At 41.5% G+C, this 288358-nt stretch overlaps 1 protein-coding gene across 6 annotated transcripts; it reads left to right on the top strand.

The window, feature by feature from the left end:
• The first annotated feature begins 136084 nt into the window (after positions 1–136084).
• Positions 136085–284582, top strand: FAR2 (fatty acyl-CoA reductase 2). 6 transcript variants are annotated; one of them, XM_080391432.1, is made up of 12 exons: positions 136085–136205; positions 202079–202313; positions 247204–247379; positions 250076–250255; positions 256024–256201; positions 257571–257615; positions 263123–263241; positions 266016–266083; positions 271040–271211; positions 276746–276875; positions 278643–278770; positions 280262–284582. In XM_080391432.1, exons 2-12 carry the CDS (start codon positions 202125–202127, stop codon positions 280422–280424), a joined length of 1548 nt encoding a protein of 515 aa, XP_080247558.1. In that variant the 5' UTR covers positions 136085–136205; positions 202079–202124; the 3' UTR covers positions 280425–284582. The 6 variants fall into 6 exon arrangements, with proteins under 6 accessions (XP_080247558.1, XP_080247559.1, XP_080247557.1 ...); XM_080391433.1 differs by lacking the exon at positions 136085–136205 and adding an exon at positions 136222–136743; XM_080391431.1 differs by lacking the exon at positions 136085–136205 and adding an exon at positions 136222–136884.
• The last annotated feature ends 3776 nt before the right edge of the window (positions 284583–288358 follow it).

Raw genomic sequence — 288358 nt, 5'->3', positions numbered from 1 at the left:
CAAAATATGAGAAGTCCATCCTCCCAGAATGAATTATGAATTATTAGATTAAAAAAAATCTTTTATTTGTCTTTTATCACCTTGACTTTAGTACTAATACCTTCAAATAACAAGGGAGGACAGCAGGGGATGGAACGCAATAATCACAGAAAATCTCCCATGGCTGCAGGAGCTAAAGTGCATCATAAAATCAGATGCCACTATGCTCATCAGCTTCAGCCACAGGACAAAAATATGGACACTCAGGACCTATTTATCCATACCTGACACAATATTAACGTGTAAAACCTAGCAACACAATCACTTCATCTCTGTTCTTAAAATCTTTTATAATGCTCTGTCAACATATTTTACTGATAAGTAGAATCTGGACTCATAATTTAGGGGACTCAGGATTACACTGCTTTGGAAATCTATGCTTCAGTTTGAAGAGGCAGCTCATGATATCAGCCTTTCACATTCAGCAGCACTTTGTAAGAAGAAAGCAAAGCATAGAAATAAACTGTTGGGCAGTGTAAGTAGCATGAGGCAATATGTTGTTGTGTCCCTCCCTGTTTGTACAGTCTGTAACGTGATGGTGTTCCCACACTGGTTAGCCCCTTTTTACAACACATAATCAACATATTAGCACCGCTTATACTATTATTATCACCAACACTATAAACAGAAAGTATTATATTGTGAATTGTGGTCACCTAGCTGTTCTATTCCAACCTTTTTAATGTTGGTACATTAAGTTTGTTTTATGTTGTGATTTTTTTTGTTTAAAGAAACTGAAATGTTGGCTAGTAATTTGTTGGACTGCAGCATTAAACTGTAAATTTTCAGCTAACTTGGTCTTTCAAACCTTTCTAATTTATTTCTTTATCCTGTCAAATGGAGGGACTGGAGAAGTGATGGAAACCACAAACCAAATCCATGAGATTCCAAGTAAATAACAGCAATGCTCCAGCCTCTTAGGCATCCTGGTTGGTAGCAGAGCTATTAGAGAGTTGTCATATCTGAGCAACAGAGCTATGAGTTTTATAATGAAGTGTATGAAATACTCTTTCTGTTTTGTTTCTGATTGCTGCTTTGCCAATCACCCTACTGTGAAAACTGCTAAGAACAAAGCAAGAGCAAACAGTTGTAGTGTCTGCATCTACCTTGCGTTTAATGTTACATTTACCACTAGCTCCTTTTTTTAGGAATATATCAGGTATTCCTTTGCTTTTCTCACCTTTTCTTCATTTCCAAGGTATCCAAATAATACATAGTTACATAATTTAGAGGGAGGAAGAAAAAAAAGTTTGACAGCAAATCTCAAAATGTTGTTCACAATCAGAATGTTTACGTATTTAAATCCGGACCATGGCTAGAAAATGGTTTAACACTGAATTCATTCTTAAATTATTTACCTCTCAGAATTAAAATGCTTCCTTGAGGCTTCCACTCATTGGATTAGACTTTCTGCTAAATTATAAATAACCAGCAAACATTTAATACACAGAACATATCCAGTTTACTCACCAACAGAATAGTGATATATAGTTATGAGTAAGAATATTAAGCTTCTTTCAAAGTGGCGGGATTTAAATCACCAAGAATCAAGAGACTATGAGGGAAATAAGAATATATCTAAGTAAACTACTTGGGTTTATAATTAGGAAATGAGAACAAAACAAGATAAAGTAGTATATAATAATTCTTTATAGTACATACTATATAAATAAGACTCAAATTTCAAAAATAAGATTGAAATATCTAAAATCTGCAGAATACATTGAAAAAATTCAGGCAGAATATATTGAGAAAATGAAAACTACCATAGAAATTAAAAGTCTGTTTAATACTATCTTTCCTATCCAAGTTGACTGCAAAATTCATGCTTGCCATCACTTTTATTAAGAAGATTCACCAAAGCTGTATTGAGACTAAGGGTGTAGACTTTTTAATGCAGGCAATTGTACTGTAATGCAATGAAAATATTTCTTTGACCTTGCTCAGATTTTTTTTTACATTTACAGTCACACTATGGATACTGTACATCCTTCCTTGCAGTATAAAATCTTTTTTTCTTTTTATTTTCCTAGCAAATTATCTGTTATTCTGAAAATTCTGAGTAAAATTGGGATGATTTGGAAAGTGAGAGGACACTGTAACTAGAGGAGGGAATTACCTCTTCATTGAATAAGCCTATTGTTCAAATTTGAGTATTCTGCTTCTGTGTAGCATTTTTGTAAGGCACAATTTTTTCCAGTATTCTGAAAAAGGTATTTTTCAGTGTGTTCGGTATAGTATACATAGTATATAAAGTATATATCTATATATCTAGATCTCTCTATATATAGATATAGTATATAAAGAATAAAAACCTTTAGCAAGTTTCTTCCCCCTTGAAAAAATCTGAATCTAAAGGAAGCTTGTCTGTATGGTCCAAATTCCAACCTTTCTTGTTTATGTTCTAGTGTCTTCAATGTTCCAGTCTCACTAGCGTCTCTTCACAAGGGTCTTGTTTCTTAAAGTGCAGTAAGGTACACATTAACCTGCCCATCTCATTAACTTTAGTAGTTACACAATGTGCAATCAATGATTCAGATAATCAGATATTTTATTTTGGTGCCAGGTATTAAATATAGGCTAACTATCTACTACTAGTCACTCAAGACTGACTTCTCCACAGCAACCGTCTCTTTACTTATTTATATGGATACTGGAACATTTGACATGGATAGTGGAAAGTATTTAAAGAACCTGGAATTCCTGAGTGCCTACAAATGAGAATTATACTTTATATGTTAAGATATTTGAGATATCAGTAACTGTTTCAAAGAAGCAGGGTTTGAGATCCCCTATAAGTAGTCTCACCATATTTGTTGCCAAAGCTGAGCAAAGTATTTTGTTTATAAGCAGGCTGAATATTTGAAGACAGAAAAGAGTTAAGGGGTTTTGATAAATCTTAGGTTTAACCAGTACTAATTTTTTGTGTGTTTTTATTTGGTTTTGGTAAGCATCTGGCATCTGCATATTCATTTCTTGACTTTGAAGTGGAGGTGAAACATTCCTTCCTGCTGTATTACACCCACTGATACCACAGACTCATAATATTTGTAAATAAATTATTTGTGTCTTCCATTTTTTACTATTGTGTGTTCCTTTGGTATTGTGGTTTTCCAGTTCTTGCTGAAAGTTGACTGGAAAAATACTTTTACACAAAAAGTGAAAAAAGGGAGACGATCAGTTCAATTTACTGCTGCAGATGGTTAAAGGCTTCGGGGGGAGCCAGAGGTTTCTCTGTAAAGTGGAAAAGCTGTCCTGAAAATGCATCGAAATCAGCTACTAGTTTGCAGTTCATGGTGCACTATTAACATTCCTGTGAAGGGAGGTGGCCTGCATTCATTACAGCAGAGGCAACTAAAGCCTGGTTTGCTTCACTAGAAACTTCATATACTACAGTAGAGCCTTTCTATTCCTGAATGCTACACAGGAGTCTGCAGAGCTGTTCTAATGCGGATTTCAGAATATACTTACTTTTCTGACTGATGGGATGACTGTTGCACCGTTACCCGCTGCAAAAAAAAAAAACCTCCCATTATTTTCTCTATTTGTCGATGCCAGGGAAACAAAGCGTTCCCCATAGGCTGTAAGGAGCTAGTGACTGAGGTAGGTCAAGGAATGTTTCCTTAGCCCAGCAAACAAGACAGCAGAAAAGCAAAAGAGCCCTCGCTTCCAGCTGAGCTGAACTTGCCTCTCCCTGGGGCTACTTGTCCTATGATACATAATTGTCAGCATCTTCTTGTGAGTCTCTTGCTCCGTTTTCCATCATGCTCCCCTAATTATTTTTTTTTTTTTAGACATGGTACCTGCCAGCTCCAGCACCGCTGCGTTCTTTGAAAGTAAATATGAACACAAATTTAAAGCTTAAATAAATACAATTTTTCACAAAGAACAAGAACCTTATTGTCTAGGTTCGGAAATTTACCCAAAGTTGTTTTTTTGATCCTTAATTGAAAAACTGAGCTCCCAGTGGCCAAAACATACACTGAAATGACAAAGACATTGGGGCATTGGCATCTTCAGGAACTCAGCAGTGGCTACTCCAGCCTCAGGGTTATTTTTTTGCTGAATGTCTGCTTTTGATTTATTTCCATAATAAAGAGCAAATAGCTATAGCATCACAATCCTTTGAGATTTCCTTCTAGCTAACAGGCCTCTGGTGGCCTTGTAGATTTGTTGTGGAAGCACATATTAAAGAAAATGGAACCTTGCCTGACAGGATACCAGGCATGACTCTGGTAGATGGTAGAAATGCTTCTAACCACCTCAGTAAGCCAAACTGCTCCAGCACCCTCTCTAGAGCCTCTCCCTCTCAAGAGCTATAATCTTGCGACCTTTCCATCATGCCTGCTTTTCTCTACACTTTTACAGGAAAGAATGCAGATGAATTCTGTGAGGTTTTGTCTGGTAACAACCAGGCAGAGCGTCCTGGTTGGCTGGAGGCAGCTCTACAGGAGACTGAGAGGAAAAGAGGGAATATAAAGATGAGGAAGGGATTAACTGCTCTCCCAAGAATCAACCAACCTAATGAATAACCATGAAAGACTCTCCTGCCTGGAACATTAATGCTTAGAAATATCCAGCAGAAAATCAACACTCTCTCTCTCTCCCAAAAGCAGTAATATCTCATTCCCCGGCTTGTGGTCCTGTCAGCTCAGAATTCAGATCCATACATTTATCTGTTTGAAATATACATTTTATACACTTTAATTCAAGTCTTTCTTAGAATGAGTTGTACTTCTCAAAAAGAAATTTAACTAACATATGGAGTGTTCATGCATTACTGTATGTTAGCACAAAAGAGAACTGGGTCAAGCAAATGTAGAGCAGCTCAAGTCTTGGCCCTAACCATCCCTGGGAGGAATATCATTTAAACCAAGTCTCTCCTGTGCTGTGCACTGTTCATGGGTGCATCCAAGTCCAGCTTTATGAGTGTGTGTTTGGTTTTGTCCATTCCATTCCCAGTGTTCTTGCAATTCAGCTAAGAAATCATGACCTGAGCATAGACATGGAGTAGCAGAAAAAAAAACCCTTTGAAGAAAGGGATGCATTATGAGCTCCTCTCTCTTTAAACACCAAGGAATTCAATCATGAGACACAAGGCTGCGGGAAGACAGGGTCTTTTTATCACTTTACATAAATGTACTCTTTTCTCAGCCTCCAATTCTCCTATTTTTCTGAATCAACAAACCTAATTTAGTCTCTTTTAATATTTGTGCCACATCCGTGAGCAACATTGAATGTTCTTCATTTATTGCATAGTTGTTCTGTTAAGTGGCATCTACAAATGGCTTAGGTAGCTGCTCCTTGTTAAAAACTGAAATTTGATCTTTGTTGTCCAGTTTTGGTTGGATGCATGAGTCACGTGACATTGTTTGGTCTCAAATAGGTCTGTACTGAATGAGCATTCTGAATTCATTCAGCCTGTCTGAATTAGGACTTTGCTTCTTGTGAATACTTTCTTAGAGTTCCTTAAAATTTATTCAGAATGTTTCTGGCAGCAAATTGTATTCATATGGATACTCATGTGAAAGGAATAAAAATGGGCAGCGCCACACCCAACACAAATGATTTTATCTGCATAAACACTGCTTGCTTCAGGTTTCAATTACCACACTGTTTTATTACAATCCAAAAGCTTATATTGCCTGCTATTGTACAGCATTAGACAATGACAAGATTCTTTCCCCAAAGATGCACTCTCTGACATGTCTGTCATGTTTTCAGACCATGGGAACCCTGAGTCTCCACAGCCACACTGTTGTAACAGAACAAGGTATCTGTCCAAGACAGTTAGAAAAAAAGATCGCTGCCGGTATGAAATACTGCAGACAATGCTCTTACTGAAGAGCTTATCTTCATAGGACATCGTCTGGAATAACTACAGAAGAAAAAATGTTTCTTTAAAAACCATTTCTGAGCCATTCTGACTTAGAAGTCTTTTCTTTCAAATAACTATTCCATTTTAGAAGTATATAAATTATTTTGGGATGCGAGTATCTTTCATTTCAATGTCATCTACTTTAAGATATTCTGTTATTATAGAATAATTTATGTCACAATAGCTGACTAATCTTCCTTTTTAAATGAGACTTGTTTATGTCAGAACTCAGCCTTAAGACTATAAACCACAGTTTTTCCTCTTTCCATAAATAATCTGTAATTGTAAGATCATCACTGAAAATATTCCTTAAAGATCTGTGTTGTGGATTAGAGCATTGGGAATTTGGGGAACAAGGAGGGACAAGACTTAAACAAGGGTCCAATTCTACAGCCAGTTCTTCACACTCTAACTCCATTTGTTTTTGTGGAAGAAATATGTGAGAAATGGATTAAAAGACTTGGTGCTAGTGACCTAATGATCTTTCCTCACATTAAAACACTTGATGCAACCATCATTGGCTACAATACTGTGTGTTACTTTCTCATGAAAGTATCAAAGGTCAAATGGCATGAGTACTGCTTTAGAGTATTTCTGGGATGTTTTTGGAGGCTTTTCATGGGTTTTTTTCACCATTATTTACTATCTATCTTTTTCAGTTTTGCCTGGGTTGGAAAATCACATCACAATCAACACCGAAGATGATTTCACTGCAAGCATAGGCAAAGGCCAGTTGAATTTAATATTTATCCCAGAGCACAGCTGTAAATATTTTTTATTCTCATCAACATATTCATCTGAACAGCAGCCAGCTGTCAGCTGTGTTCATTTTGATGCCAATAGTGAGTGGCAGATAACTTTTCTGCTCGAGACAAGGCTTTTACTCAATTTTTTCTAACACTCTTCCCATATTCTGATTTGATTTCAGAACTTGAAACTTTTAACTAGGGTTTATCATACTGTCATAAGACTAACAGTATATTAATAATGGACTTTTAAAAGATAGTCCTGAGTTAATCCATTTCTGAGACTTACCATATTCTTTACAAATCCATCAGAACTATCTGAGGAATGTGCTGAAATGTATGAAAAGATTGATAGGCACTCTGAGACATGGCTGATCCTCCTCTCATTAAGATTAAAGATGTAGATTAGTTTTGGTATTTTGGAGGCCTCAATGTTACAATTGACAATTGTATTGTGGCCATGAGAAGGAAAAAGTGATCTTGGCACCCACCAGGAGGGGCTCGGAACTGCTTATTTTGCAAGAAAAGACAAAAAGTTTTAATATAAGTCCTCAGGCGGAGAGGTGAGTGTGACCCAGAGTGTAATAACCTCAGGTCAAATTACAGAATGCAGCACAAAGCACAATTCCATTTGCTGCTTAGAAAGCAAAGGAAAACATAAACAGAGACCAAGTACCTAAAACACCCCACTAACATCAGTAGGTACTCCATCTTTTGTCTAAAGTCAGTGTCAGGAATGTGACCTGAATCCCCAGCTCATTCTTTCTCTTACTGGATCCATCTCATCCCAAGAAAAGAAGGAAATTAAGTAATACAAATGTAGCTTTAACTGTATTCTTCCAAACTTCTTTATTTCACATAAAAGTTATGTTACAATTCTTCATAAGCCATAAACATTTGGGGTTAAGACTGAGAGGCCAGCCTTTGAAATACAGTATTATGCAAGCGAGGAAAAAGGAAAAGAAAAGAATGAGATGTTCAGAATGGCAGTAGGCAAGCTGTTGGCCTTCGCTGGGAGCTTTGTGAGTTTTGTTGCTTGGATGTCACTATCCCATTATTAAAATGAAAAATTGCTATTTTTCACATTGAAGACAAAAGGGGTTTGCTTGTCAGGCTTCTCCTGTTGGTGTTTGGAACTTGGAAAATTTGTTTTCTTCCTCATTTTGCCAGGTTAGTAAAGAAGAATAATTAGGCGACGCATACTGTATATTTGTTGGCAAAATATCTCAAGAATATTAAATGAAACTACTGCTTTTTTTTTGAATACTTTGCTTCAGCATGTGGAGCTCAATTTGTCAAGATGCAGGGATATTAGAAGGTGGACTGTTAGACTGAGCAGGGCTGCTACACAATCATGCTACACAACCAAATTTCTGTGTCAACTCTACTAGTGAAATATGTTTTGCTATCAAACCACACAGCCCAAAATGAGTGTAATTGTCAATCTTACACACTGCAAGCATCATAGGTAACCAAATATTTTTGGTAACAGTACATCAGGGTAATTAAGGTTAATTATCTGCAAATACAGAGGTCTGCTATTGGCACAAAAGTCTACTTCCATGACAACCTGAAATTCATTGGATCATTCTGTGTTTTGAAAGCATGGGTAATTTAGCTTTTCTCATGCCCAGAGCCAGTGGAGTAAAAGCTTTTACAGTTTTTAATTAAATAAAAACTGAATACCTGGTTGACTTACATCAGAAACCTTGCATTTGGACTGCTGTGGCTCAGAAAACTTCCGCAGATGGTAAAATTATTATGATTTCTCATTGTAAGAAATTCTGTGGGTTTCCTGTTATTCTGCAGGACTAGTAATTAACTCTGCTCCACTCAGGGGAGGGATAACAGTGGGTCTTTGGGCTCTAGGCCAGGCATTGAGCAGAAGCACAAAATTCAGCCAGGTGCAACAACTGGCAACAAAAGAGGGCAAAGCAGTCTTGGCCATCATGTCTGGCCAGGCCATTTTAATGCTTTAAACAAGAGATGACAATTTCAAAACAAGATGGGAAAAAACCCTGTAAGGGGTAAATGTAAAGTTGGCTAGAAAGTGGTATTCCTATCCTGGTAAAATATTTGAGGTTTCCAAAATATTCCTAAAAGAGACTATTTTTATTTTTTTCTCATTAGATGTGAGAGCACAAAAACATAATAATCAAGGTGATAAATAAGTCTACTAGGAGGTAGGAGATTTCAGATCAAATGTCAGTTCCACTCTAAAAGCTTCTCCATGGTAGACATCTTGTCTGCCATAGTCTCAGCTATCATGAGTGGAGAAGGCCACAATATATTTACAATATCTGAAATAATTGCATTCTGGTCCTGTCAAAGGGATGATTATAGCCGTCTGCAAGCACAAGGAATCACATACATAATTAGCTAAAGCGCTCAACTGCTGCAACCCACGTATCACTAATTCTGCAGTGGGTTTTTGCTGTGATTGGCTGTAAGGAAGCGTAAAACCCAATAGTGTTATGTTTTTTAATGTTTTCCCCTAAATTCTTGGTATATGTGGCTTTTTTGTTGAATCAAGATGGACTTTGTGGGGGCAGACCTATTCCAAAGGGAAAAAAACCCCATGTATGTTGTTTCTTTGAAGGAAATGTACTTCACCTCAGGGGAAACAGAATGGTTAAAGAATTTTTTTTATTTTGTTACAGACTGATGATTGCTTAGAAATAGCACAAAAGGTCCATCAGTGTTTCCTTTGGAAAAAGCCACAGCTGGATATGTGGCTACTCCTAGAGACACACCAGTGCTGGATGACTACAGGGCAGGAGGTATCTCCTTAATGCTGTGTATGGAACAGCTCCCACAACCTGATTTAATCTGCTTCCAAATTGATAAACTTGTTGAGTACCACAACTTTGTTTGAAATAACACCAGCTGTGACAGTTCAATAGAAAAAATACTATTAAATTAATACATTAATCTATGAAATTAAGGAACAGAGCAACAATGCTTTTTTTTCCCAAAACCATATCGATATTCTGATAGCACAAGAGATATGTCAAATCACCTCCGTTACATGGATGCCTGCTAGGTGGAATCACATTTAGAAATGAAAAATCTGTCTTAGCATTTTGTCCATAGTCATTTCCTAGAGGGTCTTTAAATTCAGGCAAAGGGATGGCAGTTTTTCACAAATTCAGTGTCTAAAAATGAACTTGAAAAAGAAAGTGCCTAAGCTGGAGCAGTAGCTCAGGCAAGGTCTGGGCACTTAGAGCTTCAGCTTAAAAGTGTCTCCATGAGAAGGGAGCTAGAACTGGCTGCCACCTCCTAGCAGACTGGGAGCTACTCCCCAGGGTCACCCAGGGAAGGGGGCAGCCCTCAGCTGTACTGTCTCTAGGCTAGCCCTGAGCCCAGGCAGCCCACCCCCCAACAGGGGAGAAGCTCTCTGGGCCCTTGCACCTCTCTGGCTTGATCAGAAGCAACAGACCTTCTACCGTAACAGGAGTTGTTGATAAACACTGATTTTTATTTTGAAAATAAGTAGGTCTTTTGGCATTTGATTTAGTTTTATGCCAGAAGAGACTGAAAATATTTTTTATTTAATGTATTTTATTATTTTGGGGTTTTTTTACAAAGAGAGACCCTTGAATCAATGAGTAACTGACAGCTAAGTAAACATAGAAATTACTATGATTGAGAGGAGGCCTTTGTAGTCTATTGAAGAGAATGATTTAACACAGGACGTAATAGACCCTAGATTTTTCCCTGCTCCTCTGTAATTTGGGGGATCTTGTTTGACATTGGACTCTGGTGTTATGTCCTTGCCTGAAAACAGAACCTGAATCTGGGCTTGCGACTCCTAATACTGGCTGGTTTTCTTCACTTATTTTGGCAAGAAATTCTGTTCTAAAAGCTGTGAAAATTTTCACCAAAGTCGATATGGTTTTGATGAATAGATATTTGTCAAGAAAAAAAGTACTTCATTGGCAAATTCATTCCTACGTCTGTTCAAGTATCTCTGAAAGGCGACTCTGGGGGCCTGTCTCCTTCCAAAAGCAGCTCTTTGTCTTTTGCCTTGTAGTCATAAATTCAATCAAGAGTCACATGTCTTCTGTTGCTGTTCAGTCTGGTTACAATATGATATTCCAGATGGTGTGGACACCTGCTGACAAACTATGATCCATTTCAGCAAGGTGAAATGTAGTTCTTTCCAGCCAATCTAAAATAAATATTTCAGGGGCATTTTACATAATGGCTGGCCTCCAGCTGTATAGATCTCTATTCATGTCCTTAGATCATCTGTTCTGGTTCATATAATCCTTTCCAGAAACTACAAATGGAAGTAGAACCCACTATTCTGGATCAAGTATCTTAAGATTTGCTTCTTACACAATGCACTCTTGAAGACAGTATGTATCCTTTAATTTGGCTTTTCTGAGTTATGCCTTCAATATTTTTTTATCAGTATCATATAGCAATACTGGATAAGAGATTATTCCTCCCCCTCTCCTTGATTCTTTGATTTAGATGTCTTCATTTGAAAGTACTGCAATCACCTGCCAGCAGGATCTTATAAGACAGTCTCCATTTGTTTGAAATAGATGTTGTGATAATTTTGTCTTCGAAGGACAAGAAGAATCTTTCTTATTCAAATCCAAGTGACTCTCAAAGTTGGCAGTTATATCATGGGACAGCATTCTCATGTTTTATTTAATAAAAATAAACTTACTGTACCTCTAAATATAGTGATGTTGAAGGTGCATCCCATTGTTCTGTCATTCGAAGAAACTGTAATGCCCATTCATAAACATGAGGAAAACTTCCTTTTAGATCCAAAAAAACTGAAACAGTTAAGTTTCATCAAATGACTATTTCATTGTGCTGTGCTTGATTTCAGTTTTATGACAGGAAAAAAAGTACCAAACACTAGAAGCTCAGACTCAATGCATGCAGTCCCTGTCTGCTGCTCCATGACATTTCTGTGCTGATTGGCTTGGGACTCTGGTGCATAGCCTACGACTAATGTGGTTTTAGCTGTGCCTACAATTTGCAAATTAACCATTTTTTCTGGTCTTAAGTTCTTCTACACTGTGAATATTTCATCAAATTTAGGAGCAGAACATCTTACCCTTCCTAGAGAGATATAAATTTTTAGAAGCATATTTTTGCTGGCCTGCTTTACATTTGTGTCATGGTTTTGTATAAAGATTTGTCTGCTGTTGTAACCCAAGTGTCCATGCACTGAGGGCATCAAAAGACCTGAATTCTCCTAAGCATCCTCACCTGGGGCCTCCACCTACCTTCCTACTGCCTATTGCCCCAGCAGCTCCATTTACACTCCTAGCCCCATTGTGTGTCCAGTCCTGTCTGCTTTCTTACTCATGGGACTTTCTGGAATGACTCTAGATGAATGCTGTAGGTAGCTTTGTCTCCACTCCTGCTTCTGGCCTTCTCTTGCTAATTTTGACTGAGGATAGACAGACCTGATTTATCACCTTGTCTTGCCTTGCCTTAGGCTGTCGATGGACCCTGTTATCAGCACCCTGTTATGATTTGGTTGTTCAGAGGTTCTGGAACTTACCCTGGTTGGTGAGGACACCATCACTGCCTGTGCTGGGGTTGTTGCTGGCTCCAGGCTTGTTCTGCCTTGCAGAGCCGCCTCAGTCTTGGTGCTCCGTGAGATCAAGAGCCGTGATTCTGCTGGCGGTGTTTGGTGGTAAAGGCAGAAGAGCAACCAGCTGGCTGGTGGAGGTCCTTCCATTTTTCTGGGGTATGTATCTACTAGCTGTGTGCTACATAGAGTTCTATTATTCATTGTAACATGATGTAACATGTCATCTTGGCCTTTTACATCTTTTATGTTCTGAGACTATGCCAACATATGATCTCACCTTGTTAGTGGGAGGGTGTTTTTTTTTAAATGTGCTCCTTGAAAACCCACTGGGCTCTTGCACACCTGGTGTAAATCAGGTAGCTCCATCACAGCTCTTAGGGCTGTGCCAGTCTGTGCCACTTAAGAATATGACTCAATGTAAGGACAAATCCCTTTCATGCCAGATCCTTCTGCAAAAGATACTTATCAAGAGATCCACAGCAGATCCTGAGCTGGATTGCCATGGGATACCTTCAAACTCTGAGTCTCCTTGTCCTGTAGTTCTTATAATAATTTGTACTCAATGCAGGACACATGTAAAACAATATAAACATGAGAAAGTATGTGTGTTCAAAGTTCCTTTTCCAGCATCATAAAAGATTGCAACAGAGGGAGAGAAACCAAAGCTAATAAAATCAGAGCTGGCATGATACAGAAGGTTAGGGTAGACAACAAGCAAGCAGACTCTTCTTTTGCAAATGATTCATCTGTTTGTTAGATGTGAGTGATATTGGTCAGGAAAGTGTAAGCAGCTAAAACTACCACCCTTTTTCTGAACAGAGTCTACATGTTGCAGATTGAGACATACCCCCTCACTGATTTCTGGCTTTTCAATAGTCACAGTAAGGACAGAGCCCAACTATTCTTCTCCAGCTTAACTGTTCTTGGAGCTTTCTCGGGGGGATTCCTCTGTTGCAGCTGCAAGTTTCTCCTGTTCCAACAACACACTCCAAACTCCAAATCCTCTTATATCATGCTTGGAATAAATAAGGTCTGTCTGCCAGCATGAGTCAGCAGTAAACACCAACCCTGTACAATTTTGTGAGCAGTTGAGTGGAGGGTGGCATGCCACAAACCCTCTCTATCTGTGCGTAGGGTGCCAGAAACTGCCATGTTCTTGGCAGTTCAGTTAATTCCCAACAGTATCTGGAGTTTGTTGTTGCTGGTTTTTGTTTACTGTGTGCTTCTGGGTTGAGAAACTGCCAAAATACCATAAGCAGCAATCCTCGTAGCTCTATTCTCATGAGATTTCCTTTTTTCTTCCCTGATCTCATGCAATTCCCCACCCAGTTTTTCCATCCCCAAATGATCCAGATAACTTGGACAAGAATGGACAGTTCTGAGTGCTTATCCAAAATCACAAGACAGTGTTTTTCATATTCATCCATTATTATAACATCACATATCTTTACAGACTTCAGTGAATAAACCAAACCATTATCTGCCATTCAGCTATTCACTGTATTGCAGTTCCCCCATTGTACAATTTTACTGAATGTGTGAGCTTTCCTAGCAGAATCCTCATGGAAAATGCATTATTTTTTATCATAGTTTGATTTTTGAACAGTCCACCACATAGCCAAAAGCAATGTGAATTTTCAATTTTCCATTCAACCGTGCAGTTTGTAGGGTCTAATGTCACTAGTCAGCTATGTAAGTGTACATGGAAGTGATGTATATCGCATACAATACTGCACAGCAGTAACAGTCTATTGATGATATTCACAAATGTTTTGAATTAAAGCAGAGATGAGGATCTTGTAAGCTGTTCTCAGGCATCTTGAAAGTTGGAGACATATTGACTGGTTAAAGGGTTTGTTGTAATTTGCATAGTGAGCTCAAATGTATACCTTTATTTCTGGGACAAAAAAAGTAACATTTCTGACCCCCTTAAGAAAACAAGGAGCTGTAGCTTCATCTTGAAAACAGTGCTTGAATTTGCAAGCCTTGAAGAAGTCAATGATGCTTAGGCTCTTGTGTCACAGTTCCACAGGCATTTTTCTCAGTGACAAAATCAATTTAAGCTGTTCCTTGCCGTTCCTTCGAACACCAGCTGCTCAATTCCAGTCCCTGACTGTGCTCTCAATCACTCTGGTACAATTACTTGCAGATTTTCTTGATTGATCGGTTTTAGTCAACTCTTCTTTTCCCTGAAGGATTATTTACAACCTGCAGCTTTTCCCTGACTTAGCTTCTCTGTATCATTAGGACCCTGCAGTAGCAGGAGGGTGGGATTGAGGTGGTACTATAAGGGCAGAAAGAAAGAGTGAAGCAGAGCTGAGTAAGAGCCTGGCTTTGCTGCTGATGTGAACAAGTCTGATGTGATGAAGATTTAAAGCACTATAGCTAATTTATGGTCATTTCTAGAGCTTTTGTGGGAAGGTTAGGTGCAATTTTAACATTCATGATATAAAATCACAGCTAAATTTCTTTTTTAGGTTTGGATGTGATTTCTCAAGATAAAAAGGGCAGTGAAAAGCAAAGCTGCATTGAGTGGACTTTTTTAGAAGAACATACCCTCAGGATGAGTGCTTTGGATCGAACCCAGACATAGCCTGCTTCTGACACACAGTAAGGCTAACTCATGCCTGCTGCAAATGGCTCACGATACTCGATCTTACCCAGTCCTGTGTCTAGAGTCAAAATGTTAGATGACTACTCTGGAATACAGGCAAGAATAAAATAAGAATTGCTGACGAGAACATACTTCTACATTCAACAGTTCTTAGTCAAGTCTATGGCAAAATTCCTTTTGGCTTTGATATTAAAGGAAATAGAATTAGTGTTTTTCGTTGTTTTCTACTGGGTTTTGGTGGGGATACTTTTACAGATTTTTTCTTCATTGAATAAGCTCTTCCAGCTTTTCCTCATCTGACCCAGCCTTCAGAGTCCTGAACTATCTGCCCAGTGCAAAAAAGGCTTCTTCAGGGCTCCAGAGGACAAGTGAAATATTTCAAGTTTACCTTGTGGAGCAATGGAGCAGGTAGCAGTAATTTCATTAGGATGAAGATATTTATCTAATGCATCTGCCTAGAAGACTGCTGGGTTATGAATCTTTCCTGATGATAGGATGGGATTCCTGCTGAATCAATAATATTCATTTATTCAAGGTCACAGAATACTGTACACTCTCATAGCAGTATTTTATAAGTATGACGATCAAAGACTGAAGTGATGGAAGGCATCATGGAGCAGCAAAGACAGGCTGCTCTCTAAGGAGCCAAGAATCACAGCAAGGTAGGCAGGGGCACAGACCCCACCAACAAGGGAGCTGCTCTGCCACAGCCAAACAGGCCCAGTGACAGTAACCACAGCCATCCAACAGTACTGATCAAAAATGTTCACAGTGAGGAGGCGGGTCCGAGATCAAGCCAGAAAGTCGTATCAGTGGGCTTGGATAAGGGCCAAAATTAGGAAGGTGTTAAACCAGACACAGGTATACCAGCAACATAACTCAGGTGAGTGGCAAGGGCCTGAGCAGAAAAGTGGCCCCTGAGCAAAGGAGGGGCAGAGCCCCACAAAGGCAGACAGATCTTTCTTCAAAGCTGTTCTTTCACAGCTGTCTGACCAGTGGATAATATGGCTGTGCCATATCAGAGAGCTGGCTGTGGGCCCAGGCAGCAATACTCTTTGGGATGGGGAGATGCACTCAGAGACCTGATGCATGATTTGCTGGGAGCTGTGGCCTTCTTTTATCAAACCAAGTGATGATACAAAGACAAAAAGTGTATAGGCTTTCAGGTTCATCAGCTTTTCTGTCCACACACTGCATCTCATGTCACTTCATCTCACTTCTTACTCACGTGATTGAGAATGGCAAAGTGAAATGTTTCCCACAGTCACAGAAGTGAGGGCTAGCACATTTTTAACTTAAAAGCCCTAGAGTATTATTGTTATGTTGCTTATTGAATAGCATTTCAGTTCCTTAATGAAGAGTGACATTATTCCACTACAAGATTATTATAATATTATGAACATAATAGTAAGATAGTATGAGATCTCACAACATTTGGTGTTGGAGCCCATGTTTTGATCAAGAACCAAGAGATTGTTAATCCTGTAGAAGCTTTTACATGTGAAAAGAATAAAGAAAATCATTCATCTCTCCCTTTCTCAATTAAAGGGCGTAATCAATGAGGAACATGCCAGTTGCCCAGTTGAAAGATATAACATTCCTGTTTATGATGGCAGGAGAGACATAAAAATCTTCACAGTTCTTGGCATAACTTCCACGTGGGTCTTGGCACCCGGGGCAATGCTGTTTCACCCAGAAAACTGCTGTCTGTTTCAGTGTGGTAACCATGCACACTAGCCAGGGATAATTTTGGAATAAATCCTTACTTCTTTCTCTTAAAAAATAAAAATATCCTTTAAAAAGAAAGATAGATTTTTGTTTTGGCCAAATTAAAAAACGAAGGAGATGTACTTATTCACAGTGTGAATTCTTTGTGAAGCACAGAGTTCTAATTGTTGGAGTGGAAAAATCAACTATTTAAGAAATGTAAAAACCCACTTTTTTATTTCAGGTTTGAAACATAGTGGTTCTCTGAGCCAGGACACACAAAATTTAGCTTTACCTTCTAGGGTTTGGCATCTCATGTATCCTGGCAATTAGTTTGGCCTCTACAGTAAAGTTCTGGGCCTGAGCTTGATTAAGAGAACATTTATGAATAACATCCTCAGAAAAATTAAAGCCATGGCCAGGACCAGGCCACAGCAGCAGTGAAGTAGGTACGCTCTGTGGCTAAGCTGTTCCATAAAACAGAAGAACCAGGCAGCTCATAACTCTTTACATCGATAGCAGTCATCACTCTTCTTTCACAACTTGGTAAGCCCAATTGGAAATTCCTGAAATTTTCATTTCACTTCTTTCTAAGTATATTTTCCAATTTCAGTGGAAAGCACCATGGTGGTATATTTATGAATATGATGCTATTTAGTTGATGGATGAATCATGATTTTACATAGGGAGAGAAAGACCAACCTAATTAATCCCCCTTAAAAAAATATTGGAAATTAAAAAGCCTATTACCTACATAGGAGTGGATCCTGCAGCACTTACTCCCACTGATATGACTGAGAAGACTACCAGTCTTGTAAGTACCTGGATCTTTTCAACTTTTGATAGCCATTTACCTCAAATGTTTTTTTTCAATTACCAGTGCTCTTTTTAATCCTTCATCAGTCTGGCTAGTGAGCTGCTTACTTTGACAGCAGGCAGGTTGAAATGACTTGTACCCTAAGAAGATGGCTTATTGGATGAAAAGTCCCCAGAGTTCCCAGTGGAGCACTCCCTGTGCTCTGCACCAGTCCTCAAATCAGTGCAGCTGTGGCGAGTAGTGTAAGGGTGCTAATGACCACCAAATCCATGTGCTTAGAAAGTCATGTCACCTTACATCAGGCCTACTGGCAAACAACCTCCAGATGGGTAGTAGCAAGGTTGTAATTTCCACCCCTTATTTTCCTCCTCCCTTTGGAGGGACCTTTGCTACATTAGAGGTGAAGGAGCCCTTCTCAGGCACTACTGACTAATCAACCTTGGTGACAGTTCTCATGCTGTGCCCTGTACATCTGGTCCTTCTACCCTGTGGTCAGAGGTGCTCTGGAAGAAGGCAGAACAGATCTTGATAATGGCCTACTGGCAACATAAAATCCATAAAAAGAAATGCTGGTTGTGCAAAAAATGTCACAGCTTCTTCCACCAGATGAGCTGTATTGTAATATATAATACACAAACAACACTACACATTAAAGATGTGGTTCATATCACCTAACTGTTGCCATTATTTTTATTTGGAATTTTTTCTAGACTAGTTGTCTAGAGTCTTTCTGTGTTCATTGAAGAGAAATGGTCACTCTCAAGGGGCATTTAGAGTATACATCTGGGCTAAGAGGGCTCCAGGATGTATGTGTCTGTTCATTGACACAAAGGCATGGTGTTTCAACTGGCACCTTGCTTTTAAAACCTAATTAAAAGAACCCCATCCTTACTATGAAAGGTGGAATGCAGAGGTATCAGAAAGTATCCCTATAACAAACTACATGGACTAAGATTTAAACAGGCAGGGATTTTTCATTTGTTGTGCCAGTGAACCCACAGAAAGGAAAGTCAGTATCTCAGTATGGTATTAAGCAGGAGGTGACAGAAGATGTCTGTGAGGATCCTCTACCATCTAACATGCAGAAGGTTCATTTTCATAGCCAAAGCGCCAAAAACACCTTAGGGCCATTCATGATGTTTTACAAACTCACCCATACCTGAACCTTGTCTGCTAGAACTTCCTCCCTTCTTCAGGGATGCCCTTTTAGACTCCAAAGGATGGTTTTCACAATACCAGGGCCAAGTCCTTAGTTACTCCTCCTTGTTCTGCAACCACCTGCAAGAAGAGTGAGAGGTTGTGTTGCTCCAAGAGGCACACATATCTCTCTACTTGTCAACAAGGCAAAACCTTCCCAAAACAGCTGGAGTTCCTAGCTTTCTAGTAAGCACTTCTGGGGTATGTCTTGGTCCTAGTCTTGTGACTCCCTAACTTTTTAGTGGCCACCAAAGGAAAGCAAGCGAGACAACTTTTCTGTTCCAGATGGAAGAGTTGACAAAACTAGGGTGGGCAGTATGGGTGGAGTGTGTCACAAATAAGGGGCATTTTCAAGCTGTCTAGATGACAGATGTGCTAAGGAGCCCTACCCACAGCTCATTACTAGACCACCCACAAGTGTTTCGAAGGGAGCAACACAACCCTTGTACACTGCAAAAGTGGTTAGGCAGAGTTCAGAGAATTCATTCCACAGTTTCATGAAGTTATAACATATGTCAAGGGGGAAAAATAGCTAAGCCTAGCTGCAAATCCTTCCTTGTATACATTGGGTAACGTGCCTTACCACACTGTGACATCGCTTTGAGCATCACATTAGGAGTTGCAGACACAGAGAAAATGATTGTGGTGGTTTGACTCTGAATTCATGCCAAGTGCCCATTAAAGCTGCTCTGTCATTCCCCCTCCTCAGTTGGACAAGGGAGATATATATATATATATATATATAACAAAAGGCTCATGGGTCAAGATAAGAACCGGGACAGGTCATTCACCAATTACCATCACAGGCAAAACAAATGACTTGGGGAAAAGTTAATGTAATTTATTACCAATCGAAACAGAGTAGGATAATGAGAAATAAAATCAAAACTTAAATCACCTTCTCCCCACTCCTCCCTTCTTCCCATGCTTAACTTGACTCCTGATTTTCTCTACTTCTTCCCCTGCACCAGCACAGGGGGGTAAACAAAGGGGGCTGTGGTCAGTTCATCACATGTTGTTTCTGCTGCTCCTTCCTCCTCAGGGGAAGGACTCCTCACACTTCCTTTACTCCAGCATGGGGCCCCTTGCAAAGGGAAGAGTTCTCCACAGAGTTTTCCAGCATGAGTCCTTCCCACAGGCTGCAGTTCACAAACTGCTCCATCATGGGTCCCTTCCATGGGACACAATCCTTCAGGAACAGGCCGCTCCACTGTGGGTCCCCACGGGGTCACAAGTCCTTCCAGCAAAACTGCTCCAGCCTGGGCTCCTCTCCCCACAGGGCCACGGGTCCTGCCAGGACCCTGCTCCAGCGTGGGCTGTCCACGGGGTCACAGCCTCCTTCGGGCACATCCCCCTGCTCCAGCATGGGGTCCTCCAGGGGCTGCAGGTGGATACCTGCTCCACCATGGACCTCCATGGGCAGAGGGGCACAACCAGCCTCACCATGGGCTTCACCACAGACTGCTGGGCAAACTCTGCTCCACTGTGCAGAGCAACTCCTCCCCTCTTCACTGACCTTGGTGTCTGTGGAGGAATGAAGCTGGGTTAATTAGCATTGATAACATACAGTTGTGGGCTGGCTTCAGGGGCAGCGGGTTGAGTGATGTAGATAAGGTGCAGCTGTGGCTGGTTCTGTTAAGTGGTTGGGCAGCTGAGGAAGAGAGAGAGCAAGAAGCAAGAGAAGAGAGAGCAGGCCCTGGGTGAGGTGAGGGCAGCAGAGGGGCTGGGATGAAGAGTATGTTGGTATGTGGTGGTAAAAGACCTTGTTGCAGCTTGATAGCTTGGACAGTGCTGCAACAATTGGTGCTCTGTGTGAGGCCCTTCAGGTGATGAGACTGAATCTAATGAGCAGTGACAGCAGTGGTGGCTGTGCTGGGAGATATTTGAAGTTTTGAACAGTGGCGGCAGTGCCCAACATAGTGGAGACAGGTGGGAATAGCCTGTGCTCCAGATCACATTGAGATAGGTGGGAAGAGCCTGGGGATCTGGATCAGACACCGGTAAAGGAGAGCTGTTGAGATCAAAGAGAAGGAAGCTTGACTGCCATGGAGTTAAGAGACTGAGGGTAGCAGGTGATAGCAGCAGAGTACACAGCCAGACACGGCAGCAGCCCGCAGCAGCGGCGGGTCCAGAGCGGGTCTGGCCAGACAGTGGTGATGGCTGTGCTGGGGGAAGGTGCAGGAGCAGTGCGATGCCGTGGGTGGCTGTTGCTGCTCACCCTGGTGGTATTCTTGCCTGTGTTTATGTGCTTGTTGAAGGTGTCTCCAGTTGAAGGATGTTAAGAAGTTTTTCGGGACACAGAATGATGTGGTAGTGCTGTATTCTACATCCGCTGCTGCTGAAAGCTCACTCAGGTTACTGTCCAGTGTGACTCAAGAGGTGAAAGGACAAGGCGCTATAAATTCATCAGAACCCCCCTCTGAAGAAAACAAAATCCTAGATGCCAAGGAAGCAGATAAGAAGAAATGTGATCAACCTGCAGAAGATGAAAAGCCCAAGATAAAAGTGAAGAAGGAATATGAGTATGAGTTCAGGGACAAGTTGTCCGAACTGTATGAAAAGTTTATTTGGAAAAGGGTTGTAATGATTTTTAAAAACATAAGGTATGAAATGTTAAAAAAAAAAAAAGGAATATTACAAAAAAGGTAGGGGGAAGTGTAGAGGAATGAAGCTGGGTTAATTAGCATTGATAATATACAGCTGTGGGTTGGCCCATGTGGATAAGGTGCAGCTGTGGCTGGTTAAGTGGTTGAGAGTCAACGAAGAAAGAGCAGGGAAGAAGAGAGAGAACACACATCCTGCAAGAGGCGAGATGAGGAGAAGGCAGCAGAGGACTGGCATGAAGAGTATGCAGGTATGAGATGGTAAAAGACCTTGTTGCAGCTTGATGGTTTGGAGAGTGCTGCAACGGGTGTCTGCAGGGCTGTTGCTCTGTCAAATCCTCATTCTTCTCTCTGGCTTCAATTACTGTCACACAGCAACTTTTTCCTCTTCTTAAATATGTTCTCCCAGAGGCACTACCACCGTCGTTGCTGGTCAAGGCCATCAGCGGGCCTGGCCTGGAGCCGGCGGGCATCGGCTATGTCGGACATGGGGGCAGCTGCCAGCAGCTTCTCACAGAAGCCACCCCCGTAGCTCCCCAGCTACCAAAACCTTGCCATGCAGAGCCAGTACAATGGTTCAAATGTGAAAACCACATCTTTACGGTTGAAACTGACACATTTTCATTTTCACCTGCTAATAAATTTTGGCTGTCATCTAATTCATCATATTGTGAGCTGTGAAGATGTGCTAGGAGAAAAAGTGTTCTAGGCAGAGTAGTTAAAAGTGTGCCGTTCACTTCAGAAGGCACATATTCTGCACAGTTCGTTGAGTCAGCCTGCAAATCCTCTGCTTTTATTGTTTTCTTGTTTGTAAGACTTCTGTGGAAGTGCTTTAACAAATATTCCGAAGTATTTTTTTCCACTTTAGATGAGATTTTCTAGTGAAGCAAATATTGTTCTAACTACATAGCATTTTTCAGTAATTATTCCTATAATCTCTTTCTTATAACCCCAGACTCTAAGGCAATAGCTATCCACACTGGTATGACTGGCAATATCCCATACCAGACAATGGGAACTATGCCTTCAGGTCTTGATTTAAAAGCCTGAATGCATTTTTCAAATACACTTGGGGCATTTACATGCCTGACAATAAAAATAAGTGTAAACTCCATGACAGTTTTCTGTGCAGCTGGCAAAACTCATATTGGGTTTATATACACACACATATTTACTTTATGTATGCGTATTTAATTTGAGAGATTTTTTCCTAGAAAGTTATTTTTTGTAAAAAATTGCTAGCTTCCTCAGAGCAGAAGTTTGAGATCAACATCAGTTGTACAGGTACATCAGTTATTGTCACCTATATAAACTAAGGCTTGTTTGAGTACCACTCTGGTGTTCATATAAATGAAGCAGAAAATTTGGTGTCCTTACTGTTAAGATCAGCCACTGAAGCTGTTTCACATGCAAGCTCTGTTTACCAAGATTTCTTTCCAACAAGTGCTCATGATGCCTCTTCATCAAAATATAAGTTGCTGATAAACTGAGCATTCAAAACACAACAAAAACAGTGTTATTAAAAAAAAGTAGAATTGCCTAGAACTTACCAGGTTGCAAAGGATATTGTTAATGTTAATTTTATATTTTTTATTTTGAAAAAAATATATTTGAAAACTGTTTTAAATTTTATATATCAAGAAATCTCAACATAAAGTGGTTTAGGTAGTGCACAGCTCTTTTCAAGAGGGTATACTTTATCTCCCTTCCTTTTTTGATGTAATTCTTGATGGGTGGGAAGGGCTTCACTCTCTGAAGAAGACAGTGCAATATTGGGCACTCAGAAAGTAGTTCCTGTTTTCAAGGAATTAGGCAAGAATGTTACTTCAAGCATCATCTGGTTTTGGGTTTTTTTTTTTGTATGTAACTATATAAATGTGTACATATTTAATTTTCTTCATCCAAAAAAATAGCTTGAAAAAATGAACTCAGAAGGCTCAGATAGAAAAAGCAGTAACGTTGATCCCTAAACATACTATTAAAAGTACTTTTCAGATCTGTTTTTCAGTCAGACTTGGGATTTAGGAGTCTGGCTCAAGGTTGTTGACCTTTGCTTCTTTGTGGTTTGAAAGTTAATAATAATTATAAAACACTAACATTACCAAAATTTTATTTTGAAATAAAGGCGGATTAATAAATCATAACTCACTATTATCTAAACTTTGAGAGCAATGTATAGAATTTTGTTGCTCTTGTTGTTTTTTGTTAAGGTGACATCCTCAAGGTAAGATTTGTCATTTGTATGCTTGGAGGACAAGCCAGTTTCATAAAAACGTTATTTTTGTGGTACTGTACAAGTTTTATTTGCCCCTCTTGGATTAAAAGCATACAAATACTCGGTAACTCAGGTCCAGCCCAGCTCAGGCTGTTCCTGACAGTAAGCATAAAACCTTTATGTCAAGCTATGCTTTCTCCTCTGAGGTATATACTCTGGCAACCTGATCTAGCAGGAGATGTCCCTCCCTGCAGCAGGGAGGCTGGATGAGATGATCTTTAAAGGTCCTTTCCAATCCAAAGCATTCAATGATCCTGTGCCTACATGGACACAGCTTTTGATACATCACCTTGAGTTGCATCTTAGCATCATTGCAGTAATGCATAAAAAACTCATTCAGATGGCAGGCAATGCTCTATTATTAACAGTCCAGTTCTCCTCGCTGCTGTCTTCACAGTGAACTCTTTTTGAGAGTTAATTGGGTTTGGGGTGTCTTGTTTCTTGTGATTTTTTTTTTTTAAATAGAAGAGTGATCAAGGACAAAAAAAAAAAAAAAAAAGCAATCCATACAAAGGGCCTTAAAATGGCTGGGCCAGAGCAAAAAAAAATAATCTTCAGCAGTTTTGCAGATCATAGATTAGATTAGTATGAGACCATAGTACTTGCAAATATTTCTATCCCTGCCTGTGAGACACAGCTGGGATTTATTGCAGGTTCTGAAACATGGCACCAGTTGTGCCAGTTCTGGCCAGGGCAGTAAGGGGGTGGCTAGGGTCGGGGGTTGCTAATTATTCTGGGTGGGAAAGAGGGATGGGAAGCTACTACATGCAAATGCTTTAATTTTTGTGGAACATGAAATAACAGAACTACAGAATAAGAAAGAAAAATGTTGTTGTCCCTTTTCCCAGACTGGCACTAGATTCTTCCCTTTCTGTGAGTGAAAAGCTTTGGAGAGCTCTTTGTCTTGCTACAGCTTTGCTTCCAGCAAATGCACCATCTGCTCCAGGGATCGATGCCCTACTTCAGAATGCAAAAAGAACCCGAAGTGGTCTGAAAAACTGGAAATTTAAGTGGAAGTTTGAGTCAAGAGTATGGACTATGTATGCTGGAAAACCATTGGAGTAACTTGTTTTCCAGAGGTTGGCTCTCATGACCACCTTTCTCATGAACACACACTGATTAGATGTTTCTGTTTATGACTTGTAACTTTGCCTGTTCCATTTGGGCATTGCAGCCATAATCCCAGGAACGTTCAGACTTGAAAGGAATCTGGAGGTCACCTAATCCAACCTCCTGCTCAAAGTGAAATCAACACTGAATTCAGGTGAGGCTGCTTAAGACTTTGTCCAGATGGATCCTGAAAACCTTCAAGGACAGGTATTCCATTTCTCTGTGCAGCTGTTCCAGTGATTCATTGTCCTTACCATGATTTATTTTTTCTCCCCTTACACACAACTTAAATCTCAGTTGTTTCAGTTTATGATCTCTGTTGCTCATTCTCCTGCCATGCACCTTCCTAAAGTCTTGTCTCCATTTTCTGAGTAACACCCGTGTAGATACAGGAAGTTATTGGGTCTCCCTTCCTCCCACCAAGCCTTCTCTTCTTGAGGCTAAATAAACTATGTTCCCTCAACATCTCCTCATAGCTGATGGATTTCAGTTTTCTTATGTGGTAAAGGCTTGGTCCTCTTTTATGTCTCTTGATTTTTCAACCATATCGAAGTTTCTCTACAAAAAAAAAGTAAAAGTCAGAAAATGACAATTGTCCCCAAGACTATGAGTGAGAGAAATACTTTATTGTAAAATTCAGTATAAGTGTGAGAGCTGAGAACACTAAAATCTTCTAGGAAAGGTAGTTCTTCCTGAGTGAATTGAGTCATGTTAGTGACATTTTAAATATTTGCAAACTCTGAGCCATGAAGTTCTAGAAAGAAAAAATAATAATTCTTTGCACTCATTAACTTGTGGCGAAGGGGAAGAACAACCACAGATAGCACATTATTCAGATATGGTTTCTGCCTGGAATTCCTCTGGTGACACATGCAGAGGCACGGCAACTTCACCAAAGCTTAGAATTGCTTGGGTGATAAAACTGTGGAAAGGAAAGTTTCTTCAGTCTTTCTTTCTTCTATTACTTTAACTAAAATTTGTGGATTTTTTTTTGTTGTTGTTTTCATCTATTTTTAAATTAAAGAGCAGACAAGCGTCTTGCAGAACCTAGGATACTTATTTCTCAAGGTGAGGACTTTAACTCTAGGCTGCAAAGTCACCAGTCTAAGCTCTGGTAAGAGTTAAACTTCAATACACAGCCCATACAAAGTATTTCTAATCTAGAATTTCTAGGTAGCTCCCCACCAAATGCAATTTTCTCTTCCAGTGTGGGGGTGCCTGATTCTCTTCATTCAGTCTTGTGGAGGCCTAGGTGGCTAACAGAACCACATGTGTTCCCCTTTAGGAGTCAAGGTGCTGTAACTTAAGACACTTTGTTCTTTATTGGATCTATTTATTACATGCTTGCTTTATTATAAGAGCAACCCTGATACAGTTGAGACAGAAGTTTTACAGGTTCTATAGCTGAACTGGTGCAAATCAATGCATTCAGGTACATCACCTCTTCCATGGCACTTAGGCAGAAATTTGCCCCAGTACAGTAAATGAACATAGGCATGCAAGTCAGTCTTTGCGCTGGCATGCTGTGTAGTAGCGGTAAAGGCACCCAGCATGAGTAGCGCTCGGTTTTGAGTCTTCACTAACCCCCTTCTGCACCAGTACGATCGAAGAAAGGGCAATGAAGACTGACTTAAAGACAGTGCCCAAATCGCTCTCTTTTTGGTGGGAAGCTCTTCAGTAGCCAAGAGCTGTCATTGCAGACCTATGCACTGGTAGATAGCAAGCATACTGGGGTGCTTCCTCCTCGCTAGGTAAATCTGCTGGATTAACAGTGGTGTTCTTTCTCCTTCTTTTCCAGTTCACATATAAAGGTTGCTGAAGTGTGCAGCTCTTAATGGCAGAGATAAAAATAGCAGCTGAGGATACAGGGGAACATATTCAAAGAGCAGGGTGGGGTGGGGGTTAGAAGCAGGGTCTTAAGCAAGCTTCACATAAAGTCCTATTTCTCATTTTCAGAAGCCATGTGTACAGTACACAAAAAATATTCAGCATCAAATACCTGCAGAATGTCTTTGAGAACTCTCCTCAGATCCTAATAAATGCCAAGGTTTTAGTAAAGAACATATATCTAACACATATATTTCCCTGTACTACTTTATCTGAACATTTCTGAAGGACAAACACCCAAAGAGAAGCTACCCACTGACTTGCTTCAGTCTTGTGGTTTAAGCTTTAGCCACACCTTTATACAGTTTCAGTCCTGTCCTCATTTTGGCTGGGATAGAGTTAATTTTCTTTTTAGTAGCTGATACAGTGCTGTGTTTTGGGTTTGGTATGAGAATAACAGTAATACACTGATGTTTTAGTTGCAGTTAAGTAGTAAGCACTACTGCTCCAGGTTAGGGACTTTTCAGCTTCCCACGCTCTGCCACTGAGCAGGTGCACCAGAAGCCGGGAGGGAGCAGAGCCAGGATAGCTGACCTGAACTAGTCAAGGGGATATTCCATACCATAGAATGTCACGCTCGGTGTATAGACTGGGGGGAGTTGGCTGGAGCCTGACAGTCGCTGCTTGTGGACTGGCTGGGCATCGATCAGTGGGTGGTGAGAGGTTATATTGTGCATCACTTGGTGGTTTCTATTTCTTTGGGTTTTATTCTTCTCCCACTCGTCTTCATTATTATTTTTATTGTTGTTATTACCTTAATTCAATTATTAAACTGTTCTTATCTCAACCCGCAGGTTTTACGTTTTCCTGATTCTCCTCCTCATCCCACCTGGGCAGGGCAGGGTAGTGAGTGAGGAGCTGTGTGTTACTTAGGTGCTGGCTGGGGTTAAATCATAGCAAGTCCTCAGCTCCTTGCCTTTGCAATGGCTTCAGGCACCCATAGCAATTTATTCTTTCCTTGTCTCCACTCCAGGTATTCAGACTAATCTCCTGGGAACAGAAAATTTTCAGCTCAAGTGTCTGACTTCAGTATGAAGGGATTTAGTTGACACTTAATAAGCAACACTATTCAGGAGCAGGTGATAATTCAGTGGTCTCTTCTGACTTTTAAATTTTCTGGACATGTGAAAATCTAATCAGGTTTATCCCTTTGGCCAACCTCAAAATGGTATCATCAATGGCTGTATCAATAAATAACAGTGATGGGGTTGTTATTCTCATATATAAACTTTGTTTACTTCTTGCTAAATTCTTGTTTCAAGCACATCCTGAAGCAATGACCAACTATATGTTCCGCTAAAAAGAACTTTCACTATATGTAACTACCTCATCTTTTAACTGCCCTGAATGTGGCTGTCCTCCCTTTTCATAGCATCTCTGATACTGTACACTCTGCTCTTGTCATTGTTATTTATTAATTCTCTGAAGTGAAGAAATCCTTTCTTTTTCACTAATTTTCCAAACTTGGAAACTATCTGATATCTTTGTTGAGGCAGAACTGAGTATAGCTAGAAACATATGTGATATAAGTGGCTTTATACCAATTTCTGCATTATATATTGTATGTGTCCTCAGGTTGCCCAGCTCTGTTGTCTAACAGCTAAACAATACCCTCTCTTGCTTTGAGGGAAAAAGACACAAGCATTTCACATGTAGTCATTTAAAAACAGAGCAAAGCAGATGGAATATTTGAACAACCCTAACCATTATGCTTCAGTGTCAGAAGTTTTGGGTTGTCTTTTATGGGGTGCACCCGTGGTTTTAATGTCCCTAACCGTAAGCCTGCAGGCTCATGCAAACCCATAAGGAATGTGAAACATCACTTTTTAAATTTAATTTATGATTCTTTGTTTGCAGAGAAACTTTGGCTCCTCAGCTTCAAGCCGGGTTTGAACTTACAACATGTTGCTTCCCCTCCAGAAGGTAGCATTATAGAAAGAAAATATATTCTAATAGCATTAATCTGGTGGAGGGTGAGACTTAAAAGCTGATTCTTATTAGAGCAAAGTATCTTTTAAATAGTGGTATCTAGGGAGGGTTTGGGGAGGCAAAAGGAGATTTTGCCATCTTCAAGACTTGTTTAATTCACTAGGGTGATTTAAAGTGTCGTCAGCATACAGTTGAATCTAGGCTATATGTAATGCAGGACTGGAAAACTGTACAAGTAGAATTTAGTCTTTACTTTCTCTCTTTTCCCTATATATTTGGTTGGGGGATTTTTTTCACTGTCATCTAATTACATTATAGGTCATTAAGGGATGGATGGAAGAGGATGAAACTAGGGCATTACTCTGGGATCTGGAAATATATTCAGCTCCTTTCTTTTCCATGAAGCTCTTGGTTGAGGCCTGTGATCCCAATTTGTCAGATGTACACAGGTAATTAAATACTCCTGAAAACCAGAGAAACTGGATACTTTACGAGGATCCGGATCTTCAAGAGTCTTCAGCTCCTCACCAGAAAAACATAAATAAAATCACTTTCCTACCTTAGAGAGTAGAAAATATGGTTTGTAGAAAATCCATGAAAGATGGTGAGGAGCTTGGAACCTGCAGTTATACAGAAAGAGATGAAGAGTCCTACATGTTCATGAGGCATATGTGTGTATAAATTAATGTGTTTTTAGATGGGAAACCCAGAGGAATCTAAACCCTTCTTTACTGATCATCCTGGCAACCACTGCAGAAGACTCAGAGAAACTTAGATGAGTCTTACACAGGTGAGTAACTTTATTTATGTGAATCTTAGGTGAAAATGAAATCCACTGTCTCTGCAGAGCTGACTCATCAGTGCATCTATGGATAACTCTACAGTTCTGATTCATTTACTATTGTTTTTAAAGGCTTCTATGATAGCGTTAGTTGTAGGCTGATTTTCTAAAGAAATAATGTTTCTGCAAACATATGGTCTGTCCATCCATCGTTCCTAATAACTTTTGAACTCATGAATCTATTTCAGCTCAATTTGGCAGCGGGGTGGAAGAGAAGACAAGTACCTGTCAACTTTCATGGAAAGCGGTAGCTGGGTAGAGGACAAAAATTCAGATTAGAGTGTTCACTGAGGAAAAGGCAATTACAACTTACTTCGTTATCCACCTGAAAAGGTAGCAACCAGCTGAGCAAGCAGCACATGCCTTGCCCTAAAACAGCTGGGACCACTGCCCCAAGCCAACTGTTAAGGCATATAGCATGCCATCGTAGAGCGGGGAAGGAGGGGAGATGCTGTGGGTATGATCAAGATGGTGGGAATGGGGGACAGGGCATGAATCCATAGGAAACCAGGCATCCAGAGTTGTTCTGCTCTTTTTTTTCTTTTTTTCTTTTTTTTTTTTTTTGGTGTTGTTTTCTCTTGTTATTGGTGCTGTCAAAACCTCTTTTCTGTGAGGGCATGGGCAAGGATAGAGAAAAGCATAGCAGGTGTTAACTTATGACTTATAAAACAGGGAAGCGGAGCCAAGACTGGCACCTGTGGCAATGAAGGTCCTGGATAGAAAGAAAGCAGCTGCCCTGCAAGCATGTGAGTTAGAGGTCTGGTTGTGTGGGAATGGAAGAAAGGATACAGTGGCAAGCATCCAGTTTAGTTTGTGGGATTTAATAGCTCTGCTGTGTATTTGGGGCCCACCAAAAAGCAGCCAATATTATCTATACACTGTACTCTTTTCCTGAGGGGTGAAGTAAGGGCAAGCTTTCCAAGCTTTCAGTCTGACTTTACCATGTTTTCCAGCTCATGTGGGTTTCAGTCAGCCCCTTGTAGTTTCGTGGAGCAGATTTTTTTTTTTCACTGTGGTTTGAATACTTAAGTAATATACTCTAACGTACTATTGTAATTTTAATTGATCTGCATATTAGCTTGATTATATGAACCTCTTGTTTTTGCCTTCCAAATACAAGGAAGTCTGTAAGGCAGCATATAAGATTCACCCCCCTTGGTCTCATTTGTAGCTGTAGGGAGGGTGGGGGAAAAAAAGCTATTGTGCGAATAAATAAGAGATTCTCAGTGTAATGTGATGATGCATGTCACATTGTTTGGAAGGAAGCAATGGGATTCCTGGTCTGAAGCACATAAAAATCTTTGGATCCACTCACAAGACCCTTCCGCACCCTTTGTTCACACTGGAGCCTGCAGTGCCAGCCTCTGCACCAGGGGCTCCTGGCTTTGCCGAGGAGTTCAGCCAGGATATTTTTGAATACCCAACGCTCCATGCCAGCTGTTTATCTAACTCTGTGAATAGCATCAGTCAGCTCCTCAATGGGGGCTCGCTCCTCTCTAGTGTTACCATGCTGCTGCAGCTTGACAGTGCAATTGTGCCTGTGCTTGCACTCACCACGAGTGGGGCCACTACACTGTAGATTGCTCACTGGCCTGGTGCTGCAAATATTCTTGAAGGCAAGATGTACCCCTGAGTGCTGGTTTTGGTTGGGATAGAGTTCATTATCATCATAGCAGCTAATATGGGTCTATGTTCTGGATTTGTGCTGAAAACAGGCTTTCTAATGCAGGGATGGTTTAGTTCCTGCTGAGCAGTGCTTGCACAGAGCCGAGGGCTTTTCTGCTGCTCACCCCACCCCAGCACGAGCAGGCTGGGGGTGCCTGAGAAGCTGGGAGGGGACACAGCTGGGACAGCTGACCCCAACTGGCCAAAGGGATATTCCACACCATATGACATCATGCTCGACGTACAAAGCTGGGGGAAGAAGGGAGGTATGGGGGTACATTCAGGGTGATGGTGTTTGTCTTCCCAAGTCACTGTTACACATGATGGAGCCCGGCTTTCCTGGGGATGGCTGAACACCTGCCTGCTGATGGGAATTGGTGAATGAATTCTTTGTTTTGCTTTGCTTGCATGCATGGCTTTTGCTTTAGTTGTTAAACTGTTTTATCTCAATCCACAAGTTCTCTCACCTTTACTCTTCTGATTCTTTCCCCCATCCCACTGAGGCGGACAAGTGAGCGAGCAGCTAAGTGGTGCTTAGTTGCCAGCTGGGGTTAAACCACGACACCACGATCTATCCCAGAAATACTCCTTGCCTACCCTTTTCCCTCCCCATGGTGACACACAAAATACCTTTCTTTTGTTTAACTTTAGGAAGAAACACTTCTCAGGATGCTCTTTCTTTACAAAATGAAACAATTTTTCCATCATAGTGACATATTTCTCTGTGGGAACTGCAAGAGAAAAAGCTCTGCCAAATAAATTCTGCTTTTTCTTCTTTTTTTAACATATGTTGTTTTGAATCAGTGAGAGCTCTCCTGTGCCCAAAAATGATTAAAAACTATGTAAGTTAAGTCTTTTTGAGCTGAGTGCATGTTATAAAAGCTGCTGTGAGTCAACAGCAATTTTACAGTCTTAGTTTTGTGTGGTCCTTGTTTGGAGAGTATTAGGTATAAAGTTGTCGTACTGGAGCTCTAATGGGTGCACTCAGTAGGTGTGATTTATGGGACTTGTTGCCTTGTAAGAATGAAGTCATGTAGAGTATCAGGGTTGCCCTGCAAACGAAGCAATTAAAATTTGTCATCTTTCTTCCAAAGGTGTCCTGAGTGTGGGTAAGAGCAAGCATGGGGAAATGTAAAATGGGGGGTGGGAGAGAGAGGTGATTAGATTCCATCTGTTGATGAATGCTTACAACACTTTTTCTAAAGTCTTTAATTGAATTTCATTTGCTGCAGCCTAGTGCCACGTCTGGAGGCAAACAGCACATCTTTTACTTGCCAGTTCTATTTATATGCCTGTGAAGTAGATCATTGTAATGAATACAGATGGGCAATAACTACAAAGTTATTGCATAATTTTTCAAAATTTCATGATTGCCTTTCCTACTTCCTCTTAGAATAATGGCTCCACTGTACAGCCTGCAGACCATTCACTATATCTTTCGTACATTTTACCACTTCAGCAGATTTTAATTTATTGGAGACACACTAGAAGTGGTAGGTAAACAATCTACAGAAAGAATCCAATTTATAAGACAAGGAAGACTTGAACCAGTATTAAGTTGCTCTGGAGATCACTTGGTGAATGCAAGTATATATGATTTTTTGTCTTTCTGACTTGGCAGCAAAGGGCACTGAGTGTGTGTGTGGGGAGGAAGTCAACTGAAAGCCACCCACCGCCAGCTTTACAGAATATAGAACAGGTTTGTAATAGGATGTCTAGTTGGATGGAAAGTGTTTTTGTACAATTTGAAGGTTTAAACCTGCCTCGGGAAAAGTTTCAGACCTGCTATGAGAAATCCAATTCCCTTTCACAGGGATGAAGCAGACTTGGTTTTGCCACCCTGGTGCTAGCTGGAGCAGTCTTGACCTGTGTCTGTCATTCTGCTTTCCTCCCCCCTTGAGTCAAACTCATTCTACTTCCACTTCTGAAATAATGAAGTGGAACACTTTGTCCTGAGCTGTGTTTACAAGTAAACTGAGTTCTGAGAGTACGATCCATCTCCCATTTAAGTCAATGAGAGTCTTTGAGATGATAAAATGGGTATTGGATGTGTCCCTAAAAAAACTGAGTTTAAACCCTGGCCACACTGAAGCTGATGGCAAAGAGAAATTGGAATTTAACCCCAGTGTCTACGCGTCATCTGCTGTATTGGCAAAGATTATCACAAACTCTGCTTCCCCTTGAAAGCAGAGCTAAGTGCTTTTGAACCACATGTAGTTTTTCTTAAGTCTCACTTCTAAAACCAGTCCCAACTCGAGTCTGCAGTCCTCAGGACCACCAATAATGAACTGTATGAACATCAGTTAAACTGGTCTTGGAGACCTGTTTTGAAACTGGCTTATGACTGCGTAACTGAGTCTCAAAACCAAAGACCTTTGACCTAAGTATGCAGAAATGTATAACATTTTGGGTACTCAATCTGTCTTGGGTGCTAGAAATCTGTCAGAGACACTTGATTTTCAGAAGGGTCCCTGTATCTAAAAATCTTGACTTCCTAAATAGCTTCATGGTATTGTCATGGTTTACCCCAGCCAATAACTAAGTACTGCACAGCTCTGCTCTCACTCACTCACTTTTCTCACCCGCAGAGGGATGGGGAGGAGAACTGGGAAGGAATTTAAAACTTGAGGGTTGAGCTACAAACAACTTGATAATTAATTTTTTTAAAGAAAAGGGGGGGGGGGGGGGGGGGGGGATGACGGACCTCTATGACAGTAATAATAAAAATAAGGGGGGAGAAGGGAAGAATAAAATCCGAAGGGAAGAGAGGAAAGGAAAACAAGTGATGCACGATACAACTGCTCATTGCTGACCGATGCCCAGCCAGCCCCTGAGCAGGATCAGCATGCCCACCCAGGCCCTCAGTTTATATACTGAGCATGGTGTTCTTTGGTATGGATTATCCCTTTGGCCATTTTGGGTCAGCTGTCCTGGCTGTGTCCCCTCCCAGTTTCTTGTGCCCTTCCAGCCTTCTTGCTGGCAAGGCTCAAGAAGCTGAAAAGTCCTTGACATAGTATAAACATTACCTAGCAATAACTATAAATATGTTATCAACATTATTCGCAGACCAAATCTAAAAGACAGCACTGCACCAGCTACAAGGAAGAAAATTAACTCTATCCCAGATGAAACAAGAATAGGTATGTAATAAAAATTTTGGATACCTCAGTCACTTTTGGTAACTGAAACATCCTTTAATTTATCAATTTTTTACAGCACACAACACCAATGAATGCTTACACCTATGAAGTATGCTTTGATGTTGAATTCCCATTCATCTTTCTCCCATTGATCTTTCTAAATAAAACTACGAGGACTGATAACTGATTACAGTGGCAAAAGTGGTTCTGTAAGCTGGTTTTGCCACCACAGAGAACACTATCTGCCCATCCAGCAATAATGGATTTTTGTCGTTGTTGTCTGCTTTTTATTCAAACCTGGGATAGCAAAGACCATTTCTCACTGTTTTTTTACATAATTTTGTGGTATTTTATTTTTTATCTATGATTATAATAGATGTGACCCTTGCTACCCACTCTGAATAAAGGGCATCTGTTGTGTTTTGTTCGCCTTTCCCTGAAGCGTAAGGACTCCAACTTTGCTCGATGAATTGTCTCAAGAAACCACAAGCACATACTTAGTACTGTGCCAGAAACTTCATAATACTGTTGTGAAAGGAGCTAAAATGTTTTTTGATGTATTATTTTTCATTCTGATCAACAGTTTAAAGTTGGAAGAACTTAAGCCAACAGTTTCATGGTCTCAGCGGCCTCCCGTCCTCCGACTGGAATCTTTCAGCCTTCAGCCTGAATCATGCGCAGAGCAGAGGAAGGTAATTCTGTCTAACCTTCACTCCTGTTCCAAACACCAAAACTTGTATTATCAGCATTTCAAATCATAACTTGCCCTTTCACATGCAGACAACTGTTTCTCCATATGAGCTCCCAAGCATTTTAGATTCCTCATCTCCTCAAAAGATTTTACTCTTGCTTTTCCCTCTTTCTATATTTTTTTAACACTTTGGCATAGTTGGTTCTTTCACCATATGGAACCACTTCTACCTCCTTATCCCCTGTACGCACTTCCCCACTCAACATGATGACATGTGACCACTCAACTCATAAACAGGAGTTAGGGAAACAGAGGTTAAACCACGGGCACCAAAAGTGGTTTTGAGAATGCAAATGTGGAAAAAGTGGGATAATCCACAAGCGTGTGGTTTGTTACCATCTGCCTCATGCTCTGAATGTATAAGCACATTCACCCAGAGTTTACAATTGAAGGGATACAATGTTTTTTTTTCCTGGTAAAATACTGTGCATTTTGGCTTGAAAAGCATGCTTGCTTCCCTTCCCGTGGTGAGATTACAGGTGCTGCACACTGCTATTATGGTTGATCTTTTTCAATAAAGATCCCACACAGGCCAGGATACTAAACACGCAACTCGGCTCGATCGTGATGGATTGCCTATAATCCCACATCTATCTTCTTCCTCCTGTAGCGCCATCTAGCGGCTCGCTACATCTGTACATCTACCACATGGCCTCTCTGCACGCGTATGGGAACGAGAAATGTGTAAATAAAGCTATACATAGGCGTAGAAATACACGTAAGCAAATGCATATCTTTACCCGCATGCATACAGTTATGGGGAAGATTTCCAAAGGTGTTTAGCATCACTTGGGCATTATTTAGGTGACTGGCAGCTGCTGTGTGCAGACAACAAACTTGTCACATGGTGGTAAGGAGGGTTATAGCCAAAGTAGCATAGTCTATAAGGTACATGGAAAATGCCACCCCCTGAGTGGACGTATTGGGCACAGCTCCAGGCTGCTCGGGAAGCGCTGTCCCCAGCTAGGGCTACCTCAGAGCTGGTCAGCAAGACTGGCAGCTCAGGGGCTGTCCGCACTGCTGCTGCATGGACTCGCCTCAAAAAGGAGCTGACTTCTCAGAAAGCTTATGCCCAGTGGATCATGAGTGGCTCCAAGGTGCCACAAGGATTATATATCTCTTAAAAGGAGTGAAAGTTACTGTGTACAAAAATAGTATAATGCATACCAACAGGGGGAAAGAGGGACAGCAGAATATGGGAGTAGCGCCCCAGTTCCTGCACTTTGACTTTTTCTTTGCTGTAAATGTCTATACCACAGATGAACACTCAAAGCTGGATGCTACTTTCATAACTTTCCTTGATATTTTATTCTTTCATTAATTTAGAGTTTCCTTTGAGAGTAGACTTAAGGTGATTAAAAAAAGCAAGAAAACTGGCTAAGATGGCGGGAGAATGTAGGAATTAGTGGAGCACCTGATGGGAGATGTGGTATATAACACAGGACTCAAAAACAGATAATGAAACACAGATCCTGTGAGAAGCTGGTGAAACAGCCCCTCTGCCCAAGTCCTGCTTTGGGGAAGCAATGTTTGATGCCTCTTCCCAAAGAGTCAGTCTTCAGCTTTGGACTTGACCTCTTTCAGCGGGGACTTGCTGGCCAACACAGGCAATCCTGGATGCATCTCTCACCATTAGCCCTCAGTGCCTCTGGCATGAGCTTCTGGCGCTCAGTGACTATTTCAGCTCAGAAACTTCACCACAGCCGTTTATTTGGAAGGAGGGGTTAACTGGAAGCAGGAGGGGAAAGGCTGCATGAGGCACCTGGAACAGGTAATGCCATTTCAGAGAAACACTAGACCCAGAAATCTGCCATAAGCACAGAGCTGCTTGTGAGATCTGGTACCAGAGCTGTTAGCAGCAGCGTATCTGGGCAGAGCGGAATCAGGGCTATAATTAACTACAGAGACTGCAATTAGTCAAGAGCTACTTCAGGGTCTGGGGAACACATGACACGTTAGCAGCACAGTCCAGGGAATCGCCCCTCATGCTGGCTGTGCTTGTGTTGCGTGGGTGACATGCTGTATGGTTTCTGGATCTGCTGTTTAAATTTTCACATTCTTTCATCATACTCTGCGAGGTAAGCACGTCTTCTCACAATACAAAGGTCTAATGAAGCAGGGAGCTGGTGAGCTGAAATTTGTAGGTTTGGGGCTCGGGTCTGCTGCTGACAGACTTCATCCAGGTCATTTCACCCTCTGTGTCATAGTCTCCCACCTGCAGAAAACAGTGTTAATAATATTTAAATACCTCATGGTACTAAATTGCAGCTTAATTAATGGTTTGCAAAGCACTTTGAAATGCTCACTTGAAATAGGCAAAGGATAATTAACATCACATATTTATTTAGTGAGTTTTCCTTGCCAGGCACAATCTTCCTAAAATTCCCCTTGCAATAACTGTTTGCACTGCTCTAAGAAAAACAAAGCGGTTCAGCCAGTATGTTTTCAGTGGGGAGACTTTTTGCTGCATGAATCAGATGGTTGAAACTTGAAGAGAGTGGCTGCCAAGAGGGGCAGACATGTTCCTGAACGGGGCGGGGGGGAGATGAACAGATGCACAAGTGTTCATGCTCCCTCAGAGGCGTGTGCATTGTACCAGGCAACCTTAATGACACTACTACAAGGCTGTTGTTCACTTCAGAGCTTGGCTAAAACAGGCCCCCGTTCTTCTGTAGAACTGCTACTCATGTCTCATGGGTGAATACAGGCGTCAGCTAGACAGCAAGGTCTTCAGAGCTAACCTGTTTCTATGAGAGATTTCATACCTCCCTTTCACTGTGTTTTCCACATTTTGCTAAATATAGAATGATGGCTCCAAGACCAGGACAGGAAAAATCTTAAATCTGAATCACACTTGCCATAGCAAAGCTTGTACCACTGCCCAGGAAAAATCACAGATTCAGATAGCTGCCACACCAAGTGGCACTCTGTTTATGCAATGGATACGGCACAAGGGATGCAAGGTGGGATGCAGCCCCCAACAGCAAATGAGGCAGTACCCCAGGAAACACTGCCTGCCTGGGAGCCTTTGCAGGCTTTTAATTTCTAGGCGTACCTGGGATGTTGGAAAAAAGGCTAAGCGTGAAGTTTGGCTTGAATGATGAACAAATAATTTCCAATAAGAAACTGCCTATTCTTGGATAGGACCGTGCAAACTGAATTTTAGGTCTAAATTTTGAGTTGACCGTGGAGAGGTCATGGTCACTCTCTACAGAAGGGAATGACTGACATTTTCATAGCGCCCTACCGACGCTCTACCTTTTTTCACTTTCTTACCTCTGAGGTGAGATTGGGAGAAAACACTCAAACAGTTCCTGCAACCTTTCCCTGGCGTTATGAGTGAGAAATGGGAGGTTCAAAGCAGACAGGGGAATTTGATGCTTAAACCAAGCACACTTTACCTAGTTAGTCTGTACAATAATAAACACTGAAGATTGCTCTAGAAGCATATTGTGAAATCCTGCCTCCTAATGTGGATAGCGGCTTAGGACAAGCTGTAACTGCATTTCACCTGTAGTCTGGGTTCAGGAGCTCAGCTCCATAGGTCAAGCCTTGAAGAATGGTAAATAGGAAAATAAGCTCAATGAGCCCTCTGTGCACGTGCTGATAAGTTTGTATGACACTTTTGAAGAGATCATGTCACTGAAGAAAAGCACATATTGAAAAGGCTGCTTAAAGTTTTTTGGATAAAGTAGAGCTCTTTGATTACATTGATGATTTTTGTTCGCCATGTTAGCATTGCTAACCTGAAACTTTCAGAAAATGTGAGACAGCACCCTCAAAATAAGGAAATTAAGAAATAATTGCATTTCTAAAATAAATAGATAAAGATAGATTGAGGTTTTATTTTCCCTCCCAATGACCTTCTGAGTTTTAAAGTTTTTAGATCTCTTCAAGCTTTCCTCTATAATCACACAGGTTGGGAAGGCTTTCTGATATTGCTGTTTTGTTGGGGTTTTTTTTGTTTTTTTTCCAGTGAAAGCAGAGATTAGGACTTAATCACATGCCTTTGTCAGCTGAAGCTGTAAAGTGTCAAATGTAGAAAGGCTCAAAACAACATCAGTGAAGCTGTCCAAATGGTAACATCTGCCTGCTGCAGCCCACCTTGCAAATCTCACACCCACCTGTGCTCCAGCAGCCCCAGCCCTGGGTGGGAGCTCGCAAGGGCAAAGCCATTACTGTGCAGGGATACCAGAATGCGGGGCTGAATGGGAGCCCACGTCTCAGCCTCACCTCCCTGACCACTGACCTACTTACGAAGCAGCGGGTCCCACCTTCCCTCACAGCAGGTCATGCCTTACTCCAGGATCAGCTTTGATAAGATCAAAGAGGCTGCCTGCAGAATAAGTTATTAATCTGGGTAAGGCTGAAACAGATCTCAGGTTGCCTCTGAATTCAAACGCAATTCAGCTGGTAAGGTCAGGCTTGTCTCTTTCTTTGACTTAAGCCTACCACAATGCAGAAGTGCCCTCTAATGTTGTTCATGAAATAGATGGCCTGCATGCTCAAGCAAAGCTCCTGATAGCTGCAGGTGTATTTTTCTTGGGAAGCTAAATTGCTAGAGAAACAAAAGTTTTGGTTAGTTTAATTTGGCAAGACAAAAATGCCGTCCTAGGGGAAGACTTTATTTAGAAACTTTATTTTTCCCCTGTTAACTTAGATATTTTACTGAAAAAAAGTTTAAAGGTTCAAAAGTTCACAAGAGACTTTTTTCTGTTGCATTAACAAAAAAAAAAAAATAATAATTTCCCAGTTAGGCAGGACAGTCCATAGATTATTTTGTTGTTACAGAACATGTTGAACCCGAAAGTGACATTTCATTAGGTTTTGTGCTATAGTTTTAAATCTTCTTCTGTGTAACTCATTCGCCTAAGAGTCGTTAGCCCCAGTGCAAAAGGGAAAGGGGACTGCTTGCTTCTAACAAAACCCTGGCTTTGCTAACATGAGGTATGGAACATGTAATTCTACCAGCCATTTTTTTCCCCTTCGTGGAATGAGGTCTAATGATTTTAATTGCTGACATTTCCTTACTGTAATTACAAAATACTCTTCAGCATTGAAAGCCTGATCATGACATGAATGATTCTTCTCTAGACAAAGCCAAGAATGTTCAGCCAGCCTCAAGGTCAGGTACTAGATGACAGCTGGCACTTGAAAACAGGAGACAAAAATAGTGTATATCATTGATGTGTGCCCAATGGGCAATGTGTCTGCAGATTGCTTATGGTGGGGGCAATATGGAGGTCACCATGGAATGAAATATTAATCTGACTTTTTTCTACACAGCCTGAGTTCACAGAAGCAAAACAACTGCTGCATGCAGAGCCTTTTAATATTATACCAAAAATAAGATTCCCCTGCCAAACACAGTATACCTCATTCTGGGTGCTTTGGTGTTAGGAATACTGTGACATAGGCTTTGATAATTGACAGAAGGCCCAGAAAAGGCAAGAAGAAGGTTTATTACATGTCTTAGAAAAGAAAGAAGCCATAGAGGAGCCATCATCATCTAACTATGTGGGACAGACCTAAAAAAAAGAGCCTGGAGGAAAGATGCAAGAACATAACACAGGATAATTAACAAAGAACTCCAAAGTCCACTGCTTGGGATTCAGTAAATTTTGCACCGTGTGCTGCGTGTGCCTGCCAGGGTGAGTGAAAACGCCATATTTGAGCTCGCTGCTTCTGGCCTCCAGATGGTCAGTTCTGGAGACAGCTTCATGGCACAGAGAATGGCAAGAAGATTCATTCAATCATCCAAAAATAAACCTGTGCATAAAAATGTAGTGCATACTTCGAAGGACAGTTATGGGGAGTGCAGAGCAAGACTTACAGCTCATTGCATGAATGGCAGGACACATCTGTGTCTTCTTCTCTGATCAAACCAGGCAAATGCTAACAGAAGGGGTGAATGCCACTGGGTGCACGGGAAGCTGCTTACTTGTGACTTGGGAGAGCTTGGAGTTCTCTCACAGAGAGCCTTGACCTTTGGAGGGCAGCTGGGAGGTATTACCGTGGGTGGTTTCTTAGTTTATGTTTCCTCAGAGAATCCTCAGACACTTCAAACAGCTACAACCAGATTAGATGACAGGTCAGCCTTTTCAATTCCCACTGTATAGCAGGTGAAACAATAAAAAAAGTATTGAGTAAGGAACATTAATCTGTATTCAGAGCTTTTTAATAAATTATAAATAAATATATCTGCTTCGTTCCTTTGAATTCTACCCGCTTGTGTTTAGCTATGTGTTTTTAGTGGCAACACAGTCTCGGTGAGCTGTAGGCCCAACGAAATCATGAGCTATTTTTAAAAAAATAAAAATAATCTGAGCTGGGATTTAAAATAGGGTGTGGTAAAACGGCAAGGGTGAAAAGTTTGACGGCGTATCAATAGGCTGCTGGGACCTCCTGGCAATCCTTTCACTTCCTCTTCAGTGAACACAAGATTTTCGCAGAGGTGCATTTTTGCTGCCACATTTCTGCAGCTTCCCATTTCAACCCTAGTTTATGCATTCCCCAGCGAGAAATCAAAAGCTATCACATGTTACCTCTCATCCTCTGAACAAACTTTTTTCTTTCAGGGACTTTGGCTGAAGCAGACGGAATGCCACAGAATTTTAAATTGAAAATTGAAGTGTTCCCTCTAGCATTATGTTTAGCTCCTTGTGGGAGTGGGGGTGGGAGGATATTTCCAAAGTAGTTTCTGGCCTGTCTGAAGCACAAGCTGGAGGAGATGTGTACCCCCAGGAAGGCAGGAGGGGATAATGGTAGAGGAGATGGAAAAGGAAGTTGTTATAGAAATTAAATGAAGTGAAAGTTTCGGTAGGGGAGATGGGATAGGGCAGGGAATAGAGGACAGAAGATCCAGGCAAGCTGTCCATCCAGTGAGGAGGGAATAACTATCACGAACTGAAGCTTAAACAAAAAAACAATCTCAAAGCGGATATGCTCACCTTCATCCTCTGTTTTCATTTAACTCCATCTGGATATGGGGAAGAATGAATGCTGTAAGGGCTGTGCAGGACAAACCAGGTTTAGCAAACTAGAGTAACTGTTAACTCCTTTGCTTGTGGTGGTTTACAAACAAGTTTCATGACGAAGACTCCTGTCCTGTCTCCTTGAATACTACATTGGTGTGAAAAACGTTTCGCAAATAAGTATGTTCAGTAAAAATGTAGGGTTTGGTGCTTTATTTCCTTGTAATCTATTTTCCCCTGCCTCTTCCTTACCCCTTTTAAATTCCATTTTTTTCTTGAGCCACATTTGTGAGGATGTGGCCTCATATGTAGGCATGGCAAAGTACTAAATAAGGCAGGAAGAATGATTGATAGAAGGACATCATTTTATGAGTGAAAAAGGTAGAATTAAATGTTCATTTCCATTTCCCTGTTGTTGTGGGGAAGTATCTTATTTTTATTTATAAAGCATTCCTAATAAGTGCAGTATTTTTGTGTTGGCTGGTGTTGGTATCACTGAAATCCAATGCATTTGTTAAAAAACTTGGAATTTTTTTTTTGGTCAATTGGGCATCATTATAATTTTAGGGAAAAAGCAACAGTGGTTCCAGGCAGCTATTTTTCCTGAATTCCCTGCAGTGGATTCTTTTTCTTTAGGCAGGAAACTCTAACAAATCTAGGTGAATGGGCCAAAGGAAAGCAGTGGTTTTGTACACTTCCCTAACATTCATGTGGCTTGGGGCGTTCCAGAGGCTTGGAAGTCTTGCTTGGGGACTGTGAAACTTGCCTTTTCAGAGTACTCGACAGACATTTTGGATAGGTGACAACCGCGTCTTTTCCCAAAAGTCCTTCTTTCTAACTTTTCCATTAATATTTACTTTTTTCCAGTCACCACATTTCACAGAAGGGTTGAGGATTTTCATTCATTGCTAAAGCTGTCAGTCAAAATTGCTGGGTTTCTTTTTTTTTTTTCATTAGATTCTCTCTCAAGTCCTTCTTCCCATCTCCATACACAGAATTAAAGTTGGTGACAAAGCTCATGTCATTCAAACATTGCATCTTTCTTCTGTGCAGTCTCTCTGATACTACCACCTCCCAGCACAATGGTCAGGTCATTTTTTGTCTCGCCTTCAGCTTTCCTCATCGTTTCTTGCCTTCCACATCTAATTAGAGATCACTGTCTTCTTTTTCTGCACTTCTATGGCAGGATAGGTGCTAATATACTTAAATCTGGGGTGAAGCAGCAAACTCCAACAGCCTTCTGCCACCTTGGAAAGGAAGGTCCTGGACTAGCGGGGCAGTTCAAAATGAGCAGGAACTCTTGGATACTTTTACTGAATACAGCTGAATGCTGTTCCAGCTCTTTCTCTCCCAATGTCAAAATTAATGCACTTTTCCCCAGGTTTTTGCCTCATTCCCACTGTCCTGCAAGCAACATTTCATTCCTACAAAACTGGTGATTCAAAAAAATATATTTTGAGATATTTTATTTTTATTCTTAAGTTGTAAGACAGTTAAGGATGCTTCCGGGGCTTCTCTAGTTTTTATTAAGCTACTTTGGCCTGAAGAGAACTACTCTCAATTCAATTTAAGATTATCATGAGAAAACAGAATGAAAACAGAATTCTGAGGACTGGGCCTTTGAGTCTTCTATGAACATGGTGTCTCAGGAGAGCTATGGGGTTTGGCTATGATTTCTCCTTCACTTTTTTGTACATTTATTCACCAGGGCACTATACATCTTGGGTAACTATCTCCTCCACCATGTCTTTCAATCATATCCCCACTGTGCATTCTTAAAAGGTGCTTTTGAAGTCAGAATCTTCTCTCTATAATAAAAGCATGAACAATTTAGAAGAGTCAATACATGAAGAACTTCAAAAAATGTGACTAACACACCAAAATGATTAGTCTCAGTTATGTCACATTGCTTCACTCAACTGTATTTGTGGATTTTAGTTGGCACAGTGTAACCTGTCTGGATTGTGATTAGCACTCATTTGGGAACAACAGTCAAGTCTGTCTAGTAGGTGATCCCACCTTTGTTGAATGTGCTAATCCCTGAAAGGCCAGAGGATTGTGTAAAAGAATGGAACATCAAGGATCATCTTAAAACCAGCTCATAAAAGTTACATTTATATTGTCCAGGGAAGGACTTATCTTCTCTCTGAAAATTATTCTAATGCAGATGTGTGTGAATACTTAAGCCACATGTGGCATCTGGTGAAAATAAAGATTTATTTTGGCTGAACTGGCTGTATTAGCAGATAGAGATCCAGCTTTGAACTAGATTTTAGTTCATAGCCTGCTGGTGCCATGGGATTAATTTCAGAATTTCGATTTGTTTTTAATATGGAGAAAATACTTGCAGCTGATTTTTTAAAGGTCTTTGTTTTCCTCAAACAGGCAAGCTACTGAAAAGAGATGGGAAAGTCAGAAACAACAGAAAATGACAGTCATTTTAGGTGACATGAACTACAACTTTTTGGTTTCAGTTTTAAAGAAGGGTTGTCCTAGCCTTGCAGAAATTAGTAACCATCTTGACAAGAGATGGAGTTTCGTACATTTATTCTTGTCATGCTGTGTCTTCACTAGAGAATGCTCTCTTGCTTTGTGGACACGTTTGGGCTGCTCAGAAGCTGCACCATGACAATGCACAGACACATTTTCAGCCTGTGTCCCACTGTCTTTTGCTGTGACTTTCCTTTCCCAGGTCATTCTTTGGGCTGCTGGACCATCTTTGCCTGGCTTTGTCCAGGAGGCAAAGTGAATGTTTGCAAAGGTAGACTGATAGGCAAAGAGATACTTGGTGTTGTTGTTGATTCCTGCTGTTTTATTGTTTCAAGCATGTCTTCCTTTCAACGGCAAAACAGAAAACATAGTGGTGGCAGTGCAGGTTAATAGGGGGAATTAGCACAGCAGAGGAGGGGAGCAGAGCAGAGCTCCTTTGTTGGCAGAAATCAGACTGGACAAATTTCAGTGATGGGGAGTGAGACTTAAGCTTTTAGACTCTCATTGTCACATAAATGGGCCTGTACTAGCCCAATTACCTCTGTAGCACCTCTCGCTCTGTGATGTAGCTGGTTGCCTTGTCTCTCACTTCCCTGCATCTTGCACACAAGGTTGCGAAGCAAGAAAGGGGTCCCGAAGGGTGTTGCCAGCTGGGCGTGCCTACGTTGAAAGTAGCATTACCAACAATCTCCAAATGAAACCCAGCAGTGTTTCCTGTCGCCAGGTGAAGCTTCCCTACTCAACCTCTTCCACACCTCCAAATAACCCAATGCACATCACTGGATTAAAAGGAAAACCCCAGTATTAAAACTGTAAGGATGTCTTTTGCATGTTGGGAAATACATTCTCGTGGCCAGGCTGTCCCTTAAAGATACCTAGCACACCTGCTGCCATGCACTCAAGACAAGATGAACTACTGGCAAAGAAAAAAAAGAAATCTGTTCACCTTACTCCCACTAGAAGGAGCGGGTTGTGGGTGGGCAGATGAAGTAAGTAGGCAATGAAAGATATTTCTATGTCTTCACTCCATGTGTAATACTCAAACTCAAGTTGTTTTTCTTCTGTGATTCAAGTCAAAGATTTCCAAGTAATTTATTATGCATCCTACTAGTCTGTGGGATCTCTTTAGATCTGACAAACCAAGTGTATGTCATCATTTGGCCTTCTAGGCAAAGCACAGTATACTGTAGAGAGGGTTTTGAGTGGGTGGTACTTAGAACTAGCATTAATGCCCAGGGATGTTATTAAGAGAATAAAGCTTCCTTGGGGTTTATTCTTTTGATTAAAATGTAATATTTCAAGTATTGACCACAATTTATAATATCTCCTAATCAAAGAGATCAGGATGTTACCACTGTAACTGTAACTTGTCTACCTAGACCTCACTCAAAGTTGTAACTGAACTTGGTCTGTTCTGAATTTGCTGAGCTCGTTTCCTGTAATGTATGTAGTCCCACTGAGCTCACTTCTCTGCTGCAAAACTTTAAATAGAAGGAAAACTAAGAATTGCATAGATTTGTCTGTATTTATGCCATCGTGTCTGATAGTAAAATTTAGCCTGTACAGAAACACCTTGCTGCTCTCGTCCATCACACAGACTGGACCAAGTGATTTCAGCTGAAAGTGTATATCCTGGAGCGCTATAGGATCCCTCAGAAGGAAAGGCAACATGTGAAAGGCAATGCAATCCAGGATAGTTTTTTACCCAATTTGCCTACTCCTTCCACTTCCCCACCAAAGAGAAATGAATCTGAGCCAACAGTCAAGTGAATATTTCAAGGAGTAAGTGAACTCATGCCCTTCCAAAAAAATCTGTCATCTTTTAGACCTGTAGCCACCTCAAAACAAACTCTTGTCTCTTCTTATACTCTTCTAGTTCCTGAGGATTTATGAACCGTGTTTCTACTCTGCCTTAGCTCCAAATAATTGAGATAAAACAGTTTCTTGCACCAGCTGAGCTCTCAACCTTGTAACTTTATCAGTCCACACAATCCCAGCCGTTCTGTAGCATACTTACAAGTGGGCTACTCAGGGGAGCAAGACTTCCACAGTGGTGTAAAGCTTTTCACCCTTAATCCTTACTTGAGGTCCTGCTCAGCTGGTTCGAATGTTGCAGATAATCTGACAACTGGTCTGTCTTGAAGACTGCCTGTTGGTCTATGTGAACTTAATTGATGACCTCAGACCAGTTCCATCTGAACAGATGCAGTTTCCTTCAAGCCACTGTCATGGATAGCCTTGATTGAAGACATCAGAGGAAGGATCAAACAGGTACAAAACCATCTTTTGGCATGCATGCAGAAAGGTCATAATCTGAGGGTTAGGCTCAGCTGTGACAAGGTTGTCTGCCCCTTTTCAGGGAATATTAGCTGAGGGAACAGAAAGAGTAAAAGAATTTACGTGGAGAAGGATGAGAGAAGTGGCATATACTCAGGCTATCATTTCAGATAATTATCTTGAAATGCAAAAACTAGGCTTGGTCTTGCTAGAGAACTGGCCTGCCTGTCCATCACTCCTGACTTGCCATCTTTCATCAATAATATTAATAGTACATTAAATTTAAAAAGACATAAAAGAAGGAAACTGGACACTAATGAAAAACAAGGCTTTCTGTTATACATAGTACTTAAATAGCACTGTAGAGACAGGCAAGGTGAAGAACTTTGGGGACAGTCAGGCTTTAGAAGATGTGGGAAGCACGGATTAAGTTTTGCTGCTTTAGATTCGTGGCTGCTCTGCTGCCCACACGTTACTTCTAGATGGAGAGTACCGTGCAGTCCAGAATGGCAGAGAGGTATCTTATTTTACTTTGCATTTAAGTCTAAATATGTAGAATAAGATGTTTGCCATGGTCTTTTCCCCACTGAAACAAATCTTACTGGCAAATATTCAAAGTGATCAAACAGAAAAAATAGTCTCATCTCAGACTGAAAATCACAGTAGTTCAGAATTTTTAAAACCAAGCACAAAACAGTTAGGGGGCTTAATTTACTTTCTTATTCTCACTTTTAAAATGCTGAATACATTTCAGTCACAGCTGGGGACAAGGACAGCCAACAACAACACATCACTCCTAGCATGATACTTTTTATGTCCTCTTCTGGGATGCATCAAATGTTGATGACCAAATTATGAACCTTTTCACCTCCCTTCCTGAAAGCATAGCATTTTTGCCAATAGCCATCAGACAAGGTTTAAAAAAATGTGAAGCAAAGGATGATGCCTAGAATATTAAAGCCCCTTCCATGTCACCAAACAGCTTGGTTCTTAAGCAGCTGCTGGTAACCTCGAAGTTGTCAAGTATTTGGCACCTTAAAATAAGATAGCAGTTAGGTATTGGTACATGTTGAGTACCTCAGTGTCAGGTTCTTTCTCTCTCAGGCTCATGCCCTTAATCCTACCTTAGACTTTCCTTCCAGAGAGTAGTGATTTTTTTATAAGTACCCCATTTTCAACAGTATTAAATCTGTAGAGGAGGTGCAGAGTCAAATTTTAATGTTATGGCACAGAGAAACTTCTGTTTACTTTCCAAAATGATGGCGTACTGATGGCTTATACAGTGATACATTCAATATTCCCTGAAGGAAAATGAGACAGAACATGTCACTGAGGTTTATGGAATTTTGACTGAGCCATTGGGATCTGTTTCGTTCTGTTCTCATAAGTGGGCAAGCAATGATAATGAATGACCTGAAAAAAAGATTTCAAGGTAGAGCTTGAAGAATCACTGAAACTTTTGTTTCAGCAGCTTTATAGTTTATTCAAGGCTTTTAGCCTTTATGGTTCTGCAGAATTCAGTAGGATGGTTTATGGGAATAAACTTCCTTGTGGGGTTAGGATCAAGTTCTGCTTTAGCTATTCCAGAAAAATCTTTCTTCTTCCCTCCACTTTCAAAAATAGGCTAGGCTAAGTAGCAAGTCAGTGGTGAAAGGATGTAACCCAAACCTTCCTGAAAGAGAAGGCATATTGAGTTTAGTTCAGCGTTCTTTATTTTCCCATTTTTTCTGTTCCAATTAGCTATGAGAGTTATCTACAACCGGAAAAAATAATTTTGCCTTCTCAAAATGTAGATCTGAGAAATTATATTGAAAACTTGTTGTGTGATCACTGAGACAGAAAATCTTTGAAGCACTTCAGAGGAGTATGATGTAAATCATAGGGGAACACATGGAGACCGGTAAAGTCAATAGGCCCTTGACCTTTAACTTAAGGTTTCACACTTCTGTCTGCCAACTTGATACACTTTCCCTTTAGTTCAGACTTTCCCAGAACAAAATACAGAAGAAAACTCTTCCCCACCCCAGGGACCTTTTACAACCATCCAATAGAGGGGAAAAAAGAATCAACAAAACTTCAGTGTCTGGGTAGTGCAAAAACTGTTTTAAGTTAGAAGTTAGTGTAGGCTGGTCTTCTCACTGTTGACCACAACTGGTTCAAAACCAGTAATGATGCCGGCAAAATTTCATCAACCAGCGTCATAAGATGAATTTCCATGAGTGGTAGTGAAGTTTTGGCTAGAAAACTTTTACTTATTAATGGCGTATGGAATCATTCAAAGATTTTTTTATTTATTCTTGATGAAATAGTTAATGATTTTTTTCACTGTCAGCTGTTCTATAACAGCCCTTGGGAATCCTGAAGCTGAAAAATCTGTGTCTTTATAAACATCTTTTAATTTCAGTGGGGCATACATATTAGTCTGTTATTGAAGTGTTGCTCCAGAAATAGTGAGTTGCTCCCAGCTGACACGCTGTTCAAGGGCTGCTGTAACACTGGTCATGTGTGCTGGAGTGTGAAGACCAATTTGCTTTAGGGACTGGTTACATGTGCTGAGACATACAACACATCGGCTGGCACTGGTTTTGATTTAAAAATCATAACAGAGAAACCACTAACAACCTTTAAGCAATGCCTCAACTATTTAGAGTGCATAATAAGAAATTACAGAAAATTTGTAAGCTATACAAAACCCTACTAGAATGTCAAAATTTATTACAGCTGTGGGACTAGAAGTCAACTAGTTGAACCAAAGGGACTTAAATTACCACGTTTTAATTATGTTCAGATAAACTAATGACTCAAAAACAGCAATCTATGATGACTGTCCAGTAAACTATCTGAAATAAATCTTGGCACAATCACCTTAAAGACGGGATCCTTCTTTAGCATTAATATTATTAGCACAACAGACTGCACTGTCATAAGAAATCTGAAGAGAAAGTGCAAGATTAAAGAGATGACATCTTAGCAATGGCCTTACCACCGGAGGAAGACTCGCTGCTCACAAAGGAGGTAAATTGGCCAGTAGCATCCCTCATGATGCAGTTGAAAAATGAATGCCTGATACCTTGCTCTGTCAATCAGATGCCCATCGTTGGGCTGTCAATCCAGCTTGTTTATCAAACACTAAACCACTTTCTTGAAATAGATTTATTTAAAATAATTTGACACTTCCTATCCCTTTCATGTGTCCTCCCTTTGAATGTGGTGCATAGTTCTTTGCTTTGCATGGTCAGGCACACTAGTTTCGTCATAGAGTAAGATTGATCTTGAGTTACTTCAGTACTCAAGCATTAAAAAGAGCAACAGAACTGGATTGAGCTACCATCATCTTCAGTTCTGCCACAGAACAACATATCAAATCCATTTATGAGCATATATCAGATTCAAGAAATTAAATAAATAGGCCATGGCCTTTAAGTAATACAGTCTCCTGCAGCCAAAGAGAAACAGCACAGAGCAGCGGACCAATCCTCCGGAGCATTACACGGAAAGCTATGGCACATTCCGTTCCTTCTGTAGGAGATCACACAGACATAAGAAGCGAATGTCTTTAGGGAAATTTTTGGACAGCTGAGTTATCTGATTCATTAAGAAAAAATTTCTGCCCCCCACCACCCCCACCCCCCTGCCCTGGTCTCCTCCTCTCTTCTACTTCACTCCCCCATTTTCAAAATGGCATGTTGAACCACCTTCTGAAATGGAAGGCTACCTCTGATTAAGACACAGCAATGGGCAAGATCCCTGCAAAATCAGAAGTACTGTAAAGTATTTCAGGCTGTTGATGCCCTGTTCATTTTGTTTGCTTAGAAGGTGGTGCAAACACTTGTAAGCTTTTCCTCAGGTACAAACAGAAGGAAAATAACTATTCACTCAAAATCTGATTAAGGATATAAAGTCATCCAGTCATCCCACGCTTGGCTGACTCAGTCTGGTCTGTAAAATCCATGTATGAGCTTAAGGAAGCCACAGACTTACTAACACCCTAGTCTAAAAGCTTTATCTAAAGAGAATGTGGTTTGTTTAGTTCAAAATAGTTTCATCTTTTTTTCCTATTCCCTGTGAAGTATGAATTTCAAAGGAGATGAAGGCATTTCAGGATAAGTAATTGATCTAAATGCCAGATCTAAAAGGCATTTAGTTCCCTAATGTGCATTTGAATACTTTCCTTCCACTGGGAAATTACTATTCTACATGCTATGAGTGACATACCAGCAAGAATACCAGTAGGAGAATTTCAAGTTCCTTTTAGATGTACAGTTAGATCCTTATATTGTTGTTTATGGTTGGTTTTGTGTTGTTTTTTTTTCTAAGCCAAACTTCAGTAGTCAGCTTCCTTTTCTCCTAATCTGCAGCTGCCTCATTAACTATCCATCATCTTTTTTACAGTGTCATTTCTATACGTCATTCTCTTACACTAATTAAAAGCAGACCAAGTGGGAAAGAAATTGCTCCACAGGGATGAGGTCTGTTGCTGTAAACGCGATGTTGAATAATAGTGGAATTCAATGTAAGAGGCACTATGCTTGTTTACACATGTTGAACTGATGTCTTTTATCTGTGGGACACATTGCAGCTCTTTGTTGTGGTCATTTATGGCCATAATTCAGCAGCACTCTGCAGAAAGCCTGTAAGCAGTGAAGCAGTCCCACTGTTTCTACTATTGTCATGAAGTCACACAAAGCCAATCACTTACCATAGTGTTGCCCTGTACTGAGCCCAGCAGCTTGAAAACAGAAGTTGCTTTATGAGCGCTAGGACTGACAAAGCCTAGTTTCTTACAAATACAGCTTCTGCATGCCCTGTATCCTCATACTACAGTAACCCCAGCATTGTCCACCACCCTGAAGAACTTTCCCAAATGTGACAGTAATTTGTTCCACCAAACCACCCACACCCATGACATCTTCAGTCCTTTTCACCTCCTGCTTACCGTTGGGAGCCTTGCTGGCTCAGCAGGAGATGGGCAGTACTGTGAGAGTTTCAGGCGATGGCTTTCCTGATCGCTTGGCTGACTGCTACTTCTCACTTGTTACAGGCAGCAAAGGCAGCACGTAAGGGTTGAGCCCTTCCTTCAGGTCTCTCTCAGGGTATCTTCCTTTCTTCTGCCTCTGAGATAACAGTTTTCACAAGTAATAGTAGCTCACTGTCTTTGAGACCACTGTTCCTCTGTCGGGTTTACTTGATGGATTCAGCCTATGGGTTCAAAGGTTATTAGAAATATGCAGATGGTCAAATAGGTATCATGAGCCGTTTCCTTAGAAAACTAGGCTACTTTGTATTCTTCAAGTAAGATGGCCTTCCCTGGAGTTGTTCCATCACTTTTGCCTTCTGAGGAAATTTTTTCATCTTATCAAATGCGTATTTTGCAAGGCAGGTATTACTAATGGAAGTGCTTGAAATACATAGTCATGTTGAATAGCAATACCTGGAATTGGGAGGATTTTAGGAACTCCATTTCTTCACTTTTAAGTCATGGTGTGGGTAAAAGCAAGGATCAGCATGACCAGCTAGGACATTGCTGGGAAACTGGAAAGAAAAATTAATAAGGATAAGGAATTCAAATAAAAAGAAGTTAAACCAAACAGAAACAGAAAGACAATTTCAAAAAAAAAATAGTTCTTTAGACTGTGGTTTAGCCATTGGGGCCATCACTGGCCACCTGTCACTTGGACAGGTCTGAAGTATTAATGAGAATATTAATAATACATAGGAGCTTAACATATAAAAACCCCAAATGTACATTTTCTTCATGGTTTGCATGCAGTTTTCTGCTGCACACTGAATAAAACAGTAATGTTTTCAGCAGGTCCATTCTGTAGAGATTTCCAGAGGGTATTGGAGCTTTCATATCTTTATCAACTAGTGTGTGACTTCAGGAGTGTAGCAGCAGTTATGGGAAACTCCCAGACACATCTGTAAACAAAAGTATGTAATTACATATAATTATACAGATCTAGTTTATATGGTTATAAATACATATACAAAGACAGATAAAATACATAATCAAACATATTATTCAGTGCTGCTGAAAGGCTTGCTATGATCTATGAATTAATTATGTATGTTTTGCCACCCACTATTCATGCCAAACCTTTGAAGTCTTCTTCTCACATACTAAGGCTTTAATTTTTCAGCAACTACCCAGCTGTTACATGCTGATCTTGCATTCAGTTAAGTCCACTGGAAATTTGGATTGTTGATGCAGTTCAGTAGTTTAGTCCTCAAAAGCTGGATGCATTGACAGTGATATCACTTAGATGTTCTCATTTATTTGCAAGGCTATGACTTTATAAGTCAATTGCCGAGGGTAACTGCAGATAAATAGGAAGACACTGGAAAGGGAAAAGAACGCAGCAACAAAAAATATACTACTTTTTTGGTTGTCTGAAGTCATAGCTTTTTCCTTGGACAGGAGTGATAACCTCATCCAAGATCATGTTGGGCACTTTGTCCAAAGCTGTAAGGAAAGGCAGAGTTTTCCATTCTCTTCCAGGAGCAAAAGTAGGGAAAGAGGGTGTGAGTGAAGGTAAACTAAACGCATCTGCTGAGGGAAGGGGGTTCTTCCTTAAGCCTGAGAAATACCATGCCCTGAAGCCTGGGAGGCATGACATTAGGCTTCCCACAGGGAAGAGAAAGGGAAATTACATATCTGAAGCTCAGTAAAGCAAACCAAAAGGAAAGGGAGGGAGGATTTCCTCTCCTCCCATTCAGATTCTCTGTTTGCTTCAGAAACTGGATAGATTTCTGGACATCTCTAAACCCATCTTATCCCTAAACATTGTCATCCTAGGGAATCTCTTCTACAATTACTCCCAATATATACTGTTCTGAACTATCTAAAACATATTGACAAAGCTTAACTTTAACTTTTGTAAGGAATTTGAACAAAATCCCCAGGGTGCCAGAGGCCCAATTGTCTACTGTTGTTTGAGGTTTTTCTTTCCAGTACAAGTGCTCACTCCAAATTTCATTAATCCACAACACACTCCAAGGACTAGGCCAACCCCGTGGGCCCCATTTTCCTAGCAGATACCAGGCTATTGTCTGTGGAGGCCATGTCTTTCATGAATGTACAAATGGTGTCTGACCAGCAGCACAGCAAACCTGCCTTCTCGTCCTCCCCGCTTCCATCCCCAAATTCTCAGCAAGTGACTCTCCTGAACCGGTGAAAGTGCACGTCAGTCCTTGTGCTGCAGCTGCCAAGAAGCTTGCAAATGGTGCTTGTGGTTTCTGTAACATGGACACCTGCCCCAAAGGGTCTGGCCTGAGACCACCAGCCAATTCTTTGCTGGCCCCCTGACAGTAACGTGTGTCTGTGTGTGCATGTGAAAGGCCGTATTTCTCCTCTTTTATTGGTCTTTTTTTCACCTGCTGCCAGATAAACAGCATGGGATAAGAGTCTGCTTCATGCCTGACATAATTTTGAATTTATTAACTTGCCATTCTTTTTGCTCTTGATAGAACTTGACAGTCAAGCAGACAAGCACCTAAATAAGCTTAGCTCCCAACTGGCACCTAAATGGGCCAAGAATAACACAGAGATAATTTGGAGGGGTTGAGGATGGCAATGGAGTCAAAAAGGACGGGGGGGTGGGGCGGGGAAGAGCATGAGAGAAGGGAAAAAAGTGAACTTTGGACGGGAGAAGTTTTAAAAAAATAATTATTCAAAGCATAACAACATGACAGAAGGCTGCCAGAAAAACCTCATCTGTGTGAGGAGGGCAGCACATACGCAGTGGGAAAAACGCAGACGCACATTTGCCTCTGGGAGAACATGGATTTAAACGCAAGACAACTTCGTAAATGGAAATGAATGCAATGACCTCAGTTCAGGTCGCAAGAGAGTAGAAGCCCACCAGGTTATGAAACTACTGCAGAATTAGGCATGTTTGGCAGCATGAGTGTTTGGGAGAGGCCCAAGGATGAGCAAGTTCTGAGGATTTGATTTCATTTCAAAGGAGGGTGGTCTTTCCATTTCAGGGTCAGGAGCAGGACAGTGTAGTGGGTGTAGAGGTGGAAAGGGAAGCACACAATTTGGCTGACTGTCATGACCTCTGGATAATTGGAGATTTAACTTTCCATGTCTCAACACTCCCTAAATCTTCCCACACAAGACAAGTCACCAAAAAAATAGATGGAGGAAAATCTTCCTAGGTGGAGGAAGGTACATAATAGATGTGTTATGACATTCTTCCTTGTCAGCTGTCCTGTTGCAACAGACACCAGTTATTAGTCTCTAATACAAGGCGGGGGGGGGGGGGGGGGGGGGGGGGGGGGCAGCGGGGGGCGGTTGTTACTCACAGATGAAACTGTAATAGATAACGTGTCAAACTGGAAATACTTGGAGCATCCGGGAAAAGAGTGCAGTGAGTATTGGTTAGATTTGGAAAGAGCGGTGAGTTGTGTCTGGAGCAAAGGGGTGTGTGCGCATACACATGTACTTGGAGCTACAAGTTCTGTTTCAGATGCATCACTTCTCCTTTAGAGCAATCTGTACAACTTCATCCCATGCCCTTTCATGATAAGGCAAGGCAAAAGCAGTGAAGCAAGGCAAAAGCAGTTGCACAGTGATAATTATAGGGTGCACGTGCCTACATCTAAAGCAAAAAGAACAAAAAGCTTGTCATACAGACTAGAAGCAAAACTCCACAAAGCTCACAGAGGTTTGACAAACAGGTTCAAGCTGTTGAGGATTAAAAAGATGGGCTTCAGAACTGTTTTCATCCAAGGATGAAAGGAGGGCTTCAGAACTGTTCTCTTTGCTATACAAAAATGTAATTTGGTAAGGTGGACAGTGAAAAGCAATAAGCTTTAAAAATGTAGTTATATGTGAAATGAGAGGTGGAACTTGACTTTTATGAAGAACGAGAGAAAAATGTCCCAGCCAAGCTTGTGAGTTTGCATTTGCAAGGATCGTATAAAGTACTGCCACTTTAAATGTTTTATCAGGAGAAGTAAATATTTAATGTTATACTTAAATATCCTGAGTAATTACCCATGTTCCTCTAAAAAAGTGTCCCACAGGGTGTCTCTAGACTGTCTCTTTCTGATAGACAGCTCGGCAGAGAGGCACCTCATGCTGACATCCTGTTTCAGGATCTGCCAGTGAACTGAAGGGTGGAGCATGATTGCTACAGCAACAGCACGTTCAGCTGCAAATGTACGTGCTACCGTGAGTTTAGGCAGAGGACATATAGGTAGGCAAAAATACCTGTGGTGATAAATTACGCATGAAAAAATAAGTGGCCTCCTTCCTGCGGATGCTATCAAACCTGCTTCGCCTGTGCCAGTGGCATATTGGGTATTTTAACATGCACAGAAGCAAAGAATTTACCAGTTGGACACATGGTACTTGGCCTTCGTTACTCACCTAACTGTGAAACCAGTCTTAAAAGACTTTGTGGTGCTATGTCAATGTTTCATGTCCCTTAAAAAGTGGTATCAGTGTAAACATAGAACTTACAAGAAATTAGACATTTTTCTGAAGAAGTATTCCATTTTGCATTAGTTGCATTTTTTAGCTATTTCCTCCCCCGATCTTCTCCTTTCTTTCCCTACCAAAGAAATAGAAAAAAGAGAATCAACAGCTAACCCTACTGAACTCTTTGCAAATTGGTTCATTGTGCTGAAGCCCAAGAGAGCGATCAATGTTATGTGGCACCGTAGCTGGAATGGTATAAGGTAATCCATATTCGAGTATTTGCTTGCTTATCTTCTGTCTCCCCATTCCCACAACATGGCTGTGCCTTAGAAATAGGTTCCCAGTTGGTATTAAATGATTATTTCCTTTTCTAAGCACAACACTCACACTATAACCCCTTCTAATTCCTGAATGTGACTTTGAAAGAGCCAAACAAATGATTGTCCCTCAAGAGAATTCCTCTCAAGTTTTCTACTAATGGAGTTCAAAGCATGCTTGGGCAGGTCTTTGAGAGTTTAATCAGTGCAATATAAGAAATGATGCAGTACAGACAGAATCATTTAATGCTTACAATGAAGTACTCACTATTGAACAGCTGAGTTTTGATTTAAAAAGCTCTGAATAATCTAGTCTGTATAGATGAAGGAGGTTTGGGGAATTTTGCTTTATTCTTTAATAGCAAAATTGCTTACTTATTCATCAGGGTGTGGAGGAGGCACCAATTAATTACCTGCACTTTAGCAGGTTCATCACCATATTAAAGATTAGAAACAATAGGTGATAATTCTTCACCTATTATATGAAAGTCTTCAATAATTTTGCCTCTTTGTTATGTATTTCTGGTTAAATAATTTAATGGAAAGAAGAGACATTGCACAGCAGTGATACATCCAACTCTTAAAACAAGAGCATTGAATAGATAGTAAATGCAGCTTTAGCTCTCCTGGCTTAGACAACAGTTAAGGAAACCTCACTGATTTATTACACTGTTTCCTGATTTCTTAACTTTTCTTCCTGAGAAAGATTTAAAGAAAACAACAAGTTTTAGGAGGCAACACTTAGTGGGACTGATGTAGCCATTGTTGCGTCATGGTATGTATGTCCATGAGTTTAAAGACAGTGAAGAGACACAATGACTGACCGCTACTGAGCTTGGCTTGAGTAAGAACTGGGGTCCAACCAACCAACCAGCTACTCACAGAGAGTTTGACCATTCACAAAATGTCATCCTAAGGTGTTATATCAAGGTGAGCCATGCCACGTAGAACAGCATTGCTGCTGTTTGTGTATATACAAGTTCCTACAACCACTTTTGGGGAAACCTAAGATCCTGTTAGGTTACTTATTGGGCAGTAGGAGCCAAAGTGTTCTTGGCACAGTAGGAACAAGAAGACATTTCTCTTGCCCTCCTTAAACCTACCATCTGGATCTATTTATGCTTGGTGTGAAGTCCCTAGGAAATGACTCATTATGACTGTAGGTTGAATGCACCCTCCCAAAGAAGCCAATGTAGACAGAAACAAGTGATAATGTTTGACCATTTCTTATTTCAGCAACTGATATATTAAAATGTTTTGAGCAAAGTTGTGAGTAGAATTAAAATCTATGTTAAATCTGACTCTGCATCCAAGACTGAAGTGTTAGCTTTCCTGCTGCTGGCCTTGCTAGAACTTTTGCCCCGTGCTTGACAGCCACATCAGCCAGGCCCTGAAAACTACTCTTTTCCAGATCAGGACAGAGCACCACCTATCTTGGTCTCAGTTTCATCTCAAGTATTGTCAGTCTTAAGTTGCTGAAGTCTGCTTTTATGGGATTTTTTTTTCCCATCAAGTATATCTGTAGGACAATATCTAGTTTTGCTCCTCAATGATAGGCCCCTGCCACTTCTCACACTTTCAAATGCTTACTCAAGTGTAGAAAAATAATCTCCTTATAGTTCAGTTAAGTGTTTGCAAATACCTGAAAATTTTCAACAACCTGTCTGGTCAAGGCTGAAGAATAAACAAGGTGACTTAACACTTTATTAAAACTATTAAGGGGTAGCTAAAACATTTGCTAGCTTCCTTTCTGTTGTTCCTACCAGCTGCTGGCTGAACTGAGCTCAGGGCACAGCCTACTAACATAACAAATAGATGAGTCCCATAGACCTGTGTTAGAAGGTTACCAGCAGTATTTCTCAGGTACTTGTGGCTATTTCCATTAATTGACAAGAAGTTTACTCCAGATGTTGACTTTTTCGGTTTTGATATAGATATGTAGCAAGTAGAGCTGGGGACATGAAACACCTTTCTCCCATAACTGGTGAGTTAGAGTTTTGCCCTGGATCATTCATGCAGCCTGAGTATCTCCTAGATTTAAAATTTTCCATGACTGCTCTTGTTACATCTGGAGCCATGTGTTTACAGATGAAGGAGAAGAACCTGTGCAAGGTTCCACTTTGTAATTCCACTGAGTGACTCTTCACCTGCCTTTGGTCTACTCATCACACAGGCACATTGTATTATTTGCAGAAGACAATAAAAACTTCTTACTATTCTGTGACATTGTGAAATAGAGGGAAAACCACGATGCAGATAAAGCACTGTTTAGGCAGGAAGAATGAAGCGTAATCCTTATATGCTTAAAACGTATGAGTACACTTGCTTTTATGTGTGAAGGTGCAAGAAAGAGCATAAAATCCAGAACAATTATAGAAAGAATATACTAAAGTTTTATATGTGAATATGCTAAAATTTTAAACAACTTGTGGCAAAAATAAGGAATGCAAATTGGCTCAACCATTTCTCACATCTTTTCCTCTCATTTACTTCCCCAAATTTTATTTATTTTGCATGCTGTAGGGAAAGACATCTGTTTTCTCTTCCTTACTTCACTCAGTGATCATTTCCACTGGAGTGCCTGAGAAGCTGTGGTGCATCACTGTAAATTCTGCTGGCAGTCTCTCCAAGAGAAGCTGTGAGCTCCTGCATTCCCCACTCTCTCTGGCCGAGGAAACCTCTGTGCCACAAACTGCTGGAGACATGGGAGAGTATTCTGAGGAAGTATCACTGTATTTGTGCTATTAAACCCATTCTCAGGCATTCAGTTTAACTGCTGGTTGAGACAAGATACCAGGCCAGCTGGCTGAGCTGCTGTGCCAGTTCTTTTGTTCACCCAGATTTTAAACTCTGCTAGAAACTCTTGGTTTATTTTGATATTGCGTACAGTAATGAACAAAGGGGTAGGCCCCCCTGGCTACCAAGATATTCATCAGTATATGTTCATGAAATAGGACACACATGCTTTCTGCTTGTCCCCTGAGACCCTTACTGTGCTCTTCCAGAAGGGCTAAAAATGGGACAGCAGCATCCGTAAGAGGACAGCTGCCTAGCTGAAAAGGGGCTGTGAAACAGATAGACAGATTACAAAACCCTCGGACAAGCCTGGGGCAAACAGAACAGCAATAATGCAGGGCACTTACTCCAAGTCTCATGCATGTTTGAAAACACCTAGACCACAGAGCCTTTTTTGTGCAAGGTAGGGGATGGATAATAGCTAGTGTTTTTCCATAGATGGATTGACAGGCAAATGTGCCATGTGTAAAGGCTGGATGATGAAGCAAAGCTGGACGATGTAGCAATTGCACAACTGCAGGACAGTAGTTTGACTGTGAGAAAGAAAGAGGCCTTAAATCTCTCTGTTTCAACATCGGTCTCCATAATCATAATAAAGGCTGTACAAGAAAATCAGGCAATCTATTCAAACTGGCTCTGTACTGTTCATTTACACTTTTGTCTAGAGCAGTTTGTAAATGTCATTTCAGTGACAGGAATCCTTGTCTTATTTCTCATCAATTTTTCCCAGCTGAATTTAATGCTATTACTCCACAGTGTAAACTCTCTAAGTAATTTCTTTCCCTTCTAGTGTTTATATTTTTTAAGCTTCTGCAGAGCCTTATCTTTCCCCCCTGGTCCCCCTCCTTCCTCTATCTTAGTTATTACTAAGCCAGGCTGCAGACAAATGGTTGGTTGAATCCCTAAAGCAAGTTATGACAGACATGCATAAAACAAATACACATATACACACCCTCAACCGCCCAGAGCGTAGACAGGATGCAGTCAAAGCTCAGCAATTACTGCTCCTCGCTGCTTCAGATTTTGACACATAATAACATGCTCTGACCTAGCTGGGAGTGTCCCGCTAATCCTAGAAGTTTTTTAGTCTTTAAATTGCACAAATGCAAGAAGCTGACACATCTCCAGACTATATTAAAATCTGGAGAAAAAAAAAAAAAACTTTAAAACTGTAATAAAACACATGTTTTGAAGCTTACTGGGTTTCCTTAATTCCTTGTGCAACCTCTGTCAGATCCATAAAGTATAGCAGGGATGTATTTGATGCAGTACTTTCTGAACAGGATTTTATAAATATAGGTTACTCACGTAGACAGATATAGGCAGATAGATACACGTACACACAAGCTTTTAAATATTCTGCTTTTTTGTCAGATACAATATCAGGAGAGAAGACGACTGGCTGTGGACTTGAGAGATTCCCCATTTTCTTTGCCTTGTCCTTCTGGAGGGTTTCTGTACAATGGTGTCAATTTATTGCAAGCCAAGTGTTTAATCCAGTTACATAAATATGCACAGGCTGCCCAGAAACATTTTCAAAGGTGCCCACCTATCTAACTTTCAAAGCTGGACACTTCTGAAAGATCCTATACAAACTCTTGACTCAGTCTCTTCGGGCAGAATTCTCCTTTCGTCCAGATAGAAAACAGCAATTGTTAAGTTCTTCCTTCAGACTGCAGGGGTGGTGATGCAGAAATTAGAGAAAGCTCACTGAGGCTTGACTTAAAATAACAGCAGCTTTTAATAATGGGTTGGGAAGGAGACATCTTGCATTAAGAGTGTTCTCTGTCACATTGCAACTATCACAGAGTGGGTTTAATCTGTATTTATTTTTAGTTAATCTCCATACAATTGTGCCGATGTGTTCATCTTTTTAACTAAAAAGTCTCTCACTTCTTCAGCTGCAAGAATAATTCATATGCCAGTGGAGGCCACCAGTGAAAGTTAACAGTGATGTCCGTGATCCGATGTTTTGCTAAGTAAGAGTAAGAATTGCACAGGGAACTGGATCTGGGAATGTGTCTGTGGAATGAGAAAGCATTTCTCACCATAGCCATCCTTCCTGTTTGAGCTGGAAATCTCAGTATTGAACTATTCCCTGATCTCCTGTCTATTCCTGAGACCATTCCCCTTCCTTTTCTCTCAGTCCCATCAGCTTAGAGATGGGAAGTTAGCTCTCCCTGTTTAAATACAACTGAGGTTCACCTCAGACCATTCATGCCCTGTGACAAATGGGCCTTGAATGAATTACAACATGTTAAAATTGCTAGATTGCTAAATTGCCTTGTTTGGGCCTGCCTTGCTGGCTCCAATCCTCTGAACTGCTAATAGTATTAACAAATCAACAGGGAACACAGCTTCGAGCTTTCTCCACGGGAAGATCCTTTAATTAACAGTATTAAGCTAAAATGCTTGAAGTAAGTTCTAGATTTCAAGCAAATTCTCATATCAAACACAGACAAAGCATGGAAGCAACTGCAATAGAACCTGCTGTTTGATTAGTGCTCCCCTGGAAAACCATAAAAGCCTTTACAGATGAGCTGCCTACAAAGAAGCCTTCATATATATTTCACTTGCTTGCAAATACATAGAGATGCCTTTGCTGTTGTGTGACCAGCTGTTTGGTTTTCCCTTTGCTGCACATCTGTTTCACAGCATCTGGCCACACTCTTTTCAACAATGCAAGTAGGACCTAGACCGAAAGGAAGAAAGAAAAAAAACCCTAGAGTCAGTGCACTCCAAGGACCAGTGAAGTTCTAGATGAGAAAGAAATCTCTATCTGCTGTAACTGCAGGCTTGTAGGTATCCTGGAGGAAGTTTCTAAGGTAAACACAGCACTGATAAGGTTTATCAGTGAAAGGGTCATCAAACGCACCATGCAAAATAGCCTGGCTGTGAGTTTGCCCACCGAGCCTGTAGGAATGGTGATTCTTGCTCTGAAGAACTACCAGATGTTCTGTACATTCTTATGGCCCTCTGATGTGAATGTGTGTCTCGCCCAAGGCTTTATCTGCCTGTGCCTGCCCAAGTGTACATGCTGGGGAGGTACACCGCTGTAGCTGATGAATGCCCCAAAAGCCTCTTACTAGACATGACTCTTCTCTTGTAAAAAGTACAGATAAAAGACAATTTTTATGTTTTCTCTGAAGACTTTAAGATATTTTCATCAAATATTCCAGAAGCTTCCATTTCTTTTTTTTTTAAGTATTAAAAAAAAATTATTATGACTTTATGATGAACACTTTCATTTACTTGACATAAAGTTTTCCCTAAAAGCCTAAACTGAATTCCTTGGGTGGAAAATATGTGATGTATTCCACTCACTGGAGGTAAAGTCCTGTGAAAATACTGACTGATCATCAGCTCTCCCAGTCACCGGTAAAAAAAAAGTCTTATGATCCGAATTCTCCTTTTTTTCTCCCTCTGTGTTGACTTTCCAATATCCTTAGTAATACCTGGAAAATAGTTGACAAAAATATATTTTTTATTTAGGCCTTACAGCAAGTGGGGGTTTTGTTAAAAAAAAAAAAAAAAAAAAAAAAAAAAGAGAGAACAGAAAGAAAGAAAAAAGGCTGATCTTTGTTCCTTTGGACCTAGAAAACTGATTGCTGTGTAGGTGAACTAGAAAACTGTGACTGCTGTATAGGTAAGAAATTGGCTTGCACAGTGTCTGCAACAATCTTTCAAACTCACCAAACCAAACTGGGGCAAAAGTCATGTTGAAAACCTGAGCACAGCCCTTGACTAGAAAGAGTGAAGCTGTAATATCATCCAAGTTAATGGGAATTCTGCCACTGACTTCTCAAAGAGCAAGCTTAAAGCTTTCTGCCCAACAACGTTGTAATTTTTTATCCCCTAAGTATTCTGAGCTACGTGGTCCCTTTTGACTCACACCCACAATGCTGCTGTTCTGTAATTCCCTTTTTCTCCTACATCCTACATCTGCAATGACACATAATAATCTCCACATAGAAGGAGCAGGTAAACACAATACTTCAAATTAAATCTTGTTTTGTTAAACATAACAGGTGTAGGGAACATCTTCTCCAGTTAAGCTCCAAAGTCCATTCTAATTTTTCAGATTATCATATGTTTCTTCTCTGAAACTGAAGTTTTCAAAACTTACACCCATGTGTTAAGGAAATGTGTTGCTATCCCCTCATTCTTGAACTGTTACACAAAAAAGGACAGAAAAGAGACTATGCTTTCTCTGCGAAGTAGTTTGAAAATGGCTGATGCAAAAACCTTTAAGGTAGGTTGCTTTCTAAAGTCTAATTTTGTGAATAATGCCAAGTTTGAGAAAATGGTTCGGTTATTATCTTATTAAGAGAGTTAAAGATAATTATCTGAATTCACACAGTAAGACATTTTTATTCTTTATCCTTGATGCACTTTCTGAGGATGTTAATTAAGGGATATAGGCACTGAAGATTTGTAGACTTTGTTTTCTCACATAATTGTGTAGTAATTGAGACTACTTTTTTCATACAATCTGATTTTAAAATCTCAGTAACACTGATGAGCCAGATAGGTCTTTAATTTGTTCGGTTCAGTTGGTTTTGAGTTTTACCTTTCTAACTGAGCTCCTAACAACTACAGTGAAGAAACCCACCATAAGGTGGATGCACGGATAATTGCAAAGTAAACACAGACTGGCAGTCTCGCTCAGTGTCTGAGTTGTAGTTGTTCTTGTGTGCTAGGAGCCTCCCACAGCTGCTTCCAAAAATTTCACACCAGTGCTTTGTGAAGGTGCAGCATCCTCACATACTCCCTTCCAGGCCAAGCATCACAAAAAGAGTGATTAACAATCAAAATTAGAATTACATGATTTTCCAGATGTTTATATCCAGTTGAGTAAGTAGCCAGCCAGCACTGTTTAGTAAAGTTCTGCAGTATCTTGCAGTGTTGTGTATGCCTTCAGGCCTCCCTAAAATCCCAGTATCACCTTTGTCCGACTGAAGCAACAGTAAATCTACTAATTTGATTTGTTCTGTTCAACTCTGGAAATAGTCACAGGCAGTTCTGCTTTTGCGTTTACTGTCACAGCACCTCAATAGTGCTGTCCAAAACTGGAACTTACTGTGCATGCAGGTGGATGCTCTGCTTTCCAAACAACAGGAGGCAGCATGGAAGTGCACAGAGAACAGAAAAAGATTTGGTGCCATTTTCCTTCAAAGACATAGCTCCATGCTGAGGGCTGCATTCTTAGGTTATTTGTATCTGCACATAAATTAAATTTTCTGTTCTTTTCTACCAGGTTATGTACCAGTTCTGGAGAGTCTTCCATTAGTTCTCTGATTCCCAAAAATCAGCCTTACCTGTCACAGTACCTTTCTTATGTCTCCTTTACAGTCACAAAGGACGTAATGGGGGACACTCAAGCCCTTTCTTGTCTAATTTTTCAAAGAAAATCTTCCCTGTCCTGCTTCGTAAATTCACACACCCCCCAACAAAAAAAGCCTTGTCACTTCTTTTTTTTTTAACTCATCATTCATTTTTCCCCCTAAGAAATATTAGAAATGCTGGCTTTTCCATGAAGGTACTTACTTTTAGTTCATATTATTCTTCAGTGTGGCTTAGCCTATAATTTCATCTATTTAACTTCTATTACCTTGTAGCTTTATTGTAAAGGTAGAATGGCTTTCTGTCTGGACCATTAAAAATAAATTAATTTCATTTGCAGGCTTATGGCCTGTTCCGGCTATGAACAATTTGTCTAATGAACATGAATCTTTGACAGTAAAATCTTTCAGAGTCCTCTTGTCTTTCTCCAAATACTGATCACTGTCAGGGACTGTGATGTGTGTCACAGCTCTGTTTACTGTTTTTTGTGACTTCTGATGAGGTCTGCAAGGCATTCTGCTACAAATCTCTGTTTTCAACACTCCCCCAGGCCCATTTTTTACAGCTTTGGCACTTTCCTTAGAGGAGTCAAACTTGTTTTATAGTTTTGTTTTTAAACCATTTCGCTTGTGCTTCCCTTTCTCATGTCTTTAATGTTGTTCTGTAATGAAATAGCCAGAGAGTACCAAAACCAGCAAGTACATCAAAAGTAATTACTGACAAAATTCAGATTACTATCCGAGGGTCTCTACGGTTGGTATCTTTTGTTTACAGATACAGACTAAGATGTTGTTCAAAATAGTATCAGTTGTCCTGCATACACCTTAGAAAGTCTGACTTGACCACAGTTGCTCCATTCTTCAATTAGTCAGTTAATTTTACTGCTGATATTATACATATATATATAACATTGAAATCTGTTTCTGATGTGACCTCACTGGCAGCACAAGACATCCTTTTGCAAAATATAACTAATAAATTCAGAGCAGCATCTCCGAAAAGTGAGGAACCCTGTGATCACTTGGTTGAATGGTGCATATTAAAGATGATAGCAGGAATGTGGATGAGCAGTAAAAGCCAAACTGTGAAAAGTTTGTAAAACAGTAGAATTGCATTCCATGGTGTCTGAAATGCCTGTAGCATAGTTAAAATTGGGTAGGTTTCCAAAAAGTTTGGGTGGATTTTCAAAAGACAACGACTTGACACAACTGAAGTAGGGAGTGGGAGATTTTGATCTTTGCATCCTCTATTCCGTATCATCATCCTCCACTTCAGCTTCCAGGAAAAGGAATAGTTAGGGATGAGTCACTGTCACTCTCTGGTAGAACACTTGCCACATCAAGATTGACTTTCCAGAGCTTCATGTGTAGGCCAAAGGAACTGGCAGATTTCAGCCTGGTGTCATGCCTGTGACCTCCTCTCACTTCAGAAATACCGCTGTGAAATCACTAAATGACAGTAGTGTAGTCACTACCACACTGAACTGTCTCTGGAGAAGAGTTTGTTATGCATTTACAGCAGCTTGAAGTGGTTTATTAAAGAGGTTGCTCAAAAGATTTAAACTTTGGGTGTATGTACCGGAACACGAGAAGTTTACATATTCTATAAAGAACAGAACAAGCCTTAATCTAACTGACTTTCTCTATGCAAGATAGAAGGTAAAGTTTCATGCAAACTTTTAAAATGTTCTAGGAATGTTTTTTTTTACAGTTTGGGGAGAGAAGGAGGTGAGGAAAGAGGAGTTTAAATACATAATTTAAACAGCTTCCAAGAAGAAATGGAGCCTTTCAGTGATGTCTGAGATGGCAACTGCTTTTCTAATGCCATACTGGCATAGCAGTAATGGAAAATATGCCTTAGTGGAAAAAAAAAAAAAAAAAAAAAAAGAAGGAGGTTTCATCATTAAAGGTGTGGCAAAAGGTTTTGTAAATTAAATCATAAATCAGTCAAATAATTTTACTTCAATTAGCCCAGCCAAAAATACTCCTATTAAAAAAAGTCACTTCAGAGTTTAAGGAAAGCCATAAATCATTGTCTAATCACAGATTTTAGTACCCTAGAATAAAGTACCCTCCCAGTACTGCCCACCATGCTGGCATGTGAGTGGAGTTAATAGAATGCTTGCCAAAAATTTTGAAGTGAAAACCATAGGGGTATTACTTTTTCATTCAAAAAAAAAAAACATTAGAGACCTTGGCTATAAATCTTAGCATGACCTGTAGCACTGTTTAATCAATTTACTTTATGCCCTCAAGGGAGGTAGCGTATATGTAAAGCTGTGGTCCCTTTCTGAACATACACAGTAGACCCTACCACCTTCCTGACAAATGCAACTGCTAATTATTGAACAAATTCACTCTAGTGTTTTAATTAAAGCAGTATTTCTTATTTTAATTTGTGACACTGTGTCAGGTTACTCAGGGCTCTCTGTACAGTGTAGGGAACGTGTGGAACAAGTCAAGATGTTATCACAGTTGGCAAGCTTTGAGAAATAAAAGTTGGTTTCCTTCTCATTTTGCAGTAATGTGTGTTATGGACACCAGCCTTGTGCATTTAAACCAGGATAAAACTTACATCCCACTTTTCAGAGAAAATCATCCATACTTGAGATGGTCTCTTGGAAGTGGACAATGGATGTATGCCAGATAACATAAAACATTCTCTTTCCGAATCCAGCTGGTTCCGAGAGCAGAAAGTCATAGAAACGTTGCAGAAAAAGTGACTGCTGTGTACTATAACTTTGGTTAGTTACAGAGATGAGAGCATTTGAGGCTCTTACTGATAGTGAATGTCAGCTTCTCATTCCAGGAAGGAAGACTCCCACAGTTATGTCTGCTCCTCACCCTTCAGAGCACCCAACAATTAACTGTTGCCCATTATCACCCAGCATGTCAACTGCTGCTCTGCAAATCACTGCACAGCTTAAATATGGCCATCTACAGCTCAGCACTGCCAGCACCCTAAAGCCCATACATCTATCAGGACAAAGAAACAGCAAGAATGGGAGAATCTATGGCTCCTAGTAACATCGTGGTGTCTATATTGTTGAGAATTTCCTCCGTGTTTCATATAGGATTTCTGCTGGCCTTCCTCAGGAGAATAGGTTTGATTAAGCTGAGAAAGTTGGTTATTTTTCTGTCTTTGCTCAGATTTACGATCACCGTTCCTGTAGGCATTTAAAAGATGTGTAGATACGGCACTTACAGACAGGCTTTAGTGGTGGACTTGGCAGTGATAGGTTAATGGTTGGGCTTGATGATATTAAAGGGCTTTTCCAACCTAAATGATTCTATGATTCTATGATTGTACGATTTTGTGATTCTTGCTCTCCTAAACCCTTGGGAGCTGAAAACATGTATGTAAATCTGTCGCTCCGTTCCACAGTTAGAGGGTGTTCCTGATGGCAACATGAAACTGTATTGCAAAGATCCACTATTTCCTATGACTCTCACAGCACATAAATAATTAGCCATCTCTAAAACAGCAAGAGATTTAGTTGATATTCATCTGAACTCAGCAGCTAGTGAGGTGAATCTGTTTTGGGGGGAAAGAAGCTCTTCAAAAAACTGTCTTCTAATATAATGTGGTCTTCAACAAAATAAATCTGGTCTCTAAAAATTATGACCGTCTGTAGCTTTGATTTTCTTCTGAAAGCCAAATATTTCTGACCACAAAACACAAAGCAAAACAAAAAACATCCTTTCCATTTGCAATTGGGAAAAAAAGACTAAGGCTAGCCTAATGGATTCAGAATTAGTCATTATGATTCACTTCATAAATAGCAGTCCTGGTTATTGTAAATTTCCTATATCTAGCTATCTAGTTTTCTTTGCAAAACCTATAGTTAGTTGAATACAGAACCAATCTAAGGCCTCAATCTTTATATTTTAGTCTTGATATTGAGTGACATTTTGTGGCCTCTTACTGGCTGAAGATCCATAACTTATTTTCTGTGGAAAGTCCAAGTCCCTTCTGACTTTAACAACCATTAATTTTCAAAGCGCTCCATTGTTCTGCATTCCCACCAGGCACAGAGCACGCGGTCAGGACAAGCTCTGTGCTGGTAGAGAAGACTGCAACATTATTGTTTGGTTTTGTTTTAATTCCTCTTTTAATGTGTACAGTTTTCAGCATGCAGCCTCCTTTTGTTGCAGCTCTAGGATTAGGTTTTCTTTTACTCATTAATTACTTAATTTAGTTTTCTCCATTTTTCTTATGTTTTTCCTCTTTATGATACTGTTGCTTGCTTCAAAAGAAATTGGATTTCATTCATGGCATGTTTCTAACGTTGGCTTTCTTTCATAGTATATTTTTAAATGTTTATCGGCTTTGACTTTTTATTCTTTATAGTGGTTTGAAAAAAGTATTTGCTGCTCATGAAAGGTACCAGACCATGACAGCACTGGAGACAGAAATCTTCTCTTCCTGCTACCCTTAGAATCCCTATTTGAATTCTACAACACGAGGCACTTCTATAAAGTTTTCTGTCTTCAGAACTACCTCAAATACCATATAAACCTCCATGTGCTTAGAAAAAGATAGTATTTTTACCTTCATGAACAGATTGTGTGAAGGTCTTATTAACCACAAAGGCTGTGCCTGATCTTTAAAGTTTTGCTGATACCCTCTCAGGGGAGGCAAAAAAGCACAAAGAAGGAACTTAAACAGGGAAACAGAGGATGTATCCAAGTAATTTGCCGTCAGTAAAGAAGGAACTGGTGCTGTAGCCACAAAATGCAATCAAGAGGATCTGTATTGTCTTCTGTGGTAGGCATGAAGGACAGGACTAAATGTTCTTTGCTTAGTAAACAGCTCTTCCCATTACTCCATGTGTAGCTTGGAAGAAAATCCCTTTAGCTTGATCCAGTAAGTACTTAAAGCCTTAATTAGAGAGCTCTGAGAATAGGCTGAGAGAACTCAAGGAGAAAACAGAACAAAGAGCCATGACCAGAGGAACATAGTGTGCTTATTGTATTGTTGTATTATTGTACTGGCCAGCATGTGCTCGATGTACCTTGTGTGTCATTTCTCTGTAGAAAGAGCCTTTCAGGGGGCTGAGACCACCCAGATAAACGGGAAAGTACCTTGGGATATACAGTCACCTCAGGCAGACCTGCTGAACAGGAGTTTTCCTACTGCTGCTGAGAATTGAATTCATGCTCATAAAAGGGTCTCAAGACAGCAGACCTGGACACCCAAGCTGGAGAGATGCCCTTTCCAGGAGTTTCTTAGGACTCTCTTGTATAATTCAAGTTTCTGCTTACATACCACCGGTGAGAGTAAAGAGCAGCTGTTAATTTTTTTTTTCCCCCTGTGTGTAAGTAATAAAAAACCCTGGTTTACCTTGAATCCCCCCTAATTGACTCCCTAATACTGCCAGTGAATCCCATATAATCCTGCCCTCTGCCTGCTTGAAAGTCAGCAGCAGATGCAAGCATTGCAGGGCTTTCCAAGTCTGTGCGGTCACCCCATTCATTACTCACGAACAAATCTCAGGGGACCCTCTCATCTTTACTTTACTCTGTTTGTTTATTTTGCCACAACACAAACAGTAGCCCAGGCAGTCTCAGAGGAGACCACTGCTCTTAAGACCAGGTTTTCTAGAAAGAGCATTCAACTTTTGGGTTGCCATGAGCCTTTTTTTTGAACTAGTTAAGCCAAGATTTTTCTCCCCTCCACCACACCTCCTTCCACAGCATGAAATCTAGCAGAAGCAAAGTAAAAGTATCTCTGTTTATTTGTTTAATACATGAAAATAACAATAACACTGTACATAAATGAAAAGGAAAGGTACTTCCTGTAAATTTCTGAAAGCTGCTGAAAATAGTCTTAAGACTCAGCCAAAATTAATACCGTTATGTAGCCAGAGTTTCCATGAAAGCATCTGTACCTGGGTGTCTGCACAAGTAAAACTGTACAAATAACTACAGCCTCTTTTCTGATCAAAATTCTGTTGCATCTCAAGAAATGAACTCCTCTTTTTTCTTACCAGAAAGATGCCAATAACCTTTTTTTTTTTTTTTTTTTCCCCCAAAAAAAGCTATTCAAAACAGTTCTGATAAGAAGTGTGTTGTTTCATTAAAAGTTTTACTGCTGTCATGGTGTATGCGGTGCAGTAGCCAGCTGCCACCGCTTGGTTATTCAAGGCACCCACTCATGTGCACTGATGGCTTTAGCATGCCATGGCCACCTGGCAGGGTTTGCTGCCAAGTAGAGGGAGTTGTGGGATTATGTCCGTGGCTCAAACTACTCATTTCTGAGTCCAAAATATTAGTGCAAGGTTTCCTTCTCCTGCAGTGTAATAGATTACTAATGAAGATGATGCAAGGCAAGAATTTGTAGACCATTCTTTTACCTCTGCCACAGAGCAGCAGTGCCCCATGTTGGGATGGGTCATCCATGGGATGGATTGCCAATATGCCCAGAGGACTTTTCTGTCAGTGTCCGGAGGCAGATGGATGGTTAAAACACTACTGCATTAAGTGAACTGCCTAAAGCCACAAACAGAGCCTGTGGCACCCAGAATATTGAAGAAGTGGTAGCACAGCATTGCAGCTGGTCACATGCTGTCCTAGAAAATATTTTGTATTAAGTACTGCCAGAAGCTTGCTCTGCAGCTACTGTGCTCTGAACATCCCTTCCACCTTTTGAGCTACTATAGTCCCTCACCATCAAACTACTTGACATTAGATACAGCCTGCGACATACAGTTTTCTGATGTGCCTTCCTCCACTTGGAGAGATGCTGTGTGTTCCTGCTTCCAGTCTTCCCCAGTATCCTGTTCATGAGCATCCTGGAAGCCTGGCAAAGCTTAGGTTGTTTCTTGGGAAAAAGATAGCCTCAGGGAAGGGAGAGGGCAAAAGAAGGAGAAAGTGCAGTTTGTAAAGGTAATTCCCTAGAAAAGAGTAGTGGTGGGTTATGTTTTGTGGTGAGTTCTTAGTGGAGTCTCTGTCACTACTGTTGCTACACACTGCTGTTTGAAAGACTATTTTGATATTTTCTGTTACCAGAAGAGTGATTTTCTTTTCACATCATTTGTACTTAGTTTTATAAATATAAGCAAATAAATATATAAAATAACTCCCCAGTCAAATACGAGTTCTTCCTCCCAACTGTTTTCATAAAAAGTTAAGTAAACAGATGGACTTCCTGGCGTGTCTAAAGTGGATGCATATATCATATTGCAGGCAACGGCTCTCTATATCATCCAGTCAGGATTCACATCTCTGATGTACAGAAGACAGCACTTAAGCTAAATCTCGAGGTAGCCCCTGAAATCACATGCAGTTGGCTCAAAAACAAAGGCTGGGCTATTTCCTTTCACGCTGTACTGGCTGGTTTACATCCAGAAGCCCTCCCCAGTTTCTCTATACATCACCCAGATCAAGCACAGCTGGCAACAGTCACTCTCCAGGAATAAGGAGCCCCAGCCATGGCGATCAAAGACAATTGCTATTCCTTCCCAGCTAAAAGATCAACAGTTTCATGTTAAATGCTGTCTTTCTCTTGACCGCAAAAGAGGATAAAAAGTCAAATATTTTAACAATACTTTCAAAAATCTTTCCTGAAGATCAGACCTTTTGTGATTCACCTTTGAAAGGGTACAAGGCAAGCTTCAGAGCCCAGGTGCAGGAAGGCAGCATGCCGTACCATGTCACTGCCATTTTTCATCTGACACTGGACAGGAGGACACAGGCACTGGAGCAGTTTTCTCACTTGGAGAACTTCCCAGTATATAAACCAGTCACCAGCCAGTTGTCTTGCAAAGATCTGAGTATATATAGAGTAGGATACATTGGTCAGAAGCTGAAGGAAGGCGGGGGGAACACCAAACTGAGTATACAGCATACTATTTTAAAAGAACAAAAAATGAGAACGGTTTCTTATCCTGTGACAGAAGTTTTCTGTTTTGTTTGTTGGCAGCTTATTATTTCTGAGTAGAAGAGTCTTCCTCCAGAGGTGCTGTTACCTTGGAGGTATGACTGCAGCCTCTCTTCCTAATGTTTTGGTTACAGTTCTAATCTCAGATTGCGGATAGGATCCTGACATGCAGCAATTTGGACAGCCAGTGAAAGATAACTATCTGCCTAGAGGAAATACTTACCTGGCAGGTAAGGCCGTGACAACTGGAAAAGATTTCTGGAGTATAATAGATTTAAAATTTATTCCCCAAATTCCTTGGGAACTGGGAAATATGCTTTGAACAAAGGAACTGCACTTATTAGGCAAGAGTATTTCATTTAATCAGTGATTGTGCTTCAGAAAATACAGCATATTCCCGTAGTGAAACTGTGGGGTGGGAAGGAGAAAAAGACCAATTTATTATTGGGTTATTTCTTTTACCACACATGGCCTGAGTTTGCTCTGGATGGGAAAATGGGACCTTCTGGGTACTCAGCTTAAAAAAGAAATAAAGCCAGTTCTTCTAGCATTTGTCTTAAGAATTATTAAACACATAAGCTACCTTTTTTTTTACTATCTCTTACTGAACCAGAGTACCAGGAATTTTTTAGGAATATCAGAAAAAAGATAGTGAAACAGATTGTGGCTTTCAACCCCTTTCTGTGCCTAATGCTAAAAAGGGGGATATAGGGTTTTGTTATGCATACATTTCTTAATTATCTTCTTGATGTTATACTTGAGACTAGGAGGAAGAGAAAAAATTGGGTGATGTGCCAGATGGACTCAAGCAAGGAAATACTGAGTGAAGAGGTGGACACCCACAGTTACAAGCAGAAAAGAGATCCCCTTTTTCTGTTTCTCTGAATTTCAGTACTAGTGTGAGGTCCTGGATTGACAAGCCCAGAGACTTGGGTCTCCTGTTTAGCCACAGAAACGTTATACTGTGAGTCAGCTTTCAGTTTTCCCAAAAAAACAGCCACAACACTAGAAGCACTTCAAAAGAAGCTGGGGAGAGGAGGGGAGAAGAGGGAGTTGTACCAAAAGATCAACTCAACAAAACAAAGCAAGGGGAACCAAAGGAGGCAAGAGCAATCCCATAGAATATTCCCAGCAGCAGGCTGAGAAATGGGAGCAGCTGGAGCGTGCTCAGCAAGTCCTCGTGCAGACAGGAGGGCAAACCAGGTGGCCAAACCAGGCTGCAGGGAGGGTGGGCTGGGCTGCAGCACGGGGGGCTGCCTGCTGGCACTTGCTTTGGTGCCACCCCGAGTAAGACACTGGGGGAGGTGGGTAGGAGGGAGGCAGGGGGGATTTGCAAGAGTCGGAGGGATTTCACCTGGGCTTGTGTGGGAGAGGGAGGGGAAGCCAGGTTTATCCCTGCCTTCCCTGGGTACTGCACTTTCTCAGCCTTCTTGACGGAAAGGAGCAGTTACATGGGAGACAGGCTGATCCTTGGAGCAAGGCTACAAATGATTAATTGTATCAAGAAAAAGAAACAGTGTCTCCTTGCTGAGCTTTGTAATGGGGTTCATATAAATTTGCGTGAAATATTATGTGGGATTACTGCAGCCAGCCAGGAGTTCAGCTGTAGGAGCCAAGAGGAGGATGGGAGCCCAGCCAACAGGAGAAGCAGGAGATGAAGTGGATTGTGTTTGCCAAGGCCAGGAGGAGAGCCAAACCATAGCTACAGTAGCATAGTAATGAGAAATGGGAATCGCATTCAGCATCGGTTCTTCTTCTTATCACAATCATTATTGCTCTGAATCTAATTGTCCTGCCCTCCTCCCCACCCTTGCCGCAGGCCCCAGCAGAATGTAGAACAACGGAAGGCAGAAAAAAATAGCATATAGGAGTTTATATATAATCCTGCTGGAGCCCACAGCTGGTGTTGCATGAAACCACTTACCACCCACTAGTTCAGACCAGACTGCTGTAACAGATGCTCTCTTCTTACCCAGGAGGGGTGTAGGTATGGTGGAGGGGCAGGGGGAGAAGGGAAAGGGGTGATACAAAATGACATTTTCCAGGTATTTTACTCACAGCAGCACATTAAGGACAATTAGGAAGAATTGGGACTTCAGGACATTTGTTAGACCCTCCTGCTTTCTCCCACTCCTGCACAGTTAGCACTCACTTTGGTTCCCATCCTGTTTCCATTCATCTCCAAAGCAGATCCAGCCTTTCCAAGCTAGAGGGCTGTGAAGGCAGCTGGACCACTGGCTCTTGTCCTGTCCGTGCACCTGGGGAGTCCCTGGTTGGTTTACGCAGAGAGGTCTCACCTGGAGCTTCACATCTATAAACATATAAGGTGTGGCAAAATTGGAATTGTGTATCTCACCCTTATTTCCTCTGGGAAACAGATTGCAGCCCCAGACCTGAGCATCCTCCCCAGAAAGCTGTGTCTGGACCCAGACTTGGCATCCTCAGTCTGTAATGGCCTGAACTCAGATTATTCCCCCAGAAGTAGTTCGGATCTTGAACAACTTTGTGCATTGGGACTCTTTCTAGGTTTTCTGATTCTGCGCAAAAATGCCTTGGCCTCTGTGTAACTAATAACTGGTGACAGAGGACCCAAAAAGACTTTCCAAACACATGTGTTGTCACAGCTGAGCTACACACCGAAGGTGCTCCGCAGGCAACAGCCCCTTTTGGCAAGCCAAAGGGGAACCTCATCGTTAGCTGTGCCAAACAGAGCCGCACCAAGCCTGCCTCAGTCAGGCTTCAAGCTTTGCCTACCTCTGAGGCCTTTACACCATGGGATGTGGTGCTTTCCCCTGGGACTTGAGACTTTCTTATCAGGGGTGGGAAGTGGGGTACACTCAAACCATTGTGGAATGACCTACAGTCCCAGGCTGTGTGCGCAGACAACCTCCAGCCTGGCTAAGAAAAGAGTGTGTTTTTTCTCTCTCTTTTCCCCTCCAGCTGGAATGAAATGTGAAATCTTCTCATAAATGCAAACTGAGAGATTCTTGTTTTCTCGAAGGACACAGGGCAAAGTCTTGAATTTCTTCTCCCAGCCAACACTGAGGGAGTTCCCCACCTGGAGAGAGGGTGCTTGCCAGGCTTGCGGGGCATCAGAGTGCCTGGAAAAGGGCAGCAGCAACCGAGAGCACCATGTGCTGCCGCCCGGGGATTCATCCCTTTGCTCTCCAGTGGCACCTCCTAACGTCACCCCTGTCACCCATTGTATCACCTGGTCAGTGTGGTTTGTCTCCTGCCCTTGCTCATGAAGAAAGGCATGGCTTTTCTGGTGTACTTTTTCAACACTAGTGCTAGCTCTATGCTTTATTTGAGATCACCACTGTTCAGAGAAGCTTTAGAAAAGATCATACACAGCTCTCATTAAATGTTTCAGGAACTGTTATATTTCCATATGCATAGAAATATACATTAGAAATTTGCCCTATGTCACACATGTAGTCTCACTGGAGACACAAATGAAACTTTGTATTTGTTTAGAAGAAAAATCCACCATAAAAGTAGCTCTTCTTCAAAAAAGATTTGATAATTAACTGTTTTGAGGTTCATGAAAAAGATTTACATGGCAAACTGTAGAAGTAGACATCCTGAAAGAGTAGAACATACACAAATAGGGTATGTCTCTTGTTTAGTTTTCATTTCTTTTTGCAGCCTTTTTGCATTTTAACAAGTTAATTTGGGCACTGCAAGCCGATGTTGGCTGTGCACCTACATGCACTAAACTGCCTGGGGCTCTTCCCTTACAGAATTCAGATCAATACCAAGCTCTGTGTAGAACCACCCAGATTCTGGTAGTGGTAATTTTGCTTTGCTTTGTTCATCATGTTCTGCCCCTGTCATAGGAAGGGGTTTCTTAACTTGGTCTGAACTCAGACAGAGTGAAAAGTAAATTATTTGCTCTTTCCCTTGAGGCTGAGCCCAGAGTTTTGTTTTCTTGAAGTGTTCAAATGAGCTTCAGGTTTTGTGATGTGGCCAAATACCATGATCCGTATTTCTCTGTTTTAACAACAGCAAATTTTCTTCCACTCCCTATACCTCTTACCCCTGCTCAAGATAAACAGAGGTTTTTCTATCAGCTAGCAATGGTAAACTGTGTTTCCATGTCCCTGAGCATCTTCGGAGCAGTCATCTCACCGTCCTCTCTCTTTCCTCTTCCTATCTGGCAACCACACATGTAGGGTTTCAGGCAGACACTCTTCAGAAGCCAGTACCTCTAGTCTACTCAGGTCCTTTACTGCACATCATGCTGGAATACAAGTAACAAAGGTCAATTTCTTCTGGATAATAGCTCCTCACCTTTCTAGCTTTCTGCAAGAAGCAAAAGTCTTGACTCTCCCCTGTGAGGGTGTCTTTGTGTTTGCCTATAAAACTCCAAAAGTTTTGATTAAATGATCCTGTATAGTTAGTTTTGCTGCCTTTCTTCACTCTGCAAAGAATGCCTTGATAGATAAACAGATGTGTACAAACCACACACCCTATTAGAGAGAAGTGTCTTTACTCCTGGCAGGCAACAGCCTGATGCAGGGTGAGATTAAGCAGCAGTAGGAACCATAGCAGAGCTGTGATCTGAGCTATAGAGAACTGGAGTTAAAAGCCGGGTAATAAACCAGTTTATCTGGGCTCCTCCATGAAAGATCAGCTGCTGTGACACATGTACAGCCTAATGGCACTTGAAGGGGTTAATACACCTGGAAAGTGAGTTTTCAAATGAATTCCTTTTCCTCTTGGCCTCAATATAAGGCAGTGCTCTATTAGGCTTGACCTTTCTTAATGTGAATTAGCAGCTCAGTGGAACAGGATCCAGAACTCAAAGTCCCTTCCCTCTTCACATCCATGCATTAATGTAACAAAAGCAAAAAGGTGTCAGGAAGGCTAAGAATAACTGAACAGATCTTGTGCCAATTTGGAATAAAATATAGGACCCTCCAGAAGTGGAAGTAACTCAGTTACTTCTGAACTCTAGGTAAGGCAGGCATTTTAACTCACCCCCCTCCAAACCTCAAAAAAATGAAACATGTACAAATTCAGGTACTGAATTTAAAATAAAAAAATAAACAAAATAAAATGAAACGAGTCAGTTCATCATTTTGGTAGGACAAACAAGAGGGAATGCCAAATTATCTCTTTAGAATATAAATTACTTTTTCCCTCCTGGAACAGATTTGCTCAGTGACTTTAAAATGTAAAAGTGCCCCCTCACCCCATTTCCACTGCTGTCCTGGGAGGGTTTCCTCACCCATTCCCCTCGCTCAAAACGTTTCATCAATCTTGTCACCTTGGTCCTACCCTGTCTCATGAGGTAATGGATGGAGCCCAGCTAGACATGAAGATGTGCCATCCAGGAAACCAGACCAAAACTGGTATGTTTAAAAACGTGTTTGAAGAGAGCACAGGATGACAGGGAGGGAGGAGAGGGAGTAGGGGATGTTTTTCAGCCAGTGCTTTCCTTCCCCCCTTCTCAAAGACGCTTGCTGTTGTCCAGCAGCCCAGAGAAAGAAAAAAAAATATATGTGTGTGTGTGTATATATATATATATACACATATATATTTCTTTTTTGGTAGGGAGTGGGAAAGAGGAATGATAACCAGATCCTCATGGCACATCTGTCTTTGTGTCCTCATGGGAGCCACAGCTGTGCAAAGAGGGGAGAGTGAGGGGAAAGGGGTGGGGGGAAGGTGGTGTCCAACTTCAACTTTCTAGAGATGGAGTTATTTTAAGCAATATCTTTCAAACAAAAAAACATGTGTTCGTTCTGCAACACACCGGGCAAGGCTCAAACACCGGGCTAGGTTGCCCGGGGTCGCAGACCCCGCCAAAAACAACAGAGAGCTCTGAGGTGGGTCTGAGGCGAAGCCGGTCACCAGCGAGGAGCGGTGACGCGGCCAAGCCCGAAGGAGCGTGCCCCGGTTGGCAAACAGGGACGGCAGTGTTGACTGCCCCTCCGGTATTTCCCTTCCAGCGCGCTGCGCGCTCAGCACGCGCTGCTACGAGCAAATGTTCCATGATGCGTGGATGAAGGATGGGGGCTCGCATACTGGGCACGAGCTTTGTGTGCCTTCCAGGCTGGAATTTGCTTTGATATGTTTTTCAGGTTTTGATCCACCCAGGCTTGGCTGGACACTTTGCCAGCCAGGGGAGTGGTGACACATCGCACCCCACTGTAGTGTCGCGCTGGCTTGCTGGCCCTCCAGCCGCTGTGTGGCCAGGGCCGGTCGCACACCGCTTCCCCGCTTAGCAGTTCACACCATCGCACCTTAGTGCCTCTTCTGCACCTATAAAAACTGACTTCAACGCACCCTCAAAGGAAGCATTTAACTACGGGTGTACAGCGAGCACAGGTCTGGATGTTAACTTCCTCAAAGGCGAAGTGTTTCCAGACAGGGAAGCGTTGGTTCAATCACATCCCCAAAAGCCAGGTGTTACTGTTAATTGAGTTTTAAAGGCTGTCTCAGCCCAGAGAGGAATTAAGCTCCATTTTCAAGTAGAAACAAACCAGCTGCTTTTCTGAGAAAGGACCAAATGCCTCCCCCACTCAAAGCTGCCATATGGGTTTTGACTGGGTGGAAAATAACGCCCTTCATGCCTCACCTTATGAAGAAAATCTGGTGCAAGGGAGAAGGATTCCCATCTGCCAGTGGTTTCTGGAGCGTGCTCACATGCTGCTGAAGCTCTACAGACTCAGGGATGCATATGAGAGGGAAGGGGAAACCCAAGGCTATCCTATAGACTGGATAAAGTAATGGTAAAATCCTCACCTTTTTTTCCTTCCTGGCTGTATTCTTAGGAGCCACACAAGGACATTTTAATGGTTGGGGGAACAATCAGGTAGGGAGAAAATCGGTAATCCCAACATTTTTTGTTTTTTTAAGGTACAGATCTCCAAATTTTGCACCTAGCATGCAGATGCTATAGCAGCTGAACTTTGTGGAACTTCTTATGGTAAGGGTGTTTGCATTCTTGAAAATATGCAGGCTGAGGAATAAGGCTTCATTCAAATGCCTTTTGTTCACTGAATTATTATTTTACATCTGAATTTGCTGAGTGCCCACAACTCTGGAATCAGTGGGGAGCAGAGGGTACTCAGCATTCCTGAGAATTAGCCCCAGGATGTATAAGTATTGCATTAAGTCTCCTTAGCATTTTACAGATTTGGCCAATTTTCAAGATCTTTAAGGCATGACACCGTACATTTGTCCTATTTTTTCCTTTGGTGTGGGTGTGTGCCCATGGTGGGAGTGCTGGTATAGGAATTTACCTCAAAAGCAACCTTTGAATCCAGCCTCTTGTTTTCCCAGGGGTATTTGTTTACATAAAAGTCTTTGTTATGGCATTAAGCATTAATGTGTTTGAAAATCTGTCACACAGTAATTAATTTATCCTCATTGCACCAAGCTGTTAGATAGGTTAGCATTATCCCCTATTACAGGAAGAGAAGTGAGGAACAGAAATTAACCCATGAGGGGCCTAAGGAGACTGTAGGAGAGCCAGAAAAGGAACACAAATCTCCAGGATTAACAGGCTAATGCCTTAACCACATGAATATAATTTCTAAGGTTTTATTTGTTGCCATATCCTTTTTCTGGTTAATCACTTAGGACAAAATGACCTGTCCCTAGATAATATTTTTTATGCTGGAACTAAAAATAGGAACTCCTTTCTCCTACTCTTAAATTGTAACATTGTAAGTGTACACCATGGGAACTTGTGTGAAAAAAAACCTTCTAGGGATCGAGAGAAAAAACAGATAAGGCCAAGTGTGGGAGAAGGCAGCAGCTATGGAGGGAAAGAACCTCTGGTAGTGTCTGCAGGGGATCCAGCTCCAACTGCTTCTCACCATTGAAGACTTTTCTTGCTGGTTGCTTCCATGCCCTTTGGAGAAATAAACATGGGATCGAAGAACATTTGTTTTAATCCTCACACGTCATGCATGTACGTGCAAAGATTTGCAATCTTATTTCTTTAACAAGAATTCAGCCACCTGGTTAGAGAGGCATGGGCCAAAAGCTGCATGAAAACAATCAGATCTTCTCCATTCACTTTGCTAGGTTTTTGTCTTTGCCTCAAAATACAGTTTTGCTACAGTTCTGCTACAGTTTTCAAGTGACTGTAGAGCTGAAGAAAGCCTGGGGCTGGTGGTTTCTCAGTAGTCTTTGTGAGAAGAGTACAAGATTCTTTATACACCCCGCTGTCACTCAGGCTAGTTTTGCAACAGATTTGCAGTGCCAGTCCCAGACCTGCCAAGTCTCACAGCCTCTGGTTGAAGATTCAGCAGATGGCTCCTGCCTCACAGCCCCTCGCCACAGGGCCAGCACCTCGCTCAGCCTCGCATCACAACTTCTCCCTGGCTTTGGGACACTCTTATATGGGATGGAGCCAACTGGCCCCACCCACCATCCAGTCTGGGACCTGGGTTTCCAGATAAGAGGTTATTCATCTACCGAGACTATGTCACTCTGACTCTACCGTCCTAGTCTTTTCCAAGGAATCTGCATAGAGAAAAGCCCCTTCGGTGTAGGATGCCTTTAGCCATGGCAAGAAAAGCTTGCCCTACCCCTCTGTTTCTGTTGTGCTTTCACTTTAGGGGAGCCTGAGCTGTGTTTAGGTGTTTTATTAAGCATTGCTCACTGCCAGTGCCTGCTATTGTGAAATCAGGGCTGCACAGAAGAGTGTGTGCAAGCTGAAGTATCCCTCCTTAGAAAAAAACAGGGTCCCAAGTTATCCTTGGGTACTGAGGGAAAAGCCGTAGCATGCCTTAGAGCCAGGGTTCCCAAAAGCACTTGGCTCTGATATCGGAAAGGGCAGCGGCTGCACACACATGTGTGAGCAGGAGGAGGCATTTGGCTTTTCACAGAATAAGAACGTGCCGCCTCTTTGGGAACCCCAGCCCCAGAACAATTTCATTGCCATGTACCGCACACTTACTCCTCTCCTAGAACTGTGGCTCTGGTGTAAGGGTTTTGCACAGCAGCCACAGAACAACTTGTGGCATTTTCCAGTAGTGTAACTTCGGTGGTAATTTCATACCAGTCATCTGACTGAAACAAAGCCAGGTGATAGCTGAGGTAAGGTCCTGCATACGCGCTCTGGGGTAATTGGATGGACTTGCTGTCTTCAGATCACAAGGATCCTGATTTCAGCCTCTAAGTAAATGGTAAGGAGTGCACCCAGCGCAGCACCTGTGTGGTGCAGCCTGATAATTCACTGCCAAAGTTTATCTTAGTGTCTGCCCACCAGATACAAGCGTTGCCTTTGCTTAGAAAAAAGTGCTAACTGTGGTGCTTAGAGGTTATTGCTGTGCTGGCAGCTGTGATGTCATAGCTAAGGGTGGCTACAACACATTTCCTCTTGAAGCCAAAGTGTTAATTAAAGTATATGTAGAACTGAAATAAATCTAATTATAGGGTTCAGCTAAGCCTTTTTATGGGGATGTCTACATTCACCATTAAATTCAAGATAGACCTATCTGTACTGTGCAGAAAGCAAATTTGTACAAAAATTCCTAAATACATTATGGAAGAAACTTAGTACCCATTGAGTCAGCACAAAGTTTGTGATACGTAGAAATGGTGGAAAATGTCTCACTCAGGGGCTACCAGGTTCTAGTTGAACTTATGTGGTTATGAGCAACAAGTCACTTGACTGTTGTGTGTGTACGTTCTAAGTGGGAGAGAGAAGCAGGCCTTGGGCTCATGCTGGTAGCTGAGCACTTTAAAGAGGGACCAGGAATCCACACAGGTAGGTCCATGGTCATCTGGGAGAAGTCCAGTCAGAGAACCTTCCATCTCATTAAAAACAAAACCCTGTGAGCTGCCACGATCAACAAGTAATCTGAAGGAAACAGGTAATACTGTCCTTCAGCAGGAACAGTTCATGCATAGTTAGCAGGATTGGAAAAATAGAGTATAATGAGTTTTTTGTGTCTGGGTGGATAATGAATGCTTTTTTAATGTCTACAGGGCTTTTACAGGTGAAATTTGAGCCAGCAAATTGGCATTATGCCCAATCCAGCTCAGCTCCCTTCTCAAATTGGCTGGAAGGCACAATCATATTCTCTGTTCCTTCTCTCCCCTTTATCTCTTAAAAGGATAATTCCTGAAAATTTACACTAATAGGCAGACTTGGGGAGGGGAGTGTGTAGGGGGGGGCTTGCTTGCTTACTTTCTGGAAAATGCTTACCTTGAGGTCTTCCGTCTCTCAGAAGCAATTTAGACCTCATTTACTTGCACAAAGGGAGGCAGGAAACAAAATACTCTAATATTTCTTACTCTCTAATCTTTCTAAACAGTCTTAATCCAGACCATCTCCCACCCTCCTCAGCCTCTGTTGTGAGAGGCAGAGCTGTGTTTTGCAGAGCTTCTCTGAACAGCTTCTGAGCAGATGATACCACAGTCCGAGCCAGGGATGGAAGTAGTAATGTGGATACAGAGGGATATTGCTTTTCAGTTTGGCAGTTTACAACCAGTCGGTGACATTGTCAGTGCTCCCTGGCAAGGTCATGCTGTATTGTTTGGGGCTTTGGTTGGATATCAGCCCAGGAGTAGCTTCCTCCTGGGACAGGGGCTCAGAAGAGGCTACAGGAGGCTACAGGCACAAAGTCTTGGTGGGAGGACTGCACATCCATGCGTGGATACATCTTGTAAGCTAGGATATACATGGCGTTCAAGGCAGTGCTTTGGGTGCTCCTGGGGACTTGCAGGCCCTTTAAAGGACCGACCTGGCAAGTGTATGTCTGGAGAAGGCACTGCTCTGTTCTTTGTTCCTCTGGTAAAGCATGCATGGTGGTGTGAAGGAGGTATTTTCTCTTTGCCAACGAACAGAGAAGCCTCCTAGAAAACCACCCGCTGCCAGTGTTTCACAGTGAATATTACCCACATTATACCTGGCACAGAAACATAGCCAGCTTGGAAACGGACATTATGAAAGAAAAATAATGGCTCAGCATTTCAGCTTCACTGGTACAATGGGTTTATTTTCACCGCGCCATGGAACGAGCAGGAGAGGTAGGGCTGCTGAGCTGTATTTCTGGACCTGATCTAGTATCACAGAAAGGCATTGTGCCATGTGGATGTGCCAGCTTGACAGGAGCGGCTTGGTGCCTTCTGCTGTGTGCTGCCTTGCCTGCTGCCGACATCCACACTCACCGTTTTGCTCAGTCTTCTCAGTCCCTCTGCCCTTCCACTGCTTTGTCAGAGCAGTAGCCTCTCCTGTCACAGGAGGACATAAGAAAGGGGTGCATTCTTCTGCATCAGCAGTTGAGACATTTGTAAGCCTCTGTCCCAATATTCAACCTTGAGTCATCCTCCTGTGTTTTACCAGAGAGTTTAATCACCTCAAAGTCATGTCTTATGAGATGGGTGGGCTCTTTTGTCTTTTTTTTTGTTCTTGGAACATCACTATGAATGTGACAGGGAAGGTGGAAGCTTTAAGGCTGATTCAATGCCAGAAACATGAGCTGAACTTCTACCTCAAGTCAAAACATGAAAATAACTACGTTACTTTCTTCTTAGCTCCTAGCAGGTTTTCATTTGTCAGGGAAATTAAACCAGTTGGTAACCTCTTGTGTAGGAAAACTTCAGGCTTCAAACACCACAAGAAAGCTTGTCATGCATTGGCAACGTTGTGTGTATCTTTGTACACAAACTATCCCAGGTCTTTGACAAACTCTTACTCCAGCTGCTAATCCTTCACTTTCCTGTCCTAACTAATAAAAATCAGGCAATCCTCATGCATGTCCAGCTGTGGGTAGGATGCTGCCTTTGTGGTCTGAAAGCCAGTCAATTTGCTGTCTTGATATGGAAGGTGTTTGATGTGGATGAAAACTCTGTTTCTGAACCATGCATCTGGTTCAGGAAGAAGAAATAATTTTTGAGCCAGATCCCCCAGACAGCCTGAAAAGCAGCTCAGAAGTCATTACCTTCTGAACTGTGTTATAAGAAATTTTTATTTAACCTCATTTGACTTTGACGTCTCTGTCTCCCTAATTGCGTAATGTGTTTTGGGGGTTTTCTTTGACTCCCAGAGTAACCAAGAGATATAGAGCAAATAAAGGAACCAGCAAAACAGACACACAGAAGTATCTCCTAACCTATTGACTCACCATTTCCTGAAATCAATGGGGAATTTAGAAACCAGAGATGGAAAAGCCCTATTAAGTAATCATATCTATCCTACTGCCAAACCAGGTTCAAGTATGGGACATTATTAGCAAAGCTACTTTTCCGTTTCCAGTTTGGTCTTTTAAGTGAGTCGATTGTATCTACATCAGATAGTGCCAGAGGAGAACAGTCTAATGATTTAAAAGCTAAAGCCTTTGCTTGGCTCTCCAGAGCCTTTTTTTACTAAGTTCAGCTGACAGGATGGCTGTGGATGATGAGCACTAACTAATAGCTGAATAACTAAACAGTGATAGTTATTAGTGGGGAGTTCTATGGATAACTGGCTGAGTATGAAGGGTAAAACCACTAACAAAAACCCAAGACAATGAAGTTGGAAACAGTTTCAGAGAAGTCACAAACAGAACTTCAGAACTTGATGACTGAGCGGAAGCCAAATATGATGCTGTATTTCTTTATTTCACACCAGCTAACCTTTGCGTTTAACCAGTCAGCAATTCCCTCCATAGAAGCTTCACAAAAAGGAAGATTGCACTAGGAAAACAATTCTGGCTCCACGGTCTCGAGGTACTCAGCTCAGTAGCTTTGCCCACATTGTTCTCATTGGTTTTGTTCCATTCCTGGTGTTTGCCAACAGGATCCAGGTTTTTCTATTTGACATAATTTTATTTCATACGAATTTAGAGCTGTTGAAAGGCATTGGCTTCTCTGTCTTAGATGCTGGTTTCTCTTTATACCTATGAGCTAGGCAGCAGCTCAGCAAGCTTCCCGCAGCTATCCTGCCAGGACATCCTAGTCCTGAGAACAGAACTCCTTACCCATCTTATTCATCCTCAGGTCACTAAGTCAAAGTCATCATTTTATAGATCCTTAGATTTTAAGGCCCTAGAATGATCATTCTGAACATTTATTCTTGTCACCTGCACTGTAGTATATCCCATTATAAATTACAAGTAACAACTTCTACACAGGTAGGTAGGCAGGATTTTTATAACCCCTTCTCCACTCTCCATCCCAGGCAACAACAAACATTACAATATAGTGTAGTGTTGCAACATAAGCGCTACTGAGAAACTTAATATAAACTTAATTGGTCATTGAAGTAGATCACCACCAACTGTAGCTGAGCTTCATTTTATTCATGTGATGATAAGGCAATTATCAGGTACACTAGTGATGCACATTTTAATTTACATAATATCTCCAGAAAGAGGAAAACTGGTTGGGCTGACAGCTTAGTCCAACAGCAAATACAGAGAGATGTCAGAGAAACCTGTGCGAGAGCTGGTGCCTTTGTGGTTCAGAGGCATCCCAGGGACATGTGTTTCCTCTGCGTTGGCACTTCAAGGGAGGATGGATGGTTCCTGAAGGAAACCTTGAAGGGTTACCTGGTTCCACCAGATTATAATCAGGTAAAACAAATGAGAAATAGGTACTCTTTGAAAGTCAGAGATCAAACAATGCCATACACCTACTTAGGCCTTCTAGGCATCCATGGGACAGAAAGTAGAAAGCTCTGGGTTGCCTTTTAAGCTCACACGTGGAAGGCAATTGTCATAAAAAGGTCCTCTGGCAAAATAGAAAATCTTTACACACGTGGGAACGCCAGAAGGGTTGCTGTGCAGTTAGTTAAAAAGCACATCTGTGAAACCGCTGTGTTTCTTTCAAGACCTTACTTCCAAGACTTAAGTAATTTGCCATTCTAACATTTTCTACTGGCTATACATTAGTATAGCTCTCCTGATTTCAGCAAAAAAATATCCCCAAACCTTTCAATGAAAAGATTAGAGCTGCCTAAGTCAGGAGTCAGCCTAGTTCTGATGGACTTCTGTAGTGGGCTGTAGGGCATTAAGTTGAGACCTCTAATGAAATGAAGAAAAGTGCTCTTGGTTTTAAGGGGCAAGGGGAAAAACAACAATATGAATTGACTCTTTAAGTCCCAAAAGCTTTTTTTCTTCTTTATAGCAAGGGAAAGTTTTATCACCTACATTATTCCTTTGCAATCCGTCTCAGTTTTCTTCTCACCCCTAGCCAGATACTACTGAAATTCTTCCTCTTCCTTATTCTACTATTTAGTTTTGTCTTCTAGCTGGAAATAGTTACCCCCTGACAATATAGCTTTGCTTAAAATATATATACGCTTAAACGCACAAACTACTTATGTGCACAAATGTGCTATGAATCCAAATATATTGTATTCACTATTGTCACAACACAAGAATAAGAAGGTATCTTGGAGGTGCCTGGCTGTCATGCACAATTTCCAATTTTGCAACAATGTGTGAAGCTATTATCACTTATTTGCTTCTGAGAAAATTCTGGGGAACACTATATGGCACAGGCTTTTGTGTAACATACTGCACACTTTGGTGATAGCAAGTTGCAGAGAATGTCACACACCCAATATAATCAGGTATATTAAGCCCTGATAAAGGATCTCCTAGGGAGCAAAGCATCTCCAGGGTAGAATTACAGTCTGATATGCTGCTGACTGGATTTTATTATTAAAACTACACGGTAAATTATAGACCCCATATGCTCCCGATTTCACTGATTTTAAAAATAGAAAGTGAAAGCTCCCAGCTGGGGGCACAGCTGCTGCTAAACACTAATAGAAATCATAGCCAGGAGTGTCAGTTGTAAATGCAGCAGCCTGCAGCTGAAGTGGTGGGAGAGTTTTGTTTCTCCTTAGTCTGCAGCTGGATCTTGGAGTGAGGCGGGGGGAGACTTCCACAACGCCTGCAGGGTCAACTGTCTCTCCTCTGAGGCAGATGTAGACATGTTGAGCTGTAAGAGATTCTCAAATATTGACAGTGCTTAGCTAACACTTTACTTCCAGGAACCTGTTGTTATTGTTGCTATCTTCTCTTAAAATCATTCAAATTTCAGCAGTTAAAAAATGTATCCGTATGGGCTGCCAGGATGGAGCTGGGGTACAGGCTTCATGACACCACGTGCTGGGGTGAAGAGGAAGGCCAGCCATTGGGGACAGTTGAGGGCGATTTTCTTGATGTACAGAAAGTGTGAAGGGAACAAAGGAAGTGAAGAGAGGAACGGAAAGTGGCTCCGTTGTGCCTTTTGTGCAAGTGCCAGCACCTACCCCAGGTAATGTCCTGCTGCCGTCTAGATGGGAGGTTCTGTGGGAAGGCGGTTATCATATGTGGCCTGTTGGAAGGGACAGCTGCAGAGATCAAGCTTCTCCTCTTCCAGCAGAGAATAGCTTGCACTGAGTCATCATTGCCAAAGTGACTGCAGAAAAACCTATCCTGTGCTTGTTTGTGCTTTATTTGGATTGTTTAAAATGCACCTAGTTGTCTTATAAATATCAGATTCAGCTTCTTTCCAAGCTTCCGTACAAAGTAGAAGGCTTTTGTATAAATGGACTTTAAAATGCAAATGTAAACAATCCTTTTGCCTCTTCCCTTTTATAAGACAGAAAAAACGAAGCATGGTTTTAGCCTGTTGGTGAGGCGCTGTGCAGGGTCTGTGTAATGAAAGACTCCAAGGAGAACAGTTTCTACACAGCTGCTGCCTCTTGATCTTTAATGTCTGCAGTGCTCCTGACTTGTACAGCAAGGAAAATAAGTAATGCTATCTTGTTTAATCATGCTGTCTTCTACCTTGCTTAGCATTTAGTGACTGGACTGGACCACCTAACTTGAAGACTGGCTTTAAAGGCAACTCTTTGATGGCAGGATCCCTGCTTTGGGGGATTTTTGAAACAAGGGCACCCTCTAATGGAAAGGAGAAGGAAAGAGCGACCACAGACAGCTACAGTAGGGAACATACATTTTCTCCTTGAGTATTTACGCTAACTTTTAGGCAAGAATCAATTCCTCTCCTATTCTCAAAGGAATGGTTAGATATCCTGCGCTTTTTAATGTAAAACGGAGAAGAACTTTTTTCACTGCAGATCAAAGCTTACAGAAAAATATCTACCTTCTACTCGGAATCCAAAAAACACTTCACCAACCTGAAAGGCTGATAGGATCTTGGTGCCTTCTGATCCCAGCTGTAAGCTGGCACAGGAGCTCTGGCTGCTGAGGAGGCCAGAGCCCACCTTGAGGTTGCTTGGTTAGCTATTTTGCCTGCTGCAAACAGCATCAGCAGCAAATTGGCTTCTGAGCTGCTCTTGGTGCTCTAAGGGAGCAACAACTGGCAAACAACATGGCAGGATACAGTAGTTACTATTATGTGGGCACTTATTCTTGCACAATTAATCTGAAGAGTTCTTTCATATGAGCCAGGGTAGGTGCTCAGTGTGAGCTGCAATTGAACTGCTAAGGCTACGTTAGCAAGCCCTGTCTTACGTATCAACAGAAGTGTTTTACAGGTGGTGAAAAGCAAAACAGAAGGGCTGTATCACACAGCTAGGAGGTCTCCCAACAACTTTGCCATCATGTGGTTACAGGGGGCTAAGAACTGTGATAAATCAGTTTGTCACCAGGGCCCTGATTTATACGGCCTTATGGTATCAGAGGGCTTTTGAAGGGTGCCACTGCATATGCTTGCCATTTACTCATCAGCCAATTTCATTTTGCCCTGAGCGTCCACAGGTCTGTGTGATACAAAGGATGTGCAAGCCCTATGAAACCACATCAAAAAGAAGAGGTGTGCTATGTCCAGGCATGCCGGCTGCGCCTACTGAATGAAACATGCTCAAGCATTTCCTGAGAAAGTCTGGTGAGTCAACTCAGGCCAGTAGCACATCCCAGCTGTGTGCATCTTCTGTTTTTTCTTGTGTTACTGGTCAAAAAAATAACTAACACTGATTGCCTCAGCTTCAAAAATTGCGTGTGTAAATCAATGCTATGTTTGTATCACAGCATCCACACGGACGCTGACGTAGTATTGTAGTTCAGGCTGCAAAACAGTTTTTGCTCCAAGTCCAGTGTTTTCCCTTGCTCCCTTTCCCTTGCTGAGTTTCTGAAAGGTTCTACTTTCTAGGCTGAAATTTTCCATCACTGAGCTCAGCCAATGGCTTCTGGGAGAAAGCCTGAGGAAAATCCATTTGACTATTCTGTGAAAGTGGAAAACAAAACAAAACTTCTCTGGAAAATTATTTAGAAATATATTAACTTGCACATACAGTGAGGAAAACAGGAGCAGAAAACACAGCTGTGCTTCGGTTAGGAAGCTGATTCAAATATTTTAAGGACATGATTCCCATTCACTTATACTAGATTTACCCTGATGTATCTCTCCTGGTATCACTCTTCACTTGTACAGATTTAGGTGACAATGGAGTTAGATACTATTTTACCACGGCAATAGAGTTATCTTTTGGCATGCACTGTGAATGCAAATGTGCTGTTTCTTAGAGGAATGTATCATCACTGCATAAGCAGCATGTATATTTCCTACCCTTTGACCTGTGTTGTGAGATGCAGAGCTGCCCCACTTTGTGACACCATGGATCTGCCAAAAAAACTGTCCTGTTACAGGTATCATTCAAAACCTGGAAATCCAGAGAAGACACATGAACAAAAAATGAAACACCTCCTCTTGGGTGAACTATATCTAATGCAGAGCTCTCACACGTGATTATGATAAAGTAAATAGTTTGGTATGTACTGCCTCTGTTGATTTGTGTTCATATACTTATCCCTAGGTAATGAGGTACACAAGAGGCAAATGGATGTTCGCATAGAATAACACTATTTTGTCCACATTTCTACAAATCTCAATAGCAAACAGGCATACATGTCCCCTTCCTTTACCTGTATCTGACTCTGAGCAAAAATTTAATATTCAAATGACCCTAAACATAAGGGATGAGTTTCCCACACTTTTGTTTTGGTCATGGTGCCGCTCAAGTTACCCATAAAATGAGGCCGGCAAGTGGCCGTGGTGTAGTCATTTGCTGCGGTGGATGCTGTGGATCAGGTCTCCGGTGAAAGTTAACAGGGTAATGCTGATGAATTGCATCAGCTGGAAGCCTGGCTTGCTGGTGTATTTGGGAACTGTGGTGATGGAGGTGACTAATGTGTGGCACAGTGTTTCTGAAGCTTTGAGGCTGAACATCCTGAGGAAACTCTGATCTCAGAGCAAACCTGAAGGAAGTGCCTTGTGTATGTTGCGGGAGAGCAAGACTAGGAGGATGGATGAGAAGGAAAGGATTTTTAGGGGATTTCTAATGCTCAAGACTTGGCAAAACCAGGTCTTGGGACGAGCTCACATTAATAAACAGAGCTTGTTTTGCTGAGTCTAGAGAAAAACTGACATAGTGAGAAATACATGAAAAAGCTTTTGTGTTAGAATTTTGAAGATCTGTTAGAAGTTTTCGTAAAGTAAAAAAAAAACAAAAAAAAAAACCAGGCAAAAGTTAAAGTTCACATTTCCACAACTCTTTTTTCTGCTTTTTGTCTTCTAGTCTTTAAACAAATGGGTCTTTTCCAAAGAAGATATTTAGTATTTACAGCTTTGGACAAGAAACTGTTTCATACAATCATTCTGTGGGGTTCATCCTTACTACGGGAATCCTGTGGCAAAGCCTTCAGCACTGCTGAGCTCTCTTATCCTTATCTTACGAACAAAGTGGGCTATGGCATTTCTGGAACTCTGTCTTGCTTCACTGAGCTGCTTCGGAGTGGTCAGCATGGCCAGTCCTATGTGACAGGGAGACCAGGAGGATAAAGCGATAGCATTTGATTTGCCTGGGGCAAAGAAATTGCTTGGCCAGCGAAAGTGAATTGGGCAAACACAGGCCTCCATCATGCACTTCTTTAAGAATGTCACCCAACTTATCTCCCAAGGAGTTCAAGCCTGGGAATGTCAGGGAATGCTGTAGGTCAGGAGACTGATGATACGACGGGAAAGACATGGAGGGCAAGATTCAGCGTAACCTAATGCATTAACTGCTCATAGTAGCCGCTATGAGTGGCTCAGATTATGACTGTTTGTCCCCTGACTTGCCCAAGCAAGACTTCGCTAATGTTAAAGGGAAGAGTGGGGAAAATAAAGCCCCAGGTATTGCCCACACCCCAGGCATTCCTATTTGGAAAGCTTAAACGTGGGAGCCCTCCTGTGGCAGTTCTTCAGCAGTATGCTCTTCACCAGGATAAAGCAGTCACCCGACATGCGCTGAAGTCCACGTAGAAAGCAACATGGTCACGAAAGAAGCCTGTACGTGTGCACAGTAGGTATGAGCGTGCATGTCTACACAGCTACTAAATGTTAGCAGGCAAGCCAACCACATGTTGCCTGTGTTGGGCAGGTCACAAAATTTAAGCCGACCAACCCCATGACAACTCAGCAAATTAAGCTCAGCCCTGAACATTAAAGCCGTTTGCACCTGCCTGAGTCTGACATGCTGACTGCAAGCACAGAGCCACTGCTCCTGTTTGTTTGAAAGGTTTGAGGCTAAGACATATGCTCCGTGCACCCGGAGTTTCAAGGTGAACCAGGCAGCAGGGGAAGGCTGAATGCTGTGCTTGAAGTTACCCCTGCCCAGAAGTCTGGCCCGAAGCTGATGTGTGACTTCCAGGACTTATTTGAAGCCTGTAAGAGAGCCAGATGGCCTGTCTGAGCCCGAAGTCATGCCACGCTGCTGGTGGTGGATTTGCAGACGTGGCTGAGCAGTTACAAGAGAGCACACCGGGTTAGGAGCCCCCAGCAGTGATCACTGCTGCCTGGAGCTCCATCACATTGGGTGTCGGTGCAGGTGCTGCCAAGGATTGCAAACCACTCACCTACCCAGCGCTCGCCAGCATTACAGCAGGGATAATTACCTGTCCAGCTGTGCAGAGTGATCAGACAGGGCTTCTTGGGCACTTCATTCTCTGCTGAGTTCACAGTGGCTGATTTTGCCACGGCTGCTGGCATTACAATCTGCCCCCAGGGCTTGCGCTGGAGACTCACGGCTCTGGCCACCCTGGGCGGATCACGTTTGTCAGCAGACTAAATACTGGTTTCTTGGTATCTGGGAGGGAGGGAGGGAGAGCAGGAGTCATCCTTTTAGGAGCATCACACATTTAAAACCACATAAGCTGGTCACTTTGTAAGGATGGTGGCTTCACGCCTGCGTTGGTGTGCACAAACCACTGTCATGGCTGTGTCCTATTAACAACGATGTGTTTTAACTGAAAGAGATATTATTAATTATTGATACCTCACTAAGAAGAAGACTTTAAAGCATCTCTCTAAAGTCAGTAAAGTCAGGAATATCAGAATATTTATGCCCAAAGTTACAAAATTGTTAAATTTTAATGAACAATCAAAAAGCCTTTTGAACAGAAGTAACATATATTGCCACATACTGCAAATGTACACACTGGTTAACCAGCATCCACTTTTATGCAGGTTCCAGACCGTGTTCTGAAACTCACCTGGTTAAGTTAGAGCTAAAACAAACTTCAGTTTCCCTGTTGAAGGTAGCAGTATCCAACGGACTGAATCTCAGTTTCCAGGAATTTTGATGTAAAGGACCTGTTTTTGCCTTAGATGCTCAAAACAATAATTTTAGTGTGCAGCACTACATGATGACAATTAAGTAAAACTGTTTCTCCAACCTTAGATGCTGTATTAAAGAATATAAAATTTAATTCAGCCATTAGGAAATGTTTGGGAAGATGTTTTAATTTCTCTGGGTTAATGAATTTGCACCTTCGGTAAAGCTAATTGTGAAAACCATTGAAGGTAAGATTTTCCTGTTGTTGTGGATAAACACATGCACAAATATATATGTACAGATGCATAAATAAAAATCTCTTTAATGCTGTTTTCTTTTGATTGTATTTAATTTTTCTTCCTTTATGTCTTCCTTTGCTCTTATGCAAACGTATCTGGCAGAGAAGTTCATGCATGAAGAGATCACATGGAAAAGGCTTCAGCGAAACTTAACTAATGCTTAAGTGTACGCTGCTGAGGAATGAATCTGACCCATAGTGAACTAATATGGTGAGTCTTGGTATTTTGAGACTGGCAACAGCTGGCAAGTTAACAGTCACCTACTGTGCAAGCCCAGGACATTTTTTTCCCAAGCAAAGTTTCACAGGGCTTCCTATTCTGAATTCACACATGCTAATAACGCAATTACACATCTTGTTTGTTGCCACTGCCTAATTATAAAATATAATTTTCCTCTCCTAACAGAGAGGAGGAAGTATAAATATTTTTATAAACGTAAATCTTGATTATGCAGACTGATATTTACAAAATTAGGTCTGATGATGCTGTTGTGTAAGAACAATTTCCCGTCACACACACACACAAAAAAAAAAAAAAAAAAAGCAGTAAACTAAAGTGGAAGATTGGGATGTGCTCTAACATTATAAAGGAAATCCTTCAAGGAGAATAATGGTTCTAGAAGGGTTTAGCATGTCCGACCAGGACTGGTCCAGATTCCTTTATCCAGCCAAAATTCTTTCTGGAAAGGATTTTTGCTGTATGTGATGCTTTAAAGTCTTCTAAAACTGTGTCAAGTTTTTGTCATTTCAAAATGGAAATTAAATTAAATGGAAAAATGAAAATGACAAGGCCAAGTCTTAAAAAAAGTGGAAGCCAGTTTTCCATTCCATGCAAAATGTTATAGTGACTGACATTTGACAAATGCTTTTTCTGATTTAGACAGTATCATATCCTTCCCACCTTTCATGGATAATTGTAAAATGAAGCCTTGCCTTATAACTTTATCAGGGAATAATTACTCCATTGGTATAACTGTGATCAGACGTGACCTTGTTAACTGCAGAATAAAAACAGAAAAAGTCATCTGGCTTCCAAGAGAAGAAGCTCTGTTGCTCATGCAAGTATCTTTAATAATATTTACTCAGAAATGTACGTACTGGCAAGGAAAAATGTAAAATGTTTTCATTTCTGCATGTTTGTCCCAGCATGAAAGTCCCTCTTTAATTACTTGCTACAGCTAGCTCCCTGCCAGAAATGGGGGGGTGGGGGGGGGCACACAGGGGAGAGAGCTATTTTAAGAAATAAGAAAAAGTTTTCAAGGCTCTTTTCCTATTGTTGTTTTGCTGTGATTTTGCTCCTTGAGAGGTTTCAAGGTAGGATGGGCTCTTTGCCATTTTTTGTGAGTTGGGTATCAAGCACGTAGACACAGCAAGCCCTGCTGCTGAAGCAAGGAGGTGTCTACCCCAGCTATAGCCTTGTACCTCCTCCTTTCTTTGTCGTTGCATGCTCCTGGAGACTTCAGAAAGCTGAGTGGTCTTTCTCCTATGATCTGTGCTAAGTTACCAAGGCTGAAATTGTGACATTGTGGAGCTCTTTGGATCTCTTTGAGTTTCAGTAACAGCCTGTTCCCTTTAACGTGGTTTTGACAGGCTACATATTGCTTCTTTTTGTACAACCTGTACTTTTAGAAGTAGTAAGGTATTTGTGGGTGTCTGGCGAAGGGATCTCAAAATCCCAGCCAGAATGTAAACAAAATACAGTTCTTCAATAAAATTCAATAAATATTGGCCAATATAAACCTGCAAAAAAATCAGACTGTGCCATGTAACATTAAACCTTGTGAACTCCTGAAATCCCTCTCCTCAAACCTTTTTCAAAAGCTCCAGAAAAACTACAGTCTAATGTATACAAATAGTAGAGACTGTGTTAGGATGGTATGTAAAGGCTAATTAGTGTACTTGCTGCATATGTCAGGGAGCAACTTTTGAATCTGTGCCTTTAGAAGATCCAGTCTTTAAACTCCAATTCTATTGTCAACACTGTTTTCTTTGGAAAATAAACTGCCCTGGCTGAATTTGGAACTGCTCCCAAATTCAGCTTAGTGCTTACTTCCTGATAAATGGTAGTAGAAAATTCAGACCAGTTAACATAAACATTAGCATCTGTGTCCATAGAGAGAAGGTAAGTATAATAATACTGGGTGGACATCACTCAAATAATTGTGTAGGACTCTTAAATACAAGAATCCACTGTTCTTTATTTATACAGCACAGGAAGATGGTTCATCTGAAAAATTCAGCTGGGTTGTAGGTTAGTGCTGCTCCAATGGCACTTGTCTAGGTCCAGACCCAAAGTATATTTTGCCCAGACCCCATGGAGGCTTTATAAAGGTCATATATCTGTATATCCAGAATTCCTGTGGGAAAGCTTACACTTCTGTCGATATTCTTATTTTTTTAAGGATCAACTTGCGGTGCACGGGGAAGGTCCCCAGGTGAGGGGACAGGTTTGCAGAGCCAGTGGAGCAGGAGATGATACCGTCTTTCCTTCTGGGAAAATTTTAACAGCAGCTACTGGGTGCTGATAGGATTACTCATCAAGTAGTGTTAAGATCTAACTGAGAAGCTTTGACTCCCTAACAGAAGTGTGACTGGACCAATGCTCTCAAGTCATGACTGAAAAGGCTATGAGGAAGCAATTTCTGTGCATAGGGAAGTGCTAAGTTACAGGGATGGGGATGGGGGGGGGGAGGGGGGAGGAGGAATATATGGACCTATCAGAGAACAAAAAGGTTTGCCTTCAAGTAACATTTGGGTGCCTTTGACAACAACATCCCCACAATATGCACAATTTGTATCACTACTGTCTTGCAGTAGTGCTTGCACTTCAGTCCACGCCTCTCCCTTCATGCTCATGACATCTCCATCTGGAAGGTGCAGGATGCGGGGCTGTGGCAGAGCAGAGGAATGTGGCAATGCAGTGGAGAGGTGGGCCTAAGTTCCTCCTCTATGGAGGGAGGACAGACCAAACTGCTTGGAGGGTTTGGCCTGTGGCAGGAAGGATGGCCCAAAACCTGGACCTGACCTCCACAGCCACTGAGCCCACTTGGACTACTGTGTATCTTTTCTCCCCCAGCCATTCTGTACACCTTCCTATGGTCACTCTCCATGCTTGAGTTTTACAGGAAAAGCCGCACTTGTACCATGAGAAGGAATGTCTGTGGTATCTGGCCTTCACATGATGGCCTTCCAGTTGTCAGGACAGAAAGACATAAAACACAGGACATATGTATCAAAACTGTATGGAACAGGTTTTTTTCAGCCTGGAAAAGAGATAATAGGAAAGGAGGTGGAGGCCCTACAGGACAAATACCCATTTAATGGTGGCAGAAAAGGAGGTAATTCAGAAATAATTATTTGCTGTTTCTCATAGTACAAGAAGTAGGGAACACCCAAAGAAATTATCAGGCCTAAGGGCCAAAGCAAACAAAGGGAAACTCTCCTTTACAAAGAGCATAAGTTGTGGAACACATTGATACAGGACATTGTGAAAGCCAAAAGTATAGTTTGGTTAAAAAGGGAACTAGGAAAGTTCATGGAGAATAGACCCCTAAGGAGTAATTTAACTGGCACGCTCCAGCTTTAACCTTCTACTGAGGAAGCCCTTAAAATACCTCCTGCTCTAGGCTGCAAAAGTTTGGCATGGTAGAAGTTACCTCCATCTTTGCTCTGGTCTAAGACTTTTTTCCAAAGCCTTGACTGTGGAGCACTGCCAGAAGGAGAACACTGGACTAGCTGGACCTTTGGTTTCAGTGTCACGGTTCAGTGTCAAGGCACAGCAGGTTGTGGCTGGAGAGCAGGACTGGAGCTATTTGTACAGGAGGGGCCGTGTGGTGACTGATCAGAGAGAACCCAGCACCTGTGCTTTCAGGTCAGGACACTGTGGAGCATTTCCAGCCTCACCACTGCTCTGGTGCTAAGAAGTTCGCTAGAGTGAAAGGTAGGCAGTGGCGTGGCAGGAAAACAGGAGCTGGGATCCAGGTCCTCGAACATAACATAAACAGCTAGTTCACATTGTCTTTAAAATTAAATAATTAAGTGACTAAGTACTATAGACCTGCATCTGGGTTCTGATGTTTATTTTTCGTATTTCCTTTCTTTTGGATGTCCATCTTTAACTTTTTGATAAAATTGCTTAGAAAAGGGAAGAAATGTAAAAGTAATTTATTCTCTCTCTTCCTCACCCCCACCCCTATTTTCTACTGATAACCCAGCAGATATTTCCTCCATTTTTTTAAGGAAGGATCCACACATAAAAATTATTTGGGTAGATGTTCTTTTATACTCCTCTGTAGCCAGATTTTTTTTCACTTACCCACAACTTTCTCATTCATTTAACGCAGGAGGAATGATCCAATGGAGGACACTGGTAAGAAAAGGTGAAAATAAGCTATAGTGGTGTCTTTGCTCACTATTTTCACTCAATTATTTGTGTTTTGAGATGTAAATCAAAGATGGGGACAAGCAAGCAACCTGTAAATGTTTTGGTTCCCTTGGAGTTTTGTCATGTCTGGCAGGAATCTGAGAGGTTGTGACATTTATCCAGCATTTCCACATACCCTGAAGGCTGGTCAAAATTATTCTGAGTAAACTAATATGTATGTGGCATGCCCTTTCCATCAGGCAGACCACATGTGTATGGAATAGGGACCACCCTCACCAAAACCTGCTGTGATGTAGTTCATAATTTTCAAGGCAGAAATGTCTTCAGAATGGAATAAAAAGGAAGGGACCAGAGGAATAAATGGTCCCATGGGGACTTGGGAGGGACTACTGGAATGGTTGTTGGCTCCAGCCAGAGGTGGTAAATGAAAGAGCAGGAGTCATCCATACATTGTCCTCAGTCAGCCAGATTTCTCCACATTGTACACTGTTGTGATTCCCTGAGTCTGCCAGCTATTGCTGCTAGTGTTTCAGTTTCTGTGGGAGAGCACTCTATTCACACTCTGCTGTATGTCCTGCTTTAGGCTTAACATGTTCTCAACTGATATCCCATCCAGTGGACAAACCACTACTCCATGTGCTAAAATGGCTTTCAAGAGAAAAGAAACAATTATCAGATGTCAACATTCAGTTCTTCCTTCTTTACAGTCAAAAGACCCTAAGGATTTTACAGGTGGAAAATAATAAATGCAGTTTGGGGAAGGATGAAATGAGATTGAAACAAGTTAAAGAATATTTCAGAGGCAAATGGAGATACTAATTAGTGTGTTTTTAAGTCATTCCCTTGTTGTGACTGGCTGAAAATATTAAAATTCGGTGTAAATGTTTTCGGTGTTTCCTTCCTGCCCCTTCTTCTAAAGAGAGGATACATCAACTTTCAGAAGTTATAGTGATGGTTCAAAAGCTATAGGCTAGATCCTCAGCTATAGTGAATCTGAGCACTTATATTGAATCAGTGGAGGTACAGCCATAGAAACCAGCCGAATATCTGGCCTACCATAAACTGCATCAGGGAAGTCAATTGAAGTGGCAATGTAAGTTCTATCAGTCTCACTAAACAACATTCCAGTGATGAGAATTTTCAGCGATAGACCTCATCCCTTGTCATTGCACTGTTGTTCTGTATTTTCCCTTAAATGTACTGTCCCCTCCTCTGTACTGACTCAAACATAAGATGACTTTAGCTGTTTCTTTCATGCAGAAACAATAAATTGCTTGCACTAGCACTGGCTATGAAATGACCATGGACCATGAAATGTTTGTCTGACATTTTATGATACACCAAAAGTATTTCCAAAAATTAATCAGGTCATAAGGCTGAGATAATTACATATTTACAAAAGTTTGGGCAAACATGCCAGGCCTAAATGAATTTTGGTAAGTAACCACCCTCATCTATCATAATAGCAGTATAATAGCGGCAAGACCAGTGACTGAAGAAAAAATTGTTTGAGCTTCCTGGGAGCAGTAAGAACTGTGAGTGATCTAGTATGTAATGGTTCTCCTGCTGAGTTGCAGAGAGTCAACAAAAAACATTTTGTAAGGAAGAAGAACAGCTAACTCCTCTTCCAGGAGAAAACTTGTTTGGAGGAGGCTTGCAATTCAGGAGGAACTGCAGTTTGGAAAAATCTTCACTGAGTAGGCACCTTGGGGTAGACAACAGAGCCTCAGAAATTGATGCCAATAGCCTTTGAGGAAGATTGGGGGTTGCATTAGATGACTTTAAAAGGTCCATTCCAACCCAAACCATCCTGTTTCTATGCTTCTACGATTACTGCTGTCACAGAAAGGGGCTGACAGCCAGCTGCCCACATAGTTTTCCCACCAAGAAATCAGAGAGAGACTTTTAAAAGGTATGCATGGCTCAGAGGGGTACATGTATTCATTATATTTTTGTTGTTTATGTATTATGTTGTTCTGCTTTTGTCTTCTTTGCCTCCAAGTACTTTTATTAGATTATTTTTTTCAAAGTAAAAACAGATGAGTTAGCAAGTTTCATCTAATTTTCTAAGATTTTGAGTTGAGCTGAGGAGTTATTTGCTAATGATTGCTACAATGAGCTTTTGATGATACCACATAAGCTTGGTAGAATGGCTACAAATGAACTCCATCTGTTTATTTTTATTAATGCATAAAATCACTTGCATAAACTTTACCTACTTACAAGTATATCTAACTCACAGGATCACAGAACTACTGATACTGGGAGGGACCTCTAGAGATCACTTAGTCCAAACCCCCGCTGAAAGCAGGGTCAGCTGGACCAGGTTGCCCAGCTACATGTTGAGTCATGTTTTGAATATCCCCGAGGATGGAGACTCCGTGACCTCTCTGGAAAATCTCTGCCAGTGCTGAATCACTCTCCCAGTAAAAGTGTTTTTGTCTTGCGTTAAATTAATGTATTTCTTTTGATACTGCAATTTGTATCCATTACCTCTTGCCTATCACTGGACACCCCTGAGAAGAGTCTGGTTCCACCTCATTTAATTCCCCGGCAGGTATGTATACACACTGATAAGAACCCCCGAGCCTGCTCTTGTTCAGGTAAAACACGGCAGCTCTCTCAGCCGCTCCTTGTGCAACAGAATCTCCAGTCTCTTAAACATCTTTGTGGGTCTCTACTGGACTTGTTCCAATACAACCATGTCTCATTTGTGACGGGGAGCCAAGCACTGGACACAGAACTCCGAATGCGGCCTCACCAGTGCTGAGTGAAGGTGGCAAATCACGTCCCTCAGCCTGCTGGCATCACTCTTCCTAACGCAGCCCAGGGTATTGTTGTCCTCCATTGCTGCGAGTGCACATTGCTGACTCATGTTCAACTTGTCGAGCATGACCATGAGTCCTTTTCTGCAAAGGTGCTTTCAATTTGGTCAGTCCACAGCCTGAACTGGTGCATGGAGTCATTCCTCCTCACCAGAAGGACTTTGCAATTCCCTTTGTTAAACTTCATCAGAGTCTTGTCAGCCCATTACTCCAGCCTGTTAAGGTCCCTCTGGCCATTAGCGCAGTCATTTGGTGCATCAGACACTCCTCCCACTTTTGCGACTTCTGCAAATTTCCTGAGGGTGTACCCTGCCCCATCAACCAGGCCATTTATGAAGATGTGAAGAGTACTGGATCCAGTATCAACCACCAGGGTACACCACTGGTGACTGACCCCTAGATGGACTTTATGCAACTGACCAAAACACTTCGAGCTCAGTAGTTCATCAGTTCTTAATTCACTTGACTGTCCACTGATGTAGTCTGATTGTTGAGGAAATTAATGCCACCTGCCAGGAATTACACCATCATCAACAGGGATCAGCCCTAGGTTCCTGCTCAAAGATGAGGTGCCAATATACTGAGTAACTGATTTATTTATCCACCATGCACAGCACCTCAAGCTGGTTGCCTCTGAAGAAAGACCCCCATCAAAGAAGTCCCTGGGCAATTATACCCTTACAATCTAAATTCCCCACCCCTCATGCAACAGTTCTGATCAGATTAGGGACTGGGGTATTCCCACTCTTCACTGGGTCCCTTCATTGTCTGCGGGTGGCCTGCTTCTTTTATCTCCAGGGTTGCTGCATCAGTTGATGCTTGTAGTGGCCTTCCTTATCTTCCAGCTCAAACCAGCTCTGGGGTCTTCTTTTACCTAACTAGGTAAAAGTTTACCATATCTGAGTTAGCAGCTTGCAGCCTAAGGCTTCAGCAAATTTAGCTACTAAAGTTAAGTAGTTATGCTAAGCAAGTTCTATATAAGTAATTACAAAATTGCACAACGCTGTTTGTTCATGAAGGCATGGGAGATACTGTTGACATCATCTGGATGAACATCTTAATCTAGGAAAATTCCATGGTATTAAAAGGACTGAGAACCACTGCAACACCCAAAAATCTCTTGCTCTTTTTCCATGAAACATTATTTTTGTGGATTTGAATCTTTTGTAGTGAATTGTTTGGCTTGGTTAGATGTGTTGAAATGTTTTATCATCTATGGAATGTGGGTGTTTGTGATGCAGTCATGTTATAGATGCAGCTTTCACAGAATTTAGCTGCATGCAGTTCAGGGAGAAGGCCCTACTAGATGTATGCTCTCCTTTTCCGAGAGCAGTTCTCCTTTGATAATAATTCTGGATAATTTAGAGGGTGTTGTTGATATGCCATTGCTTATGTGTATTCTGTTTCTACAGTAAGATGTGCCAATGTTTTCCATTAAAAAAATATTTTAAAATTCTACAAAGTTTTTTCAACAAATTGTAACATAAATATTTGGCTAAGAAATTTTAATCCTGGAACACAAGTTTCAAAAGCTAAAATAAAAATATTGTCCCTCCCATAATGAACAGACAATCACCATGCCCTAGTAGTCACTGTGCTCACCTGCAATCCAGTCTAGCATTCACATCTTCCAATTACTCCTTAATATTTGCAATGAGGTATTTATCTGCAATACCATACAGGTATTACAGAGAGTAGCAAATCAAATTCCCCAACCAAAACAAAACAAAAACACCAACAAAAGTAACAATCAGCTACTTCTGAAGCAACATTAGAATCAGGTATGTATTTCAGCATAAACAACTCAGTGATTAGGTACCTGCCCTGGATTTTACTTAACTCTGTTTTGAGGAGAAGGATGGAAGGAGTCAGCCAGAAATTTTCTGTTTATATGGAGCAGCTATTAAACAGAAATATAAAATGGAACAACTGTGTAAGAGTGCTTACTACAAAGACTTTCATCCCAAAAGATCTCATGTTTGTTCTGCTTGGCTTTCTAAAGCAGTATAACTTCAAAGTAAAATGCCATTTACAATAAACATCATATGAGCAATTCCATTTTTTTCGAGCTTTCAATAGGAAAAATACATTTCTCTTTGTATTCAATATTTCCTTCCTCTGAAAAGAGAATGCTGCCATATACTGAAATTAAACCCTCTCTACACAAAAGCACTCTGTAACTATTATTATGTCCATAAAAACATGTGTCTCTGAAAAAGTACACCAACAAAGGCAGAGATTTAAAAACAAACAAACAAAACCAAGCAGGAAAATCAGGTGATCACACTGTCCATGTCAACCAAAAGTGACAGAGGAGTAAGAGCCTATAATGTGTGGAAAGAAATGGCTGGGAAGAGTGAGGACAGCCTCTCAGGAACTCACTGCAAGAACAGCTCTAAGTTCCTATGAGACCTTAGAGACTCAATATGGGGGACACACCCCCCTAAAATAAGTTTCAAATTTTGCACTCTCTTAACACCAAAAAACCCCATTCTGAAACTAGAAGTATAGGAAACCACATTTCATTAGTTCTGTTGTTCATGAAGGAGCCTGGATTTTTATTTTTCAGGGATATTAAAGTTGCAAGTCATCAGAAAAGAGATAGATTTGCCTGAAGATGGGTAAGGGAAAAGGCTCTACAAAAGGGGGTCTGGAGAAGCGCTGAAGTGATGGAGCAACTGAGACAAATCATGACAGCCTATAGGCGGAGGGAGTGCTCCTACATGACCGCTGCAAAAATAGAAAAGACGTTCAATGAGGAAAAGTATAACAGTTTGTGAATTGTACTGATTTTTCTAAAATATAGCAGTTAAAATGAGGTTTGACAGAAAGCCTGTTATAAAGAAAAGCTATTGCTAGCTTCCCACTAAGCATAACTCTGTTTTATACAAAAGGAATTGTTCTATGCAAGGAAAAACACAGTGTCCCACTGTTTGTACAACACAGGAACAAAAAGTAGAAGCAGTTTCTGTTTTCCATATTCTTGGGTAACCTCAACAATGCTGGCTGCATCTTAAAAGTTAAAGGAGATATCAGTGCTTTTCTCAGTTTAGCCACTCAGAAAATTAACGAATGCCTGATAGAGGAAAATTTCCTTTCTCCAAACTTTTCATCTTTCACCAACCTATTGTCTCCACCTTTCTTTAGTTCCCAAACTAACAATAGTTCCAACAAAATCCCCTTGTCATAGAATCACAGAATGGTTTGGGACGGGAGGGACCTTTAAAGATCATGTAGTCCAACACCCTGCCATGGGCAGGGACATCTTTCACTAGACTGGGTGGCTCAAAGCCCCATGTTAAGAGCAAAAAGCAGATGCAGATCCCTCAGAGAAGAAGCATGACACTGAGTGAGTGAAAGCTTTGCCTTTATTGCAAGTGTACCATTACTACAGCGTCAGCCCTGGGTCACCAACACTAGTAAAAATGGTGACCCAAGACAGTGGAGCCCTTCTTGAGGGTGAAGCTCAAGAGGAAGCCCCACAGGAGTGGGTAATAAAACAAAATAAATTAACATATCATGCATATGTCTTGTTTTGCTCATTAGCAAACTAGCTGATGTAATGCAGGTGCTGTTATCCAGATTCTGAGATCTGCAGCTGACCATCACGCTGGCACCCATGCAAGGGTATGTACAGATGGGGGGAAATGAACTATCCTGGCTTACTGTGACAAAAAGATAATATGCGCTTGGGACACTGGGATGGGGGAGGTGAATTATCTTGATTACCAGGCCAAAGTCTTATGCTCTACATGTCATCCAACCTGACTTTGAACACTTTCAGTGATGAAGCATCCTCAACTTCTCTGGTCAATCTGCTACAGTGTTTCATAACTTTCATCATAAAAAAATTCTTTCTTATGTCCAATCTAAATCTACCCTCTTTCAGTTTAAAACTGTTGACTCTTGTTCTGTCAATACAGGCCTAGGTAGTGTATCTTTCACATAAGTCTCCTTTAAGAATTGAAAGGCCACCATAAGGCCTCCCTGGAGCCTTCTTTTTTCCAGGCTGAACAACTCTCAGCCTGTCTTCACAGGAGAGGTATTCCATCCCTCTGATCATTTTTGTGGGCCTTCTCTGGACCTGCTCTAACAAGTCCATGTCTTTCTTGTGCTGGGGACCCCAGAGCTGGACACAGTACCCTAGGGTCTCACCAGAACAGAGTAGAGGGGCAGGATCACCTCCCTGAACCTGCTGGACACACTTCTTTTTAGGCAATTCAGGACACAGCTTTCAGGCTGTGAGTGCACATTGCCAGATCATGTCCAATTTTACATCCACCAGTAACCCCAAGTCCTTTTCTGCAGGGCTGCTCTCAATCAATTCATCCCTCAGTCTGTACTGATACTGGGGATTACCCAAACCCAGGTGCACGACCTTGTACTTGGCCTTGTTGAACTTCATGAGGTTTGCGTGGGCCCACTCCTCAAGCCCATCAAGGCCCCTCTGGATGGCATCCCTTCCTTCTAGTGAATCAGCTGCACCACTCAGCCTGGTGTCATCTGCAATCTTGCTGAGGGTGTGTTCAATCCTACTGTCTATGTCATTGATGAAGATATTAAATGGTATTGGTCCCAGCACAAACTGTTGAAGGGCACTGCTCATCACTGGTTTCCACTAGGACATTGAGCCATTGGCTGTAACTCTTCGGATATGGCCGTCCAGCCAATTCATTATCCATCTAACAGTCCATCCATCAAACCCATCTGTCTTAGCAATTTAGAGCAAAGAATGTTATGGGGTCCATATCAAAGGGCTTACAGAAGTCCAGGTAGATGATATTCATAGCTCTTCCCTTGTCCACTGATGCAATCACTCCACTGTTGACGGCCACTAGGTTAGTCAGGCACAATTTGCCAGTAACAAATAAGGCCAGTAACACAATAGGGCCAGTAGCAGCCTGTGGTATTCCTAACTCAAACGAGGTTTGAGCGCCAAAGCTGAGTGTTTCTATATTCTAAATCTTTTGCATGTTAAAGAAGATGTTGTCTAGCTACGTCCAGCAGAAGAGTCCAAGAGTTTATCTCCCTTGTGGTAAGCTCTAAGCTATTCGATATCATACCTCAAAGTTTAAATTGCAAAATTCAGGGACGTGGCTGTCTCAAAGAATATCCACTTAGCTACCCATCATGCTAGTAAAAACCCACAAACAAATCTTGATGAGATGTCAGCTACAAGCCCATGCTAGATACCAAATTCTGAGCTAAGCAAGTGCCATGAAAATTGTAATTGATTTTAAAAAATCCCAAACTCATTAGGACCTCATCACTAGTAGTTAGCTGGTAATAATAACATAAGCCACACCACATGAAGTGCTGCCTACTGCACTTATTCTCTGCTCATGTCCCTCTCTAGCCTCTGGAGCTGGAGCTGAAGCTGTTGCTGTTGCAGATGCAGACCCAGACCCAGACCCTTGGTGTCGTGCTGCATAGCATGTCTCTGTAGAGTTTTAGGTGGGAGACAAAGGATGTAGAAGCTTTGGTTCTGAAGTTAATTCCTTTTGCTTAGGCGTTTGGAGGAGTTAACAGTAGTGGGAAAAACATGTATAGCTGAGAGCAGTCTTTAATCGGGTTGGTAGAAAGCAATTCCCTTTTTCCTGTGATGCTTCAGGTGCCATGCTTAAATGATTTCAGGAGAGATCTGAGCACCTCCACTTGATCCAACTAAGCGGAGGCAGACAGAACAGTCAGTCCCTGGGCTTTCACTTCTGGATGATTATGAACAATTTTTATAAAGGCTGTGCAGAGATTTGCTGTCTAGTGTGCATTTGTGACAATAATCTTATATCTATGTGGTGGGTTGATGCTGGCTGGATGCCAGATGCCCACCAAAGCCACTTTATCACTCCCCCTTCTCAACTGGACAGGGGAGAGAAAACATAACGAAAGGCTTGTGGGTCAAGAGAATGGCAGGGACAGATTGTTCACCAATTACCATTACGGGAAAAACAAACTTGACGTGGGGAAATCAATTTAATTCATTACCAATCAAATCAGAGTAGGAAAATGAGAAATAAAGCCAAATATTGAAACATTTTCTCCCACTCCTCCCTTCTTCCTAGGCTTAACTTCTCTCCTGATTTTCTCTACCTCATCCCCCAAGTGGCGCAGGTGGACAGGGAATGGGGTTACAGTCAGTTCATCACACACTGTCTCTGCTGCTCCTTCCTCCTCACACTTTTCCCCTGCTCCAGCGTGGGGTCCCTCCCCTGGCAGACAGTCCTCCATGAACTTTTCCAATATGAGTCCTTCCCACGAGCTGCAGTTCTTCGTGAACTGCCCTAGTGTGGGTCCCTTCCATGGGACACAATCCTTCAGGAACAGGCCGCTCCACTGTGGGTCCCCACGGGGTCACAAGTCCTTCCAGCAAACCTGCTCCAGCCTGGGCTCCTCTCCCCACAGGGCCACGGGTCCTGCCAGGACCCTGCTCCAGCGTGGGCTGCCCACGGGGTCACAGCCTCCTTCGGGTATCCCCCTGCTCCAGCGTGGGGTCCTCCAGGGGCTGCAGGTCCATATCTGCTCTACTGCTGACCTCCAGGGGCAGAGGGGCACAACCAGCTTCACCACAGACTGCTGGGCAAACTCTGCTCCACTGTGCAGAGCAACTCCTCCCTTCTTCACTGACCTTGGTGTCTGCAGGGCTGTTGCTCTCACATATTCTCATTCCTCTGCCTGCAAAATGCACAGGTTTTTCCCCCACCTTCTTAAATACGTTCTCCCAGAGATGCTGCCGCCATCACTCGGCCTCGGCCAGCGGCGGGCCCGGCCTGGAGCCGGCGGGCATCGGCTGTCGGACATGGGGGCAGCTGCCAGCAGCTTCTCACAGAAGCCACCCCTGCAGCCCCCCCGCTACCAAAGCCTTGCCATGCAAACCCAATACAAACTAACATAAGAGCATCAGGTTTCTTTGGAAACCCTGGTGCTCCTGGTGAGTGCTAGAAGTCAGAGTTGAGTCTCTGCCCATGCTTCTCAAGAGCATGTCTTCGCTGAGCTGGATGCACACCCCTGCCCTGATGCCTCTGGAAATGAAAGACAACTGCAGAAGAAAAAAGCCTCTGAGCAAAAGACACTTAAGCATTCAAAATAAATACAGGTCCAGGGTTTTACTCTCCTTTTTTTTTTGTTCCAATTGACAGCACTGCTGTTGTTTTGACTTACCCAGTACAATGCCTGTTTGTGATGCTAAGAGACTATAAAAATCTCTAGCTGAACACGTGGTTTTCATATTTTGTGGCATCTTGTTCTCTCTCTTCTTGTCTTGTTTAATGTCTTTGTCTTTTTCTCTTTTTTTTTTTTTTTTCCACAAGTGTCATTGCTGAGCTATTAATTAATGGCAAATGTGTTTGTTTATACAGATTCCATCTATTATTTAACATTTATTATTTTTGTAGCTCCTCAGGGCATCAGGGCCAGAACTTCTCTTCCACTTACAAGTAGATTTAAAAAATAGTATCTCACCCACTAATTTTAAGAGTTTTAAACAATTCTAAAAGGAGGATTTAATCCTCAAATTAGAATTTCCATGATTTTTTTTTTCCAGGAAATGATAGTGCGTTGCTTAATATTTCATGTTTCAGGATGCAGCACCCTAGTTATTTACAATCCTGAGGGATTTAATTTTCCATTTCCATTTATAGGTTTAGTACTTGAATAAGTTGACTCTGATTGCCAGTGGATGGGAAACACTGAGATGATTTTACAGACAAAGGTTAACTGAAGCAGAGAAGTTGTTTTTTAGCTTTGGGCTCTATGTCAAGAGTAGTTGCTTGTCTATTAGCATCCACCAAGGGACGTGTAAATTTTCACTGATGTAATGGTGTTGCTCTCACTTCCAGAGTGTTTTCCAAATGGTTATTGAAAAGTATGGTGCCTGTTATTCATGTTCTTCATCACTTTTTATATGGTAGGGTGTGTGAGGGTTGTTCTTTGAAAGCAGAGATGTATCTGTCACTGAAGTTTCATTACTTGTCCAGTTTCTTTCAATTAATGTTGAGGTTTGGCCATTTTATAAAAATAATGTTTTTTCTTTCTTTAATGTACATCTTTTGCTGTACACAAACTTAAGTCAAAAGTTTAGCTCTAGTGTACTAGCCTACACTATTTTTCTAATATTCCCAAAAGTATGCAGATTAAGAATAGAGGCTTCTAATCATGAGATTGAGTTCAAAACTCACTTTTTTGCTCAAATATGTCTCTTTCCATGCTATTCAGTACCATCAGATTTTGTTTTGTCCTTAATATGTCTACAAACTTCACAGGAGAAGCTAGCACGGTAAATGATGCTATTAATTTCCATCAAAAAAGCACAAATTTCTTTCATTGTGGCTCCAAAGGCAGTCATGGCAGCCTCTTTCTAAAAGCAAGGTTCCATACGTTCCTACACAGATATGGAAATCGTTGTGTACTAGAATCCCTAATGCTCATGCCAAGCAAGCAGACCTGCATCCTCCAGCCTCACGGATGAAAACATCAGCTGACTGCTGCAAGTATAGCTTTACTTCAGCCATTGGACGGAGGTTGTGCAGAGGACGTATGCATTATTCCAGAGTGCTGGCTGGCTTCCTTCAGGGCTTACTCACCACTCTTAGTCCACCTAGCGTGAAGGTCAGGCAGGCCCTGTGCATCAAGATTCACCCAGCAGGAATCTTTGACTTTCTTCCCCCCACTTTCCCCTCTTCCAGGGCCTCGTTCTGCCTCCAGGCAGTTCCTGATGAGTGGCATCCTGAACTAGGAGAAGTGCCATGGTGCTCTTCCTTCTAGCAGTACCTCACTGGAAGACAATTTTTTTGGACAGCAGCATACCGCTGCAGCTTCCTCAGCTTCATATGGCCTGGAAGGCCGTAGGTATTTGGAATGCATGTAGCATAATTCTATACACACATTTCCATATCATGACTGCTGGTCACATGAGAGAGAGCAACGAGACTCCATGTGTTGTATGGGTAACAAGATCAGCTGAGTCACAGAGGTAAAGTCATGAAAGTGCACACCGCATGTGCAGCATAGCAGGAGCTCAGTATAGAGCAGCTGCAAGGAATCCAGGGTTCAGACCTCTATTTCCCTTGCCCCAAAACCACTGTGGATCAGGGTCCTCTTGTGTTTTTCCATCCCCTCCACAGCTCAAAGAAATGAATATAAAAATACTTCCTTGGCTTTCCGGTGGTCTCGGATCACTCAGTCAACATCTTATAGAGACATCAGGATGCTGTGTTCTCCCCAGGACCAGGGCATCTGTAGACACCTCTGGGATCTGGTCTGGATCTGGCAGTGTGCTCAGCATTGGAATTGCTCATCTGGCCTACCTTCTGAGCACTTGTCAAACTGCTAGAAAGTCCTGTACCTAGCACATGCCACATCCCTTCTGAGCCCTGAGTTCCAAAGGCAGCTCTGGAGAAGGGCTAGGGAGCACCTGTGGCTCTGGAGAACCCCAGGGGAAAAGGAAAGGTCCCACAGTGAGGGATGGTCTTCTAAAGAGACCTGATGGCAGCCCTTGTGCTTTAGTCAGCCACCTTCTGATGTGACCTGATGCATTAGAAGAGAGGGGACAGCAATCCCTTACAGAACACCATTTCTTGTCTGTCAGCTTTTCCTTCACAAGTCACAAGGAACCTGTATGCTGTCCGATACTCCTTTCCTACCTGTCACTAGGCAGACCATGCTTGTGAACTGTGTTCCTCTCTTCTGTTTCTCTGACGGATTTTCTGGATGCTCGGGGGGGTGTGGGGTGTGGGGGGTGTGTGTGTCTGTCTGTCTTTACTATTTGGGAGAGGGCTTGTTATTCCCTTCCCTCCTCTCATCCCCCTCATGCATAAATCCTTTAAAGAAGCAGGTCACATCTGGCTTCTCATATACTGCAGATATAAAGCAAAAATCAGGAAAGTTAAAATGTGGGGCTACTAGGCAGTGTTCAGCAGCCTGTACAAATATCTAAAAGTTTGGTTTCTGGAACACTCTCTGTTGTGGGATATCACCAGCAAGTGTGATACAACAGGTTTTGATGTTGACAAGCATCCTTTCTCACTTTAGTGTCCGTGCTAATAAAGGAATAGACGAGATAAACTGAAACTACTGACCTCAGAAAAGGAAAGGCCCTAAACTTATTTAAATACATTTTAAAAAATAAAAGTTGTAAGGGGCAGCAAACTTTACACCCCTTGGTAAAAAATTTTCTTAACTCCTCAAGTTCCTGGGTAGTCAAAACTTCCCAAAAATGGTTATTTGTCATTGGTACTATTTACTGTTAGCGCTCATCAAATCCACTCCTGGTAATGTGTGTAACAGGTAATGGCAATACTGCTCTCTTGCTATTTTTGTTCTTTAGGCTAAGAGTTATTGTTGAGAAAGATCAATCTTCTGAGCATCATTTTAGAGGACTGATGAGATTCTGCACTTGTATGAATCCCCAAAAAAACCCATAAATAATTGCTTATCTTGATGTGTTTGAGTCCTGTCTCCCTGTTGAAAGGCATCTGCTTTTATGGAAACGTTAGTTACAAAGTATGATGTGAAAAAGGTATGTTAGCTCTCTCTATTCCATTGGGATATTTTGGTGGGATGCATGCTGTGTGTCACATGATAGGGAAGAGGCTGCACAACCTCTTCCCCCACCACCCTTGCCCATCAAGCACATCTAATTGTGACAGCTAAAGCCTCTAACCCCAGATAAAGCAAGAGTTGCTTTATCACGGTCATTTAACACATATTGACTAGTAAGTTAAATAATCTGAACACATCTTGTTTGGTTGGGTTTTTTGTTTATTTGGGGTTGAATTTTTGTTTGGTTTGGTTTCAAAAGTAGCCAAATTCTGAAACACTACATTTCATTCATCCTCTTGTGTCCACAGGACAAGCCACAGCCATCAGGCAGGGCTGTTCTGACATGCCTTGTGTGTTGCAAACACAGACCCAGCAAGGGGAAAGATGTTTTAATTTCCTCAACTAACGTATTTTGTTACAAATAGTTTAATTGGACCTCATTGTAGAAACTAGCAGAGCCAGCTGTGCTGCTGATGGATGAGGGAGATAGAAGGTTAGCATTCTGTCTGGGATGGAACTGAGTTAACTAGTGTCCTGGTTTAAACCCAGATGGCAACTGAGCCCCATCCAGCTGCTCACTCACTTTGCCCCTGCTCTGGTGGGATGGGGGTGAAAACTGGAAGAGTAAAAGTGAGAAAACTCATGGGTTGAGATAAAAACAGTTTGATAAGCAAAGAAAAGCCACACATGCAAGCAAAGCAAAGCTGGTTTTGCTGGGGTGGAATTAATTTTCTTCATAGTAGCTAGCATGGAGCTATGTTCTGGATTTGTGCTGCAAACAGGGTTGATAACACAGGGATGTTTTAGTTCCTGCTGAGCAGTGCTTGCACAGAGCCGAGGGCTTTTCTGCTGCTCACCCCACCCCAGCAGCGAGCAGGCCAGAGGGGGCATGAGAAGCTGTGAGGGGACACAGCTGGGACAGCTGACCCCAACTGGCCAAAGGGATGTCTCATTCTGTATGATGCCATGCTTAGCATATAAACCTGGGGGAAGAAGGAGGTGCATGGAGATGTTCAGGGTGATGGTGTCTGTCTTCCCAAGTAACTGTTACACTTGATGGAGCCCTGCTTTCCTGGAGGTGGCTGAACACCTGCCCTCCCTTGGGAAGTGGTGCATGAATTCCATGTTTTCCTTTGCTTGCAGACCCAGCTTTTGTTTTACCTATTAAACTGTCTTTATCTCAACCCATGAGTTATCTCACTTTTACTCTTCCAATTCTCTCCCCCATCCCACTGGGGGAGGGAAGTGAATGAGCAGCTGGGTGGTGCTTTTTTACCAGCTGGGGTTAAACCGTGACAGTATTTTTTGGCACCCAACATGGGGCTTGAAAGGTTCGATATAAGAACAGATTTGATTGGATTGTGAGATCGAATTCATAGCTGTTATTGCTGTTTATCTACTAAAGGGCAGGTTTCTCTGCTTGCCATGGGGCTTGATTGCATTGCTCTATATCAGAGCCTTTTTACTTTTGCTGCTTGCTGTACCACTGCACTGCTTATCATCTTACTCTAGTGTAGCTGGGACCATTTTGACAACAGCAATGTTGATGCACCAGGGTGGCAGATGTCCAGGACATCATGGCTGTTTCTGTGCTGCTGTACCAAACAAGCTGGAACTCCAGCTTGAACTTGAGTTGGGACTGTGACCTGCAAACGAGTCCACATGGGAGCAGGACACCCCAAAGTGCCTGCAGCCATGAATAAGTCCATGGCAGAGCAGGTATATATCAAAACATCTGTGGCTGTGGTTACGGCTGTGCCACAGCATGTATACCTCTGATAGGATTGTGGCCCAAGGGTAAGTCCACCCTGGAGAAGGTACACCTCAAAGCATCTGTGGATAAGTCCACGCTGCAGCAGGTACAGCTTGAAGCATCAGTGGCTGTGCATGAGGTCAGGCTGGAGCATGGCGTGTGGCCATGGATAAACCCATGATGAGCAGGTACAACCCTGGAGGAACTGCAGCCAGGGGTAAGGCCATGCTGAACGAGGTTTACTTCTGAACAGACTGTGGCTGTGGGTAAAGCCATGATGGAGCAGGTCAACCTCTGAAGGCATTGTGCCCCATGGATAAGGCCACATTGGAACAGGTGCACCTCAAAGCAGCTGCAGCTGTGGATAAGTCTATGCTGTGGTAGACATACCACTGGAAAGACTGGCTTATAGCTGAGGCTCTACTTGGAGCAGGTACAACCCTAAGGGACAGCAGTCTGTGGGTAAGTCCAAGCCGGAGCAGGGGCAAGAGAAGGAATTCATTGCAATGTTAAACCGTATGGTCTGGTCCAAAGGGACCAGGTGTAGGGATTGTAATGGAAATACCTTTCAATTGTTGTAACTTGGGATTTGAGTTGCATGTTATAAGAATTACTGTAGCAGGAACCCTTTCTTGCTAGCCAGGCTAGGAGCAAAGGGAGGAGTTCATTGCAATGTTAAACCCTGTAACATGGCCCAAAGGGGATGGAGATTGTAATGGAAATACCTTTAAATTTTTGTAACCTGGGATTTGAGTTGCATGTTGAGAATTACTGTAGCAAGAACCCCTTGTTGCTAGCTGGGCTAAGAACAAGCGGAGAAGTTCATTGCAGTGTTAAACCCTGTAACCTGGCCCAAAGGGACCAGGAGTGGAGATTGTAATGGGTATACCTTTAAATTGTTGCAACTCGTTATTTGAGTTGCATGTTATAGGAATTACTATAGCGGGAATTACCTGAACCAATGGAGGACAAGCCTTAAAACAAGCAGTGCAAGTGCAGCGGTGACCCAACCTGAGCTGGCTTTGGTGCCTAGTAAATCCACACAACACACCACCTCTCCTGTCCTGAGCAACCACCATGACAGATGGATCCTAAATTCATGAACTAAAGAGTCCGAGTGCACATTTTGTGGACATTTTACAGATATTTTACATGGGTGGTCCATAGACTAGGGGAAAGATATTTGTGTGTTATATCAAAGGATGGGAAGAGGGGTGGTGGTTAATGAGGAGGTGTCAGATAGTGTGGGACCTGAGCATGATGTAAATGGTACAGATAAGGGGTGGAGAATGAGCTGATTTTGGCTGGGGTAGAGTTAATTTTCTTCATAGCAGCTAGTATGGGGCTATGTTCTGGATTTGTGCTGAACAGTGTTGCTAACACAGGGATGGTTTAGTTCCTGCTGAGCAGTGCTTGCACAGAGCCGAGGGCTTTTCTGCTGCTCACCCCACCCCAGCAGCGAGCAGGCTGGGGAGGGGGGGGCAGAAGAAGTTGGAAGGGGACACAGCTGGGACAGCTGACCCCAACTGGCCAAAGGGATGTCTCATTCTGTATGATGCCACGCTTAGCATATGAAGCAGGGGGAAGGAGGAGGAATGGGCAGTTATGTTTGGAGTGATGGCATTTGTCTTCCCAAGTAACCATTATGCGTGATGGAGCCCTGCTTTCCTGGAGGTGGCTGAACACCTGCCTGCCCATGTAGCAGGAAGCAACTGTAAATTATCATTGGTTTAAAAGGAGATATACCCTGCTCTAACACAACACTATCAAAAACTGCTTTTGATGAACTATACAGCAGCATTATAGTCACCTCAGTGTTCTGCTGAATGAATTTGATTCTGATTAAAAGGGGTTCAAGAGAAGAAAAAGAACAATGTAAAATATTCTGTACTGTTGCTTTGCACCCTATTCAAGTGCAGGTTGGATGCTACTGTTCTGTTTCGGGTAGCAGTTTGTGCTGCTGTAATTGGCCGTGCCAAGTAGATGGCAGCAAAGAATCCTTTTAAGTACAAAAATCAGAGACAGTTTACCAAAGCATGACAGGGTAATAAGCTGAAACCACAGTTCAAAGGAAGGCATGGCGTAACTAAGAGCATCCTACATCTGCTATGTAAGTGCATCACTGTGTAGTACAATGCTGCAGGTTGATCTAATTTTTCACCTAACGGTTAATTCAGTTGATTAGATCTTATCTGTTTACACAGCTCTGAAAATGGAAAACAGTAGATAAGGCTTTCTCACAGCAGCTAACTTTAGATCCTCAAGGACAATCTTAGGCTGTATCCAAAGCAGTGATTTTCGATTTCTTTTAGTTGCAGTTCTTAACAATTTTTCAGTGCAGGTGCAAACTCCTATAAACTGAATTCAAATATACTGTGAACAGGTTTGCTGCATTTAGGTACACCTTGCAGCACCCTTGGAAGTATCCATGGATCACAGCATGAGATTATTGCTTTACAGTTGAGGAAAAAAGGTTGCTCTAGTGTGCCTTTCAGGGCTGAACTGATCTGCTATGTCAGCCTTGGTGGGGAGATTCCCTCTTCATTAACCGTAGAAGGGCTATATGAAGACAGGTCTGCTCTTTCTGAAGCTACTCAGTGTTTGTGTGTGTGAGTGTAAGGCGGTGGGGGGTGGTGGGGGTGGTGGTGGTGGTGAAGATTAAAAGTATCATTTCCTACCCTAATCGTTTAATCATTATCTGCACTTCACAGGAATTCGGCACACACATGTTCCCGCTCTTCCTGAAAAGGAACAACTTGCTCACAGATCTGAATGCAAGGGTTTATTTATCTAATGAATAGTATTGAGGAGGGAAGAGGAGAGTTATTCCTACGTTGTTTTTCTCATTTGTTTGTTTTCTCTTTCATTTGGCCTTACTCAGTTCAGATATAGGACACCGTAATCACTTGGATAAGATGTTCTCTTGATATTCATGTTTTACAACACATATTAAGCATATATGAACTCTTCCGAACTCTGTATAGTTAAAAGTGACCTTGCTATTTTCGCAGTGCTCTGTAGTGTGACAGATTTACCTTCATACAAAGTCAGTATGGTAAAAGGAATAAAAAGAAGCTGAACAGAGGTTCAGAGATGAGGTTAGGTGGCTGCAGACTGAGGCTTGGATGACATCTTGGGTTATTACTTTTCTACTTAGAACGATATATTTGACAATTAAATGTGGGAATCTGGATAAGAATGCCATGCCCCCCAGCTGAGGAACCTTTCTGAGCAAGGAGTGGAAGGGAAGAAAAATGGAGTGGTTCAAGACAACTGAGCAAACCAAATAAAGAGGAAAAGTGTATATTTCAAAAGAATTATCTAACATAGATAATATTCAGTCCAGAAATAACTTTGTTTTTTATGCATGGAATTTTATTTTTGCATGATCTTAATGGTGTACTGTGTCATTTCAATGTATGTTTAAAATATTGCGATATTCCTTTTCTCCACAAGATAATTAAATACAGTAGCTAATTAGTACTAGGTGAAATACTTTTTTTTCCCTTCTAAACACTTGCACATTTATGCTGTAGTAGTACTGGTCTGGTATACTGTTATTTGATTTAGAGAAGATATCGCAGGCATCATTAAGAGACAACTGCCCATAACGCTTAAAAAAAACTCTACTGTTTTATTTCACATCAAGTCAGGTCATCAGCAATACCATTGGTCTAATGTTGTTATTGTTACTAATGAAAAATAAATACATAATAATTCTCCTTTTAAAAGTAATGTTCTGGTTGATACTTCATATTCCAAATTGAACTTTTATAAATGGCAGATTCGCTAAAGCAATTTTCTTCAATGACATTTTCTGAGCTCTGCAAAACAAAACCAAAGGAAAACTGGTTCACCAAACTGGTTTTCATTCCCAGCTTGAACGAATTTCAGACAAAGACAATTTTCAAAATTTAATCAGAAAATAGAAATTCAAATTTTGATCAGCTCTACTAATGAATCCCTGCAGACTTGCCTATTGTACAGCCAGATTATATGATCCCTTCTTGCTTTTTTTACACAGAAGATCTACAATAAACCTATCACCTATCAGGGCACAAATGTCCTGAGATATGCACTGGAATTTGGTATGACAAGATATAAAATAGAAGCCAACCTTTTGGAATTTAATAACAACCACAAACCTGGTATAAAATTATTTCAATATCTGAAAGTTTTATCAGCCCTTCTCTTTCTGTTGAGGAAATTGAAACAGCAGGGACCCCTTGGAGGATAGCAGAGGTGGGTACAGAAAGCAGGCATCATGACTTCCAGGTCTTTTGTTACTTGGTCTAGTGGTTAGAGTACAGGTAGTAAAACTAAATGGACCATGAGGAAGCTTTAATTTAAACACAATAGCTCATGAAAGGAATAGGCAACATATTCCAATTTAGAGAAGGTGCTTTAGAGTTAAATAGATTCAGGAGCAATGCACATGAAATCTTTCCTCTTTAAAAAGGTTTGTGTTCATGGTATTGATCTTCTGAAACTCACATCACAGTACTAGTAAGCCCTACTGGGATCCAAATCTTTAGTGACAAAAATAAACTGTGTTCAACATGGTGCTTTGAAACAATTTGTTAGATGAACAAGAAAAAAAAAAAAAAAACTAAATCTAGTTGACATTAGTCTGGCATTTCAAGCAAGTCAGACAAAGCAATGCATTTTTATATTTTATTCATGCTATTTCTTTTCTCTCTTCTCATCTCCACTTAGCATACAGAAATGATTGAGTCACAAAAGCCTGTTTCTAGGCTATCTTACAGTAACAAGCAGAACAATTAAAGAAATGCATTAAAATATTGATCTAGAGAAGATTAATCAGATTTTCCTTATAAAATCTGGAAGAATGGGGCCCCAAAGACAGAAAATGTCCCAGCCTAAGATATTAAATTCGACTCTGAGAATGTAATTAAGTTTGTGGTAGCTGAAGGTTGCCAAAACATGTGTCTAAACATCATCACTGACAGTGGTGTATTTAACTCACCCTGTTAACTGTTCTTTTGAACTCACAGCAAGAATTGAAACAGCATCTTTATCTGGTATTTCCTATTGCAACCTGTTATCAAGACATTTGTGCATCTTGTGCCCAATGAGGCTTTTTCAAGCCTTTTCTTTTTCCTGACATACAGAATTTTTATTTATTTATTTTTTTAAATCCATTTAATAATGACTTTGGGGCAGGTTTTTTAAGTTCTATGTTGTCTCCTTTTTCAAGCTGCCAAAGCTACTGCTAGGTGTGATTTTAAAGGCTCAGTTCTAAAAAGCATGTCCAAGGTTTACCTGTTATTAATATTTCTACTGAAAACATAAAATAATTTTTACCTAGCTTTCCTTAGAGCCCTGATGGGACATGCATGCCCATATATGTATACTGTCTCTCCTGTGGAAATTCCTTTGAGTTTCTGAAAGTATGTTGTAAACCATTTATTTCGCACTGTTTGGAAAAATGCTGGAAGTTTACTTGACTGATTGTATGCACATATTTTATTCTTACAAAACAGAGGTAGTCTTGCTTATTTATAGCAACCCATATTTTAAAAAATAATTTAGATTTTGATCCAACAGGCCTTTAAATCCACATGAACTTGTGCCTAGCTGTACAGTTTTAGCTAATACACTTGTAAAGGTTCACAGTTTCGTTTGTCAGGAAGAGTATATGTCAGGAAAATGTCTGCAAGTCTTCATGTATATTTTTACATCATTGCCAAATTGCTACAGCTTTAGTAAATACAGCTAAGAAAATAAGCTTTGATGGACTATATTCACACATTGAGAGTATTTTTAGAATTTTCCTCTGCTTTAAATTATCTACAGCTTAAAAAAATATTTCTCAAAAGCTGGAGCAACATGTTTGAAAATGGTAGGCAGCTGGGGAAGAAAAAAGTTTCTGGAAGTAAACAATTTCAAAAATTCCTATTCTTTCATGTTCCATTTGAGTCTTTTTGTAAAAGCAGATTGATTAATTCTCCTGTGACATTGAGGAGGCTGATATATTTATTTTCCAGAGGGAGAAACTGAGGTTTAAATAAAACAAAGCAAAGACATCTTAGTAAATGTGTAACAGTCAAAAAACCTAAAATACTTTGCGTCCCTACTCACCATATAAAAGGTTCTTCTGTGCTCAAGAATGAAGAAAGCTTTGGCTAATAGTCAGACAAGGTATATTAGAAGCAATTCATTATGTGAGCATTCTAACCCCTAGGGCATATTTTCATCACAGCGCAAAGATTATATTACTGTGCAGCCCCAAACACTGATGGCACATCACCAGGGAAATGTAAGAAATGCTGCTTTGGAAACAGCAGAAAGCTTGAGAATTTCATCTCCCCCAGTGAACCTACACCAGTAGAATCCTTACTGAACGTATACTTACAAACCACTGTTGTGTATAAGCATTTTTGCTTTTCTGTAGTATGATGAAAAATGCTGGTTTATATGCAGGGTTCAGATTTCTTTTTCACATGGCTTTGAACTTTGTAGTGATGAATAGAGAAGGCATGTATTTTCACTGCAGTTTAAAGTCATGGCATGAGTGCTCTTTTTTTGTTCCCTCAGAAGCCCCAGGAACATTATGTTAGATTTTCCTTCCTTTCCTCCTTGGACTGCAACATTTCACAGATGTACTCTGAGCCTTCACATTTTTACTGAAGCGACAGTGATGATTGAATCTTGAAAGTAGTATGAATGATGAAAGACAAATTTAATCTTAAACATTTTAACAACCTTTCTCTCAGTTACTCGTATTTCTTACATTGTCAACATGATACTAGTTCTCTCTTCCATGTTAACTTTTGAAGTGTAAGATCCTAGGATAATGTTTTAGTATACTAGTTCTAAGTACATGAAGGTACAATTTTTTCATATTAAATCTAGATATATTTTTCTTGGTTAGTTTATCCATTTTTTTTTTCTTTTTATTCCTTTCTGTTTACCTCAGAAGCTCAATTTCTTTTTTCTTTTTTTTTCCCCAGTTCCCTTTAAGAAAATCTTATTAACATTAGAAACAATAATGAAATGCCACAGAGACCATATGAAATTCTGCTGAAGAAAATGTCATGCTAGTAGTACAGTGAATAATGATGAATTGATGTTTAAAGCCCATGCCAGATGCCTGGTGAGGATGAGGATTGTGAGGAGTCCAGGAAAAGAGAGGCTACTGTTGCCAAGTAAATTTCCCCTTTGGAGTGGAAAGCTGTCATCCTGCCCCTGTTAGGACTTCCCTTCCTTTCTGCCTAATGATGGTGAGCATGCAATCCATGGGGTTTTAATACTTTGGACGTCCAGCAAACGTAGGACATTTGCATATGTCCTGAAGACTCATATCCCCTGCTCTTCACCCCACCACTATAAGAAAGGTCTAGATGGTACCTTGTCATTGGCATGCAAGGCCACTCGGAGAGAGCTTCTTCTTTTGCTCAATGCTTCAGCATCATTGACTTCAGACCCAAACTGCTCTCAGCAACTAAACAGAAAAGCTGAGTCATGCAACGCGTTTTCCTTCTGAGGGGTAGGCAATTGTTTTCTCTTTCAAATTTCTTTCAAAGCTGAATGATAAATAATTGTCCTTTTTTGCATCAGACCCCATACCTTCAGGAAGGAGACCGCTTGGCCTTCTGTATTGCAGTTTTTAAGGGGCATGATTTCTAAGCCATATATTGCAAAGCTAGACCTAGCTGTAATCTGAACAAGAAGGAGTGGATAGAGACGGGGCACTCTGCCCACGTCAGATAATGCAAAAGTCCACCAGCCATCCCAGGTGGGGTCTAACAGCTTCTATGGGGCTCTTCAGCCTCTCCCCGCAAACTAAACCTGTACTGCTGTCTTGATTCCCATCAAATTTCAGCTTACATACTGATATGTGAAAATCTTCCTCCTGGCCATTAGACAGACCAAAACTCCTTTGGATGCAGCCTTTCAAAGCATCAACTATTTTGCTCTCACAACTGAAACCTGCTCACTGCCCTTGGCAGCTGTTGGATGTTCAGTTCTAAGCTGGGAAGAATGCTAAAATTATTTTAGAAGCATAAGTTTAGACTCAAAATCTTTAACATTTTTTAAAATTTTGGAAGGCAGAAAAGAATATTACTTGAAATCCTGTCTAACAGAGGCACCACACTACCTTAAATAATGGATGTTTATATACTTTAAAAGAAGCAGTAGCATCTGTAGCAAATGTTAAACTTCACTTCTAAAACATAAACCTTTGTTTCAGTGCTAAACACCTCTGCCTCATGCCAGGACAGATTTGCTGTGCGGTGGTGCTGGCTGCTTTTTACCTCTGTTTAAAACACTCAGAATAGGGGCTTTTCTTCTGCTGGCCACCTTCTGTGGTAAGGGGTTTCCAACAAAAGAAGGTAAGCTTGCCTCCCATCTCTCAATAGCAGGAAGGTGGGGTTGTCCAACCAGATCGGGATGTTTAGGCATAAGGAGATTTACAGCAGCACTCAGCTTGGGTCTAAAACACACTGAGGGGAGATATGCATGTCTGATATGGTCTCATAGAGGGGAGCACTGTGAAGAGTACCTTTAAACATGCTTTCTGGAAGAGGTCCCAAAAAGATGCTTGCTTACTGAGGTGGGACAGGCAAGGGTGGAGTACAGACCATGCTGGCATATAAAGCAAAGTGTGGCTGGAGCTGGAAATCAAGTTGACGCAAGAGAAAGTTATATCTTAATACCACCCCCACTGGAGGATGGCAGTCTAAAGCCTGAGCCATTTGGGCTGGGGTAGAGCTGGGTAAGGGGAAGCACACCCCATCCTGTGGGGAACAGCAAGGTCTGAGCTCAGAGTGGGAGCAGGTGAACGACAGCAAAGAAGCCGAGATACAATCACAGCTGTGATGAAGACTACTTCATGTTGTGCCCACCTACGGTCACAGCCCTTTGGAGCCAGCTAGGACAGGCTGTGTCTGACACAGAGCAAGCCCCTGGTGTCTTCTCACAAGGTCACCCCCATAGCCCCCCTGCTTCTGAAACCTTGCTACCTACACCCAATAAAATATCATATGGTTTTAATGCTATAAACTTTGTGAATATCACCATGCCCCATGCCTGCAATCCACTTCAGCATTTTATTACTGCAGGGAGTCTGTCTTCCAGGGGACTATGAGCTTGGCGGGGCAAAAACTCCTCTCTTACTTTGTCTGGTGCCTTGACCCATCACTGAAGTCTCTGGCTGTTATGGCAGTAAAAATCAATAATCCTCTTGTTTTACAGAAGCACACCCATGCATCTTAGGCCTTTGCTCTCCCTACTTCCCACATAAACAGCATTTCCTGGGGGTTTTGGTGATCTTTTTTTCCCTGAAGCATCCTCTTGGACATGATGGAATAATTCAGTTCAAGTAGAGCCTCTCCTCCCAGAATTTTTATCTACATTCGTCTTTGCTGTGAAATCTGATCTTTTTCCCAGACTTGATTTAGAAGTAGGAAAAGCAATCTTGCAAGAAGCCTGGATTGCTGAAATTGCCTCTGTTGTCCAGAATTCATTACGTAAGGACTACTAAACTCAAAAAAGCTGCAAATAACAACAAAACTTTTAAAACTTTATTTCAAACAAACTTCTTCCTTATTTTTTTTAACCTTGTTAAGAGTGAAATCCATACAAGCTTACCATTGTGTTGGTTTCATTGCTTTCTATAATTGCTATCTGTAATTTCTGAAAAGTATTTCTTCCCTCTGTGTTTCTGTATGATTATAGACAAGCAAATTTACCAACCTCTCAAGTTTTCTTTCTTTTTCACATGCACAAACAATTTATTTTTATGCAAGAGGGATGGAGTGGGTATTCTCAGTAACCAATTACAAAACCATACGAGCAGTTTGGGAGGGTTTTTTTGTTTTATTCGGCTTTGATTTTTTTACAATTCTAAGTGCTAAAACTCAATCTGGATTTACATACTCAGAAACTTCCTGTGGCTGCACCTGTACAGTTTAAACATGAGTATCTAACAAGCACCACAATTATCAGTAAATATGTTTCCAGTCCTGTATATGTCCTGCAAGAGCCATGCATCCTGATAGCCCAAAAAAACACTTGGTAAGAAAGTACTTATGTATAGAGGAGGCCGATGCATTTCTCTCCTTGCCATGAGAATGGCTATTTAGTGCCTTGCTATGTTGCCCTCTGACAACCGACTTGTGTTACTTCAGTCAAGGTCTGATGCAGCTTGATTCAATGCGCCACGCTATCAACTTCTGTTATAGCTGAACTCTTTAACACAAGGTAGTCAAAATGAGAGCTTGAGTAACAAACCTCATCTCAAATCTGATAAGCATCACTGAACGCTGAAGAGATGGTAGCATTTTGTAGGCAATGGACTTGCTGAAAGTCCACACACATGTGACTTTCTGAGCTATTTTAGGCTCAGTGCTCTATTTCATGTGTGCACATGGTGCCCTGGTATGGAAATGAATATCGCTTTGTATTGCTTGCTTTATGTCTCAAAATGAGCTTTAAAGCCATTGACCCTCATGCTTCAATAAATAGTTATTCATTATTCTAATGAGGTATTGATAAACCCAGGTTCTCTCCCCTCTTCTGTCCCCATCCCACCCCCCAAAATGTGTTTGACTTGAAGATAAGAGCTTGGCCAGACTTTGTGCAGCACTAGAAAAATTGCCATCATGGGTAAATAAACAAAATATATGGATATCTGTTGAGGAAAAGGGTAAATAAATAAAATAGATGGATACCTGTTGAGGAAAAACATCTTTCTGCAGATATATTCCACTGTTTAACCGGTTCAAATACAAGTGAATTTTTAATATCAAAAGACAGATCTTTCATTAATTCATAATACCTAACCATACTGTAGGAATTAAATACAGTAGTATAGAAGAGAACGAAGTAGCTGATTTGGAATGGATTGTGTGTTACCAGTGATGTTTTCTGAAGGCAAAATACTGTTTTGCCCAAATGATATAAAACATTGCTACCAAACTAAGAAAAAAAAATATGATCCTGGGCAGCACGTGAGAACTGTACCTATTATCCCATTGAACTCAGAAGGTTGTGTCTGGGCTGCAATATGTAGGATTTAAAAGTGTTTACATATATATTCTTTCTCTCACTATGTTGCTGTTGAGTGGTAATTAAAAAGGCAAAACCATCTAGTCATCTCTTCAACATCTTAGCCCAGCTGTCCAAATTACCACTGGTACTTGAGCTTTCTGATCTTTGCCTCGGTTCCACAGTTGATTGGATATGGTTTTTTCCTCTTGTTCTGGTCATCTTTATTTTTGCCAATTCAATAACAGAGCAGTTTGAAAGAGTATAGTCAAAAGAGCTGAGAAGCCTATTGGATTCTGAAAAATTGAGAACTGAAAAATCTTTGATTTCAATTTTTTTGTGACAAATCATTTCCACAGTTCTTCATAATAAGTAAACTAAGGTTTGTTTTTGTTAAATTGTGGCTATCTTAGTTCAGCTGTGTTGACTGTGATCTACACAAGGACTGGATATTTTACTGCAGTGAAAACAATGAATGATGGAAACTCATCAGAGCAATTTTAGCTGCCTGAAAACTTGACTTGTTAGGTTCAATCATTTTCTACTAAAGGGTTTTATTTAGTTAAGTTCTTCAGGCAGCCCAAGGATTTGACTGTTGAGATGTGTAGAATGTCCCAGTAAAAAAAAGTAAGTGATGAGCAGTGCTGCTTCAGGGTGTCTCTTAAAACCCACACACCTTTTCACTGACTTGTTTATTTTTCTCTATAGTATTTAGATTAATATATAGAATATTATTTAGATGATATATAGATTATTTTTTATATATAATAACACAAGGATGGTTATCTACTTTAATATATTCCTTTCTTTGTTTCTTCTTACTGAAGAATTAGATTGGGCAAATGTTGAGAACAGACAGCTCCAGAGCCAAAGGAATCACATAAATCTTCTCAAAAAACCTACTTGAGAATCAAAGCCACAAAACTGGAAGCTATTAAATAAGAACAAAAGCTTTCCTTTTTCAGTCCTCTATTCATCAAATTTATCACCACTTTTGACAACAGGGAAGAACAAAAATCTTGTTTTCTCTGTAACACAGCCCTGCTGTAAACTTTTCCAACAGGCCACTTTTCTTTGAGCATCTTTCAGTGTGTTCAGAGTTCCTGCAAGCAGGATTATACTTTTAGGTACGTACAAATCAATCATTTATTGGCTAATACAGTAGATAGCTAGAACTAATGTGATACTAGGCTAAGCACTGGTATGCCTTCCACTCCCGTGCAGGGAGTTCTAAAGTCGGCTTGCTGAGCAGCTGACAATCCAGTGGGAAGCTGTTGGTCTGTGCTATTTAAACAAGATCAACCTTATTCTTGCTGAGTTGCCTTCTGACTTTTCAGTGTTTTATCTTGACGTCTGACACTTTCCATGTTATTTTTTCTCTTGAGTCATTATCACTGTCTCAATTTCACTTTGATCTTTACTTTTCTTACCTTGCATGGGATGCTTTTCTACAGCTCAACAATAAAAAAGTCTTTCTGCAAAGCTTGCCAAGATCATAGAGCCTGTGCTTCGCAGAAGGGGGCTAACGGTCAGGGGTAGGTGAGCCCCTGTACTGTAGATCATGCAACAGTCATTTGTTCTGGAACTTTGTATGTGTTCTGGAGCCTTGTAATTAACAATGTTTACCAGTTAATTGGGTTTTAAGCCTGCTTCTAGTGTTTTACCAAGAGTTTGTCACACTTTAAATCCTTTTGCTGAAATGCTGACACCCCTTATTCATGGCAAGACAGTTTATGGCAAGGATTACATCGGGAAACAGAAAATATTTGAAGGAAGAGCATGCGCTATCAAGCTGCACAAAGAGGAAACATCTGCATGTGTAAGAAATTAATACTATCAAATGAGACATAGAAATGAGTACCAGGAAATCAGATAAATGAACATGTTAAATACTGCCTTTTTTGTAGCAGAGCTCTGTATTTCTGATATGGATCTGGATTTTTTAAATCTGATTTGTATCTTTGCTAGCAGAAGTACTTCAAATGTACCAGAGCAGTTAGGCCTTGACCTACCTCCCTGGTAGCTCCACCAAATTTGTCTTTCTTGGCAAGCTTCAAGCAAGACATCTGCTATATCTTCTCTTTTTTGCAATTCACTTTAACCACCTTTTGTGCTAGTATTTACTCTTGTTTGTCCCTTGTTTTGCAATGGCATTACAAATATTACAAATAACTGAGAAGGGGCTTTCAAATCATCTTGCACGGCCTGCCTCACAGACTTAACACCAGTATGCTTACTGGACTATAACCTACTTGTTTGTGCTGTTCCACCTTGCTGTTAGCTTCCTTTATTTGATTCTCTGGGTTGTTGATGTATCTAGCTTATCTAGACACCACTGCACTGAAGTGGGTGATGGCTCCATCATGGCCAAAGACCTCCTTGTCTAAATACGGCACTGCTGCACAGTCACCTTCAGCTTCGTTACTGTTGCTCTTCCAAATCTGGTTAGACTGTCTTTCCCTTCTTTTGTGTGGCTTTCTCATAGCTGAGCTTGGTCTTGCTTGCTTGCTTGCTTGTGAGGCATAGTGGCCTTACACACCAAGCCATTTCGTTATAGAATATTGCTTCATCCACAAAGGTGTGGACAGAATGTTATAATATTCCATAGTAAATATATGAATAAATTGGGTTTGTGTTTTCTTTAGATTAGTTGTCCAGGTATCTAACATTTTCTCTAGTATTCCTAAGGAATATCTGGTACTCTATTTCATAACCTAGACATCGGTAGGGAATAATGAATAGCATGATCTCATACATATAAAGACTTGAGTGCCTTCAAAAGATCTAGTGTACATCTCTGACTTTCTGCAAAATGCCACTAGGTGTCCTCTCATAGTAACTTTACTCCTTTAATACGTATCTAATTGTATTCAGGGACTGGAAATCCAATGAATGAAAAATCTTTGTAAATGCATACCCCAGAACTGATTTTTGGCTTTAGTTCTGTAAAGGTTTTTGAAGCTCAGCTTCATTTCTGAAACACAGGAAACATCAGGGTGTTGTCAGCTCATATTTCTGTGCAGTATTAATCTGATTTCCAGATCATACTGTCTTGGATAAAGATCAACATAATTCTGTGAAATAACAAAAAATATGCCATAGGAGAAAACACCTAATATGTGTCTATCACTTGGAGATTTACATATTTACAGATTGGTTGATCAGGAAATAACCAATTCCAGCTTTGGACTCCTATTAAAAAGTTGAAAGGTTACAGCACAAATATGGTAAGGTCTATGATTAAAAAAGTAGGATTAAAGCTCATGTGACAAGGAACCTATTTCTGGCTGGCATCAATCACTTCATGTGAAGTGGCTTGACATTTTGTGGTGTAAGGCACTTCAGACATGTAGAACGTTATTTGTTCAGGCATAATTTGTCCTGAAAACATGAGCTATTTTGTTAATTCTTTGTAGTGCTATGATGTTTCACTGCCGTTCAGTATTCAGTGCTGACTTTGAATTGGTGAAAAAAAGCAGCTAATTTCAAATCATAGAATCATTAAAGTTGGAAAAGACCTTTAAGATCATCGAGTCCAGCTGTAAACCCAACACTGCCAAGTCCATCACTAAACCGTGTCCCTAAGTGCGAGGTCTACATGTCTTTTAAACACTTCCAGGGATGGTGACTCAACCACCTCCCTGGGCAGCCTGTTCCAATGCCTGAGAACCCTTGTGGTGAAGAAATGTTTCCTAATATCTAACGTAAACCTCCTCTGGCGCAACTTGAGGCCGTTCCCTCTTGTCCTATCACTTGTTACTTGGACAAAGAGACTAACACCCACCTTCCTTCAACTGCCTTTCAGGTAGTTGTAGAAATCGGTAAGGCCTCCCCTGAGCCTCCTTTTCTCCAGACTAAACAACCCCAGTCCCCTCAGCCACTTCTCTATAGGACTTGTTCTCTAGACCCTTTACCAGCTTCGTTGCTCTTCTTTGGATGCACTCCAACATCTCAATGTCCTCGTTGCAGTGCGGGGCCCAAAACTGAGGACAGTATTCAAGGTGTGGCCTCACCTTGTACAGGGGAGCTACCTAAGCGTGGGGTCCTGCCCTTGGGTCACAACAGCCCCACGCAATGCTATAGCCCTGGAGAAGACTGCCTGGAAAGCTGCCTGGAGGAAAGGGTCTGGGGGTGCTGGTCAACAACCAGATGAACATGAGCCAGCAGAGTGCCCAGATGGCCAAGAAGGACAATAGCATCCTGGCTTGTATCAGAAGTAGTGTGGCCAGCAGGAGTTCATCATGGTGTTATTCTGAATCTCTCCGGTTTCTGATTTCCTTGAAACTTTTTAACGTTTAAGCCTCCATGCACAGCAGTTTCTGCATAAATAAGATTTTTTTTGAAAAAACATTTCTCTTTTTTTTTATTTGCACTCAACATTTTGCCATCTTCTCTGTCTCCTAAGGTATTATGACCAGATGAGGAAGATACAAGTGGTTTAGATTACTGTTATTTAAAAAATCAACCTGTCCAGAGCCTTTTGGCTACTTCCTGTTGCAGAACTATGACTTTCCTTCATCATAAACACTAGGTTTCAATTAAATCTACTCAGCATGACAGGTGACAAGATCTGTTAATATTATCTTCTTACTTTTAAACATTAATTGTAAGCTTAATTTTTAAGTTTCTTCTCAGAGTCCCTAACCTACCCTGGGTGAAGGCTTATAAATTATTGGGGAAAAAATGAAAATGTGGATTCCTTGTATTAAAAAAATAAAAGCAACATTACTTAAACGAACTAATTTCCTCCCTCAAACAAACAAACAAACAAAAAAAGCTAAATATATATCAGTAGCAAAATGGTTTTTTTTAAACTTGTTTGTAATATGTGGCAAACATTTTTCTGTTTGGAGTCTGACTCATTTAGTACTTTTCAAATGTCTGTTACTCCATTAATGAGAATGTTAGGATTTGTCTAAAAGATAACTCAAAAAACACACCTTCCACTATGTTTCAGTTTGCTTCATTCACTCGGTGTATATTAAAGAACCATAGAATCATTTAGTTCAGAAAAAAACTTTAAGATCATCAAGTCCAACCATAAAGGTGGGGTGGGGTCCAGTGATGGGTATTAAGTGGGGTGTAGTGATGGGTGTGTGAACTTTGAAGATTAGCTGACTTGTCCTGGCTCAGCACGGCCAGGAAAGAGGGGCTGTGCATCTGTGTGACTGCTGTCACATCAGCAGAACTGGAGCATAGTCACAACCCAGAGAGTGTTTGTGTGAGGACACGTTGGCTGAAGTCCCCACAGCCCTGAAAGCAGAGCACGCTGGAAGCTCTGTGCAGGCAGCGCTGTGAGTGTGCTTCCAACCTCCCACATGGGCAGCGGCAGAGCAGAAAGTCCGGTGAACAAGTCTTGAGTCGTTCTCTTTCCTTCATGTTGCTTCATTTGTGCCATCACCCAGCAACACAGATCATGGCACTGACTCAATAAAAATGGTGTTAACAGCACTCTAAAAACTAATGGGATGATAATTGTGTGTAATGTGTATGCACACCGGCCATGTTGTAACCGTGAGTCTCATAAAAGTTGTAGAAGGTAAAGCCTTTCCAAATGCAGTGTAACAACCGTATCAGAGAAAAGATTAGAGGGCAAGCTGACTTGCTACATCAGAAATATCAGAATTATGTACTGGAAGCCATAAAGATAACAGGTGTTCATTTAAGATCTAGTTGCTAAATAAGCATTATGTAAAAGAAATTTCAATCCTGTCCCTTGGATCAAAGAAGCTGGGCAGCCATAAGTAGGAATGAGTGGCTGGTTAAAGTTATTTTAATAAAGACATGATTTTCTGGCATCATCACACAGGGATTAGAATAAATTTCATAGTTATTTCGTTTGGTTTGTGTTGGTGTTTTTTTTTTCCTATAGGCCTCCACCCATAGTCAGGTTTTTCATGACAGCTGAACTCTCTCTGTGCTGCTGTGCAGTCTGTTTTATACTTGGAGCAGGTGATCCTGCTAGCTGTGGTTCAGAATCTTCATCTGAATAAGCACTGTGTTACCAAAATGCAAGTGAAAGGTAAATATAGAATTATTTATTACCTAAAATCAGCTCCTCTTCTCAGAAGTTCCTTTCCTATACAGCAGTGGCAACAGGGCAACTTCAACCTTGAAGCTACATAACTATCATAGGTCAAACTGCAACTTTTTAAAGTTACAGGTAGAAAAAACAAGGTTAATTAACTTTGTGAGTTTTCTGTTATATTTCTTTTCCTCTCTGGATACCTAGTGGAAAATGATTGCTTTGGTCAGAATACCTCACAAAGATTGAATTGCTCTCATTGGCAAGAATTCAGAGAAACGCTGATGTCTGGGAAGGAGCCAAAGAAAGCTTATATCTTAATAAAATGGAAACAAAACAACAAAAAAATTGATGCTCAAGAGTGAATTTTGAGAACCTGTAGCATGAGTTTCCCAGTCTATCAAAGTACTTGCAGTCATCTTCAGAGGAAACTACAGATCTTTTGACTCCGTACTCTTTCATGCTGTTCATCCTTGTCCATCTTACCCTAAAAAAGCATGTAACATTTGTTTTCTATGCCCTCCCACAAGACTTGGGACAGATTAATATTACTTCTCAAGCTGATCAGCATCTGGATAGTGCATGTGGAACAACCATATCTGAGACCTTGACATACTCTCTCGGGGTTCTTTAGACAGGAATACAATCTCAAAACAAGGCAGCGGTAATACAGATGCTGCAGTTTTCTCAGCAAGCAATAAACTTTGTCATTTATATCCATCATGGTTAGAAAATGGAATGTGAAATAAATATTTCAGATATGGCCTTTTAAACATTTGGTTAAAAAGATTCTCTGCATCCATCTGGGAAAGCTCCATTGTGAACCTGACAAGCTCGTGCTGAATGGCGTGCACATGAGTGACTGCACGTGTGCATTGCACTTAGCATCTCCTGGATGCTCCTGCAGGAGATGGTCTTGCACCAGTAACTCTATGTCTCTGCAGCAGTCTCTGTAAATTGTGGGTTTATACTGCAAACGCCTTGCTGGCTGCCTTTCTCCTTTCTCTTCTGTTATGCCAGTGAACGGGAATTGACAGAGCTGTACCGATCAGCACCAGGTAAGGTTCTGGTCTAAAGAGTGAATGGAGCTCCCGACACTATGTGGAAACACTTTGGAGGCAGTGGCTGGACCTGCCCCTACCTCTGAGTTACTCTCCATGTTCTGTTTTACTCAAGAGACTTGGAAGAAAATAATTTTTATATGAGAGAGGAAGGTGGCATTAAAACTGACCTTGATGGAAGCACAAGGAAAAGACTGACACAGAATTCTCTTAAAGGGTACATTCAAAACAGTACTCACCATTGCAGAAGTTTGATAGTGTGAAACAAGTCCTTCTAACTAAAAGAGAGGACACAAAATTAAGCCTCAAATGTCCTTAGGAAAATAATTTCTTTAAAATGTTATGAATCATCCCTTGTGAACACCAATGTATTTATTACTCATAAAGCTTACTTTCTCAAGCAAGTATAAAACCAGAAATGTTATCACAATGTCTTTTTTTCCATTTGCTTAGAAAAAGTGAAGGGTGTTTCACGCAGGCTGTGAAATTTGAGAGTTGTATGGCCTCTTTCTTGCCCAGAAGGTTGTGCCATGAGCACAGTGAGGAGCTAGAACAGTACGAGCTGTGTGTACTTAACAAACAGAAGGAGTTTTATAACATGGCCTAATCCTTCCCTACCTGAGTTGTCTCACATGCTTCTTGAGATGTTCTTTGACAAGATCTTGATCCTGGTTAAGGGAGCCTTTGCTAGCAGCATGCCTCAGAATCGAGAGATGTTTTGTTTGGGGCCTCTGGATATGATGTGAACCCCAGATTTCCCCACCTACTAACTAGCAGGCAGTGAGTCTCTCTGAAAGTGAAACTTTCAAAGATAGTTGTTAAACCTGCAAAGCGTGCAATATTTTAAGCTCTTCCCTGATGTGAGTAGTGTATGCTTAGGTGGCAACAGGATCTATTGCAAGACAGCATCATTGTAGCTGGAAGCGTGATCTCAAGTGGGGAAATCAGAATATGCCTTTGCCTATATAAAGTCAACCATGGATGCTGGTCAGCACTGCAGCTAAAGCCAGGAGCTGGAGCAGCCTTTGAACTGAAGACCTGCCTTCATACCATCACGTAGCTGAACTTGGGAAGAAGTGTAGTTTATGTTTCTTGCCTTGCTGCTGCTGTTAAGGTTGAGGTCTCCTCTGTTTAGCTCTGGTCTCAGGTAGATCAAACAAGACAAACTCAGAGGTAACAAATAAGATTCACATAGATGTTAATAAGTAGGAATGTAAATCTTAATACTTCCTTGGTTGATCTAAGGGCATCAGATCTTCCTAATTAAGGATAAAGGTGCCAATTTCTACTCTTTTTGAGGTCAATGTCAGTAACACCTAATACAACCTGTAAAGTGCTCATAACTGAGAGTATATACGTTTCCCAGAATAATCCAACTCAGTTTCCTCAAGCTTTCAATAAAATAAAAGTCTTTTTCTCTGTTGAAATGAGGCATGAAAAGGCAAGCTTAAAAGAAGTTGTTGAAGAAGGTTAAGAGCCACTAAAAAGCAGGGATAAAATAAATTTCAGCACTCAGACAACTTTGGCAATCTCTACTTCAAAAATAAACAGTAATATTAAAATGACTTCAACCTTTACCCTTGATTCCTTTAGTTTTCTGATACATTGATAACCCTAAGGATCTGGATTTTATTTTTTTCCAGTTTACAGATCATCTGGACTTTTGCACTGTTTCTTCAGACTAAGCTGCTTTGCCTATATAACAAACAAACCAACCCAAACAAAACCCCATATCTGTGCTTATTATTTCCAAAGTTGTTGAACAGATTTTTGTGGCTAATAGTAATTCCATGTTCAGGACAACACCTAACCTGAAAATAAGCAATAATATTTTTCAAGAGCTGGTCACAAATGTTCTGCCCAGCCTGTAAAGACTCAAGATGAGTACTATACTGATTTGGGGGGTTTAACCAAGTGTGGGAACCATACAGAGTTACTGTCAGTGATGTTTATTTCAACAGCAATGAAGTTCTTTAGTGCTTATATTAAAAGCCATCAGCGTCATAGAGTGGCTTTTAAAGTAATCAGCTGTTGTAGGATTTTTTTTCTCGTAAAACTAAGATATACCACAGATAAGCTGCAACTAGGCCAGTTTCTTGACTATAAATTAATTTCTTAAGAAATTGTATGCAATTCATCTTCTTGTGTAAAATAAGCAGATTAAGCACTTCGCTCCTGCATTTAAATAAAACTTTACTCCTGCTAGGATAGGATCCTTTCACTAATGACCTGTGAATTACTTGAGGTTTCTTGTTAGGCATTGAAGTTATTATTCTGTTTAGATGCCTCATTGGGTTTGTGCTCCGAAGACTTTGATGACACTCTCTTGAGGTCTCTAAAATTTTAATGATGTAAAGGTATGTCAATCAAGCTCCAGGAAAAATGAGTTTCTAAGTTTTTGGCTTTTTTTCAAGGAGACAGTATGTTAAACCTGCAAAAGAGGGCCACTTCGTTTTGAATACATGGGCTATTTGAAACAAAACTTCCCGTACCTAATCCATACTCGTGAATTTGGCATATGAAGGGGGAAAGAACAAGAAGTCCTCACGAGATGATGTTTGTGCTTTGGCCTGTGTTGAAATGAGACACTGGGTAAGAAGACTGTGTCAACAGGTTACAGTAAGGCATTATTGCATCTGGTAGAGATCAGTAAATGCAACAGAAAGATTATTGACAGACCTTGGAGGTATTAAGCTGCTCAACTGTCCCTAATTTCTGTGAAGCAATTGTTCCTTAGTTCATCATCCATGAAAGATGAGAGGTTTTGTACTGAGACTAGTCTGTCGTCTGACCCAAAGGTACTCAGTTATGTGTTACAAACATTCAACTCTTTCATCCTGATCTTCCGCCCCTCAGTAATCCATTAGATGTAGAGTTAGGGCACATCGTCAAAGGAAGTGAGGGAAGTGCCATTCCGATTCTTCCAAACTAGCTTCATGGACCCTCACCAGGCAACTTCCCTTAAGCAGTTTTGCATCAAATCATTTAATGGTACTTTGATATAAAATTTAACTTTCCTACCTTTACATTTTCTTTATATTGCTTTAGATATCACTTCAGATTTATGCAATCTCTAACAAGGTTGGTTTCAAACTCATGCCTCATCCTTGTGATACAGACTAAAGTCCCAGGCTTGCATCAGCTCTTTCATCAGCTCAGCCACTGCAATTAGTGACAGATTTAAGAGGGTACTCAAGAAAGAGCAAGGAAGGCTGGTATCTCGTTCTTCCCTGAGGGCAGAGTACCCTACAGAGTTTACATTTGGTACTCCTTTTAAGCATGTGTGATGTACTACTATAGCTAAAAGGCATTTTTCTCAGCCAAGTCTAGATTTCCCCCAGCCCTTGACACATTTGAGAGCTGCATTACTACCTTCAGTTCATTAGTTTAAAGGGTAACCTTCTCAGGTTGGCACTGTTTTAATGATTCTTTCTTGTTTCTTCATCTCCTTAATCAAATTACCCCCTGACTTTTCCCAGAGATTTCTGGGAAGCTGTCATGAACTGTCTCTGACACGCTACTTGTTCAATGTCCTAATTGGCTCATAGTTGGGAACTGCTCTTCAAGCCTGCCTGCTGTTTCGAAACTTCACAAAGCAGTTTCTGTAGGTTTGTAGATTTGAATGTACTTTGTCTCCCATGCAACGTCTCTTGAAAGAGTTTCTGCAAGAACTGATGCTTATCGAGCTCTCTATTCAATGTCCTGAAAGATAACTAACTAGCAATAGTTCTCTCTCTGTGCTTTCCAGAAACTTTCTTCCTGGATATTTTCCAAACTGCAAGATCACAGGCTTTGAACAAAGCCACCTCTGACTGCCTATTCTTTTAATTCACACCTTTGTCTACTTGTTCCCCATTTTGGTGCCAAGTAGTCACCTCCAGCAGGTAATTCAGGTGTGGCTTTTTCAGTTTAGCCAGAGGCCTGGCCAGTCTTCAAGGCAGATGTTTGTGTTAAAGAGTATGCCTGAGATGTAGGGAACCAAAACCCTGTTTACTCAGAACTATCCAGGGAAACATCAGTCACTCTCTGCAAATAGCTGGGACTTCCTTGGGTAAGAACCACTTCCTCTGGTTTCTTTCCTTGCAAGTTCCCACTGGCTACATTTCCAATGACTGAACCTGAAACTCCTTTGCTAGAATCATTTAGTTTGGCAAAGACCCTTAAGATCGTCGAGTCTGACCGTAAAAGAAGGTGTAGGTTGGTTTTCCTTGTAAAGGAAAAAATGAACTTGAAGCCAGAGCTTCCCCTGTCCTGTCGAGTGCTCCAGTCCATTGAGATAGGCAGCACCTGGTTGTTTGTGAAGGCAGCAGCTGTGCTTCCAACCGTACAAATGATGAAGTCAGTGTATTCCACATCCCACCCCTTTGCACTGGGTGAATTCCCTGAAGGGCTCTGTCTGACTCCACACATAGAAGCCTACTCCAACTTGGTAGGTGTAGTGTGGAGAGGGGTCAACACAGATCTTGTGTCCCAGGCGATCTGAACTTTTATGGTCCACATTGATCTGAGACCCCTACACCCAGGTATCACTTTAAGGGTAGCAGGACATGTTCTCTAAAGACGCCAGCCAGAATGAGGTGAACATGTGAAGGTTTTGGAGACTTCACCTAGTCTTAGGCTTCAGCTGCTGGTGCCCAGGTGTGCAGAGGGACGTGCAGGGAGTTGTCATGTGGAAATGGCAGGCACCTGTAGCCTTTCAGCTTCTCGACAAAGGAGACGAGGCCTGGAGAACTGTGGCTGTGGGTGTAGTAGCTAATCCCTTTGTGTGTGGAGTTCTGATACCTATTCAGTCATCAGTGGGCATCTTACCCAACCTCTCTGGGACTGTTTTTTTTTTTCAGAACTAATATACTGAAGACAGTAATTAGATAAATGCAATGTTTTAAGATTAATTAATGCTTGTACATACTGTAGGTGTAATAAGAGGATGTAAAAGCGTCATGTCTTGCTGATTCTCACATTGGGTTGAAAAGATCTTTCTGAGGGTGTATTTTCCACAGCCAAAGTGGTAAAACTAGTGTTGGCGGCACAGGTAGGGCTTTGCGGCTCAGGAGGTATGCTGTGCACCTTCTATTTTCCTATTGCTTGTAAGACAAATTGTGTAATTAACTTAATGTGCCGGTTTTATAACTCTGTTTCTGCGTGCAACGTTCTTCCTGCTCACTGTAAACCCAGAGGTAAATTCTGCTGTAACCTGAAGAGAGAAGGTGTAACCACCGCGGGGGACCCCCGAGGGACCGCTTGTGCTGCCCCTTGGTTGCGGATTCAGGAAGGTTTCAGTGTCGCCGTGTCCCTTCCCCTCCCAGCAGCGTGCGGGGGCCGCAGCCCAGCCCCCCGCCCACAGCCCCCGCTGCCCGATCGCGCCGCGCTCCGGGCGGGCGGGGGCGGGGGGCGGGCGCGGGCCGGGCGGGGGCTCGGGGAGGCGCTGAGGAGCCGCCGCAGCCGCCACCGCCGCCGCTCGCCCCCTGCGCGCCGCCCCGGCCCCAGCGCCCCGGGGAGCCCGGAGGCGGCCGCGCCGGCAGGAGAGCCCCGCCGCTCCGGTAAGGCGAGGAGCCCTCCGGGAGGGAGCCTTTTCTCGCGGGCTCCTCTGACTTCCTCCGAGGGCTGCTGCGGCGTGCGCGGGTACCCTGCGGCACGGCGAGCGGGGGGGCGGCGGGCTGCGCAGGGGGGGACAGCGGGACGCGGCTTCGCCTCGCTGCTGCTGGGCGATGCCGGCAGCGGCGGGGACCGGGGGAGAGGGGGCGGCCTGAGGCGGGGGCGGACGCGGCGCCGAGTCCTGCCGGTGATGGCCCCGCTCGCCCACCCCCGGTGCGCCGGGCGTGCCGACCGGCTGCCGCTGCAGAGCCACGCCGCTCGCCGCTCACCCTGAGCGCGGCCACGGGCAAGCGGGGCCGGGCGCGGCGGCGGAGCGGAGCGCGGGCGGCCTGAGCCGCTCCGCATCCCCGGGCGGGCCGGCAGCCGCCTCCCCGGCCGCACGGCAGCGGCTGCGAGCGGCGGCAGCGGAGACGGCAGCGCAGAGGAGCTGCTCCTCCCTCACCCGGCCGGATATATAGTATCAGACCCAGAGGGGGAGGAGAGGTTTGTGATTTTTTTTTTCTTTCTTTCTTTCTTTCTTTTTCTTTTTCCTCCTCCGTTTATTTGCCGGGAGTTGCTTTTGTGCTAGGGAAGGTGGGGGCAGCGGTTTGGAGAGAGGAATTGTCGGAAAAGCGGTAATTGAAGGTAACAACCCGCTGGGGGACGGGGGACGACGACGGGGGGACACACAGGAGGAGGATGAGGCGACGCTGTGGAGGGATGATGCCCAAGAGGCGAGGGGGGCGGCGGGGGAGCCGGCCGGGGGCGGTGGGGCCGGGCCGGCTGCAGCGCCCGCGGCTGCAGGAGGCTCCGCCGGGGCCGTGCCGGGCCGTGCCGGGCAGGTACGGCGGGCCGGGGGCGAGCCCCGCCTCGGGGCAGCGCGGAGCCGAGCGGAGCCCCGGACCGCCCGGACCCGGGCGGTGCCCCGGGGCAGCTGCCGCCCCAGCCCAGCCGGCGCTCCGGGCGAGCTGGGCTGCAGCCCTGCGGGCGACTGAGCCCTTTCACCGCGGGGTTTAGCTCCGGGTAGCGGTAATCCTCAATGCGGTGCTATTAAAAAAAAAAAAAAAAAAAAAAGTCTAATATAATTTTAGGGCAGGCTTGCCTTTTCGTTTTCCCTGCTATTAGGCCCATACTTTTTTTTTTTAAAGTGTAGTATTTGACAGCAATACAGTTTTAATCATATGGGGAAGGCTCCTTATTACTGAGCCTTGGTGCTGTTTTCTGTCCCTTGATTGGGAAATTACTGGATACCCCGGCTGCCCGCCCACCCACATGGCACCACTGAGATCTAACCCAAATGTGGTACAGGATCCTGTGAGGGTATCCTCGGTTTTCTAGAAACTAAAGACACATGACCTTGTCCTGTCTTACAGAGTTCTTTACAGTAATGTGGCTACTCGGAACAATTTGCTTTTAGGACTTTGCCTCAGAGCCTTTTAAGGGCATAACTAGAGAGACGAACAACTGATGACAGACCATTATCTTGCAGTGGGAAGCAGTAAAGCTAAATGGGGGTTGTTTCACCCAGAAATATTGGACTATGAATTCACTTAAAAGACGAGTTTGGGATCTTCGTTTAGACTGAGATTTTACTGTCAGTGAAGGTCGTTATTAGGCTAGAAAAAATATACTTCAAAATCCATATCTGGTCTAATCCTGGTTCGGTTAAATTTGTATTGAAGTAAGTGTAAAATTGAACTATTGGGTGATCTCAAAGGTGTAATAAAATGCATGGCCTTTCAGAAGCGTTTGATACCAAAGCTCGCATTGCTTTGGCACATTACTTTACAGTGCAACTTTCTGCATGTGCTGGCATTCTGGGAACCTTCATCTCCACTTGATAAGGAGCTGATAGCAGTTTAGAGACCTGCTACTGTGGTTTGTTTTCATTTGCATCTACGGTATCAAAAGCACCGTCATTTCCTGCTTACCTGTAATGTTCTTGAGCAGGAAAGTGCAAGTTCTGTTCATTACTGTATAATGTACTCATCTTCTCTTTAAAGTAACTGCATAGTTTAAAAATTACACTGATAGTTGCTGTAGAGAAGTTGTAAAATCCCTGCTATGATGCAGTGCTTTAATCTCCAGATCTATTTGTTCTCTTGCTCTGATAAGCTATAGTTTTGTAGAAACAAGTTTTTAAAACATTTCCTCTGTGTTTTGGGGTGTTTGCCTAAGTTGAAGTCACCATAAACTTCAATACATAGGTGATGATAATAGAAAATTGGGGGGGCAGGGGGGAGATGCACTCACTCAAAGGTATCTGAATTAAACATGAAGCAATAGCAGACTTAGGCTGGCCTTTGACTATATTTAGGGGATGTTGGAGGATGGGTCTGATACTGTAACAAAGCTGCAAATTCCTCTCTTTGCCCATTTGGGTTTCAATTCTAATCCCTATTAAGGCTTGTTTAAATTAGTGGTGGGGAAATGTAGTTTTAAAACATCCTGAAGGCTGTGTAAGAAAGGCTGAGTAAAACCCATAGTATGTCAGCTGGACAGAAAAAGAAGAATCTGGAGATAAACTGCCTGAAAAGTAGTAGAAAATGACCTGTTAACAGGCACAAAGTTTGTGGCTCTGTTAAGGAGGCAGCTTTGATAAATTTCCCATGCTCACCCCGAAGTCAGTTCAGATCTGACAGGCCTGGATCTCCAGGTGGGTGGGCAGGTGGGTGATGTGGGGATGCTGGCAGGGAGAACACTGGTAATCACAGGGCAGAAGAATTATGGCAGGGAACATGGGTATTATGACCAAAGGCACAGAGACTGCCATGTGGTCTGCATGGTATGGTAGAGGCACACAGTGAGTGGCCAGTGTCTTCAGAAATCTCTTGGATAGTGACGATTTCAATTCCTGTGGCAGAATGTAGATCCTTGCTCTGAGGGCCCAGTTTGCAGCATTAGACTGTCATTGTACAAAAACTTTTCAATTTTTTTTTCCTTACATTCCACACAGGAAGCGATCAATTTGCCAGTTGTTTGTTTTGGTTTTTTTTTTCTCCCAGTGACAAATCATTTAGATCTATACAAGGGACGGATCACATAGATGAGGGCATAAGGAAGGAGAAAACAAATACATGTTTTGAAATGGAAAGCGCAGAGGCACACCCTTTTATTTATTTTTTTTTTCTTCCTGGTGATAACCACAGGTCTGAGTAGTTAACAGAAGCTGAAGGGCAGTGGAGAGTAACTGTGGGGTTGGGGGAACTCCACTAATAAGTATTCAACTCACCTGGGGACAGTTGCTTATCTTACTGTGGTGGTGTTTGGGTTTGCTGCATTTGTAGGAAAATATCCCCTGCAGCAATTATCCCCAACAGTGTTAGCATTGCTCAGTAGCTGCATTATTACTATAAAAAAATTATAGCATTCTTATTCCCTGAGGGTCCTGGGTCCACAAAGGAGGCTTAAGAAATGAAAGTTTGAATTTTGCAATGCTGTCCAATGAGATTAACATTATCTGAGTTGTTAGTGGTAGGTTATGGAAGGAGTTAGGCATCTCCAGACATACCTAGAAATAAGTATCATCTGAAGCATGTTCAGTTTCCTGGCTGAACAAGCTCATACCCAAAGGCAGTCCTTGTCTGGGAGCTGTTCACCTGCATTAATGTGGAGCTGTGCTGGAACTAACCAAAACTGGCCTCTCCACAAGGCGAAGGGTGTGACTCAGTGGTCATTTTAATTTGGCATAAATGTGGGCTCCTGCCAAAGGGTCAGCCTGCCTGCCTCACCTCTGGCAGCGCATTCCTGATCTCTCCCTTGTGCTGGTACTATCACTCACAGCCAAATGCAAATCCGCTCTTGGTGTTGCTGTTGGCCTGGCTTTCAGTTGGATGAGTTCCTGGCTCTGACTCAATGCATGACTAAAATGCATCAAGGAGTCAGCTGAGGCATGCGCTTGGGGGAAGAGCAGGCCAATTCTCATCGCACTCGGTAGGAGCCCCATTTGGACCAGATTAAAATAAGGGTGGACCTGCAGCCTGACAAGCTCACTCAGTGCTGTGTTAACACTTCTGCATGGCTTCCAGATTTGGTTTGGCTTGTATCTGGCCAATTTGGAGAGCAAGGAGAGGTACGTCTACACAGGTGACTGGAGACAGACAGGTACTCTACTATTCAAGGGCTTGATGAACCAAGTGGAAGAGGAAACTTGGACGACGAAACGTTGGTTTAAACACATGTGTTCTTGAAGGAGGTGGGACCTTACTCTGGCATGCTAAAAATTACCTCCTGCTGCTCAGGATGTAGAGCTCTGAATTGAGGTTTGGGGTCAGTTCTGCCAATGACCTGATTTATACCTTTACCACCACTCCTGTTGCTTCTAAGTCTGCCTGCCCTGCATTTAAATTGCAGACAACTTCAGCTACAGTCTTTCTCTTTTGCTCATGGCCTGTGCTGATAAAGGCGAGGGTTGCAGCATGAGTTCTTTGTTGCTGTGGTGATGCTGACAACAATGATTTCTCAGCACGGGATGGTCATAGCCATAGGGAGCAGTCATGGGGCAGCATTTCCCTCATTCGCTGTCTTGTGTGATGTCTGCTGGACTGCTGTATAGTGTCACTGTGCACTTGTAGCATCTCAGCCTTTTTTATATGGAGCCATGTCTGGCAAAAGTCCATTTTCATTTGTTATCACAGCAAAGAGTATACTACAGCAGGTGCTTTGCCTTTTATTGCATTTTTTCCATTTGAATTTTGAATGGTAAGACTGTAACTAATTTTTTTTTTTTAGCACCATCTAAGGTAGACATTTTATCTGTTGGTTGATTGTTTTTTTAAATTCTCATATAAATAGTACTTTCAGACTTTCTTTAGAAAATGTAGTTGTCTTTGGGTGGTATACAGTGTTAAAATTACAGGTAATTAGGTCTTTACATAGTGAAATAGTTAATAGTAGGATCTTGTGTGTAGGCATATAATTTTCTATTGGTATTTATTGGAAACTGGAAATCCACTCTCCCTCAAATCTCTGGCTACATTCACTTTTGTTAAAGCACGAGGCATATTGAAGTTTTAGCAAAAATACCTGTAATTCAACTACAGTTGTGTTTGGTTCTAAGCTTATATTAGCTGTCTTTTGAAAGAGTTGCTTGTACATGTATTTCTCTCTTTTTGTTTGTACCTATGCTTAGGCAGTTTCAAGTGACTGGAAATTGCATAGGGCTCTGTTCTTCCACTCATGCTCACAGAAAAGGATACCTTGTGCCATAAGAATATACTATTGTGTTTAACTCCAGTGTTTTCTCCTTCCTGAAAGTAATTGTGGAGCAGCTGTGCCCCTAAGAGATGCATATTATAGGTTTTCCTCATACTTCATTCCATTTTTAACTCATTATGCCAGTATCCATCGCATGTATCTGCTTTGAGAAGCAATAAGTTGTCCTGTGGCATTAACAGAACAAATACGAAGCTTAACAACTGGTTAACGCATGCAAGGATGGCAGGACTGATCACAAACCTGGATACTTACAGGTAATTTCTAAAGCTTTCAGCCTTGCCTTATCCAAACCCAGATCTGCATTTTATTGCACCCAAAGGTGAGAGGCGATTTTACCACAGGGTGTTCTCTGGAAACAAATGTAAGTTTTTGATTCCAAGTTTGAATAGCTTGTGTCCGCCTTCATTGTAGACTCAGTTTTTACTACTGTTTCTGCAATGCTGTATAAGGTTGGTCCCAGCTAGATTGACAATTCCTTTTTTTTTTTAAATTTTACCTTCCTGAAAGCAACCATAAACCCTGGTGACTGAAGGAAAGAAAGGTTCCCTGATTTCCCGTAAAGAACGTGGATTCATTTTGCCATAGATAGTTCGGGAGGGTCTTTTCTTATTCAGGGGATGCTGAATATAAATACATGGTAGTGTCACAACCCTCTCTAGAATATTCCTTCATAAAATATCTTGATACTGTGATAGAAATTATGAAAATGTAAATTGATTGCAATTTGTAAACAGTGCTATATATGAAAAATAAGGAAAATATTCTTACAAAGCTATACGCTTATTCTTATTTTCTACTTGTTTAAGTAGTGTAAGTCTAATGTTGACATCGAGTCAATCCATTAACCTGCTTCTGAGGAAAATCTGAAAAGCAGAGATGCTATGTAGAAAAGGTACCAACCCTCTTCAGGAGCGTAATTCCTACAATATATCTTAGTAAATCTTAAAAGAGAGATTCTTAATTTATTCACTAAATGCTTGGGAATTAAGAGCACAGCAGTCTTCTGAAAGGTTCTTTGAGATGGGCGTGCCGTTAACAGTGGGCTGTACAGATGGGTTTGATAGCAGCCAAAGGTGGTACCATTTAGTGATTCATTGGTGGGACACGAAATTGCCTGAGTCATCTTAATAGGTGTACTGTGATATCTCAAAAGGGAGTTACAATTGACTAACTAGTGGTGTGCTACACAGCTGATGCGGCGTGCAGAAAACAACAGCCTGATGCTAGCACTGTTTTCTCATTAGTAGTGGGTCTTTGCTCCCTAAGCAAAGTAATGATAATTTGGAGAAGGTTGTAGCTGCAGCAGCCATCACTGTTTTGGCCAAACACACAAGATTCATTTGGAAATATGTTTCTCTGTTACTGCTCTCATTGACATATGAAACTATTTTTTTTTTACCTGCTCTCTCTGTTTTGAGATACAGTGTGAATAATTGTGCTTCTCTGAGCATTGCTCCCCATTGCAGTGTCACTCTACGACTAACGAGACAAGATTATTCACCATTTGTGAAAGTTTGTTTGATTATGCAGGGTTGAAGCCTCTGACATGCCTCCTCCATCACCAAGGCCTTCAGAAACATGAGCTAGTGCTTTTGGCAGAGGTCTGTACAGGAAGGCACGTGTTTGCGCCTGGATTCAGCGCTGGAGCATTCAGTGATGCCTCACTCTTAGGTACTGTCCTCTGGTGTGGTCAGAAGTAACACATTCAGAAGCAACTCCCAGAAGCAAAGTGGCCGTGATCCGTGGTGAATAACCACAGTGCTAGACTGCTGAAACCAGAAGCTCTGCCCCTTCTTTTCCTGGCTGGGACCAGGAAACACAGAGGTGGTTTTGTGACTCCAGTCTATATGACGACGTGGCTGGTTGGCCTGTATTGGCTTGCATTTGGCTGGGCTTCTGCAGTAAGGCAGAAGCAGTTTGGAGGTGGGATGAAGAACATGAGTGAGTAAGCTTTGCCGGTCCTAACCTGGCATTGTGGCAGCCAGTGAGGTCAGCTGCTGCGGGTTTTCTTGATTGAGGCAAGGAAAGAAAAGGGGAACTGCTTTTTCTGCCAGTATCCTGCAGAGCTGCTAGGATGGTGGAGCCAGGGACTGCCACAGATCTTTTCAAAACCATCTGCTTTTACCACCTGTCTTTGCTTATTCACAAACACATAGTCTTACTGGGCATTAGTATTAAAAATCTTTCTCTTGAAGTGTAAAAAAAGTCTCTTCTGAAATTCCCCCATTATATGCCCATAGCTCAAGCATAAAAATAAATGTTTCTTCTGCAATTTCCCCATTATATGCCCATAGCTAAGTAGGGGACTACAGAAGTGCTCTGTTGTGAGGGAAAGGGGGGAAGAGAGAGGAAAGGACTTGCCAGCCAAACATAAAACACTTTCTGATGTTCTACATGCTCACAGTGCTGTCAGTGGGACTTATCTTTGTTATCAGCTGGTCTGAAATGGACGACATGATTCTGCTTAAGCCTAATTTTAAGGACGGTTTTGAGGGTGGAATTTTGATACAGAAGGAGCCCTTAGCAAAACTTCTATTGCATGCACTGATATCAGCTTATTCATTGCTTCTAGCTTTAAGTCAAGGAGAACATCACAGTGCAGGACCACTTACAGATTTCCTTTGGCTATTGAATTGAATGTTATTGCTGTAAAGCACCCAGCTCCTGTGTTGGATGAAAAATTTTTGAAGAGGCTGAGACTGTTCGTCCCCAGGCCATTAATTAGACACCCGAACTTTCATGTATTCACATTTCTAAATCGAATGTGACAGGCAGAATTATACCCTTAGTTAACCCTCGCTTCATATAACTGCGGCTTCACTGCTTTACTTCTCATCCTGCAGACTGCAAAGAAACAATTTACTTGCTTTGCTGACAAAAGATCTGTTTATGCAAACTCAGAGCTCTCATAGCCATGTAGTCTAACGTTACATGCGGTAAATTCCACTTTATTCCTGTGAGTGCAGCTGGAACTTCGCAGCCTAGCTTTTTACGTGCCCTATGATCCTTTCTCCAGTAACGTATGTTATTGCTTTGATATGGTTCTGCTTGTACCTCCCTATGGAGCCCTTCAGTTTGCCATCTGCAGGAAGAAATTAAATCCGAGATCAAGACGTTGCAGACATTGAATGACATTATCTTCTACCAGTGACCTCCTTCAAGCCCTCATTGCTGCTATCTTTATTAGATACTCCACAGCAAACTGACTAAGCTAATACACTCCTAGTGTGGAACAAAGTGTCAGTGATCTCCTCTGTGCATTTTTGTGCCTTTCTTTGCATCTGAAATAAACTTAATGACACCGCTGCAGAGAGGAGAGGGCAAGGAGCCCAGAGGTACCAGGGTTGCTCTGTTGTATGTATCAAAACAACCATCAAATCTTGCACCTTGGTGCAGGAGTCAAACCTGTCAACTCAGTGGGAAACTCAGGGTTCTGCAGGTAACTGGTAACTTTCGCTATAGCACTGTCTAGCTGTAGTTTTAATTTTTCATCATTCTTATGTTTATGGTCAGTGATTGCTGCCTTGTACCATGTACCCTCAAAGCAGCCTGTGGGTTTCTACTATACTTGAATTCAATGTTTCAGAGCATCCTAAACAAAATATTTATTTGATGGGAAATGTTGATCTTGATGCGTTTCTCAGTTAATATTTTACCTCCCCTGTTTCCTAATCCCTGTGTTCTCTCCCAGGATTTTGTTTTGTTCCTTTCCCTCACTCTGCTGTCACTAAACTGAGGAAGGAGGTAAAGTATTTAACTGTATCCACAAAGACTGATTTCATGCCTGAGATGTATCACTTCACCTTCATTTTGGCCTGACACTGACCCTTCATTGCTGTGTAGCATCAGGCAAACTACTGGCTGTGCATTAATCCCTGTGGCTCAGAAAAGAATTCAACCCATCTCTACCATGTTCTGAACTCATTTATGCTAAAATGAGTGCTTTACAGACACCTGGCTCAAATCCTGGGTGCTGCAGAATCCAAGTCAGTTGATACATGGAGAAGAGTTGTTGAGTTCCTGGTACTGGAATGCTGCTCCCTACATGTGTTTCAAGGGGCATCAGGTGTTTTGGTCCAGTGGTTTTTTTTCTGCTGAACATTTCTATTGGACCATATACAACTGAGATGCAGGCAGTTGTTGAGCTGCAGATGTTAACACTGAATTCTCTACCAATGGCAAGTCTTGCTTTGACTAGCTCAGGGTTTTTCAAGAACTGATTAGGCATTGCTTACTGCTGATGAACTCGCCCACAAAGAATTTCCAGCAAGCAAGTCGGGGATCAGATGAAACTATATGCTTCCAAGACGATGTGATAACATCCCATATTTAAATATGAAGTCTCTGGATTCTGCCAACGGAGTAATACTCTTGAACCAACCGCATATGCAAAACTAAACTTTGATCTGACAGCAAGTCAGTCACAGCATACAGGTGCATTAGCTGTTCATACTACACCACCTGGAGGGGATCTTACTTCTCAGGTTTCTCTCATAAACCTTTTGCCTGTTAATGTTATGTTTACTACAGCTTTGGTTTTCAAGTAATAAATGGTTGTATTTCAGTAGCCACCTTTCTGCTGGTGAATTATAAACAGGCTGAAGTTGCATTAATACTGCACACATTTCTGTCATCTTTTCTGAAGGGCTAGGTTTCCCCCAGACCAGGATGGTGACATAGATAGGAGGACAGGTTGCTTTTTGACTGTCTCTCCTTTGTTCTTAAAGCTAAATGTGATTTTAAACTTGTAGTCTTAAAGGTTATAGGTTGGCACATCTAACTGTCAATATTTCACCTTAACAAATGGATAGTTATGTTGAAAAATGAAAAAAATAATATGCAGTGCCAGTTTCCGTAGCTGACCATAGATTGCATCCTTGAAGATGGGGAAATTCTTGCCTTCTGAAGCAACATAATCTGCATTTATCAAAACCCAAGTACTTTACTCATCACTAACATTTAATTTCCATGGCAACCTACATAACTCTTGTTCTGGGAGATGAAGTAAATTGATCCAGAGCCCTTCATAAGAACTGGTCTGTGGTCTGAGGTTCATGTGTTTGAAATGTTAAAACAGTCACAATACTGTAAAAGTAAAGCTGTCTTTCATTGAGTGACAGGGTGCCTTCAAAGAGAGCAGTTCTCTTCTTTTCCACATATGTCTACATCTAATGTGACTAAAGTGATTGTGAGCCCTTAAATAAAAATAAAAAGTGGAATTCTAGAAGTAGGTCTTGTAGCATTCCTAGATATATATCAGGAAACTTGAATCTTGTCTCATGGGTAACAAGAGTAAGCTAAAATTATGTCTGATAGTTGGAAGTAATCAAGATAATAAGATTCTTTTTCACATGATGCATGCAAGTCCTCATATTTTTTCACTCTAAACATATTTTTTCACTCTAAACATATTTTTTCATTGTGTTGTCTGTGTTTTCATTCTGGAGTAGCATTGGCAGCATTTGGTGCATTGCTCCATGTAGCTTTTATACAAATACCACACCGTACTGCCGACTCTTTAATAAAAAAAGAGTACCTCCAAATTTTCTTTTATTGTCTCTTTCTGTCTTTGAAATTCTTACCTGCTATGTGCATCTGTGTGTCCTGTCCCTGCAACATATAGTGCCCAAAATATCCTTTCAGGGCTACTTTTAATCTAAAGTGCTCAATAATTGCCAGCAGCAGCTTCCTTTAAACTCATGATAGAATTTTTGCTAGGGTGTCCCATAGGTAGTTGTTTTTTTATTCTGTACAGTGCTGTGCAAAACTCTTATCAAAACAGAACTTTCCACTTGTACTGGTAGAGGTATTGCATCTATTTGACACTTGCTTTGAAGGTTTAGGAAGATTAAGGCCAGGAGAATACGCTGTTAACTATAATTCTGTGACAAAGAGGTCATACTTCATTGCTTTATATTTTTAAAATGCCATGTTCTCCATATTTTATGGAAAATTACCTTCTTTAAAAAGCAAATTCTGAATCTCCTATTCATAAATTGTAAACCTACAACTGTAGAAGCCACTTGTTCAGCGCATCTCCATTGATTAAATCATCTCTTTAATATATTGCAAATAAATACCTGGTGTAGTGTTAGCAAGGCACCATATGTTCTGATGTCTGAGGATAAACATAAAAATAATGTGTCTCCACCAGAACTGCATGATGTGAGAACAAAATACACTGGGCCACAGGTGAAGTGTCCTCTTATCATCTTGAGAATGTTTTTTGCCAGAACACGTTGATTTTATTGCTATAGTAAGCCTCTTGCCTCTGCACTTTGTGTTTACTTGCATGCTCATTGGAGCTGTGCGTTTTCCTTATAATCGTGCGGCATTAGTCCTTGAAAGCAAAGGGAGCATAGCAGAGGACACGAGTGATAATCCATGGTACAAGGTATGTAGAGTTTCAGTAAAAGCGATAGTTTTCAAATCAGATAAAGAGGTCTGCCAGTGCGCCACATGCTAAATGAAGAGTAGTAAGGTAGTGATTTGTGCTTGTTTCCCATTTGACTGTTAACAATGAAAATAAGATTAACACAGTAGACACACGTTGCATTAACATATATGGTAGGGAGTGGCGTTTAAAAGCTGCCTGTGGTGGGAATGGCTTGCCTTCTTTTGTTCCAACCTAGCACTGAGAGCTAGCAGCAGCGCAGTGGGGTTTGTCTCAAGACCCCTGGCAGCAGTGCCGTAAGAGAACATTCTGGTCCTCATGTTTCTTGACTCAGAAGCAAGTAGTGACAACTCTGTGGGTCCCTGGTAAATTCAGAGGGTATGTAGTAGTTGTGCACTGAGCGTTCAGGAAGGTAACCTGGCAGGTTTGCCAAGGCAGCGGTGAGATCTCTGCATCAGTGAAGGGGACTCTTACTGGGTGTCCTTCCTTCCCGTGTGGTGAAAATTTATTGATAAATTAATTAAAATCAATTAATAAAACTGATTACTACTCTTGAAAAAGTCTTTGTCTTTAATTAGGAATCATCTAACTTGGATAGGGAGCTCAGGGAGCTCAAGAACAACTCTAATGAGCAGGTGGTGTTTGTCCTGCGCATCTTTTGAACAAGCAAGGTGTGAGCAGGACCATCCAGATGATAAATCCTGTGTGCAGCTCTGTCATGACGGTAACTCCACCGCGCTCGGGTGCCTGGCCAACGGCCCCGGCACGTGTGAACCTTACGAATCATGAGACAGCGCGCACCTGCACTTAGCCTAAACTTGAAAGTTTACATATACTAGGTATGTAAACTATTTTTGTTTTTCACTGAGTATAAAGCTGGGCCAGCTCTGGGACTGGGCCAGAAGCTTCACCTACGGGTGGACACACCGCTGAGGAATTTTCCCAGTTACCGAGAGACCCCTGGCACCAGCTGCAATGGTGCTGCCCAGCCAAAGTGTGGGCCTCGATAATGCTAAGGTGGGAACTGGTGACGTATCCTTTTCTTAGTCTGTAACGCTTTGCAGTAATGATCTCATGCTTTGCTCCTATTGCTCTTTTATCATATTGTGCATAATAACTAGTACTATTTCCTTTTATCATAGTGTGCTGTTTTCCTGTATTATATTATAATAAACTGCATTTACTCTTATATTTGATTTGGAATTCATTTTGCTTGGTATGTAGTCAATCAGCAAAACACCCTGAAGGAACCACATCCTAGCAGAATCCACATAGAGCATAGTAATTTTAGCCCTGTTAAGCAAGTGTAAGGTCATGTGTCAGAAGGGTGAGTTCTTCATTCCTTCAGTTATTTTGGAGATGCTGTTAAGGTTAGGGTCAAAAGTTTTCTCTTTGTGCTGTGACTATTTCTCAGCTTTCTGTTCTTCTCCCTTAATCAATATTTAGAGGCCTAGTGCTCTGAAGATTTGGGCTTTCTTCCTTCCAATATAGCTGGCTACTTGAGAGAAGTACTGTTTGCTAGATGGCTGTTAATTAAGGTCAAGGGGTACAGCACTTCCATATTTTATAAGGGCAGGTGAGGATAAATACTTTGTTCTCAGAGCCCAAGCAGCATGGCATTGAGCGTGCGGGCAAGGGATGACCTGTTTTGCAATGTGGCCCACCGAGCCAGAGGCGTGATAAATTCCTATTCCAAATACGATACTGTACAAAAGCAAAGATTGTCTAGGAGAACATAATTAAGCAGTGTTGCACAGGAAACAGAGAATATTTTACCCTTCAGAACTACTTAGAAAAGCTGGTTATCTTCAAATCCAGCAGGTTGGATGGGATCTATGCTAGGATTCTGAAGGACATGGGTGATGCAATTGTAGTTCTGTTCTAAATTTTGCAATTAAATGACCAACTGTGTGGATGCGGGGACATCAGTGGATATAGCATTGTCTGACTTTGACTTCAGTGAGGTTTTTGCTGTCTCTCACTGAGGAGGCTGTGGAAGAATGGGCTGGAGATATGGATTATTAGATCCATAGATTGCATGGATATCTGGGTTCAAAGGGTAGTCTTCAATAGCTCAGTGTCCCATTAAGAGACAAGTAATAAGTAGCCTGTGAGGGCTTGGGCCAGTAGTGCTACATCTCTGTTGAACAGAGTGCACCCTGAGAAAAGTCATAGAAAACATTAAATTGGCAGGAGAGAGATTTTAATACACCAAATGGTAGAGATTCAATTCAGCTAGACCTTAAGAAACCTGAGCTTTGGACCAACAGAAACCTCATGAAGTTCCATGAGAATAATCACAGTTCTGTGCCTGTGCAGATGGACTCTGTGCAACAGTACAGGCTGGGAAACTGCTGGCTGAAGAGAACATCTGTGGGAAAGCAATGGGATATTATGGTGGCTGCCAGGTGGAAAGTGAGCCAGTGACATGTTTTCATTGCAAATAAGGCAAACGGCATAGTGGTCTACACCAAAAGCGTGGCCAGCCGATCAGGGGGAGTTACAGTCCTCCTCATCACCGTCGTGTACTGTGCTTTTCCAGTTAGTTTTGAGGTTCGTCAAATGAAAAGGACAGTGCTTAAAAAATGGAAAGAGGATGCAACAGAGGACTGCTAAGATTATTTGAGCCATGGGACCCATGAGCTGTGAGGAGAGGTTGAAGGAATTGGGCTAGTTTAGTCTGGCCAAAAAAGAGGCTAAGGGGCAGTCTTGTAGAATCCTGTAACTGCTTGAAAAGGAGTTGCAATAACTATGGAGCTGAAATCTTATGAGTGGCAGATCATAAAAACAAGGGGCGACTGTCAGAAGTTGCAGATTGAGAAGTTCAGATTGGCCATTAGGAAAAAAGTTTTTCACTAAGGAATAGTGGCAGGACTTTTTTAATATTTCACCCAGAGAGGTGGTGGAATCTTTCCTCGGAGGTTTTCAAGACTCAGCTGGACCAAGCTGTGGATAACCTGATCTATAATTGGTGACAGTCCCTCTTCAAGCAGAGGCTTTAACTGGTGATCTGCAGAGGTCCCTTCCAACCAGCTTTTCTGTGATTCTAACTTCAAAGTAGTTAGATCCTGCCCAGGGCAGCAGGGCTGTGCAATTTTGTAAGGTTCTGACATTTCTGTGTCTGCAATGGTGGATTTGGAATGGTGGACAATGGAAGTGCCTCTTCTACAAAGATTTCCTCCTTGCCATCAACTTGAATTGTATCGATGTACAAGTCATCCTTTACACTATGGGATATTAGGTAGGCTTATGTTGCTTAGCCATTTTGAAATTTTCTGCCTTTTTGACATGCCTTTGGGAAAAGCACAATCTTCACATGACCATAGGAATCCAATTAATTTGTATTTCAGTTGAATTAAGATTATTTATTAAGACTTACATCTCTCTTGGCCACTCCTCTCTTCCTAGGTATGCTGGGAGCTGTAGAACTGTATATAAATCTGTTGTTCAAACTGATCTGTCCAAAATAAGAGACACATGAGAAAATCAGCTGTCAGGACCATTAGAAATCTGTTTTCATGGATCAGTGTTGATGACTGGTTGTTTTCAACTGAGTTGATTTCTTCTTTTAAATCTGACTGCAATTGTGAGCGCTGCAAGATTTAATTGAAGGAGGCAACTCATGGAAAGGCAAAAAACCGGTCAACTAAAAGCCAGGATAATGGGAGTATGATTTCATCGGTAATCCAAGGTAGGAGTGGAGACAGACAGAATGGGGTCAACCTTTGCACAAGAAAGAAACACCCAAAGTCCAGGTTTGCCCAACCCACAGCCAAGTCCCATTGCCAGAAGCCTGTGGGTGGGAATGCCACAGCATGCCCTGGGCACCAGCACTCCCTGGGGCTGGCAAGAAAAGGTATTGCAGTCCTACATTGGTCACCTTTTGTCATTTACCTGACCCCCAGATTAAGACCAATGCCAGTTGCATCAGGGGTATGGCCGTGCAAATGTGGCTATATCACTTCCAGTCCCAAACCAGTTTTATTTCTTTCACTTAACGCCTGAGCCAAGAAACTGTGCAGACCTGAGACTGCTGGGGGACAAACCAGTTTAGGGGGTATCAGATCTCATTTAGGTTGCTTATGATTACATAGAGAAAAGGAGAAAAAAAATCCTAAAACTAAATCCAAAACATTTTATGTTCTAAATCCAGGACTCGGTTTGGGGAAGTCTGGATTTAAACCCTTGACATTAGCTGACATAAGCTGATTCGAGGGACAGCACCGAAGTAACTAAGAAACAAAGCGTTATAATGTGTGGTCATGGTCTTTCATTTCCTTATTCAGTGTGTTTCTATGAAATATTTTCCAAACTACACCTATGTGATTAAAATAGGCATTGCTACTGATTTACTGCACCCTTTTCTGCTAAAGTGCTATGCCATAAAAATAATGGTATGTAGAAATAATGCTCTCTGTTGATGTGGATTTCCTTCCTATGGTTGGTATTGCTATAGCAACACTTCCCTCCAAACCTTGACTGTAGTTACAAAAGTTGACATTGATTTCAGATGTGGTAAATTATATCTGTGTTTAGTAATGAACACCCTAATGTGAAATGAAATAAATACTTACTTTTCTAATTCATCCCCCACCAAACCTTGACTTACATTTCAACCAAATAATTCTATTTTTAGGAAATTTCCTTTATCGGTATTTCAGGAAGTTGTTGCTAGATGCAAACACAGTTTTTCACTCTCAGGGTTTAATACATTTGTTGCAGCTCAGTTTAAGCATCAGCATTTGCTGTGGCAGTTTTACTAAAAGATTCTGGGTAGGGATGTCTCTGCCTCTGCTAGATAAATTTTCACAAGAGGGTAATTAGGATCTAGTCTAGATTTCTGTGGAGGCAAATATGAAAAAATGAATTATTTACATGTGGAATATCTTGAAAATGTATTTCAAAGAGAATATATTTCTGGCTAACATTTCATGTGTAAACTTAAATCTCATGTAATAGGAGGATGTGTATGTTCATATTTGTTTTCAATCCAGAATTAGAAGCAGCAACCAGGGAGTAAGTGTATGCACAAGAGCTGTCTAAATAGAGAGTGTGGGCAGGAAATCAGCACTAAGATACTAGATTTCTTCTGGTGATCTTCACTGGGGCTTCCAGATGTTTTTTATTTAGTCTTGGGCAGTGATAACTTTGCTGAGAAACGTCTGTTTTCTTGTGCTCTTCAGTATTGTGGTGGCAATATAAACAGCGCGGTGAAACAGCCCTGTCTGAGGGCTGCGTTACTCAACTTCCCGTTCCAGATGAAGCGTGCCACTGAGGCGTGCTGGCTCCCGTGCGTGCTCATTCATTGCACTGCCATGCTGATGCATCTCTTCAACCCCCGGAGCCAGTGCTAGCCCAAAAGCAGCTTTGCAGAGTTCCCCTGCAGTCTGAGCCAAAAGCTTGCTGCCAGCTGGGGAGTTTCCATACTCCATGAGAACACGGAGAGCCTGAGAACAGAGGGGATGAGGGGCAAAATGCAGAAGATCTCTGGTTGTTTGGTATTGACCCATATGGTGTCAGCCTTTAGTGGGGCCTTGTAAATTCAACCAGCAAAACTCGGGCTTTTCTGCAGTGTGGTCTGGGAGCCGTAATAGCTTGGGGCTATACCTGGTCTGGCACTGCATCCAGGCAAGTGTTTTTCAGTAAGTCAGAGCTTGGAGCAGCTCACTCACTCCAGCAGGCATCAGCCTGCATTTGGTTGGGTTTGCTGGTTCAGCTGTGCTGCCTCTCCTGCTGTTTGGGTGACTCTGCACTGTTGTTGCTAATATGCCTTTTACCTATCATCTTGGATGTGCTGCCTGAAAGTGGACTGTATTCGACTGGAGCCAGTGAATCCGAATCTCATTGTTAGACCACATGTATAAACCCCCAAGCCTCTAGAAATCACAGTAAATAAACCTAGTTATGCTTAAACCCCATACATTGTGCAAGAGCATTTATGAAATTAGCTTAAAAATTACAGAGTGACGACAGCTAGGATAAGAGTGCAATAGCATGTAATCACGATTAGACCTAGAAGCCGAGGGGTCATTGTTGTGAAAACAAAAGCATAAACCTGTTTGAATTCCTTGGTTATGATCTGCTGTTTCATCCACCTCTGAGCAGCCCAGCCGGTAAATCCCCTCTGGGTTTGCAGTCGTGAGTGATAGGCACGTAGCTTCGAAATTAATTGTAACTTCACCTGGATTTCTTGCTCCTGTTTGTCTTGTAATATGTAGCTCGTTGGTTTGAGTTGTTTTAAGTCCCACTTTGTGCTTAGACTTTGGAGTGGGTTTTATTTGAGAGATTCAAGGCTTTTAAGTTGGGACGTGGGTAGTATAGGTAAGAAGTGTTCCTGGGCCCCTTGTACCAAAGTGACCCGGTTAATACGATCCCACCCCTTCTATCTGTTTTCAGTGAGTTACTGAGAACAGACTCATCTGAACCTCAGGCTGTAACTTGACTTGCTTCTCTCCTGAAATTGCCCCTGCAGAAGAGCCCAAGTAATGCCTTTCTCTCAATGTGCTTGGCATCCTAGACCATGAAGAAAAAAAAAAAAAAAAAAAAGATTGTTGTTATGCCATAAAAATATGTAGAGTTGATATAAAATCTCTTGTGTCTCTGGAGAGGGAGAGGGAGTGCAGCGAATGGGTAACGCTTTATCATCAGGGAGCATCACATTGCACGGATGTTTTTTGCAACCTGAAAATGTTTGAAACAAAGCTGGTCGCTGTGTGATTAGCAGCAGCACTGTATCAGGAACACACCTTTACCTCTAAATCTTGTAGTTAAGCTGGTTGCAAGCTAGTTATCACAGGACTCAGCATGGATTTCATATATATAATAAGCACACAGTCTGCTCCATATTTGGAACACTGTTCGTAATGGAATTTTTATATAAATACCAGCATGGGATTACAAAGGATAACACAGCATTTGTAAGCAAAACTTTTTATGTGCAAAAACATACCTAAAAGTGGGTCCTGAAGATGGTGAGCTACCTATTCACACAAGTCTGTCAAGTCCCATGCTTTACAGGTGAGGCTTCGTCTGTTGGTCTCCTCTAAAATTCTGTATTTGTGAATGGCTTCTCTCCAGCTCCAGGCTACACCAGATGGCAAGAGTTGGCAGAGTTGAAAAGGCATCATTACAGGGGACTGCTGCCAGCCAGGTTTTGCCTCCCAGCAAAGCCTACCCGTGCGATGCTGGGCGTTGGATGCTTACTTTTTTTCATGATCTGAAAACTCAATGCATGGGTCACAGCACCCTGCTGTATTGCATCTTTTCTCTATGCTCCTGTGGAGTCCCTCTTTCACATTAGTGTTGGAATAACCTAGATCATGTCATGTAACATTTTGTTATTATTTTTAGGAGTATTAGATTAGATCTGCAGTGGAAGTTTGGCAGAATGAATTATCTGCATTGGTTTATGGTAATTGAAGATTTTTGTTTTACTTTTTTTCACATGGTTAATAAAGGTGTTACAGAAAACTACAGTTGCAGAGAACTTGATAACCAGGCTACAGAAATCTTTTTTGTACAAAAATGCAGGATGATTTAGGGAAACAAACAAGTGTCAATGTTTGTTCTGATTTCCTACTAGGGAATACAATATTTCCAACTTTAATGTGACTATAGCAACATTCTAAGCCCTTAGCTCATACTTCAAAAGGTAGGGCTGTAAATGTAATTTTTGCTTTGCTCACCACATTTCTTGGCTGTGAATTCTGACATTGCCAAGTAGATTGTTTTCGTAACTGCTAAGCGACAGCAAAAACCCGAACCACAAAGCATTATTAGACCAGCAGTCTGCATTTCTATGGCCTTCTACCATGAAGTGGAGTCAGTCTGCACACTCCAAGTGCAGCGAACTGCAGAAATGCAATTTGGCAAAGTTTGAAGGGAATACTTTATTTGATTTTCCTATACTGTCTTATTAAATCTCCTAATTGTGAAGGCAATCAGTGTGTTTTTGTGAGCCAGAATAATTCCAAAGCTCAGTAAAGGGAGTGCACTGTCCTACCTGGTAGTTAAATGGATAGATTCAATGTCTCAAAAATGCCTTGCATCTCCTCCAAGTGCCAGTAGGTAATAATTTCTATGTGCTGCAGACTGGAAGGGAAATGCGTTACAGTGCTGGTTTATTAATTGACTTAAGTAAATAGTTTTCATTCAGGTATTAAACTTGTCAACAGTAGTAGTTTAGATTTTTTTAAAGTTGTCGAAAATGCTTCAATTTCTAGCTTAAAGGAAGTGTATGAAATGCTGCGTAAATACAACTGGGCAGTAAACTTTCACTTTCCTTTTTAAATTTGTCCACTGTAAATATTACTTTTTTTAATGAAGCCTATAAACTGATCAGATAATTTGGGAGCATATAACCTTGGAACCCTTCCTCTGTGCCTGACTCGTAGACATTTTGATTTAGCTTCACAGGTGATTCCTCTTGGATTCTGTTATCCCCGGGTGGCAGCAGTTTTGCCAGGCTCAGCTATTCAGAAAACATAAATCACGTCCTCAAAAAAACCCATGAAAAAGTACTGAATAAGAAAGCAATAGGACAAACGAGAAAATCTGTTTGAAATCATGATCTTTAGTCTTCTCGGCAGTAATTGAGGCTATAAAAGCAGAATTCATGTGCAATCAAGGAGGTCAGGAACTGGCTATTCAACAAAAACACTGGTGAAAGGATTGTTCTGGTATTGGTAAGGGCAGGAATACTATAATATGGGCATAGTCTGTAACAGTACTTAGCTATAGCTAAAAGCAATATATGTTGTGATGGATGATGTTTACTGGTTCTTAAATATCATGCAACTTTCTCCATACATAAGCTGTTAATTCATTTTGCTTATAAGCAAGGCCAAGGGTTTTTTTGGGGGGTTGTTTGGGGTTTTTTTAGCTGAGGGAAGAAGCCACTGAAATCATGTAATTCATTTATTGCAAAAAATATTATTCTGTGGGTACAAAACTTGCCAGAATATGTAGCTTATTATTTCTTCTGGGTTACTCGTGGTGCAAAATACAATCACAGCTGACCCAAAAAGATGATGACAAGGGGCAGCTGAACTCTGTAGAGGTTTCATTTTGATCTTACTGGTTTGTTTGGTTTAGGGAAACTTAAGCACCTTGTTTCCTTTGAGCCCAGAATACTTTGCCTTGTTGGTGTTAGCTCAAAGCTGATACTATAAATAACTGAGTTTTTGGTGGTGTGTGGTCAAGTGCTCTTTTGTACCCTAGAATTTGATTTCTTATATGTTAGAAGTAGAAAGGGACGAGAAGAGCTAGTTGTTGCAACTAGTTCATGCATGAGCAAGAATCTTAATTTATCAGTCTTCTTACAATCTCTTCTTTTCCTCAGTTTTCATTTTAAGCTTGTCTTTTGAACGTTGCCAAAGATGGAAAGGGAAGTTTAACAAGTTTTACTCAGCCTCGCGTGACATTCACCTGTAAACTTCAGATTTAAGAAGTATAGATCTAAACACCTTTTAGCAAATTAGGTCTGGGTAGTTAGCCTTTCAAACCAGATTATTTTATGTGGCTTCTAGTGTGAGATTGTAGGCATTGTGCAATTTGATTTTCTAATAAACACCATTTAACTGCTAATGATTTCATCTTAGTTAATCTTACAACTCCTAGAATCAGGTGTTTCAACACAGTCATGGTGAACTTTTAAAGTTAAGATTTAGCAATCCTATATATAGGCATCTCCTGAGGGGTTTGTTTGGTTATTTCTTTTTCCTGAGAAGGGAATGTTTATTGTCTCTGTTCCAAGAACTTCCACATCTAATATATAATGTTTTGGTTTACAAAGCGATTATTTGTGTTTTCTTTTTCATTAAAAAAGAATCATGGAGTGTTATTGTTTTTAGTTTCAAATTTGGACTGGCATGTAGTGATGTAGTCTTTGTTATGACTATTTGCCACTGTTTGCCCAAGTGAAATGAGATGTTTTGGAACACCTTGATTTTGCTGTCTGACAAGTTTCCTCTAAGAGCAAGCAGACAGGCATTTATTAGCAGGGAAAGGCAGGACTAAAGGGGGGAATGCACAACAACAACCATTTGGAGTGTCAGTGTGGTTCATTTCATGCAGATGTGCAGTACTTGTGGTCTATATCCAATTGTAAGGTGCAAAGATGCTGAAGTTTATTCAAAGTGCTAATTATCATAGGAGTTGCAGGCAGCATTATATTTTACTTATTAATATTTTTATGTTTAAGCATCTTGAGCTTTTGAATACTGTGTGTCTTCTGTCTACACCTGTGATTCGTGTTCAGGTGAAGTCCTGTGGTCTAAACAGGTACATATAGTCCTAAATCTCTTTGAGGTGATAACCTTTTAGAACATTGTGATTTGTTTCTATTTGAAAGATGTGCTTCGGATACTGTCCTGAACAGGAACACTTCCCAAAATCATGGATTTAATAAGGTCATCTTGACTTATTCCTTGCTATTTTATGGCATGTGTTATGTCCTTGGAGTTCTCTTACTAGCTCTTTCATTCTGAAAGTCTAACAGTGATTTTTCAAATATGAGGCCAATGAAATTAAACCAGTTTGTGTAGTTGAGCAAAGAGAAAGTATGTGCTAAAAATGAGTGGTATGAAATTTCTCTGTAATTGTTTTGAAGAGGTTTCCTAACAACAGAGTCCTTTCTGTAGTGATTTTTTTCAACTCCCTATACTCATAGCAAAAAAATTATGGATTCCAGATGTAAGAAATTCAGCTGCATTATTTCCTATAAAAGAAATGTGTACAGAAAATAATACGTGAAGTGGAAAGGCATCCTAACAGTTATGGAGCATTTACAGCAGCTGTGTATAATGTGACCTGTCTTAAAGATGATTGGCAGTCTGCCAGAAATAATTAAAGGACATCCATTTCCAGGAAAAAGAAGGTATTAGCAATCTGGCTAAGGGATGCTACAATTTTGGTATAGCAGCTGAACCTGTGGGAGTTCAGTACTACTCTAACCATAGACCACCAGCACCCATTTCAGCAGACCTAGGGCTTTATCATCATATGAATTGCCTCTCTTTTCTCTTTTCCCTTCCCTTCCCTTCCCTTCCCTCCTTCCCACCATCATCTTTTGTTTGTGTGAGCTTTTATTAGTGCTAAGCTTAAGTTCAAGACGGACTTGGAAACATCCTTCCACTTCATGCCCCAAGGCCTTCACAAGCCTTCCTGCGATAAACTTACTGCTGCTCACCCCTTTGCTTCTGCTGTGTTCTTCTAGTGGAAACAGGGTTAACCAACCTGATTATGAGGTTTTTCTGTTTTGATTTGGTTTTACTCTATTAAGTGGCATGCTGCTATGTAGGGTGCAGTCTATAGCATGCTTGAGTTACTTGCAGTACTTGATTTGTTAATGTGGCACATGGGAAATTTGGAAGACTTCTCAAAACAATTAGTTCAGAGGAAATATATTTTCATAATTTCTTGTCCTTTTACTGTGGTCAACAATGGGCCTAAGTAAAACCATGAAACAAAACCTGTGTTTCGCTCCAGGAAGTGTTACACACTGTACCCTAAAATTCAGCAGTTTCATTAATTGAAAAATTTTGTACCTTGGATGAGTCTGTGGTGAACCATTGACTCTCCTACTTAGAATTGTGGCTGCACTAATTGCCACTCAACTGTTCTTGCTAATTTGCAATTAAGCCTAGTTTCAGATGTGGTTTGCTCTGGGTTATGTTGTTTTTCTTTTTCCTTGCCAAGCAGTGCATTAAAGCAAAACCACTTTTACACATGCGTGCAAAACATGCTTCAGTGTGATCTGAGTCAAACAGATGTTTGACAACAGAAAGGAATTTTGCACTGTCCTTGTTGAGTTAGTAAACTTTGGGTGCCACAGACAATGTTGTGGAACGGGTTTTAAAAGCAACCAGCTTCCACTGAGCATTTCCCTCCAAGGCTCAAGTCAAGGGACTGCGAAAAGATGCCTTCCAGCTGATGAGAGCCCTAAAAGTCCCACTGGAGCACGAGTTGCTCTTCTAGGTCACTGTAGACCTTTGCTGCTATTCTGGATATGGCTCTGAGACAAGGGAGGAACTGGAAGGGTCGAGAGCATCAGTGGTGCTCCTGTCGGCAGCATCTTCTGTCACGGAGTGCTGGAGGCTGAGGCTCAACCTAAAGCGGCTGGCAGGAAGCAGAGCATGCTTGTGAGGAGCTGCCTGTGCCAAGAAGTGATTCTTTCTTTTGAGGTTTGGCTAGAGATGCAACTCCTGGAGGGCAGTTCTGCTGACATGGTGAATACCAAACTGCTATTCAAAGCTGAACAGCTGATACAAATTGAAGATGAGAGTGCAGCACTTTGCAAAATCCATGTGCTTAGCTCTCAAAGCTGTTTTTGAGAAGATAAGAAAACAGAGAAAGACTGAAGATGCTGCTTCCACCAAGCTATATGTCTGCGTCTTTTAGAATTAAAGCTTCACTAGAATGTAAAAGGCCTGCAAGACCTGGTAAATGTGCATTTGGACATTTGAAAGGGCAGCACCCTCTCCATAATTCCTAACTAGGTTTGAAGCTGAGCACTACTGTGTTATTGCTGTGATTAATGAGAACAGCTAAAACTACATAACATTATGGAACATAGTCATATCTCTCACAGGCTTCCTTTCAGACAACTGATCAGGTTTTTACAGCTACTTGTTAAAAATTCATTTTGCAAGTCAGGCTCGGACTAGAAATAGAAAAGCTAGGAATTTGTATTTTACTGATTCTAAGTGGAACTGTGCAGAAGGAAAAATTCCTTTGGAAGGTCAGTTTTCCGTTTGGCTTGAAGAGAATATAGTAACTTGGTTTGTCATGCTGCCTTTCTGATTTTTAACTCTGAACAATTTCTGAATTTATAAACATCAGACAATTCCATATCAGGAAGGTGCCAGGGAGAATGAAAACAACTACCTTAACTTCAAAGTCACTTTTCAGAATGGTGCCTTTGAAACTGCTTTGACATTTGGCTGGCTGCTGTGTCTTACAGCCTACGCCGATACATTTACATATACGGCAAAAGGAGATCTAATAATCAGATCTAGTTAGAAAAATTCCAACAAAACCAGTTTTGCAAATTGTCTGCTCTGGCACATTTCTGCCTGCCTCTGAAGCATCTGCAGCACCTGAACATTGTTGCTCTGTAGTCAGTGCTGGCATCACCTGCCCTGACACAAGAGGCTATTTGTCACGGAGAGGGAAAGAGACAAAACCCTGGGAGCAGCAGCTCGCGGGGGAGGCTGTGATCTCAGCCCTCAAATCTACAAGTGTTCCCTCACCTGGAGCAATGGTGCAGAGAGCTTGCAGGGTCCCTGCTGAGGATCCTTGACCTGTAGACTAAGATATTTATGGGTTTTTCTTGGGAGGGGCAGACTGAGACCTGAAATTGCAGGTGTTTGGCATAACTTAAAAGGTTTTTTGGTTATTGTCGTCCTTTTTTTGTTTTATTTTATCTTGTTTTAAAGGGCTGTGGGGGTTGTTTTGCTCCTGGCACCATTAGTCTTCCTGGAAAGGCACAGCAGCTGAGAGCTGCTGGGTGTTCCTTACATTTTGCTGTGAATATACAGTAGCATTTTTGAATACAAATACTGATGAAAATAGTAATTACAAATGATTAGAAAAGTCTTTGCCTAGGAGTTACTGACTATCCACCTACAGGAGCATAGTAATCCTGCAAACTAGCACTGAATAGAGCGTGACCATACAATGTGTATGTGCACCTGCATGTAAGCTAAATACCTCTTTCCTGATTTGTGTAACATCTGTAAGGGGATAGACAGTGGGGGAGCTTTACAGCCCTACCAGGCTGCTAACCCTGTTTTTTTCACCTCTGAAGTTTTTTGGTTCAGTTGAACAGTTGTTACAGTTAATGGTTATTGGAATTAGGGAGAAATGTACCACTTAACCGCAGTGCAAGCAAGACTGTGTATTCAGACTGACTTAATAATTTTGTTTGTTCTTTAGCATTTGTCATGCAATTTAGGGCATACTGCTTTGTCTCTCTTTTTTAAAAATCCTGATAAAACTTTAATTGTCCCATTATCCTCCCACATGTTTTGCTCTCTAGCAGGTCTCAGGGATGGAAATGTACTTAATACAAAAGTCAAAGGTGAATAAACTAGGAAGGGGGTTTGCAATTTTTTTTTTTTTCATTTGGGTGTGTTTCATATTTGTTATATGCCTTGTGTTTCCTGAGATCTTTTCATTTATTAAGGGATTTTTTTAGTTTTATTTTTTTTACCTGTGAGTGTAAGAAAGGATGAACAAGAATGCACTCTTTTACCAGCTTTTGAAGAATTTTCACCATAGAAGGGGAAAGAAGAGACTTGTTTTGCCCCCAAGCATTATGCTGTAAAAATTGCCTCAACTTCTGCCAAACATGGTATTTTACCTTTCTTGTGAAAAGCAGTAGTTCTTTATGTGTATGCAGCATCCCAGCATGACAGGCTGAAAAGAAGCAAACTGCATATGACAATAAACACCATGGGAACTTCATCTTGTGTCTCAGTGGTGGCAATACGTCAAGGTTTCTGTGACCTCTCTCTCAGAGATCCTGAAAAGATAACTGTGTTTGTATTTAGTGGTAGCTGTTCATTTCGGGTTTTTTTCATCTTGGACTCTGGTTTTATTTTATGTTTCTCTCTAAACTGTGCATCTACCAAAATAGGAAAATTAGAATATTTTGATTTGTAGTTATTAATGAATCCTGGCATTAAAACTTCAGGGGGGGGTATGTTTAGATAGAGTATGTAGGAGTGATAACCGTGAGAGCAAGCCTGAATTACAACATCAAACCTGAGGGCAAAGACATGGGAGTTCACGTAAGTGCCAAGACTTGTTGTCTACTCAATTTACTGGCCGTTTTATGTATTTCATGTTGCCCCAAGCTAGGATGAAGTGGAAAAGAACAGAAGGTACTGACATCTGTAAAATCTCCAGACTGGTACCTGATGTTACTCTCCCTGCCTTCCAATCTCAACACCTAATGTGGTACACAGCATGAACCGGCTCCTTTCCCAAGCAGTAAATTGATCAAATTGGCATAAGCAATGTTTCTGAACCTTTTTTAATTTGTGAAAATTAAAACATATACATCTATATATATTCTTTCTACCTCTATATTTTGGCAGTCATTCATAGACCCTTTTAGGAGTAGTCTTTGGCCACAGTCTAGGGCATCTGAATCAGTGGCAGAAAACCAGGGAAGAGATGTCATAAAAGAAGACTGTTTGTTGTCTGCTAATTCAGTAGTGTCAAGCTAAGAACATCTTTAAGATATGCAGAATGATTTCCAGCAAAGAAGACTTGAGTAGCTTCTGGCTCTTCCTTCAGAGCTGCTGATTTTGCTCATCACTGGCTACTACCTTGAGTTTTATTGTTGCTGATGGGCAGGGTGTGCACATAACAAATCTAGCTGCCAGAGATGGTAAGAAATTAACTGTTTCAGTCACCTATCATGTCTGCCCACTAGCTGGAAGGGAAAATCAGTGACTGGGTTTTTTAAGTTGTGAGGTAAACTAAGTTACTATCCATAGTAGCTGGAGTGCCTCTGTGAAAGATGAAACCTAAAAAGCAGCCAGGCAAGGACAGCTGGAGGCATTCCTTGAACGCTCGTTTAAGATGTTTCATAGCAATACCATAGAAGAGTGGGAGGCTTAATTAGAAGTTGTTAACAAGTCTTTCTTAAAAACAATTCTTAATGTGACTTCCTAATTCTGCCTGTCCAGGTACACGGAGTAGAAACATTTCATGGTATCTGAGAAATGGAAGGAATCCTGCTGTGACTGGCTTTTTATGTAATGCCATATTTTTCATGAATGAGATTTACAGAAAGCTTATCCTTTGCTCCCCCTTCTCCCCCAATGTCCTAAAATAAATAGAAGCCTGTGTCTTGTAGATTGCTAGCTTGTGGCTATTTTTTGTTATTGAATAGCAGATATTAAATAGATTTTTCATTTCTATACATGTTTCCCTACTAGCAAAAGAAGATTGCAAATACATGGTATTTACAGGTATGGTTATTTTTTTCCAGGTAGGTATTATAAAAGCTTATGTGATACTGTGTCACACTGGATGTGTCCAATAGGTACACACAATTAATTACAAAAGCTGCCATACAGAAATCATTGTTCCTGCTATAAAGTATTAAGTAGAGCTAATTGGTATATATGTTCTTCCACATATGCATACTTTCACTGTCAAAATGTCCTTCCAGCTACTGCTTTGAACAGTTGGGGTCTTCTGACTAAGAACTGTGTTCTTGGTTTATGTTGGTGCAGACTTAAATGATGAGTTCTGGACCCATGTCTGCAATTTAGCAATGCAAATTGGAAAATAGGGGTTTTTTTAATCAGCTTTCTATACCAAGCAGTTAAACTTTGTGAAACAGGTTAACAGAGTGAAAAACATTGTTTCTCTGAAGAAAGACACCTTTTAATTTTCTGCAAGCCATAATGTTATCTCCTTGGGTTTTGGATTTCTGTGGATTCTTAGCTGGGCTGAGAACTGTACCTTTTCATCTTTTTCACCTGTTCAAAAGAGATATTTTTACTCATGTAAATTTACCTATAAAGGAATCATAGTCCTAAATCACACACATGAAATTACGTGATTCATGGTCATCTCCACGTGTTAGGTACAGAAGCCCAAGAGCACACAGAATACCAAACTGTTAGAAGGGAAGTTCTTAAATCACTGAAAAAATCATTAGCATCAGAGTTGGAGCTGTAAGTTCCTTCTCTTTCCTCCAAGATGAGGCTACAAGTTAAAGGTCTTCCTTGAGAAAAAGCATATTTATGCTTAACAAACATGGTGTGCGCTTAGCTTAGCTGCGATATCTTTCCATTGTTTTCTTTGTGCTTTTTTCTTAAGATACTGGTAGATAGGTGTTTATATAAAAACTTTGCCTGCCAGCTATTTTACTTCTTCACCTGATTAATCTACTAGTAAGACTGTAATTAAGAGTTAAGGTTGCAGGGGGTGTAAAGTGTGAGAGACTATGCATCTTGTATCAGATATCCATAATGTGTTCTTCCACCCTTTTTCATCCTGATGTCAGGCAACAGCAATAACAAAGTGATGAACCTTTCATCTTGTAATCCTCCACCCTTCCTTATGCATCACTGTCTGTTTTGCATGGTCTTGCTACTCTATCCCTTTATCAACTGCTATCATCACACCCATTATATCAGCCTCAAAATGTTAATCTGCAGCTTTGATGTTGTACTGGTTGCTTGCGCCTTTCCATGGCACAGGGCTTTCCTTTTGTCAGGTACATGGCATGGGGCCATGCTGCGGTACAAAGGCATGCTAGCATAGAAGAAGATGATAGCTTGTTCCTTGAGGCAAGTGCCTCCAGGCAACTCTTGTCACAGCAACCATCATCCTTGTATGATGCAGTGTTTGTTACCCTGCTTTTCCATGAAGGGAGAAAGTGATCTAGGTGTAGCTGTCAGGAAGAGACTGCTAATCCTTGCACACCAGCAAGACCAGGCCATCATAATTGGGCAGTGCACTATAAACTCTACATTACAAAGGCACTGATGCATGGATTCAGTCCACCTATCTTGGGTTTGTTTGGAAAAAAATTGCTCTTCTGTCTATCCACTTTCTGTGGGTGCAGCAGCACACACCTGTGATAAGGCAAAGTTCCTAACGTAATTTGGGGCACTTGTGAAACACTGGAGGATGTAACAAATAGTGTAAGGTACATGTGGACCAAACAAATTTCATACGCTGCACCATTACGCTGAGCTCTGTAGTATTATCAGTGCCTCACTAAGTACTTTTCAGGGCAGTGCCACAATCATTCCCTTGCTCCATATTTCCACATGCAATGTGAAGGGTTCAACCTGGTCTGGTATTTTTTCACCAGCTGTGTTTCAGGCATGATGACATGGTGAAGCCATGCCACTAGGGAGCCTGCTGCCACTGTTTTCTCCTTCCTGCAGCCTCCTATGGAAATGCTGCTCTTATTACCATATCTAGGTTTTGAAGACCTGTATGCCGAGTGAGGAAAACATTGTTGGGAGACATGTATTATTCTGATGGTCTGTAGCCAGCCAACTACTTTGCTCAGCAGATGCTTCCAACTGGGAGCAGGTACTTGGTCTTTCATCAATGTTGTCCGTGAAAGATACACCAAAAATGAGCTTCTGCTTTGGTGTGCTGAGCCATGGGTTGTGTACAAGTCAAAATGAGTGTGTGTGGGCAGGTACCTGTAATGCTTTATCTTGTTCCAGTGGAGGTGAGTCTCATCCACCTTTTCTCTGATTATTACCTGAGAAAGCTGGTTATGTTCTGTACTTAACTGGTTCGGTTTCTGTTTGTCTGTTTTTCCTCTGCCTGCTCTCTCCATCCTTTTTGCCTCTAGCGAGCATGATTGCCATCTGCCATTTCTTTGCTGAAGACTTCGAGACCACTGCCTTGGGTGATAAAGCCTGAGAACATGGCCAAGACCACTTGGAGCCTCTTGGTTGGCTATGCAATGGGCTTCCCCACCTCCCTGCTTTTGGGAGTGCAGCGCAGAGGTGTTTGCATAAGGTCAGCAGAGGTCCATCTGGATGAGAGTCTGCTGCACACCATGCTGGGAGCATCTTCATGCTGCATGTGTGAGGCTCACTTTACCCTCAGAGACCATCTAGACTGAGCAGCAATACTCATAAAACTAAGGTAACATAACCAGTCAGTCTTGACATGCTGTTGGAGGGGTTGTGTGATGGGCAGGTGTGTAAAAATGCTGCCAGCAAAGCCGGGTGCTACTGATGGCAATTTAGTCACCATGTAAATACCAGTAAAGGGCTGGAGAACCCTAGAACTGTGTGTGTGTGGTGAGTATTTGCTTTGTAGATCAGTTGTTTCAGAGGTGATCAGCACAGTCAGGAATACTAAAAGGGAAAGATTTTTGTATTTCAGATAGTTGAGCACAAGGTGTAACAGGCAAGGGAGGTTCAGGTGAGTTGTGCCATCACTGCTTTCACATCAACCAAGGATGCAGCTGGGTGTACAGAAGCAGAAGGGTGCCCATAGCCACCTGTCCAGCAGGGGACAGACAACACTGATGCCATGTTAATAATATTTAAGGATAATATAATTGGAGTCAAGGTTAGCAGATATTTACTTTTTTATTAAAATTATTGCATCTTTGGAGACTCCATGGTCTTAAACTAGAGCTGGAGGCACATACATAATACAAGCCTATTATTCCAAGATGCTAAAATAGCAGAAGCAATACTACAGTTTGTAAATTTTCAGATGGCTAAAGGAATGTTTCATTAACACAGGAGATACAGAAAGGAAGAATCTCTGCTCTTGACAGCATTTTGCAAAGATTGCAGCTTACTATAGCATATCTATTAAATGTCCTCCACCTTGCTGTGCCACGATACTTGCACGGGCAGATAAGAAAAGCCTGGAGATAAGCAAAGAGGCTGTATTCCTGTTCCTGTGTGGATATGCTGGGAGAAGCCAGAGCCCAAGCAGTTCTTCTGTGCTTTGATTTTCACACCCATCTGGGGAGGAAGAGGGAATGCATCGCTACTCGGATGTGGAGGGCTGCGGTGCAGGCTGGAAATGTTTCCATCCCTCATTCTGGGCCAGCACCCCCAGTTCTGCTCTTGGTAATGTCTATGTGTGAAGGTGGAAGCTGGGCAGAATAAGAAGGATCTGCTTCTACAAGTCTACTTGTTCTTTTCCTTTCCTAAGACAAGTTGGTTTTCTACAGTATTTTGAAACTTGGAAGAAAATGGCTCGTCTCTGGGCAGTTTTACGCAGGTGAAGGTGCAGTTGTTGGATAAGGACTATTTGCTAATAGAATTCAGGCTAAGCCATGTGCAGATCAGTGCTAGCTCTGAAAAATCAGAGAGGAAAGATCACTGGCCTGTGAATTTGAGGAGGAAAACTGTTCTGGTTAAAATAAACTGTTCAGGTTTGCTGTCCCACCTCCTCCCAAGTGATAAACAAAAGTAATAGATAGTAAAGGAAAGGTGTTTCATTTAAAAAATCTTGAAATAAAATATTTAGGGTCTGGGGGGCTTTATCCTCTCCTTCCCCACCATAACTGTATGAAATTGGCACCAAAAGTCACGTAACTCTAAAACCATTGACATCACCAAGTTCTTAACTTTTCACCAAGAAAATTTTGGTCAAAAGTTCCTGCTTGCCCCTGGTAGCACTTCCCTATAAACTTTTTTAACAAAATGTGGGGAGAAGTCAATGGATGCATCAGATTGCTCTTAACTGTAAGATGGCTGAGCTCAGTGGTGAGGATGGTGTTTCAAGGTACGTGCGTATTGTGCTCTCAGCAACACCTCGTGTCTGACACTTAATATACCGTAAGGAAACCACACTGCATGAGCAGCCTGTTTCACACAGTGAAGGTGTACTCTGATGAGCACACCAGGGAGCTAAATCAGGGGCATAAAGGCTGACAAATATGGATGTAGCTCCATGTTGCAGCCCCTCATCTGCCACATCCACCTGTCCCTAGCAGTCCAACGGGGGCCTCTTCCAGCACATTTTAGGATCATCGGAGAATATCTGTTTATTTTCCAGAGATTGCAGTGACAGTTTAGATGCTTGTCTGTCTTGGCTTTGCAAGTGAAATTGTGACTCTAAAATCTACTCTATAATATGCTATGGTTTGTTTTTCAATTTCTGCTTGAGGAGCAAATACCCAGTCTTGTGAGAGCATCACATGTTGAAAAGTCTTCCTTTCACACCAGGACAATGCCACAGCTGCCCTAGTAAATGCATCATCCAGGTTTTACATTAAATCAAGCATGTAGACTTGATTAATCCCAGCAGATGGTAAGGAGTACTAGTTCTATCATTCAGTTAGCCCTGAGAAAATTCTCCTCACCTTAGGAAAACTTCCTATATAGCCAGCCAGCTGTTTTTGAAACATACTCCTAACCCTCAGGGCTGGAAACATGTTTGTCTGTTAACTGAGAATCAGACCACATGGCTCACTCCCTGCACCTGAATAATGCTTCATTACAGAGTGCACCACAGCTGTCGTCCTGCTCCTACACCCTTTTTCTTGCAAAACTTCATCTCCTCCTCCGTTTTGCTTGGGACCCCTCCTGCTGTATTTTCAGAAGGGCACAGGCTCTGGAGAGCAGTCTGTTAAAGTTCTGAGGCTAGGAAAAGGGTCCTAAGGCAATTCTGGTGAAGTATTAGTTTGAAAAGGGTAAAGCACTTTAATTTCCGTAGCCAAAACCAGATCGTATCCATCTAGGTTTGACTCAATAGCTGAGATACCTGTTTCAAGGTGAATCAAGTTTGGGGAGAGTCCTCAGTGCGAGGGCTGACCTGTAGTGACCAGCTTTAAAGCCTCTGTCACTATGCCCTCGGGACATTTTCTTAGGCATAATGCACTATAAGCACTCACACTGCTGCTAACTGGCATGCAGCTTTTAGGGTGGGAAGACTCCCCCTAAATTTATTAGATATTCCATAAATGAAACAAAACTTCTACTTTTGATTTTATTATGAGAAAATCACCAAAATTCTAATAGTTTTCTCTAAAAGTATCATAAACTTTGAAAAAGATAACAGACAGGTTTTCCAAAATCCTCTAAATACCAGCACTGAGTAAAACTGCGTTGTTTAAAAAACCCTTCTACTATTAATAGTAGTTATTTGATTTTTTTTTATCCCAGCTGCATTTCCTCCTAAGCAAGCTGCATTTGTTTTCCTTGTGAGAATCTTCTGTTCCGGCCCCGTTGCCGCTGCAAGGGTACCCATGTGGAAGGACTTCCTAGCAAGCAGAATTTACCCTTGTAGTTACACACTTTGCTCATCAGGACATTTACTACATTCAAATAAAGTCGTGACTAAGCAAAAAAAGTTTTATTATTTCAGCTTTCTTGGACTTACTGACAAGATCTATCCTGAAAATGCCAGGAGGAGGAAAACCTGCCACTATCCCACCACCCCTAACTTGCTTGGCAAACTCCTGGCAGAATCTGACAAGATTTGGGAGATTTTTTTGTGTGTTTGCGTTGGTGAGCTTTTTCAGCTATCTTTACAAAACTGTTCTCTGGTGTTGCTAGTGAACAGGGCATGCTGCCGTTCCACAGGTACGCCCAGGAAATGGCAGAGGCGTGGAGTTCATTTTGATACCTTCATAAGGTGACATCATTTCATCTAGTCAAAGGCTGCTTTTGCTAAAATAAGGATTAAAAGTTAGCAGTCTTCCTGGTCTGGAAGAGAAATTGTCTCCCTGCTGCAAAGACCCGTTTCCTTGAATGTAGAATAGGAAGGAGCTGCCTACAGCTCTAAGTCTTTTGCAGCCCTTGAAGTTGCACATATTCGCATTTATGTTCTTTCTCTCACGTCTGTTTGTTTTCCAGCTGTGGCATTTTTCACACAAATCCAAAACCGACTGTGCATGCCTCCACATTCATTGCTCCCCTTGACTTCAGGCAAGTGGGAGGATCAGTTTGCTCCAAGTCTATTACTTTTGTGGCACTTGCTGGCTAAGGTGCTCTCTGTCCCTTGTGCAAGGAGATCACTGTTAAATCAAGACAATAAAAAAAAAGAAAAAGACAGCTAAGAGGTTATGTTAGTTAAGGGTATGTCTGTGCTGCACCACCTGAAGAGCAGTCATTGAGCTGGTACTTCCGTCTGTGTCACAGCAATGCCATGGGACGTTCAGAGCTGAGATCTTCAAAGGTACGTTCAAAACTGTCAGCTGGCAGCATTGCACATGGGTTATGGGAGCAATGTTAATTAAGCAAGGAGCAGTGCTGCCTGGAGCTGATTTTATCACTGCCAATTCTGAAAGCAGCTTGCTCACAGCTAGACCAGGGCATTGCTGCAATCCTCTGCTGCAAGGTTCAGGTCTGCTCCGTTTTTGCCTTGGCTGGTGGTTCGGGTGTTACAAATGAAAGGATTTGGTAAACACAGCTCTACAGAAAGCCAACTGTTTTGCTGTGGTGAGTGTATCGTTTCTCTAGAGTACTGACGGTATTGGGATAGCCTTCAGGCATTATTATTGTCTTGTGGGGAGAAGGGATTGTCTTTTGGGGTTGGTTTGTTGTTTTCTTACACTGGTGTTTTGGTGTTTTGTTTTTTTTTATTAAAAAAACAAAGGATCTGGTTGTTGTGCGTAACAGAAGAGCACTGTGTGAAGAGTGCTGTTAAGGATGGTACATGTGGAATGATGTGTGCTGGCGGTATTTTATTGTTTTGCATACAAACGTGTCCCTCCTCTCTAGCTGCAATCTGCTGATTCAGTTGAAGAAGCAAGGTCAGCTTTCATCCCTCTTTTCCATTCCTCTCTTCCTATGTTCTCAAAATATTTTACAATATTTCTTGTTCACTGCCAGTGAGCTTTGTGCTTTTCTCCATAGCTCTTCAGTCACCCAGGGCTCCTGGTGGTTCCTGCTACTTCTGCCCCACACCCCGCTGTGTTTTGAGCTGGGGCAGATTAAAAAAACCCCTAACAGCTGGGAAAGAAGGAGAAGGGTTACAGGTATGCTATCGCAGGAGGCAGGGTTGCCAGCAGCAAGATGACAGATTGAGTGGTCACATTTCTATTTGCATGAAAAATTTTAAAACTGGCCAGTAACCCAATGGTTAACGCGATGGTTGCTCACATGCAGTTATGCAGGACTTGCCATACTTCGTGCTGTGAGGGACCACAGCTGGTTCACTGCAGAGAATCATAGCAATTCAGCCATTGATGGTGACATCAGATTTCTGAAGAGCACAGCTGGTGCTCAGCAAAACGAGTGTGTCTGCCACACCAGAAGAGTCAAAGATGTGCTCCAACAGAAGACCACTTCACTGTGGATCAAGGAGGGCCTTGCTGAAGAGAAGGAAGTAACTCCTTCAATGCCACATGAGCTGTCTTGGGCAACAAAGATTTTTGAGTCTCCTCCCAGTTAGATGACTGTTGCAACTTAAAACAGGCAAATCCACTCCTTTTTTTCCAAGCTATTGCAAAAGGCTGAAGAGGAGTTTGTGGTGGTGACAAATATCAGGTAGCTCAGAGACACGGTGTGAATCCTTGGTCCTGTTGAAAGGAGCAGTCCTTCACCACTGCCTGCATTGGAGCCAGGATTTTTGTGTCTGTGCGTATTTCACCATCTGTCCATCTCAGGAAGGGACTGGGAGGTAAAGTGTTGCAAATATTTTCAAACACAGTTGATTTGTCCATGGGCAGCTGTAAGATAAGACCATTTTTCTTTCATGAACTTTTTGGTCATTCACAGCTTTGGTGGCAGGTGATGGATGACAGTGTAGCTGGTAGGGCAGCCAGGCAAATGAGCAGATTTGGAAAGCTGCCTTGCCTGAACAGATGTTCCTTTGCACAAACACATTTGGAAGGCCCCTTTGAACACATAGTACGATCGGATCACCGGGTATTGTAATGGCTTTAACTTTCATGTCGGAGAAATCAACAGTTTTCAGGATGGGAAACTTCTTAAAGTACCTTTAATGTTGTTCTGATTTAATCAACAAGAAATATAGTAAGTACCCAATTATGAAATAAGTGACAGGCCTGTCACAGGATTTTATCCTATTTCTGTCTCTTTCTGAGCACAGCAAGGGGTTTATTTTAATGAGGTAATGAGTATTTTATTTTGCAGTAATATTTGGAATTGAGAAATTCAAGGAAAGATTGAACATCCATGCTCAGATGAAATGGTAAATAATGTACCATCATGAAGTCAGTCAGTTTTTTCAGCATTCCAAGGTTTGAAGTATTTCTATAAAAGCAGTCATATGCTGTCTATCTCTGAAAGTCCTGGTACAAGCAATGCCTTGCTGGCTGCAACATGCTGCCACTGACTGAACCTTTGCAGTGCGTTCTGACCAGCAGACCTCATCCCCTGCATCCCACAGATGCCCATGCGTGAGTGTAACCTTTGCTGATGTGCATGGAGACTCGGACTTGAACCCTGCCGTGTGTATTGCTGTCTATGCATATGCTTGTTAAACACCTGGCCTGCGGAGGAGGTCCTTCAATGTCTTAGGGACAGGGACAGAACCTTGTAACTCCTGTTGTTGCATTTCCATGAGCTTAATGGGATACTAGGCTTGAGAATAGTAGAGCAAGGTCCAAATATTTTATTTAAGGATTAAATATTTATACTGTATCAGGTTTTTTTAAGAGCTCCCTACTTAATTGTTTCCATATAAAACCTTAAATGAACCTGGCCATTAAGAAAAAAATGTTCCCTTAATACTGCCAGAAGATTAAAACCAGTATTTTTAATATATGCTTGATGTCAGAGAAAAAGCCTGCTTTGTCCAGTCCTGCCTTCAGTACACATGTCAAGGCAGTCTGAGGCTTTTCACAGATTCTGCCAGACGCAGTTATCCAGCAAAATGCATTTCTGAATTCTGGATTACAACAACTGTAAACCTAGGCATGGATTTTTTGGAGCGATTGGCTCAAGAGTATTCCTAGGTCTGCCCAAAGCTCAGCTCTGGATGAGGGATGCATCATGTTGAGTGAGTTTGGGATCAGCACCTCCAGAGCAGCTTCACTGGCAATAAATGTCAGGCTTTTCAACCTTCCTGAGTTTTCAGGTGAATGCTGTTGAAACACTTAATTTTTCTCTGTCTTGTATCTCCCCACCTTGCAGCCGGCTCTCCTTATCCTTCCATGCTCCCTGCCCCATCCCTGGCTTTAATGCAATATTGGTACTTAATGCTGCGCAGGTGGAGCAAGTTTTCCATCCCAATGCTCAGCTAAATTCATCTTGCTCCTCACTGAAGAGGGGAGCAGCCTCATAACAGATTTGATGCTACAGGTGATTGAAGGAAACATCACTCTGATGTCACTTTGCCTTAGTGGTTTTTTTATATCTACAGATTTTCCTTTTGCCACTATTCAATGAAATCTGTTTGTATACCAAGTATCTGGTAGTAACAACAACCTCCCTGAGTAGGAGGAGCTGCAGGTACAACTTTATTTTAGATGGCTGGGTTTAAGTGTGTGTAATGCTGTCTGAGTGTGGCATGTTAACCGGGACAGGTAAGGAAATCCTGTTTCAGATTATAATTACTCAGTGTAGGTTGCAGCTGAACACCAACCTCTGTGGCTGCCTTTCTACACTAAGTGTGGCTTTGGGGAAAGAATAGACAAACCAGCACATACCCTGTCCAGCTGCACTGGCAATTTTAGCTATTTCATTTCAAAGTTAGAAGTAGGGTACACAAGTCTCAGCCTCTACAACTGCAGAATTGTCATGCCTAATATTGGAAAGTCATGAGTCATGTTATCATCCTGTTCCTATTTTCCTCCCTCCGATGAGATCTCAAATGATAAGGAGCTGCATGCTTCATGACGCCTTTTGAGCTTATTAACTTTGCAGGACAGGCTCTTCAACTGGCCTTTGTACAATTAGAATTTTCAAGCGAACAGAAAAATTCAAGCACACAGAAAAATTTGGGTTTTTCTGAAGACTCCTCAGAGGTCAGTGACTTTACTTACCCTCCCTTAACCCCTGAGCTTCATTTAGTCTCCAGCAAGCTCCGGCTGCACTCATAGCCACCCTCTGTCCCCCTCCTCGCTCTGTAGCCTTCTAGCCTCCCTGTTCACAGCTCCCCCAAGTATACAGCTGGTGCGTTAAACTGTCTGCCCTGTTAACACTGCCTTGTCCTCTGCTTCTCACTCCAGATTTGTTCCTCCTCCACTTACTCTGGAAACCCTCCTTCAAACTGTATTTCTTGAGCACCAGGCTCTTTTTTTGCCCAAAGTCTCCCAGTTTCACACCGTGCCTCCCCAGTAGGATATTATCCTCAGTCCTTGTCCACACATTTTTTGTTTTCTGTAGTATCATTCTTTACTGCTGCACATTCACAGATCCTCTCACTGTCTTCTGTCTAGGCTGTAAACCGATAACAAGCCTGGATTTACAGTAACAGATTTTTCTTATTAGGGCAGGTTCCATCCCCTTGCAGAAGCTGTAAGGGAATCAAAGCCCATTTGGCCTTTTCACCAAAGGTGACCTCCTTCAATTGTATAGAGGAAAAAAAGGAAAAGGATACTGTGGGCATTTGGGACATATATGGGAGGAAATAATAAGCTCCTTCCTTTATTAATATCACAAATAATAACAAAAAACACTGCCTAAATTCAGAGGAGGAGATCACTACTGAGGGGTCAGCGTGGAGCTGATTCTACAGGCAGATCTGGAAATTTTAATCTTATCTCAGATGTCTTCTGTGGACCCATTTACAGCTGTAGTTTGGGAATAAAGATCTAGAGGAACACATTTACTTCAACTACCATCTTGTATGAGTTCTTCCTGCACTTTCCCCCCTGGCTTCCTTCTGTTGCATATGCAGGATGCAGCCTGATTTTATTAATTGCCATCAGAATTTTATCCAACAGTTCCTCAGCATCTTCAGCAACTCCAGCAGCTGTTTTCACTTTCTGTATTTTCTCTGAGCAGCTAAGAATGAGGATTTACTCATAGCTGGGCAGCAACTAAGAAATGGGTTTGCATATGTTTTGTAGAAGTTTCATGCTTTACAGTGTTCCTAATACGGCAGAGGGATTGCACTCAAACCCAGGTAGGTGCACCCTCATTCCAGCCTGAATGACTAGGCACTGAATGGATCCTGTAGAAGAATGAAATCCACCAGAGCGGATCGTTCCTGCTCCATTTTCTCCCATTTGCTTTCCAACTGTCTCCTGGACTATTTCTGCGCATCTTTGATCAGATCCCTTAATTTCCCACTGCCTAAATATAAATTAAGTACAATAGTATTTCTCTACCTTACAATGATGCAGGGAGCTGGAAACTGCTTTATATTGCTTGGATTAGAAAAAAAAAAAAAAAAAACAAAAACAACAAAACAAAAACAAACAAAAATACCCCCAACAACAAAATATGGGAGCTATAGTAAGATATAGTGAAAGTCACAAGCTTTTGTGGATTTGGCTTTGTGTAAGGTTGTCCAGAAAGTATGCAATGCATAGGATTAGAGCCCAGTTGTTGTCGGGTCTAGTCTGGCAGAGGCCATTCTCGAAGTAAAAGCCCATAGCATGAGGTTAAATTAATTACTACAGTGTGTATTTAATAAATACAGCCAGCTGTCTTGCATCTTTGACCATTCCAAAAGCAAGTAGTTGTACCTTCACTCATTCTTTAACTGTGAAATTCCTCATAATTTTCCTCAGTGGGGAGGTCAGAGGGTGAAAATTTGAAGCTGCAGAGTGATACAAAATAATTTGATGTAAATCGCATTCCAGTGGATACTGTTGCACTTCTTAACAACAAAGATGCATTTTGTGTATTTTAAAGTAATTTAATTAAAGTCTACCAAAGCTATCCAGGCTACCTGGAAACTCAGATTTCATAATTTATTATGGTACCATTTCTCAGCAGTCTTCTTTTGCTGAAAATCCAGTTCTGAGTTTCAACCGTACAGGTTTTCCACTGTACAGGGCTTTTAAATGTTGTGTCTTTTCTGGTTTGACTTTATGAAGACAAGAAAAAATGAAAGGAAAAAAAAAAAAGTCAGGTCATGCTGATGACCCAGGAAGCAGCATTTCATTGAAACTCCTATATAGCTGCCCCTGGGAATGCTCTAGGCAAGCAGCAGTTTCTCTATATTTATTTTAAAAGTGAAATATTAGAAAGCTAATGGAAAAAGCACTCAGGGAGAAGGAAGGAAATCTGCAGAAAAGGAGAAGCCCAGAGCAGCAGAAGTGTGATGGCCAGTAGAAAGACAGAGAGCAGCTAAGACAACTAATAAGTATTTCACAAAGCGAAGACAAAGTATCTTTTTGTTTATCTTTTGCTGGTTAGGAAAATATTTTCCCTTCAAAAAACTTCTCAGAACTACTCAGAAAAAAAACCTTGCTGATGAATACCTTTTGCTTTTGTTTTTTGACATATCAGAATATCTTCAATTAAGCCTCTTTTTTTGATTCATATAGTATCTATCTGAAACTCTTGTTCATCTCTAATCCTCTCTCTGCTCTAGGTGGGAAAAAAACTGATTTATTTCTTCTGTTAGCAGTTAGAGGTCAGTATTCCCTGATGGTTTTGTTGATAGTATTATCTTTATATAAAAGATTTCCCTTCTGCCAAATTCCAGGTGTCCTTTCTTCTGCTTCAGTAAAAGATCTTTCCTTTTTAACATTTTTTTTTAACATTTTTTTTTATTTTTAACATTTTTAACATTTCCTTAATAAATGTCGAGTGGGGAGCAATGGTCTTTGTTCCTGGCTCTTGGTGAGAAGCTCAGGCAGAAGTGGGGAGCCAAACCTCCCTGAATGTCCCTTGGCTGAAACTGCCTTTCCCAGATGGACTCGGGTGGTTTGCTGCCCCCCGGGGGTCCTGGTTTCTTACTTTGTGTACTCTTTTCCCTCTCCCTTTTTGACCCATTTTGGGCCAGTGTCAGTAACAGTAAAGTAGTACGATGTAGTCGCTCAGCCCATCTGAGGCACCTCAGTTAAGGGCCCAATAGTTCTTGCTCCTCATATATTCAGTGCAGAGAGACAGGATACAAGTATCCAAGTATCCAACAGATACCAGATGGAGAGTCAGAGTCTCTTCCCATTAGTTTTTGGGTCTTTTTTTTTTTTTTTTTGGGGGGGGGGGGAAGGGTATGGGGGGGAGCTGTCCCCATTACTGACCTTGGGGGAGCAGACAGAACTATCGATGCAGGCAGCAGCAGAAGGGAGAGCAGTTGCTGTGCATGCAAAGGGACCACTGCTCATCCCAGCTTCCCACACAAACCTGAACGGAAATATGACAGGAGTAGTAAGAAGACGTTTTGGGTTATCATTCTGATAAAACAGCACTTCAGAAAGATGTAAAAATCTGCTCTCAGGGTGAAAGAAATAGAACAAGCCAGCTGACAGGCTGTGGCTTCCAGAGGGTGAAGGCAAAGCCTTTTTCTTTCTGAATCAGTCTCCCTGCTCAGACACTCCCTGATTTTAGTCGTTCAGTAGCTATTTGGAGGCTTTCCTGATGCTGAAAAGATAAAAAATATTTCATTTGGGTTTTCATAAGCCTGTCATTAAGCAGGCAGTGAAAGGAATTGTTTTCTGGGCAGCAGGTTGAGGCAGGAGGCTGAGACATCTCAGGAAAGCCTCTCTGGCCAAAATAATTATTAGGCTCCATGGTAATCCATTGTTCAAACCCAGGATTTGTTGAAATAAGAAGCTAGATGTCTGATTAGTGCACTAAGAAAAAAATGTATAGAGAAGTTGCATAATTCCCTGAAATTCAGTGTTTTTGAAGGTATTTTTTTCATTCTGGAAAGAGTTCTTCATGTAGCTTGGAAGAATTTGCTGCGTTTGTGTCTGTCTATGGTGTCTAAGTTGGTTTTACTTAAATGACAGGATAACTTGTATTGGGTTTTGATTTTTTTTTCCTTTTTCATCATCTTCACAAGTGTTAATGAAGACTGTTTCTAAGGCCTGCACTCAGGGATATTGGCCAGAGGTCACCCTGCCCTTTACATCAAGCAAAACTGAATGCCAGCACAGAAAAACATCTTCAGCTCCCCTTCCCCCTTTTATGTGTTGTTTTTTTTTTTTTTTCCCTTGTCTTTTTCAAAGGAAAAGTGATATGGAATGTAGTTATAATCAGATTAATCAATAATTATAGAGACATAGTGTGGTATATCTTCTGCCTCTGGAAATCTTTTTCTTCTTGCCCGTTCTGAAGACGGTCTCGTCATTTGCCTTTTACTGTCCATGGGTCTGTTCTCAGTCTCCATGACTTTCCCATAACACTAGACTGTTTTCTCCTGGTGACACTGGCAAGCTTGTTCATCCCCCTTGGATGCATCTCGTCTGGTGCCACGGAGCTGTGTAGATCTGTTGTGCCTGGGCCCCTCATGCCGTATTCCTCTACCAGGGGTGACACTTTGCTCGCCCAGACTCTGCTATGAGACAGAGGCACCTGGGAGGTCTGAGGGCAGAACCTGCAAGTAAAGACTGTAAATTTGTATTTTCTACACACACTTAGTAGAAATTGAGAATATTTCCTCTACTGAAGTTATGGTTTGCTATCCAAATATCTCTGTATGGTCATCAGGACTTCAGTATATAAGTAAGAAACAAAAGAAGAAAGTGATAGAACCCCAGTTTCTCAGATCCCATGCATTAGGGTTGGTATTTTTTTGTAAATAACCTGAGTTATTCTCCTCAAACTGGACAAGACTGCCTGTTACTTCATCAGATGTTTTGAAAGATTGCAATTATCCTGGAATGTGATGTGTGAGCTGTCACAGTGTGTAAGCAAAAGGGAAGGAGAAGGAAATGGGGAAACAAAATACAAAGGTAATTAGAAAAAGACAACCTCTTATGTTAAATATACTTTCACATATTGTACAAGAATATGCAATTTAAAGTACTGTATTTTAAATGTAGACACCTCTGTGTGAAGTTGGTCTGAAGCTTGCAAAATTAAAAGTTTTATTTGACCTTTAGGTTGTAGGAAACAAAGTGGTTTTAAAAGGCTTGTGAAGCTATTTTTTTTTTTACTTCCAAGATGAAGACTTTTATCTTAATCTCCCTTTGCAGTTCTGGCTAATTTTACTTCCGTGATTGCACTATGCCAGGAGAGTGTGGTGCTCAGAGCATCTCCCGTGCTAGGACTCTCCAGTCTCTGTAACTTGCCTATTACTTGGTATGAGCGAGGAGACACTCCTCTGAGAGAATGAGCAGCCTAAACCCATTTCACTTCCCACACAGGCACTCCAAAGAAGTTAAAGGTTGACAGCAGGTCATAAAATGCGGTTTGGCTTTGTGGGATGGTGGTGAGAGAGAGGGAGCAGGGATGAGAAAAAGACGGATGCATCTCAGTGGTAACTGGTCAGGAGAAGTGCTCAAGCTACTGAGAGCAAATGTGAAATTGAGATGAACCCAGTATAGTTTCATCTAATTAGGGAAAGACGTTGTGATGCTTTCCCATGACAAAGAGCATGATGACCTGTCTGATCTATCTGTGATAACAGCAAACCAGAGAGAGTTTTTAAAGAGCAGCTTAAGTAAAACATTTGGCTGGGAAAGATATATGAGGAAAATTTTAATAGTAGAATACATAGCCAGCATTGATTGAGATGGAATGAGGAGGAGGAATAACTAGAGCTGATTTAAAACTCTGTGTTTCCTTCCCTCAGGGAATTCTGCTAGCTTCAGCATTTATCTTTATGCTGGATAGGAATTAAAAAAAAAAATAATCTCATTTTTGTGCTAGAATGGAAGGTTATGGAAAGTTTTGGTTTTCAAAAGGATGATAGGGGAGTTTTTTAAAAGACCATTTTGACACTATGTCTTCCTCCGCTGCTTTTGATGAGTCCTGGGAATGGCGATCCAGAGATGTCTTCTTTGATGACTACAAGCTGAGGTCTCCGGCCAAGCACTTTTGTCCTGGTGAATCACATTTATGTGCCTCTTTCTCTGCATCCAAAGAGGTCTAGCAGAGTGGAGGTCACAGCATACACCAGGATTTGCATGAGTGTGTATCTCTTGGGAGATGGAGAGGCCCAATTGATAGTGATAATGCAAACAAGACCTACGTAAGCTATACCTGTCATTTGGCACAGTGGCAATACAGGTGGATGCAGATCAATGTCAAAATGAGACAAGATTTGATGAAGTGACAGATCCCAGTTGATTCTGAGTGACCTTGGCTAAAGGAGAAACATTTTGCTTCAGGATTTTTGATGGGAAGAATCTAAATATTACAGTAAAATGACTGAAAATATGTTTGTAAATTAAAGAGGGAAAGGGAAAAAAAAAAAGAGAGAGAGAAAATGACCCATCAATTCCCAAGCTGGCTTTCCCACGTAAATATAGCATCATCAAAGTTATTGTATGTTGTGACATGGTGGAATGTTTTCATGTTACATGTAAAAGGTTTAGGAAGCTGTGTGTGCTCTCCAAGGAAAACTGCAGCATGTGGTGGTCTAGGGAGAAAAGGAAAAGTAAAATAGAAAGTTTATTGAAGGTTATTAAGATGAAAAGTAGATTTCATAGAGACAGAAGCAGGACATTTATGCAACAGTTTATAAAGTTCAGGTTGAATTCAACCATGTCATGCAGATCTATCATGTGTAGTTCATCAGCTGTACAATTGCTAAGAGCTGTTACCCTGCAATGAATACTTCTATGAAAGGGGTATTTATTCCTGTGGGATAGTATTTAATCAGGATGGGCTTTATGTAATTTTGAGGCCTCCATAATAGCTTGCACAAAAATTCTCTCTTCATTGGCAATCTATCAAACACCGGCTCTAGAAGTCACAATAACAGGAAAGAAATAATTAGCTTATTTCAGGTGTCATGCTGCAAAGATATCATACTGGTACTTGATATTTTTTTTTAGCCTGTGGACTAAAGCAATTCCTGCACGAGAAATGGATGTTATGGTGGATACCGAATAGTGAAGTGCAGAGGGGTCACAGCTGGCCCCTCAATACAGAGCTTTGCTCCGGTGGAGCAGCATTCAACCGGCTGTCAGGAGCCCCGCAGGAAAGAAAGGACCTTCCTGGGTCTCTGAGCAGGGAGGTTCCCCACACCGATGCGTAGCACAAAGAGGAGACCCAGGGTGGAGATCACTGAGCTCCTTTTCTTTTCGAGGTGGTTCATGCCCTTCTCCTCCCATCTTCCTCCCTACAACCCCCTGTGAGTCAAGGGAGGCTTGTTTCAACAGGACATTACGAGCTACTCGGTCTGTTTGCTTAGGATTGTGCTTTAAGGTCCTTATATTGAAAAGAGCTTGTCACTTCTGCTGTGTGGAATATTGCCCTTTGTAAGCAGGAGGACAAATTTTATTTCACTTGTAGTTTGCCAAGCTTTTCAAGAAAGCGCTTTGGACACAGCTGAGATAGGTGTATCTTCTGTGGGGAGATAAAGTAATTTTTATTTTTATTCTGAATTTCTTCTGCTTTCTTGTTGGACTGACTGGCTTTGCACTAGGATAGGGCATAAGGAAGAACTACAGCCTGAAATCTTTTTGCTCTGATACGTGGAGAAGAACTGAAAGCATCATATTAGGCTATTTCAGTGAAAATGAAGATATAGTGATCTCTGGAATAAAGTGGCTCTTTTTTCTAGGCATTAGGAAAGGAGTGCTAAATTATCTTAACAGATTGTGTTGTATGCGCAGTGGTTCTGCTCTCACAGGGTGAAACCTGAGTTATGATGAAGTCTTTTTGTGCTAACATGACTCATCTTTCCGTCCAACTGCAACTTAACAAAAATGCTAAGCCCATTGCACAAAGAACAGGCTATATCGTCTAGAAATAGCTGTCAAATAAAAACCTGGTCGTGTTACCTCATCTTAGCTATTGCATCAGCTTGTATGTAGCTGTTCCAATTCTCCTATTATAGTGTGCCATTACTCTCTGTGTCCAATATATCTTAGAGCCATTTCATTTCCTAATAACTAATGGCTTTTCTACTTCCTGAAAACCTTGCAGTACCTCCCTTATAGCAAATAGAAAGGAGGGACTAGCTGGTGCCTGTCCTATGCTATAAAGTTTCCCATGTTGCTAGAGAGTTTGGCCGACTTCCCTGACTAAACTAACTGCGTGCAGAGAAAAGTCTGTAAGAGCTGAGTTTTTCAGGTAAGCCATGTTCCTAAATCCTTGCTCTGTAAGTGATGCTAGACCTTCTCTTCCATGCGGAGTTGGGATTCTCCCTTCTAAGTGATCCCCACAGTTCTTACTTCTCCATTACCATCTCAGCTGGGACTCTCTCGTAGATGGGTTAAGGCTGATGGTGGCTACGAGGGTTTGGGGTTACTCCTCCTCGTTTGGTGGCCCTGGAGGATCTGTTCCTATTATAATTCTCCCAGTTCAGAAGACAGCATTGCAGGTTGGACTGAAGCATAACTGAGAGGAAAGAAAAGAAGGGCTTTGAAGGGGGATAGCAGAGTATTGGCAAAACACCCACAGAGTTGGAGGGGTGGCCTGATAGTATTCAGGTATGACTTCATGCACATCCTGGGGAAAGTTGCTTCTAACTGTTACGACTGTTAAATTTTAAAATTGGAGTACTTCCTAAGAAAGGGAGATTAAATGTTTCACGGTGTGAAGGCCTTGGCAATGACACAGGACAAACAAATTCTTGTTCTTTCCTGCTCCTACCTTTCATCCCACCACTGTCTCATGATCTCCTCAGTAGTGCTGACACAATTCTTTCTCAAGCCACATTGTAAACCAGTCCAGTGAATTTGTTTAACTCACAATTTGATCCCACAAGAATTCTTCCTGCACAAGTGAAGGGGCAAGAAAAATACAGCCTGAGTTGCAAAAGGTAAGAACTTCTAAAAAAAATGAAAGCTTCTGCCAAACCCTCTGTGTTTTAACCACAGTGCAACTCCAGAGATTCACGAAAGAGAGGAATTGAGCATCAGTGATGGTTTTTCCCTGTGAAACACACTGTATTGATTGTCTCAGTCTTATTGTCAGAACTGAAAAATGTTGCAATTAAGGCTTATGATTGTACACATTTATCAAATTAATCAGCCTAAGCTGTCCCTTGGAGTTAAACTTCAGGTGTTGTAGATTTGGAAGGATCAACCTGCTATAAAAAAAAAAAATTGTTCCTGTAGTGTAAAGATGATCTAAGAGCTTCAGTATCACCTATGGGCATCTTTGTGCTATATAGTGATTAGTGGCATGGAGCATTTGAAACCTGGGAAACCTGACATCTCACAGCCAGCTGGGAAGCCTGGCAGTGCAAAGGTGCCTCTCTTCTGCTTTCCCTTGCTGCTCATTTTTGTCTTTTAGATCGTAGTTTTCATTTTCTGTGACTGTTTCTAAGGATGATCTACTTGTTCTATGAAATACTCTTAAGTTTTCTCTCTCCTGCTAAACAGTATGACTTTCTAACCTGACTTTGAAGTTGACGTTTTCTAAAGTTCTTGAAAATCAAAAACAATGCCCAACTTTTATTTGTAAGCAACCGATCATCCAATCTCTTTAGAAGTGGTCATTTTATACTGTTTGAGTTTTGGATACACAGGATCACTATATTGCATTTATTCTTCACCCCCTCAACATGTATGTCTTGTCAGCAACATTTTTATCATCTGTGTTATTAGAAGATTTCAACTAGATCAAATTATTTGCAAGTAAGTATAATCTAAATTCATTTTTTCTCCAAGCAAGAATCACCTACCATGCCCCTACTTATCTATGATTAAGCTTTCTTCTGTCAAAAGACTCACATTCTATTTACAGGCCTGATTTCTTTCCTTTCTGGTTATTTAGGGCTGTATCTCTTGCAGGACATCTCTGCCTTTCGATTGTTAAGATCCAGATTTCTTGGGGTGTGTTCAATGTAAGATCAAAGAGGATGAACGTGGTGACAAAACCATTAAATCTCCCCAAACCCTACACTGGCTCCCAGTGCAAGTTAAGGGTGCCTCAGTGCATTGTTTTCTGTGTCTTCAAACACCCTTCTGATAAAACGAGGATCCTTGGGTCATACAGTTTCTCTGACTATCACCTTTTTTCTCTGGTCATCCTGTTGGAAAGGGGTCAAGAAAGGGAATTGGCAAAAATCACAGCAGAGCGCCTCTGAAGGCTGTAAGTACTCAGCCAGGGAAAATGCTCAGGAAGCCAAATACACAGAGGGTTGGGCTGGTTTGCGCTGCCAGGGGAGAAAAAAAAGGTTTCTCTGAAAATAGGACTTTATGCTACAGAGATTTCAAGAAATAGAACTTGGAGCAGAGTGAAACGCTTCTCCTGGTTGGGGTTTGTGGGTTTTTTTTTTTGCTTTGTTTTCACAAGCAGCAGAGTGGTACCACTTCTATACTATTACACTGGAGGGAAAAAATGGTTGCTACTACCTGTAGGCACGTTTGTTCCCAGCTACTCTTTTCCCTAAGAGATGTAATCGAGCAGCAACCTTACTCTGTGTGCTCGCTTTAGTAATATCTCTGTATTGCAGGAAGCGTCCTGCCTCAAAGACTGCTTTTTGGCAAGGCTAGTACGTTTTGGCTGTTAATAACACAAGCTTTTTCTTTTGTGTGGCAAGCCTTATGCAGATAACGCTACTTACTACATCCCCGCCTAGTTAAGCTGTGTATTTTGGCAAAGAATTTCCAGCCTGACTATCTGCATGTACCTCACTTCAATCGTTCTTAATAGGACTCTTATCTGGACCAGAGATTAGCAGTACAAAATTCAAGATGGGGGATATGCAACAAATGTTGCAAGGTTTGGAGGTGGATAATTTCTGTCTGCAAACTCGGGAGGATAAGGCAATTTTTGATACTTTCAAGAGGACATTGCACCTTTTGGCTACAGTTGCGAGGAGCAAGAACTGATAACATTTTTTTTTATTGAGAGGCTGCCAGCCGTGCATAGTAGTTGTTACACCAGGTCACTTGATATTTACTTTCACAGCACCTCTGGGGTCTGGGCTGAGGACAGGCTGAACCTGTGTGGGACTTTTGATGCGTTGCAAAGATCCAGGGCCTGAGAGATCTGACTTGAGGTGCAAATCTTTTGTGTTCTGCTTGGCACTAGTTGATTAAGAGAGAGTTGTTGAGCTTATTTGGAATATCAAAACTGTAAATACACAAAACTGGGAGATGTATGATAGAGTGAGGCTGTTTTGGGTGTCAGTGCGATGGAGCTAAAAGCACTGAAGCACCTTGGTAGTGTTTGAGTTTCAGAACTAGTAATGTTTGCTTGGTCTTTATAACTTCAGATGGTGAGCTTTGCCTCCAAGATCATGAGGTCATACAAAAGTAAAAAAGAGCATAATTTCTTGGAAAATACAACAAAAAATTATTGAAGCAGAATTGAACCATGTTATTTTTTCTTAAATGATATGGATAAATCCTTACTTTTAGAAGGGTCCTCAAGAGCCCTATATTTCTACTCTTATGTTTGAGCAACATTAGTGCTTGTGTAGTCACAACACAGCTAAATACCTTTATCTTGGAAATAACAATTTCCTGTCTCCACAAGAGAGGCTTAAATTTTTTTTTAACAAAAATAATAATCAGGAGTCACCAACACTGTACTTCCACCTGAGCTTGAAATCACTGATGCACAATAGTGCAGCATTTACTGCAGTGCTTTCTACAAGCATAATGTAATTAATTGAGCGACTTGCATCTATTTTGAGATTTTGCACTTCGTGTATATTTTGTAACTAACTTTCTGAAGCAGCAGTAGCTACGCTGATGTTAGGAGAAGACCATTGTCAAGGGAGAAAACTGTCACATTTTGATGGACAGTTAGCAGTAAGGCTCAGTACATCTGTAGGCTGTGTAATGCATGGAAAAATCTGGGAGCATACCTGACTTCATGTGAAGCATGCCATGTGCCTTTGCATGATTATTTCTGTGCTCTGTGCTACGTGGAGCTATGCTAATATACCACCTTTGAGTGGTCTTGTGCATTTTGAGGGCAGGAACATATTAATCAATCCAGAGGCGCTGCCACTGGGTAGGCTGTATGGCCTGACATCGCCCTGCTTGGGGGGCAGGGATCATGGTGGTGGCAGGAGACTGGCTGGATGCTGGTCCACAAGGTTGTGCTTCACGAGCTGTGTGAAATCAGTGCACATGTTTCATTTCCAGGATGTATTTGTGGCTCTGTAACCTGTTTTAAAATTATTCCAAAATTTAAACTGTGGGTTGACCTTAAGAAGACTGTGTGGTATTCCTTGGAAATAGGAATAATTTCTTTATCTTATAGATCATGGTAGGATGAAATCTGGGGGGAGGGGGGGAAGCCAGCATTGATAAATCAGTGGATATTTTTCTTTACCAGATAATGAAGATTTTAACTGTTAATTACTGAAGACAAAAAAAGAAAAGACAAAACTTCATTCAGTATAGGAGCATGTAGATTTTCAGTGCAGAGCTTCTTAAGGACAAGAAGGTAGTTTGTCATTCAGGAAAACACATGTGCACTAATTGGAACCTGGCACTCATCACAACAGTTCAAGTGCTTTAAACTTAACTCAATTTTTTCTTGAATGTTTAGAGCCAAATCAGCATTGAATGACTTCTTTCCTTTCTTGCATTTCAGTGCACAGAGGATGTATTAGAAAACATTATCACAGCCTGACTATCCTTTTGTGATGCAGCACTTACATCTCATTCAATTACAGGGTTTTTTGAACTTCTATAAATGTGCCTTGTCGCCTCGCATCAGCTTGTCTTCTAAATATTGGAGAAGGGAGGAAGAAAAATATTGGTCCCTGTATGTGGAAAAGGAGGAAAAATTTTCTCTGTGCCAGTATGTGCCAGCCAAGAGGCATTTTCTATTTACGTTTTATTGTCTCTTCTTTCTGGAGAAATGTGTTTCAAAAGTCCCAGTGCTGCAGATCTCTCTGCTGCCTCATTATTCAGAGCTGCTGATGTGCTGAGCAAAGTTCCTTAATGCAGCTTTCAGGAACTCCAGGGAATTCTCTTTAGATTCCTCTTCCTGCGGTTTTCCCTTTATCTGAAGAGTAAATGTTTGTGTTTCTTGGAGAACTTTGGGGGCAGAAATCTGCTGCCTATCTTCCACAGAAACTGAGTGAGGAGTCTGTGCGAAAATCTAATTTGGAAGGGTATTATTTTCATATTCTAGTTTGGCTTCTTCCACATATAATTGTTATTTCCTTCCTGAATCGACAATTTGGTCTGTACACTCTTAAGTGAGAGGAATAACTGTGTGACAAAACACCAATAATAATAATAATAAAAAATCAAGCAACAAACCATAACCCACCAAAATCAAGCAAAAAAAACCCACCCCAAACCCAACCCAACAACAACAAAAAGTTAAAGACTTTTTTATTTACATATGCACACGATACCAATGAAATAGCAATACTGCAAGAACTTATTTTGATAAAATCAATGTATCTTACCACATAGATGGTCTTTCCTGCTGTTGTGCTCTTTGGCTTGTGAAATGGCAGTTAATTCTGATCCCTGTTATAGTATGACCTAAGCAATTTCAAACAACTAAACACAACGCACAAAAAGAGCAAAGAAGTGGCTGCACCATTAACTCCAATTCATTAACAGCCTCTGTGAATTGCCTTGTTTCTCTGATCGTGGGAATTATAAAATACACATCTACTTTGTTACTCTGGGATATTCCAGAGATCATTAATTAATGTATATAAAACAGTGCATGAGCAAATACGCTAACACAAGAAAAGAAAGTATTTTTAACAGCGTAAGGGAGGGATAAACATTGCTATGCTGTGTTTGCTTTGTCCGTTTGCTGTACTATTGATTCACATACACAAATCCAGAAAAAAACTGTTTCTACTCTGGTAACTTCTAGGTGACTCAGCTGTGATCAGCGACCTTTTCTGACTGGTACTATTGCACTTGCTTGGTTCCCATCCCAAATGGCTTGGGATGTAGCAGTTCTGTAGTCTCTGCTGGAGGCATGTATGTTTCAGAATATTGCACCTCTCTCTGTATTTTTAAACAGCGCACTCAGACTTGCCTCACATTTGCTTTTTAGTTCATATATGTTTTCTCAGTCTGTTTATCCTGGTAGGATAGGGAGAGATGTACTAACTAGAAGAGTCAGAAATCCTTAAAGCTATCTGGTAAGGATCAGGAGGTAGCAAAACTACCTTCTGAGAGTAACTAAACTTTCAGAAATTAAGTAAAATAATATTTAGTATCAAGAATGCAATCAGTTGAATTGTTAAAGATTTTGTGAAAATATTCTCGCTGTTAGTAGAATGAGTTCTGCTTGCTTGTGGATGGGTTTCAAGCAAGGGAAGAGCTGATGGGGGATAGAAAAAGAATGTTTGGGATATTTATAAAAGCAAATAAGACTATGATTTCTGTGTTTTGTTGATATCTTCTTATGAACTGCACCTTTAAACTATGCCAAAATATTGTGGCAGTGGCTGCCATATGTCAAGACATGAGAGAGCCTAAGTCCATTTCCTACTGCACTAGTTCCTGCTTGACAAAAGCCTGCCTTCACTGCAAGCTGTGAGCAGCACCCATGTTAGCAGACGCTTGCCAGCTAGCCACAGCGTGCCAGTTGGCAACTTCTACAATAATATGAATTTTCCAAGGCACATGAGGAGACCCTTGTAAGTTGTTTTTAATTTCTTTCAGCTATTGGTCTCAGTCTTAAGGAAACTTTTTTTCACAAGAGTTCAGCTTCCATGTCATCAGTGGTGAAGATCACTAGGGTATCACCCAGGGGTAATTTGGCTCAGCGTGTGCAGAGGTCACAGAACTACTGTAAGTTTTTGGCGGCTGTGGGTAGTTCTGGGCATAGCACAGTGTGGAGGGCTTTTGCATTTGCACACCCCATTCATTGTGAGATGCAAGCCCACTGGTAGAAGCTGAATGGGAAGTACTCTGTAAACAGAATGACTCAGATACTAATCACAGAAAGTCCTACAGAATTTTCTCTTTGATGCTCTCTAGCCCTTTTTTTTTTTTTTTTTTTTTTTTTAAGAAGCTACATTTTGCAGTCTCATCTTTCTGTTGGTAGCAGTCAGCATCCAGGATATGTTCACCCATATTCAATAGATTTCCTTCAGTAAATTTCAGTAGATTTTCCTTCAGTAGATTTCCTTCAGTGTTCCACTTTGATCAAACACTAGTTTGTTCTGTTGAAAATCCTAGCAGCTACCTTGAAGCTACCTTTTAATACACACCACTCGTTTTCCTACAGCTAGTGAAGCTTCTGGCTTAGCTGGGGGTCTTCTGTACTCCCGGTTCAAGTTTCCAGGGTAGGAGGCATTCTCACTCATACTGCCCAAATGCTGTGGTGGTTGATGCCAAGGAAAAAAAAAACTTCCAAACTCAAACTCTTAATATTACATTTGCTGTTGGAAGGGGCAGAGGCAAAACTAGTGGTCTTGCTGTGCACATGTAGCCTCTGAAACTTTCATCCCCTGACCCCAGGTTATCCTGCAGCCTCAGGAGGAGCAGCAGGAATCAGCTCTACATTGTAACTCTGTGCTTCTCTTGTCTTGCTGGAAGCAATAGATCAAGGATTGAAGAGGTTGGAAGTGCAGCCCCATGGAGAGTCAGACAAAACAGGGAGAAAAGTCTACCCAGAACGGTGAGGTGTAATGCGAGGCAGAAACACTGCTGCATCTCTCTGAAGTGCCTTCTATCTCACTGACTTCTGTCTTAAGAACTAGTATGCTTTATGTTTTTCCTACATTATATATATATATATGTAAAGTCTGAATTCTTTTGCGGTTGCGTGTCTTCACCCTCTCTTCAGAAGCAGGCAAGCCCCATACCGCTGTCTCCATTGCCCCTTCCCAACGCTCCATACGTGGGTCCTTGTAGAAGGAAGCAGCCTGCTAGATTACTCTCGCTGGGGTTTCTCTGCATTTCCAAAGGGAAAACGAGATGTTTTGTCAGTCGATCACATTTGCGCAGCGAAAGTCACGACATGGCAGGCAGCAACCTGCCAGACAGGAGCAGCTGCACCTCTGCTGCTGTGGCTTCCCTAGCATCCATCCTTACACCGCCTGTGCGAGGGCGTTATCTTAGTGCCAAGGACTCTGGCAGCAAATTTGTCAGTGTATTGCGGTTCTGATGCAGGTAGTGCCAGAACTGTCTTCAAGAAAACAGGGGGTACAGGGAATGATTGGAGCACTGGTCACTGATGTTGATTTTCTGGCTTGCTGTGGAATAAGCCAGCTAGCAGCATGCACTAAGCACCACAAAACTCCCTGTGGACTTCCTGGAACAAAATATGCTTTGGCTGCGTTTCTTCCCTGTTCCTGGGGAGCTTGATCCTTCTCTGTCTGCTGAGAACTTCACTTGACAAGAGAATTTTGCATAGCCAAAGCCTGGATAGCTTCTGTCCTATTTCAGTAGCTGGACAGAACAAATGAGACTGCTGCTGTTGTCTGGGGGATTGGCAGGTGCCATCAAATGCTCTAAGTGGGAACAACAGAGAAATGTGGGAGAAATGAAAAAAAATGTGTTTTTTTTTTATTTAGCCTATCTGAGTTTTGATGCAGTGATGAGGTAGAAGGCAAAACTGTGGTATTTCCATTGATAATGCTGTCTTTTAGGTTTCCATATTAAAAGAAGACTTGATGGTATCTTAAATCTTTGGTTTTGAAAATATCTATTTGTATTTATATATGTTTTGCTATGAAATTGATAGTATAGACTGTCATATCCATCTGATCATCCTTTTAAAACGACTCCTCTTGGTGGGAAGTATTCCAAGTATTTTTGTCTTTCAGCCCCAGTCAAGGCAAGAGTAGTGCTCTGGGCTGCGCTTCTTAATAAAACCTGAATATAAAAATGCTCAGACTGCTGCGCTTAGCTTTTCATTTGAAAGAAAAATACAGTTATTTAATTAACCTTAAACCTGAGTCTGAACACAGCAGGTAATTTTTTCCACTCTGTTAGATCTGAGATCTAAAGTGTGAAATTTCATTTTAGCTCGCTGTCACAGGACTGCTAGGCTTAGCGTAGTCACCACATTTTTCTGGTAAGCAGCATACATGATGCTCCTGTATTGTCTGAGCTCATCAAGAGGTTTCACTGACAACAAACATGTCAAGAGTTTCTCAGCCGATACGTAGTTTCCTCTGCCTTATAGGGAAGGTATTAGCAAATTTAGACATTCATGGAGGAAAAGGAATTTTTGCTGTGTTACAGCTTGTAAAAGTTTACAGAGGTCTTCTGTAGCCACTACCATGTAAAAGTTAGTTGTGGTTTTGATGACCCAAAAATGGTTGTGACTGGAGGGGAAAAGCAGTTAACAGATTGTTGCATCTGCAGCCTAAAAATGGTTTTCTACATATGTGTGAATGTACTACACAAGTACATGCATACACATTACAAAAGAAAAGTCTTCTTCAGTAAAAGCCTGTGTGCTTTGGGAAATCCAGACAGATTGAATAGGGAACTCTGAGGTCATCAGAAATAGGAGAGGGTGTGTATGCTTGAATCCCTACAGATTATTTTTCTTTCTTTCTTTCTTGCAGCTAGTGTTATTCAGTCAATTATTAACTATTTTGCATTTGTTTTGAAGCTTAATCTAAACAAAAAATATGTATGTATTCTGATAAATCTGCACAGGATTACAGAGCTACTCATCTTTTCTGTTTACAGCTTCCACTGTTCATAGCTGTAAAAACAGTTCTAACAATAGGAAGGTAACATGTCTTAGCTAAGTGTTCGGTTTTTAAATACACGATTATTAAGGGGTCATCACTTTGACCATGTTCCTAGTACATTGTGCTCAGTTTCTTCCGTTGTTTTCTGCATTTTTTAGGTTTTGTTATGAAAACATAAATGCAGTTCTGTTTGATTTCATAAAGACTTCTAAGCATTGTGCTTAGGTATTTGCCTGGTAAGAGAGCTGCATGGAGTGATGGTAGAAGAGGGAGAATTAAGGGTAAAGGAGGAATCCCTTAGGAAGGTAGTATCTCCATTATTACATGACATAGATTTACTTGCTAGATAATGCTCTACTTGGATCAATATTGCTGCTGACTCAAAATCTGAGTGAAGACCATTCTCCTTTGTGTTGTGACTGCCTTTGTGAAGAATGTGGTAGCTGTAATCACACGAATATTTGCATTACTACTATTAATCACTACCTTTTTTTTTAATTTCTTACAGAAATGCAGGCAGTTTCTAAATACTTTTGGGTTTAGTTACCCAATCTATTTTAGGGCCACTAAGGAATGGTTTTCCATGGGTGCTGGAATGTGGAAATTGGTGAGGAGGTAGCAGTCCTACTGCTGCTGTCCTCCACACCAGCTGTGCTAGCTGGACTGTTCCAAAAGCGGGGCTTGAAAAAAAGTCCAAAACATTTCAGCCTCCTGTTACCCTCAAACTGTATGCAAGTATTCTTAAACTGGATGAATCATGGAGTCATAGAATCATTTAGGCTGGAAAAGACCTTTAAGATCATTCAGTCCAACCATTAACCTACCTCTGCCAAGTCTGTCACTAAACCATGTCCCTGAGTGCGAGGTCTACATTTCTTTTAAATACCTCCAGGGATGATGACATCCCTGGGCAGCCTGATCCAATGCCTAATAATCCTTTTGGTGAAGAAGTTTTTCCTAATACCCAGTGTAAACCTCCTCTGGCGCAACTTGAGGCCTTTTCCTCTTGTCCTATCGATTGCCACTTGGGAATAGAGACTGGCACCCACCCCACTACAACCTCCTTTCAGGTGGTTGTAGAGAGCGATAAGGTTTCCTCTGAACCTTCTTTCCCTCAGCTGACCCTCATAAGACTCACTCACTAAACCGTTCACCCACTCTGCTGCCCTTCTCTGGACATGCTCCAGCACCTCCACGTCCCTCTTGCAGTGAGGGGCCCAGAATTGAACACAGTGTTTGAGGTGCAGCCTCACCAGTGCCGGGGTGGAATGACAGGGGGACTGTCACTTTCCTTGTCCTGCTGGCCACACTTTCTGACACAAGCCAGGATGTTGTTGGCCTTCTTGGCCACCTGGGCACACTGCTGGCTCACATTCAGCCAGCTCTTAACCAGCACCCGCAGGTCCTTTCCCACCAGGCAGCTTTCCAGCTGCTCTTCCCCAAGCCTGTAGCGTTGTGTGGGGTTGTTGTGACCCAAGTGCAAGACCCAGCACTTCTCCTTGTGGAACCTCATACAATTAATTAGCCTCTGCCCATTGATCCAGCTTGTCCAGATCCCTCTGTAGAGCTTTTCCATCCTTAGGCAGATCAACGCTCCCACCCAACATGGTATCTCCAAGTCCAGCTCTTCCCACAAAAGCCATAAATAGTAACGCCACTGTTTTTTGGCGAGGGGCAAGAACAAGTGGTGGAAAAGGACAGAAAATCTTTGAATACTGTGCTAAGACATGCTGGATGCTAGTACAAAGTTATCAGCTGAGAGCTCTAAAAGAAAATAAATGTGCCAGACCACCCAGATATCACGGAGAGATTCACGGAACATTGACTTTATCACGGAGAGGCCCCCCTTCTGCAGTGCTCAGGTGCAGTGAGATTGGTGTGCAGTGGGTATGGCAAGGGTTTGGTTTTGGGGTTTGGGAGAGGGCTGCTGGTTGTAGAGATCCCAGCCACAGCTAAAGGAGAAAGAGCAAGGTGATAATGGCTGTGAAGAGGGAACTAGTGGAAAGAGAAGGGGAAGGATCATCTGCAGAAGTGCTCTGACTTAGAATGTCTGTATTTAATTATGCTGAGGCAAAGCAGAAACTCTCTTCTAGTCTTGATTTATGCACAGCACCTAAGCTTTGATCCTGTAACCTGCTCAATGGCTTTGCAACAGCCAGCTCTAAGTGAACACAGCTAAAAAAAAAAAAGGGTGAATGGTTACAGATACTGACCTGTGTGATACTGAAAGGAGCCTGCAGAAGCTGCTCCTTTGATGTCTCTGGGAGGTGCTGTTCCTACTAGTACACTAATTATACAGGGGTGAGGCAGAATACATCCATATCCGAGCTACTGAGAAATATTTGTTCTTGAATATCACTCACGTAGGTATGTCCTTACCACAGTTGACCTGTCTTAGCTCTAAAATGCTTACAGGCTCCTTTTCATCAATTTTAGAGTGAACATAGTGAGATGGAGACAGACTAACAGGTTTCACTAAAAAGTCAAGAGGCTCCTCCTGGGTTGTGTTACATTGGTGGGCCTTGTGCTTCGTTCACTCTTCTCTAATTCTTAATGGTGGCTGAACAGTTTGAGCTCCTTAGAAGAGTCAGACAATCTGTGAACTGTACAGGTAATGCTTAAGCAACGACCAGATCTTGAAATTCAAGTTTTAGCCCTGCATCCGATTCTGTGGGCAGATCTCTAGACCAGAAGCTACAACTCCCAGTGCTTTCCAAAGGAGATTCTGTCTGCATGTCATGTAACATTCAGTAGTTTGCAAGATCCAGCTGTGCATGCTGCTTGTTGTCTCTGGCTCTTAATTATGCTGTCACACTGCACTGTCTCTTTAGATTTAACTGTTATACACTAAATGGATTGCAAAACTGGAGTCATTTTTCAAGTCATGAAGGATTTCTGGGAGCAATGATAGTTTCTCCTTGCTTGTTGCTACTTGGGTGTGCTGTTATGGCAAACAAAAAATGATTTGAAGTTTATTAGCTGAAGAAAACTGATTCAACCTTCAGGCTTCTAGCAACAACATTTATATTTGGTGTAAATTGGTTGGAGCAAAATCTCTTTTGTAAAGAGGATTATCATCAGGAGTTCAGTCTGGCTGTAAATGAGCCCATCTTCGAACCACAGGATTTTCTTTCTTTGCACCATATTAGCATCTGTAGTGCCTGTACAAAGGATGGATTATGACCTTCCTTTTAATTCTGTAGCAAAGTGAGAGAAGGTTTACTGTTGCCAGTTTGTAATTGTTGTTAGGTTGTTAGTGCTATAAAATAATTATGGAAGTTTAGCAAATGGTAAGGATTTTTAATTTGTGCCTCTATCAGCCATTTTAACATCCTCTTTGCTTTATTTTCTAGCATTTTCTGGCATCAGTACAATTTCCCCTACCTCTTCCCAAACATCGTGTACTACACAGATCTCTATGTGCCTGGAGACCTTTGAAAATATATTATGTAACTTCAGTGCATCATTGTTGGTACTGTCTGCTTGTTTGTGTTAGCAGCAGCGTTGTCAAAAATGTTGTCAGTGTTGAAATGCAGCCCTTTTCCATTCTGAGTCACTGTTACTGATTACTGAGAAAGCAGAAAATATTTTAAATATAAAGGCTCAAATCTAAGCTAATTCATGTTAACCCTACCTGAAACATTGGTCATTGCAGTGGAACTACCCTGATTGTGAGTTTGGCCCAGAAAATCAAATCAGTGGAGCTGAGTGACGTAAGCTGGTGTTACCAAGAAGCCAGGACTTAAGTCACTGTGATGAAAAGCAAGTCACTACTTCAGCTATTGCTGGGCATGCATGGTTTGGGACTCTGCTCTGTGACTGTAAGGCCACAGCATGCTCTATTACTTCCAGATGTCCTGGGGCTAAAAATAAGCTGTGAAATCTCTGAAGCAGAGCCTGGTGCTCAACAAAACCTTGACATCCATATAAAGCATCTCAAATGATAGAGCGTGCACAACTAACGCACCTGCATACACCTGAGATTTCACTGTGAATCGACAGATGCTGTGATATCCCGTGTTTCTAGTGCCAGCACATAAACATAGAGATGCTTCTTGCATTTTTGTCTTTTTAATTTTTATTCTTTAAGCCTGGAATGGGAATGGAGCATTCTGTTACTCCAGGAATCAGAAGGCTGGGAGGTTGCTTTGTTTCAGACTGGACTTTGCTTCATAGGAGGCAGTGTGCAGATACTGAACTTTTAACACTATTCCTGCCTCTTCCTCCGTGTACATGCTGTCCTTGCTGTTTATACTGATTTGCTTCAAACCATATAATTGCTGTATATGCATTAGCATTGGAGGAAAACTGTTTGTTGTTCAAGTATCCACCTTTACTGGCCACTGAAGTGAAAAGATCAGGTGGTTCCTGCTACAGTCATAGTCATGAGATTATTTGCTTGATGATGATTAACTAACAAGAAATCACAAACACTTTCAAGCAAAGAACACATATTAAAAAGAAATGCTTTATGTATTGTAATTATGTGCATAGTTTGTGGAGTCTCTGTCACACATCCTGGGGCAAAAAATGAAAAAGAAAATAATTATATGAAGATACATTGCTCAGGCATCCCCAGTGTTCAGTCTATTTTAAACTCATAAAATAATTAATAGACTGAGGAAGCAAACTGATGAGATTGAAGTAGTCTGTGACCACTTTATATTGCTTCTTCTGGCCTCAGCTGTACAAGTTCTGCAAAGCGACAGAGGGAATTTTCTTTTTCTGCATGTGCCAGGTTAATTATGACTCCTCCAAAATTCTGATTAAAGATGACTGTCTTATGTATGATTGAATATTTGTACCCAAGATCAAAATTTTATATTCAGAAACTGGCAAAAATTACTTTGTCTTAAAGGAGCTTTGCTGTCTGTAGCTTTCTTAAAAAAAAAAATGTTATTTGTCATTAATTGTAATTTTAGTGAAGCTTGTTCATTACATTTAATATGATGTCTAAATGACTCATCTGAACAGTCCAACCCTCTTGTTTGCAGAAATCACATCCCTGCATAAAGTTGTGAAAATGCACCAGACATGAGAAAACTCATCAAAAACAGACTAAGTAGAAGGAGATGCCAGAGAGGCTGTTCGTGAATCTAGATGTATATTTACAGGCATACAGTCTTTTGCTTTTGCACAAAACTAAATATCTCTCTTTTTTTTCTTTTTCTTCATTTTATGCAGTTGAGTTGAAAAGGCAAGTATCTCAACAGATAAGCTTCTGAAATGGCCACTGTCCTAGTTGAGTAGGGCACAGAAATCTCAGTAGTGATCCAAACCGTAAAGAAATATTAACATGTTCCTGTCTACCCATCCTTCGTTGCTCGTGCTCCATTTTGCCATCTCTTGTTAGCACCCTGCAGCCACGGACCTGCTCTGGACAGAGGCAGGAGCAGCAGCAAGTGAGGTTCAGCTATGCATTTTCCTTCCCGCTGCCATGGCTCTGATAGCAGTCTAACTCCTGGCATTACGCCATTGTAATCTGAATGCAGATTTGGCATCGTTAAGGTATGTCCAAGATGAGTACAGTGTATTTGTTTTGTTAAATACCAGCTCAAGTGTATCTGCTCTTGGTGGGGGAAAGCTCTCCTTTTTCTGTTGAGGATGTGAGGGTTTTCTTTTGCAGGAGGACAGTATTATGTTGGTAGGATTCCCACCTTTCTCTTTGCTTGTCCTTTGACATATGCCCCTGGCACAAGATCATGGCTTTGTTTGTAACGCAGCACTGTAGACCGTCCTCTGTGTCTGATCCAGAGGAGACTGTTACAGGCATCAGCAACAGAGCTTTACCCTTAAAGCAGCTCGGGTACTTGTGTTTGCAGAGATGCTCGGTGTGATTCCTGGCTGACTATCCAAAAGGTGGGGGTTTTTTCATGCTGTGGTTGAAGATGAGTCAGCATCAGTGAGTTCCACACTGCTGCAAAGACGCTGCATTCAGTAATTCAGATGGCATCAGTGATTACTTTCCTGCTCCGATCAGTGCCTAAACCGTCAGGGTTGCCTGTAATTACTCACTTGAATTGTGCTTCAGGAAGCCCTTGTGTGGGCTTTTCTCCACAATTCAGTGGCTTTCTCACCTTCAGTCAGCTTTGGAAGAGTCAGGAACCTCAGGCTCTGAAACGGTCTTTATTCTTCTTTGCCTCAGTCGGGGTCAGCTCACTGCACCTGCTGTGAGACTGACTGGTTCAGACTTTGAATGGTTTTCTCTTACCAGACACTTAATGCCTTGCAGCTTAATTGACTGGGAAATAGTTAATGGCCAGTACTGACTCCTTATTCCTTAAAATGAAAAGCAAAGTATAAGCTTCTGCAGGAAACAACTTTTCTTCATTTGACTGAGAGTAAAAAGTCAGAGGCATGCATGTAGTTCTCTATATTTTGAAGCTGACATCCAAAGGGTCAGGTCAACAGTCATTACTTGCATCACACCCTTCAACCTTAGAAATCCTCTGGTTCCTTAAAATCTCTGTAACTTTTTCAGTACTTTCTTTACAAAGTCTAAGCATAATCAATTGAAACAGAGAAGAATAAATTTTGTTATAAAATCACACTCTTAAATATTAAAAATAAACCAAAGCTGGTTCTGAAAAATAAAGTCAAGACAAGACTACGTTGAAAGGAAAGTATCTTTAGCAATCCTGAATATAAACTGAAATCTGCTTTTGAATTTGGAACCTAGTAAAAGCCTTTTTAAATTTGCTTGGCTAGTGGAGATTCAGGGATCTGTCTGAACACAGCAGATTGCAGCACTGTGGCTTTTGTGTCATGACCTCAAAACATAAATGTGTTTGTGCACTTTAAACAAATACGCAGATTTTCTTTGCCGATAATTAGCAGGGCATCAGATGGGTACAAATTATTGTATTTTCTTCTAAAGCTAACTTAGGAAAAAGGAAAAAATGTACTGCAAGAAGACACAAATCAGATCCCGTAATAAGCAAACACCATCGCATTCCTTATGGCTTCTTATTGTGTATGAGGCCCTGAGCAACCGGATCCAACTCTGCAACTGGCCCTGTGAGCTATATGCTGCCTGACTTGGACTGCTTTATTATAGAAAATAAAAAGGATGTGACCCCCCCTATAGGGTTAAGCCAATAATCAAGAGGAACAGCAGATTGCCTTAGAAATTAAGTTCTTCTGTGGCTGTGTTTGGTGCTTCCATTTTTGTCATGCCAGAATGGTTCGGGAGATGCAATTGTTTTCCTGACTTTTCGGAGTCAAACATTCAAAATGGTCTTAGACTACATGGAGAAAAAACATCAGTTATGTGTACGTAGTCCTTGCCAGAAATACTTAATGAAATGTGGCTGCTCAGCTAATTTTAGGGATACTTTAAAGTAGTGTGATTTTTTTTTTTTTTTTTAAACTCTTCTACTAGGTATTGAATGTGTGGCCAAAACAAATGAAGCCCCATTTGGATAACTGAAACAGAACCCAAATGAAACAACATAATAGATTGATATCCACATCTGGAAATCTTAACAGTTATTTTTGCAGTAGTTTACAACTATCGTGCGAAGCACTAATGTTTTCGTGATGCAGGTTAGAAATGTTCTCAACTGCTGAAATGTGGGAAGGAGAGTAAATCCTGTTAAACACTAGTAATCTCCAGGTTTGTGGTGCAAAGTGCTTTATAAATGTACCGTTTTTCTAGCAGAATATTAGGTGAGGTTAGGTAGGTACAGTCTTCTGAATATGAGTTCAAAGCAAGTATGCAGTGACTGGAAGTGGTCTTATATTTCACCTTTTCATTTCCTTACGTTCAGTAGAATTTGTACGGGCTGTAGTGACTAAGGATTTCTCTGCTTAATTTTTCTGTTTTGCAGGGCATGTGTTGTACCAAATTTCTTAAGTCTTTTGCCATGTCCATCTTAATCTGGCCAAACTAACACCTGCTTTTGGACTCACACAGCCTTTCACACACTTGCAGGTTCTGCAAGTTCCTCTCTTCCAATGTCACTCATTTTCTTAACCTGAATGAGATGTGACATTTTGTTATGTTAATTATCTAATAGTTTAAACTGTTTGTTTAACTTCCCAAGTGGCCAGCTCTTTAATAAGAACAGGATTTTAATAGGCCTAGATGAGCCTGCTGCATTCATTTAAATTGTAATCTAGGCCATATCTGAAAGTAGGCTAATACCCAAATTCACTGAGCCAGAATACCCACAGCTATTAATTTAGAAAATAGTGTCCCTCAGAAGTTATTCTGCTTGACCCACTTTCTAAATTGGATGCACACCTGATGATTTGTTATGGATGAAGAAATTTGGGTTTTTTTTCATTTGTTTGGTCCTATGTACTGCGGTCCCAGGCAGCACTGGGAAAGAAGAGCAGTATGTTGTTGGGCTTCAGTGCCTGGTTCATGTGTACGTGTCATTTAGAAATGCACATTCAGTGTTTCCATGTAGCCGCACAGTGACTGTGAAAACTGGTGGATCGGTAGGGATGCAAAGTCAGGTCTGGGTAGATGCATCAGTTGTAGACCCAGATAATGACAGCATATCAACACAGACTGTGGATCACTTTTCACTGTTGTGAGAGGTAACACCTTGGGAATCGCAGTCTAGCTGAGCACATTGCTGGATGTTTCAGTGGACACAACCCTTGTAAGGGTTGACCCATGGTACTTCTCTTGATTCACATAGCTGGTGGCCAGTTTTCTGGGGTAAGATACCTCACTCCATCCTGAGGAAGGAGGGGCTGTAGGACAAGCTATATTTCTTTTATGGTCCCATGTGGTGAAGGGAATTTAACCTACCATCACATGTACCCAAGGTTCTTACAGTACTCTAAACTCTTTGGTGTTGTTCATTTGTGTTGGTCCAAGCCAAGAATTCATTATATAGCTTTCTGTATGAAGGCTTGTGGGTTTTGCTCTGTTAGACTACTTCACTGTCCCTGCATGGTTCTACTAGGTTTCAGAAATGCAAGTGTTGGTAACAGGGAATCTTGGAAGACTGCAAAAATGCAGCAAATACTGGATTTCTGTTTTGATGTATTTGCATTTTATTAGCATGCAGTTGAGTCACATCATGTTGAGAGATGTGAAATGGACAAGAGTGTTTCTAAAGTTTCTGCAGGAGGAAGAGGTTTTCTGGGGTACCTGCAGATCATTATCTTGTTCTCGAATACTTGATTGACAGCATTCTACACTTCTTGTTTCTTTTTGTTTCAAATTTACTAGGCTTTTTCCAAAACATTTATTTACACTCTTTATGAGCCTTTCCCTTGCAATGTAAGCAGTTTGTGTGTGCTGTGATCTGCAGCACTTCAAAGACAGCAGGTGTTTTTTTCCTTCCATTAGTCTCATAGAGAGAGGGGCTATTCCAAGAAGATTCAGCCCAGCTTTGTTTGTCATTTAATCAACTTAGAGTTTGAATTGGGGATGGCTGGGGACATGTAGGCCTGAAACCACTGTATCTAATTAAAACAATTAACTGGGACATTTTGTGTGGGAGCCTAGTCATGTCAGCCCCCTTATATAGCCGGTGGACCTCCAAAGGGCAGTTCAAACAACCTCAACTCTCCAGAGAAAGCATATGACATCTATGCTCCTTAGAGTTCAGTGGGATGAATTTTGGCCTTAACAGCCAGTAATGGGTGATGACCTGCACACAGGCGTATGGTATTGCAGTCTTGCAGAGCAATGTCATTGCACTGTCTCTTCCATGAAGAAGAGCTTTCTTCATGGTTGTATTTCAAGACAAGACAACAGGAAAAGATTGAGCGCATTGCTGAGTGATGGCTGACAACAAATCCAACAGCTTGGCACAGTGGAAATGAAGTGGGAAATGCAGCATTTGTACCTGCAGTGTTTGTGAGGAGATCTGTTTCAGCTTTGTCTTGTAGGGATAATAGCTGCATATCTTCATGACTGCCACTTCGCAGTGTAGGAGATAAATGCTACTCAACACCGCAGTGAGCGTCTAGTGCTGGGAGTCTTGGACAGCACAAGCTGTGCTCTAAACTGACTGCAGGGTGCAGCTGTGGTGTAGTGTGGAGGATAAGACAGAGCTTGGTTTGTTCAGCTTCTCTTCTTACTGTTTTTAATTTTTGTGGTTTATTTTCTTAATAAAGGCTTCTAAAAAAATCATCTTTAAAATTGCCATTGACTGAACTAATGCGAGCTGCCATAGCTGACTAGGAAGGGTAATCTCAGACTGGTCTATGTCTTGACTCAAAATCCCTTAAAACATTATTTCTGCATCTTCTCAGGTACATCCTGCAGGAAGCTGAAGGAAGGACAGAACAAGAAAACACCATGTCTTCAGTCTCAGCTTATTACAATGGGAAGACCGTACTTATCACAGGAGCTACAGGTTTCATGGGCAAAGTACTGGTGGAAAAGCTTCTGCGCTCCAGCCCTGAAGTGAAAGCAGTTTATATACTTGTCAGGCCAAAGGCTGGACAATCAATGCAAGAGAGAGTGGCCAACATGTTGAAATGCAAGGTAAGTTTCAATATTTTATTCTAGAGTCTAATCTAAAGTCTGTTTAGCTGGGTGAAGCAAAGGACTTCTGCTTTTCTTTAGTTTTTCTGCAGTTTAGAAAAGTTTATAACTTTTTTGCAGTTCATGGAGAACAAAATACCATCTTCTGCTGTAACCGTTATATATTTTTGTTGTGTCTCAAGCAAAAAAATTGTACATAAATGAACCTGGACCTGTCTGATTTTGATAGGTGATGCAGCAGTTCACATTGTAGTGATGTAATGGTTTTCATTCCTTTTTGCATTGCTGATTCTTGAGAATTAATTTTTTGAAAAGCATGTTACTTTAGCAAATTACCTTTTTGCAACAAGAGCGGCATTTTGCTTTCATGAACACTTTTCCTCCCCCACTTTCAAAGCTCGATATTCAAACATTACCATTCAAAAACAAAACTGAGTGTGAGCCCATCTCACCTCCTCCTTGCCCTTATTGGGGCATTGAATTTATTTCATAAAACAAAAGTGGGCTGTGCATTGCTGCAGTACAGTAGGGCATCTGCCACCTTCTGCTGTCAGCTCCAGTTTAACCTTAGTTATGAAGTAATAAAATACTGCTGCATTTCAAAGGAGTGTTTTCCAAGGTTGCTTGCAGCAGAACACAAAGGCTAAGACAGACCTGTGAGCTGAAGAACAGACCTCTGTGACCTCCACCCATACAGCTTGTTTCTGCTGAACTTTTAGCTTGCCACCCCAGTGAGGAAATCCAGATCTCTAGTGTCAAGAAGAATGTCAAAGCCCATTGCTGCATTTAATGCAAAGATTTGTAAGGAGAAACTGCTAGACCAGTTATTTAGAGTGGATTTGGCCTGAGGACCTCAGGGTCCTCAAGGTCCTCAGGAGCTTAGTCCAGTGGTGAGGTCATGAACTTGCTCAGATTCCTCCAGCTATAAGTGCCAGAGAGTTCAAGCTAATGTTTACTGCTAGTGTGGATTTGTACGTAGCTGATGTGAAATGAGGGGAAGGGACAGATCTGGCCTTAGTAGGCAAGGATTTCCTTGGATTTAATCTGAGAAATGTCAACATATCTTTAGAGTATTGGTCTAAAACTTTGAACAAGACTTGACTGGAAAAGTACTCCTCCTCCTTCTGCTGGAGTCGGAGGTAAAATAGGTCTTCAGATAACTTACTTAGAGACAAGTAGGTCTGGGAGAAAGCATGCATTTCCCCTTCTAATGTTCTGAGGCATCAAGCCAGAAAAATCTTAAGTATGTCCAACAACAGAGTTTGATTTTTGTGTGTGTGTTTTCTACAAAGGGTAGGTTATTTTCATGTTCAGGAAAATCTGTGAGTGATATAAAAGGAAACCATCACATTGGTTGCTTTTTGCAGTTCTGTCAAGTACACAATTTTTCATTACTTTTCCTTTGAATGAACATTTTTCAGCTATTTCTACAGCTTTATCACTGAAGACTGTGGATACTGGTTTTCATCATGCAACAACAAAATATGGTGTGTTTGCAAGGGAGTTTTGCCTTTTCTTTTTTTTTTAACCACTAAGAAAATGACAAACCTCACCATTTTTCAGGACTTCTGTAAGCTTTTTTATTTTTTTGCATTTATGTATAAATATTACTGGCTAATCTGTGCAGTTTGCCAGCACAGCTTGGTGCTGGTGTTAGCTCTAGGTGAGGTTTCCCAGTAACTGTTTTATTGTTGCAGCTGTACTAGGTGAACCCTTTTTTTCTTAGCATGTGTCAGCAATTTTAAGCATGCCAATGGCAAACAAGACTTGATAACCTCTCCTTGAACCTTCAGCAGCCTGCTTGGTGTGGTTCAAATGAACAAAAGGAGGCAAGTCTCTAAGGTGGCTGCAGCCTTGAAAAGAAAAAAACTCCTAGGGGTATGGTCGCAACTCATCAGGTCCCTTCAAGGAAGAAAGTGTCTTTTTGATACTGATCTTTTAAAAATAAGGAAAAAATACTTCCCTAAGGCAGAAACCTGACTCTTCGAAGGTTATTTCCATGTGAAAATGTTGACAGCCTTTGTTTTTTTCCTAGAAGTGAAACTGTTAATTCCAGTAACTGTTAATGTCACGGAAGATGAAAACATTATTGTTAACGTTTTTGTGGATTGTTTCCAGTTGTTTGCTGTATGTCTTTAAGACATAGTCTAGACACTACATTTTCATTTACAGTTGTGGTTTTCATTCTCCAGTTGGGGAAATCCCTGAGCTATATAACAAATAAAAATGCAGAAAAAGCTTATTCCTAGTCTTCAGGCAACATTTGCATTTGACATTCCTGATCATAATCTCTGATGAAGAATACACAGGAAAATTCAGAATAAAATCCCTTCTCTTCCTTATGTGTACATACAGAATTTCTAATCTCTACTGCATAATTATTCTTCTCCCCCATGAACTGTTGGATTTAATGCAATACAGTATTTGTATCTGGGTTTACGAGAAATATTTCTGCTTCCATATCCTACCTATATAATCTTCTTTACTGACCAAACACACATTCACTTCAAAGGTAACTCTTTTATTCTATTACGTTATGCTTTGACCACTTATTATCCTCTGGAATTTCTCATTTTCACATCCAGAAGGGAAGCATCCCAGGAATCAGAGGAATAGAGAAAAAGAGTTTGCCAGCTTCTAAATACTCTAGACAAACAGATAAAAATAGTATATGGGATGAAGTAAGTTGAAAGCAGAGTAGATTGGCAGGAATTAGTTGCGCTGCATAATGCTTAGGTTCTTCAGGTAAGGTCCTCTGGGCACTCCTGATTTTTGGTAGTACTTTGTATTTTGAAATAAGTGGCCTATAATTTTGATCTCTCTTCATATAGATCTGCAAAATTTTTGTGGTTTCTATCATTATAACTACAGGGGTTTTAAACTTTGAGGTGTCACATTTGTGAACTCTTGTTCACAGTGTGTACAAGTGAATATGCTGGAAGACAACTCCTGTTAAATAAAAAAGCAACTGTAATTTACAAAAGGGTGGTGGACTATGAAGGGGCAAAATATCTTCATTTGTACTTTTCAAACTTTTCAAATGTTTATTACATAGAATTTTTCAACTTCTAAGTCCAAGATGAAGAGTAAAATATAAAAAAAATTGGCATAAATCAGATTTCTTCCACTGTATTCTGGAGCAGCTGAACAGATGGCATGGAAATGTAATATAATGATGGTTTTCCTCAGATCCTCTTGTAAATTAGTTTTACGTGAAGACGTGTTATTGCGTTAATATGAACCATAATGAACGGATACTCAATTATCTCAGCTTCAACTCCAAAATGAGCATGTGCATTGAGGACCGTGTGGTGCATGGTGACCTTGCCTATTTATGAAAGGAGATGTTCTATTTTCCAGCAGTGAGTCCCTAAGGGAATCGGGCTATTACCCTGTGCTTAATGAAATGCCATGTCTGCATGGCACAGAGCACAGCTGTTACACAAAAAAAACAAATTTCAGTTTTGGCTTCACCCTGGTTGTGTCCGTAGATGTGGATCACAAGGCAAAGCTCGACAGAACTGTTTAATCGTTAGTTGATGGGAGGTGTATATTTATCAGAGGTAGGGAATTGTTTCAAAGAGTGTTTTTTTTGTTGTGTGCAAAAATAGGCAGGAATGCTTGGAAGAGTTGTCTCAGATTCCCTGGAGAGCAGTTACTGGGCTAACACTGAGTCACTGGTTGTAGCTTTCACGTTGTCCCTGGGAGAACAGAGCATTTTCCATGCCCTGTGTGCAGTGAACCCAGGCTCTTGCTGCTGCCAGGCTGTTTCTCCGATCTGTTTGTTCAGTGCTCCTAATTAGAAAGATCAGTCAAAGTGAGGAGTGGAAAACTCTTGTTAACGTCTCTTATAATTCAGAGGAAAAACGGGGAGGCTGTGAGGCTGCTGAAAATGGGGAACAGATATTTCTGGGTGTGATCAGAAATACTGTAAAATGCTACCGCATTTTCATATTGTCCAGCCAGTTAACCCTTTTAGTTACACTGGATGGTACAGATAGACCATCTCTTCCCTGCAAAGCTTTGTCTGGAACTACGCAGTGTGATGGGACTGACTACTGGAAACAGCAGAATTTCAGTGTTAGGAGACACTTTTGCCTCTTCAGTATTTCCTTGTCAAGTGTGCTATGCTTATCAGCAAACATACAGCAAGACCCTTTGTTAGACCTACAAATTTCACCAAATCATGCCAGATTTCTCTTTTCCTACCTCCCTTGACTATGCCTTTCTCCACTTTCTCCACTGCCTTGCTCATGCATCTTGCTCATCACCATAAGCAGTAAAGGTTCTCCATGCCAAACCAGTCCAGTGTCACTCCCTCTGGAACAGCATCCCCTACATCTGCTGCAACTACTACAGTGGTGCATGGATCAGTACCTGGCTCAGATTAATTACTTTCTGTGGTTGATGGAACAGAATCCCACTATTCAGTAAGAGGTCTGGAAACTGCTACTTGGAGCAAAACTGAGCTGAAGATGTTTTCTGTTTTATTATTTTAGATTTCCCTCGCTTTTGTCAGTAAATTATCAGAAATAACTCTGGTATTTGTGTACCAAAGGAACAAATCTCTCATTTTAACAAAAAACTTGTTTCTTACTTGACCTCATGATTTGTCATCCATGTGGTAGAGAGGAGCTAAATCTTAAGGGCAGTAACATAACTGACACGAATGCAGGCAGGGGGCTTGAACCATCCTGTTCCTCTTTCCTAAGCTAATGCCATCTGTTGCCTTGTTTCATTTCATTTCTTATTCTTCTCCAATTTGTGTTTCTGTTTGAAGAAGGCTGGTAAGATTTTGCTTTATATGTTAGCAGCTAATAGCCTGTGTCCTAAAGCACAAGGAAGGGCCAGCAAGACAGCTGGTGCTTCCAGCAAGTTAACCTTTCACACTGGACAAAAAAGAAGCCACCATTAGTCCTGAGCTCCACACTCACTCATGTTACTTTCTGCTGTTGGATGTTTGCAGCCATGCTGCTGCTGCTGCTCCTTGGCTTTAGGCTCTGCTGGCACATGGGCATCTGGAACAAGCAAAGTGCAATGGCATTGCCTTTTCTGGGTGCTGTGCCAAAGCTGCAGCCTGGTATGGTGACAGCTTCTCCTCATCTGATGGACATCCAACCCGTGTCATGACTAAGGGTGTAGAATCTTACCTGTCAGCTTTCAGCTAAGTTGGGAGATCTGGCAGACCTAACTACTCTTTCATCTGTTCTGCATGCAAAGCCATTGCTACCAGGAGGCTAATGGAGAAGCTGAGAAGCACAAAGGCCCATCTTCTTATCAATTAGCATCAGCAGAACTTTGTTTCCTATAGTTCCTTTCTCCTTTGCGCTTGCATGTCAGTCAGCACAGACAGCACAGACCGCATTCTGCAGAAGTGCTGGAGGTGCAGCCAGGTGGAAATGGCATGGGTTTGTTGTGGTTTTTTAATGCATACTCAGATGTCAGAGGAGAAACCATGGTGGTTGAAATGGTGTCCTCCATTGCATCCATCAGATAAATTCAGGCCGAAGTCTTCTGAGGAAGAAAGAATGTCTTTGTGTGACTGAGGCAATTTCCAGAGAAAATAGGCTCATTGCAGTGTTTCATAGTCATAATGCAGTTTCCATCACTACTGAGTATACATGGATGCTGCACAGTCATTTAGAATTTCTCCACCTGGTAAGTTGATCACAGATGCATTCAGAGTTACGGATTTAGAACAACCCTAAATCTTGTCTGCTATGCCTGTTTTGTTACACTTCTATGTGACTAATGTCAGTATTAGAAATAATAATAACTATACTTTTCTGTATATAATAAATTCCTTTGCTAACATTTTCCAGTGATTCTGATTCATCTCAGTGCCCTTTTGCAGACTGGTTCCCTTTGGGATACTTTAATTTAGAAATGTTAAAAATGGAGCACCTCAAATCAACAGTCAGTTTGAAAATGCTTGCATATTTGAAAATGTGTTGCTGTGTCCATATTCCTTTTTTAAAACCACAAACTTCTTCTGCAAGGTTCTACGTCCATACAAAAGCTCACATGAAAAAATGAGGGGAGGTATCAAAACGTAAGCCCGCATCTTTTTTCATGAAGCAAGAGAGAAAATGCAGGTGACAGGATTGTGGTGCAAATTAGACATCCAGGGACAGAGAGTGGAAGCAGTTAAATACTGAGTTGGTGATACTGCTGAAGCAAGGACTTATGTTTTGGTTACAATGAACATCAAGATATCCAAAAGGAGAGGTGTCCACTAAGTTTAGAGATGGCAGAGAGAAGTAGGTCAGGAACAGTAGAGTAAGGGGATAAGTTTATGACAATGGTGACACCAGTGCAGATCTTAGTAATGGAAGAAAAACAATACAGACAGAAGATGAAAGGACTAATAAAAGGCTGCAGTAATATGAAAATTTAGGATGAGATTCTGAAGAAACAATTGGAGGCAAAAAGAGAAGACAGCAGGTCTGCAGAGACTATCAGAGATAACATTTGGAAAAAAAGTTTGTAAAAAGCATCAGAAGGAAAGTGTCAGGAGTAGACATTATCGTTGGTGAAAGTCAGGGCAAGGATCTGCAAAAGAATGGGGTTGAGAGCTAGATGGAGGAAAAAAGCAGTGGAGAACTAGAAAAGGATGTTGGTAGGGATGAGGGAGAAGAGGAAACCTTCTTTTCTGCTATTGATATATGATAAAATTTATTTGCCTTATGTTGGCATTCAGGAGCCATAGCTATGCAAGCACAAAAGGTCCTTCCGTCCAAATGAAGAGCTTGGAAAGGTCGTGAGCAGAAAGGAGAGTAGGTTAGGGGATAAGAGAGCCCATGGGAATGCATACATTGAAACGCCTGCTCAGAGCAGGTCAGATAGAGCCAGCTGCCCAGGACCGTGTCCAGCGGGGTTTTGAATCCCCAAGGAGAGAGAATCCACAACCTATGTGGGCACCTGTGCTAGCGCTCCATCACTCTCACAGTAAAAAAGTGTTTTCTTATAATCAGGAAGAATTTAATGTGCTTCATTTTTCGCCCATTGTCTCTTGTCTTGTCACTGGATACCCCTGAGAAGAGCCTGGCTCCACCTTTTTCTTTACTGCATGCTGTCAGGTATTTATAAACATTGGTAAGATCCCCCTGAGATTTTTCTTCTTCAGGCTGAACAGTCCCAACTGTCTCAGCCTTTCCTCATAGGAGAGGTGCTTCAGTCCCTTCATCATCTTCGTAGACCCTTGCTGAACTTGCACCAGTACATCCACCTCTCTCTTGTGCTGGGGATCGCACAACTGGACACTGCTCTCCAGATGTGACCTCACCAGTGCTAATTAGCAAGGAAGGTTAATCATCTGGGCAGCGCTGCTGGCAGCTAAATGTCGGGCTAATCAGTTCTGAAGTGCTTCCTTCTGAGGAGGAAAACTCCATCCATGAAATCTGACCTCCAGAGCGCTCTATAGATTCTCTTTTAACAGTAGCAATGGAGGCAGAACAAGACTGTCCCCAGGAGTTTCAGACTATAGGCCAAGACAGAAATAATATTTTTTCTATCTCTATGTGTTCAAAGCACAAATTAGCTATAGAATCGTAGAACCGTTGAGGCTGGAAAAGTCCTTTAAGATCATCGAGTCCAACATTAACCTAACTCTGCCAAATCCATCACTAAACCGTGTCCCTAAGTGCCAAATCTACATGTCTTTTAAATACCTCCAGGGATGATGACTCAACCACTTCCCTGAGCAGCCTGTCCTAATGCTTGATAAAACTTTCAATTAAGAAAATTTTCCTAATACCCAATCTAAACCTCCCCTGGTGCAATTTGAGGACGTTTCCTCTTGTCCTATTGCTTGTTGCTTGGGAAAAGAGACTGACAGCCACCTCACTGCGACCTCCTTTCAGGTAGTTGTAGAGAGCGATAAGGTCTCCCCTGAGCCTCCTTTTCTACAGACTGAACAACCTCAGTTCCTTCAGCTGCTCCTCCTGAGACTTGTTCTCTAGACCATTCACAAAGGCTTCTCCCACTGGGAGAAGTTGGGTGCCTTATTACATGGATTCTCCTTGTACTCCTGCCTGAATGTCTCCCTGAAACACCAGGCTTTGGTCACTTACAGGTGCAGTTCTCCAGTGTCATCAAAATGGTTCCTGCTGATGTTGTCCCTTAAAAGCAGAACTCACAGTACCTGGAATCTCTAGGAATGATTATGGCCTGATCCTGTGATGCATTGTCTTTCATTACAACAAGTGATGCTGCTGAAATGCAGATGAGCCGTGGGGTCTGCCAGGGCTCTGTCTACTGGTCACAAGTGTGCTAGGTGGTACGGAATAGAAACTTCAGTTTTGTCACTGCTGGGGAGAGTTCACAGCTTAACGCTCCAGCTTTGCAAACTGTCTTTGGCACTTCACAGAGGTATTTGTATACCTGGAAGTATTTGCAGTAGTAAAGTCAACCGTGTTTCTTTATTTTCCAAGAGACTGCACTTTTCAGTTTACTCCAGTTATATATTACTTGCAATAGGTACGCAACAAATCTCAATGAAATCAAGATTGTTTAATTGGCATAAAATACTAAATGAAAAACAGACACACTGTTAAATGAAATTGTAGAAGCAAGGTGAATTATTCTCAAATGATTAATTTCTTGAAAGCAAAAATGCTTCACAGTTCATTTCAAGAGTGTTTGTCTTTCATTTTGTGAATTAAAAAGTTTTGGTGTCAAAACCTGGTGCGTCACTTTCACTCAACAGCCATTAGAGGTGTTGATGTGGCACGTCTGCTGAGACCAGCAGAACGACAGTAACACTGATGCTTGTCCAGGTGCTCAGGTACTTGCAAGACAAACCCAGCATATGAAGTATGGTGGCCCACCATCAGGGTCTGGGCAGAGATGCCTGCCTGGCAGGAGCTGCCATCTCAGCAGAGCACTGCTTTGCAGCCCTGCTGTGCGGGAAGTCCATCTCTCTTTCCAGCCTCTTATCACAAGGTGCATGTGATCTCTGCTAGGTGCATGCACAGAAAATATGTCTTCTGCAAAGAGTCTAGCAAGATCTTTTTCTCGAGCTTTCGATGCGCCTACTTGATTGGCTGCAACAGCAATGGAGTTAATGGTTTCTGTCTTGCGTGTCATCCTACACAAATACCCACCACCTACAGAATGATGTTTAAAAGCTGGCCTTAATTTTTGTCTTTACTTCTTGGTTTCTTACGACACTTCACCAGCCTGGACTAGAGTCACAATAAATCATCAAATTTCAAAAGGATTTTTTGATTGGTTGTTTTTTTATTTAAAATCACTTCACAATGTTCAGTAGATCATGGTCTAAACAGGGACGCTTACAGGGCAGAATACAGAGCCTCACATATAAATGTTTCAGAAAAATCCCTCTAGCCAACTCTATGCTAATGTATGTGTTGCTAATGCAATGTAAGAAAAAAACAGCTGAAAACAGAGGAGAAATCTCTCAGTTTCACATTAGATAGCTAACAAGAGACTTATGCACAAGTTTAAATATAAATATTCAAGTATTCTGCTAAATTTATAAAGATATGGTTAATTTTATGCAATTCTTTGAGAAGATGGTCAGGGACCTCCTTTTATCTAAGGAACATTATGGATAAACCTCTTATGCAGTAAACACAGAACTGTGCTCTGCAGTCCAATTAGTCTATACACATTTGCACACATACAAACACACATATATGTATAAAGGTACTCTCTTTTAAGCTAGCCATTTTTGGCTTATTTCACGTGGGGATTCACACACAATGGACTCATGTTCTGCAGTGACGAGTTCTGACAGCTGATAAATGACAAAATAAAAAAAGGTTCAGCCCTTGAAGCAGATGAGCAGGCAGTACATTTAGGATGTTGCAATTAAAAAAAAAAAACAACTCCAAAGTAAGATTTTCTCTTGTCCGTAACAGCCAAGAGGTTGCAGTCAGGCTGCATTTGCTACTGTATGTTAAATGAAATGCATTTTTACTTCTCTATAAGCTGTGATATTTTGGAACACTTGTAGCCTGTATCTACTTCATGATACTTTTTATTTAATGTGCAAGGGTGTCTTACAGAAGAAAGTGAGATTCAGGGAGTTAGCAAACTAAGATTGCAGTTTGAGTCACAACTTTAAAGGATCTTCACAATATTGCTTGAATTTCCATTTGTGCCTGCATGCTTTCTGGTTTGTATCCAAGGCCCAGTTCCTGAAATCAATAGAATTTCTCTTGGTATCTTCATTTAGCTTTGGTTGAGTATCTCGTGAAGTGTGGATTTTGAAAAGATGATGGGCCCAAATAAGTAATTTGCAGTTGTCCTTTCAGTTGTATGTTATTGTCATGGATTTTCTTTTTGCTCTGGATAATTTTGTTTCTTATAGAAAAAATGTATTTATGAGTTTGATTTCTCTGCCAGTGTTTCAACTTCAGATGGCAGCAATTTAAACACAGTAAGAAGTGCTTGATACAGGAATGCAAATGCAGTTAATCACTCTGCTGTATCTAGGAAGCCAACACTGTGTGACCCCAGCCTAAAAGCCTTGGAGGATAAGCAAGCTAGGTAGTTTCTGAGTTTGGAAGCTACCAAGATGCAGTAATTTTATGGATACTGCTGACTCCCATCTTTTGCCCATGTGACTGCATCTGAACTTGACCTTATGTGTCAAGTTGGAAATGGAAGTAGTATCCTAATGTTAGAATTTTGCAAGTGAGTAGAAGGAAGATTTAGATTCTCTAACCCACAAAATTTACTTTCGTGCTAGTCAGAAATCTGTCCGTCCAGAAAATCATCCCTTTTTGAATGTCAGTCTCCTTGCAGAGAGCTTTCAGCTTCACTACCACTACTGTCTGTATATCCAAAGTGGTAAAAGTCAAGGAAGTGGGAGAGGATGCATTAGAGGTATGGAAGAAATATGGTGCAGGGGAGAATAATGGTAAAGAGTTCAGCATGGCATTTTCAAAAAGGACAGGAAAAGTACAAAGAGCATTGAAGAGAAAAGCTCCACTCCGCAGGCTCGAGATTTTACATCAGTAACAGAAAACAGAACTATTTCCCAGCAGCTTTTGCTAGTATCAAGGCCAAGGAACAACATCATTAGAGAAGTCCTGTTGGGCATCCTTTGTAACCCTCCGATTTCTCCTATATCCCAGTTTTGCTCGGGTACACAAGAGAGCTGAGCTTTTAGGCAGCTGCACAGCATGCTTTGTGTTCACAGTTTTGCCAAGTGACCCATTCACCAACAAGGCCTTCAGCAAATATGTTTTTAAACAATATTTGTCATTTTGCTGGAGCCCATAGCTTGGCTTTTGACGTGTGTGAGCTGGCACAATTTCTTTTTGGGCTGTTGCACTTCAGAACTGCTTTGGACACCAATGGAGCTGCTCATATACTAAGCTCATATGTGGGCTTGGGTTCTTTGTTTTGAATCGGGGCTGAATAAGGACACCTATCCTCAGACAACCTCTGCTGGGAATGTCTTGGCCTGCAGTGGGTCAGTAATGGAGCTATCAGTCAGCACCCAGAGAGCAGAATTGCTATTTAGGCATTCAACAAAATATAAAGTTAACTCATGTTTCATCCTTCATGTCTAATTTTATTACATTCTTTCCCCAACTGCTTATTTCATTTTTTTCTTAAAGAAAGTTTTTCTGTTTTCCTAAATTTGACCCTGACCTTCCCCACCTGTGGTTTTTCTTATTCAGCTGTAACTGAACGGTGGATGCTGAAACCAATTTTATGTCAGAAGACCTTTCAAAGTAAAAAGGGTTTTGTGAACAAAACACTGCGATTTAAGAAGAAATCCTAGGTATAGTGGGCCAGCATCTTTAATCTTCTGTTTTGAAATCCCAGTCAAAAACTTCAGACCTGATCACGGGGTAATACTTTCTACAAAAGAAGTTGTTAGAATATTGGGGCGATGAAGGGGAATACACTGAGCCTTAAGACCCTTAAGAGAGAGCCCCCACCTGCGCCACAGTGGTACATCTTGATACGCACAGCCCAGCACATTCGACCTTCTAGCTGTCCTGCCTGCAAAGAAGAGCAGCTGGCCCACGCATCATCCTTCTCCCACTCTCTGGCATTGAGCTGTGACTGGAGAAATGGAAACAAATTCAAGGTATCCCTAGACACCAGAATGCCGTGATTGCCAGGAGGCACTTACAAGGCTGTCCATACAGGTACTGATCACTGTATTAGGCACCAAAACATTGACCCTAAAATCGATTCTCCAGAAAAGACAGCTTTAAAGTTGGCGGAAGGTCACCTTTGACTCCAGTTTACCCTAGCAAATCCAGCCTCTTCTCTTTATTTCATTTACCAAACCCATTAGGACTGCCAGATATATGAGGGAGAATGTTTTAAAAATGTGAAGTTCTGAATCGCATCACTGCATGCACAAATCAAAATGTCTGAATTGTGCCAAGGAACCCAAGTGTGAAAACTGGGTTTTGGTAATTTTCAGGGGGCTTGTATAAGGCCTTTTGTTTTCTTTTAAGGGAGCTGGGGGTAAGAGCATTATTAGTGTTAGCCCGTTGTAAATTAGTTTTGCTTCTTGAAAGAAAAACTGCTGTGGCGAAGCAGCTCTTCCATTCATAATTAAATGTGAATGATGGTGCGATTAGGAGCAGCAACTGACTGACTGCAGCCAAACACTCAGAGTGAGCTGGTCTGATTTTGCAGAGGAGAAAACGGTTATTTCTGTGAACAAGATGAATCACTGCCACGCTCTGGACCGTGGAGGTGGCTGTCCAGAGCCTGTTGTTTGTGACGACCAGTCCTGTGTTTGATCTGGACCTGGCATAAGGAAAGAGTTACTGGTCTAGCTACGTATTTTTAAAATCAAGGCGTGCCTTATGCACTCTGTCAAAAATTATCATTAGACTGATTTTTGATCCTGTATTTGTTTAGTTACTGTAAGCTTCCACTTTAGAAATCCTAACTGTAAGATGACTGCTTCCAAGACGTGTTTTTGGGATTGAATGTTTCCCTACATAACAGCACCTAGTGCCGTGCCATGCCCAGTGGCACTTCGTGTCGGTGTGATGGGGTTTTGTGCATCTCTGTTCCTGCCTGGATGTCACAGCTTGTGCCTGTACTTCTGAGACGGAATTACGTGATTTCCCATGTGTTTGTTGTCCTGTGTATTTATGTCACCTTATCACAGAAAGTTAAAATACTTGCAGATCTGCTGGGAACCTGCAGCAAGCGAAGTGACGGTGGTTTCTAAGCAAGTCTATTTTACTAAGCAACCACTGCTGTGGTTACTGACATGGATCGTGCTGGTGGAGGCTGTGATGCTGAGAGGTACCTAAAGAGTCTGGGTTATGTGATGACAAAAATTTTACGAGCCTTGCAGTATTCGTTTTCTTTGGAGAAAGCTGGTGTATCTTTCACTGGTGCATCAGTCTTGTGCTGTTAGTTTGGCTCTGGTTTATCCTAAACTTGAGGTTTTGTTGAAGTGGGTGGCACTGAAGAGTTAACAGAGCCTTGCCTTGCATTGATACAGACTGAATTGGGTGAGTTTTGCCAAGTGTATGGCTCATTACTTATGGGCGTAATTTAGATGAGAGAGAGAAAATTCAGAATTACCTCCTTCTCATACATTAACCTTTGGGATAATCACTGGATTAAGTAACTAGTTTGCCTGACAGTTCCTAAAATATCCCAGCAGGCATGTGATGGGCAGCAGTGTTGGAAGAGTTCAGATGTGCCAAAAAATAAATTGGTAGGGTCAACAGCCTGAGCTTGGAGAATCAGTAGTTTGTTTAGTGCTAGGTACAGTAAGGAAAAATCAAAGCTGGGAAACCAGCTGATGCCAGTACTAATCTGCTCCCACAGTGGTAGCACACTGCAATGCTTAAAAGAGTGCAGGATTATAAAGACATAAAACTGGAGAATAGCAGAAGGACAGAGGGTGCACCAAGGGGAATTAGCAAAAGATAAAGGCTGTAAACTGAGACCAAGGCAGGTGTATACCTGCAATGCACAGCACATGCTACTTGTAATAACAAAAACCAAGGCTGGTCGCTAGAATGGCAGAATTTATCAAAAGTCTACAGTCATCATTTTTCACCCAGTCTGTTGGAGGTGTACATTTGCTAGGAGAAATTACAATTCTAATAACTTGCATTTGTCCATGTCTGATTGCAGCAAGATGTAAAGGCAGGGACTGAGCTTGGTGTGTCCAGGTAATAAGAAAACCAAAGAATGACTTGTTGCTTGTTTAAAAACCAAACCTTTGATACTAGCTAACTGTGTGTGCACATTTGATCTGCATTATGATGTGTTTTCTTCTCACCTCTTTTGTCTACTCTTCTAGTGTCTCCTTTTGTTGCCATCTTGTCTTAAAAGTGGGATTTCAGGGCTTAGTTTAGGGACAAGGTCTCTTACTTTAGTTTTGTATCTGGAAAACACTAAACTCTGTTTCCAAACCTTTTTACTGTTGCTGAGCTCAGCAAAATGGGAACCCTAATCTGGCTCCAAGCTAGGTATTATTGGGCATTACAACTGTTTAAAATGCTAAGAGTATTTCATATATATAGTCAAATATTTATGGTGAACAGTCAGTATCTTCTAGTAGGGAGGGGGAAAAATTCCCCAAAATATTTTTCAGCAAAGTAAACATGGATAAGGACAAGCAAAATGCGCTTTTGTATTGAGTTACCTGGATTGCTTTGGTGGAGCTAGAAAGATTTTCCTAGAAAGAGGGGGGAAAAACCAAACTGCGAAATATTTTGGGATGATCTCTTCTAAAATAGCAATTCACTTTTTTGAATCAGAAAGATTTTTTTTTAAAGTTCATATTTTTCTTTTTAAATTGCAGAACCAGAGCTCAAAATTACAGCAAAATTTTCTAGTCAGTTGACAGGTTTTTTTCATGTCTTTGAAAATTTCCCCTTCAGATCAAGCAAGAATTAAGTTATATAGGTTCTCTTTTTGATAGTGAAAGCATCTTGAAAAATAAAGTGTCCAGAGGACTCTGTAGTGGTCTCAAGTTTAAACTAATGTTTTGTTTATGAAAGATGTATCAAAAACTGGTAACACACTATAAGTATGTAGTTAGACTCCTCACTCCAAATGATCCTGTCTGTAACACATCTTAGTCTAACCTCTTTAAACATTTTTAAAAGTACCTTGCTTACTATTCAAGATATTCAAGTGCAAACTAGGCTGTAAGAACACACAATAGGTATGCAGTAAGGTAACAAAAGGTTTTATCGTACTGTTTTTTGCATGGTTACCCCTGAACCGAGGGGTAAGGCCATGTTTCAGAAGACCAGGTGCATACAGCTGTACTACTTCTGGCATTGCATGTGTACTCACACCAAAGGAATTGACCACCTGAACTATCCATCCACAAATAATTTGAGCGCTGCAAAGGGCATTTGATTACAAAGCGTGACAAAATTTTCAACATCAGATCAGTGGAAAACATTTCTATAGTGGGGAGGTTTCTTGCATAAAGGAAACAACCTATTCAGAAATCAGATCTGTTGCCGACTGTGTTGTATCTGTGCTTGAAGGCACTCTGACTCCCTGATGTTTGACTCCCCATTGTACAAGGGCGTTTGCCAAGCTGCTGTCCTTCTACAATCTCCAAGTTGACTATTAAAAGTGTGCATGTGTGTATGTTTTGCAGCAAATTTCTTTGCCACAGGGGCAGAGTATGAAAAACTACCTATTTCATTTATTTTGGAAGCCTCTAGGATTTCTAGGTCCTAGGGGGCACTAATGGCTGGAGAAAGGCAAATGTTGTACCCATCATCAGAAAGGGCAAGAGGAACAGTTCAGGGAGCTGCAGACCAGGCAGTTTCACTTCTGTCCCTGGAAATATCGTGGTGTGTTTTCTTGGAGCACATTTTGGGATATGTGAAGAAGGTGGTGACCGAGACTGGTCAGCAGGGATTTACCCTTGGTACCTTTGGCTTGACCAACCAGATTGTACTCTGTGACAAAATGACTGAATCTGTGGGTGATGGGAAAGCCATGGATATAATTTACCCTGACATTAGCAAAGCTTTCAGCATGTCTCCAACAGTATGCATCCAAACTAGGATGTTACAGTCAAGATGAGGAAAAGAAACCTGGCTGAACAGTCGGACTGCATGGGCTTAATGGTTAATGCTCTGCCTAGAGGCCAGTTATAAGTAGAAGTCCCTAGGGGTTTATCTGGGGACCTGCCCTGTTTAATACCTTAAAAAAAATCTCCAGGCTATATATGCGTTCTCTGTGCTATGCTACTGGCAGTGCTTTTATAAATAATATCTAACTTAGGAACCTGGAGAAGGGAAACAGACTAATAACCCTATTCTGCATCTCTGTGCTCCTGAGAGCTGGTAGCTTGCCCTGGTCTTTTTGTACATCTCTTGGCTTCTACTTTCTTGCCACTGATGGGCAGTGTTCAATTCAAGGAAGTTGCTGAGTGCAAGGGGTCACTCGCTAAACAGATCTTAGTCCAATAAGTGCTTCCAAGTGCATCAGGTGCATCCTGGCGGGGTGTTTTAAGTCACAGGAATTACTGCAATTCGTGAGTGAAGCGAGTGAGTGGCTGGCAGCAGATTAAAACAGGCGCAGTGCCATCAACAATACTAATGTGGAGCTTCCAGCCAAAGGTGTCAATGGCACACCGGGGGGCTGGTGGTATTAAGGTCTGACTCCGTGAAGGGACTATGCACCTGCTTTAATGTAGATATGTGAAAGATACATATCAGAACTTCATATTCTTCCTTCAGGACAACTTTTAAATATCTACGTGCATCATAATTTCAGTCTATCCCTTCTGTCAAATAAATTAATATTATTTTCCCAGTTTTAATGAAGGGCAAAACAGATAACAGCTTCCAGCATATCAAAAAGCTGACCTGATATGAAACTTGCAGTGAGTTCCCATTACAATGAACACGCTTCAAATAAAATACCTGCTTAGGCATTTTCCTGAAGCAAGGTTTAATTGACCTGTGTCAAGCTTCACAGCCGGTCAGCAGAAAGCAAGGAAGGGAGCTTCTGTCTCATGAGTTCTGAGTTGTGGCTTTAACCTAAAGACCTTTAAAAGCAAGGTTAATCTGCCCTAGCTTTAGCTTCTAAAAGAGGCATTTACTTAAAGGGTGCAGATTCATGATTGACCTAAGCCAATCAAAGTTCCTGCTGACTCCACCAAAAAGGATGGCTTCTCCATGGGCCACGTGATCTGGCTACTTCCCATAAGGTGCTGTTAGCCTTACACACAGCTATAGCAAATTGGGTAAGCAATTGGTCTGGCTGAAAACCCACAGGCAACACTCTCCATCCCCTGAACAAAAACCAGCCCCCAAACCTGGCAGCAATAACGAGAAATACCCACCCTCTGGCTGAAAAGGCAGTTGCTGCCTGTGCTGGTTCAGCTCCTGCTGTGGCCATCCAGCGCTGGCAGCAGTCGGCGGGGAGGCAGGGGAGATGCCCGGGCTGTCAGTGGCAATGTGGAGTTGAACTTAGGCTCTCATGGAGAATCGGTAGCTGAGGTATACATGCATTTACTCTTAAGTCTTTAGCCTGATCTGGGCAGCATTTTAGGCTGAATGCCTAGCTTTTGGATACCAAAAGCCAGAAAAGATGTTACAAGTGTGAGAGACATGGAAAAGAACATGCCAATGAAAGAATACTAAGCTGTGATATCTTTTCCTGTGCTGTGGGTAGAAGCTCTTACCCAGCCACAGAATTCCACATTGCACGGTCAAAGATAACCAGAATGTGTTTCAGAGCGTGTTCGTGTGGCAGCTTGTTCAAATATGCTCTTGCCAGCTGCTTTCTCTATCAAACTTCATGCCCAAGATGCAGCTCAGCTTTCTAAGTACGCTATTCAAGATACCCAAGTTTCTAAGAATGTGGAGGTGGAGCTAGTAACTTCTTGTAAAATACTGCCATTGTTACCACTTCCCTACCTACTACCTCACGCACTTTCCACATACATGGTATTAGGAGAATGGTGCATCTTTTGGGGAGCTAAGTCCTAAACCCACAACACGCCTTCTCTGAGATACCTGAGATGCCTCTGTGAAAGCAGGGCTTGCTATTTTGTTATTTTCAAGACAGTAGAAAAGCTGAAGTGGGTTTGGGGGTCTTTTTGTCAGAAAGGGCAGAGAACCATGAATACATGCACATGTAACTGTTAATGGTCCTTGTCATGAAGAGTGGGGGTAAATACAGAAATAGCCCACGGAGATAACCTGTATTGTAGATAAGAATTTTGAGAAGGATGTGTAACATGACTAGAAATATCCAGAAAGATAAACAGAGAAAATACAAACTTGCCCAAAGCACTGAGAGACAAGACTGTCTTCTTCATCTCCATCCTTTTTGTTTCATCCATCTGCTGCATGTTGTCATCGTAACAAGTTCTTCAAGGGATTTTCGCTGCACTGGGCTATGTTCATTAAAGAAAGGACAGTCAGGTTTTGGTTGTTTTCTTTCCACTGATGTAAAATACTAGTCCTTACCATTTCATATCATTATCAAAATATGTGACCATCTTTTTTTTTTTAATCTGTATGGAATAAATAGAAGATTTTAATCACTTTATAAATACATGCCAAAATACTACTTTAGCTTCTCTTCCAAGCGTCAAATACATAGTTGTTTAAATACAATCCATTTGAAGGATTTACACTAAGAAAGGATGCAAAAAGAGACATGGAAGTTCAGAGGCAAGGGAAATTCTTGTATGTGAAGACTTACATGTGCTAAAAATATATTGTTGCATGTTCTCTGTAGATATTACTTTCATTTTAATATTTCTAACTCAGTATACCTGATTCTTTAAAAGCTTGATGTCTGCTGCAAATCCTGAGTGCTGATTTTGCTTGCCTCTGTTTCAGCACCAGCAGAAATACAAACTGTGATCAAAGTCAATGTGCTAGTTTTGGTAGCAACGTCCAAAGGGCATCGAGACTTTGTATACTGTAGCCTGAATACCAAAGAATAAATCACATTTTATTGTGTGTATATATATATATATAACAATTCAGAATTGTTTATGTAGTGCCTGTATGATTTTCACAGAGTTTTATCAGTGGAGAGTCTCTGAGCCTTTAGGGAACAGTAATTAGATTCTTCCTTGTCACATTTTTCCATGTGCATGGTACACTGGGTGAGAGGGCAGTAACCATTCTTGGCAGCACAGAGACCTTGAGCTTCAAGAGGGCATGGAAGCAGTAAATCATTTTGTCATCCTTCCAGAATTCTTCCTTGCAGTCCTTCCTTTTGAAACTTGGAAGATTATAATTCTTTCTGCCCTTCCCCTACTGCTTCTTTCGTTTCTTTCCAACAGCCAAGGTTAGCTGCTTCAGGGACTAGCAACCCATTTCCCTGCTTTCCACTAGCCCTGGAAATCTCCAGCGAAGGTTTTGATCACGTCACTTCCCATCAGCCATTCTAACTGCACCATTACATTTTGAAGTCAACTCCGACCCAAATGTTGTGTCCAGCTCTACTTCTGTTTTCTGTTTAATGTTCTGTAGAGCATTACAGCCATCCTCTGCTCGGTTCCTTCTTCCCATATCTCCTGCAGCTCCCAGCATTGTCAGGTCACCTGTCCCTCCCATATATCTCAGCAAGTATAGTCTACAGTAAGTTCGTTCTTTGCCATTTAGCACATCACTGCAGGTACAGAAAGGGGAGAAATCAGAGGTGAATTTGCTGAGATTCAGGGCCTGCCAGCTGTGTGTTCCTGCTGAGAGGGAGCCATCACCACATTTGGGTGATAGCCAGCAATGCTTCCCAGTTCCCTTTCCTCACCAACCTACACTTCCACAGCTCACTCTCCCTGCTTTCAGAGGTCACCCTTTAAACAAGGTGGTAGAGCTGTGCTCTTTCCTACCAGCAACCTGGAGTTTTAAGGGTTGTCTTTGTGAAAGTTGCAGGAAATGAATGTACGTCTTGGATTTGGGCTGGAGAGTGCTGTTCATTATGCACAACTGATAGTTTCCACCTACCTGCTTCTTCTGAAGAACTGAAATAAAGCAGCTTGCCTGAAGCACTGAAGGCTAAGACAGCTTTCACAGCCACCGCTGGCTCGTTTAGGGCTGACGTGTCAGTCTGAGTGTGCCAGCCCCAGAGGGCTCCCCAAAGAACTTTCCTTACACTTCTTACGCTTTGATATGATGGAACAAAGATGCTTAGAAGGAGGATGTTTGGTTCTATCTTAACTTGGCAGTTGTTACAACTGGTGCACTGTGTGCATATGGCTGGACATATGTCACATTTGAAATGAGGCAGCTGAGTGATGGCACTAACCAGGCAGTGTGCTGTCCCCTGGTCCATCCACGTTACACATCCACCTTGCTGAGAGGAGACTGCTGTACTGTTTTCTTCGGCTAGTTGCCTATGCCCTGGCAAGTGTCAAATAATGTTTTTTATAGCCTAGTTTGCAATTCAAGAGGCAGCCATTACCATCATTGATATCTTTGGAGGTTTGAATAAAACAATGCATTTCATAGAGGGCGAGAATTATGTCAATTGTTCAACAGCAGTCCCTTGTTAGAAACAAAGTCTTAAAATAGCGTTTTTACAGCTGTATCAGGCATGTTCTGTAACACAGTGCTAACTCATCTCATGCTTACTCTCATGGATACTGATCAAATATATACCCAATAAGAACGTGTCCAGGAGGACCTGGCCAGTTGACCTTAAAGGCCATGTCCCTTTAGGAAGCAAAGAAATTTATTCCATACCCCTTTGTATGTAATTTCTCCCTCTCAGCATAATACGCATCCCTTACTTCTGGATGCCTACCCTTTTTCCAAATGGGATTAACTACTTACTATCCTTTTCTCCCTCCCTCAGGTAAGGAGTTTTCTGCATGCCTCTCTTCCTGGTACCTGGACAACATGATAGAAACTTATTTCTTGTCTTCATTTTCATCCTTCTCTTTGAGTTCCTATTTTAATTGCTGTGGCTTGGGTCTGCCTAACCTGTATGCACTGGTTATCTCCTGTGTTTCTGTATTGCACTACAGAGTACAAACACCTGTTTCAGAGTAGAGTAAGATTTCAACTAGCATTGTAATCACAACAGGTCAACCAGCTTAAGTACATTTATATTTTCCAACTGCAGCTGCAACAGAAACCCCATATTCAACCGTGTCAGAGTTTGGTATTTCACTGGGACAGAGGATAATCTTATGAGGTCATTTCCAACCCTATTTTTCTTCATTTAGACCTGTAAATGATAAAAAATGCTATTTTTCTTTTGGTACACTTGCCCACTGAGACCACAGTCTACCCATGCAAGATGCTGTGTCACTTACCTGAGTGCCATAATATGAGTCCAAGAGCCCTTAGCAGTTCTGGGGGGAAAAAGAAACTAGAACTTGTAAAATTTACAGCCCCCTAGAAAGAAAACAAGATAGTCAAATAGTCAAATGCATAGCTTAAGTGCACTGCAGGTATAGTAGCCATGCAGCCCATCTATACTAACCAGAGTAAATGGTATGTGTTTCAAGCTTTTTCCAGTCAGGAAGTCTTCCCAGTAGAACTCCATCAGTATCTTAATACACTGAGCTAGCCCCACATGGGGGCCTAGAACAACTTTTTCACTTCTACTTGTGTCTTTCCAGAAGTGGTTAAGGCAGTATATATCTCTATAATTGTAGTTGTAGTCATAAAGATATAGATCAGTTGTTAAATTGCCTGACGGAGACAGTTCTCAGTTTTTACATCAGGCAGCTGACATGTTTCAAAGGTTATCATTTTACTGGGAGCCTTGAAAGAGAAGGTGTTGCCCTCAGATTGTTATCTTATCAGAGATGAATGTATTTAACGTTAGTTTGCTGTAAAATATTAACCATAAAGTGGTTCCACTACAATGGAATTTGTTGATGGGCATGCTCCCATCTCCTGAGGTACACTGCAAATATATCTCTGGATATAAGGCATATCACACTGAGAACTGAAACGCATAAAATAAATGAACCTGTGTAATGTTCACTTTACTATTAACTGAGCAAATTTTGCTGCAGGCTTTTAAGCAAAATGACAGCTTTTTATTTCTCTAGCAATTTCAGTGCTGATTAGTATCAAATGATTATAGTGCTCTGCAGCTATCCACAGTTTTTCCATAATATCATAATAACTCCACCTAGTTCAGTTCAGGAGAGGAACGTGAGCCCTTGTGATGTTCTGACATTCCTGTTTAGATGACCTAATTGGAATAGTTTCACCTTTATCCCAGGTGATCTAAATTGGCTCAATTTAGGTGGATTCACACTAGAATAAAATTAGAGCAAAGTCAGAATTTATCAGGATCTCCATTTTTAATTATGCTGCTAGGACATTGTGTCAAAATTTGGTAGATCAGCCCCCAGACCCACACAAATTACTTAAAATTCATCGTGCAAATAGGGGCAAATCAAGCATTAAGCACTGCCAGTGATAACATTAGGATGACAGTTAAAAGTTTTCTAAGCAACATCTCAGTGAATCATAAACAATCGTGTCCATGGGACACGATCCGTTGCCTTTGTCTCCCTCAAGACCATATGCCTTGAAGTCATGGGAGCAATGTGATGGGGTTACCCACATCATCAAGTGGTCCATTTCTCCCGCATCGGTGTCTCTTGTGCCTTCCCAGCACCATCACACACCTGCTGCAAAGGAAATGAGTAATAAAACAGTGTTTATTACCAACAAAACAAAGCAGTAACAAGGACAGTAAGGGAGGAGTATCCTGGAACAACAAAAAAGCTGCAATAACCACCTGGAAATAAGGGTACTGGTTGCCTCAGCATGCTGTGCTGCAGGAGCTGCTGGCAGGTACCTGGCTGGGTGGCACTGGAGAAGTGCCAGGAGCAGGCTGGGAGGGTTAAAGGTGGAAACAGCCAGCATCCAGATCATAAGCAGCCTCCCTTCAGCACTGCCTTTGGATATGGGCTCTCTGCTGTCAAAGTTACAGTGATGCGCTAATTATGTCAGTGAAACAAAGTGCCAACATCGGGCACCCCCGTGACCCCTCCAGCCTGCACTCCTCAGCCATCCCCCTGAGATGTACCCATCATTTCTGTTTGCATTTCCTTTGGTATCTAGCACCACATCTTCAGAGGAAGACTCCTTTATCATCTTTTTGCAGAAATGAAATAGTATTATCCTTTCTCCCCTTCCAGTCTTTTCCTAATTTCAGTGTAGACCACAGAGGAAGGAATTAACTCTGTTTACATATAATAGGAGGGAAGGGATAGAACATTAGATCCCAAATTTGAGGGAAATTGAATGTCTTGAATTATGAATGTCTAAAGGGAAGATTCACAGAGTACATGTTGCTCTGTAGGAAACAAGGTGGCCATTTCACAGGGGCAGGTTCAGCTCACAGCAGGATTGTTGCATGTGCTTTTACACAAGCAGGGCATGTCTGGCTGCAGTTTTGAGGCTATTAGTCCTAATTCGACATCCAGTTATTAACATAATAAAGCACAGTCCTTAACCTCCTGGTTGCCATAATCATTACAGGGTGCATGAGCTGAAAGTATCCTGGAAAGTAGGATGGAAGGACACTGGAGACATTGTGTATGGCCAAGAAGAGAAATTTTGAGCTTTTTAATCAAACGTAGGTAGAAGTGTACTATGCAGAGCAGAGGAAGATGTTCACTAGTATGCTATTTAGATGGGAGGAGAGAGGTAGAGAAAGCATGAGCTGGGGCAATTGCTGCGCAAGGCACTTAGGAGAAGAGCATATTGCAGTCCAGGAAAAGATTGAACTATAGCTGTTGAAGTGAAACCCAGCACCCACCTTTATGTCCATACTTTATGACTGATGGGGCTTGAGGGGTGACTGGATGTTACTTGGGCAGAGAGGGAATAGCTCCTAGAAATCTTCTCTAGTGTCCAAGGGGTATTAAGTGTCCTTGAAGAAGAGCCATACCAGCTCTTCTTCTGCCAATACAGAGCTTTTGGAAAAGGTAAAAAAGAGCAAAAATACTGCAGACTGAGCTCATGGGAACATCCTGGGAAGAAGAGGAGAGTCTAGCCCCCTTCCACCTGGGAAGAAGAGGGGAACCACCACAATTCCCTGTGTTTTCGCTTGCCAAGGCACAAAGAAAGAGTGAGCAGAAACATGAGTAAGGACAAAGGTAGAAACAGCAGCAGTGATAATGTCTTTGAGTCTGTATAAATCCATTAAGCATTACAAGCAACACTTCATTTCTGCGTGCGTGAAAATATCCAGCTGCCCTCTCTTCCTCTGTACCAACCACTTTTTTAGTAAGAAACAAAGCTAGGAAGGGACCGGACTAAGGCAGCGTGCCTCCAGGCCAGGTCAGTGCCTGCCTGTGGGGCTGGGACCTGTTTTCTGTCCTAAATATGCACTCCAGTGTGTATTGCCGCTTGTCTTCAAAAAGCAGTGACATTGGTGATTGATTTTCTGCGGTCCTCACCATCTGCTAATGCTGTAATTTTAGCAAATGCCAGTATCCTAAAGGGTTATGAAATCTCACCTCAGTAATGGTGTGTTGGGTTAAAAACCTGTATACATATTCTTCCTTGTTTTGTTTTTGTTTTCGGAATGTGTTTGTACTCCTGAAAATGGCAATGTGGGAGCCCATCTGCTTGTTAGGGATAAATAGTAAAATTATAAATGATCAACATTGCGCAGACTTGTACATATACAGATCTGGATATCACGTTTGAAATTAATTCAAATACATTCTTTTAATTTATTCTCCTTAAATCACTGCTACTGTTTTTTGAGTGTCTTTCTTTCAGAGAGGCTGTTTGGGAAATAGTGATTCTTTTGTATGTATTAAGAAACCCTTCCCCCTATATTAGCATGTACTTAAGTACAGAAGACCAGATGATAAAAGAAATCAAACTGATGCACCAGGAACAAAGGAAAACATTGGCTTGACAATCAACATGCAACCTCCACCAGTAGTAGCTGGAAATGTTTCCTTGGCAACCAGGCTGAAAACCAAATTCTCTCATATTAAATTTTCCATTTAACTGAAAAGCCAATTGTATGTGATATTAACTCTCTATTGTGCCATTGTGTATTTTAAATAGCAGTGAATAACCTAAAGTAGGGGTACATAACTGGGGCATGTTTCTGTGTTTCTGTGAATCAGAACATTGTCTTTAATTCAAAGGTGAACATTTCCCCAGTGACAGTAGGAGAAAGCAAATAATTTAAGTAGAAGCTACAACTTTTACACAGAAATACATGCTGTTAAATTGCCCTTTGTCCTGGGCTGAATCAGTTGGAGATGAAATGCATTTTTATGTAATTTGTCAAAGTTAAATATGCTGTTAGTTTCCTTGGGAGGTTCAGAAAAGGTATTTTGGAGAATGTGCTTGATTCGTTATTTAGCATAAGAACTGGGGAGCTGAGCAACTATTGCAAGAGTGAGCAAATATTTTTGATGCTGAAGGTCCAACGATATGGCTAAACCAAAGCCTTGCTTCTGTCTGTAATAAAGTGCAAAGGTTAACCTCCTGCTGAAGGGAACACGAAAAAACAAGCTGTAGCAATTTTAAGGCATCAGTTCCCTGCTGGTGTTTATAGCAGTGCCATACATCTAGCCTAATGCGATTGAACATTACCCATCCGTTTACACAAAATGGGCAACATGAAAAGCTCCTGAAGAGGTGCTTTTGATACCTGAGATTGTTTCTGTAAATGTTTTCCATGTGCCATTATGCTCCTACTTCAGCGCTGATTTGGCATCCATACGGTATCAAACGAGAGTTGACACAGCTGCCTCTGTGTTGATCTGTGAGTTGCAGAGAAAATTCTTTTGATTTTCTTCCGTAGTTGCTGTACATACGTACATGTGTACTGTCTGCCTCAGTCACACATCAGTCACTCGTCAGTCCCTCTCAGACGTGTCCTCTGAGGACAGTTTTTACCGCTTTCCTCTTCTTTAGGTGAAACTCCTGGATCACCAAGTGGCAATTTCCACATCTCCTAACAACGTTAACTGTGCAGAACACACTAGGATTGGTACCTCTAGGCAGTTTTCCTCCACATAGATGTTAGCTCCTGATTAGAATGGGTCAAAACCAGCGCGGGGGAGACATGACAACATGACACGGGGGGATGATGTGGCGACAGCTTGAAGAGCAAAGCAGTTATTTGTACCCTGTTTCTTTGTAAGCTTGGAGCTGGAAGGAGTGATCTTCCCAGCCTGCTTGGAGGCAGAGACCTTCCGCAGTTAACATCACCTTTGACTTTTTCCCCAGGGGCTGGTACTCTCTGGGCTGGCGTTTCTCTGCCTTACCTATGTGCTTCCACCTTCCTTTTCCCTGGGGGCCTGTGGTCTCCCTGCGGTCAGGCAGAAGAACAATGAGCAGGGACAGAGGAGAGCACGTGGTACCTACAAAAAGAATAGATTCACAGGCCTGTCACCCAGGTTTGTTACTGTTCACCCCAATGTATCCTGCCTTTTATTAAACACAATTTTTCTTATGCTCCAGTTACAAATAGACAATATTCCTAATCCTAAAATGTGTGTGCTTTTTTCTTTTTTTTTAAATGTAAGTTTCACTTTGAGTCAGTGCCGTAATTTTCATGTAAATTTGGCACTCAAATGGCAGCTCTCAGGAAAGAAGCACTTAGTTAAGGAAGGAGTTTCACCTCTTGAAGGGCTTGAAAATAGCTATGTTCTCCTTCCAGTTCTGCTGCTGCTTAGTTATGTGACCTTGGGTAAATCACCTCAAATCTGTGTGTCTGTGTCCTTCCCTGAAAAATTATGTCTCTCCTTTATAAATAACTTACTGAAGAAAAAGGCTATGTGATTGTTAGGTATTAATGGGTTATTTAATCAAAAAAACTATTTGCAATCCAAAAAATATGTTTGGGGACCTTTAGTTACCTTCCTGTAGCTGCCTCAAATCTAATCTGGAAGGTTCAGGGATATTTAACCAGTATCATTCCCTTTCCACTCATGTAGCTTTGAGACCATCCTTCAATTTGCCTTCCATGGGCTGCGTGCCTATGGAAACAGTGAGTTCCTTGGAATGCAGATGCTCTCTAGGAAAGCAGTCAGCTTTGTAAGCTTGGCTACAGATCACTCGTGTACTAATAGATGTTCAAATCCCTGGCATCAGGAGAATCAGCAGAATGTGAAAGCAGAGTGGCCAAAGACATCTATGCTAAAAATAAACAAAACCAACATAAGATAAACTTGGTGTCCAGAAAAGGGGACATTCAGTGAAAGTAAAAGCAAGTGCTGAAGAAGGAAAGACTGTTACGAAAGAGTAACTAAGTTTTGAAGGTAATTGTGTATGTTGCTATTGAGGCAATGAAATGAGGCTTTAAACTGTACTAAACATTTATATGGATATAAAATATATTACAAGGAAAATATATAGAGAAATATAGTGTTGTAACTTGCCCACATAAACCAATCCCTTCCTCATTTTAACCATGATGAGACCTAACTGGGAAGAGGTGATTTCCCAGCTGCTTGATGCAGACTACTTAGATCTTTCTTTGAAACGTCCCTTGTAGCTATTTTCAGACGGTGGCCAAGAACAAATACACCTTAGGTCTGCTCCTGCACGGTGGTCCTTGTGCCCCTGGATAATTTCTCTGCCTACACCTTGTTTTGTGCTCCTTTCCTCCAACAGGATCTGCATTTAATTTACTCAGCGCTCCTTTTCCCTTCTTTTCATTAGTTTTCATTCTAACAGCAAGGCTAGATGGATTACAGCTCCAAAGGCATAGCTGAGCCCATGCACTGGTAAGGTGCCAGGGCTCCTCAGCTGCAACACTGGAAAGAGAAAATGCCAAGAAATGCCATTTCTATTCTGAAAAAAGCTAACATGTTGTTACAAGAGATTAGATTTCCTCTAAGGCCAGCAGCACACCCGGGGGTTGGTTCAGCAGGTCGCTTTAGGGACTGAGTAAAAATACTGTATAGGTAAAGTGGAATGTAAGTGCTGTTTCTTTGATAGTATCCCCTTTAATCTGAAAAAAAAAAACCCACAATTGTTTTCCTCACTCCTTCCCAGTTGGTTGAAGTTTGTTGAAGGCATGGCATGTATTTACTTACTCACTTCTCCACTGCAATTTGTCTTCTTGCTGGGGCGACATAGATGAAGGTGACAGCTACCCAGGGCGCACTTGATGCTGGTTTGTGGTGAAGCGTGAACACGTGGAGCAGGCTGCAGTCTAGCTACTTGTCTGTTGTCTTCATCCTGCACTTTGGATAAGGCCCCCAAGACAGGGCCCACAATTTATTGTTATTATTTGGCAGATGTAATGGATTTGACATGAGATGATACCTTCATAATAGATCTATGAGCTCTTTCAGTTTAATCTGATTAAACTCTGCCAGACACTTACTTAGGTAAGGTAGATGGGATGAGTCTGAGTCAGAAAGATTAGGTGACTTCTGCATAATCACAAAAGGGTTGGAGGCAGAGGAAGGAATTTGAGGGACATCACCCTTAACTCACATATAAACACACTCAATGAAATTAGGGCGCAGGCTGTGGGAGGGGAAGGAGCGCTGGTGCAGCATCACTCGCTTGCTACCCATCCCCACTTCTTGCACAGATCTTGAGCTTTTAGTAGTATAGCAAGAGAGTGGGAGCTGGCGATCAGTACAGAGCAGGGAGCTGAAGCTGTGAATGGGTATCTAAATCGCAGGTCTGTGTGTTAACCTCGGGGCCAGCTGCCCTCTCTAACTGAAGTGTGGATATTTTACTGCAGGGAAACCTTCAATATGAACTTTCACATTAAAAAAAGTAAGAGCTATGTCCTCAGTTCAATACATGCTCTCAATGAAGCTATTCCCATTTGCGCTGGCCGCACATTGACACAGGCTGTGTGATCAGACTGTCTCCATTATGCATGAAGAGGAAGACAATCAAAACACAGTGTTTCCTCTCTTAAATGTTTCTCAGGTGACTGACAAACAGAAGTTGGACAGATTTCCTCATTCGTTGCTTGTGATGATAGCACCATGGCTTACAGCATCATTTCTAGGATTAAACTCTTGACTCTGGGAAGGAAGGGTAGGCAGATCCACTTACCCTCCAGAGTCAGTCCTTGAGTAATGGGTGTTGCACATAAATGCTTTATCATGATTATGAACAAAGACATTAGTCCTTGTGTTGTCTCCCTAAGGACTCATGTCATCCAGCTTGTTATAGTCATTTCTTTCCTAATGGAAGAAACTCATTGTAGGCGTAATTCTGCCATGGTGTGTGGGAGGGAAATCTTGGGGAACAGATGGTTCTTGGTGAACAGACTCTAGTGACTAAGACCAACTCTCAAAAAAGAATGAATCTATCAAGCTGATTTGCTGAAGAATAGAAATACGAAGGATAACCATAATATAAATACAAAAATGAACTATGAAGCAAGGCTGCCTGTTGTATACATGACAGTGGTATTTCTCCCTTGTAAAGAAATTGCTTTTTAATAGCTCTCCTATGGAAAGGATTCTCTGAGCTGTTTCTTTTTAAAATGCTGATGTATTTATCATTGAGCACAGGAGGGCAGAAAACCAGACACTTGAAACTCAGAATGAAAATAAAGAATTTTGTGCTAGCATAAATTTTGCCTCTACAGATTTGCATCTATCTACTTCAAGGTGGTATAGGAAACCATTGAGAATTTCTGATTGTGTGGTTTAACCCCAGCTGACAACTATGTACCTTGCAGCTGTTCTCTCACTCCCCTGCCCTACCCCGATGGGATGGGGAGAGAATTGGAAGAAAGTAAAACTCATGGGCTGAGATAAGAACAGTTTAATAACTGAAAAAAAGTAAATAATAATAATAATGAAAAGGAAAAAGAGAGGAATAAACCCCAAGAAAAAAGAGTGATACACAATACAACCCCTCACCACCCGCTGACTGATGCCCAGCCAGTCCCCAAGCAGCAATCAGCCCTTCCCAGCCAGCTCTCTCCAGTTTATTCTGTGGTATGGAATATCCCCTTGGCTAGTTCAGGTCAGCTGTCCCGGCTCTGCTCCCTCCCGGCTTCTTGTGCACCTGCTCACTGGCAGCGTGGGAAGCTGAAAAGTCCCTGACTTGGAGTACGCACTGCTCAGCAACAGCAAAACATCAGTGTGCTATCAACAATATTCTCATATTAAATCAAAAAAACCATAGCATGGGACCAGCTACCAGGAAGAAAATTAACTCTATCCCAGCCAAAACCAGGACACTGATGGAGGTCAAACATAAGTCTAGTTTTTACATGATATCTCCAAAGATCTTGAGAGAATAAACAGCGATAAATCATACATGGGATGAGCGGTAGGTACCTTTGAGCCACTGGTAGTGATTCAAATGTGGTTGCCTTGCCTGGGATGCCTTCTATGACCAGCAACACAGCTCCATTCACTAGACAACTGCCCTGTTGTGTGGATCCACAAACACGGGAGGAATTGAAGCAGCAAGAGACTGTGCTGCGTGTCTGTCCCAGATGAGTCCTGCTGCAGAGCTGAGAACTGCAAAGGTGGGATACTAATTGCCTGTCTGTGAGGCTAGAAGTGTCCCTTCCTGCAGCTCCCCAGGGGAGTGGTAGTTCGCATAAAGAAGGATTTCATAAAACATCATCCTGTAGACCCACTAATACGTACAGTTAGAATGAACAGATTCTTCAGTTAAGCTCATTTTAGTCCACTAGTGGTGATAAAAACATACTTATTCCTTAAAGGTCATGGTTTAATTATCAGTGTTGGTAATTAATTTAATGACCAATACAGAATGATTTCTGACACCAGGTTGCTGAGTGGGTGGGTTAAAGTCTCTCCCCATGAAAGAGATTTTCCTCTACAAAAGAAGTACCCAATACTGTGGGCTATTTGCTCAGTCATGAGTAATCTCTTAAGAGCTCCTTGCCAGCCATTTGATATGTTGGTGTTTCATTTTCAGGGTGTTTAACCATCCCACCAGCTGAGAATTAGATAAACAGCTTCTCAATTTTACCAGTGTGAGAACTGAAAGCGGTTAAATAAATGGCCCCTTCGTACTTGGCAGTATTTTTTCAGGACTCATTTGATCACTATATTGACTGAAATGCAATTTGAAATCTATTAGGCCTGCAGACCTAGCACAGCTCAAGGGAGGTTATTTTAAAGTCCATATCTACAGCAATTTTTTTCATTTAGAGATGTTCACAGTGTAGTGGGAAATTCTCAACCAGACATAAACCAGTTGTCTAAGATACTCTGCTGCCGCTACTAAATATGAAGCAGACAAGGCAGAGTTTCACTTGGGTTTAATAGGAGCAGTACTAAGCAGTCTGAGACTTAATTCTACTCTCCTTTAGCATCACAGTAAAAATGTCCATTTTTAAAATAAATTACTGTATGTGCTCTGAACCATCCTTAGCTACAATAACTGGTGTTTAACTGCAGAGCTAAAGGCTATCCATACAAAACATCCTGCAGTAATGTTTTAGAATTGGCATCTGGCCTTGTAAAATCATATCTAAACTGGCAAGGTCTTTTGAGCAACGTGCAAGGAAATGCATATTTCCATGGCTGCAACCTCTACCATAGATTAGCATCCCTTCAGAAGTTGACTTCAGTCTTGGAGAAGATCTCCTGAGCTTCTTTTTTCTGTAATGGCACGTTGCTGATCTCTATACTTCATAAGACATAGATGGCTCCGGCATTGCCAGTGTCATTGTTCATTAGTTCTTATTTTTCTTGGTTCAGAGAGCAGTGATCAGATATTACTATATAATTTGAGCCTCTTCAGGGGATGCTTTTAGGCATGTGGGAGGGAAGGAAACACAGAGTTTTGGAGAGTCATCTCTTCCAATGTAAAAGGGAAGAAGATATTCTTGGTTTTGTACGATTTTACTCTCTGAATTAGATAAAATTGCCGTGCTATGAGTGATGAATTGAGTAAATGACGGGGAGATAATAGCTGTGCTATTATCCCTGGAGAGAAGATGCCAAAACTGAATGCCTTTCATTTGAAAGGGATGAGCAGTCATAAAATGTTCAACATAAGGAAAATTGCACAGACTAGGATTTTCCTTGTTCTTTCCTCAGAGCCCCACTAACCTGGTGAGTTAAAAACACTTTTGCTGCAAAAATGAGTCTGAAAACAGCAGACCTCTGAAGTCAGAGAAATCCATACATGAGCTACTTGGCCATTAGTCCCCATACTACTGGAGAATCCAAGGCACAAGTTCACCATTAGGGCATGTGCCACCTCAGATATAACTTCCCACAGCTGTAACAGAGCAATATTTCCACTTTCCTGCTTGGGCACCCCACGTGGCTGCTCAGGGGCTCACAAATTGCATGTGGTACTTGGTGTCCCAAAGAGGTGGAAAGGAAGTGATATTGCAGTACAAGAAAAAAGTACTGCAAAAGGAAAGCATAGGGGAAGGCATGGGACCAAGAGAGTATGAGAGTCCTTCCATCACAGTTACGAGTTCAGTGGGGAAGATCTATTCACGCAGTCATGGTTCCCTCAGGTTGACAGGGATGACACCATGAAGACACTGTTGGGTGCGAGTCTGAGCATCCATCTAGAGGTGGGGTGAAGGCTGTCTCTGTTGGTTAATGGATAGAGCTGGCCTTTCAGGCTGGTGAGCCAAAGGTGGTAGCTATATGTTGCTTTGAGTCTGACTCTCCCCTTCAGGTTGCAGGCTTGAGGCATAACTGAATTAAGAGACTATAATGTCTTTAAATTAAGCAATACACTACTGAGAGACTAATAAAGCAATTAAATTATAATTAATCTATAAGCACACTCAACTATAAAGCTACTAATTATCATTCTTAAGTCTTATGAATCACACCCAACTATTATTGAATTACAATTCTATTTCCCTTCCCTTCCCACTAGAAGTCTATCCCTCCTTTTTCCACTCTCCCACACCAAGTCTTTGAAAGACATGATGGACGCTCCAGCAGGTTGTCGAATAGGGGACCCTCCAGCATCATCGTGGACTTGGATTCAAAGATCAGATTCATCACCATCTGTACATGTCCACACTCCTACCGACAAAAAAACCTGTCCTTTATTCTGTATGTGATTTCATATCTTACCTCCAAGTTTTCTATTTCTGGATGCATCTTTTCAGCACCCTTGCACCTCTGTTTCTCCATCCAAAATCCTCTCAAACAAAGTCTGTCCCCAGTTACCAAGTTGGGTGGGTTTTTTCAGTGCTGTTACTTAGGCAATCTTGAATTTCTATGGTATTACTTATATGGTTGCCTGGGTACAGGTGTTGTTGGAAGACTTTGCACCCCAAAACTCCCCTACCAGTGTCCAGTTCATACAGGCATCATATTATTTACCATATGCACTCAGTAAGACAAATCTTTTTATTTTAGCCTTGACTCCTCTACCTAGTTCCAACCAAGCACAAGCAGTTTACCTCGTGTGCAGCCTGCATACCACAGCACCAGGGTAACATGTGTTTCACGCTCTGGTTTTGTGCTCATGCAGCCTTGTTGTCCTTAAAACTCTTTTAATCACTTTCCTCATTCCCAGTAGAATAATAAGGTAGTAGAACAAAGGCTTGATGCTCCATCAGGACCTCCCGCTTAGACCTTATCACTCTCTAGTAGTGTCTACAGAAAGCCATATGCCCTAAAGATGCTGACTTTACAGGCTGTCTAGTTTGGAGGAGATCTTTAAGTATTGGTGTGGTTTTTTCTCCAGGGAATCTGGGAAATTGGTAGGCTGCCTCTACCAAATATGGTGGAACAGGTGGCTTAATGCAGAGATGAGTTGTACTTCCCTCAGTTAAAAATATAGTTAGAATGTATAACCTCATGCCAGTAGTATTTGCTGAATATTGTGTATTTCTTATTTGTGAAATCACTATGTGGGATAAGAGGTGCTTTTCACTGCAGGTAGTTGGTTGTGGTGTGTTCTGCTTGTTACTTCTCCATTCCTTCAGCCAGGGGGGTTTGTTGGTAGATTAAAGCATTAAAGTAATTTATAACCTTCTAGGACTTAGGCCAAGGACACAGGCTCATTAACAGTAATCCCTACCCAGACGGATGGGGAGACTTTTGTGTACAAACAACTTTTTGTTCTTCAACCTGGTTGGGAACATTGCTCATTCTAGTGACACATGGGCAAGTGCTTTGTTACAACTGAAGCATAATTAGCCCAAGTGCTAACTTTTCTGCCTTGTGTGGACTGGGTGGCATAAAATTAATTGGTGCAATCTCAGTCTAGAAGCTAAGGGCAGGACATGCAGAAAACAGGAATTCCATTTCAGTTTACATGAATTCTCTTTGGTCTCCACTGGAAGCAGTATGAGCTGAAAATATACTTGCAGAGAAAAGTAACTTTTCTATTAATAGATGTACAGTATTTGGGGTATTTTGTGAGTGGGATAAAAACTGTATATCTATGTGAAAGATGTCTTGAGTCACATATCCTCTGATCAGAAAGTTTGAATATTATGGCTTTAGCTGGAACAATTGATAGGAGTGCCAGAGATGATGAGTGAGGCTTGTAATGGTTGATTAGCCTTCAACAGTCTCTGAGAGATGCCAGAGCAAGCTAAAACCCGAGCCTGGCTTAAGGACACTTGATAGGGCTTTCCTGATCCTCACAAATGCATGTGTGTTTCCTTCCATATTAAAATATCTGGATTTCTCTACCATTAAAAAAAAAAAAAAAAAAAAAAAAAAGATAAACTCCTACCTGATTGCAAACAAAACTCATTCTTATATTTTACTGCCTTAAAGAGGAACAGACTGGCAGGGTGTGTGAAACATCGTCTGGCTTGTCTCTTGCCATCAGCCCTGTCAGAGCATTCTAGTCAGGTACAACTGCAACGGCAGGGTAGGGAGGAAATTTTCACGTGGTGTGACTAAGCCATCTGCAGCAACGCTCTGATCTTTGTACCGGGAAGTGAGCAACATCTGCTCCTGGTAGAAGTGTTACTATCACAAGCTGACGTTAAATGGCCCTCCTAACAACAGGTATCTTTATTCCAAAACAAGACTACATCTCCTGTTGGATGAGACCCAAGCTAGCGGAAAAGGGAGTACACGTGCCAGAAGGCTGCAATGGACTTCATGGACCAAATTTACCTTTTCTTTATATCAGGATGATTTGATACGGTTCAGTGGCACTGCTTATATTTTTTTATACCTGTGCCAGAAAGAGGTGAATTTTTAGAATGTTTATTATGGGTAGAACTAATTTATCCAAGCACTGTCAAAGAAGGTCTCAAATATAGAAAAGGGTCCATGTTTTGTGTACCGTGCAGAGAAGTTGGATTCGGAGAGAGGGACTGAGCAGCGAATCCAGTTGTCGGGCTTGCATGTGGGCTTCTTCAACCATTTCTGAAGGGTTTCCATGGATTATTCTGAGAACTAGCCGTAGTCAGAAGCATTAATTACAGCTGGTGTCCGGTAAAAGCGGTACTTGCAGAGCTACACTGCATTGTAAGTAGCTGGACACTATTTGGACAGATGGTTCTATCTTCTTAAGGAAGTTTGAAATCCCCTAAGCTGAAGGCTCCTTGGATGGAAATCAAGGATTACTTGTAACTCTCTACTTCCTTGCTTGCTTGGAATAGTGACACTACAGAAAATCGGATTATAACGGTTAAGTCATCCTTTCTTAGATGTTTTCTTAGAATCTCAACTGTTTTCTTCCTCACTGGACTTGGTCTCTTTTTCACAAGTGCCTTTATTTCTTGTAGTGTTCCTGCCCTTCCTCTTAGTCTCATAAATTGCATTACCTTCTGATCATGTCCCAGTAATTTTCCAGTTTGTTTACTTGTGGTGTGCGCTGCACGTAGCCTTACTATGAGAATATGATTATAGTTAAGTGACAGCACAGAAAGGAAGCAGGTATTTGACAGGCTGAGGTGCCTGGGCTTAGTGCTTTTCTTTAACCACCAATGAAAAAATTACATTGTCATGATGAACATAACAAAAATATATGTAGAATGGCATAAGAAGGCCAATATATTTGTATCAGACATGAACACAAAAGAAAAATTATGAAATTGGAAATTGTCCTAGGTAAATAATAGAATCATAGGCTGGTTGGGGTTGGAAAGGACCTTAAAGATCATCTAGTTCCAACCCACTGCCAGGGTCAAGGACACCTTCCACTAGATCAGGTTGCTCCAAGCCCCCTCCAGCCTGGCCTGGAACAATTCCAGGGATGGGGCATCCACAGCTCCTCTGGGAAACCTGTTCCAGTGCCTCACCACCCCCATAATAAAGAATGTCTTCCTTAAATATAATCTAGATCTACTCTCTTTCAATTTAAAGCCATTCACCCTTGTCCTATTGCTACATACCCTTGTAAGAAGTCCCTCTCCAGCTTTCCTGTCAGCCCTTTTAGCTACTGAAGGCTGCTACAGCATCTCCCCGGAGCCTTCTCTTCTCCAGGCTGGACAACCCCAACTCTCTCAGCCTGCCTTCATAGGAGAAGTGCTCCAGCCCTTTGTGGCCCTTCTCTGGACTCACTCCAGCAGGAGTTGGGGGACCCAGAGCTGAATGCAGTTCTTCAGGTGGGGTCTATGAGAGCAAAGTAGAGGAGAAGAGTTGCTTCCCTCACCTGATGGCCATTTTTCATTTGATACAGCCCAGGATACAGTTGGGTTTCTGGGCTGCAAACACACATTGCCCAGTCATGTTGAGCTTCTCATCCAACACCCCCAAGTCCTTCTCCTCAGGGTTGCTCACAATCCATTCTCCACCCAGCCAGTATTTTTGCTTGGGTTCAGGCCAAAGTTGTGCTAAGACCCCTCTAACAGTGGAGCAATATAGATGATTGAGTTCCAGTGCCCAGGGCATAATGGGACACACAGTTAAATTTCCAGGAATAGATATTTACACAGAAATCATTGGCTGTCTTGGGTGGTGGAGGTTCAGCACAAGGCTCTTACCATTTGTTGACTGCCTGCTCCTCACATCCCAGAAACTTCTAGCATTGTTCATGCTAGAAGAGTGACTTACTCTTCTACTGTACTCATTTCCCAGATGTTCAGCTCTCTACGCTCGAGTACCATCTCACTACAGTGTTTACAAAATCTTTTTTATTTGATTAGCTTTAAATATTTGATGTGTTTGCCTGGATTTGTTCACCTTCTGTTGTGTGTGGCATGAAAGGATTTTTACCTCCCTTACACTTTTAATCAAAGTGAACCTCAGTACCCACGTTACCTGTGAACCTCTTCACAATGACATTCTCTCCTTTATGCCTCAGGAAGAGGTCAGGATCTTAAATACGGGTGTATGGAATTGCAGGACATCCACCCTATGCTGCCACAAATGCTGCAGTCATTCCTTTGGAAGAGCTTTTTGGAGGGGCCCAAGTTCAGAGCAGTGTATCTCAAAACTTTCCCAGATGCACTTTGGGGAGTTGTAGGGCCCAGATGCATCCATGGGGTTGATCCTTGAAACAAAATTTTGGTTTGCATGCTGTGTTATACAGGTTATGTGCTGGTTGCCTCAGCTGTATCTGTGTGACAGCCAATGCGCCTGGCTATCCTCTTTGGAAACAGCATTTTAGCAGGAGAAATACCCTCAAGGTCTGGCTGAGATGAGGTTGCCTGAATGTCTCTAGTCATGGGGATCCCTCAGTGACTTTTCGGCACAGCTCTTTTTTCACTAAAAATGACACTGTGAGTTACTGTGTGGTCTAACACACAGAGACACTGCCAGGCAGACCCCAGGATTTCTGTGGGGCTCAATCCATTCCAGCCATCAGAGAATACGATTGTTTGTGTAAACAAGGCCTGCCCTGCAGAGCTGGTTGTGTTGTGCTGGGTCAGCGGTTTTGCAGCTGGCTGAGGATGCCACCCTGCTGTATTTCATCTGCGATGGTCACCTTTTTCTCACATCCTTCCATCCTGTGAAGCTTCACAACTGAGAGTGACTCTGCAGACAGGACTGCATCTCACTCGTCTGCAGGCCGCACCGTGTCTTCTTTCCTTCTGTGTGATCTAATGAGCCAGGCATACCTGGTCGGCCAGGTGTAGGTAGCTCTGTCTGGCCTGTCTCCTCTGCTAAGGCTCCACCTGAAAGGGAGTCATATCTAAGAGCACACTGCAGCTGCTGCCTACATGCCATCCTCTCACTTCCCCGAAACACAGCTCCACACCATCTGCATGACTATACACATGAAACTTATATTTTCAGAGGGGAGGAACCTCAGAGTTCTACACCTGCGATATATAACATATTTAATGTAATTATAAGTGGGAATGCATTAGAGATCACACTGTCTAGCTGCTGTGCCAACCTCCATAGACTCCTAAAAATCAAATTGATTTTTGTTAGGTACTTTCAAAAGGAAAAGTAATTTTTGGTCATTTCTTTAAAAGTCTTTCAAAGTCTTTCTTGGTCATTTCTTTAAACGTCTCTAAGAAGTAGGCATCTGTGTTTGACACAACCTTTACTCCTTGCTGGTTAGCCTTGGGGACTTGGCAAACAACCCTGAAGTTCCTTGGTGCCCAAGCAAATCCAGCAGTGAAACTTCAAAGATCTGTAATTAAGGCAAGAGGTTTGGAAAAGCAGATTGAGAACTTATGCCTGGATAACTCCTTATTTATTAACATTTTCAAGTACATACAGTGATTCTCTAAGTAATCAGTAGTGAATTCTGCATGGCAGGAGTTGAGGTAGGGGAGCTGCACAGGACTCTGGTTGTAGCCAAGTGCTCCTGCCATCCTTTCGGCAGCTGACTCCCCTTGTACCTATGCCCACATTGGGGCATAGCTGTGGAGGAAGGATGAGGAGGAAAATAGCTCCTGAAAATGCATGGTAAGAAACATGTTAAATGGTCTGTGTAGAAAAAGCTCCAAATGTTACCATCCTCTTTCCCTGCACTTCAGTTCTTCCCATTTTAAATGTCAAGCATACGATCAAATGCTGGTAGCGATACCTGTTTAAGTACCACACAGGGGCAGAAGAAATGTCTGTGATGAATGTAAGAAAGCTCCATATTCTGTCCGTGACTTGTCCACCCACTTATAAGATGGTACTAGAGACCACAGAAAGCTTTTCCATGTCTGTCAAGTCCCCAGCGCTCCTGTCTACAGTGCCTGTCTCTGAAAGAGCTCCTTTGCCTGCTCCAGGTACACTGACACATAACCCAAGTATTCTTGCTAAAGAACAGTGGGCTTTGTCAGCAGCCAATTTTCAAGGAAATTGGCTGTCTAAAACCACATCCTAAGTAGCTGGCTATACATATTAGCCTTAGCTGACCTATATTGAAATTTACTGTCTGACATCTCTTTGTTTCTGTAGTCTTTATCTTTAAATAATCAGCTGCTTTGTTTACTAGATGTTGGTTATGGGTACTGTATTTCCACTACATTAGCTCTACTCAGGGGAAAGTAATAGCTCTAGATTGAAGCATAAGCCATTTGTTTTCCTATAATGAGGAACACTCTGCTGCATGCTTTCTAACTGATTAGATGAATTATGCTTTATTTGCCTTGAGAAGAACCATTCTTAAAAGCAACTTTCTGAAAAAGGAAATGAGGCAGAGAGTGCATAAGGGGGAAAAAAAAAAAGGCTCTATCCCAATTAAAGCTTCATGAGCTGCATTTTCACACATTTCTTGACTGAACAATCCTGATGCTTATTGCTGGAAATGTACCAGGCTAAAAATTAATTGCAGGGTAATTACTTTATGTCAAGAAGCTGCCCAGTTATTTCTCAAATTTGCTACAGTGGCAGTTCTAAAAGTAGTTAATGTACCTTCCTTCCTTCAAGACTGTTTTGGAGGATTTTATCAGTGACAAACACAACTGGGATAAGCCCTTTCATCAGAATAAAACTGCAGAGATCAGGTGTTTTTAAGGAGTTATTTTCGTCACTTTGGTACCTTCAGCATTTGAAATTTGTGGTGGTCGCATATCCATTTATGATACTGCCACTGAAATCACAGAGGCATGGATATACGTGGCAGGGTGTTACGTTGTGCGTATATATAGGCTGTTCCCTAGCATTTATACACCAATGCTCTGTTCAGAAGAGGGATTTCAAACACCTCGTTTTTAAAGTTATTCCACACACCCAATTAACACCTTGTTCTTCAAAGGAATTGTTGCCACAGTGTTTTACCCCTTGGCCTATGTCTTGCTTAGAATATATTGTATTTCCTTTACAGAAGCAATTAGTGCTTATGTTCTCCTGAATTATGCTAAGCAATCCCTTCTGTTTCTTTATCTGAAGAGGCAGAAGCTTTTTGCTTTTTTTTTTTTTAATTGAAATCTCTCAACCTTAATTTTTTCAGTAGTTTCTCATACATGAGATTCATTTTCTGGGAATTCTCTGATTTTTCTCCATTTTAAATGTTCTCATATAGTAACGATTTGAAATGTGCATACTATAATGTAAATTACCATCTTCTTCTAATCCTCCTAGAGAAGCCAATATCCCAGTACCCATTAAACATACCTGGCCCCACTGTGCACCAGAGAAGACTGTTTTTTCATTGGTCTTAGAAAAATAAAAATAAAAAGCTGACAACATCTGCTTAAAGTAGTGTAATTTGGATGCCTCCATTGATCATTGGTTTTGTACCATAGGAGGAAAAAAAGTTACTGTTCTAGGCCACACTTAAAAAGTTGATGCTTTCTGGGTCAGTCACCAAGGCGTTTGACCCTGCCATGACAGAGGAGAGCCGTGAATGCTGCCGCTGAAGAGGCAGTTTGTTGCAGAAAGGAGGCACAGCAAGTTACAGGCTCCATTGATAACGGGATGAAGAGCCGTAGCCCACCTTCACCACAGCTTGCGTTGCTGGGACATATTTATTCAGCACTTTGGAAGATGAATTTAAAAGTTCCTTTTTAAAGTAGACCATGGCTTAAGCACTCTACTTTTCATTATTTTGTATTTGCTTCAGTGAAAACATCTCCTGAGGAAGATATGAAGCCTTTGGCATTTTACATTGTTCAGTGGTTCCTTTATTTTTCAGCTGTGCCGTTCCATAGATGTGCAATTTGCCCTGTCTTTGAGATTTTTTTTCATCTTTGTGGTATGGAAAAATTTCTGATTGAAGGATTGATGAGCAGAAATTTCTCTGAACTATCACACATTTTAAGTCAAGAACAGAGAACACAGAGAGTTACAGATGTCCTTTGGGAAGGGAGGTCAAAGCTTAAGTGGGCAGGAATAGGGCTTTCCCATCAAATAGAGGTGCCCATCAAACACACTCAAATATAATGTTGGAAGAAATTCTAGATGTCCTGGCTTTGTAATAATTGCTTGACAATGTCATTTGAAGTCACAAAGATTGGATTATTATCAATGGAATTGCCTGGTTTTAAAATAAGAAAAATTCAGCAAATTTCAGAGTGAAATTCTCCCCTCTGTCGAGGGGCAGCACAGCCTATGCAGAACTTGCATCCTATTTTGAGATTTAAAATGAGAGCAAAAGGTATTATGTTCATGTATGTTCTTTTGGTCAAGGCAAGCAGCGTTGCCGCTTGAGTGCATTAGGATGCTCAAAAAGACACCGAAACCAGGATACATTATTCCTGATTTCCATCAGGTTCATTAATATTGGACAATTTGAAATTAAATAGCCTTCCTTTTCACCATAATTCTGTGGCAATTCATATATCACTTCTGGAGTATTGCTGACTTGGCCAGTGTTTTCATGCGGTTCCAACAGTACAGCATGGCAGCCCACTGCTGTCCATTCAGTACGTTTTGTATTGGCAGGCAGCTTCTAAAAAGGAACGACAGAACTATCCTTAGGCCTCATGCAATTATTAGGAATTTATTATATATGTCCTGGGTGAGTTAATCAGAATTTAGAGATTCAATTATTGTTTCCCTGCAGACTGAGCATCACCTTTATGTTATGCACTCCCTGGACTGTAAGAAACAGTGTGAAATAAGCTGCATTTGTTTTGTCTTTAAATCTTCCTGCACTTCCCTATAAAGCACTGACAAGTCTGAAATCTTGAGATTCCATAAAAGAGGCAGCAGACTTTGATTAAACAGCTGCTCCTGTTATCTGATTTAATGGTGACAATGAACTGAATGTTCTTCTGATCCAGAAGCTTTCCAAAGCAGTATGCTGATTTGTGAGCTTGCGTTTAGAAATTGCCTTCATCCTTCAGAGAAATGTAGTGAATCATTGGAGGGGGTGAAAAACTACAGCTGTTGAGTGGCACGTGGTAGTAGGCAATACCTAGCAGTTGGCACAGAAACTGAAGGGGATATTATCTGCGGTGGGAACATCAGAAGGAGATGCCATGTTGGCAGAATATAACTGTTCAGATTCGAGCAAGGCTGGCACTGTAGAAATACTACTCTCCTTTTTATATGCCATGACTGAAATGGAGAAAGGGCTGATTCATTCTTTCTCTGCCTTTGCATTATTTATGCCAAAGTAAAACAAGTATAAAATAAGTCTCATCGGGTGGAGTTTTACATTCTCTTTGCAGTAGAACAAAAAAAAATTTCCTAAAACCTTTCCATTTTGTTTTGTCAGGGTTCGCTCAATGTGCAATCTCTCATGAGATGATATTTGGACAGCCAATCTAGCATCCTTTTGTTAGAAGACAAGCTTTTTACAGACATTAATGCTGCTGGTACCCGGTTCTGAACATAAGTTGTTGAGAATGCAGTTCCTACAGCCCAGCTGGCTCTCACCAATGTCTTTGCCCATGATAAGCTTTCTCCATCTAGAGATCTGTTCTCTGGCCTGGACTACAGCACTGAAACACACATGTAATTGGGTGCAACTCTCATGAGAGAGATTGAATGACATTATCATGTCCTAACTTCTGTTAACTTGCTCAAGTTTCAGGTGTATGATGGATGTGCAGCAGTGTGTTAAAGAAAAATACATGTTGTCAAGTGCATAGTGGGGAAGGGTAATGATTTTCTTGGCTCTTCTTTATGCCTAAGAACATTGAGGTTTATCCAGATTGATTGTCAGAGAAGCAGCCAAAAAGCCAAACAAGAAAATACTGCTATTGGTATCAATGGAATGTTTCATATGTCTTTTTCTTTTAGTACGTTTATGTCACACAATTTCCACTCATACATAAACACCGGGCAAATCAGAGACACAAAAATCTCTAGGAAAACAAGAGGCCATGATAGTAAAGAGATTTACAAACACAGTGTACACCGAAAAAACACAGAGCTACTGAGAAGCCAGCTGGCCCACGCTCCTGCCCCAAGGCAAGTTCAGCTGTTCCCTGCCTTTCCTGGCAATCCTTATCGAGATGATTCTTAAACGTGTCCAAAGGCAGTGGCCCACAGCATCCACCAGCAATCTGTCCCAGTACTTGGACATTCCTGTCAGTAGGCTACTTACCTTTGAATCATAGGATCATAGAATGGTTTAAGTTGGAAAGGACCTTAAAGATCAGCTAGTTCCAACCCCACTCCATGGGCAGGGACACCTTCCACTAGACCAGGTTGCTCCAATTCCCATCCAACCTGGCCTTGAACACTTCCAGGGATGGGGCATCCACAACTTCTCTGGGCAACCTGTTCCAGTGCCTTGCTACCCTCACAGTAAAGAATTTCTTCCTGATAGGTAATCTAAACCTACCTTCTTTCAGTTTAAAACCATTACCCCTTGCCCTGTCACTACATGTCCTACTAAAACGTCTGTCCCTTCTTTCTTATAAGCCCCCTTTAGGAGTGTGGCTATCCTTTGAAATCTAGATTTTACCTCTTCACATCCCACAGCCTCTCTATTGTATTTATTCTTTCCATCCTTTTTGTCACTCTGCCCCCAAAAGGGAGGAGCTTTCTGGACTTACCTGTTACTATTATTTCAATTGACATTGCTCAAATAAACTAATGCTGGCCAGCAATGCAAACCCCTTGGAACAGACGCTTCTAAAACTTAAGGCGATTTTTTTCAAATCGTACCCCAGCAAACTCGCGTAAGTGTTTTGAAATTCAGGCTTCGTCTTCTTTGCCTGTGAGATTTATCAAATAAAAGGTCTCCAGGTGGAACCTGCAGCAGCTGCCTGCTTTCACGGTGCAAGCAGAACTGCACCCAGACCTGCTGTACTGTTAGCAGTGACTCTGAGCTACTCACAGAGTAAAAATGGGAACGGAGGTAACTGCTGTTTTCACATAGGCACCTTTCAGGTGATGGCAGTATTGATCCCCTTGTCCTTTCAGAAGCTTTGTGCACAGTTGTCTTGCTGTCAGGGTACCTGATATTTGCATCTTAGGCAAAGCAGGGTGCCAAATGCTGGGTTTGAACAAGTCACCAGGCAGAACAGTATATGGAAATGTAGGGATCTTTTTAGTGGATAGATGTACAGTCTTGCATTCTGCAGAAGGCTGGGCAGAAAATGTGTATTGGAAAGAGATGAGGATCATAATCACAGGAAAAGAAGTCTGGGAGACAGGTTGACAGGCCAACTAGCTGCACACTTGTCATCATGCAAAATTGCTGGTGGCAGTTAAGAGCTTTAGCAGCGTGGGTTATTGAGATTCCCCATCTTTCCATCCCAAAGGCAGTTCCCCACAGGATTCATCTGACATGAAGAGTGACAGCAGGCAAGGAGCAGCAAAGGAAGAGGAGGAGCCAGAATGTGCCCTGTTCCCTCCTCTCCTCAAGTCCTTTGTAGAATTACCAAGACAACCACTTGCATCTAATGCTTCACAGGCTTTCCCACCCCATACTCTGCCCTTCTCCTCTTTAGCTGCCTCTGGTCCTACAGGCAGCCTTTGAGGTCAAATAGCAAGTGGTTGCAGGAGATGCGGGGGTACAGGAATTTCAGTGACTGTCCCAGGAAATTTGTGGTGCAACGAAGATTCATTCATCTCTTCAGCGCAGTGTGTTACCTCCTACATTTTTGTTCAGTTTCCCCTGTGAGGTTTTCCCATTGGAGGGAACAAGTGAATCAACTATTTTATCATCTCACCTGTGTCCTCCCTCCGACAGAACCTAGCGTTCTTTTTTGTGCCAATTTTATTGATTGATATAATCAGACTGGCTACTAATCAAAGTGATCTCAGCAGCCTGATTCTGTATCTGATCTCTCTCTCTGTTTGTGCTTCAAGGTCTTTGACAGGGTCCGAGAAGATTGCCCTAATTTCCATGAGAAGATTAAGCCTATTAATGCTGAACTCACTCAGCCCAAGCTGGCCATCAGTGCTGAAGATGAGGAGGAGCTTCTGACCCGGGTCAATATTGTCTTCCACTGTGCAGCAACAGTTCGCTTTGATGAACCCCTGAAGTATGTCCTGCTTTCTGTATTTGCTAAGCGTGATTCAGAACGCACGATAACCCGTAACACCCCGTTCAGTGAATCTCTCGTAGAACTGCGGTAACAAGTCCCCACTTGGGTTCCCATGCTACATGCGGTTCTGCGCTGAATGTGCAATGTAAATGCTCTGAAAATGTCATGTGCATATGCATGTCAAAAGTGAAGTATCTTGGCAGATTTTCATGGGAACAGAAGGAAGTACTGCAAGCTTGGGTTGTAGTGTAGTAAGGGAGTGAAGTATGACCTAAAACTGGAATAGGAAGAAGTGTGTTTTAGGTCAAGAGGGAGATGTTTTGGCAGGACTAGCTGGAGACAGCTTGAAGTGAAACTATGTTGTGTCTGTCTCTAAAGCTAGTGTTAATGGCCTTTCTTTGTCACTGAGTAACTGAAGAGGGAAATGAGATGTTGTTTAAGAAAATAGCTAGGAAAATAGCTTTAAAATACCCATCACTTTGTGTAATTAACCATTTGCAATAAATGCTTAGTGTCTGAAGGAGCTCCCTTGGGAGTGCCCATCTAGGCAGACTTTCTATTAAGAAAGAACAGGAGAATTAAGCCACTAAACCAAGATTAGATGTGTAGGTCTTCTGTGCAAACCAAAAAGGTCACCAAAACGAGGGGGGTGATTTGGATTGCCAGGTCTTCACAGTTTTTTGAAAAACACCAAAGCTGTGAGAGTAGAAAACAGAGTTATTAATATCAGTCTCCATTTACTCATACATAGGCTAAATAGATACCCACTGTGTCCACCATAAATAATTTTTTTGCAACAATTACAGTCACCAGAAAGGAAGCAGTTCTCAATTTAATCTTGAGCAACGTGTAGAACTTGGCTCAAGATAAAAGTAGTAAATCACTGCGCTGTATTAATAACCATAAGTGTTGTTAAATCAATACACAAATGAAGATGCTATGAAAATAGTCAGTGGCATGTAACATCAAAAGGAAACTATGTTTTTAATAAGGAGAATTAACTAGAAAGAAGTTAAAATAAAAAGTTAAAATGGTCAGCTGCTTGCAGGCAGTGTAGAAACTGTTTAAAAGCTGATAGCATGCGATCTGTCAGCATCTCTCTAACAGAACAAGGAAAATCCAGTATGATTAAACCGCAAAATACAAGAAGTTGTTAAAATAAAATTATTCCTGTCTAAATAATAAAATATATCATATGGGTAAAAGATCTAGCAAGTTAAATTTGAAAGCACAATATGGCTGCTCAAATAAGAAATTTGAGCAGCAACTTGCTAATGACACAAAAAAAATAAAAATATTTTTAAAACGTGGCAGAAGTCCAAAGCCTACCGCAGAACATGTAGATCCGATAGAAAAGGGAGGTGCAAAAGCAGTGCTGTGAAGATACTAGAAAAGCAGCAACAGAGAAACTAGATGAATTATTGGCATCAACATGCAGTACATTTAGGGAATTCTCCAGATGGAACTCTTGAGGGCAGAAATCTGAGAAACTGTGTTATATTGAAATATTAGTAGATGTAGTTTTAATCTAAATAGAAAAAATAAAGACTAACAAATCACCGAATTAGATGATATTCCCCTAGAAGGCTAAAGGAACTCTGAAGTGTCAGGAGAAATATGTTCTGGGCCTGTATTCTAAGTGCAATTCTGCTCATCCCCTCTCAGAAGGTATACAATCAAACAGAAATATACACGGAAGAGTAACTTTCAGATGGAAGGGTAGCTAAAGTAGAAGTACTCATCCTGCTAGGAGGGCAGGAGGAAATAGAAATATATAGAAAATGCTATTCTATAATAGTAGGAGGCTAAAAATAATAAGTACCTCTGGCTTTAGATATTGTGATCCAAGCATTAATCATATTCTTAGCTTCTGTTTTCATTCATCTGGACTATTTACAATTTCTCTTCAACATTAGTGTAATTAATTTCTTTCATGTACACTGTATTGATAGCATTATTCATAATCTTGTATGTGTTGTTGAAAGCTTCTACTCCTGGGCTGAACAGATTGCATATTCCTTAGCCTTTCCCTTCTGTGCAGGAAAGTGTCTTTCTTCCAGTACAAAGCGTGCAACAAAGTGGAACGTCTGTTCACTGAGATCCATTGCAGATCTTCTAGCTGTGCTGGGTGCATCAAGATCAACCTTGCTAACCAGGACTCTTTGTCTCTTACTCTTATCAGTTCTCTCCTCCATTCCTTAGGAATTTAAGCTGTTGACACAGCTTTAGACACCTAATTCTGTCTTATTTCAGTATGAAACTGCTTTTCTGGGCCCAAGGACCCTTTGCTGCTCACTGAAACCGCATGTTTATCTGGTGTAGCCGTGGTCCCTTGAGGAGAAGGCTGAATGGGTACTGTAGGAAGCATGCCTCAGTGGTCATGTGTGTTGGAAATATTTATTCCAGGAAGGGGTGGCAAATAGGACAGATATTGAGACGTTAGTGAAATGTTGCCTCTGATCCTTTGACTTGAGTATCAAAAAATATTTGAGAGACATTCTGTGGCCAGAACAGTGAATCCAACAGCATTGCTCTGAAGGCTGGTTTAGCCCTTGCATTCCATTGAAGCTTTCTGCTCTGCAGTGATCCCTTCCCTTCCTTCCCTTTTCATTATTTGGGGTTTGGATAATGCTCAACTTTTGTATATTCTTTCCAGTGAAATGCATTTTCTTTCTTTCCCCTGCCCTCTTCAGGCATGCAGTGCAACTGAATGCCATGGGCACGCAGCGGCTCCTGGAGCTGGCCCGGCAGATGCAGAACCTGGAGGCCTTCATCCACATCTCCACCGCCTATGCAAACTGTGTGCGCAAATGCATAGATGAGGTCATCTACCCACCCCCAGCTGAACCGAAGAAGCTCTTTGATTTAGTAGAGTAAGTAGGAACCGTGGTGCCTCTTCTGATATTGGTTCTGTTCCATTCTGCAGAAGACCTCTTAGTTGTCCATGTAACGTATCCAGTGGGATTTCTGTGCGTAGTTGCTGTTACTGCTGTATGATCTTGCCCACACACACCCATACCAGCAAGAAATGCTGTCCATGAGAGTGAGACCAAGGGAAGAGAGAGCTTTCATTCAGAGTGGGTTTGAGGGGTACTGTCCACGGAGTGTCATCCAGTAAGTCTGTCCTTTCTGGATTTTGTCTTGAAACAAGCTTTACTGAGTCTTTATGAAAACAGAAGAAATAGACTCTGTTCTGGAGCCTTTGTATCCAGAGAGCTGCTGAAGTCATGCTTTGTAAACATTTGGTTGAGCTTTTTTCCAAATGCAAAGGTATTGGGCAATAGCACAAACCACATTTAATAACCCTGTGATTTCAGCTCCCTCTAAATTTTTTCACACACCGTTTTTAAAAGGACTGTGATTTCATGAAAGTCCAGCACTAAGTTATGTGCTAGTGTATTTACTATGAGGAGTGAAGGCTGTGTCGCTGCTTCCTGTAAGACTCAGCTCTGTTGCTTGCTACCTTAGTAAGGAATGAAATTTTTCGTATATCTTATATTTGTTTCTTTATCTCTTCAGCTTCCCAACATTGTTTCCACTTATTTGAACAGTCCTGTGATATTAAACAGAAGATGAGTCAAAATCAGGGTGGTTTAGAGACTCCAGTAGGAGGAATCCAGGACTCTGAAGGAACAACAAAAAAGCTTGGTTTAACAGAATTTACTTAAGACTAATTAGAAAAAATAACAAAATCTGCTGATAAAGGCCCTTAGAAGAATTTTCCCACAGCTGTAACTGTGTTTTCATTTATTTTCTAGTGGTATTTCTCTTGTGTGATATAAGCAACTGACCTGTGAACTAGTAACCCAAAGATCTGATTAAAATCTTTTCTTCTCCTTGATACAGGGTAATAAGAGATGAGATTAATTAATGTCCCCTTGGAGAACCACTGGGTTTGTATTTCAAAAAAATATTTGTTTAAATGAATAATTTCACTGAGTGCTACTCCAGAAAGTTTAGTATAAATTTGAATTTCTCCAGTAGCCCATATTCTTGGATATGTTTACTTCCAGCTAGTAGTGATCTATCATTTATCATTTATTCAGCAAGTGGAGCATGATAAAAACATAAGAAATGCCATAGTGCATTAGAGCAGCGGACTGTCTGGCCCAGTATTTTGCCCTCAGCAGTGGCACTGGGAGATGCTGTTCTGAGTAAGTACACCAGGCTGGATACTTTTTGCAATCCGTTTCCCTTGTAGCCTCCCAGAAACCGGAACTGTTGTATTGAGGGGTGTTAGGTCCTATTCTTTTCTGATCTCTTTTTTAATCCACTACTTTGTTCAATTCTTTTTGAACTTTCTAGTACTGTGCCTCTGCGACTGCCTGTGGCAGCAGGTTCCAGAAGGTTACTAACTGCCGTGTAAAGACAAGCTTTCTTTTCCCTGTTTCAAACTGTCGTGCTAGCAATTTCATAGCATGTTCCATAGTTCTAGCATTGCAGTATCTGCAGCATTTGCCCTATTCTCTGCCTCTCCGGTTCTGTAAGTTTGTATTGCATTCACCCTGGACCTTCTCTTCTGGAGACTGAAGAGTGTCAGCCTTTTTAATATCTTCTCATATGCCAACATATCTGTCTGCTTGATTTTAGTTGCCCTTCCTCCCTGCCTTTTTTTAACTCCATTTACTCCCTGAGGTGCAGGGGCCAGACAGAACTGCATGCAGTACGCAAGGTGTGGTCAGTCAAAGTTTTATTTAAACAGCTTCAAATGACACCATTGGTCTTGTTCTCAGTATCTGATTATGTCCAACATTTCATTGACTTTTTTTTGTCTGCTGCTGCTCATTGACTTGGAGATTTCATAGAGCTGTCAGCCGTGCTTCCAAGAGCTCTTGCTGAGCTGCAACTGCCAGTTCTGAGTTTAGCAACCTCTAAAACCACTTTAGACTGCTTTTCCCTAAATGCATTACCACATCTTTATTTACAGTGACGCTGACCTGCCACCTTTTTGCCCACTGATTCAGTTTTACAATGTCCTTTGGAGTTCATCACTATCAATATTACATTTCACTGCCCCAAAAAGCTTACCATTGCTTGCAACTTTGACAACAATTAGGGTTGATGACTCCAATAAAAATAGACTCCAGGGAAGAACTGAATGCCAATCAGAAATGTGCAGTAGTGCCTGGCTACCCCAGAGGTTTCTACTCCAGCTGCTTTTGTATAAGACACTAGAAATTTATTTATCATAGCTTGCATGTGCAGCAGAGAGAATGTTTGAAAGAAAGGTTGAGTGACAGAAGATGGGCTTTCAGATGTGATTATCTTGGTAGTATGTTTGGTTGGTTTTTCTTACCCACATTAGACATGGGTTTTCTTGCTTTTTTTTTGACCAGTTATTTCAATTTGTTTTGCTGCTTGTTCTATGTCCCATACTCCAAAAATTCACCACCTCCCAGTACTATCAATAACATAGAAATCACAGCATACCCTCAGCTAGGATGGTCTGTGTTTCTTTACTGTGGTTGCAGGTAGCATTATATTTGCTCACAGCAAAGGCAACCACTGCTTTCCCAGGCATTGAAATCAGGTGGGCCTTATTGAAAACCACTTGTCTCCAGGGTCACTGATTTGGAAGGTAATCTGCAAATCAAAGGCAATATATGAAACAGCTGTGTGGGGCTGCAGAGCATATGAAGGAGCAAGATTGGGAAGGTCCCTGGGATGGGATGACATGATACAGGCAGAGTGGGATAGTGAGAGGTAATGAAAGGCAGAGGATTACTTGGAGGAAGAGTAAAAGAAGACAAAGCAGTTGGGAGAAGATGGGAGATGCACCTTTTATTATTCACCATGTAAGCTGAAGAAGTAATATGTGGGTATCTGGGTACAGAAGGTTTCAGAGAAAGGAGATTAACAGGTACCAGAATTTTACCTTCAAAAAGGGGAGGAGGGGAAAAAGCAGACAAGGAAATACAAACTCTCTTCAAAAAGGGGGAAGAAATACAGGTCATGTTTTATGTCAGCCAGCTGTGAAAGATTCATTTCACAAACATCCCTTGTTTTAAAGCGCTCTTCTGCAAGTGCATTAAGAGGCTTGATCACACAACTGGATGCAGTAACAGATGTGTTTAATGATGCTTTTGGCCATGCACTTGAAATATGCTTATGATTCTTTATCCAGTTGAAATCCCAAGCAGGACTCCCAGCTGTTTCTTTTCCTGTTCTTATCACCCTATTATATTTCTGCTTTCCAGTATTTTGATATTTAACCTGCAAGTAAAGCCTTAGGCTTAATCTGCGTAAACCAAAAGTCACACTTCTAAGTGCTGGCAGGCCAATAGAGGAAACATATAATCTGCCACATCAAGCAAGGTTTGCCTTAATCTAAAGCTGAGGGAAATCAGCTTTGAAGGGTGTGCTGAGGTAAGGAGCACAGCACACAGTGAAGTGTGGGCTGAAGCAGAACTGGTTTTGTTATTGCAGAAAATGTAGATCAATCACCACTTACAAGAGACTGTTTTATTAATACAAAGCGATTAACAAAGGAAATTATGTTTTCCTATGGCAGAGTAATTTGGTGCATATATGTGGTGAAAGAAGAGGTTACTAATTGCGTCTCTTGTTTCTATGGGGCAGTTGCAGCAGTGAGCAAAAGCAGTAGCTTTGTGATTTGGCATTTTAAAATCTTCAAAGTAGGTCACAGAGGAGCAGGAGCGGTCTGCCTCGCTGAACTGTCAGCTCTGCGCTGCTGTGATTGTAATGCTGGTGGATCCGATCACCACATAGGATGGTACCCTTAAGATATGCAGGAGTATGGTCCTCTTGATGATCACTTAAAGTGATGCAGAGGCCTGTCTGGGAGGATGAGGGCAAGGAGAAATTGCTTCCTCTTGTACTTCTACCCCTGTCTTTGCTTTGTGAGAATGCTAACCTGTAAGCCCCTATTATTTCAACAAAAGTTAACACACAAAGAAAGAGAAGGGGAAAAATACTTGGATGCAGCTTAATCTGAGTTCCCAGATGAACCTAGTCTTCCTCCAGGCTCTGCAGAAACAGACATCTTCTTTTGGTAGGCTGGTAATTAATTACACGACAGATTCAAACAATGGCAATTTAGCTGAGACCCTGAGGAAGCTGGGTTCAATGGCTGCCTAAATGGACTTTGTAAATTAAGTCAATATTGTGTATTGTAGAATTATGCTTGTAGCCTCTGCGTAATTCTACTTCATATTTTATGCTTAAATAATTTTTCTGCCTTATTTCTAAAGCATGGGACCAGGGTTGCAAAGGAAAGTATTTGTGCCTCTATAAGGCTTATATATATATATATATATATATATGTAAAAATCTATATACTAAAAACTGTCAGATGCCTTTTAACTCATTCTAAAACTGATTGACTGATTTTAACCCTCCTCTGCAAACTGTTTTGCAGTTTCAGTGAATCAATATTTTCTCATACAACGGTTTTCCTGAAATGCTTCCATCTGTATCTAAGGAGAGTCATCTGAAAAGCAGTGTGCCACCTGAGCCATCAGGTGTTTGCACATTTAAGTCAATATGATTAATTCTTCAGGTGTGACAGTCTCCACCTTATTCCTCTCCCCTTGACCTCCATCTGTTTCTGAAATTCAAGATACGGAGGGGTGAAGCAAGGATCCACAGGAAGCAGTATCCTTATGATGCCCCTGGGAAGAGTGCACCCGTGCAGTCTGGGCTATAAATCCATTGACTTAATTACAAATTGGATTATAGGAGTTAATCTTTGGTTCTGTGGTGTAACACCAGACTGCTGAAAGCCTGTTGGGGATTGGCAGCAGCGTGCAAGGGCTCTGGCAGTACAGCCAGTTCCTGTCCTTTAGACCCAAGTGCTGGCAGGACCGGCGAAGTCTTGGTGGTGTGCCAGGGAAAAGCCTTTGAGCCCTTGCTGCAGCGCCACAGTGGTAAGGGCCACCTTTTAGAAGGTATATGCAAAACTACTTCTGATGGATTACATACTTGAATACCGTTTAAAAAAAAAAAAAAAAAAAAAAAAAAACAAAAAACACACACACCCCTCAGTGAGGTCTTTTTGGGTTGTTTGGGCATTTTTTTAAGCAGCAGCACTGAGTTTCCTAATTTCTTATGTGGACAAGCCTGTGGAAAACCAGTTGGAAGGAACTTTTAACACTGTAAATAGTCCTACTAGAGTAATATCTCTGTAGTACATTGTTCTAGCATTTGAGACCTTTGTAATCCTACTCGACTCAGTAACTCAAGGTTACCAAGAATCTCCTGAAACCTATTTGGGAGTATATAGGGACTGTGTTGGCTAAGGATGAGTGCTATGTAGTGAGAGTGCTGGGCTGAAAAGCTCCATCAATCTGTAGACCATGGCTATATTTATATCACAGATTGTAGTGAAAAATAAAGCACATGAGATTGCTTTAAAATGAGATTGTGTAGACCTGAAGCTGATCTGGACATCATAGCGTGAAGCTCACCAGGTCATCCGTGTTTTGCACTTTGAAGATAAAAGTAATGTTTCTCCCAAAGAGATGTTTTAAATCCAAACCAGTTGCTCCCTGCTTTGTCTTAAACGGCTTTGACTTGCTTATTCTTTGTTTCAGGTGAGGATTCCTGTCTCACTGGTCTCTTTTTGCCTCAGCCTTTTCTCTCTCTGCACGGCAGATAATGACATTCTCCTTGTTTCCTGTAGGTGGTTGGATGAATCCATCATTCAAGACATCACACCCAAGCTGCTTGGGGACTGGCCCAACACATACACCTACACCAAAGCCTTGTCAGAATACCTGATTCAGCAAGAGAAAGGAAACTTGAACATTGCTATCATCAGGCCATCCATCGTGGGAGCTAGCTGGCATGAGCCTTTCCCAGTAAGCATGAATACATAGCACATCCCTACCGAGAGCCCTTTGATACAGCTGGAGCTGCGGTATTGTCGGGCATCTCTCCCTGCTTGTAGCAGAGTCCACTTGAGAAACAGGTACTCCAGTCCATAGGCGAGTGTGCGGAGGAGGTGGACCAGTGCTGGAGTAGAACAGGAAGCCTCTATCAGCATTTTCAGGAAAGACTCTTGGCTCCAAGTGAAAAGAACACATTTAAGCAATAGTAACAAGAGCTGGGATAATAATGGTGCAAAATGCTGGACTTGGAACTGACAGTCTTACACGCAGAGGATCGTGCCCAGATAGACACACAGGGGAGTTTCTGTGCTAGCTGGGGAAACACAACATCTGAGGGTCAGTTGTAGTCCTGCTGCATTCTGGTTTGAGTCTTTGTGTGGTTTAGGCATTCTATTAATAAGGTCCTGATGAGCACCCTAGACCTCACATGGTCCGTGAAAGCATTTGATAATGTCATGTGCAGTTACCTAGTATCTCTGTCTTATGTTGGCAGTCATTGGATTCACTGGACTGACGCTCGTATGGGCCTGTTGCAGATACAAATGTCGGCCACACAGTAATTAAATGCAGCTGTACTTTTGGACTGAAATAATTCACTAAGCTAAATATACTGGTAGGAATAGTGTGCCCTAACATTGCAGCCAAATTGGAAAGGCAACATAAAGTTACCCTTGGCTTTCAAGCTCAAAGCGTGCCAAACAGGCTGAGATATAGCCAAGGCTCTGGGCCAAGCTCCCCATCTTTGAAAGACAGAGTGAACTCTGTCAGGTGTCATAACCTGCTTCAGGTCAGACAGCTCATCACTGCTCTTAACTCCAGCTCCCACAAGTGGCGGTTTCCCTGATGTGAGGTAGGATGGGATTCAAAAGTGGCGTGGTTTTGGGGTTTGTTGTTTTTCCTTGCCTTAGAACTTGGCTGGAGTAACCAAATCAGTCTCAGTGACATCTGTGTGTTGTATGTCGGAGGGTATGTAACACGCTGCCTGTTTTCAGCAAGTGTGACAGCACCAAGGCACTGCAGTGTTTAAAGCCAGAGTTTATTCCTGTAGCCAAGTCATATAGGAAAGAAGTGGTTTCTAAAAACAAAATCAGATTCTGTTGTTGACGGGTAATTGCAGACAGAATGAGGTATCATACAATGTCTCCACTATTTAAAATCAATTAGGTACTTGGTACTGGTTAGCTTCCTGGCAGCTGTCCCAGATAGGCTGGCATCTGTCTTAACTGGTGTCTCATTGCTTCTTTGTCTACACCACAGCGTTATAACCCTTTCACCATTTTGAAGCCTGTGTAAGCAATATCTCATCAAAAGAAATAGTAATCATTCTTCTTTCTTGCAGGGTTGGATTGACAGCTTCAACGGGACGAGTGGAATATTTGTTGCGGTATGTCTAGTTACTATTTAAGCTCCCCTTAAAGCGGAGTCTGTTACTAAAATAGCAACTCTGAAGTTACTCTACAGCCCCTCTTAGAAATTGTATGCAAAAAAGAATCATAGTGATTTTCTGAATCTGGTAGAAAGATACCACACACTTACCATACATCCATGTGCCTGTAGGACCCAGAAGAGTGTCTGTTTATGCTGCACTCAAAAAAGGACACTGAGGGAGTATTCATGTTGCTGGTTCACTAAATGTGAATTGCAGTTTCTAAAAACTCTAAAAAACCCTAAAGTTTTGGATAAATTTGGCCAAATTGTCAAAGAAAATGCAAAAGAGGCATTCTTGAAACTAGGATAACTCACTGATGTCAAAGCTTGAATCTTCTAATAGAACTTAATTTTCTAGGCCAGATTACCGTACTGTCAATAGGAGGCAGCTTCATTTATCCTTTCACATGTATTGTTTCTAAGTCCACTGCTATAGTTTGTGACCACTCCTCAATAACAAAGATTCTGCATCTCATTTGCCATTGCTATATACAGGATTTCTGCATGTACAGAGTCCACCTAAATAATGCGCGTAACCATCAATACAGACTCTGCCAGTTACATCAATAGTTCACCATATTCTTGCTTAACACTTGTGTAAATAACTATGGTGAAAAATGGTGACTAACAAACCCATAAGATAAATAATGAATAACTTGATAAAAGTTTCCCTGTAATATGAAAACAATCATTACAGTTTAACAAATGAAATCAGTAAAGCTGCATACCTTTTTCTCTTGGCTTACATTTCTTTTCTGAACTCAAATTGCTGCCTTAGGTCCATCTGTCAATGCTTACTGCTGTATAGCTATGGGCAGATATTTTTGTTCATGTAAGATTCGTCCAACTCGATTACTTTGTAAAAACTACATTGTAATCGGTGTGATGCAGTGTATAAAAGGATTAGTAGTCTACAATCCTAGGAGAATAGAATAAAACCCAAATATCATCTTGTTAGAAAAGCTCATTTATACCTGAAGTAGAGCTTAAACAGTAACTATTACAGTTACTTCTGGAATCCACAGGACCAGTGAAAGTAGTGGGTATATCCCAGCTAATGCTTTTTATCTGAAACCATAGTTAAATGTTTCAGAGAGATTCAAGAGCCCCCAAACACATCACTTGTGTTCACAACGTGTTATTAGCTTCTCTTCATGTCACAGTTTCTTTAAAATAATTATCAACCTCTTACTCATTGCTGACTGCTTATAAAGCTTGTACCGCCTCTCTGCTCTACTCCCTGCATCTTGTGCTGTTTTCTGTGTTCTTTCATGATGTCTTGTCATCATCACGATAAAGAAAGTTTTTGCAGTTCCTTAATTTTGCAGATCCACTCCTTAGATTTTCATGTGACAGGTTCTAATTTTTGTAGTGGTATCTCTGATTTTTGGTATTTTTTTTTTATTACTTTTGAGCACTAAAGATGTCCATCACAAAAATTTGTCTAGAATTGATTTGCAAGGAAGATGTTATACAAAAAAGTTTCATCGCATTGCTTTTCATTCACCAGAAGTGAATTACCTAAGTAACAATTACAGCAGCTTGCTGTCTGTCATACGTGTATCATATGCAAGTATGTTATGAAACAGAGGCCAAATTCATATGCTTTCAGCCATATAAAAACAAGCCAATTAAATCTTTAATTTTTTAAAAATAATTTCCCCCCCCCTCCTTTTTTCTTTTCTTTTAATCTGCCAACAAGTATATAACACTAATGGTTAAGTATTGGGAAATTTTGCCCCCTTATCAGTCTTTTTTCAATAGTGTTCACTTCAGGAACTTACACTAGAGCTTGCATGTTTTATACAGTTATCCTTTGCCACTCATACCAGTAACTAGTATTTTCTACTTTTCAAAGCAAAAAATTTCTAACCTTACCAAATGCAACAGCAAACCTAACGGCCGTTTCACGAAGGCCAGGTTTCACATGCAGATGCCAGGTTGTGTCTTTATTTCCAGATTAACTCTGTGGAAAGGAAAGATTTTGAAATTCTAGGATCACTGTAGTGAATAACTACCCTTTTGAGTAAAAGCTTTGACTTGCACTGGAATAGTTTTGAAATAGAGGTAGTATTTTTGGTTCAGGTTTGAAGCTCTGAGGTTCTTCAATATAGGAAATAGAGACAAGGAAATTTGTGTCACCTGCACTGAGCTCTCCAGTGATGAAACACGACAATTTGATATGTAACTATATCAAGACTTAACCAAAAAAAAGACAAAAAGCAATGACAATAGGTGCAGGGTGTAGAGACTTTGTAGAGTCTGTGTCCAGTAGCTCTCTGTCCCTGCAGGCAGCAGTGCTGGCTGGCACCAGTCAGGAGCAGAGACCCTGTGGTGTGGAGACGTGAGGGGGGAATTGCCAGTGCTGACACAGCATTTGCCTTGAACTGTCTCTGGATGCTACTGATCTTGATTGGACTGATGCTAGGTTTTTGGAAGTGAAAAGTATTTATTGTTAGGGAGCTCAAGAGATGCTCAGTCATCTGAGGGGAAAAAAAAAAAAAAAAAAAAAAAAAAAACAAAAAAACAAAAAACCCAACACATGGTTTGAATTAATGTATTGGTATATGGTGAATCAGTAATTCCTGTTTGGCAGTTTGAAAATTAGCCCTTGAAATCCAGGTTATAAATTAGTTTGATTACCTGGAAGTTGTGTGATTACAGCCAGCTCTCACGGCCAGCTGTTATTTCAAACTGTATTTATTAGTCAAGTAGCTTTATTTGCCTTAATTAAGGATGGAAAAAGTGAAAGGGAAGTGTTTTGGTGGTTTGGTTGTTGTTTTTTTTTAATAGTGTCCCCCCCAGTACCGAAGTACTGGCTTTCAACTTCTACCCAAAGATCATCCTATATGGGGAACAACCTCCAGATTCAGATTTGGTTCAGATGATCTTTGGAATCATCAGGGGAGAATCCAAACTCCAAACCTTGCAAAGACTTCTTTTTTTTTTTTTTTTCCTCAGCCACCACTACAATATTTGACTGATCATTTCATTCCATAAATAGATATATTTCCTTTAAATATTCATGTCGTATGGGAGTTCGGGTTGTTCTTGATTATATAATTATTTCCCCTACAGTTGCTCCAGCTGCTGTAGGGAGAAACTTTGTTGATTTAAGAACAAAATTAAATTAATTACATTTTCACTGGACTGTAATTGACGCATTTTGTCTCGCTGCTCCATATGATATGTAAAGACCTTCCTCCCTGCAAGGCAGTGAAGCTGTAGGGCAGAACCGTGGTGTAACTCATGTTCTGGACAGTGGCTGACATCAAAGTGCCTCATCTGGGAGTCTGTCCAGAAATGTCAGACTCAGACTGGGAAATGATTTTGGAGGCTTCAGCTACAATAGCTTCTATTTCACTCAAGAGAAAAAAGTCGGCAATCATAAATAGAAATATTTACCCGGTAATTAAGTACCAAACCATTTCCAATGTAAAAAAGTAACTTAAAACACTTAAACCTGAAGTCTTTACTAAAATACACAATATGTTAAATCTCTAATTCATTCATGTGTACACAAACATCGCATGCTTCTCTGAATACAGGCAAGTTTGCAGCACATCCATCAGATTTAATAGTTTTGAAGACCTCAAAAATGTCTTTCGTGTACCTGTGAACACGTGATAGTTTATCACGCAGTGGTGTCTAGTGGGCATGTGTACACAGCAGTGGAAAAGTCATGGCTGAGCTTGATTACCACCTTTGATTCTACTTTCTTTTTTTTCTCTTTAAAAAAACCACCAGTCAGAACAACAACAGAAAAATCATAGTGTTGTTGCAAGTTAAGGTTTTAATGTCTTAGCGTAACTGTGGTTGGGCTTAGGACAGCAGAAGTTAAGTGCATGCTATAGGTGTGAGGAGGATGGAGTTGTGTGGGGAAGCTTACACGGCTGCCTGTGTCTCAGTCTATGATCCTTCTGCCAGCTGCACCAAGGATGAGATGTGACTGCTCAGGAGTCTTAGCTCGTGAAAATTAAATCAGTCGTAAGTGGTATTGCCTTACTTGCAAGCTATGAAGTGTAACAAAACCGTCTGATTATAAGAAGGGGAAAAGAGGGGGAGAGAGACAGAACGACAAACCCCAGATAAACACCTCCCAAACAGGGGGATGAAGTGTCCCTTAAAATCCCCCAGTGATGGTGTAGACAGTGGTGTGTACTTTACAAGTTGATATCAAGTCTGAAATGCTTTTTCCATCACATCTTTCTTCTCCCCAGACTTCAGGCAAGGGTTTTTCCACAACTAGGCATTTCTTGTCCAGTTGCTGTAGTAAAACTTTAACTGATGGAGAGCTATTTTATCATGAAATGGGAGTCTCGGGTTGGAAGAAAATAAATGCTATAACATTTCCTTTGCCCTAACTTTTAAATATTCGTGGATCTGTAGAGCATATTCTTTGCCCCATCACTGAGTCCTTCCCTCTGGCTTTGCATGGATCTAAATTATAAGAGCGTTTTTCCTTCCTTGCTTCACTAGTGCTTGTATCCTCCTAGCTTTTCCACTGGGTCCTCAGCATCATTGCATTTTATTTCTCACGTGTTAGGTAACTTGATTGCAACCTTGACTCTGCCATTGGAGGTTTCTTTTCTTATTTGCTCCCTTCAGCCCTCATACCTGACACTAGGTGAAGTTCCTTCACCCTGTTTCACCTCTACATTTCTGTATTATTGAATTGTCCTCCCTGATTTAGTCTGCCATGTTTTTGCCATCTGTTGCCATGTCTCTGCTGTGGAATCTCCAAAGATTAATCGGTCATCAAGGAAAACCCTTGATAAGCATTCAGGTTAAATATATATATTTTGGGAGGCCTGATCCCCTAACAAATTTGGTACTTCCAACCAAAGCAAAATGAAAATCTTCTATTCTTTGTTGTTGTCTACCTCTTCTCTTTGGTTGTCAGTACTCTGTATTTTCACTCATTAATCTCCTGATTGTCATTGGGTTGCAATCTCTTCAAGGCAGGGGCCGTGTCTCAACTGTATCTTTGTGCTTAACAGACACAGCTTTGTAAAAGAGGAGAGTGTGAATACATCCAAAGGAAATGGAGTAAACTTTTCAAAAAGCCTATTGGTATCATTTCCAAAGTGACTGCTGTCTTTGAGGGACACTCAGACCTCTGTCTGCCTGTGTCACTTATGAAAATGTAACTTCAGGTATCACTGGGAATTTTACTTTAGTAAATTCAAATACATTTTTTCCTAAAGTATTTTTTTCATATTGAGTTAAATAAGTCACAGCTTTTCTTGTACACAGCACAGATGTTATCATGTTTTAGACATCCTCTGAAAACGCAGAACAGTGGGATCTGCCTGAGATCCATCTTTGTTTTCACAGAACCCAAATAATCTTCTGCAGCCGGTGCCAAGCTGAAAACTGCTAATGTGATGGTCTGTCCTCAGTCCAAGCCGATCAAATCTCACTATGGCCTTACGTTAGTGACCGTTTTCCTTTGTCCCACAGGCAGGCAAAGGGATTCTGCGGACTGTCATCGCCAACAACGAAGCGGTGGCCGATATGATTCCAGTAGACGTCGCCATCAACCTCACCCTTGCGGCCGGGTGGTACACCGCCGTGCACAGGTGGGCAGCTGCTGCTGTTTTGCGGGGCTTGGGCATTTCCTGCCTGCACCAGGACTTGAAAGGGAACCAGAAGCTAATGGAAAACCTGTGCAAGAGCCTGGCCGATCTGTTTTCTGGTTCAGGTTTCCTCCTCCATGTCGGCAAGGGCTTAAGAGCACAGCAGAAGCAATAAAGGCAGGGGTTTAGAGTTAGGAAATCTCCAAAGCTGCAGGTGAGATCTGTTTCTCAGTACAACATAGGCTCAGCTGACAAGTCTGTCTCTCAGAAGTGACTTTTCTGAAGGACAAGAGCTTTACTGTGGCTTTGCAGCAGCTACTTTTCAGGCCTCCTTTCTCAGGCAGCTGCATTAAGTCATTTTTCCAGTGTCTTCCAGGGTTTTCTTGGTGAAAATGCTCTGCCTGTTTTCCTTGGAAAATGCTGCACAATATAAATATATTATGGGCTCATATGATGGGGAGAGGATCTAAAACTTATTCTTTGCATTGTGGAGAAGGGTATGTATAAGTGACATTAAGGATTTAAGACCTTTCCCTGTGAACCTCTAGCTCTGATCTTTAATCGTTAGGTAGGAAGCGGTAGAGTGTAATCCACATGAATTATTCTGGAGGTGTATGTCATTCTGAGAAATCAATACCAGGCAAATAAAAGGCAGAAATATTTTACATGGAAAAGACAGAATAAGCCCTCTGAGCTGAGAGTAGGGAAGAGCTGTGTACAGTACCCTAAATACAGGGATTCTTAAAAGGCAGCTCGCCAGCTCTTCAGATTTATTTTTCTCATCTTTTTCTCCCCCTCCATCAGCATCAGACACAGCAGCACAGGCTGGGAAAAAATAGATACAGCTTCCCCTTACCCACATACCTCTGAGAGCCTCCAGATGAAGAGGGCTATGGCCTGTCCATAAAGCTGGAAAAGGAGAAGAGCACATGTTGATGAGCAGTATATCAGCCCACAGGTAGAATTCCCAGCTCTGGCCGTGGTGGGAGAAGGGCCATGTTTTCTAACTTTTCATTGGCAAAAGATACATAGCTTTAGTCTGGTTCCCACACAAATAATTATTAGGCTAAAGGAGCAACTGAGGAACTTGATTTAAAGCTTTGTCTAGCTGGGCACAACCCCAAGATCAGCAATCTGTATACAAAAACCAAGAGCCTGAGCCTTCTGTAAATTTGATTTCTCTGAGAGAATTTTGGATTTAGGTGCTGTCCTGAAGAACATCATGTGTGGTTTATGATTTTTTTTTTTTCAAATCATCTAATAAGAAAGTCAGTGTCCTTCAGGGCAGCTGACATTACCCACAGAAATCAGATTCTAAAACTTAGCAGAGAACTGCAATTTTCATTACATAGCATAGAAGCTGTACAAAACCCTACACTACCAAGGCCATCAACTCAGCTGGAAGGTGGAGAATGGGAAAAAAAAAAAGAAAAGAAAAAAAAACAGCAAGGAGAGACTCTTCACTAGAAGCTGGGAAAACAGAGAAATCCTCTTTCTTGGTGTTTAATGGGCCTGACCCATGGGGCAAGTGGAAGCCTGCACTTTCACGTCAGTGCGCTTTCCATCAGGCCATGGGCGTAGCTCAGCACTACGTGAGGTTTTGGTATGGGTACATATTGCAGATTTAGTCTGTAGTGAGTTGCTGTATTGATCTGCATAACGCAGTTTCCCACATTAAGCACTATGGGCGTTTCTATGTTCAACACTCTATCAGACTTGCACTCAGCAATTCGGTTACAGGAGATCATGGATTCAGAGCTTGACACATGTCTTTCAGTCCTAACCATCCCTAGAAGTCTGCTAGGAATTAGTAATAATGACAATATACAGCCAAATGCCATGAATTCAAAGCACTATTACAAAAAGCACCATTAAAACTGTTCACTATCCAAATGCCATTTTCAAGTTTTGCTGTGTGAGATTTTCTGTCGCAGGTTTAGGGGTTCTGTCTCCCAGTCTCTTCAGTCACAGGAGTTTGTAAAAGAGAGGTTCCTCATGGGCAGCCTCCTCCGGTGGCTCCGGCTCTGAGCACCACGTGCACCCTAGAAGCACTGAGGTGCTGTATCCTCCAGCCACGCTGCCAGCCCCTGTTCAAGGCCAGATCTCACTTCTTTTAGCATTTTGGCAGATGGCTCCAGATGCTAATGTACTGTAAGAAAAATGCTGTGCTGATGGCATCACTTGCACCCTTGGCAAGGCAGGCTGCTGGGGTCGAAAAAGCTGTTTGACTAATTCTTGCCTTATATCAAAGGAAGAAATGAAAAGCAGTATGATCTACGTTAAGTTCCACACCCAAATAACATCAAACTTTATTTGGTATTAAAATGAGAATTTTGTTGAAATGGATTCGTAATCACCACCCTAACAAATGGAGTTTGAAAGTAGCACAAATCATATCCTTTAAGTAAATGACTGTAAAATACACAGTGTGTCCCTGAGGTTGCCTTGGGCCTATTATTTACAATATATTCAGATAAACTATTTTTAAAAAACCCAGAAATGTGTCAGTATGCATGCTTTCCTTATTATTTTTATTTTTTATAAGTGATATATGATTTTTCTCAAATCACATACGCTTTCCAGAATCTGACTGAATGGTATAAAAAAATTGTGGTTTATACTGTATTTTCATATTTATGAAAAATGCACTTTTCTGCATTTCTTTAAATGAGCTGATGTTACTGTTTCTTGGGCTGTTAGATTTCATGCTCCATTAATAAAGCTTTCGGTGCTTTTCTTCAAACCTTAAAATAATAATAATAATTTCTCTTTTCCAGACCAAAAAACCTGTTGGTGTACAACTGCACAACAGGCGGAATCAACCCTTTCTTCTGGGGAGAAATGGGTAAGTTCTAATTTAAATCTAGAACGTGTCAAACGTCAATAGCATTCCCCAGCCAGGCTTTGAAGTGGTGGTTTCCTATATTTAGGTGGCATTCAGCATCTGCCATTCAAACTGCATGTGGGAGACCCAGCTGCAGTCAGTGAGGTCCTGTGGGCAAAGTTCCTGGCGCTGGGCATTCAGCGCAGGAAAGCATCGATTTGCTTTTCGTTGTGGGCGTAATCACAGAACAACCCAGCAAAGTGCTGCACTGAGGTGTTGTGCTGGTGGGAAAAGGAATCGAGAACCAGCCCCTTAATTCTATGAGAAGATGCTCTGTGTAGCCCTAACACAACATCTTCCTTTTCTGGCTGCTGGGGTTGCTGGGTTTGAGGTTGCTTTTGTGCTTTGAAATCACTTGGAGAACCTTGATAGTAAATCAAAACTAGTATATTATGGAAGCAAAGTAGCATTTCTTCCTCTTTCTGTGCAGAAAATTCTGAACAGAAATAATTGGTGTAGACTTGAGAAGGCAAACCTTGAAATGACAGGTGCGCTTCAAGAACAGTTTCCCTTTTGATCATGAATTTTATCAGCAGAAAAATTCAAATTATTTTTGTGGCTGACTTTTCTTCAAGTGGATGTGCTTCTGAGGCAAGGCAGAGGTGAAAGAAAAGGAGACAAATCCTGACACCTTTACAGTGGAAAACATGTTGAAGCCAAGCAGCAGAACTCTGCTCAGGTGTATACTGTAAAATAATACATACAGTGCATGGACTTCTGACTTCTAAACAGCCTTTGCTTTACATTTGTCTTTGCATTATTTAAGTGGCAAACTGTAAGTCAGTAGAGAATCAGACCATAACTGCATGTTCAGAACAAAGCTTGTCTGAAAATCCTATTAATGTCCTAACCATGATATTGATCAGTGATCGAGCAGGGAAGACGTTTCAGCAATCGGCTGAGCAGTGAGAACGTCACACCAAGTTCCTGGCTTTTTTTTGGTGGGAGAGATAATGTTGTGTTTAGTCACAGATCTTCTGTGGCTTTTTCACAGGAGTAAATGCAAAGCTCTTCACAGGCTGCTACTTCAGGCAACAGCCACCATAGTACTACTGCCTGAGGTCTGCCTTTCTTAACTCATTTTCAATGTAACTTTACTGATGGAAACAGCAATGTATTAATGCATTGTAATTGATTTTATTCTGTTACTTCGCTTATAGCAGTGGATTTAGCAATGAAATCACCCGGGTGCAGCAGCAGCTTGCATAAGCAGTTGAGCTGTGTGATGGAACTGAAGGCAAAATTTTCTCCTTGGGTGACACTGTGGACCTCTTTCTACCACACGTACCCACAGTTTTCCTGAGAGCAGCAGGCCACAGAGAATTAGGATAGAGTATCAAAGAGCAAAATTTTGCATATTTTTTTGCATGATTTAAGAAATTAGTTTGGGAAAGTTTTATCGCATTGGGATGTTACGACTGCAGCCATCCAGTTTGAATTCTCAATTCAGTCTCCTAGCAATTTCTATTTGGTAAATACATGTAATTCTAAAATCTTCTGTAGTCATTCTGTAGGAATGACAGGGAAAGACAGCAAAGTAGGGATTCTGCAGGAGGAAAGGAGAGAAAAATTGAACAGCGAAATTGAGACTGAAGTGGGCTGAGGATGCCCTGGGTAGGGAACAGAAATGACTGAGATGGGGACATTTTGAGTACAAAGGTGATGAGTTTGGAGGGAGGTGAAAGAGCTCGAGAAGATAATTATTTGAAAAATATGTCTGCTTAAAAACTCATGTTTAAACGTCCATTGCAAACCAGTTTATTCTACAGATCTCCAGATACAGACAAACCTCTAGTGTTAAAAGGAACATTAACTGACTTCTTTCTTTTCCAAATAATGCTATGCCCTGAGATTTTTTTCTTACTTTCTTGTTATTTTCCTTGCTTTTTTCTGTGGTCAGACAACTGAGTATTAATCTGAAGAAGCGTATTTTGCTTTCTTGCAATGTAAGTACTCGTCTGACTTTGTGAAGTACATTTTGCAATTTCTGCTCAAAACTGAACCTTAAAGCAGGCTTTAAAACGGTGTCCAGTGTGGGAAAACTTAATTCAAACTTATCCTTGACAGTCTGCCTAGGTGAGACTACTGTCTGATTCTCCCTCTTCTAAATCTGCCTTTGGGTTGTAGAATTTGCTGCTGTGTTTTTGTGCAGGGGCAAGACCACCCACCCGCTAAATTGGTTCAGTAGCTCCTAGAGGTGATGTCTGTGGTTTGGGGTTTTCTGCTGGCCTGACCCATCTGTCTGTCTGATTCTTTCTCTCTCCCTCCAAAACAAACTGTTGGAGCGTAGGAGATTTGCTATGCTTGTGAAGTTGAACACTTCCCAGAAATTAGAAGACAGAGCAGTTGAGCTGAGTCGGTGCAAGTCAGGTTCGTAAAGAAAATGCCCGTAGCATTCCAAATTCCATTCCATACCAGTCCCAAATTACGCAAAACTGGTGTTTTCCTGATGTCCTTCCAGTAAGTCAAGTTGGTCTCATTGCCTTTTTATTTGCATTCTAGAACAAAACCACTGTCATTCCTGACTTTCAGAATTTTTCTTAAGTTTTCAGCAGATACCTGCTCTTGACATATGTGCTTCTCACACCAAGTAGTATCACAGCATAATACTGTCGCTCCTTTACTACAGCTGCATTCTCTGCTACAAGCCTGAAGTAACCAAGATGATAAGGGTGCTGCTGATTTGTGTGAATCTGGTGTACACCCAGTGGTCTGCATTTTCCACTTACTGATCAGTTCTTTCTTGCTATCCTGGCCAAAGATGCCAAAAATGCAAAGCAAAAAGAAAGGCAGTAATGTCTTTAACATGTTTCCAAAACGAAACCTTCTCAACCGATTTACAGCTGAAAACTAGATTTGCATATATTAACATCACGATTTGAGTAAACAGAGCTATAAATATTTGCTGCAGACAATATCAAAACTATCACAATGCCAAAATATCAGTGGTTCCCAGTTACACTGATAGGTTTCCATTAGGAAATGAAGTGACCAAATGAAACTAAATGAACTTAAATATTGATAAGCAGATTAGAGTTTGTAAATAAACTGGGATTTAAAGTGCCTGTTGGAGAAACTTCCTTAAGGGGAGAAGCAGCAGAGTTCATGGGATTGCTCTCCTGATTCATGAGCTACTTGAATGGGCAGAGATATACAGCCCTCTCCAACCTGGAAGCAGATCTATTTGTATTTAAGTCAGCTGTGACTTTGTCAAAGTGTAACTGTAGTAAACGGCCACGCTGCTAACACAGAGGAAAGAAACTCCTCACGCACTGCCTAGACACAAACTGTGCCAAGAGCTGGGTCAGGACAGCAGCTTCCTTCTCAGTTAGCCCATCCCAAACTGCCTATCGCCACTCCACTGCCAGGAGTAAACACCTTTCCAAATCTTCACTGAAACTGCTCCAGCAAGCCCTCCCTGCCAGGCACAACTACAGGGGAAAGACTAAATAGGATGTTTTTTGCTAATCCTTGCCATTTTGAGAGAGCGTGCTGCAAAGGATAAGATTTCCATACCGCAGCCCACAAGACGACCACAAGATAACCACATCATTGCAGTGTGGCCACGTGAAACAGAAAGGATGGCAGTCAGTTCCAGCTATTCAGATGCAAGATGAGTTTCAGGGGAGCTGTTTATCAGCCACTACATTTGCAGCATATGGGACACAAAAACAACAATGAACTTGCACTAAAACTGAATTGTATTTTGTAAAATTCTTTGTTGTCTAAACTTAGCAGCTAAGTGGCTAACAAGTGTCCTCTAACTGCTGTTACTTAGAATGAGTACAGCAAAAGTCACTACTTGAAGTGCAGTAATGAGCCGACCACAGATACATGACAGTAACTGTCTGAATATTATGATTGGAATCTGCTTATCTGAGGATGATCTGGATGTTTCTTGTGACTTGCAAATTCTCATCTGATTTTCTATTTGTAACATAAGCTTAGAAAGTAAACTATAATATGAACACAGATAGATGTCATAACTCTCAAATTCATTTTTAAAAAAGTAAAGAAAGCCCACATACTCTTCTTTGTTGAGCTCACTGGTGCTCAGAAATAGGAGCACCATCTGTTTTTCAGTCCCTAGGATGATAGCCTTATATTCAACTACTGCATTTCTATTAAGCCTCTGCAGTATGCAAATGCCCCAGATATGCATGTCTAGATGCCACTTCTGTGGCACAGTTCCAGCAAGAGCTCAGAATCAGACCAAACCTATTTTGTGCCTTAACATTCAAAGGGAATGAAAGATTACGGTCCTACCATTAGTTTTCAAGTTAATGCATGGCAATTTGCTGCTTTAGTGCATCCAGAGCTCCTCAGAAAACAGGCTGAGGTATTTGGTGTTGTGGGTCAGATGTGGTTTGAAAGGATATAACAAAGTCTTTCTGGAAGCAGCATCCTGTGAGTGCTAGCAACCTGTCCCTGACTCAGACTAATATTGACATCAGCCCTTTTGAAAATTTAATGAGAAACTAGAAATGTCATTTTTGTTTTATGCTAGCGGATAAAAGTTTGCCTTCAGTGATCTGAAGATATATTAGTACTTATCAATTTCTTTTGCATACACTGCAGGTGAAAGCAAAACTGCGGTTCCTTATTTTGAAGTGTTTCAGGCTTCCACTGCCTGTTGTTCCTCCGTTATGTTTTGGTGTTTTGATAAGGAAGTTTTTGTGTGCCACTATGAAGTCTAGAGTCGGATTGTGTTTCTAATAGGCAATAGATGGCAATCAATTTTAATGCCATAAGGGATCATGAGATGATTCCAACCGGTGGTTACATAGTTCGCAGAACTCTAGGTTGAACATATTAAGCACTGTAACTTGGGCTTTACTGCAGCACGTTGGTATGGTTTTGCCCAACTCAACTGAAATTAAGTGCCTGACTTTAAGTTAAATGCCTGTTCCTTTACAGAGCAGTATGTTATGTCCACATTTAAAAGGAACCCACTGGAGCAGGCCTTCCGAACACCCAACACTCATTTGACTTCCAGCTACTTGATAAATCAGTACTGGATAACTGTCAGTCACAAGGCACCGGCCATCCTCTACGACCTGTACATGAGGCTCACGGGGAGAAAGCCCAGGTAAGAAGACACATGCTTTCAGCCTCCTGCACATCTGCCACTGTCATGGAGAGCAGACCTCTAACAAGTTCTGAGACCTGGCTGCCTCAGCCTGGAGTCCCTGGTCTTTTTCCCGTCTCCTCATCTGGAGGAAATTGCCAAAAAAGAAAAGGAACCGCACGGCTGTAGCTAAGTGTAGTCTAAGGTTCCCACCGTTTCCAGTACCTGGGAAACAGCACATCTTTTAAATTCAACTTTATACACCTCAGAGGTTCCCAAGACAGAAGAGGAGGACTGGTAGTTACGCTGTCCTCTGTATAGCAAGAGTTCTGCTATTGCAACTTTCTGATGTGGTTGCCTCTATCTGTCGTGAGCTTGCATAAGGACTTGAAACCTGCAAGGTTTAGAACACTCCAGCTAATATTTTTTTTTCCCCATAAATCAGATGCATTATTATCATTTGGCAGCACTGGCTCAGCACCCTGAAATCTAGGAAGCAGTTGTTTCTGAGTGTGAATAAATCCTGAATTGTATTTACAAGGGCAGTTTATCATTGCAATTAGTATATTTGAGCTTTGGCAATGTCGTGGCTAGGAGGAACAGGCAGCACGCATGTCCCGTGTGGGTGGAATGGATGCTGGTGTAAGTAACTTAACTTGGCCAACATCCTCCTTTACTCCCTGCCACCACAGAGGAGAATTTATTGTGCAACACAGGAACGGTATGACAGCACTGTGTTGATACCAGCTGTTCTGTGCTCTTCTGCTAGTTAGAAAGCTGGCTTCAGCTGTTTGCAGGGAAATCCCTGGCGATGTGTTACTCTGATTTCTCTCTGACATTCTGCTACACAGGGGGATTGGTCCATAAAAAAACTTCCAGTTATCCAGGAAGCAAGAATTACTCTAGAAATAGAAGTAAACTGAGTATGAGCAAAAACAGTTTGGAATCTGCTAACTGTTGAAATAAGCAGCAGTTAGGTCTTGGCGTTGCCATTACTATTGACATTTGTTTTCATAAAGTTGATTGGCATAAATAGCCAAATGGACATTGGCTGTAATACTGTACTTAAACTTCAAATAGAGCTCAGCATGAACTCATGCTGAGAAAGATATCTTCTTCTGAACTTTAAGATTTGCAACCTGAGCGAACATGGCTCAGCAATGAACTTGTGAGCTCACCAAGTCTTTTATCTTTTTTTTCTTATAATTCCCCTTTTCTTTTTACATGCTACATAAGCTCGTCCAGGTACTGCTGCAGTGTGGTAGAAAGCATAGTAGCAGCTCATTCATTCTTTTCTTCACCGCTACCTATAAGACATCTGTGGTCTAAGGCCACATCAAATGAAAAAAAAAGTTGAATGTGTCAATGAACCTGCTTTAATATTTCCCTTTAATTTTTCCCTCTTCTTCAGAGAAAGCACCTAGGCTTAGCTTTCTTCCTATTTATCACTCCCTCTATAGAAGTACGAGCCATCTTCATGGCAGTTTCTTGAATTGTCTCCATGACCCTGTGCCAGGTTTGCAAGCAGAAAGGAGAAAGTTCTTTGCCAGGACCAAGACCCAAACTTCAGTTCTCTACTGTATCCATACTCAGCTCATCATAAGGTGATGGGTTATCATATAGAATAGGCTATCTGGGAGCTGGTTATGGTTTTGCAAATCTACTGTTTATTCAGGACCAGCCTATGACCTTCAATAATTTGAATTGCAGAGTAGTTCAGAGGACCTTGGTTGTAGTTCCTCCTGTAGTAACCGCATGCAGTACCCCGTTTACCAAAGGTTAGGTACAAGAGTCCTCTCCTTCAGCTTTAGCCTTTCCTATAATGCCTCTCCTGAGAAGTTAACTTTAAGTGTTAGATCATTTCAGTAAATTGCCAGATGTCTAGCAAAATTGCCCTAAACGGCTTACTGTTATTGCTGCACATCCATCCATGACTTAGAAAATAATGTGGTTTCTACCATTAGTAGTCTCCTGGGGCAATCTGTCACACCTGAGAATCTGCGCATGCAAAGCTCAGTATGGGAGCAAATAAAGCATTGCTGCAAAGAGTTTTCTAGAAAACAAGATACATTTCTGAAAGGTAATTAATCAGGCTATCAATGACAGCTAATACTTGATTTCTTCCTGTCAGTTCCTCCATAGCGGAGAATAAGATTTTCTATAAGAAATCTGCAGAAAAGCACATTTCTACTCAGTTGATGTTTTTCAGTAGACCACTCCTTCATCCAAAGCAGTCAATATTTTGAATGTGGTCATAACATTTGAGCTCAGTCAGTTAACATGAAACACAGTTTTCATACATGGCTCTTCAGATGCTTCACTTCTCTATTTGACCCATACTTTTAGCCACCCAGATACATTGCTTTGGGTAGATCTACAGTCAGAGTTTATTCTGCCTACATTGACAGGAGGCAACGTGGATAGTCTATTTTCAGAACATAAGTAGGGACACACAGTTGATTCTCTTATCATTTTTTTCTGACAGATTCCATTAGCCTTAAGTGCTTTAAAGATACTGATGGCTTTGGGGAAGCCAGTTTGAGGGGCAACTTCAGATCTTTGCAATCTAGCCATATACGTTGTTTCCCAAGTTCCTAGAAAGTACTAAAATATTTGCAAAGCTTTGACCCGTAGGACTTGCCTACACAGGCACAATCAGGGAGATTAATCTGAAGCAATTTTAAAGTCGTTTAGATAAACTGCATTCAATCAATGTGCACATAATTATTCAGAATAAAGGTTCCCTTAATCTGATGGTATGCTTTGCTTCTAAAATGAAAACCACTTTAATTCTGAGTAGGAGTGCCTGTGTAAGGTTTTAGTGCTTTTTCAATTCGCTTTGGGTAAGCTGTGCAGTTCTCCTCTGAACTGATGTACTCATTGTGTCTTTTTCTGCTATGCTTAGTGCTTATGTCGTGGCAGTCACATCTGCAGGGGGAGAGGCCAGCCTGGCACCATTCTTCCCCAGACTGCTGCCTTTTATTTGTCACAGCAACTGTGTTACCCTCTGGGCAGCTCAAAATTTCTCATGAAAATAGCTCTGTTTTCCACAGAAATCAGCCTTTTAGTGCTTTCTCTTGCCCTTATCTAGTCTGAGAGAACATGGTGTTCTCTCAAAATGGACTGAACACTGTACATCACACTTTAAAACAACTGCCTCCCGCAGGCCTTTTGTACTCCTGACTATTGGGACAATTGTAAAATAATCCTGCAAGGTAGGCATCCCTTTTATATACAAAAATGAGTAACAAAAAAAGGCCAAGGCAGATGAGAGATGTGAACCTACATTACCAAAGTCACCGTTACAGTAGCTGTGCCCCTGAAGCAGCTTTCATCTTTACTGGGACACTCACACTCCAGGAAGACATTCAAACAGCTCCCCATCCACCCAAAACCAAAGCTTATGGACTTGGCTGATTTTCAAGGTCATCCACCAGGAGTGCATGCTATGAGACCCTTCCTGGATAAGGAAGGACACAAAACCCACTCCAAACAGCCACTGTATTATACAGGGAGAGGAATGGCTGAGAAAACAATTTTTTTTGAGAAAGAGAGATCAAAGAAGCCCAGAGATACAAAAAGCATGCCACCAAGTTATGTGGTGTGGTTGATATTCTAGAGGGAAGGGATGCTGTCCAGAGGGAGGGACCTTGACAGGCCAGAGAGGTGGGTCCAAGCGAACCTCATGAAGTCCAATAAGGCCAAGTGTAAGGTCCTGCACTTGGGTCAGGGTAATCACCCAAACTGGCAATGTGCACTCGCAGCCCAGAAAGCCAACAACATCTGGGATGCATCAACAGAAGCATGGCCAGCAGGTCGAGGGAGGCGAGTCTCCCCCTCTACTCTGTTTTGGTGAGGGCCCACCTGGAGTGGGTTCAGCTCTGGGGCCTCCAACATAAGACAGACGTGGACCTGTTCAAGCAGGTCCAGAGGAGGACAATGAAGATGATCAGGGGCTGGAGCACTTCTCCTGTCAGGACAGGTTGAGAGAGTTGGGGTTGTTTAGCTTGGCGAAGGCTCCAGGGAGACCATATAGTGACCTGGTACTTAAAGGGGGCCTACAGGAAAGATGGGGAGGGACTCTTTATCACAGAGTGTAGTAATGGGGGGGTGGGGGACGTGGGTAGTGGGTAAACAGTTTTAAAACTGGAAGAGGGTAGATTTAGATTAAATATTAGGAAGAAATTTGTTACTCTGAGGGTGGTGATGCACTGGAGCAGGTTGCCCAGAGAGGTTATGGATGCCCCAGTCCCTGGAAATGGTCAAAGCCAGGCTGGATGGGGCTTTGAGCAACCTGGTCTAGTGGAAGGTGTCCCTGCAGGGGAGTTGGAACTAGCTGGTCTTTAATGTCCCTGCCCAAAGCATTCTACGATTCTATGATTATATCTGAAAAACCAAAGATGAGCAACTTACTTCAGAGCTTGTCCACGCTGCAGATGCAGTCACCTCTGTACTGGAGGTAGCTCCAAAAATCAAAGCTTTGCTTTGGGAGCCAACTCGGGCTTGAGAACGGTAGAGAACTTGTGTGGTAGTGTTGCGGTTTAACCCCAGCCAGTAACTAAGTACCACACAGCCGCTCGGTCACTCCCCGCCCTGGTGAGATGGGGAAGAAAACTGGAAAAAAAGTTAAAACCCATGAGCTGAGGTAAGAACAGTTTAAAAAAACATATAATGATGATGATAATAATAACAATATAACATAGAATAATAGTGATTATGTTAATAATAAATAATAATAACAAAACGTAAAAAGAGAGAGGAATAAAACCCCAGAAAAGCAAGTGATGCACAATACAGTTGCTCACCACCCACTGACCGATGGCCCAGCCAGTCCCCGACCAGCGACTGGCCCCTTCCAGTCAGCCCCCCCCAGTCTATACACTGAGCATGACATTCTGTGGTATGGAATATCCCCTTGGCTAGTTCAGGTCAGCTGTCCCGGCTCTGCTCCCTCCTGGCTTCTTGTGCACCTGCTCACTGGCAGAGCGTGGGAAGCTGAAAAGTCCCTGACTTGGAGTACGCACTGCTCAGCAACAGCAAAACATCAGTGTGTTACCAACATTATTCTCATATTAAATCCAAAACAGTGCTGTACCAGCTACTAGAAAGAAAAAATAACTCAATCCCAGCTGAAAGCAGGAGACAGGTAGGAAGAGAGGTCTCCACATCAGGAAGCAAGCAATATACCTTTGTGGGTCTGCAGTGTGCTGTGCAGGCTCACTACTAGTTCCAATGGGCTCTTCACCTCGTACATGGTACATGATGTAGATATGGCCTCCAACCCTTGTTTGGTTCAGACCAGTAAGTTAGGCATCAGTTCTGCCCTGGGAAATGCATATTTGCATCCACGTTTAGGCCACTAATAGAAGCTGGTTAACTGGAGACCTCCGCTGGAGCAGTTAGACTTGCTGAGCAGGTTCTGTACCTTTGCAGTGCTGATGAGGAATTGCAATGCCTATTCATCTGGCTTGGTGAAAACACCTACAGAGCAAATCAACAGGTTTTGCATAAGGTCAGAATTCCTTTCCACCTCTGACAATCCTCCTGTTTTGCAGAATGATGAAGATTATCAATCGACTACACAAGTCTATGCTGCTCCTGCAGTATTTCTCCACTCAGTCCTGGGACTGGTCTTCAGATAATATGAATATGTTAATGAGTCACCTTAACACAGAGGATAAAAAGGTATGTCCTGAATATGGATTACTAATCTCCAGTTCTGTTCATCTGCAGCAATTATTTTTGGTGTATCACATGACATTCAGATGACTGGAATTGAATTTAACCTGTAATAACTTATTTCCTCCTTGTTTTATTAAATCACTTCTCAGAAACCTTCCATTTATTACAGGAGAATGTTTTCTCCTGAGGTGTGTTGCTCTTTGTCAGGTCAATCACTGAATTCTTTCCAGTTAACGTGGCAGCTGTGGTGGGTGATCTAGATGGAAATTTGACATTTTCATCCATTGGTTTTAACGGGCACTGCACAGGGAAATTTAGTTAACACATAGTGTCTTTCACTGAACAATATAATAAAAGTTCCTGGTTTATTCAGGTCCCCAAAGATATGTTGTAGTCTTTATAAGTTTGAAGTACTCCTTAGGAATGGGATTGCAACTGAAAAACTGAATGAATACAAAAAGTAGACTTGTGACAAGCCTGAATGCACCTTTGGTCAGTATCTCCTTGCAAAGAGACACAGGTGTTCACATCAAATTGGCCTCAGTCACATCATAAAATTCTTGCACAGACTCCCAGTAGCAGAATCAGGAGTTTTATTCCCTAGTCTGCAGAGGGAGTGCATGCAGCAAATTCTAACTTGTAAGGGCAGTGGCAGAGCTCTGACTACAGCAGATGCAGAGGGAACCTAAATAGTATGATAGGAGCTAGTTCTGAGGCATATAAAAAATTACAGCATCAAGGCCTGAGTGCAAGCTAGACAGAGTTTCAAGCTTACCAAGCTGCTTATGAGAACTTTGTGAGATGCACTGCATCCAGTGGTGCCACGCCGGGAGCAGTGCTCAAGCTAGACAGTTTGTGGGCAGCACACTTGGCTATACATATCTGACAGACGCGGGGATCTGCACAGTAGCCAACCCCCTGTGTTAGACCGAGTTAGCTAACCCCTCTCTGCCCAAGCTATTGCTGGTCTGATACCAAAGCACTTAGACCACATCCAATGGCCTGGATGGGCACGGCAGGTATTTTTCTGAGTATCTTCCCATTAAGGCCCTGTAAATAAAAAATACCATTCACTTCGCTCATTCATTTAAAAAAAATAAATCTTGACAACAAAACCTCTTCCTCTTTACAAATCCTTTCTTTGCTCAAATAGACAGACAACCGCCTGAGAGCTTGCTAACAGTTTTTCCAGTACAAGCATCTGAAACTAACTGCGGTAATTAGCTCTAAAATTAGATATTTTTTTTATGCCAAACACAACAGTAACCCATTTCTTGGACTTCTGTTGGTCTAGCTGCCATGAGAGAAGGCATCCAAGCAGAGAGTAGTACTGATGTAGAGGCACGCGTTGACTCAATGTCCAGTTCATTTATTTACATATAATTCTAGTGACACATCGAAAACTGCATGGAGGTTTTCATATGAATCCATTCACCTGAGTGGAATGTCATTTTTCTTCCACAACTGTGTGTGCGTACGTATGTGTGCAAATACGTGTATTTATGCAAAAATTGCCACCTGCAAGACAAACTTACCTTTATTTTCTGCCAGCTAGCACTACATTTCTGCCTGCTTTTCCCAGATTCCCAGCTGGGTAAGACATTAATTGACAGCTGTGAAATATAGTCTGTTAGTGCCCACATCTTCTTGGAAACTTGGTGGCTTTAAGAACTTCAGAGACAGGAATGGAGGTCAATAAAGAATTGATGCTTAAAGTAAATTTGGTTTGAATCCTGAAAATAACTTCTGCTCTTTGTCTTTAAATCCCAGTTATACAACTTTGATGTTCGTCAGCTGCACTGGTCAGAATACATTGAAAGCTACTGCCTAGGTGCTAAGAAGTACTTGCTAAATGAGGATATGGCTGGCATTCCAGCAGCAAAGCAGCACTTACGAAAGTAAGTCATACTCAGCGACAAGAGCTCTTGGCTACCTTGAACAGCTTTTGAGGAAAATTATTCTAGTTACCTTGCAGTAATTACTGTTGAATAATGTGGACATAAATATATCATAATTTGTTTCTTACGGCAGAGGATTGTCAGTACTTCATTTTTCCACCCCATAAGAAAAGGAGGGCTTTTGATGACACTAACAATTAGAGGTAGTTATTACACCTTCCCAGCAGGTGACCAAGTAACAAAATTACAGTTCATAAGAGGAATACGTGGATACAGATGACCTTGATCATTCAGAATTACAATAACAAAATAAGGGTCGGGGTTAGATTTGGTGATGTTCCTAGAAGTTTTTAGTAATTCGAAGATATTGCATAAAAGCTTTAAGCATTTCTATGATTTTATATTTCATTTTAAAGACAAAGTTTCTAATTCCTTGGGGGTAATGGGCAAAAATTCTTCAAAATCAGTGGAGATCTTATGCATTTAATCCCTGGTGACAGTTTAAGAGAGTCTCAGTGAGCCATTTGAGATTATCCTTCTATTCAGTTAAAATTATGCTCTTCTTCTCCAGCCCTTTTACTGAGAAGTGGAGACAAAAGGAGAAGTAGCAGCTCTCTTGGAGTAAGAAACTGGTTGTTGCCTTTAAGAAAACCGGTCTTGTGTACTTTAAATGCTAGAAGCATAAAACAGGCTGTTGCCATAGCAAGGAATCCTAAACAAGTTCTTTATTCATGGATCATTTTAAAGGATTTATAAGAACCTCTGTAACAGGCTCATAACTGCCTCATAGTCCAAACAGGCAGACTCTTACAAAAATTAAACCAGTCCTGGGGACATTAGGTACAAAGTTTTCGTCCCTTGGACACTGAGAAACTGAGAACTGCAGAAACTTTTGCTTGAGAGAAAGAGGACAGAATGATTAGCATCTTAAAGTTCCATTAATACCATTTAAATATATGGTGCAAACTCCATCTCCCCCCGCCCTCCAAAACCCCAGTGCTGCAGTACTGCAAAAGTGAAGACCATTTTTGACAATTGTCATTAAAGGCAAGGTTTCACCCAAATAGGAGAACACTATTCATCAGCTGCTGCAAAGGTCCTCTAGCCTGGTACCAATCCTGCAACGTAAAAAATAGCCAACACACCCAAACAGAACAGAAAGTATTGGAACTAGACTATCATAAAGAAAAAACTCTCAGTATGACTTCTGTGTGCTCTCATTTCAAACCAGAACAGAACAAGAGAGATTTGCAATACAGGTATTCCACCTATCCCATTAATTATTTGCTATACTCTGACTTCAACGTAGCTTTTGCAAGACAGTAGGGACATCTTAGGCACAGGATTTTCACTCAAATAGAAATGGCAAAAAGCCCAAGGGCCACTGGTAAACAGGATTTATTACAAAATTACCTGTAGCAAATGAAGCAAGCTGGTAAGCCTTTTGTTGTTTTCGTCTTCCTCCCCAAGACGCCTCTTTCTCTTTCTCAGGCTGAGGAACATCCGATATGCATTCAACACCACCCTCCTTGTGATCATCTGGCGCATTTTCATTGCAAGGTCACAGATGGCTCGAAACATCTGGTACTTTGTGGTGAGCCTCTGCTACAAGTTCCTTTCCTACTTCAGGGCATCCAGCACCCTCAGGCACTGAAGCCATCCATCAGAGCAGCCAGCCTCTTCCAGAAGGACCTCCATCTCCTCCTAATCAGCAACTGTGGGCGTCGGGGTCTGAAAGTAGCAGAAAAACCCACTCCCTCCAACAGCAGCCTGCATTTACTGTGCACTGTTATGTTCACCTTTTTAGTTTTACCTAATGCTTTAATACATGGTGGTCTTTCTTCCATAGGACCAGGCCAATTTTTAAAGCCATAACTGAAGCTTTAGGAACAGGTCAAGCTGGAACCATTCATCTAGAGTCTCATGTGCAAGAGTAAGGATTAACCAAAGTCATGGTCTTCCCACGTACTACCTAGGCTATCTTAATCCCATCCTCTTCCTCAAAAGAGGCAAATTTAAAGCATACAACCTTGGACAAAAAAGGATGCCATCAGAGAAGACCCAGCCAAGGAAATTAAGGAAATTAACCTGTAAAAGGTCTTCCTAAAGAGGCTGTTCCTTCATTCTCATTCAGTGAAATGGTACCTTATTAAAAAACATGATTTCACATTTTCAGTTTTTCAAAACTTAGAGGGACAAAACAACCAGTTACACTGGGCCAGTGAGCACACTGAACAGTTTTCAGATCCTGTCTTATACTGCTACTGAGGACTGATACTTTCAAGCCATAACTGAAGACAGACATAGAATTCATGTACCTGTGTTAACTCTACCCACTCACAAGCTGCTTTCTTATGGAGAGGTTTTTTTTCTCTCTGTGGTTAAGGTTGCATCTATTAAAAAGCCCTGTTCTTGCATTTATCACATTTGCTTGGAATTTTTTTTTTTGCTTGAAAAATGCTGTATTTAATCTGAGAATGAAGAGAAGGCTTCTTAAAAGATTGAAGAAGAATTCAGAAACTCTTTGTTGTTTCCAAGGTCTTTTTCCCCCTTGGATTTGTCTGCAGAAAACCTCTCTCCCTGTAGCTCAAAAACAGCCTGATGCTGTCCTTCACGCTTTCATTACAGCTACATCACTTTGCAGTTGATCACTTCCACTGGCAAAGAAAGTGTAAAGATATGTATGGAGGAACGCATTGGGCCAGTTCTGCTGCCACTCCTGTCATTAGGAATTTAAAAAGTCTGAGATTTGTTTTTGCTGAGAATAGGTTAATGGTTGGACTCAATGATCTTAAAGGTCTTTTCCAACCTAAGCAATTCTATGATTCTATGACTTCTGTATAACAACAGTCATGCACTGTGAAGGCAATGCGTTTTGTCCTACATTGTTGTTTAGAAAGGAACCCAAGGACCTTCCAAACACTTATGGCTATTGGAGATACTTGTTTCACCTAGTGAAGTATGAATGCCATTGGGGGAAAGAGAGCCTTCTTCAAAGTAGCTGGTGCAACAACGGCCTCAGTGCAACAGCAACAATTTTATCATGCTATCAGATTTTCAAAGTCACGTCTAATATTGGAATATTTTTTATTCAGATAACACTGAATAAGCACTTTACGGTTACCAGGCTTAAAAGCAGCTAGTTTTTGAAACAATGCAGCATCCAGTTGCTCTAGTCTTGTATCATCCTAGCTGTCTGGAAAAGTAATGCTACATGGGAAAAAAAAAATGACACAGTTGCTCTTTTGAGAGCCAAGAATAGCAGAGTATTTACAAAGCTGACATTCTTCAAAAAGTATACTTGTTTTTGGCAGTGAATGCAAAAGCAAGTTATGATGACAGTATATTTATATCTTAGGCCTCCAAGCTAGTTCAGAAGTATTTCTAAAGGTGCAAGGAATTAATCTTGCCCTGTATGCCCCAGAGGTCTAGATTCAAGCAATTGCCAAAGGATGTCTGCAACAGAACCCGACCAGAAACATGGTGTCCACAACAGCAGGGCTCTGGCATTCCCTAGCAAAGGCTCCTGTGTTTGTCACACACTACTTCTGATCTATGCTTAATTAGGTCAAGCACCCAGTTTGCAAAGATGCAAAATTTTTAAGCTCTTGCCTTGAAAACGTACTTTCAAAATGAAACTGTGCTGGTTGTTAGCTATGTGTTTTCCAACTTCAGACAGCTGGCAGTGCATGCTGTGCATTGCACATTAGCAAGGTGTTGCTGCCTGGGAAACTAGGAGCTCCAGGTTCAGGTACCGGGGACCAGACCTTTCATGTATAGTGCTTCCATAGCAGTGTATGTGGTGAAGGTTAGCTGCATTACGCTTTGCTAACTTGTTGATGCAAAGACTGTGGCTACCTTGGCAGGGTGAGGCAGGTTGCTGTACGGATTCCTCTAGGAAGATTGCATTCCCCCAAGTACATAATCAGGTCATCAGCCAGCTTCCAGTCTTCTCATAGGAAAGGCTACATAACAAAACAACACTGCAGATTATTTTGAAACAAACTTCCATTAAAAAATGAGGAAAGAGTTTCAACTCATACCCTAAAAGTCTTTTTAAGTGCCTGCCTTATGTACAATGAGAAGCAACAGCCAAGGGGATCATAAGTCTTATGCTGTGCACATGACAGACAAAAACTTGAGTCTCACAGAAAAGTCAAATACTGCAGACCTGTTACACCTACGATGTCTGGTCTACATCAGCTAGGTCTACTATGAGTAAAGTGTCCTGCCTTCTCTTCCCCAATGCTAGTCATGCCATGCATTCCTCGCCTATGCCTGTAGGCATTCACAGCTATTTGCACAGGCTATATTGTCCCAACAAGTCTGAGATACATCTTTGCTCACCTGAGCATATCCAGACCTGTTTTCTGCACATGCAAAAAAAGATGCTTCAGGGTTTCACTCAGAACAATGGTGGTATCGCGTTTTAAAACTGTTCAACATTCTGCTGAAGGTAACAGCCACAGCAAAGCTACTATGCAGCCCTGAAAAAGCAGCAAGAACTGCTTGGGATGTTGTCGAACCATAGCCGTTGCAGATGGTGTAAGCCCTTCTGGAGACCTTTCATAGCCCACGTGGCATTGCCAGCAGCTGGCTCCAGAGCTCTGGCCTTGCCTGGGCAGGGATCAAGCTTTTCTTAACACAGACATAACATGCAGCAAAACTTGAATCTCTAATCCATTTTCTTGTGGCTTGAGGTGTTTTCAGGTGATTGTCTGAACCACAGAAATATTTCAGAAAAACCTCAATGCAGAGACTGACACGTGGCCATGGCCTTTGGTTGCCAGTCGGGACTGTCATCACGGACAGCTGGACCTGGCATAAGTACTTGTTCTCACCTCAGACAGTGACTTTATCTTTGATATTTTACTGTGTGCTCCTCAGTGTATTTGTATGTGCTCTGAAAAACCCCAAGCCTTGGGGAAAATATCTAAAAGAGACACTGAGTGACAGCCATGTCTTTTCTTCCCTATTCTCTCTCTTGCTCTTTCACGTATACTCAACAAGCTTTTGACAAAAAGAAAAGCCAAATACGGTTGTTATTAATTTGAAGTGGAGGCCCTGTGGTGACCATGCACAAATCAACGTGAACAGCTCAGGAGTGGGTGTTACTCATGGCTGAAGGCTAGAGCTTTTAATACCTGTAAAGGTTAAAGCAGGACTCGAGGCTGGGTTTTTTCCCCCTACAGAGGCAGCATGGTCAGGGGGCTGTGGGGAGGACAGAGGAGAAGGAGGTGCATTCCTGCAGCCTCTGCTGATGGGCAGCAGAAGCATTGCTAGGCCCAGAGCATCCAGCTCAACGAAGCAAAGGGGGCTCAAGGGACCAGAGAAGTATGAGCTGCCAAACTCGGAGGACTCTGCCTCCCAAGGAGTGGGGGAAGAGTGCCATCAGCGTTTTGTTGTCAGTTTGGTCTCGTAATAGCACATAATGAATCCTTCCCCCAGCTACCAACAGGCAGCATAGAGAACAATACTGGCAGCCCTTCTGCACCACCACAAAAGAAAATACCTGCCACAAGACAGTATAATGGGATTATTTGTACCCTATGAACTTGCAGTGTATCTGCCCCTTCACGGTGTCAGAAGCCTGCAGTGCTGCTACAGAAATAACATGGACCACTGCTGAACCCAATGTACTAATGTTTTGTTAATACTGTGCATATACACTAGTCTGTAGGCTATAGCTGTGAACTGCTGTGCAAAAGCAATGATACACTGAATATCATTTCACTGTTAAAGAGCAATGGGCATAAGCTTGCAATTAAGAAGTAGCTTTTTAAAAATTAAATTGTGATAACAAAAAAAAAAACCCACAACATCCACAAATCCCTAAAGTTAATCTGAGTTTAAACTGCCTTTTGACTGACTACCAAAGCTGTTTATCTCCAGCATGTCTGTTACCAAAAAAAAAAAAAAAAATTTCTTACCCCTCCACCCTCTATCCCAACAACTTTGTTAAGAAAATACAATTCTTTCTTGGTAGAGGCAGCAGGGGCTAACAGACATACTGGTATATTACAGGTTGTTGGCCCATTACCCACCTCCTGAAGAAATTTGTTATTTTACATTTTCTAAGAAAACATTATTATATATTCCTGTGTATATAGTTACATCTTCCGGCACCAGCCTTCTCATACAACATACAGAGATGGTAAAAGTAGTAGAGCTCATATTGAAATGCCAGGCTGTACTTGTTTGGTATGCACTGTTCCAATTCAGTTTAAGATGAAGTGATTAAAACCTACCCTAGTTTCCATTGTAAAGGAAACCTAACCTGTAGTACTATTACTCAAATCATCCTCATGAATAAGCAACTGGGAAAAGAGGGAGGGGGGCATTCTTTTGTTTGTAAATAAGCTACAGCTTCATGGTTGAAAGCATGCTGTTGCTTTTCCAGCGTTGATGTTCTGCCGCAGAAAGCAAGGATGAACTTATATTACAATTGGACCCTTTATTCTAGTGCAGAGTAAATAACATTCTGTACATTCCCCAGAAGTTAAATGGTGAACATCCCATTACATGGTGCTAAATATCAGTATGAAGGTGGTACAGACTAACTTAAGAGAATTAAAAAAAAAAAAAAAAAAGGTATTTGGGGAATAATTTAAAGATGTACTATCCCACTTTTCTCTATTGCTTGAAAGTCAACTATGAATTGAGTTGGTTTGTTCAGATTAACATGAAAACTACTTATAAAAAGTTTCTTGTCTTTACATAATCTCAGCAGACCCCAGTTTATAGTAAAATCTGTACTCTTCCACTCTCCAAAGTTTATACGGCTCTATCTGCTATTTCTATTCTCTTGTTAGCTACAAGACAACTTACTGTTACAAATCTTAATTACAAAGTTTCTAATGTTAAGATGTAATCTTTTGAGCTCTCGAATCATATAAAATGGTAAAGTCACAAATTATGAGAACCTCAGCCATAAAATTGTTAATATGATGTTTATGTTATTTTAAACATTTAATAAAACAAAATATTTTAAACCTATGGTCACTTTGCATCCCTTAAGTTGTTAAAGGAGATGGCTACTTGCTGTCCATCTTGCTGAACTCGCAGTTCAGAACGGGCTGCATCAATACCACATCTGTATAGAGCTGTACCACAGCTGTACCACAGCTGTACCACAGCTGCCGGTGTCCCAGCCTGCGTGGCCCGGCAGCCCCACCTACAGGCAGCTGCCCGCACAGGCAAGGAGAGGGAAAACAAGGAGGGGGCGATCCACGCTTTTAAAAGCAGTGCCTATAAGACTTTAACCCGGATACGTAGGACCTGGAAGGGTCCATCTCTGATAAGTGTCCTCCAGAAAGCGATAGGGACAGGTCTTCAGCAAGGACAAGTTGGTAATAACCCAACCAACTTCCTGAACAACATCCCATTTGCACCTGAGAATATTACCCCAATTTCTTAGTTTTACAAGGTAGATAAGGATGTGAATTTACACTTGGTATGAACACCATAATGCTCCATAATATTAATCTGGCATAAAAAGCTTTTAAAGTCTCAAGAAGTATCGTATGCTTTTATTTCAAGACCTCACCACAAGGTGAGAAAAGTTTTAAAATGTTATTGCATAGGCATGCCTGGGAGGGTGAGAAATAATCATGGTTTATATGTGTTTCCAAGAAGTGTACACAACAATGCTTCAGGCTGTTGGGTAAACCTAACCTAGCAATTCTCAGGATTGCCAAGAACATTCTGACTTTATGACAACTGTGCTTTAAATGATGTCTCCAAAACCATTTGGAAGCAGCAGCACAGTAAGATAATGAAATCACCTTGACAGAGAGCAGGAGTAACTTGAAAGTTGTTTGTTTTACAAGTAGAACAGTTGTTGCCTTTTCCAGTTTGGGGGGGGGTGGGGGGGGGTGGGGGGGAATAATTCTTTCTTACTGAAATAAAATCTTCACGGTTGGGAACTTCAACAGTCAAAAATCTCAAGGTGCCCAATGCAAAGACACTGTCTGAAGGTGGCACTCTGTCAGTGTATTTGTGGACAAAGAGAATGTCACATCCCTCTGAGGTCTCAGCTATCAAATCTTCAAGAAAGGAAAAAAAAAAAAAAAAAAGAAAAAGAACCAGCCACTGCTTGTATTTTATCATTAAAGCTTTAGTCTAGAAAATGTTTCCAGCTATCTGCATTGGAAGAGCCTGAAATGAAAACACCTCCCTTCCCTCGGCTGCTCCAGCAATCCTGTTTTCAAGTACATAGGCACAGCACAGCCTAGCACCAGTCCACTCACATTCCCCCTAGCTGGCCTGCTAGATCTTGGCTCATTCCCCAGCACTTCAGGAAGATTCATGACAGGATTATCTGCGCTTCTTCCAGTGCTCAGCGGGATCACAGCGGGATCAGACACCCTGAGCACTGAGCACAAACTGTAATTGTTCTGTGTGTCAGTACTTCCATTGTAATTCCAGTGACTGCAATGCCTTGCAGTAATCTCATTTTCAGAAACTTTTAATGTTATAAGTATATGTATGCATATATTTCTAGGTACACATGTATAATAAATAATATGTATATTATGTCTCAAGACAGGACTGGTCAAAATCTTTGGCATTTATATATCTATGAATGAATATACAAGTCACAGACACACGCACACAATTTTGGAAAGGAGGAAAGAGGCAGATCTAATCTGAGTAGGGCCAAATCCCCATATGGCTGGGTTTCTGGTAAGGGAGAGGAAGAGAGTTTTAATATCAATCGCCATTACAATCAGTTGCAACAGGTGGGTAGCAAGGTGCAAGCATGCTGTAAATAGTGGTATGCTATGCACTGCCAATAGATGTAATGGGAAACTAATTTAACAGAAAATGTAGCCAGAGCTGCCTTAATTTCAGTATAAAAGTAGGCCATATCTTACCTAATTTTTCAAATCATACATACTCAGTGACCAAAACTTTTAGCTTTTTTTTCCCCAGACAGTATTTTGAATGCTAGAAGTTAAAATGTATTTCAAAAACATCTGTTGCTAAATTCCAGCGGGGCTATGGGGGACCAAGACTTGGAGATGGTAGATGTGGATGGATTAGTATTTTTCAGTTTTGGTCCAACACTATTCAAGAAAAAAAGCATTTCATTATCATAATTTTTTAAAAAAACAAGTTTGTTAGTTTTCAAAAAAATTGTTTATCAAAAAGCACACTATGAAATATTTTCACCATGTATTATTGATAAAAATGTTTTTGTCAAGAGATCACTGTACTAACTCCTTTCCAAAAATCTTATTTTTTGTAGAAAATTTATCATCCTGGACTCATTTCACCAAATTGCAAATATATTTTCCTTTAGATTTCTCCAAAAGGCTTTTCTTTTTTTGTTAATTGAGAAACTACATACCTTGATAAAAGCAAAACAGAACCAACCATACAAACTGAAAAACAGACATGAAAAGTGAGGTGATATTTAGCATGCATGACTAATTCTGGATGAGAAGTCTTTCTTCCTGCCATGTAAACAATCATGCAAGCAGCATGTTCCTCATCATCAGATGGCTGATTTCTCCTGAACCCCGTGGTAGAAGTGGTCTCGTGGAACATGCAGCACATAGAGTGCTGGCAAATACAGGCAGTGAC

Source organism: Falco punctatus (genome assembly GCF_963210335.1).
Source record: "Falco punctatus genome assembly, chromosome: 6".
Classification (NCBI taxonomy): domain Eukaryota; kingdom Metazoa; phylum Chordata; class Aves; order Falconiformes; family Falconidae; genus Falco; species Falco punctatus.
Note: the sequence above shows the minus strand (reverse complement) of the source record. Positions and strands in the feature narration are given on the sequence as shown.

What these genes read in the sequence shown, in the direction of transcription:
- FAR2 (XM_080391432.1), top strand. Translation starts at nt 202,125, where the DNA reads ATGTCTTCAGTCTCAGCTTATTACAATGGGAAGACCGTACTTATCACA. An exon ending in CCAACATGTTGAAATGCAAG is followed by an intron (nt 202,314 to 247,203) that starts GTAAGTTTCAAT and finishes TTGTGCTTCAAG; the next exon opens with GTCTTTGACAGGGTCCGAGA. An exon ending in GCAAAGCAGCACTTACGAAA is followed by an intron (nt 278,771 to 280,261) that starts GTAAGTCATACT and finishes TCTCTTTCTCAG; the next exon opens with GCTGAGGAACATCCGATATG.